At 37.4% G+C, this 288,358-nt stretch overlaps 1 protein-coding gene across 1 annotated transcript; it reads left to right on the top strand.

Moving 5' to 3' along the window:
• The first annotated feature begins 49,723 nt into the window (after nt 1–49,723).
• On the top strand, nt 49,724–278,268 carry TMTC2 (transmembrane O-mannosyltransferase targeting cadherins 2). Its single transcript, XM_056481917.1, has 12 exons — nt 49,724–50,138; nt 148,717–149,287; nt 184,849–185,677; nt 198,979–199,093; nt 207,647–207,732; nt 208,572–208,756; nt 210,353–210,431; nt 222,298–222,419; nt 235,958–236,039; nt 249,782–249,896; nt 256,817–256,880; nt 276,545–278,268. Exons 1-12 carry the CDS (start codon nt 50,056–50,058, stop codon nt 276,722–276,724), a joined length of 2,511 nt encoding a protein of 836 aa, XP_056337892.1. The 5' UTR covers nt 49,724–50,055; the 3' UTR covers nt 276,725–278,268.
• The last annotated feature ends 10,090 nt before the right edge of the window (nt 278,269–288,358 follow it).

Here is a 288,358-nt window from a genome sequence, read left to right as displayed (position 1 = left end):
TTTAATCTCTGCAATTTGTTGCTAAGTTGCCTTAAAAGCAGACAGGTAATAAATTGCTTCCCATACAAAGTTGCTTCAGTAAACCCTATCAGAAGAATAATACAAAGCATTCTCATTTTATCAACTGAATGTCACCTTTCCTTGTAAAAAGAATATTTTTTCATTGAGTGTCTATTTCCTACGTAGAAGAACAGGAAAACATTTCAACAGACTGATTGATTAATTTAATTTTTCACTTGGTTCATGTGAATTCTGATTCTAGGTACAAAATACATTATCTACTTATATTTAATTTAACCCTATCTGAAGAGCTAAAAAGCAGCCTGCAAGATTCCTGCCTGATTCTGACTCATTTTTTGCAGCAATTCCTCCCTGATGTGAATTGTACTAACAGATCCTATTTATCTCTCATACTTGTTGTCTTGAAGAACATTATTTTCCACTTCTTCATTTTCTGAATAGATAATTTTTGCAGTAAAGCAAGATCTGTTTGTGTAGACACTGGTTCATCTGCTTATCCTCACTACTTTAGTCCAGTCTAGGTCATGAGGCACTGCATTGTAGTACAGATAAGTGTGAGATATCTTCCAGGATCATCAGCTAGCAACAATGGCAAATTAAATGTGGATTTAATGATGGTATATGAATTATGAACTGTATTTCCTGCTACTATAAGATCATCTGATCAAAATTAGCAGTTGTAAATACTCACTTAATGAAGAGCATTTACAAAAGTATTTATGGAACATGTACACCAAATAGGCACAAAGCCAAAGAAATACATTTTTAAATGTATTACATTAATAAGTTAAAGAAAGTAAACATTTCTGAAACATATTTACCCCAGACTTTTCTGCAAGATTAATATGGTATGTGCAATATACACATTTAATATTTATGTTTGTATCATGATCAAATTAAGCCTGCTATGAACCAATACCAGAGAATCTAGGAAGGAAATTTAGACAGTTGATGCCAGAAAGAGCACTGCATGATAGGCAGACTGAACATTGAAAAAAAGTGCACAGAAAATAGCCAAATATGTAGCAAATCAGACATACCACAGGATGTTTTGGAAACACAGCAACAGCAACAATGGAAACTTTTTAGACTTTGTTTAGCTAAAACAGAAAACAAAAGCAAGACTGATTGAATTAATTAATGAAAAAAAATATGTTGACCATTTGGAACATAGCAAATGTAAACCAAAATAATTGAACAGAATATAAATTAGAATTGTTTCCAGTTAGTGTGTCTATTTTTGTACATACATGTATGCTCAACAGACACAAAATCTTATAAATAATTATCTCTTATGGGAATACTTAAAACCAACTTGGTGAGCATTAAAGATGTGAGGCTACATGTTTGACTCAAATATGGTTGAATATAACTATTTGACTTTGAAAAATTATCAAGTGTGTACTGTCATGGTGTATAAATACACCCCTTGCAGCTCCGTGCTTTGAATGGCACAGAGTGATGAATTTCTGTAATTGATTTTACTGTGTCTAGATCTGTGTTTCACAGTTTTTACAAATATGTCAGGATTTGATGGAAGTTGCAAATTAGACAAAGCCATAACAATGTTTCCATTAAGTTTTATCGCATTTCTCTATTTTGATTTTCAATTTCATTTTTACATTTCTGGACAAGAAAGTCACCTTTCTTTTTGTATTGCTTTAGCAAACATTCTCACTGCTGTCTATTGAATATGAGGTCAGGTAATACTGCCATGAAAGGAACATCTTCCCAATTTCAATCTGTTATGTCAATCATTAATACAAATCTAAACATTACATAGTTACCCCAGGAGCTTTTAAATTCCCATTTCCCATTCCCTTATGCAAGCCTGTTTTGATGCTGTATTTAATGCATTTGTTAATTAATTAATGTGTTTAAGGCAGGGAAGAAGCAGTATTGAGAATTCTTGTTAGCATTTCTTAGAATGTATTTTCTGCCTGCTTTTTTTCCTGATCACTTCTGTGACAAATCCACTGTCTGAGCATGCTTTTTTGTATTTATTTGGCATGAGTGAGTCTTTTTGCATTGTTCTCCTGCACTAACAGTGTGAAATACTTAAGGAGGAGCAGTTTCTGCTCAGATCTTAACAAAGTCTGCTTTATGGTATCCTATCAGGCATTTAGACGCCAGTATTATTAATGCTGAGACCAAGAAGTGTTATTTATTTATTTGTTTACTTTAATGCATTTCCTGCTTTTTAAACTGCATGGTTCACCTCCAACACTGTTTAAGTGGGATAATACTTGTTAAATCGAAGAGATCCTTTGTAGCCACTTGACTCCAAGCATTTCAAGGACAGCTGCCAAATGTGATTTCTTAGGGCTGTATCTTAATGCAAAGAATATTGCCAAGAGGAAGAAAGGGTTGGAGTTCACAAGCAACTTCCATATACCAGGAAAGTCAGCTTTACCTTCTGAAGATTATATATGAACTGTTGCCTGTTAGCAAGTTGTAGGCAAAGATATTTGTGGCAATATTTTATAACTACTTTTACCAAGGATGCATGAAGGAGACAAGATTTGACCAGTTACAAAGATTTCTATTATTTTTGGGGGAAACAGAGATAAGTGGTTAAATTCCTCAGATCATATCCTTCCTCCAGTTATGCAGCTACTGAAAGGAGATTTTTTGAACCTTATGAAAGATACTCATTACATGCAGTTCTTCTAGATTAGTAATAGTTCGGTGCTTGCTCTTCTTCAAGAATTTATTAGTTTTCTTGAAATATTTTTAGATTTTCCTTTATTAGCATGACAGTTAATCACCAGCCAAATAGTAAACATTCCTACCTGTATTCCTACCAGTCCAGGATTTCTTGTGTAGCCTATGAAAAAGGAAAAAGTGAATTGATGGGGACAGTGACCTATATAACCAAAACTTCCTCTACTCTGTGAAAAATACAAGGAATTTTCCTGATCTTTGTTCCATTTTTATGGCCTGTAGCAAGGACTAGTACATTTTCTATTACAAACAAGTATCAACAATTCAGACTAGTTCTCATACATTTTTCTTCCCAGGAAGTTAAATTAAGGGTTTTTTTAAATAAATAAAAATGCTCTTTTTATTGTAGCAATAAGCAAGGGGGGAAAGGAGAAAATCAACCAATTTGCACAATATCTTTTTCGCCATATAAACCAAATTTTGAATGTCAGTATCAAGGCTTCAAGGCATGAACTTTTAAAGTCACTGCCCCACATTAACTAAGGAATGTTATAGTTATCTGAAAAGTAAAATCCTTATATTTGCCAAGAAAATAAGCTTAAATTCGGTCTGTTGGGTTTCCCTTCTTTCAAAATTCACTATTGGGTCTATGTACACATAAATATGTGTCATATGCTTCTGTATTTGTAAAGTCCTACCTGGACTGGACTTTAGAAGTCTGACTGGAAAAGAAAACTGAATTCAAAGTGTTGAACTATAGGTTACTCTTGGTCAACTGGAATTGGTTCATGTATGGTTTCAGATTCCATAAGCCCCTCTGTTAACCTTTGACTTAATCCAGTTCAAGGCATTGTCTAAACTGTAGATTCCTGAAAATGCAAGTGCTTGACAGAGGCTTATTGTACAAACTCAGTATGGATTGTTTTCTCCTCAAGAAAACTTAGGTTGTGTTATACCACAGTAATTGCAGAAGGATGACAGTGTCACCTTTCCAGGTTTCTGGCAACTTTCCAGTCTTCTAAGCTTACAAACCTCAGGAATCCATTTAGCTCCCCAGAGAATATAAATTTTAGTATTTGGGCATGGATTTAACTCACAACTGAATGTTTCCTGTTAAAAATTCTTTTTCCTCTGAAAACAGGCAGAATACCAGTGAAGGTTCGGAGAAAATCTGCAGAGCTCTCTTCTGAGATTAAGGAAGAGAGCTGCTACAGGGCCGTGTAACAAGGGATGGAAAAAAAATTATACTGATGTGTGCTGTAAATCACTGACTGTCACAGATAATCAGTTTTTCTCTGCTACCACCCCAGACCTCTTATGTCTCTATGTATGACTGGCTCCAAAGGCACAGCATTCCACATCTCCCATTCCATCTTTTGTAAGGTTATCTTCCAGCCCTATTCACTGTAACTCACAGCATACAGCCTTTCAATGCTCACAGTGATGAGTGCAAAGCTGGCAGGAAGATGAGCATTAATATGGGATGAATGCTCACTTCAGCCTTTCCAGTTCAGCATTGTGTCTGTATCCTGCTTGCCACTTCACATCCACTCATCTGCATCCTCATCTCTCACTAAGTGCATTGCTTATGCATCCAAGGGCACTGAAGCTTCACTGCATTAGGATGGTTTTATTTAAAAATTATGACACAGAAGATGTTCAGTTGGCACAAAGCCAACTCAGTTCTGGCAAAGCTTTATATCCAATCTAATTCATAGGTGACCACTCACTAGAATCAAAAGGGTTATGTGATCCCTAAAGAGCCCTTCCAGAACCATATCTTTATGTCTTTATCCCAGTGTATCATCTTCCACGTTTTGCTTTCCTTATCAAAGCTAGGAATAGCAATTTACACAATGTCAGGTTTCAAATCTTCCCAGTCCTCTAGTCAACCACTCAAGCCTTTTGTGAATTATGAAATAAGTTTAGTTCTGGCACTTATAGCAACATAAAGATTATGTTCATAGGTGCTTCTTCCTAGCTCTGACTCTAAGAATATTGAAATACATATAAGAATATTGAAATTCCATGCTTATTTTGCAAATGAGAGAACGAAGAGCTATGTAATAAACCGTGTTCTGCAGAAGAGACAATGTGGAAATAGATGCTCTCCTTCTACATGTCAGCTTGCTCACTTTTAGGACAATTACATTCACCTTTTCATGACAGGGCTTCTGAAGTAAAATATTCTTTGGTTAGCCCACAACTTTCTCCCTGTCTCCCTGTCTACTGTAGTGACTTCATAGATTAAAACTACAATGTAAGTTAAAGGCATATCTCACAGGAACTAAAAGGATCAGTAGTAGAGTTTGAAAATCTATCTAAATATATACTGACATTCATCAAATGTATATTTAAATTTTCATTCAGACCCAAAGCTATTGTGATGATGCGATTCTGGATTCTGAAATATGTAGGCAGGGAAAAAATGAACAGACTAATGGCAAGCTTATTAGAAAATGAAAAAAAATTGAAGTTTATATTAAATATCAAGAAGTTCTGTAACATTGTGTATCAAGAAAAATACACTATTACACGTCTTGAGGTTCCTTTGTGTAAGTTGCTAAACTAGCAGGGGCTACAGATTTTGCAAACCCTTCAAAAGCTGCAGGGAATGCATTGTGGTCTGCTGAGGCTCGTTTTCTGCATGTGCTGCCAGCTTACCACTCAGGCACTGAAGTCATGCTCTGACTGCACACTGGAGTCAGGTTTAGAGTCTACAGTGCAAGATCAAAAATCACACAGTGTAAAAGGCAGCATTAGCACCCTTGAGTGCTCTTAGTTTTTCAAAACAGTATTTGTATGACTGCACCTGATCAAGAGCACATTACCAGGGATCTGGAAATGTATCTATCCAGTGTTAATGGCTGGGAGGTTGCAACCTAAAGCAGCATTTGTCAAGCACTTTGATACTTATGCTTCCAAATAGATGCCGGATGCCATAAAGGAAAATTAAAAAAAAAAAAAAAAAAAACCAAAAAAAAAACCAAAAAAAAAACCAAAAAAAACCAAAAAAAAAACCAAAAAAAAACCAAAAAAAAACCCAAAAACCCCAAGACAGAAAAGGCACACTCTGAAACTCACAGAAGTGGATAAATGCTCTGCTTCATGTTACATGAAATGGGAGAGAGGTGTTCTTAATCACAGAATGAAAAGAGAGGATACAAGACCTTCCGACTTACAGAGGGTTGAAACACCTCAAATTTTGGAGGCTAAGTTTTCGTATAGCAAATCACTCTGGAAATCTGAAACAGAAGATACTAATTAATAAGGGATCCAATTTCAAATCTTCAAAAATTTACTTGGATTTTTACTTTGAAGAATTTTGTCCCAGAAGATGCAAAAGAAGATTAACTACTGCAATAAGGAAGAAATAAAGCATGTGGAGATGAAAATCAGCATACATGGAACAGTTCCATGCATTGCAATAAACAACCCAATTCCTGGCCTTCAGAAGAAAATGCATACACTGTAAGTAATTACACCACGTTGTAAGACTTTACTGGTGCCAGGAGAGAATGAAGAAACAGGAATTTTTGGATGTCATTGCATCAGAAGATGAATTAACCATGAGTCCGAAACAAATGAAACATTTATCTGTTTTAAGTTGGACACAGGTGCACAAGCCTGTGTGCAGCCAGAAACCACAATATAATCACTGAAAAAAACCCCCAGAGTTAGTAGAAGGTAACAGATAGAGTCAGGGTTAAACAGGAGTGATCTTTCACCTATTAAGAAAGGAAAAAAGTGCGTGGGTAAAAATTATTTGGAAACTTCACATTTTCTGAACACCCTCCCACCCACCCCCCCAAAAAAATGTCTGTTTTTGTAAATTCTCAAGAAGATTCGTTGTTGAAAGAAACAAAATACTGAGGAAGAGTTTAAGGTTGCTTTCCAGTAGATAACATATTTCCCAAAGGAATACCTGCCAGGTCTGACAGAACTGACAGTTCACACTTCCAGCAAAGTTCTGCTTACTGTTAGGGATCCACACAGGATCTTTTAGCTGGCAGAAACAAGCCTGTGAGCAAGACCAGAAGGTTGTGTTGTGCCAGACATTAGCAAAGATATAGATCTAAAACCTCACAATTTAATTTGAGCATAAGGAACAGAAGCAAGGGAAGAAGATGGTAAAGCACATGGGCAGCCAGCCCCTTGTGAAGGAATGTCAGTCTCCTGTAATTCCCAGAAGCATGTGTAGATGAGTCCATGGGGATCAGAGGTGCCTATGGCCACAGCCACAGCTGGAGGGTGCCCCTTTGCCCCACCAACCAAGAGCCAGAGCTTAAAAATGTGGGGTTTGAGGTGGCTCTGCAAGAGGTGCATCTGAGAAATGAGTTTGAAATACATAAAGAGACAGGCCTAAGGTGTCAGGAGCCTGAGGGCAAAACCTTTTGAGTTGCCCATAGATACTGAAGAGATGATTCATATGTATGAGAGCAGAAACTTGAACAGCTGTTGTCATGGGACATTTCCAAGATATCTGTTTATTGGCCATTCTAGTGAAAAGGGAGAGCTCAGCCTGCGGAGAGGAAGGTCTGCAGAGCTTGTAGCCATATGTCTGCTTACTTCTTGTCGCAGTGGGCAGCGATGGTCAGAGCGCCACGACCTCCCAGAGAAGTGTCCTGAAAAGGATGTCCTGGTGCCCAGGCACGGCTGTCGCTGCTGAGCGATTTCAGCTCAGCTGTGAGCTGCTGCTGCAGGCAGCACTGAAGAAAGGGGCAGGAGCCTTCCTGTAGGGCTCGTATACGGAGATCTTTATTCTTCTTCCACAAAGGGCTCCAGGGATGAAAACTGACCGAAAAGATGCAGGGTAGAGCAACAGGACCAATGACCTGAGGGTTTGGGGGCGGAACAAAGTGAGGGGGCTAATGGGATACAAAATATCTACATACAACTGAACAGCATTGGGAGAGTTTATTGCCATAAACTAAAGCTCTGCTCTGCTGGTACCTTTAGATAGATGGGACAATATTTTGACATTGTTTTGCTGCATTAACATGATTTTCAGTTACTGATTTTCAGTTTACTTTCAATTGGATAAAAAGAGTGGTAAGGAATTAAACCAGAATTAAACTTTTATAACCAGAGCCATAATCTGTGGGCATGAGGACTTGGTTCATGGCTTGCTGTTTAGCTCAAAATGGTGCAGGAGTGAAAAGAGCTCTCTGCCAGGCTTTGTTAGGGCAAAACCAGAAAAGGAGTTGCTGAATAAAGTATCTCATTGAGAAACTCAAATGCATTTTAGCTGGTAGTGGCTGGAGTTGAAGTTCCTTTTCCCCAGAGGCAATCCTGTTGGTATCACATCTGAATTTAGGGACTGAAATTTTAGGCATCCAGGAGATCTGGGTAATACTAAGTACTACCTAACATCCCTTAGGGGATGGCAGAATCAAGCATCCGTGTGCATAGTAAACCATCTTCATCTCATCCTGTCTGTGTGAAAAACTCCACAGACAGGATTTACTTTCCTTAGTGTTTAGTATTATTTATTCCTACCCCCTTATTCATTGTAGAATTCCCCCCAAAAGAAAGTCTACAATTTTTTCTTGCAGAAAATTAGCAAGAACTGCTGCTGGCTTTTAAAATATGCATAGCAGGTGTTATAATCACATAATAACTTAGTCTGGAAGGGACCTCTGGGAGTCAGCCCCAAAGCAGGGCTAACTCCAAAGTCAGCCAAAAGCTAAGATGAAGAAAATGTAGCAGTGTCCATTTGTCATGTGAGTGGCCAGAACACAGCAGGTGGTGGGGATACAGTCTAGCCTTCCTCTCGGGCTGCAGAGGTCACGACTGTAGCAGAAAGAGAAAGAAAAGGAGAGACAATTAAACACTTGTTTCTCCTGGCCATATTCTGAAGGGATTGCTTGCTTCACCTGTGTGCTGTGTTGGCTGCAGCCATTTCAGATGTGCTCTGAGAATGTCTCCCAGACCAGTGCAACAGCCTTGGGCAGAGGCTCCCAGTTCCATCCCTCTAGTCCTAAATTAGATGTAGCCCCAGGCGCAGACAGCACGGCTTAGCCCTGCCAACAAGAAATACAAGTGCACATGCCAAGAATAGGAGCTACAGATATCAATGGAAAGTCTGTGATGAAAACAAGAGTGCCTACAGATTTTAAGCAAATCCAAGGTCTGTTAGCAGCTGCGCAGAGATTCACACGATTTTTGTACATTGGCTCTTATGTGTGACCTAAATTTCACCTGAAAGGGTGTTCTTTTCTGGTGTCTGCAGAAAAGATCATATTGTATCTGCCATATTGTTACTGATTGTAAGAGCACACCCCTGTGTTTATGCAGGTTTGTCCCTGAAGGTCCTTAGCAACACTTGATCACTGTGCTTTCCCTTCCAAATTCTATTTTCAAATCATAATTTGCAGAATAACTTTCTGACCTAATAAATGTGGAATCACTTTTGTGAATGATGGCAAAAAAAAAGAGCTTTTTCTTGTAATTGTCAAATTGCTTGGGATTATGTTCTTCATTTCTCTTAATTATTTTATCATTGCAAAAAAAAAAGTCAGTTTTTATTGGAAAACCACTAGTTAAAGTCTTTTAAATTGCTTCTGCAAAGGAATTGTGTACTGCTTTCTATACCTCTAGCACCTGATTTGTGTGCCCAGAACACATGCTTCATTAGCCCCTTTCACAAGCTAAGCCGTCTGCTGCTTCAAATGTAATGCAAATCACTTTTTAATGGTCACATTGACTAGATAGGAAATGCTTTTGTTGGAGCTATGACTTGTAGTTAATTAAGCCAATTAGCATGTGATATAAGCACTTCTCAGAAAACAAAGCCCAAGAATAGCTCTCAAAAAAAGGTAGAAGACTTCCATGCAGATAGAAATGCTACAGAAGAGAAAGGGAATGAAGCAAGAGGAAGTTTAAAAATAAATTCTAAATATATTCACTACTTTTTCAAGTTTACAGCAGTCTCAGCTGATCTTCTATGAGAAACATATTTGTGGGGCTGAGAATCTACTTACTATGTCTGTGTAAGGAGATAAAAACAGACTTTTTACTCGGCAGAGATGATGGGCAATAACATTTCTGCTGAGATCCCGCTTATATAATGAAATTATCTGATTTATAAAATGCACTTTTGACTTCCTTTCAAAAGAAGAGTTTTCTGCTTAACACCAGAAGAGAGTCTCAGAGTCTGGCTGTGAGGGTAAGGACTGTCCTTTCTTCAAAGTAACAACCAAAAAGACTCCTGAGCCTTTAAAATGGAAATGTATCCCATTCCTTCTAGCACTATTTTTCAAAGTAATGGATAACAGTGAGACATTTTATAATTTAACCACCCTAGAAATATGCAGTCTATACATGAAGTCTTAGGAATAAGTTGCATTGGTCTTTCAGAAATTCTGCTGAATTGGGTCCATGTATGATTTGAAACAGGCAATGACCAAGAGGTGTAAGTTATGATACATTCTTTTCAGTGTGCATGATACCTGGGTTTCATTTGCTGGGAATTTTCAGTGCTTTTGGGAAACCTGTTTTTGCTCAATGTAAAACACCAAATCTTTTGCAGTATTTTCTAATACAGTTTGAACCTTGTTATTATTTTGCCAGTTGCTGCTTCTTTTGAATCATGGAATGAAACATGATTCTCAAACAAAGAATACATCAGGTAACGTAGAAATTGATTAGGATGCTAAGCTACTTAATTGCTTTGGGAGTTAATTTTTATGCCCTTCTAATTAAATCGATAAGAGAAAAAGTGTCAAATCAGCTGGCAGGATTTTGAACAAAGGGAATGAGCTTTGATGCCTACATTATACTCTCACACCGCATTGTAAATTTGCTAACTTCTGTTGCAAAACTTCAGACTAGAAAATTGCTGCCCATCTAATGTTTCCTCCCATGTAATTTTGTTGGATCCTTCCTCCTTTTTTTCCGCCTCTTTTTCTTCTTTCTACTCTGAATACACACAATACTGTTAACTTAATTAATCATAAGCTTGCAATTGGCTTGAGACTGGACCTGACTGTCCCTGGCTGATGTAGAATTTCATACAAATACAATGACTAATTGTGTGACAAACATCTTTGCAAGAGGAAAGCTTGGACAATTTTAGTTGTTCAGTCTTCATCTAAAAATTAAATAGACACTGCTCTGGTTCTTTCATATACCTAAAGGTACCTTGCAAAGAGATTTTTTGTCTCACTTATCAACTGTGTTCCATAGTTGCTCCACAGTTTCTTTGTTTTTCTTATGAAGATGTTAGAATGGCCATAATAATTTGATCTGTAATTTTACAGTGCTCAGTAGCAATTGCTAAAAGACTTTCTGTTCCTCACCCTTGATTTGGATTTATAAGTGTGGTGTTTTGATTTCTCTAAAAGTAAATCAAGAGGGTTTTTTTTAGGAACATGTCCTAATCAAAGAGGTTACAGTGAAGATGCTGCAAGTCCTCTTGAAAACTCCTATGAAAACAGTTAATTTTCTTTCCCCATAGAATAATCCTTGAAGTTATCATTCAGTTCTGCAAAGAGAAGAATATTCTTGACTTCTATTGACTTGAATAAAATGGAGAGGACTCACTGCACTACAGAATTGTGACCAGTATTTGGTAAATCACTGTTGGTCTCTCAAACCTTGCCTATACACACAGTTAAATTGTATGTAAATGTAACAGAAGTTAAATTTAGTAGCTGACAAGATTCCATTTGTAACTTATTGATGTTCTAAGGTACTTTCTATTACCAAGCCATCTACTAGATAAAGTCTCTTCATTTTTAGAAAGTTTACAAAATACTAAACTGAATTTCTATTCTTCACTGAAGGATCACACAATGCAAGTTAGTTTGGATATTTTTCTCATGATGCAATGCTGCTTGCAAATCAGGATGCTAAAAAATACTGTACTTGTAGTTCTTATGTTACCTATTGACAATGCTACTGTTTAAGAAAAGATGATTGAGAATTCTAATGCACTACAGGAAATGACATGAGGAAAAATAATTACTTAATTTTAATATTAGTTTCAATTAGAAACAGACGATTAAGGAGAAAGGCAGTCTGGAAGAAAGTATTTCAACCTGCTGAGTGAGAAATTAAAATCAGCACAATGTAAACATCACCAACAAAATATTTAATCATATTCAAAGCTAGTAACTTTTAATAATAACACTCTGGCATATCCACAGTTGAATTTTTTTGCCAGCTATTCCCATAGTGCAGCAGCTGCACATCCAGATGAGACATGCCCTAGGGTTTGTGTTGGGCAGCCGTAGGGATTAGATGTGGGCCATCCTTATAAAGTCACTGCTGCTGGTTTCCTCCCTGCACCTCTCTGACCCTGCACTACTGGGCAGGGCTGAGCAAGAAGGGGCTCATGGGGGTGACAAATGTCATCAGCCAGCCAGAAGGTGTTCAGAGATTATGTGAGTCATTACATGCATTTACACCCAGGAACTGGGTGCTCTGACAGTTCAACACACCCAACACCTGCTGGTTTTGCAAGAAGCTGGATGACTCTTGCACAGCAGACCTTACATAAACAACTGTGTGCTGTTAAATTGTTTGCTTTCCTTCCATATTGACTGGCTTTGGAGACTAAAGGTTGAATTAAACAAATGTTTTATTCCACTCTGGCTTACACCAATATGATATCTTTACTTCCAGATGTCTGTGTTTTCTAAAGCTTCCTATTTGCCATTAATCTTTCTCTTACAGGCTTTCCAGAAGAGAAGGTTTGAGTCAATCTGAAATGTGGATATAATAGGATAACTGAAGCCATTTGACTGATCATACCATGTAGTTTTAGCAAAAAATCTGTATTTTGTATGTAGCAACACTTAAGGACTGGGAAAGGATATAATATTCCACTCAAGCCTACTTATCTTATCTATACAGGGGCTGAGGTGGACTGTTTTCATTCTGATTGAGAAGTCTGAATGTGAGAATTATTCAGATTAAGATTTAGGAATATGACAGAGGAAATTTTTAATGGTATTTTTCAGCACACTGGCAACAACTCTCATCCCAGAAGAGAAATGTTTCAGATGCAATTAAAGATTAGTGCTTAATAAAGAATTCTCTTTCCAAAGGAACTGGATAGACTATTGGATGTGCTGACTGCAGAATCACATAGTGGACCACAATAACACACAGCAGTTTGGTTTAAAAGGATCAAACAAAACAATCACAGGAAGATTGCTTTTCATTTCATGGACATGCATTTGCAGTAAAACTTTTAAATCCCTTATAGAATCCTTTTGGTGTATCACAGACTATATTTCATTTTACACTGACAAGTGATAAAAATGGTTTCACTATTCTGCAATCCTGTGCTTTTCATCAAGAGTATTTTACAACTTTGTTCATTTCAGTTTCCATGAATCCTGAATTTTTGAGTACTCTCTCATTTCTGAGTCAGGAAGGACTACCAGCTGTGACTGACATGCAATTACCAACTCCACGTTAGTGATTGAGCTGCTAAAAGTCAATAGATAAATTAAGACCTACTTTCGAAGTGCATAGTGACCTACATGTAAAGAATTCTACACAGAGTAGAAACCTCAGACTTTGGAAGAAAAAAATTTGGAGGTTGTAAGCTGGAGGAAAATAATGATCAAAATTATTTATGCACTTAAATGCAAAGAGTGCAGAGGAACAAAGAGACCAGAAGGTAAGAAAATGTGTTGAAGACAGCAAGGTGCTGTTCTGCTGTTCAAGAAAGGTTACTTTAGATAATTCACCAGCAGATGGGATGTTCAGATGTATGTATGCATGCACACCCAAGATTGGTAATGATATTATCTAGCTGATAAAACTTTTAAAGAGGTTTAGCTGTGACCAGATGCCCAGAAAGATAGTGTGATCAGGTCACAGATGGTTGTTTTCTTAGTCTTTATTAGTGCTCATCACTGAGCACACCTCACACCAGGAAGTGTGATATCACCCTTCCTAGCTACTGTTAACTAATTGGTTTAGATAAGATTTCTACCTTGAGGAACTTTTCACTTAGGTAAATTCTTAATTTAACTGAAAATACACCTTAAAACCTGTAGGATCAAGCACAAAATGGTAGACATTAATTTAAAATGTAATTTAAGTTCACAATTTTGAGTTAATTTAAAAAGAACAAAAACAAGGTGGGTATCTGAAATAACATTATTCACATGGCTGCAAGTGTTTGTTAAAGAATGGGTGGTTGAGTAAATTAGTGTGACTTTCTCATGTGATAAGCCATGTCTCTTCATCTAGCCTCACCTGGGATAGTAAAGAAGTGTCATGGAGTAGGGGAATTTTATCTCAGAAGATGGGATTTTTATGTACTGACAAACCCAGATGCAGTCTACTTTTGTTTTGGTTATTTTTCCAGAAGATAGGCTGTAAAATGGCTTCACAAATTAAACTTATTTTTTGTTTTCTGGCAAGGTATAAAGGTTTGGCTGCAGACAGAAATTCTCGGCTTCCATTTCTGCTCCTGCAGAGTCATATGACAGACATTACAATATTTTTAAGGCCAAACTTTGGAGTGTGAAATCATCTCTGGAGAAGATCACAAGAGAAACTTTCTCTTTTTGTATAAATGTATATATCCCAAACAAAGGAGTGTAAATGTCTTGCTAGCATTCTACCACTGGTATACAGATGTTACAAATCATGTTTATATTCATGAATATCCATTGCCTAAACAGTAGCAGGCATGAAAAAGTCTGAATGGGAAGCTTAATAGGAACAGTCTTGCTTATTATTCTTTATTATTTATTATTTTTAAAGTGATTTCATTTTAAAAGTGACTTAAAATTCTCTTTTTAAAAAGTCTTTGATAACTATGAACACTTGTATTATGGATTCATGTGGATTAGTTTTGGATATTACCGGAATTTTTCCTGATCTAAGTGCAGACTATCAATCTAAAGTAACTGCAGTGTCTTAGAGCAGTGTTTTTGCACTAACTTCTACAATGTTTCATGGAAATCCCTGAAGGACCTTGACTCATTTTCTGAAAGAAAGAGGCAATAACAATCTGTCTTGGTTTAAGACAATTTACAGAAGTGGACAGTCTAACACGAGTTACCTTCCCTTACTTCCAACCAATCCTCTTCCGCCAATAAGGAACAAATAGCAGTAGATAAAAGTGACAAAAAACACTGAAAAGGTTTACTAACAAGCAAAACTGCAGTAGGCAAAAAAAAAAATGACAGTAAATAATATCTAGATACAAAATTGCTAAATCTCAGGAACTCCCTGAGACCAAAGAGACACACAAATTGTTGGGGTGGGCCTCTGGCCGAGATGGCGGCTCCCGCTGCCGACTGCACGCAATGAGACAAAGAGAAAATGGCGGCTGGCCCTGCCCACAAAATGGCGGCTGGCCCTGCCCACAAAATGGCGGCTGGCCCTGCCCACAAAATGGCGGCCTCAGCTCTCTTCTTCGTGCTGCAACAACACTCCTTTTTCCACTAAAGCTTCCTTACAGGTTATTTAAAGGAAATGTTCCTTACCTCTCTCCTGCTGTGATTGTTTGCTTTTTTAAGAAGACAAAACCAAGCCAAACAAACTCACGGGTCCACAAGGATACTCTGGCTGCAGTACACACTTTGAAAGTTTGTGAGTGTCTCAGTTGTGCCTCAGTGCTTAGCCAGGACTCCTGGGCCAGCGTTTTCAGGGGCCACAGTGCAGCCTGGAATCATCTCGGGGATGCCGTTCTGCCCCAGGTGCCATTTACTGGCTCTTTAGAGCTGTGGCGTGTTTGAAATCTCCTTTGGCATCCTACAATAATCTTCAGGTGCCCTTGTAGTTATCTTTGAGGATTATTTTATACTGGATGAAACAGAGTGGAGTTAATGCACAGGTGAAGGACTAACCTGCAATTAAACTGTGGAATCATTCATGCACCTTAATGTCCTAGGCACGTGAGAGTTTCAGGATTTAGAAACAAACTTGGTTTTTAAATCTTCTTTGCCTGGCTCCCTTGATTTTTGTTTTTATCACTTAAAAAGGGTAGACGAACATGTAGAAGAATAAAGTTGGAAAATGGGAATGTAAAGGCAATGCCAATACTTTAAAATATTTTGTCCTGAACAGAATTTTATTAAATTCCTTTTATTCCTGGGGCTCTACAAACCCCAAATGACTTTGTTCAGGCCTTGCATGACATGAAATGTGCCTGCAAGAGATGTGGCATGTCAGATGTTTTTAATCTTGAATCTATTGAAGGGTCCTAGATAAATATCACAGTCCTAGCTTCTGAATCTCACTCAGCAATGGGTGTCATACCTTCTGGGAAAGGATATAAATAACCTTACAAGACAAGAAAAAAGAAAGGTAGCCTGGAAAAGTCTTTTGTTCCAGAGAGTGAAATGGTAGCACTGTTTATATTGACTAATGCATTCCCATCTTCTAAATCATCTGTCATTTCAGATTTTGAAAAGAGTCTGAAAGTTGCAACAGAACATATGTGAGTACAAGTCATGAATCTTGTTCTTGGTGTCATAATTTTGTACTGATACAGTTTTATTTCTGCAATAATATTGGGAGGTGAGAATGAGAGTTGTATGGAGAATCTATTGTATTGGAGGATGCCAATAAGCTGTTAATAGCATTTTGCACAGAGAAAATGCTTTCTAGCATGTTTCTATGCCTTATTGCATGCTGAATCCTGGAATTTATAGTCTAGAAATCAATAATGAAGTTTTTTTCACAAAATGAAATTACAGATAATATATTTTATTCAATATGCACAATTTTCATCTGGGTAAACAACAGATGTGGCCAAACACCTGGAGTTACACTGGACAGCATTTCAGCAGAAATGTTCCAACACGATTATAAATCTGTGAAAGAGGCACACCCTCTTTGATATACACTGTTTTTTTCTAGACTCAAGTGGTTTATTGTGCAGCTGGTTATCTGAAACCTTCCCAAAGTAGTCCAAGCTAACATTTCAGAAAAATTATTCTATGTTTTCTCTATGAAATACTTCCATTTGTTGCAGTGCTGTGCTTTTGTTAAACCTTGTATGACTACAGCAGTGCACAGGAAGCAGAGGTCACGACACATCTAGCTCCACCTGCATCCAGACTTGGGCTGGGGAGTGGGCTGGGCACCAATTCACATAACACTGGCTCGAATTGATCTGAAACTGAAAGAATTCTAGTCAGCAAATGGCCGCATATGGTGGGAGGAACACTGTAAATGCTGCAGCAATAATTGACTTCTGGGAAAAGAATACAAACATTAAAGTGTTTGTAATTAATAACCATTTCAAGATGCTTGCCATGAATTGGAAACCTTTTTGCAAAATGCAAAATGTCTGAACTGTGCCCTTTAAAACACATTAATAATAAAGTGAAATCCAAATGTGTTCATTTTAGCTCTGAAGGAAAGCTCAAGCTCCATGCTGAGCACAATTACAAATAATGTATGAACTATCATGATGCTAACTACAGATGTCCAGCTGGTGAAAAAGAGGGTAAGCTATGTTTGCTAGTACATATGCTTACAAAGTTTAAAACATATGACTTATCTTAATGTATTTTGCCTAACAGTGCATGACTTCTTGCTGATATTACAGTGTGCTCAGCTGCAACTGGGTATTTTCATGGGTAGCCTGTAGAAGGAATGTTCTCAGTCTAAGGACAGCAATATCCATAGGACCTTAATATAGCTATAAAATGTAGGATAAACTGATTTTGTTTAAAAGGGGGAGCTCAATAATTCAAATGCAATAGCCATGAAAATGTTGCTAACACAATGATGTCTAAATGTTAACTTTTCTGAAAATACTGGAGTGAAGCATTTTGTTCGTAGTCTCTTGTAGTTCTTTGCTTGAAAAGGCTTCTCCATTTGTTTTCTAAACTAGCATAAGATGAAACAAGAGTGAGTTTAAACTAAAGTCAAGGTATTGCTTCATCTCAGTGCAAGTGCAGCTGAAATTCTGTCCATAGGTTATGTTGTGTTCTGAGACTGGTGCAGAAGCACAGTGGTCAAGGTGAAGGAGAGACCAAGCATGTGTCAGTGAGGAGCCTTGAGGGAGCAGTTGCAAAGACACAGATTAAATCTGAGATGTGAAGCCACAGCTAATTTACGAAAGATATTTTAAAAATGATTTGTGAATGAAGTGTTTTATCAAAGACAGTGACTGTTTTGTATTTATTTTGTCTCTGAGAACAGAAGAGTGCAAAACCTAATGACTGATAAGAGTTTTGTTCCACTCTATCTGAACTTCTGTTTTCAGTGGCTTTTTTTTGGCCATTTCAGTAATCCCAGGTCCTGTGTGACTGAAACATTCCTTTAAATGAAGGTAAAGCTGGATCAGCACAGTCTGTTAGCCATCAGTTTAGACTTGTAGAAATAGCTGGTGGTATGTCTCCTAAACTAAAAAGGGGGACACATGTGTGTCTGTTTTTCCACTGAAATACCCCAACTGGATACCTACTGTATGCACATGGCATCTCCTCTCAGAGGTTCTTTAAGTGGTAGGCTGTACTACACACTCATTTGCTGACAGGATAGACAGGAGGAGACATAATTCCTAGATGGGGATTAAAGAAAGACTGGACAGGGTAAAGGAGAAGTGAATGGGATGGGGCTTAGGGAAATGGCATACATCCATTCTAGCCACAAGTGCTTTAGGGTTCTGGTATTATTATTATTATTTCTTCTTTGCCTCTTTGGGATTTTATTAGAGTCCAGCAGAGCCAGAGGAAACCCCATACAGAACAGGTACAATACAGCAGCTTTGCCAATAAGCCAGAAATCTTGCCGAGGCCAAAGCAAGCAGGAATAGACATAGTCATCTCCTTAACAACTTGAAAAAATTAATAGCTCAAAAATAGTTCTTTTTTGACTGAAGAAAACTGGGGCTCTCCAGTGGAAGAACCTGCATGTCTCTCCAAATAAGTCCTTAGCAAGTTGTCTTCTTCTAAAACTCTTTTTTGAGAATTGAGCACTGAAGGGGGTGATGTGTTCCAGCTGTTGTAAACAATAATTCAAAAACATAATGATAATGAATCCAATGGGACAAATGCAGTAGAATGCCACAGGAATGAAGTTACTCAATCTGATAAAATTTGTATTGTAAAATATTATAGAACTCATATCTAAAGAAACCTAAAAATCAGTGTAAATAACATAATGGAGAAATATGTCCATTCTGTTAAAGGTTTATGCTAGTTCTACACTGACTGTAGCAAGATTTCTCTGTAAAGAGAGAAAAATATTAATTATTATTTAAAATTATCATTCATCGTTATGACAGTTCTTGTAACTGCTTAAAATTTCCTGTAGTTTCACTATTTCTCCCCAGACTAGACCATTTCAATGTATTTTGCATTCACTTACTATGCATTCTCTCTGGTCTATATATACATTATAACATTTGCAGATAGAACTGATTCTATTTAACTAGTAATCTAAAGTTTCACAGCTCGCCAAGAAAACTAAAGGGGTTTGAGTGGTGGAGATTAAAATGAAGAAGAAATTCCAGCACTCTAAATTGTAAAACTTTACACCTTACAGCTGCCAGCTGTAATCCACAAGGAGACAGTGTTCCTAAGCTCCCAGGAACTTAGACTGGGCCATTTTTTAGGAAATAGTTTTGTTGTTCCTTCAGAAAGGAAAGGAAAGACAGAAGTCCCAAACCCCAGAAGAACCCTTAGATACAGAGTACATAACATTCTTGAGGAGTTATTTTGTCCTTGAGTGTGGAAGGATTGTGGTGATTTGATAAGATCTGTTAAGATTACACTTTCTTTGTTATTACAGTTGAAATATAACAGCTGAAATGTTACATAGGCTAAGTCATACTAAGCCTGAGAGGATTTTCACAATGTAACATTTACATAAGATAAGGACATAGTGTTATTAGTTCTTTTTAACTGAAATACCTTAATTTTTCTATTACCACGTTATTTCTATCTTAAACCAGCTTTTACTGTAAGATTAAATGTATTTGTTTTTAATCCATAACAAGGCTTATTTTATTAACCCCTTTTATTAATAACTTTATTAATTGGCATCAGACAAAATCCACAATGCAGTTAATATTCCTGAAGTTACAGCTAACTTGCAGAAGTAAAGCAATACATTCAGCACTGAGGGGTCCTGAGCAGCACATTGCTCTGCTGAGACTTTCAGAAAGGAAAACCACATCTTCTGAGTAAATGAGAGGCCAAACAGTTGCCTCTTTTTTCCTCTAACAAAAGAAGGAGCAATAGAAAACTATTTTGGGCAGATCCAGGGAAGCCTGAATTTAGCAAGTGTGGGAAGGCAAGGGAAAGAAGGGAAAGACACAGGACAACTCTACATATCTGTTTATCATGTTTTGTCTGCCTGTGTCTTTGTGGTGAGAGAGAGAAAAAGGGAAGAAAGAGGCATGAGAAATACCAAAGAATCAGTCAAAGGTCAAACCTCAAGATGAAATAGCCACAAATGAAGAGCTCAGAGGGAATACTAGAAGATGACAGAGATAAACACCTTCTGAGCAAAACTAAGTGATAGTGTGTTCCGTGCTAGTGGCTATAGCTTATAAAGAAACATCTGGATCCAGAATGAGTTTGTTTTCCTGGTGAAAATATCCCAGAGAAGTCTCTATAAGACCTAGATACCCAAGGCAAGCAAAATAACCTAGTATTGTAACCCACGCAGATCATTAGTTATCAGGAAAAAAAAAAGTAATCTTGACAACACTAAATAAGTGCATTAGACAAGACAGGGTTCTTAGTAATCTATGTGTTCACTAGTTTTAAATAGTGGTTATTTTTTTAAGTACTTCTTGATTGTGCCTTTAAATTGCACCTTTGTTGTGAACTGACCTTGATTTTGTCTGAGGTTTCTTCATGTCCATTTCTATAGAACATACTTTTTGATTGGTGTGCTAGTCAAGTGTGCGAGCAGAATTAGAGATAAAACTTAAACTATTCTTAAAATATTATTGTATCTTCCTCTGTCATTTTCAATGCAGCCACCACTTTATGACTTTTCTTCCAGTTAGAAAAGAGAGGCAAAATTAATATCAAAATCTACTGCTATTCTGTGGTTCTTTTGGTCTGAAGTAAGCCACAGGAAAATGGAAGTAGTAAACACAAGCCTTATGCTTGTGTTAAGCTGCATTTACTTGGTTTGACCCAGGGATAAGCACATGAAATCTAAGATCCAAAGGAAACTTGTCTATATAACTCTGAAATTTTCTTTTTGGTCCTGAAATCCTGTGAATCTAAGTCCCTTGACAGCACTTTGGAGACAGGTCATTAAAAAGAAAAACCCCTTTAAACTGGGTGTGGAAGGAGCCTTTTCCCTCTTAGCAGCCCATATGATGTGGCTTTAAAAATGGTGATTCCACCACCAGGAAGCCTGGCTGTCCAAAGAGCCAGCATTTAGTAAAACACATTTTCCTTGTAGGCAGTGAATGAACCTGCTAGAATTGTTCTAATGCTGGAATACAATCCTTTCCAGAAGTCATATTTTTACACAAATTTCCCATCAGTATCACTCTAAGAGAAGGCACACTGCATGTGTGCCCTAGAAATCATGAACTGAAGCATAATTTGAATTTCTTGTCAAAACCAGCTACTCAGTGAGGAATTATCTCCTGGCAATAGTAAGAGAAATGTAAGAGAGACACAGATTTAAAAACACTTCAGGACAGTTATGCTTTTCACATTTTAATCTTTTCTGACACAACAGAGCTACCTTCCCTGCCATCACTTCTCATCATTGAGTTTCTATGGCAGGAAGACTGCATACAGAAGAGCTCTTATCCTCTATCTGAAATCATAGATAAAGGGGCTTAAGTTGAAATCTCTTAGACCATACAAATTTTTCTGCTTAAATATTGAGAAAAGCTCCAGAGAACGCATTACTTTGAAATAATTTTGATAAGGAACTATAGATGTTTTGTAGAAAGTATTTTTAACAAATATCTGAGGGTTTGGGAAAATACGCTTTTTCTTAAAGTTTGCCAGGCTTACTAGTTCAGCAAGACCTGTTGAAAGTGTTGCTTTAATGAGTGACCACTTCTACTCAGCTCAGTAAAAAGACATTATTTTTCCATTTATCTTTTCTCTGTCAAATGCAAAATCCTATCCAAGTTTAAGATGTTTATTTATTTCTAGTTATTATTAATATTACTCTTGCTTGTTTTGGCTGTTATTGACACTGGCTACATACAGAACTTTTGCACTATTGAGATTTATAGTGTGCAAAACTTATGTCAGTTGAGGTACCTCCAGTACTTTGAGTGATGAAGAGCTGTAGGAGGTGTGGTCAAGGAAAAGAGACTGATATACCCTGCTTTATTCACTTGATACTATTTAAGGGATAATTTTCTCATGTAACAGGTTCTGTATATTTATCAAATACAGCGCCTTATTCAAAATATCTTGCATTTGTCAGTGTCTATGTTTCTGTCTCCTTTGTTTGATCCCCACAAAATGATCACATATAGCCACATTTCAGAAGTGACCCTGTTAATAATTTTTCATCTTTTCATAGAAGAATGTAAAAATTGCTATATATACATTCTGAAGAAGTTCAGAGTGACATGCTGAAAAGACAGGTGACTGGAAAAAATAGCTTCACAGCTGGCCCACTTTTATTAGCTTTTCCAGTATGTGAATATCTCTTATTTTTTTCAAATGAAGCATATTGTCATACTAAATGCTTTTATTTTTCATTGCTAATGTTTAATTTTCACTGCTAATATTTTTTCAGTCGGATTTCCAGGGTTATCCATTTTCTCTTTTCCTACAGCTTGTGTCAGTCACAATGTCCAGGTTGCCACGTGAAAATAGCCTTAGCACATTACTTTTTTTCCAATGCTGCTAACCTGGCATGGGTAGTTTAAAAGAGTCTGTCTGAAGAAAACTTGTTCTCTCTTTGACTTCTTTTCCTTTTCTCAACACCATAGTGATCTGTCAGGTTTATAACCTTATTGCACATGGATGCCTCTCTCTCCTTGGTGTTTCAAAATGTATCATTTCCAAAAGCTCTGGAAGCGCTCAGGAAAGCTGAACAATATCCCTTTTTGAAGACTTATTGTATGCAGGCTCTAAAGCTGCACATATTTTCTATGGATGCTTGAGCACTTTATCATATCTCCCTCTATTTTCCCTCTTTTAGTTCACCTGTGGCCCAAGATACATTATTCAACACATTTTTTGGGGGGCTCATTACACTGACAATTCTATTTTTTTGGAACTTTTCCTTTGATGTTGACTGTGAGATGAGTAGATTTCCTAATGAAATGTACATCAAAGAGTTTGTATGCTCTTTCACGGATGTTCTTTGGAGAAAAATGAGGCAGAGACATCTTGAAAATTAAATTTAAATTACTCCTGAAAATGCGTAATCTGCAAACTGCTCATCTCAGTAAAATCCTAGCCAATGGAAAAGGCCAGCTGGAGGAGAAAGCCAGGTTCAGCCCATGTGAGTGGGAAGATGGAAGGGGTTAGTCAGGCCCTTCCAGAGCCAAGAGCTTTAAGAGATTTTTGCACCCACTGTCATCACTCTTCCCTCTCCCACCCCCTCCTGCTATCCTTGAGCTGTTTTTTTTTCTTGAGCTCTTTTCAACCACTGCCACTATTTTTTTTTTCCTCTGGAGCAACAGAAGGCAGCAAGCCTTACCTGTATTTGCCCCTTCTGGCCATGCTTGCTCTGCCTTGGCCCACCATCACCTGTGTGGAGCACTGACCCCTCCACAGCTCACTGGTGCTTCCAGCTGCTTTTCTTTCACCCAAGAGCTTATTCTCATTGACACAAACTCTTCTTTACGTTTCCCCTGGCAAAATAAAGGATTCACCGAGCGAATAAAAATTATACCTGAATGAATGTTCATGAGAGACAGCGAGAGGATAACAAGCAAAGAACAAGGCCTGATAGAAACAAAGGTACCCACTAAATCCTTTTCTGACTTCACTAAGCTAGTGTGCAAGGGAAAAGGAGACATGGAAATAATTCAGACTGGGAAACAATAGGAGAAGAACCTTAACATGAGAGGAAAAATTCATCATTTCATTGTCACAGACTGGTTTCTAATACTACATGGAGGACTGAATCAGGAATTTATATTGAAGGAACATAAATTTAAAGGAATATTATTAAGGGCCTATGAATATGGGAAAAGGGAACATGATAAGGTCATTATTCACCTGGAAGAATAATGTCTTTAATATTTTGCTATTAGACTCTGACCTAATATGTAGTACATTACAGAAAAAGTTATTAATCTTATAATAATTCTAGATAAAGACATTCAGTAGCATTTTTTGCAGGGATGTAAACATTATAGCTGAAATATAACTTTAAATGGAAAATGGAGAAAGGGGCAGATGATTTAGATCCACTGTTCTTGCTATACAGATAACTGTATTGATTACTCAATTGCAAGTGACATGCCTGATTATTTTGTTATATTAAACTGTAAGTGCTTCATAAATCTAGGGAGTGAATCATGGTAATGACACACTCCCAAAATCATAGACCAGGAGATTTGCTAAATACTTGTAAAAGTTTTTTTGTGTATCTGCATTCACTATTAAAACAGTTCTATCACACCTTGCAGCAAATAACTTCAGTTAGGAGCTAGAAATACCTTTATCATCACACATGGAAATTAAGGCTCTTCCATTTTAAATCTGCTTAAATTAAAGTGGGCAGTTCCACATAACAAATTGGACCGTCTGACTGTGGAGAATGTCTGTAATAGAGACATGCCATGGTGATAATTTTGTTCAGTTTCATTTGCAGAAGTTTGCCCTAGTAGTGATAACTGCTCATCTTAGTTGAGTTATGCAACTGCTCCAGTCTGTATGGCTCTCTTTTGGTTCATATCTGAGTGGAGACACTTAATCAGCTTCCTGACTTCCATGTGGACCTGGAGAGCCATTAGGAGATAGAGCTGCTGCTGAGGAAGGGGACCAACACAGGCTGAGCTGTGGTTTTGAAACAAAGAGGTTTTGGTGCTTAGGGGTACTGACATATGATAAAAGCACTATTCGTAGTGACAGTAGCACAGAACAAAGAAAGAAATAATGTATAATGGAAACCTCAGGTCATATGCTCATCTGTCCTAACATCTGTAAAGGAATAGCCTTCTCTGAAATGCAGGTGGTCCACAAAGAGAGGTATATAAAATGCCTAAATCAAAACACAAGCTTCAGATAATGGCTGAAATAGGTCCCCAGAGGATTTCCCTTCCTCGAACCAACTCAGTACATGGCAGCCTGTAAAAGGGAGGAAAGAAATACAGATAATTTTACAATACTAGTTGTGAGAGCTGAGTGTCACCAGTAGATGAGACTGCTTCAGACCTACTGTTGTTTTAGAAGAATCCAACACTAAAAGATGCTAGCAATGGCACAGAAGAACCTTATAAAACACATTTAACTATTAAAGGTCTTGACAAAAAGGTGAAGTAATTCCAGCTGTCCCTCTGGACCACATAAAAGTGATATATTATGTGTAACTAAGATATTCATACCAGGTGCAAGTGACCAATGCAACCAGTATGATGGCAGATCATGAATTCTTGTAAATCTCATCAGGAGAGGCCATTGATTAAGGGCTTCAGCATCTCCAGCTGTTTCCTCATCAGGAGAACTGACTGAATTTCTCTGTTAATAGACCTTACAAAGTTTCTGTGATTATCCTAGTCTTTATTCTAGATTTTTGTTGTGGATGATGAGCTACTGGAAAGATAGTTGAAAAGTTCCTTGACACACAGACCTTACTTCCACCTCCATTTTGATTTTTATCTGGCTATATTCAGACAGGACTCAGGATATTTCCTGAGGCAAGCCTTTTCCAGCTGAGGAGCAGAACACAGCACAGATATTTTGAACAGCAGGAAAATATATGTGGAACTGCTTTTTATGTCACTTTTCACATGCAATAGTGATCCTGGAGAGCAAGAAGCTGAACTTAAATAAACTTCTGAACATGTGGAGAGTAGATTGAGGCATTAATTCACGTCTTCCCCAGTAAAGTTATAGTACAGCCTATGAAAGCCATGGGCTTCATTAGTTGCCCTGTGTGACTCTGCAGTGACTTTCTCCTAGTCCCTGGAGAATGAGTTCCCTCTGAACTGGGCCTGACCTAGATATCTACTCCAGTGTCATTGCTGACATCTTAACACATTACAAATTAATGATAATCCTAACCAAATTAAGTAAAACAACTGAGCTAGTATAAATTACACAGCTGGGGTGAAAAATTAGTTTCTCAAATGATATTCATGTTATTGTTATAGCCATTATCTGATTATTACAGATGACACTATTTATATATGATGAAACAAATGCACTTTTTCTCAGTGTTCAAGTATGTTCTGTGTGTTCAGTTAAAATCCTTAGTTATGGGAGTAACCACAAAATGAAAAAGGCTGACCTAGGGTCAGCACAGGCTGAGGGATGAGTAGATAGACAACAGCCCTGCCCAGAAGGACTTGGTAGCTGAGAGGCTGGACAGGACCCACCAGTGTGCACTGGCAGCCCAGAAACCAAACATACCCAACAGATCCTGGGCTGCATCCAGAACAGTGTGGGCTGCAGGGGAGGGAGGGGATTCTGCCCCTCTGCTCTGCTCCTGTCAGACCCCACCTGCAGTGCTGCACCAGCTCTGGGGTCCCAGCACAGGAGGACATGGACCTGCTGGAGAGAGCCCAGAGGAGGCCACAAAGGTGGTTAGAGGGGTGGAGAACCTCTCCAACAAGGAAAGGCTGACATAACTGGGATTGTTCAGGCTGGAGAAGAGAAGGCTTTGGGGTGACCTAATTGCAGCCTCCTAGTACCAGGTGGGAGCCTACAGGAGATAAGGAGAGAGAATATTTACATGAGCCTGTAGTGACAGGACAAGGGGAAATGGATTCAAACTGGAAGAGAGTAGGTTTAGATTAGATGTTAAGAAGAAATTCTTGCCTGTGAGGATAGTGAGCCACTGGAAGAGATTGCCCAGAGAAGTTGTGGTTGTCCCATCCCTGGAAGTGTTCAGAGCCATGTGGCATGGAGCCCATGGCAGAAGGATTGGAATGAGATGATCTTTGAGATTGCTTCCAACCCAAGCCATTCTATGATTCTGTGGGTCTGTGATGCTAAGACTCTACTCTGGACAGTGCAGACTGTGGTGTGAGTGGCACAACTCGATACTGCAGTGACTCTGGAATGCCAGTACCAGCCATGGCTGGATTACACCAGCTGCCGACCACAAGGTTTCACAAGGCACAAGCCTGACATGGTAACTTTACAGCACTACAGCAAACAATTTGAAGGGTCCAGTGAAAATGACATAGCAAAGAATCAGAATATGGGGCTTTGGAGGCAGCAAGGATAGACTCATTGGACTCCCCAGAAAATCAGTTCTTTAGCTACACTGAAGTAGCTCCACTGACTGCTGAAAAATAAGGGTTAGAAAACTAAGTTGCATCTCTAAGGAATACAAATTGGTATTCTTATTTATGTGGGTTTTTTGAAGAGGAGTAAAAATGATTTTTTATATACATATTTTTTATATACATAAGGCTGAAACATGCAAAATAATAAAGAAAATCAATTGAGGTGCAAAACTAGTCTATTACCTAATGTTATTCTAACCTCCTCTGAGAGTTGTGGTTCCTGACTAAGGATTTGTTTATAAGCTGGTGATACTTTGCTCTCAATGCTACTTCAGTATTTGAGCTATTTAAATTAAAGTTAGCTTGCCTATCTCAACATTATATTTTAGTCCTATACATGATGCCAGTGTAGATATATATACCTCAGATCTCCAGCATTCAGGTCAGTTATGGTTTGTCAAGAAACTGTTATAAGAAAATTCACAGGGAAAGAACTGTCTTAAAAATTTCTCCTTTCTTTTCTGTTTTTTCTTGCACAAAGGGCAGTCTTGTATTTTCAGTCTGCATACCCTCAGGCAATTCACACAGTAAGAATAATACTATTCTATTGAGAAATGAATTACAGTGAAAGGTATTGGAGAGCTCTGTAAGCTCAGAGAGCATCAGAAAGTCAGCGTTTCACAGAGGTGTTGCAAAACTCTCCTTCAGCCAGGTATTACAAAGTCACAGTAATACCTCTATGGGGAAACCTACCTATTACTTACTGAACACCTACCCAGGTTGTTCAGGAAGGACACAGGCCCAGATTCATATATACAGAAACCTTGAGAATGGAGTATGGGAAGATCCATTACCTGTATGTTTTCTAGCCATATTAGTAGCACTTTTGCACTAGCTGAAAGTCTCTTTGCTCTTTGGGCATTTTGCCCTCCTTAATTTCTTTATTTCTTATAACTAGTCTCTAGGGCACACCATAAATTTGCAGAGAATTATTCTATCTCTTTTTCATTTGTCTTTTCTTCCTTGTCTCTGCTTCCCAAAGCCCTCTGATTAGCATTTTGAATGTATTCCTTTATACACCTTAGTTTGCACATTACTGGCTTTAGCCTGCATTTCTTACTTGCAACCATCTGAAGTCACACCAATGACAACCAATTATATAATGAAATATAATAAATGAACAACATTCTTGTTTAATTGACAATTGGTTTGGTTAGCATCATAGAAAGGCCTAATCTGATGATAAACTACTTCTGATTAATTCATTGTCCCTACCTCTGATCCCCACCATTAATTTTTCAGGGACTTCTACTGTAGAGTCTTCTTTGAGAACTTCTTTGGGTAAGTGTACAAATTGAGATGTCTTGCAGTGATGAGGCCTTATTCTCATTGTTGCTCAGTCACATACTCTCCTCCCCTCTTTCTGTGGGCACCTGAGGTGTATTTATATTCTGAGCAATTATTTTAATGTATTGGATGCAAAATATCTGCCTAGAAATCACTTTTAGATGAACCTGGAAACTGCCTAACCCCTCAGATTATTGTCTATCATCACCTACAGCCATTCTCTTTCAGAACTGCTAGATTCATTCCCTTTCCCAGCTCTCTGAGAATTCCACTGGAAGAACCAGTGACACTCCTCTCTCAGCAGTCAGATCTGTCAGTACAGGAATACTTGGTAAAATTTTTTTGTTTATTATAATTTTTCTTAAAGTTTTAGAACTATCTCTGATTGAATCACCATAGGTCTCCTTGACTTCAAAGCTCAAGACTGTATCTCACTGTCCATGCTAGTGCCAAGTCAGAGTGGCTGCATTGGATGACAGAAGGAATGTGTTGAAGCACCAGCTCACAAGCTTTTTATGGTCCATAATGCAACCCTTAGCAGTCCTGTGCTTTGTCCTCTACTCTAACACTACTTGGGCCTGCAGGTGTCCATCCTGAAGCCCCAGAACAGACACTCATACCTGTCTGCCTGCTTATTGCCTTCACAGACCTATCCTGACACCTTCTGTGTCTCTTAGTGGGAGAATATTCTAGCACCTCCTGTGAGGAGCTTGCAGCCCAGCTGAAGACCAAGTCCTGACAAGGGGCTCTCTAAAACAGACCTGGAGAGCCCTTATTGAATGTACAAATACCCTGAAGTGTCAGTTCACATCATTGCTCCATGCCAAAGACAGAAGGATCCTTTTTCTCCACCCTCTGTTACAGGGCCCAAGAGCCAATACCCTCACTGAACAGACTGTCTCTCACTCTCCAGATGTTCGCCCACTCCTGGGCAGTGACATAGGAAAATGTTTCATGTAGCAGGAAGTTTAGTGGTTCCTGCACATTCCTGAAAGCTTTTAATGAGGCTGAGGCTCATTAAAACACACCCAGCTCTCACACCATGGGAGCTGAAGTAAGGGCATAAAATACCAGATTAGTGTTACTGCAAGTGAGAGGACACACCAAGCCTGGTCTGGAAAAGTGGGAAAATCATTCTGGCACTACAACATTTAAGAAGTCTTCTGAAGCCCTGCTTGGCTGTACAATCTGAAGGGAGAGAAGTGTGATGGAGGCCATAAGTAGGCAGTAATATGTCAATGAGACAGCCTGGCTGTCTGTCTCTTCTTATGAACAAAACCTGATATTTCTTTATTCTCCCTCTTCCATCAAATCACTGCCACCACCTTCAGCAGATGACCACTAAAGTCTGCAAATCATTCACTGTGATCTGAGTCCACGACCCTTCTTATCTGAACTGATTGCTCTCCTTTTGTTGTCTAGTCAACACATGCAAAGAGCAGCATGGAAATCAAAGGGATCTTTCAGATGCTGCTTCCTGGATGAAATGTTCAGAGTAAGGAAATCAGTTCACAGATCTTGTCCAAAGGATGGACTTCAAGGGAAGTGGATAAGCAGACTAAATTCTATATTGACTAGGAGGTTCAGAGAGTCTACAAATGTAGACTTGTGTTATTTGTAATCCGTTCCACATGGGATTCCCTCTTAGGCCTGCCCTGGACCTATCTCCATGACTCAGACAGAGGACCATGAATATAGACAGAAGATACTGGGTTCTGCAATAAGGGAGAAATCTGAGAACTTTCACAGTGGCACATGATCTCTCTTTGTCATGAAAGGGCCAGGTTGATGTACTGTACATTTCACTGGGAATGATCAGGTGTTTCTGGCACAACAGGTAAGTGATCAACTAAAACTGAAAATATTTGTACTTTACAGCCACCTTTTTCAGTCCTTCCTACAGTGCCTGCAACACCTCCATGTGCTGATGGAGTACACCTCGGCTCTCTGCTTGTCTCCCTAGATTCTCACCATCCTGCACCTACAGGAGTAGCCAAACATTGCACATTGCTGCAAGCCTGTCCAAACCAGGGGGGCCACACCACTCTGATGGGGTGTGAAAGCATCCATTGCTTGAAAATCTCAAGCTGAAGCCCTTGATTTTGAAGGTTAAATTTTAGAGGGTGTGCATCCTTCATTCCTAATTCTTTGTTCCTGCCCTGGAGGACACCATGGATGAAAGCTACTTACTAAGTCTTGTTTTCTTCCCAAACAAATCCTGGAGCTTTAAGCACACTTTTTATTTGTCGTATTACTTTAAAGAGTAAGATGAAAGGGGCTGTCTTTATGTTCCCTGTATATCTTACAGCAATTTGCCTACCCCAGGCAGGAATGCTTGTGTTTATATCCTCTATATTTCACATAGTACTCACTCTGTGGCCAGAGGGTCCATGTCTTATTGTTATTTTTGGTTCAGCTTTCAGGGCTTGCATATTGCAAACAGCTTTTTTTCTTTGTAAAAAGGAGACAGTAAAAAACTTTGCATTTGACAATGTCTGTGTCTCTCTACTCAGTGCACTTTTGGAAAGCCATCTCCTCTGGTATTCACACTATATCATCCTCCACCACAAGACAATTTAAAATAAGATATTCCAGTCCTGCCAGCTTTCTCTAAACAAAGCCTGTGAGTCGAGAATGAGCTCAGTATTTGCATGACATGTATTGGCATAGACACACCAATGGGAGGGGAGCAGTTAGGGTAATTTGGGATATCCTAGAAGACTTTGGGGAGAACTGTGGACCTCTCACTGATCTTCCTTCAGGGACCTTCATTTTCATTCACTTCAATAATGTACTTTCACCCTCAGAGCATCAGCCTTAACAGACCTCAAATAAAGCACTGAAACAGAATGCCTGGGCAGCAGGGTTTCCTATTTCTGCAGCTGCCACGAAGAAATGGGATGGGAAGGCAAAAGCAAAGATTTATTCTTCATGAGGTGGCAGTTTGAGATGCATCTGCCTCTGGAACAGCCAATGTATGTCCTCTAGCAAAGGTACTGTAGGGTTTCTGATGAAGGAGAGAGCTGCCTTTGTTTTTATTCACAAAGCTGGCCCTCAACCTGGTAATGAGAAATGTGGAATTTTTGTATCTTTAGCATGGCTAAAATCTCTATTTATTGTTGATATGAGACAGTTAATGTACTAAAATGTACTTAGGAAAAAATTATTAATCAGACACTGTTTTAAAAAGTGCCTAAATGAATAACAGAGTGACATGAAATTCTTATTTGGAAGTGTCCATATAATTAAAATGCCATTTAAATATCACTAATGGTTTGAATCTTGTACAATGTTTCAGAAGCACGTGTCTAATTCCCTTTGACCTCAGAGCCTATAAGGCATACAAATATCTTTGCAATAATTTTCAAAGGTCCCAAATGCATATTGGCACTGAAAACAGAACACACACTTTTATTTACATTTTTATTTATTTACTGCCTGTCTTTACCAAAAGTTTGTCCACTGTTTGCTGGCTTGTTTTTTAATGTTCAAGCACTTTGAGTAGTTTTGGTTTTTTTTGTCCTCAGTGTAACTAATCTCACAGATGGATTATTAGGCTTGCAGAATATGTTTACATTTATAAATATTTTCTCTCGTGGCTGAAACATTTTTGAGAAAGAAGTTTCTGCTGAAACATTCCCTTTCTTCATAGAAAATGTACTTGTGCTTTGTTTGAAGGAGGCCATGTGCCCTGGCTGCCATGAGCTGGTGTATAGCTGCACAGTACACAGTGTACATTTTTTGGTAATTTTCTTCATCTCTCCCAGTCTTACTTTTTTATTCCCATGAACTTTAATAAACTGAAGGAGAAATCCTGTGAAGGCTGGAGCTTTCAAACCAAAAATGCAGCACTTGAAATGAAATAGTATGATCTCATCCATCCCTAATTTTTAGTGCCTTTTCTAAGCCCTGTAGACAGCTTTACTTTTATAAAACTTGAGTCCTTGTCAGCCTTGAAAATACTATTTATTGACTTTGTCATTTGTATTTACTATAAGCTATTGCCTCTTCTATATGGCCATACACAATGAGTTTCCAAACAAAATATTAAGTATTTTTTTATGTTGATCAAGAGATCTAATTCCAAAGTCAAACTATTCTTCAAATGTGCTCAAGTGGAGGAAAAGTTTTTCAATGCACTGTGGTACAGTTTTGTACTCCTATACATCTGACATAAGAATAATGTGCACTGGGCTTGATCCAACAGAGAGTGGCTTTTGTGTCTGTTGATCCTGGACATTTCCAGAGCCCCCCAGGATCTCTAGTCAAAAAGTCTATTTTTGATTCTAATGGGTGAAAAGTGCTTTTCTTCTATAGCTGCAGACTGCCAAATTATGCATCCCATGCTGGCTTTTCCTGACTGGCACTGCAATAATAGTTGCAGTAGAGATTTTAGTCTTTACCTCTAAAGCCAGTTTGGCATGAAAGATTGATAAGCTGATGACTTAAAACCAAATGTAGTATTTCATAGGAGAACATAGGCAGAAAGAGCTGTTGATTGTTTCCCCCTTTTGCACAGTAAATGTAAACTAACTAGGCCAAATCCATTGTTAGGTATCTGTTAAAGGGCTTTTGTTTTCCCATAAATAACCCCTGCAATTTCTGAAAATGAAATCAGCCATCTCAAGCAAGCTTTGAGCATGCAACCAGGGATGAATGCAGTCAGCATGCTCAAGAAATCATTTGTCATGATTCAATCAATGGGCCAGAGCAAAAATCTAAAGAAAGGCTGAAATAGAATAAAACAGCATCAGGTTCCATGCACACAGTCACTTCAGAAAATGTTAATCCAGCAATAATTACATACTTATAATATCCTGCATATTAAAGAAAAAAATACTGAAATGGGAAGAGTACTTTATTTTTCAAAATAAGTTGACAATAATGTCATAGCTGCAGCCAGAGATGTAGGCAGCAGCAGGAAATTGCTGGACTACCTCTGTTGATACCTTCCAGCACTGGATCCAAAGCTGGAATAGATCCCTGGTTCACCAAAGTACTTAAGCATGTGTTTCATACCCAGTGAGTTCAAAGAGACTTAATCTTGTCCTTAAAGTAAGCATCTGCTTAAGTATTTAAACTAAATGAGGACCTATCTTGATCCCATTTTTATTGGAAACATCCACTAACTTCCATAACTGCAGAATTAGACTCCTAAATAGGACTTGCAGAACTGAGAATCTGGGCTTTAGTCATTTGCTTATTTTGCTCTAAGCATGTGTCCTGTATAGAGGTCCATCAGGGGTATGTATTTATCCAGTCTTGGGATAACTAACCGATCTCTTCTCTGCAGTGATTGTTGACAGCCTGGAGTTGTGCTTTAGGATGGATGTTAAAAAAACAGTTCTTCACTTGTTGGGCACTGGAGCAGGCTCTCCAGGGCACTTGTCACAGCACCAAGCCTGATAGAATTCATGAACTGCCTGGACAATATTCTCAGGCACATGGTGTGACTTTTGGGGATGTCCTTTGCAGGGCCAGGAGTTGGACTCAATGACCCTTGTGGGTGCCTTCCAGCTCAGCTTATTTTGTGAGTATCCTTACTAGAAATCTCAGCCAATTAGGATGGTAGAGCTGATTCAGCAAAATAGTTGAGCATGACTGCACAAGCTGGATAATAAGATGAAGTTGGTTGATGTTGGTCTAGGAATGCTCTGAATAAATACCACCATTCCCACTTAATCCCAGTCCATTTTCGCAGAGGCCAGATACAGCTGTGAGGACACAGCTGTGTGGAACAAGGTCACAAGGCTCATGGGGTTGCAGGGCAAAAGGGGCTCTGGTGTTGTGCAAGGATTCAGAGCAGAGGCCCTGCTGCAGGGGTGGGCAAGGTGGAAGCAGTGGTGAAAGTGTCATGCTCTGCACACGAGGCTTGATGGGTCTTTATGCAGCCCCATTAAAGTCGATGAGAACGAAACACACACTTTGCTCTGCAGAGATGGGATTACTCATGCACCTAAAATTAAACATGTGGTTAAGTGCTCTGCTGAATCAGGGCCAGAGAGATGGAAAATGAGCACTGCCAGTACTGACTCTCCCCCATCGTCTTTTCCACACAGCTGCCTCCTGACGCCTGCTGACTCTTTCGTAAATATGGACTGCAGCTAGAGTACTGTATTAATTACTGAGAGAAACTGGGCCATGTCCAAAGCCCTGGCCTCACTGAGGTCTTAGAAAACACTTCCACTAACACCAAGGTAAGATCATAAAAATGAGATTCTCTAGCATAAGAATGGAGTTGTTCTTAACACAATGGATGGAGATGAGCTTTCCTATGACAGAACTAAATTACTGGGAAAGCACAACTACCAGGTAAATCTAGAGGAAAAGTAAATTTTCTATTGGAAATGTACATTAGAAAGCTTCTTCTGCACTTTTCTTTTGTGTGCACTTAGTTAACTTGTCAAATCTTTTAGCATAAATAACTCTTACAGTACCAGAGAAAATTACATATGTTTGTGTACAGATTTATTATTAACACATTTGCTTATTTAACAGGTGTATTAATAATCATTAATTTGATCCAACATATAAAAGAATTGTGGTTGCAGCAACTTGTTTTTTTCGTTTTAAAACAAAAAATGCAAGCTAGAATGGAATCTCTGTTTGAATCAGGAAAAATGTCATCTGACTGTGTTTGACAGAAATGATTATTCATATGACAAGCATCTGGAATTTATGTTACATATATTTGGTAAGTCACCATATTCTTACATTTCCCCACCACTTTCTGAATGACATTCCAGGAGTAACACTCCACCTTCTTTTAGAATAGGCTGTACTTCCTCTATCCATGTATGCATCCCATGAGGAAACAACTGAGGTAAAGCATATCATACAAGAATATAAGTGATACTACAGATAATATAGCTTAGTAAATGATGTGGTTTATTTTTGTATAAATTATAAAGCTATGAGTTTTCTGATAAACATTGATGATAAGGCTTTGATGTGCATTTTATTATCCTTGGAAATGCGGGCATTTCTAATTGAAATAAACACTGAAAAGTAGAGAGGATGCAGAATTTTAGAAAATGTTGTCTTCCCCTCTCACAGTGCAACAAACTTTAAAAGATTTTAAAACTGCCTGCCATGTGGTTTGTTCTGTTAAATTAAATCAATATCAGAGTAAAGACCCAGGAATTCCAAGAATTTTTGCACAGGTCATTTAATTCATCTGTTTCTCCACTTGTTACTGTGTTATCAGTGTGTTACTGATAACTGTCTTTGAACCAACAAAATAAAATAGAATTTGAATTGTAAAATGCTTGATGATATTACATAAAAACTGGTAAGCAAAAACAAATTTTTATGTCAAATATGTACTAAATATAATATGTAGTAGACACTACATAGGAATTAATAATAACCAATAATAATAATGCAAGGCACAACAATCCTTTAAAGACTCAGTGTCTTTCATTATTGACAGTAGATCCGGGTGTACAAGAGAAGATACTCCAGCTACTTGCTTTTTAATGGAAAAAGGGTGTTGCCAGGCTGGACACTTATCAGTGAGGCTGTGTTAGATACAGACTAACCTGAAGAAATGCAGAACTGGGCACATACTTCTGCCATGCTCCAGAAGACCATAAAGCCTCTACAACTATGCTTCAATATTTAGCACCTTCTTTCTTGCTTCTTGCCTTGATAATTGTCATGGAAAACACAACCCAAGACAGTTGGTCTCCCAAGTTGTCAATCCTCACATATTAAATGCATAGCTGTTAGGTCTGTTGTGTTTTAGGTGTAAGAGAGCAAACACAAATGTCATATAAATCAAAAAATAATTAATGTCCCTTCCCAAAATGAAAAGAACTCAGCCTTCACAATGTCCATATCTTGCAAGAGCCACTTTTTTTTAGTCATTTTTCCATACTTACACTTATCCAGTTGAAATCTGAAGATGGAGAGAAGCAGATCCATGTTAAACTTCTTGCCTGCAACATACAGCTGAAGAACACAGTGGTTAAAACTCAAAAAGGCTGCTGTCTGTCAGACTTCCCTCTTGAACAGTAGACCTGGGAGCTTGCGTTTGCTTTTTTTGGCTGTAAAAAAATCACCTTAAGCTGAGCTCAAGTAAAATGCATTTTAAAAAATACACTTTTTTTTCTCCCCAGCATTACTGTTTATAAGGAAATGAAGACTGTTTAGGTTAGGGAATGCAATCCAGGAGAGATGGCAGAGGCTTTTTTGTGGCTGTGACTAGATTAATATTAGGGTGGCTATAACACTTACATGACCAGCTTCCTTTAAGAGATAGTGATATTTGGATGAATAAGCTAAAAGGCCTGGAAGGAGATAAAAATGAACAATGCTGCACTGTGGTGAGCAGCAACAGATGCCCAGGCATATCCTGGGGGACATACTGACCTGTGACAGTTTACTCCTGGCTTTTTCACTGGGGTATATAATTTTTCTCTGCCTTCATCACAATTATCTTCTTCCCCACTTCCCCTAACCATTTTACCGTGCATATTTTTGTTATTTTTTTCATATATTTTTAATACATGTATTTTTGGTGACACTCTGAGTGGCACAGAAAAATCTACTGCACAGGACCCAGGACTACAAAGCCTGCATGTTTGCCCATCCCACAAGTAATGACTCGAAGCTGGAATACCTCTGTCTATCAGTTTTTAGAGTGGTTTCAAGAAGATAAAGACCCTCTCTATAAAGTAGCTGAAGAAGCCATTTAGCCTGCAAGGCAGACAGGACATATCAATTAAGAATGACCTAGTTTCACTGAACTGGTGGAGATTATGGGTATTCTCTGAACTATGCTGGAAAGCAACCACGAATCATACTGCTCTGCTTGGGAAAATTACCCAAGAGAAGTGGGATTCATTTTGCCCTGAAAAATGAAGTTTTGTCAGTTTGGGCAACTATCTGACAGAGACAGTCTGGTCTGTGCCTGTGGTACCCTCAGTTTACCAAGCAGCAGGTGCTGAGCTGAGGGTCACAAAGCTAGATGCAAGTAACAGAAATAAAGAGTGGCTGGTCATTTTAGCTTCCTGATAGAGGGAGAGCAATACAAGAGCAGGAAGTATGAGGTAAGAACCACAAACAAAGCCTGGAGGGATGATTTGTTATGGTTTAGGATCATATGAGAAGTCTTGAAAGAGCGTCAACAAAATCTGGGTGTGGTAAAAGTGAGTCCTAGCAGAAGGTCTTAAAGCAGGCAACAAAACAATAGCAGGAGTTCATGTGGTCTAGACCAATGGCCAAATACAGGAAACCACAAAGTGTGCTTGCTGGCAGAGAGGAAAAAGTGCCTGAGAGCGGAAAATTGCTGTGACGGCCAAGCAATATCCAGGAGGGACCCAGACACTTCCTCACAGAGCACCAGGAACTATGTGGGCGACCCTGGCTCCATGTTCTCAAGGATGGAGCAGGACAAATGCCAGCAGTGAAAGCAGCATCCCTGGGCAGTGTATGCAAGGGGGGAAAAGCAGAGCAGCAGGAGGGAAGGTTGAAGCTAGGCAGAAATACCCACTCCAGAATTACCCATCACACAACGTGGTCTGTAAGATCAATTCGGGTCTGAAAGCAGTTTGTCCTGCAAATGACCTTATGAAGGAGAACAGCTGGCTAAGGGCTCTCTGTCAGTTAAGGAAAACAGAAGTCTTTGGGATTATGTCAGAAAGTGATTGGTGTCTGTTCATGCTCACCCCTGGATCACCATCACCCAATGATGAAGAAGAAAATCTAAGGGTCACACTGGCTGTGAGCCACAGTGGTCCAGCTGCACAAGACTGCAGGTGAGCCTGACAGCCCAGCATCTGGGGAAAGAGTAACACTTACTGAGGTGTCAACGGGACTGAACAGAAAGAATCACTAGGTGGACTAGCACAAGATAAACTTGCAGCATATGTGAGCTTTTTTGATAAAAACTAACATACTGCAAAATAGAGTAAAACACGAAATATATAATCTTGAATTACAAGATAGGTAATCCTGCTGTTCTCAGTGCATGCAGTTAACCTAAAGGTATAACTTCTAGTTGACTTCTCTGGTGGGGCTGAATGGCAAGAAAGCTATAGCATGGGATCTGCCAGAACAGCCCCACAGAAAAGCATTGCTGTTTTTGATTGCTGCTAGCAGCTCAGTGCTGTCTGAAGCCATGCACAGCAGAAGCATTTGGAATTTTGCCAAAGCAAAATGGAACGGGTGTTTTACCTAAACTGCTTGGAAGGATTCAGCTCTCTTTGTGTTTCATGCATACCTCTACAGTGTACCCAGCGCACCATGGAGGCAAAACAAAATCTGTATGTGAGTCAGAGAGGCGACTGACACCGAAAAATGATGGATTTGCCTGAAAAAACAGGGTGGAAGCAGGGACTAGTATCCAGTCCTTTGCATTCCAGCAGTGATAAGGAAAGAGTGGCCACCAAGGGGCAGCATTTTCTTAATTGTTTTGTCATGTTGTTTTTAAAGATCTTCTGCCCGACTATCCCTATGACACCATCCAGGTATCTGAAATAAATAAATAAACTAGTGGTTGTGAAAATGGCCTTGAGGTTCTGTAAATGACAGTCAACAGGAGAGTGCCCAAATATGGCCTCTTTTTGGAGGTACGGAGCAGAGAGGTCACAGAATCTGGAGAAGATTTGTAAAATGCCCTGACTTATGTGGAAGGTACCACTGATCGATATTGTACACTTTAATGTCACACAGGGCAAAAGTGTGATTAATGGAACAATTAAATTCCCTTGCTTCCAGCAGAGACCTGAACCTTTATTTTGGTGAGGTTTTTTTCAGTACCATAATGTTTAGCTGGTTTGAAGGTGTTCTTTAATTTCATTTTGAGCTCATATTCAAATTTTACAGAGATATAGTGAAAAACTGTGTCACATTGTCAGCAAAAACAATTAGATTATGATCCTTTAATCACTCATATTGAGCATGAAGTCCCTGATTCAGCAATGCATTTAAGTGTGCTTTGAATTTTAATTATGTGTGACAATCATTGTTATTCAGAAAGGTGTTTAGGCGTATGCTTATGTGTTTTGCTGAACTGAAGCTTGAGAGCAGTAAGAAGGCATCTGGCACTTACCTAAGAGCAATAGAGAGTGAGTCATAGTAGTGAAACTGAAGCTGTGGCCACAGAGTTACTGCATAGAGCAGTCTCCTAACCCTGTACTGTAATAACCAAGAAAGAAAAAGATCTGCTTATCTCAGTCTTCAGATTCTTTAAGTGTTTTTTTTTTTTTCTGGCTGAAACTGCAATATTTTACCAGCGTCCTTTCATTTCTTGTCAATGAAGGGTGATTAATATGTGGATGTTTGTTTTTTTCATCACACTTTCCACTGGACAAATAATTCCCAGCACGCAGGGGTGGCTGTTGAACAAACTCCTGCTGTAAAACCAGTTGGAAGGCACCCATTGATTCTGAGGAAAGCAGCTTCAGGCCCTGGGTGAGTCACTGCATGGGCAGCCCTGGTCTCAGCACTTCTTGTGTTGTCTCTGTAATAGGGCAGCAGATCAAGGCCTCCCAGCCAGTCACTACCAAATTCTTAGATTGGAGAATCACTTCCCAATCCTAAAACGTTCTGACAGCAGGCTGCTGCCTCTTTCTAGCTGTTTCTTTCTTTCTAGATGTCTCAGTCATCAGTGTGAGCTACCCTAGGATGGCAGACTGTCTCTAACAGCACCTGGCAGGGCTCTGGCAAGCACTGTACTTGGATGCAAGGCATTACTGCTCCACTTGACTCATCATGATACTAAGGGAAGAATTTAGCCCCTGTCAACTCAGAGTAATAAATTAAAGAACTCCCCAGCTGATTATTAGCTCTTTTACCTGCAATGTCCAGGACCATTTAATTCTTACTATGACTGATTAAAAAACATAATGGAAAATTGATTATTTTCTGTGTTATAGGGGGAAAATCAATGCAGATTAAGAACAAGAGAAACAGCGAAAGGGAAGAAATAAAACTGCAAATTCCACTGGACTCAAACCCAAAACCAGGAGTATATATTCTAAAATGCAGGAATACACGCTTTCTAAAGCCTCCTAAGTCTCTGAACTGGTAAAATAATCTCAAACAAACTTGAAAGCAGATTGAAAATAGATGGGGTGTCTGTAAGTGAAAACAGACAGTTATCCTCTGCACCTGCTAACAAACACAGTTCCTCTTTTTGTTATGAAATGTCTCTAACTTAAAATACTGGCTGAAAGTAAACTCCTTCATCAATTCATGATGATTTCTTCAAAGGCACTTTGAAAGACACTCTAAACCACTGGCTTTATTGTAGCTTTATTTAGGATTTGAGGAGAGAGAATACTGCAATCAGAAAGGAAGAAAGACAGACAGAGGAAATTATTACCTTTCAACCCCTGTGATTTAGAAAGAATAACATGCTTCTTTCTTGATCTGTTATATTATATACTTACAGAGTAAAATTTGACAATATAACATTGAACTGTAACTGTCTGCTGAAGTGATATCATCCTCTACTGTATACCAGGAGCTTCTAGACCTGGGAATTCTGTGCCTTTTCTAGAATGTATCCTCCCACTGCTTTTGGATTAATCACTGTATGCTCCCCTCTAGACTTTCCAGGAGAAGTGACTAATGGAAAGGGTGGGCAGCCATGCCCTTACTGCCGTGTAATCACTTCTCTTCATTTAGAATAAAGGTCAAATCTGACAGCAATACCATTTTTTTAATTACCATTTTTTAAGTTCCTCAAACTCTTTTGACAAACCTCAAAGTTTTCCTCCTTTCTGAAGTTGTGCAGCCACACATATTTATTCCTCTTGTAAAGGAGAAAAAAGTTGTTGCTGCAGGGGTCTGGGCTGCTAAAAGAACAGCACCAAGTAGGTACTTCTTCTGGAGGTGATGAGTGCACATCTGTCTGAGGATGTAGAGCTGAGCTTGCTGTTCAGTTTTGGAGGCCTTCCCAAACACTTCACCATTTCACCTGATAAGGAAAGTAGGCTGGGAAAAATGCTGGACATTAATTGTGGCAAAGATTTTCCTGTCTCCATTTTGACAACGGGATTAAGAAAACATGATTTCTAATGGCTACATTGAGAATTAGGGATGTTTGACATCTGTTTCTGTAATTCTGCACTCCCTAAATGCTCTAAAAGGCATCCAAAGGCATCAGATTCTGTGATAGGAAGAACACAAGAAATACCTTGAGGAATATAACTGGGAAACTGGGTACTGCATATAATGGGTACTGGCCTCCAGAACTGCCTGCAGCAGGACCCTGAGCTCAGCACTGCTAGCCTGTTCTCCCTTTTTTTCCATCACATCCTCTGCTATGTGAGTGGTTTTGTCTATCCACTGCCAAACTTTAAACATCAGAAAACTTATAGACTCAAATGAAACAGTTTGGCTTAAAAAGCTGCAATAAAAGTGAACATTGGAGAATATGAATCAGATAAATGTGTCCCTGTGACAAGAGTTTGTTTTCTCTACTGAAAAATAATTTGTTATTCCATATGTTTTGCCACTGCAGGTTTGCTATTAGAAAGCACATTATAGAGACTATCAGAAATCTTCTCTGAAGCTGAGTTCAAATATGTGCAAAAATTAGACATTTCTTTTTCTTGGTGTGTATATAAATAACATTATAGCACTCTCCCCCTAGAATGTATGGCAAAGATGGAGATACATTTAGAGATAACTTAAGCAAGCCACACCAGTGGCCACACCAATGATGATATGTTAGCTAAAGATTTGCTTCCTCATTCACAAAACCGGCTCTTGGCTCAGCTCCTTTTTGCTGGTAAAGCTCTTGGGTGACCAACAGCACTTTTGGAGTCTTGTTTGGTGGTCCTTTTGCCTGGCTGGTGCTGCTTGGTAGCCCTGGGGCAATGCTTATCTGGCAGTATTCATGACTAGCTTTTGTCAGAACCCTTCCAAAGTTCAATTCTTATTCAACTTTGGAGGGTTGGAATTGCAAAGAAAGAACCTTTTTTCTTATCTGATTTCAGCCATGGCCAGGGGAAAAAAGTACTTTGTGGGTTGTTTGTGAGTTATTTGTACACACAGAGGATTGTGTGGCAGGAACCTTCCAGCCAACTACCATCTGCTGTTGCTAATGGAAACTGTCTAAACTGGCCCAAATTAGGCAGGTCTCTGAGATCAAACCATATGAAGAACGAAGAATTTGCAGTCAGTTAAATTTTCAAAATAACATTATAAAATGTGTGGGTTTCTTCCAAGTCCCTTGCTAAAATATGCTGCTGCAATGCACAACAGTGCAGTGCTGAGGGTGAGTCCAGGGAAAGAGGGGGTAACTCTGAGGTAATGGAAAAGACAGTTTCTTTGAAACAGCTGGAATATGCCTGGTGATCTGGATGAGTCTATATATTGTGGGTGCTGGGCAAAGGCTGCAAAGCTAGGAATCACTCTAAAATGTATTTCAGCGATGCACTTTAATAACACAAGACAACGGAGCGACCTTGCATGTTCATGTGATTAATAGCTGTGGTGAAGGGTTAGTGAATACCAGCCTGATGCCAAATGGATATCAATGGGATCAAACCATGCATTTGGCAGGTATAGGAAGGAGCATTCATTGTTGTACACAGAATAAAGCAGTGAGGCAGCAACTCCCTGAACCCCCCGGTAGAGCTCTGGCATGTGAACAAGAATCTGGCTGTAACCCTGCACAATGAGGACCACGCATGTACACATGTGCACACAATTACATGGCATGAATGTAACAAGAGAAAATTGAATATAAAATATTACAGAAAGCCAATAATTCTGGTTTATATCTTTCTTTCTCCTTGATGCATAAGAGAACCTGGCTATTTTAAAATCTGGGTTCGATTTACATAGCCAAATTTAATGCTCTTTCTTGTGCAAAATATGGTAGGAAGGAATTTAGAATGTTAACATTCTCTAGACCTGTTTATTTCTTTTCATGTCTCCCTCTGTATTAAGGAATAGACACTAGGTGATTGAAACTGTGACAGTTCTGCTGAAGATATGACAAGTTATACCTGCTGCAAACATGATCCAAAATCTCTGACAATGTACCTGCCCTACAAAATAAGGATTTAATCACATGGTACCCAGCATATGGGAAAATCCTTTTGTTGATCCTGGAGGTTGCATATTTTACTCATTAGCAGATTGAGGAAACTAAATTAAGGCCTTAACACAGGAAGTTATATTTTCCGTGAGACGTATTCAGTAGGACGTTGTTGTTTTCCAAAAATTCCTAATGGTAATAGAAAGGAACAACATTCTTTTTTACCGACTTTATCTAAAAATTATAACAAAAACAACCTCATGATGATAAATTTTCCTCAAGGTCACTAGAGATTGATCAAAATCCAAGTTTGCTATTACCAGTGTGGAAACACCTTGGTATAAACGGGCCAGTTTGGTGATAGTAAAATTCATGGAAGCTAGAGCTAGGTATATTTTCCAAGGTATACTTTCCCAAGCAAACAAAGTAAACAAACATTACTAGAATAAAAAATAAGAAGAGATTAAATCAATTAGAAAGCTGCTACTTTGCAAAACACACTGAATCCTTTCCTCTCTGCCGATGTGCATGAGAGGGAAAAGTACTGTAACAGAGTCTCCAAAGAATTCTACTTTTTGTGTTCACTCTGGAGATTATAACTTTCATTTCATTGCATCCTATGGCAAACATCAATATAACTGGAATCCAGCATGTATATGCAATAGCCAGTAGCCAAGCAATCAACTCATTGTTCACAGAGAGTGTACAATTCTGTATCATCTATTCATGTGACACAGCAGGGGAGAAATCTGGGTCACCTGCATTTCCTGAGTCACTGCAGTCACTTAAAAGCTGCAAATGCTCTACTGAACTGATTAAACTTCTGCTAAAAATCTTGTGTATAAAAAACCTTCACATGTTTCATATTTTGCATTTTACCATATTTAAAAAAAAAGAAGGAATTGCCTTACCTCTAAATCAACGTAGAAATGTCCTTAAGCCACTAAAAATGCAGTAATGTGTTTATTTCATTAAAATTTTAATTTAATGTGACTTTATTGATAGCATGTGCTAATTATATTTTGAAGTATGGAGACAGAGGCCATCCGAGATTTTAATTCAGGATTTCATGTATGTAGAGGTGTTTCTTCAAACTGAGCAAGCAGATGAGAAGAAACATTAATTCCCGATAATTTAGTTGCTGTTTCTGCTGTATTGTTAATTACGAATCTAGAACTTGAATTATCCTCTCTGGGCTTGTTTATATTGCAGTAAAAGATGCCATTTAGTTCCAATATTATTATGAAGCTGACTCTGTTTAGAGGGGTTCAAAGGTTTACTCTTTATAATAATTTTCCCTTGTTTATTTAACTCTTGAGAACTGTGCTTGTGCTGGTGTTAGATATGTTTTGGTAATGTTGACATATTCTCTCTGAAATAAGAGCAATCATGGTTTTCCTGGCTTTACTTCATGCTTATACAGCAGGAAGCCAGGATTGTACTGAAGTAAAGAAGTAAATTAGGTTATTCCATAGAAAATCTGCAGGGATTGAGGTGGAAATTACACTTGCGTCTTTGGCTGCTTTTGCTCTGCTGTGGGATGAAGATCTCATCTTGCTGCCATAGAGATTTATCATTTTTTGTCCAATTTTCACAGCCAATATCCAAGGTTGTACATTTGAAGGACAAATAAGTCAAGGTAGACAGATCTAGAGTAAAAACTGTCTTTCAACATCTGCATCACAGGGGAAGTGTCAATAGCCTGAAAAGGAGAGGACTTACAGACAGCACAATGATTCGCTTCTTTCTATGGGAAGGAAGATGACAAGGAACAGATTTTCAGCTGCTGATGAAACTTTTCCATCTACTGGGCAATACAGCTGCCAAGAAATGATGAGAGGCAGGATATGATACACAACTCATACTCCCTATCCTCCACCTGCACAGAATCCAGGCTGTGCACCACAGACCTCCTGGTTATGTTGCAGGCATCCATCTGTCAAGTAGGACTTTTCTCAGAACTAGTTTCCTAGGCCAAATTAATCCCTGAGATAATTCCATTGTGTTTTGTCTAAGGAAATATCAATTACTGTGAATGGAAGGATGATCTCATGATGAAAGCAAATGAATGACTCGTAGTCATGGCTGGAACCTTGGATAGATTCCTCTTCTGCTGTAGGGTTCTCATTTGATTTGGATAAACTGACACAAATGCCAGTTGCCTTGATTTCTACTTATATAAAATGGAGTTAATTCTAATTTACTTCCAGAGCCATCTTTTAAGAATCTGTGTTTCTTTGATCTGTTTTGATAAAAAGAACTATTAAAAAGTCCAACCAAACCAAACCAAACCAAACCAAACCAAACCAAACCAAACCAAACCAAAAAAACTCCAAAACCCAAAAGTAGCATATTGTTATTTTTATAAAGCATGAGAAAACCAGTAAGAGGATCATGTTCTGGGAGATGACAAATAGACACATCTGCATTTAGTAAATTTATACTGTCAACTTACTCTGAACAAGAAGGATTAAAAACTCTTTTTGATCTCTCTTTGAGCTATCTCAAAGGACATGGGAGATAAATATGCAAAGCAGATTAGGATTACTCTGGAATGGAGTAATATTAAGAAAATAATCCTTGAAAATTCAGAAAAGACTAAAAATTACCTTTTTCTCTGCCACTGAGATATGCTCACCTATGAGTCACACAAATGCTCCTGAATGTGTTGTGCATACAAGAAACTTCCCTTGAACTATCTTTTTTTCTCTGTAGAGAGAGTCTGCATAATTAGATTAGGTGAAATTAAAAATGCATTGGTTTTCTCTCTCCCTCTCTCTTCCTCTCCCCCTCTCTCTCTCCAGCTCTGCATCAATACTCTAGCTCCACTGACTGATCTAAAGTAGGAACTGGTGCCTCCCAGAAATGTACATCCTTAGGAAATGTGTTCAGTTAAAATCTCTTCTGAGTACTGATGAAAGTCCTGTGTGTTCTTGTTTTTCCTGCACCTGTTTAGTTTTTATTGTCATGTTTCATACAGATTTCCATTATATTTTACAAATTTGGACTTGCAACTTAGTTTTACTTTGGCTGTCACTGCTGATATTATTATTATCATTATACTAGCAAAAAAAAAAAAAAAAAAAAAAAAAAAAAAAAAAAAAAAAAAAAAGCAATTTCTTAGAGAATGCAGAAATACTGGTGTCCTTGAAGATTAACATGATCTTGTTAGCATGAAAGGAAAACAACAGCTTGGATCCTAGTCCACAGCATCCAACAACTTTATCTCTATGGATCAGTGAGTAATTGTGAAAGCAGCACTTGGCTAAAGCATTCCCCTCTACTCCCCGTTCTCCACTTTCAAGCAAGTAAAATCACTTTTTCCTTCCTTAGATAACACCAGTTTATTCTTGACTGCATTGATGTTTTGAAATGCACCAAAGTTTACATTGCTGAGGTTCATTAAACTACATCTTTGGTTGTCATTTGGGTTGTTCAAAACTAGGCACAGTATGTTATGACATTTCTTTGATGGTATCCTAGTATAAGAACTGGTAAAAAAATCTAAAATCCCACTTAATTATTCCTATAGTAACATTTAATATCCAGTTACCTCATTCTTATCAAAACCTCAGCAGTTTTTAAGGGGTTAGCCTTCCTCTTCTCAGATGCTTTAAGGAAGTTGGCACAAATAATTCTTACAAGCTATAGCAAATGAACCTAGTGTATAGAAATTGAAGTGTCTAATCTAATCTGCTGAGGGATCTGTACCAAATGCATTACCCTGACATTTAAGGTCTCACAGTCAGTGACCGGTTAACCAAATCTGTCACTGTGACAGACATGTATTTCTACATGCTGTGCCACAACTTAATCTTTCAGGCACAGTTTAGGTGAAATATCCTGTAGCACAGTGACTCAGAGTCCATAATGTATTTAATGAAGAAATTTCCCAACTGTTATTAAAACAGATCATTCTGATTGTTGTATTTGCAATAAAGCAAAACAAAGTGAATTTGTCTACTAAGCTCTCTACACAGTAGATCACCTGTTAGACTGTGTAACTCCAGTTATCTTTACAATTACTGTTATTATGTGTTATTACAGCCTTATACCTCTTCCCTCTTCCCTGGCACCACAGCCTGTGACTTTCTGGAGGTGAAGACTGTTTTTGAAATATCTGCTTAGTGACAGATCTGAAATTCTAAATTAGCTCTTCTGACACCTTGTGGTTCCTGTACATCACATTGTAAATCTGCTACAAATCATAATGTTGTCTGATATCTCTCAATGATACAGTAAAATATAATGTCCTTCATAACTACATGCATTTAATACTTTTAACTAACTCTAAGAAGAGAAGGAATTCTTTTATCATGATTTGATTTCTACCCTCTTGTTTTCTTTGTGGTGTTGTTTAACAGGGTAAATAATTTTTATGCTCAATTTGTCTCCACTGGCTCTTTCTGGCGGCTGCCCCTGGTGTGGCCTGGTTTATGGAGTCCCAGAGCTGACAGGTGGGGCAGTGAAGGCACATGTTGCCATCTGTATCTTTCTACAAAGCAAGTTGTCTCCACTGGAGACAGCTCTTGCTATTGGGAGGAAACTTGTCCTTTGTTTATGTAGAGCAATGTCTCCGCAAGATACAGACTTTGTGGATTGTTGTAGTGCAGCTAAATCTACTTGGACAGGCTGGTTTTAGTCACCCTGGAGCACTTGGGATGTCCTGGGGAACAGGCACTCCCTACACATTTCATCCCACCCTTTCTTGACATTTGCTTTTATTAGTGCCTGGCTTTGCTAACCTTTTTTTCCTGGAGGATCTATTTTGTTTTTAAAGCTTTTCTGCCAGACCTCATCTACCCCAGTCCTATGTCTTTGAAGAAAAAATACGTATGCTTTTGATAGAAAACAAGAGGCTTCTGCCACTATGACTCAGCAGCAATTATACTGCTTTTTATGCAGAGTTTATTACGAGGTTCCAAAGAAGGAGCTGTACAAACCTAGTGCATGAATTCAGCAGTTCCACTGCAGCAGGAAGGACTAAGTTGTGATGACTGGGATCTTGCCAGTAGGTCCAGAAGCATCCTGAGAAGTGGTGTTAGAAAGCAAGGACCACAGGTCTTCTGACAGAGTACCAACTCTTTAAAATCTAAGTTACTGTGTTCAGTGCTTCAGGCTGAAAACTGTAATGCCAGATCAATGTGATCTGCTAATGGGTTCAATAAGGCCCCTCAAAGCTTTAATATTCTGAAAAAAATGCACCCTCCCCCCATGTCTGCAATTACTGCCACTGATGGTGATAACACACTCCCTGAATCTAAGTAGAAGCAGCTGAGATGTTTGTGACACTTGGGGCAGACTTCCCAGGAGCACTTTAAGCATTGCTTGAAAAGAGGTCATAATGCACTTCGTATATTTTGAAGTTGCAAAGAAAACAGCATTAAATAATCACATAGGGGAGAAAGAAAACTTGTTAAAAGCTCCCCAATTTATTAGACACAGCTTGATGAACAGATTCCCATCCTTCTGGGACAGCATGGTGTGCCACTTGATGGAAATCGTGAGGAAACAGTTACATAAAAGGGCTGGCTAGCAGCGAAAGGAGGCAACGTTTTAAAAACTCTCTATAAAAAAGAAATAATCAGCTTGATGGACCCAAATCCTTTCCATAACTTCATGCCTCTATATCCCGTGAATTCTGGAAGATGGTTTCAGTGCATTATTTTCCACAGCTGGCTTCCCTTTCCAGTCTATCTGTTCTGCTGCAAGTGCGCACCTCTGGCTGCACCCATCCTCTCCTGGGGGCAGCAGCTGCGGGCTGTCCTGAGGGAGCACCAGCTGCAGCACTCCGTGCCTTGGGGTGTGTTTGCCACCCCCTCTGCCAAGTTCCTGTGATTTTGTTTAACTGTGAGCGGAGCTAAGAGCTCCCCATGGATGTTCACACTGATAGAGAGGGAAACAGCAGCCTGTGGGCAAGTGTGGAGCTCCCCACTCCGGCATCCCATCCCCAATACAGGTATAGCCCTTCTCCTTCCTACTAATCTGACCTCTTCAGCAGGGCTGAGTAAAGAGAAAAAAGGGGGTGAAAGGGAAACAGGAAAACAAAGAAAATAAAGACGGGAAAAGGAAGAAGAGAAAGGGGGACGGAGAAAAAGAGGAAAGAAAGGAAAAAAAGAAGTCAAAGAGAAAACAGAATGGAAAAGGAAAATGGGAAAAGGAGAAAAAGGGGAAGGAAGATAATCTCTGATTGCGCGCGGCTGGCAGCGGTACGCGACCCATCCCATCCCGGGCCCATCCCGGCCCGTTCCGCGCCGCCGCTGCCCGAGCGGGCCGGGGCCGCCTCAGCCGCCGGCGCGCGGGGCGGGGCGGGGCGGGCGCGGAGGGCGGCGCGGGGCGGGCCCGCACGCAGGCGCGCTGGGAGCCCGGGGCGCCCCACGCGGGCGCTCCCAGAGCCTCGGCGGCGGCGCCCGGCTCGGCAGCGAGGGGGGCGCGGGCCGGGAGCGGAGCTGCGACAGCGCCGGGGCGCCGCGGGAGGAAGGCGGGAGCCGGAGCCGCGCCCCGCTCCGCTCGGCCCCGCTCCGATCAGCAGCCGCGCTCTCGCCGCCGATCGCCCCGCTGCCATGGGGTAGGGGCGGCGGAGCGGGGGGACGCCGTCAGGCTGCGGCCGCCGGCGGAGCGCGGAGCGGCGCCCCGCGGTGCCGGGGGGCGCGAGGGGCAGGCGCGGCGGGGCGGGCGCGGGAGGCCGGGCAGGGCAGGGGGCTGTCCCGGTGCGAGAGCGGCCGCGGCAGGCGGAGAGATGATCGCGGAGTTGTTGAGCAGCGCCCTGGGGCTCGCCCTGTACCTCAACACCCTGAGCGCCGACTTCTGCTACGATGACAGGTAAGGTGGGGAGCGGGGGCCGCTCACCTGTCGGGAGCGGGGCTTCGGCCGTCCCGCTGCTGGAGGGTCCCGGTGGTTCCGGAGCTCCGGTGGCCGCGGAGGCACCCTCCGCTCCCGGGGCTTTGACAGCTCGGACTCGGTCCTCTGCAGCCCCCCGCAGCGGGAGGGGACCCGCCGGTCCAAGTTGGCGTGTCCTGGGCTGATCCCTCGTGCGCGGAGCCAGCGGGATGCCCGTCCCGTCCCGTCCCGTCCCCAGCTCCGCAGGGACCGAGCGCCCGCGGGAAGTTGCCGTCCGCTGCCCGGTGCGCTGGGCTGGCTCGGGCTGCCCACCTGCTCCTCTCCTGGCCGTACCTGCCCGCCGGAGCTGCGGAAAGGCGCTGTTCTTAGTCTGGGGAAATTCCGATTTGTGCCTTTTCCGGTGACTTAATCTGATCGCATTTAAAACAGATGCATAATTATAATGTATTATTAGGGAGAACAGCACGCCTGGCTAAACTTATTAACAGTCCTGGAGTGATTCATGCTCCATTGGAATTAAACCATCCAAAAAGTGAGGCGGGATTGACTTTGACAGCGTTTCATCAGCCTGTCTCCTCTGCGGCCAGAGACCGTGTGCCGCGGGGGTGGGTGGATGGGGGCTGTCCCGTCCCGGCAGCGCGGCCGGAGTCCCGCGGGGGCCGGCGGCTGGCCACGCGTGCGGGGCTGAGTGCGCGGAGGGAGCGAGCAGTGCCCCGGGGTGGGTGTGTGAGCGGAGGGTCTGACAGCGCTCGGGTTCACCGTGCTAGCCAACTCCCTGAGCAGCCGTCAGGCAGGGTTGGTGCCTTGGAGCCTTTGGTGTGAGAGGAGCAAACGCGAGGAAGCACGACAGAGGGATGTCCCTGATGAGGAAGATGTTTGCCGGATGAGTTGAGCTTCCCGGCGCGCAGATGGGATGCGAAAGGGTCAGATGTGCCTTTGATTAGGCATTTGCCTTGGAAAATAACCTGCCTGTCCTGCAGTAATTAGTTACTAAACTTGGAAGTTTCCTCCCTTAAGCGGTATTACAGTGCACCTGCCGTGTTTAAGATCTGTCACCGCTTCCAGAATACTCCCCCCTGTTTTCAAGGCTTGCTACTATTAAACCTATTATACTGGAAGCAAATGCCAAGTGTTAGTCCTGGTATAGGTCTCTGGCTGGGAACAGAGTTGGCTGCAGAGTATGGCAATTCAGGCTTCAGCCCTCCAGGTCATTTGCATGTACTTGAAGCCTTGCGAGCAATTAAATGGTTTTAGGTTTCTGTGAGTCTTCCAGTTTTCTACAGTGATTTTTCTTAAATCCATTTTGAAGTTCTGAAGCTTCTTTCATAAGCAATAAAAAAGTCTGCTGTTGCCCTGAAATGTGAGGTCTGAGTTGGATCAATAGGAAGTAGTGAATATTTTGATACAGTGACACTATTTTAAACCCTCTTATTATAGTTAAGAACTGCAGGAGTTGTGGAATATTTACATAACCCTACATAGCATATATTGCAATGTTTGGGCAAAACTGGGTCGTTTAAGCACAAGCTGTCCTGCAAGCCAGTTCAAATGGACTAGGCATGGAAAGCAGTATGAAGTACTTTCTGGTGCTGTTGATAGGGAGGTCAAGGTTACTCTTGATCTTGCCTGAGTGTGCTTTAATGCAGTTAGAAAAAAAGTGGTATTTGAGTGTCATTTTTGAAAGTGTGGAAAAGATAATCACACACTGATTTTGCTAGTACTATTCCCCCACTGTTTAAAAGGTGTTCTAGGAGACTGCTTTGTTCATGTGTTTACCTCCTAACTAAATAAAGTACTTCTCATCATTGCAGCTAATATTTAGGCATTGACTAGAGTGCTCTGAAAGGCAGTTAATGGCATATCTGTATGTGGGGGTCATCTAATTAGGATGTTTTTCAATTGCAGCACTGGAAGGGACAAGGCAGAAAGGGCTGTTTCATGCTAGTAATTGTTGAACTAGAAAGGGTTATCTATTCAAAGAGGCAGGCTCTCAGACCCAAAGTATTCTTTTAACTGTAATCACAGAATCTTGCTGCCCTGCAGGAGCCAGCTTGAAATGTAACAGTAGAAAAGAAGGTCGATGCTGGAGCTGCAGGACACAGCACTCCATGTGGGAGATGGATCATGCTACTAACTTGAACTGAACCAAGATTGTGCATTTAAGCTGGGAACCAGCAATGTCTTGTTTCAGAGGGCAGCATATTGCCAAGGTTTTTTTTTCCACTTCCTTTGCTATTATATTGAAATTACATCACACTGTTCTCTTTTTAATATAGTGATCAAACTTACTGCATAAAGGGTGTCTGTAATTGCTTTCTGTATTTTTTATGTAGGTTGGGCAAGATTAAGTGGCATCATAAAACTTCTTATAGCAAAATCAATTTTCCAATGGTAAGATGTAATATTTTAGCAGCAGCACGGCACCAAACTAAAGACTGTGTGGGCAGTCATATAACAGACTTGCTTGTAGTCTGGGCTTTGACTATGTATCAAAGGGTTCAGTATTTGTTTCCCACCCTTTACCCACTTAAACTGAAATAGCATGAATTTTAAGCCTGAGTAAGTTGAGTGAGCAAATGTATGTGTTCTTATTTTTTGTCATTAGTCTGCTTAACTTGTTTCTTTCAGGTTAAGCAGATATATTGTATATAATCAGTGCAATGCCAATATTTTTGAGCAATTGACCTACTGACTACTTTGAATGAAAGTGCCGCTTGTCAGTTTCTAGTCAGTTTCTAAACACAAGAGTCAGTGTTTTTTTGGTTTTTTTTTTCTTTTGTTCTGTAGATGTAGACCTAGAAAACACAAGCTTTTGCCACCCTTGTCTCTGCCACTGTAATTCTTACAGACAGCTGTGATATTTCCTATTTTCATGTGTAGATTATTACTGGTGGTTTCACCTCCAGCTCAAAACCTCCTTGTTCAGCTAGGAGCAAATAGATGTATTTCCCCCCTCTTTTTACTTATGTATTTGGAACTGAATGTGGCATGTAGTAACCCAAAACAAGAGATGAATGAAGAAAGAGGGGGAAATATTTAATACCACAGTAGCTCACATTGCTTGTTAATAAAGGTTTATTTATTGTTAAGCAAAATCATCTTGAAACTGGTAACAGGGTAGAGAGACATGCAATTTCCATTGAACCATGATTTTAAAGAGTTAAGATTTTTGCTAAGGGTAGAAGCAATTTCCATGACCAAGATGTAAGTTAGGTAGGCAAATGGTAGGTTAATGATTACTAGATGCTTAAGCTAGAGCTGATTGCTATATTGTCTGCTATTGTGAACTTGCATATAGAGGAACATCGAGTAAGTGAACCGTTATAAGAGCAGACTGAAACCAGTAAGAACAATGGCCAGCAGCTGGACTGCATCACGAAGCACAGGGCTTAGATCGTGCCAGAGGGAGAGACCTGAGACCTGATGAAGACTCTCCTGACTTCATCCTTTGAGACCACTGACCCATTTCGAGACCACTGACCCACTTCAAGAGAAGAATTGTGCACACAGTGAAGGACTAATAACCTCATTTTAATATGGAATGGGGATGGGAGGTGCTGGGGTTATGCATATGTATTGTGTGTAAGATCTTGGGAAATAAATAGATTGTTCGGGGCGGTCACGCTTATTGGAGGTGACACCCGTGCCACCTGCCAGGTGAATAAACATACCACTTTCTAACTGTAGTTAGAAATGTCAGTTTTTAATGATTCACCATTACTGCAGATGTGTTGAAGATCTTGCCTGTTGCACCATGTTAAATCCAGCTTCTTGCCACATTGAGGGGGAGCTAATCTCTGCACACAGTTTGTGTTTCATGCAAGTATCTGCCAGCATTGCAGGAGGGAGACCCATTGCTGCAATTAGGCTTGCACATAGGCATGACTATTTTTGCCTGCTGTTTAAGCCCCACCAGCCCACCTGGCAATTTGACCTGCAGGTGCCTTACACTGAAGCTATCATCCTTCATGTGGCCTGTGCTGACTAAGGCAGGTCACTGTCAGTTTATAGCTGGGGTGGGGGAGATTCAGTGCTTTGTGTATCTGAGGTCATTCATTTTTACAGTGAACATGGCAAAAGCAGATCATCTATTGAGGTGGTCCTTTCTTCTAGATCTCAAAAGAAAGGCATACTTTAGGGAGACTATGGTAGGAAGCTTTAACCTTGAGTGATGTGTTGTCTCAGTGACACATTGTCAAAATTGGTGTTCTGGAAAAGGCGTACAGATTTGTCTGTGTCTGTGTAGGGCTCTTCCATGAGATTTGGTAGCACAGCCCAAATTTCTCTAGCTTACACTGCGTTTTATTTAGCAGGCCTGAATGGGGCAGCCTTGCTGATGGTAGAAAATATCCAACAGCCCTGTTTCAAAGTTGCTGGGCAATAATCCAGGCTGTGTTGAAAAAATCCTGTTAAATGTTTTCACCCTGTAGTGTCAGACTTGCATCATTTTAAAACAGGCCGAGCCCATACACGTTTGATAGTACCTCTGTTGGGTCTGCCACATGAGATTTAATCTAGCAAGTGACCCAAATACATGCACTAGAAGAACAAGTGTAAGTGCACTGGGGAAAATTACTTGCCATCTGTCTCCTTGTTATGTGGGTATATTTGATAATTAATTTACATTTGTGATTTTTATGGCCCCTTTTTGTTGTCTTCTCAAATGTTCAGCTCCGAGTGCACCTCTCCAGTAGCTTTTAGTAGCTCCAGTTTACAGGTAGCTGCAATCTTCTGAATTCCAGGAGTGAGGTTGGTGATGGGGAAACAGGCACTTGTGTGTTTTCTCTGTAGTGTTTTCTCTTTGCCCCCTCTGTTCCATGTTCTGCATGCTAACTTCAAACCACCATAAAGATAATTTTTGATGAAACAGGAGCTTTAACATATTCATAAAGGAGTAAAGGTAACTCAGAGAAGATGCTTGAGTAACTTAGGCTGTGTTTTGATTTGTAGTTAAGTTTGTGTTGTAGCTGACTATTAACCAAAACATCCGATTGTCTAACGGGAGAACCTGGCTCAATAATATTATATTAATACTAGTTCTTTTAAAATGCTGAACATAACGTAAATATGTATGTAGTTTTGATTTAAAAATGTTTCTGCATAAAAAAATATGATGAATGAAGCACTTTGATTCAAATGTGAAATCTTAGCTTCATCAAAATATTGGTGGGTGGTTTGTTTTGTTTTTTTGGGGTTTTTTTCCCATTTGAGATCTTGTAGTATAGAGATTTTAGAAAGCAAAAAAAAATTATATCGCCACTGGCTTTATTTTAAGATTCTTGTTGCATATGTAACACTAACATAAAACATGTCACTTCTGGTAGCTGGTTCAGAGAATAAATTCATGCCTGTTAGCAGACAGAGAGTCTCCCTGAGTCACTGATGGGATGCGCCTCATCTGCAGGAAGTTCTTCCAGCACACAATGGAGTTACAAATTCAAATGATCAACTTTCTCCAACATCTCCCATATGTATTCCAGCTGCACTTCTGAATCCTTTAAGTTTGCCAGAGAAAGTCGCTGAAAGGCTCAGAAGTATCTCATCTCAATTTGTTAACCATCTGATAGCTGCAAGAGTGATGAATTAGTGCTCCTTTGCTTCCCTCATCTGGAAATTTGCCCTTCCCTTGTTGTTTGCTGCTAGGTTTGTTGTTGTTTTTTTTTTTTATTCATTTTTTCTGTGAAGTTAACTGAATCAGACTTTGCTGTTTGTTTATGGAGTTTCTTTCTTTAGCTGAAATACTTGATGCCTAAACTGATGCAAGACTGCTGGCAACCTGTGGTGAGAGTTGCTCCAAAAACTAAGCTGGAGAAACAGACTAAATCTGAAGGAAAAGATGCTTTGTCTTATTGTTACTTATGTAAAGGTGAATCTGTTCTTTGGGCCAGTCTATTAAGTTAGATTTTAAAAATTTTTTATTTCTAAATATTTTATGAAGATTTTGGGATAACTGCCTTTTTTTTTTTTTTTTTTTTTTTTTTTAAATAAACATTTTTAAAATGCCCATTTCCTTCTCTGTATTTTTAACCTTAATTTTTTTTTCTGAAATGTTTTTTTGAAAGGTGGAAGCATTTTATCTGGAGACCTGAATCTTATGCTGAAAGTTTTAAAATGAATTTTGGAATTTCTCTTGATTGTGGAAACCTATAGTTTGCCTTAGGGCTTGGCAACCTTTGACTCCTTTTACTTTCCCACTTGGGGCAACTGATCATAAAAACTCTCCTTATGGTCCTTTAGAATGGGAGCTTGTTCTGTGGACAGGTTGTTTAAGTTAGGATGCAATGGGATTTAATTTCATGTCTGCTAGATCAGGCTCTTATCCTTTCTGAGGATGGTCATCCAGACTTAAGATGTGCTATTTTTTGTGCAGGCAGTCCCTTCCGAGTAAGAGGGTGTAAATTTTGCAATTTCTTTCCCAGTTTCACTCTCTGCAGAGCTCCATACTAAGCCATTTTTCCCCAAAGGCTATAGCCTGTTGGTGAATGAAACTCGAAGAGTCACAGGAAAGTGTTTCTTTGGAACAGCATCCTAAATATTACTTAACTTGTCAACGCTACTGCTCAGTTTGTTACTTCAGGACAGTTGAAATATTTTGTGGACCTGTGAATAGCTTATGACAGACATCTCCAAAGGCAGTGACATGCACTTGGCTCTGTCTTCAGAGGATGCTTCAGGCTAGCACAGGCTTGCTGCTGTTTGTGTATGACACCTGATTGTGAAACAAAGGAACAAGCTGGATCACTGGGGCAGCAGCCAAGGATCAAGTAATCTATCAATCCCTTTTACTTCAAGGAAAAAGAAAATTGGTAAATCAAACTGTTTGAAGCTGATAAAATTTTGTGGCCCAGCCTCAGTAACTGGGGAAGGTTCATTGATGATGCTTCACTGACCATTCCAGGCCTCGTTAAGCCTCGAGAGGGAGAAAAAGTAAAAGTGGCTTCCGTGAATACTAATCCTTGTGTTCCCTAGGACACTGTGAATTACTCTGTTAGCCTTCATTGTCCCAGTGGCTTCATGAGGAAATTTTTCAAGAATAGTGGCAGGTTTCAGTTGGAGGTAAATAGTACTTGTTTGCTGTCTTCATGTTCCTTATTTACTTTATCTCCTCATCTTTTAAATTGCTTTTTGTTTCATTGGAAATGTTGTGCTTTCAGCGTAAGATTTTTTGTCCTTTGTATCGTAATTATTTTGATTTTTTGTCCAGTAGTTTATTCAAGTGGCCCATATTAGTGCTTCAAAAACTGCTAGGAATCAGTGGAATCTGTAAAAACAGTGTGGGTGTATATACTATCATTATGTTAAATAACAGAATTGTGTTGTATGCTAAAATTTGAGACCCTGCATTTTATGGCATCTTTCTTCCAACAGAGAGCTGGACAGGTTTGCCATTAGTCTGCCACAAAGGCTCCTTAATATATTCACGGGGGTCACTGTTGACTGCCTCAGATCATTTCCTTCTCTCCAGGATTTAAGCACATTGGCCTCAGCAGCATTTCCAGTCCCAGCTGGCCTGGGAAGCCAGAGACTGACAGATAATTGAATGCGGATTTTCTATTTGACGGTGCAAACCATTGTTTCTAGATGACTGCACTGATCTGTGGAATCCCCTATTATTCACCAACTTGTCAGTAGACCCCAAGAGCCCTGCCCTGACCTCTGACCTGGGTTTCAAGGGAGGACAGGTTTTTCTGAATTTAGCATCCTGTGTCCAGGATGGGTGTTTCTGAAATCAGTTCTACTCCAGGCTATTTTGCTAATGAGAGGATTGTATGATTTTTAGCTCCTACACGTTTTAGTCAGCTAGTCCAATTTGTGTTCAGGGGAACAACGCAGTAATTGGTAGCAGAACTATTGCTGTGAAGTCCCTGCCAGTGCCTGGATGCTATTTTCATGCAGCTTGGCAATTTGCGTACTTAAATCCTAAAAAAGGACTTGAACTCTTGAAACAGGGTCACTATTCAGTGACCAAAATTGTCATGGAAACAAACCCACTCAACAGCAGCCAATGCCCTTCCTAGATCTGTCCAGTCTTCTCACCTCTGTGGCTTTTTACATATAGCAGTTAATAATTGGAGGCTGGGCTCAGGAGCCAGACTCCAGTGTGCCACTCCCACATCATTGCTGTGATGCACCCAGTCAGTGGTTAGGTGGGAAACCAGTCTCTGAACACTCTCAAATACTTAACTGAAAGATATACCACCAGTGTTTATCTGCAGCCCCAACTTAGAGATAGCATTTCATTTCTGTACGTGGTGTTTCCAATTGCTTGGCTGCCTGTTCTAAGTGTAACTTGAGTTAACTGCTGATTTTTCTCTCCCTCTGATACAAGGGAATGTAGCTCAAAGTTGTATGGCTCTCTGTGAATCAGGTACTTTTATTTAGGAGGTGGTGCCTGGCTAAGTGTGTGGGCATCCACTGTCATGATGCATCAGCAGTGCCTTTGCCACGTCCAGCCTCCAATTTCTATGCAGGAATATTTCTAGTTGATGCTTTATAAAATAGCTTTTATGTTTTCTCAGCAACTGTTGAAGCTGGTAATGGTTATTTACTTTGATACTAAAAAAGCCAGCATGGAGTTCCAGTGTATGAATAAAGCACTAAGAAATAGTCTTCCACTGAAAATAGTTTTCTAAAATTGATGTTTGAAGCAGTTTTAAGGTGACATAATTACTTAGTGGGTGGAGGAGGAAAAACCCCTGAGTCACTGGATGTTATTCATTATAAAATCTTTAAGAATTAAGGAAAATAAAAACCTATCTGTAGATAGGGATCAGCCAAGCCCTTTATTGTGGAATATAATGGTTAAAACCAAGTTCTGAAATCCAGCCAACCAGCACAAAACTGTTCGCTCTTATCAAAGAGCCCCTTGATATGTCTCCATCCAGATTCCAATAGGAGATGAAAAAAGACTTCAGGAGGAACCCAGCTTGTGTGTAGAAAAGATGGTGCTGAAGTTGCCTGTAGAAGGTAGGCAGAGGAGATCTGTCCTATTGTTATTTAAATTGTAGATATTCAGTGTATGGCTGGTTTTGGAACCATGTATGTTGTGGTAATTCCTGTGCCTGCATTTTACCCCTGGCTGTTTACTGGAGGTGCTTTGTAGCATGCTTAGGGCTCAACCTGCTGTATTTTACTATATTAATGCCTATATACTTGACAGGCTTTTAGTAGACATTTTGCATTGAAACATGCAATCATTGGATTATAAATAATAACATCTTGGAGGCAAACTGGGGACAGCTGGAATTCTTAATCCAGGATAATTTTTTTTTTTTTTTTTGGTAAATTATTGATTTGTTTCAGGTCTCTCACATGAAATCTTGAAGTGGGAATTAGTTTAAAAAATCTGCCACTTCTGTGACTTTAATTTTGGTTTCTCCAAGTCCTTTGTGTGTGTGTTTAGTTTGATATTGTTTTCAGAGTGTGTTTTCAGTGGTGGACCTTTGAAAAGACATGGGAGGCTCTTGCTGCCCAATGTGCAAAGCATCACATTAAATAATACACTCGAAAATCTTCCTTTTGAAACACACAATGTCAGTGCCTTTATAGGCTGTTCAGTAGTTTCTCCTCCACAGACTGATCCAGTTGGTATTTTTAGTCTTTGTGATATTGTAGCACTTTGGAAACACTGGAATATTCTTGGTTGCATTTCACAGCCTCTCAGTTTTCCTGGGTCAGACTCAGTTATGTTTGGCCGGCTCCTTTGTTTGAGGGGACTTGTACTGGGCTGCTTTGAGAAGAGGGTTAGGTCCAGTTGGAAATTCAGATGAGATTCCTGCAGTCACTTCTAGCCAGTGGAGTACCTTTCCTAAGTTTCCTCTTTCCCAATAACACTGTGGATTTCCCTTACTGAAGTAGAAGGAGCACATACTGTGTCGAGTGTGACTCTGTGGGTGGAACTTGCAGCTGTTGTTCTGTAGGTTACGAACCTTCTACTCTACACTCTTTTTTTCATGTTTCATATGCTTTTTAAAAATAGTTTTTTGTCTTTAAAAAATTGAAGGAACACTGTGCCTTGTTTTATCCTCTAATTTCCAACAGTTATGTGACAGTGAAGATGCTGTCATGCCTGCTCTTGTATTTGATACTGTATTTAATTGATGTTACTACTTAATGTGGCAACAGTGTTGTTTTAATATTTTAATAAGAAGATGAAGAAATTGGACTCAAATTTGAGGCAGGATCGTAACAAGCCTTATTTTGTGTGTTTACATCAGCACTCTAGATACCACTGAAATGATAAGAATATTTATATCCTGGATTAAGCTGCTCTGTATTGGTCCATCTGACCTTTTTGGTGCTAGTATTTAGTTGGTGAATCATCATGGGTAACTGAAATAATTTCTGGTTTGGAAGTTTGGTTTGTGAGTCTCTAGCACAAGGATAGTCTCCTATCCTTTCTTTGGCTTTCCAGGCCTCCTTCCAGCTCCCATGCCAAAAAGAAACACTGTACAGTTCCTGGGAAGACAATACTTCTAGGTATTGTATGCTTCTGTCTATTTTCTTACTGCAAAATCTTGAATTATAATACGAGTTTTCTTGTAATAAATTCCATGAATTTTCAGTGTATGTGTTTCATTTTCTTCAAACAGTTTCAGTTGTACTTGAGGAAACTTTTAAAGGTCACTTTGTCTGTGGGGGTTGTTTTGTTTTGTTTTTTTTTAAGAAAGAAGAGAGGGTTGCTCTGGCAAAATTAACATTAGTTGCAGAATAAAGGTTTCCTTTTTTTAACCACTTATTTGTAATTAAACTTCTGATGTCTTATATTTTTATAATTAAAGAAGAAGAAAACTTAGGCTTTTTAAATCACTTTGATCTGAATTAAGGTTCCAGTGCCAAAAAAATAATTTAAATGCTGCATGGCTGTATAAATAAAACCTGCTGAAAGAAAAAGTACTAAGAGCATAATGAAAAAATTTAATCAAATGGTGTTTTTGTGTCTAGCAGCTCTTATTTTGTTGCACAGTTCTTTATAGCTTCTTTGTAACGCCAGTGTACTTGAATAAATTTTCTATTTTTGTGAAAAGATGTAGTTACATGTTCTATTCCATTTCACAGTACATTACTCATCTCTTGCATGTAAATCACTTGGCTTGTTAAAAATGTTAGTATTTCTCTTCAATAAACATCACGCTTCTGGAGGGTTCTCAAAAGTTACTTTCGTCCGGAAGATGAAAGACTGAAGGATGGGGAAAGGCCACAGAGAAGATGGATCCTCACGTTGTTGCACTCATGGTAAAACAGCCAAGCCCAAGCTGCATCACCTGGATCACCCTTGTGTCTGTGCTGCTGTTTGCTGCCAGGCACATGGCTGCTCTGCTGGCTGTTGGAAGCAGCTCCCGCTATGGAGATGGTTGTGGTGATGTGGCTTATGGAGTATGGCTGGCAGGTGAAGCCTCAGATGGGTGCCTGCTCCACCTGGATGAGCCTGGGGCTGTGTCAGGATGGGCTCTGATGATGCTGCAAATCACTACATCTCTTATGGCTTTGCTGCTTTCCTCCCTGTTCTGCTTGTTATGATGGCAGACTTGTGGCAGCTGAAGCCACATCTTTGACAATCCGTTGTGCTGGGTGGTTCCATGGGCTCAAGCCTTCCTAAGGGTATCTGTTATTTTGAAATGACAGCTTGGGCTTAAAGAAAGGAACTTGTTTTTTATACTTTCCCCAAGAACTGTGAGGTGTCTAGATGCTGCTTAGCCAGAGCAGTTTTGCTTTCTCTGGAGTGTGTTTTGCTGTAGCACTCTACTTGCTTTAATTAAAGACAGGAGGAGTTGTGGAGAGTCTCCTTCCCTGAAGATCATTTAAAACCACCTGGACACAATCCTGTGCAACCTGCTCCAGATGAATGTACTTTATTTGGATGGAGTGGAATGGTCTTGGACTAGATGACCTCCAGAGGTTCCTCCCAAAAGTTGCAATTCTGTGAAAGCCTCACTGATTTAGTTTTGTTTAATGTTGAATGAGTGGGTTTGTATCAGAACCTGAGATTACCCTGATGGAGCTCAGTAACTGGAGTTTCATGCTTGACTGATATTAAAAGCAAAAGGAAGGATTGGATGTCCAATGAACAAGGAAGCTTGTAGATCTTGTTGAATTTAGAGCCTTCGTGACAAACACATGACAAAAGGTAGTAGGATATTAATGAAAAAGGTGGTTTATATGTTAACATCAGTAAACCTGTAAGAATTTTCAGGAAACTACAATAAACCTGTGAGAATTTTCAGGAATTCTGTCTTCCTCTAGGGGAGAGTCAGCTATTTCTTCCATTTTTTTCCTAAATGTTCCATTTTTGATCAATATGAACAATGCTATCTGAGAACAATTGAGGGCTACCTCATTTAGGGCTGGGCAAATGTGATGAGGTGAGAAAAGAATCCCACAAAGAAGAAAGGCCTTAAGGGATATTGACTTTCACCTATTTATGTGCCATGTACCTAGTCTGCTAGCTTGCCATACTACTAATGATTAATATTTGGTATTTTACTCTTGAAAAATGATGAAAATACTGTATAGGAGTACCTGGAGCATTTTGTCCACATATTACTAAGATAAGTAATCCTATTGTAATTCTGAGCTTTTGGCTTGATGTGTGCAGAAATAAACTACTTCCTGTGTTGCAGGAAAAAAGGTTTGCTGCTCTTTGCAGCTCTAGATCTAGCTGCTTGATGATAGTGTTGGAGAAAAAGGCTTCTTGGAGCAGGAAATTTGCATAGTAGAGATCTGCAGGTACCATGGTGATGAGTACCATACGTGTCTTGAAAGGCTCTCATGCAGTAGCTTGGAGAGAGATACCACCCTGTTAGGCAGTTTCCAGAAACACATGCTGTGTGTGATATTTCCATCTACCAATTTGTCTCTGTGCTTGGCTTGTTCTGAACATCTTGCAGACTGAAACTCATAGATTTTGTTGAGGTTCTCTGTGTTGTAGCTTACTATAGGCAGGGGGTTTCAGTTTGTGTTCACACTCTACTCACTAATTGTTAATGCTGTGAAAAAGCACAGGAGTTTATTTTACAGCAAAAAGGTTTAAACCTCAGTTTCTTACTACTGAATCCTAATGTTAGGGTACTGTTTTCTGAATAAGTAAAGTGCCTCTAAAGCATAAAAATAAAGAACTAAGACACAGGTAAATGTAAGTATGGGAAGGATTCCAGGATAAAAAGTTATTTTATTAATGCCTGTGCCTCAGGCTTTCTGTAAATATTTAAGGAAAAATCTAAGTGATTTGAGAATTTTTAGTGAGTGTGATTGAAATAGTTTATCAATTTTTTCCTGATTGTCTAGTGTAACTGAAACAATTCTGCCTCAAAATACAAATTGCACTGGATCTTAAGTGGTCAAGGATCTAAGGACATCTGTTCTTTGTGTGGCATAGTGAGTGGGAATGATGGCTGAAGGTTTTTGCTTGAACTAGGCACTGAGAGCACTTTATTTTGCATACTTCTTTCAAGATAAGAAATTGTGGGGAAACATCTGTGTGTAAAGTATGGAAATGTACAATGTTATACTTCATATGCTGCTGGATACTATATTAGTGGAGAGTATTTGTTTTCCATTCTCATTTTTCTTGGACTGAAATCCTATATAAAATGTGTGAAGTAGCAGAGAATGGTCCTGTTAAGGAAAAGGAGATAATGTGATAATTTCAGAATGAATCTGAAATTGTCCCAGTTAGTCCTTTGCCAACTGTAAGTGAGCACACTCAAGAAGGACTTCTTGTTATGGTCTATTTTGTGTTGTAAAATACAAAAGAATCCTTTTCATAACAGGATGGTTGCATTTAATATACATACTTAATTGCACATCTAACTATATATATGTATGCACATACATGCACACAATAAAAGACAATTTTTCATCCCATCTGGACTTGCATGCTATCTTATGTCTGCACCAGCAGCACAGGTCATGGTTAAAGTAAAAGGATGGGCCCTGCAATCAGTGACTTTTCCAACAGAATGATTAAATTATTATCCAGTTATGCCCTTGGGAGTTTCTGGGCTTATAAATATAGTAAGCAGTATGGTAATCAGAAAAAGCAAGTTGCTTGTTTTGTGTTTAGAGAGTCCTTATTTCTTTAGTTATTGTTCTGAATTGCATCAGGATATGCTAAATTTTTACTTTCTGCAGAAGTATCTCTTCTGACTTTGCAATATTTGGGTTTCCTTCTTTTTTTCTGCTGAAGGTTTGAAGTTAGGTCCTTGGGTCAGCTTATACTATCTATGTTTTAAAATAAAACCAAATGAGGAAGCAAGTGCAGAGATTATATTTCAGGTGTTGCTTCAGAAACTGACTGAACTTTGATGTAATTGAATTCAGTTTAGATTGGTTGAATATTACTGCTGTTTTAATTAAAGAAAGAAGACTACACCTCACTAATCTGTTATTCTTGTGGCTGCCTAAAATTTATTCTTTTTTGAAGTACAAATGAACAGGTGAACTCTTCTGCTAAGCAAAGTCAGTGTTTGTGCTTAGACAATTATGCATTAACTATTTCCTGCAGACTGGAGAGGATGACCTGCTTAGTAATATTAAAAAAGAAGGATAAATATAACTTAATAATCTGCTTTAGTGATGATCTGTTTATTTTGTTTTAACTTAGTTAAAATCAAAAGGAAAGCAAATAATTTTGTAGGTCTGACATGCTAGTAAGAGATAAAATGGCAGAGTATGCCTTGGCTTTGCTGTTGGGAATTCAGTTTTACAAACACTTGGACATGTGTTCAGCTTTTCAGATGTAAATAGTCCCATTAGATGAAATCTGGGTCTAAATGGAATCAATGGTAAAACCTGTGGCAATTTAAATAAGGCTAGAATTTCATGAATGAGTTCAGTGAGACTACTTGTATACATAAACACATGGCTGAGTGTTTGCAGGATAGAGGGCCTTCGAGGACAGGAGAATAAGACTCTTGCAACACACTTTGAAGTCTGACCTGTCTTGCTACTGATTGATGAAGAGCAACAGTGAGGAAGTAGCGGGACCGTTTTGTGCATAAACAAATGCAGTATATAAAACATCATAAATAACTACAATTCATAAAATGCTTGGTTGGTCCTAAATAATGAAGCAGTGAAAATGTTTGTAGGATGTACTTATAATATGATTTTATTTTTTTGGCACAAATCATTATTATGTTTCATTATTCAGAAAAGCTTAGTAGCAGGAGACTTTCTTTTGGAAGAGGGAAGGTAGACAAGAAATTACAGGGCAGCCCCCCCTCCCACCTTGTTCTTTCAGTCGTAGGAGTCATGCAACATTTGATAATTGTGTCAACTGTTTTAATCATCATGTATATTAACTACTTAATTTTACACCACACTTGGTATAGAAACACTGTGGGTATTACCATAATTGTGATGGTTCTCACCATCTGAGGCTCTCCCCTCCAGATGTTTCACCAGTTTGCAAATTTGATTTGGAGCTGCATGTGCAGCAAAGCAACTGTTATAAACTAACAGCTCTGTCTCTCTTTGTGCAGAACATCTTTGCAGAGCCTAGTTTCACATTTCTTGGTGAGAAATATTATTGAATGACTGCCCTCTTATAATCCTGTGAGATTTAGAAAAGTGCAATTTTCCAGGTTTTTGAGGGAGTCCTAATTTACATTTCATAGCACACACAGCAATTAGCATGAAGTCTTACGGCAGCTTGACAGTCCTTTGTGCCTATGGAAACAGTTACACCATAGTGTATGAGCAGATAATGTTATCAGGTGCCCTTTATGTGTGCTCACTTGTTTTACCTGGGGCATACTAAAAAGCTGCAGCCTAATTCTCATTTAAACTCAACCTGCTCTGTTGTACACTGAGCTTGCATAAAGAGAGAAATGTTGAGGTCTTAACAAAATAGTAGTCACTGTTCATTGTTCTGAGTGACCTCATTTTGGCGTGCTCACACTGTTTTTCTCTGTGTGCATGGCTTTCAATGCCAGTGATGGGAGGAACATGACCCCCTAGGTGAGGTCAGATTCAGGCTGCAAAGTTTCTTTCTGTCTGCTCCCTCTCTTCTCACAGGCAGGTGTAGAACCTTGTCTCTTCCCCAGGTTGGTGACTAATAGTGCCTATGTGTTTGGAGAATGGAGAAGAACATCCCAGCTGCATTTTCCTGCTGCTTGTGCAATCCAGCTGTTGTTGGGGAATAGAGAGAGGAGACTTGGTGTACTGGGCAGGAAGGCAAAGAAGTAAAGCAGCAAGGAGGTAGAAGGTTTGGCACTGGTACCAAGCTCTTTGGCTGTTGTGTGCACAGATGACTGGGGCAAATACTTCCGTACTTCTTACTCCTTGTTGGTATTTTATTTTTTTTTTAAGGTTTAAAGCATTTTTGTTTCAGTCTGATAAGATATTGATGCAATTTCATTCACTTCAGTTATTTATCCGACTGTATAGGGAGTAGGGAGCAATACCTTAGGGTGCTTTCAGGAGCTCTTGAGATGAGATTTTCTGCCCCAAGGAGTTTTGGATTGAAAGGGAAAAGAGGAGCAATGTATGGAAAAGAGGCAGTAGAGATAGAATAGTGTTTGCAGGTACAAGAGCCATCTAAACATTATGGTGTCAAATAGGGGAGGTCTGGTGAAAGGGAAAGACAAGGCAGAAGATATAACAGGAGACCTTGTTGGCTCTTAGGGATGTGAGATGCAAAAGATCCAAGGCTATACACAGGCTGTGGGAAGAATTGCTCTCAGAGTATGAATGCTGCTGCCTTTGCTGAGAGACATTATCCCTAGGCTTTGGCAATCTTAGCTGTTCCTCTTGTAGGAAGCCAGGCTGGGTCAAACTGCTTAAGCCTGTTTGCTTGATGGGAACAAACCTAAGATCGATCACACCATTAGCATGGTCAGCAGGTCTGAAGGGATGGCTGTTCATAGGGTAAGTGAGGGTAAGCAATCAGTGCAGATAATCTGGTCAGAGGGTACCAGGGAAGCCTGTCCAGAGAGGCCTCTGGGGATTTCACTCCTGCCTTTCATGGGTTTTCATCTTACTCCTCTAACCTGTTCTCTCTGTCTCCCTGGGTGGTTTTTTCCTCTCATTTCCTACAATAGAAAGCTATGAAGACATATACCAAAAACAGATGCTGGAACCAAAGGAGGAGAAATGAGCAATGACTTACTTAATGGATTTAGGCCCATTGAAGAACAAAGACACAATATGGGCTAAAAAAGAGAAATTGTTTGGGAAGGGAAAATGGATTAAACAATGTGGCTGAAGACAGAGACTTAGCTGATGCTGTGCAAAAGCTAGATTTCTACAGAAGCTACAGTTCTGTGACTGCCTTGTTTGGCTATTCCTCATGCTAATTCCCAGTTTGAGACAGATGGTGATGATGCAGAGCACTGCTGCTTTGAGTTGGCCCTTGCCAAAGCTGCTGTGTGGCTAATGAAGCATGAGGTTTTAACCTCATCTTGGCAATAGTGGTTTGGATGGAGTCTAAGCTGAACTACCACCAGAGACAAGGTTATTTTTAGGGCTGTGTATATGAAGAAATAGTCGATATAAAGCTAAGGAAAACTCTGGAAAAGTGGCCCTGTGCCTTGTGCCTTGAATACTTTATACTGAAGAAGTTTTCAAATCCCTCTCAACATGAGAACTGACTGTGAGTGTCAAATGTGGCACTCATTTATTATCCCATTGTAAGATTAAATGTTGTGCATTAAACAAGTGTTATTTTCCCTGTTTGCTTAGGTTATTGTTTTAGTATATATGTATCTTTAATTCCAGATAGATAAGCTTTTCTCTCTCTTTTTGGACTTACTTTTCTTTCTTACCATGTCTTAGCTTCAAGGACAAAGGAAAACTTTATTTTTACATTAAAGAAGAAATTATTTGTAAAGACACATTATACTCCCAGGCTTCCAAGACTTGTGGTCTGAAACTGGAAATGTAGCCACAACTAATGTATTTAGAGACTAGATCTGTGTGGAGTTTTACTGAAATGTTTGTTGAATACTCTCAAGAGCAATAAGTGAAGCTTTTTAAGTTTTTTGCAGCTCCCTGTGTACTTCCTGATGTTTAATACTGGCATGATCTTGCTAGAAATGTATTGTATAATTAGACCTATCAATTTACCATGAAAAATAGAATAGCGATAGTATTCCCCATTCCCATTAGCTCCCTCTCTCATCCTAAACCAGGAAGAAAATACTGAGATCTTTATTTCATTGCCTTTTTGATATGCCATTTTCTTTGGTAAGAGGAATGCTTTAGAAGTGCTAATGGCTATGACCTGTGTTCACTTTTAGCTGATACAGCATTTCGTATAGTGCGTCTGTGTTCTGTGTGTGGTGAGATTGGTTTTGTGCTTAGTGGCAGAATTGTTCTGCCTGTGGTGTGGGAGCAGCATGCTTGCACAGGTAAGCCAGTAGCATCAGCAGAGAAGGTGTAAGTGCTGCTCCCACCAAAGCTGTAGGTCAAGGTAATGCTATGAAAACAATTCAAGTGGTAAGCAGATAATGGCAAAATTCAGAAGGCAGTAACAAGACCTATTACATGTAAAAGTGAAAAAAAAAAAAAAAAAAAAATGTAGTGAGCACTCAGGAAAGCTAGTACTTTTTGTAATGATTTTATCTTGTTTTGGTTAACTGTGTAAAGTGCATGTGGCAATAGTATTCTATTTTCGAGGTGATTAAGTTGGAGTTTTGGAGACTCTATAAATATGAGAAACAACTGCAATCTCTGTCTGACCTAAAAAATGACTAAAATCAGGAAATCATCCTGGGTGACAAATGGGCAGTGCATACTTTTGAGTTCCTCCAAGATCTAAATATACTCAGAGTCTGAGCTGAAACAGCATTGTTTGTCTGCTTCAATGTTAATCTGAGTTATATTTCTGGCATATGCTAGAGTTGTAGTTTTATCTTCAGGGCAGATGTAGCCAAAAAACTGAGACAGAGACCAGGACCAGACTTAGTCAGTAAATGGCTTATTTGCAATATGAGTGGTTCAAAAGTATAAACTATATAATTTCTAATTCATTATCATAACATGATTTCTGAAGCAATCTGATCCTTCCAGAGTTGTGTCCTTGCTGTTTGAGAGACTATAGAAATAAAAGCTGTCCCAGCCTGAAAACCTTATTGCTCAGGCCCCTATTCTGGAACAAAAGCCCCCACCCAAAACCAACATACTTCATATCTACCCCTGTGCATTGTTTGTTTTACTTTGTTTTACAAAGATTGCTTGTATGAACCTAAACATTGGTATGCCTGTCTTATTTTTTCAAGATCATAAAAATCTCAGAGATTTTGCTCATATTTTATTTCTGATTACTTCATGCTGTGGGTATCAATGAGATAATGAAAAACTGTATCTGGAGCATTGTTATGAGGAAAGCAAATTGTATGCAATGTTTCCCATCAACCATAATCAAAGGATTGACTATTACAATTAAAATTAATTGCATTTAATAAATAATTGCACTTTTTTTGATAATGTATTTAAATTATGTGCTCATAACTTTCCCTTCATGTTTCAGAAAGCTTTTGGAAAATTCTGTTTTTCTCTTTCAGTGTAACTATATCTAGGAGAAAAGGGATTTGGTATTTCCTGGAGGTAGTTATATTTCTTAAATCATAGAATGAAAATGGTTAATGTTAATAATGTTAATAAATATTTACTTTGATTTTAAGCTTGGAATAATCAGCAGTGCCACCATCTAATCTGTGAATTTGCCTGAGGTGGTGATGTGAGCCTTCAGAGTGTTATATTTGAAGTTGCACTCATTCATTGATTAACTGAATAAAATTTGAATCTTTGACAAAGACCAACCTATAGCTTTCTTTAGGTAAATAGTTCGATGCATATTTTTCAGGAGTATTTTACAAATTTTTTCCCTTTTAGTTGTTTTAACATTGCTTTCTTCTGTGTGTTGGGGTTTTTTTGTTCTTGTTTTTCTTCTCTTTTTTTTTTAAATCTTTACGGAAAGCTTGTTTTCAATATCAAATGAAACTCAAACCCTATCAGAAAAAAAATGTTGGGAATAAAAGCAATTTCATATCATCGTAGACCATGAACTGTGAAAGTGATAAAAACTCAGCTAATCTTCTCACAAGTCAGTATTAAATTTTTTCTGTCTCCTAGTTTTTGTGATGGTGAGTTTAATTTTTTTTTTAATATATATTTTTTTATTGTCATTTGCTTTGTCTGTGTTCACTTAGTCTTTCCTCCCTCACTGTTACATCATATCTTCTGTGGGCCAAGAACAAACCTGCTTGGAGCTTGTACTTGTCTTGCAGGAAAGCATTTTCAGTAATGGTTTGGATTCTTTAAACTTCATTACTCTCTTATCAAAACCTGATATTTTTATTGATTCTTATAATTCATGTGACCTGCTGCCTCTCACTTTCATAAGTATTTGGTCAGAAGGAGTGCCAGGGTTGATGTTGGTGAATACTGGTAATGTCTCTGCTGTATTGCATGAAGTTCTTTAACTCTATGAGATCATAAAACAGAAAAATAATAGGAAACCATTGTGTTTCTCTAAAATGTGTTCTGTTTATCAGTTTTGCTCATGAGCTGCAGTACACTCTCTAGGACAGCAGGGCAGATGTGTGAGAAACTTCCTCTTGTTGGGGTGAGGACCCTCTTTAGATCTTGAGCATTTGCAGTCCTGAGGATGTACTGGTTTCCCAGAGTGTTTGCTGCAGAGCTGGTGTGTCAGCCTCACTGAAAGCCTTTGGCTTGTCCTCCCCTCCTGCTTTGCGTGGATAATCCTGCAGCAGCTGTCGGGAGTTTCCCTTTGATTCCTCTGGCTTCAGCAAAGCTGCAAGGGCACAAGAAACCTGGCCCTGACCCCTGCTGAGCTGATGGAGATAAGAGCAACATCATCCTCATTGAACCTGTGTACCATTGCCCTATTTCAGCTAATGGTCAAAATCAAATCCCTGATTTGATTTCCCAGGATGAGTGGCAGGAAGTCCTCCCCCATCACCGGTCCCTCAGTGATGCCAGCTGCATCTGCCCTGTCCCCAGTGCCCCTGTGCATGGAGCGTGGAATAGTGATGTGGTGTCAGCAGTTGCCTGTGATAGCATCCCTACTTGTGACAGCTAGAGGGAAAAGGTGGGGATTTGTAGATGAGATTATACTCAAGTTTGATTGAGACCTGCTGTCCTTTGTTGTGATCCAGTGCAGAAAGTGTTGTCAGTGGTTATCTGGTTAGGAACTGGGTACTAGGCAGCAAGAGATCAAAAATACAGAGCTGCTGAGTTGGTCCTGTTGTATTTGGTATTGTTTGTGGGGCTCAGTGGAACACACATCCCTTAGTTTAGATGATGTCTTGCTGTCCCTGAAAACACGTCTCTTAAACGTTTTGCTCTTGCTATTTTTTACCTTCAGCATGGATTTGTGAACTAACTGCACTCAGGAAGGGTGCTCTGCCATAGATTCAGTTCTTGTCCTACAAAGTATCCCCACTGAATTGGTTTGGAAATGGCTTAATGTATAATCTGCAGTGTGAGGAGGCTGGCAGTGAGAAGGGTAGTTGATTAAATCATTCTGTAAATACTGATAGACAGTTTGAACATATACTGCTCTGATAAACTGCCTCCACTTTATGTATATAATGTTCTGTTAAAATAATTTGTTTTCCTACAGGTAAAAAGTTAATCTTCTAATTTTAAATTAATCTGGGTTTAACTTCTATTAGCACAATCTACTTTCTCTTTTCATTTTGACATAATTTTCCACTCTGCTAGGCAAATTCGATAGTTTTAGCATTGGAATCTGGTACACGAGACCTTTTCAAGTGTGTAGGTATTGCAGATTGTCTTTTCTACAGCTTCCACATCACTTTGTTTAATATAACTTTTTCAATGTCTAGAAATGTACAGGGGTGATACAAAGGTTATGCCTTATTTCAATCTACAAACACTTGTCTTTGAGGAACTGGACATTGCAATTTTTTTACCCTCAGCCCCTCTGTGCAGTATTAATCCCAGTGAAACTGCTGAACATGGTACATGTACAAGATGGAAATGTATTTTTGCCCAGTCTTGCAGTGTCATGATATTAAATATGCATCTTCATCCTTGGTTTTTGTTGTTATCAAAATATCGAGGTTGTGGCTTTGATATTAGGTGGTCGGTGTGAGCTTGGCTTTGACCCTTCTGTGAGGTGTCAGAAACTCCTGTCTGAAGATGTTGTCAGCTCTAAAGTTAGCTAGTCCTGAAGCACTTCTCTTTGTCCTGCTGCTGGCAGTACTGATCTGACAAGCTGTGGGTGAAAGCAGCAGCCTGAGGTCCCCACTCAGTTTGTCTGGGGACCTCAGGGGCCACTCTTGCTTCTGGCTGCTGAAAACCAGAGCCAAAACCCAGGCATGAGTGTGGGAACCTGCCTAAGGGTGCCTGCATCCTGGAAGAATTAGTACCTAAGTGATTTTTGCATGAAGTGCTGTGAATACCATCCTATCACCGTTTAAAAACCCGGAGTGAAACAGAGCCCTTTGTGATTGTTTGTTCCTTTGTGTGCTTCATGGCTTTCTAATTTAAAAAAACCAAACAAACACCTATTATATTTGTTCTATTCTTTCTTTCAAAGCAAGAAATATGCATTTATGTATTGAAAAGGGGAGTCTGTATTTTATCCATTTACTTTTTCATCTGAAAATAGTGGTAGGAAAGAGAGAGATACAAGTGTGGTATTTGAATTAATTTTCCCCTGATTTTGAAGAGAGCTTTTCTCGTGTATTGACTGTAGTTTGTGCTTTGAAAAATGTTGTGTGTGTAACTCCTAGTGTGCTCTGTGAATGGTGGGTGGGGATTTCAGTAAAATCCTTCTTTAGTCATACTTTACAGAGCCTGGTCAAGGTTTACTTTGCTGTTCGTAGATACCTCCAGGTCTTACAGATTTAGTCTGTTATCAAGGGCAATTTTCAGGAATTCCAGTTCGTGGCATTCTTGCTACCAGAAGAATTGCCCAAATATTGAAACTTCTAAATTCACTCATGTTCCTCCTGTAATGTACAATGGGGAAGAGTATTTTTAGTCTCTGTAAAATGCAGTTTCTCAACAGCTTTACTTTTGGATTCCAGTCTGGTATTTCCTAGATTTTGAGGTTTGTTTGTTTGTTTTTTTTTTTGTTTTTTTTTTTTTTTTTTTTTTTTGTTTGGTTTGGTTTTTGTTTTGTTGGTTTTGTTTTTTTTTTGGTTTTTTTTTTTTGTTTTTTTTTTTGTTTTTTTTTTATTTTTTTTTTTTTTTTGTTTTGTTTTTTTTTTTTGTTCTGATGTGGGTATTAAGTTTGTATAGGTTTATTCGCTGGTTTTTTTATGACAGTTTTGAAAATGATCCTGGAACAAATGACACAAAAGTGCTTTTGGTGAGGCAGCTTTACCTGAGTCTTTGTATTGATGTACCTGGGCACTGCTGGCTGTAATGCAGGCAGACCTATTGGCAGGTGCTTTAAGGCAAATATATATTTTTTTCTTTCTCTTTTCCAGGTATTTTCTTGTTATGGTATTTACTCAGTTTTTCTTTGTAGTGGTTTTAATTTTGGGTTGCTGAGCAATATTATTGAGAGTGCAAAGCCTGAAGAGATCTGCTTAGTTATTGCAGAACTTCTCTTAATAGTTGACAATATATTTGCAAGAGCAGCTTTCTGCAGAACGCTTCTGCTTATTCATTTATTTGTTTTCAAGACAACAAGGCTAAGCACACAGTTAGCTTTAAACCACCATCAGTCCAGTGCACAGATGGAGAGCACCTATTTTGTGCCTATTTTCCAGGTGGGATTTTCCCAGCACAGATGTGTGTAAGCAGAAGTCATAGATACATTTGCTTAGTTTGTGCTTTTCATCAAAATTTGCTTCTGTTTAAGGACTTTCTCTCAACCTTTTTGGAGTTTCTTTCCTGAACATGTATGAAGAAGAACCAGGAGGTCAACTCCTGTTTTCAGAGTAATGTACTTTTAATCGAGTGGGGTTGTAAGCTCTTAAATTGTGTATGACCTGTTTGGCCCTACAAATCTCTTCTAGAAGAGATAGTCAGCAAATGTATTGTAACTAGAGTCTATTGGAAAAGGTCGCAGTCTGGAGAGGAGTGTGCAAGCTGTACTTTAAATTTCTTTCCATTAGAAGTTTCCTTTGTTGCCAAGGAAGTAAAGCAATGATTATGTTATGGGGCTGACAGTTTTGCTCATGTTTCATAGTTTCAGAACAAGACTGTTCAATTGTTGAGGATGATGTAAAATTCAAGGACTCTTACTAATCTTTTTGATGGGACTGAAATATATTTTTGTACCTCCTCCTTCCCTAAAAAAACCCTCCAAACCTCTTTTCTCAAGGTGACAGAGGAATGGACTCCCTATTTCATAGATTTTTCATGGAATTACAGCAAGTTATTAGGTACTCTCTGCTCCTCTGGTGGTGTAAAAAGCTCCACAGACTCTCTAAGCTGGGCTCTCTTTACTGAGGATTAAGTGTGTTGGAGTTCTCCCTGCTGTGTTTCCTGCTGCTGCTTTTTACAGCTGGTGTTGTAAGTCGTCGCTGGGAGGAGGAGCTGTTACCCGTGTCCCATTCATAACTGCCTTGTTCCTACTTTATCTCTTCACAGTGAGAAGTGTTACTTTCATCCCTTTCTTTTTTCCTTTGGTCCGTGCACTTAGGAAATAAGATACAGAGACTGTGGTTGCTTTCTCTGTTGCAGTTACCTTTGTGTGTTTAAGGGCATTTGACTTAGAGTTTTATTACATGCACTGGATATCTGTGCTCATGTGCTAATGACTTTTCCTTCCTCTTCGAATTCAGGATGTCAGTGAAATGACTCAGGAGTGACCAATCTGCAGTTGAGACCATGATGCTGAATCCTCATCCTCTTCCCTTAGAGAAAGAGACAGGAACTGATACTCTTCCCTACTTTTCATGTTGGCAAACATGGTGATGCCTTTTTTATTGAATCAAGAGGAAACATAACTGGAGGCAGTTTGCATTCTACTTTTTCTGCTATGCATGTTCTTGTGTGTGTGTGTGAGTAGGTGGTCCACAGTGGTGTCTCATACTGATAGGATAGCTCTTGCTGTGTAACCCATTTTTGATTTAAAAACTTGAGCCTGATGTCATACTAACAGTATGAGCAAGATTTATTTTGCTTAACTTAATCTTCTTAAAATATTTAGGTCTAGTTGAAAATTGTTATGGGGGTAAGAATATTGCTCAGAGGGAACAAAGATGTTCAGCATGTGCAGGCTCAATGAATTCTCCCCTTCTGTGTCTCCATTTATAATGGTTTAGTATTTCAAGTCAAATGTTTTAAAACATTTACTTCTCCTACATGCATGAGAGGATTCTCTCTTTTATATTGAATGTGATTGTTTATTAATAACCTTTAGAAATAGTAATTTTGGTTGATAAGGAGTGGATACTGGTTTCTTGCTTTAGAGGACAAAGATATTGAAGATGACCAAGTAGTGTTGCTAAAATATGCAGAATCTATCATGTTAACCTTTGTTTTAAAAATCTTTATTCGCCTGTAATACTACGTGAGAAAACTGTCACATAAAGAGATGATAAGGTAGAGAGAGACTGGCATGGTTGTCGGTCTACTGTGCACATCAGTTTTTTTTAAAGCAGGATTACTAGAAAAATATCATCACAAAATCAGTGGCATCATCTTTTATCATCCTTCCTTTCTTTTGTTCTTTATGCTTAAAAGAAATTAAAAAATCCAATAAAATACCATGCTATTATATCTGAACTAAAGTTTTAGCTGCTGTAAGTTAATACATAGCTAGTAAACAGAATTAAATTGACTCGCAACAACAACAAGAAAGTTCCTTATTCCGCTTTCAGCAGGAAGAAGGTGGACTGATTTTTAAAAACAGCTACAATTATGACAAAGAAATCAAAATATTTTGTAGAAACAAGGAGAGTTTGTGGAGTTGTCTTTTCCTAGGCATGCAGGAAGACTGAGACATGATGCAAGTGAAGTAGTTAAATTAGGTCGTGGCATGAGCTTTAGTAGGGACTGCTAGGAAGTAATTTGCAGAGTGGAGGAGAGCTTCCTTCCTTAATTGTTTCCACCTGGTAGCAGGCTATTGTCAGACCAGGGACCTCTCTGCCCCTTGGAGCAGCACTCTGAATGAGAAATACACTGAGCTCTGCGAGTAAGTAGTGTTTGGATAATAGCTATTTCTGCCTGGCTTCATTTTACAAAGCTGTTTGGAAATGTGATAGAACAGCATTCTCCTTTAGGAATACATACTTTCCCACTGTGGTCTCTCTTGGGAGACTGTTTTTCTGTGTTTTTGTTTTTATGTTGCTGCTTCTGCTGCTGCAAGCACCATGGTATGTTTTCAAAGTTCTATATAAAAATGTGAAGTGTTATATTACCTGTTAAAGCACTGTGACTTCTTTGTTCTGAAAAAATGCACCTAGAATTTGTTTAGGGATGCAGTGCCTTGGTAGAAGACAAATGAAATAGACAGTCCTTTATTATGCTCTAGATTTAGCTACTAGGAAGAGAAAAAGACTTACCTAACACACAAAAAAAAAAAAAAAAAAACAAACCCAAAAAAAAAAATAAAGTGGAAGGAGCAGGCATACATGTGAAGTGATACCACCACCTGATCTTGAAAAAAATCATAATGACTTCCAATGCAAGCCCTCACTCTGTGGAAATCAACTTATCACATCTAATGCAGCTAAAAATTTCAGTCCATTTTTAGTAGCTGAAGGCTAGAATGTGAAAGTCTCTCCTTCTGTAATCTATGCCTCTTTAAAAGTGTCCTTGATTTTTGCTTTCAAAGTCAGGAGGACATAGATGTGAAATGGGATAAGGTTTGCTCAGAAATCAACTGAAATGTGGATTTACAAGGTAAGCATATAGGATTACTTCAGGCTGCCTGTGTATACCTGTTGTAGTTTTAGTCTCATTTAATTTCTATCAAATGATGGTACTCTATCCTAATTAATAGTTTGCTATGTTTGTTGATGGACTTGGGAATCAAAAATTCAAAATGAAATTGCAGCGATTAAAAATGTCTCAGCAATGAGACTCAGGACTCTCTGGATACATTAGTAAGTGCAATCCCACTGGTTGCTGACAGCTCACTGCTGGTGTTGCACAGGTGGCTTTGTCACGATGGAACACACACATTCCTCACATGCCTGGCATCCCTGACATGGAGCAGGAGGCAGACAAATGCCTACCGACTGCTGGGGATGCTGCATCTGCCAGAGCTACCCTGGATTCCAGGAGCTGCTTGGTACTAGCTGTGGAATATTAAGCAGGGCTGAATCTGCCTCAGTATGTTGGAATGAGATTGCATATTTCATTAAATCCTAATTTGTTTTTCATGGGGAAATACCAGAGGCTTCGGTAATTATCATACTTCTAAGATTGGGAGAAAGATGCTTGGATGAAATTTAGCAAACAAGGCTGTCAGTGCTCATTTAGTAACTCCTTTGTGAATCATTTTGAACCTAATTTGCATGATTTTAGCAGACCCACAGAAACTTTTGCTGCATTTATTCAGTGATACCACTATATAATCAGCTGGAGGTAGTGGATATGCTTCTTACAAAGCTTTTTTTCACCATTTCTGGCCTTTATAGTCCCTTTCTCAGCCTCCCTGGGGGCATTCTGAGACAGCCTGGCACTCATCCAGAGAAGACAGATACATGAAGGATAGTGAGTTGGATGGAAGAGGGAAGCTGGCCTTTTGATGGAGGGATAAGATTCAGGTTTTTCAAATTTGAACCTGCATTTCTTGAAATCTGCAAGGTTTAGGGACAAAAACAGCTTGTGAGTTGCTCACATCCCTCATACTGGAGCCTGGATTGAAAGTGCTTTGTACATCTAGGGTTAACAATCTAATCTAGAAATCGAATTGAGTCTGTGTAACTTGCATGGTAAATTTTGAAATGCTTGCCAGATGAGGAAATAAAAGGGGGGTAGGGAAATTAGAGAGTAAGTAGTGCCAAATATTTATTTCAAGTAGTAGAGTAGGAAGCTGAGTCTTGAGTTATATAAGAAAAAGGAGTTTGTACCTCACAGTATCATTGTGAAAGTTTTGTAAATGACAGAGTTCAAGACTGACAGGAAAGGAATACGTTAAATTTGAAACAGCAGCACAGATATTTTTGATGGTGATGGTGGAAAGTGGAAGGTGCTTGTGGAGCTCTGTGGGACAATATAATTTTTGTTCCCAGAATATGGAAGTGGTTAGCAGCTGCTTATTGCCTGTAACAGTTTGTTCTTAATTGACAAGGTTCCCATCTTGAGAGTTTTCGGTTGTATGCTTCTATCTCCTCTGTCTTAGAGTTCTCTAAACAGTTTAAGAAGCCTGACATATCTCTTCCACCATGGCAGCAGAAATCAAATTGCATCAGAACAATCAGACATTGTGAAGTGAGTTGTTAGGAAGTCTCTTTGCCTGAGATACAGCTGTTTCTTGAGCATATGTTATCACAACAGCTATGAGTCTCAGTAATGCTGCATGGAAAAGAAAGAATTGTCACTGAATTACTGTTCAAAAGAGAAATAAAATCCAAGAGAAGGACCGTCTTCAGAGGAGCTGAAATACAGCATGGCTTGCACTTACTGCCTTTTGGGTGTGCTTGGTTTTTATTTATTCTGCTGCATAGATGGATGGCCTGAGGGGACAAAAAACCAAAAATGCACAAACCATTTTCAAAGATGGTGTTACTGAACTGGCTGGTCTGTTCTGTGCAGATGCAGTTCCAGTGTGCTGTTGCACATGTGTTGGTGCATATAGAAAACTGACTTTGGAATTTTAATGCTGTTCTTAGTCCACTGTTGCTTTTGTAATCACTTGGTGTGATACTTGGTATCAATGCTGGGAGTAGCTTTGTCAGTGTGTTTGTAATGTTAATTAACACAGTTGTAGTGGGATTTTTTTTACAATTCAGAGGTCATAATATTTTAAAAGATGTGTTGGCTAAGCTAAAAGAAGAAAGGAAACATAAATGCTTTGAATACATAGATCTGAACACTGTTTCATTTTAAACAGTCATAACGCTTTACCTGCAGTTTATTGGTTTCCTGAATTTCAGTAGCCTTTGGTCTGATTCATGAACAACTGAATCCTGCTGGCAGCGCAGGGATCTTCTCTAGTGTTGCCATGCCATGTGCATACATTTCTGCATTGTGATACTGTTGCCTCCAGTAATGTTTTTGAAACCATGCCTCCATGTCTAATATTCTTGGTTAGTAATTTAACCAATCTCCTCTATAAATGTGATCTTTTTGTTTCCACTTCATTGCTGCGCAATTGCATGGCTTACTTAATTTTATGGTTAATGGACAATCTCTCTTCAAAGGATATGGAAATCCTTCTACCAGTTAGATAGCATCTATTTTGCCATTGTGCTTATATAATGGTGTATGATAATGTAAGGCTGAGGCTCCTAAAGCAATTTGATTATTGATTCAGATAAGAAGTCTTACCATAAGTCATTGTTGACAGTGGAATGGAAATGGGATGGTTTTAGTGGCTCAGGTGAATGTACAATTGCTCCATCATTCTCTGTGTATGCTATGAAATGGTTCCCTATAAGGGAATTCTTACAGTGTACCCTTTGGCCATATGTTCTCTGTTCTTTTTTATGGAAACAGTTTCTTGTAAAGACTGTGGCCTTGTATCTCTTACTAGGCAAAAGCATTCTCTCCTGCAGAGCAAAGATATAATTAGGGAATGGGTTTTGTGGTGGGGCCTCTGCTTTTTCTCTGTGGAAAGACAGGGTGAGGATATGCAGTGCAGAAGAAATGGAGATGGGAAAAGCCATTTAAGTGCTTGTGTTCTGTAGTGAAGGAAGCATGTAGCATGAAGAGTGCACTTGAACTTAATGGTGCTCATGTTCTTGCAGAATAAGAAATAAAAATGACCTTTTCAATGTAAGCGTCTTTCTCTTGAACCTTTAAATTTCACAGCTGGTGGGAAGTGAAGGAAGCTGCATGTGGCTGCTTCATTAAGTAGCAGAGAATGTAATTATGACTTATATTCTTGATTTATTGTTGAGCACTGATAGTGAGTGACAGCATTAAGAATGCTCTTAGAAATAGAGTCTGTCTCAAAGTTCACGGCTGGACTTCAGCTTGTCTTTAGTATTTGTGTTATATGTGTTGGGTGGATGCCCGGGTTGTCAGAAATGTTGGTGACTCTGTTCTCTGCATCTTCATCAGAGCATCAGGAATTTGGGAAAGTCAGGCCAACCTGACTTTCTGGCTTCTCCTTCTGCCTTGCCTTTTAGTTTTGTTTGTTTTTTTCCTGACTGAAGGCATCCTTAATTACAGGTGCACTCTTCATTCAGGAGTGTGCTTGGCTAGCAGGGAAGATATCAGCCCAGTTCTGACTTGTTGCCTTCTGGAGGTGAGGTAGAACAGTAGAAAATCAATTAAGAGATGAAAAAGCACATTTTAAAATAAACTGAGTACATGAAACTCCCAAAAGGATGGAACTATTTGCAGGACATGATGAAGGTTTTGACATTTGCATAATTACATTAACATTTGTAAATCAAATGTGTTTCTTGCGTCACAGTGAGAGAGTCTGGTCTTAAATATTCTATGAAATTTTGTTTAATATTTGATAGTGAAAGAATTTTTTTTAGAGCGTGTAATTGAGTTGGATTTGTGGATAAACAAGTTAAAAGTGATTTTCATCTGTATTTCTTGTTCCACATAAATCCCCAATTTTCTATGCTCTCTTGAGTACTCTTAGCATTTTAGCAGTAAAACCTTTATTTTACCTGACATTAGAACCAATTTCTCAGTGAAAGCAGTTTCTACTATTAAAGCATCATTCCTTTGTCAGTAAGAGTATTGCTTAATTGAATATCCTGTCTGTAAATCCTAATTTGTGCTTCTGGGTGACCTCCAGGTGTGCTTCTAATCTTGTCAGTATAGAAGAGTGCTTAAAGACCAAAGACAGAGGGAACATTTTTGTTGGAGGGGCTGTGTTCCCAGCTTAGTTACCTGTAGAAAATTTCTTCTGTATCGCTTAGGACGTGGTGTCCGTGATACATGATAGTAGCATTTTTCTTCCAATTTTGTTTTGTAAGGTTGTTAAATTATGTATTTGTGATTTGTGAAATGTAAGGCATATATCTGTTGCATATTATGTTTTTATAGAGTTCTCTTATTTTGACAGTATTGTCACCACCAGTACTGTAAGATTGATTTGAAATTGAATCTCTGCTATGCCAGTGAGTAATGCATCCAATTTGCACATGAACTAATCCATTTGTTCTGAAGTGAGGGAAAATAGAACCTTTTCCAAAAGAAGCCTTGATATCCTGGAATGTTAATGACCTTAAAGGTATCTTACAGACCTGTGTGAACACCACGTAATAATTATGAGTTTTATTTAGAAACAACTGTGTTAACCTCCTTGATACAGGAAGCCTTGTATAGATCTTGAGCACAGATTTATATAACACTCTTCATCAAGCTAGGCTTCCGTGGATTGTTCTGAGCTGCAAGCACAGGAATCTGCTTTGTAAATGGACAGTTTCACATTTGCTTCAAAGGTAGCTTGTAAATGAAATGGAAAGTTTTAGTTAAGGAAGGTACATCGAAGATTTATGTGCTTAAGTTTGAAATTACTGAACTCTGATGTTTAAGTCCTTGCAGCATTTTGCTTTGACAGCCAAACCAAATCCTTGCCAGTGTATCACGTTGCCAGTGTTCAGTGTGGAAGAATTGGAAAGTGCCTAACTAGGAATTTTTTGGTACAGTGTAGTGTCTCAGTCTGCTGCTGGAAATTATGCTTACTAAGTACAGTAATGTTCTTGGTGAGGAGAAATAACAGGCTATCAGGAAATAACTAAAGAAAACTGTATAGCATACCATATACTAATTGTAGGGGGAGGCAAATTCTTGGCAAGAAATTTAGGAATGTTTCCATTTAAGACTGTAAAGGTCCAAATATTTATTTTTCTTTTCTTCCAAGAAGAAAAAGAAACATTGGCTTTCAGAAATGGTTAAATATGTTGTCCCATTTTGTAAAGAAATAGTGTTGCTGTTGACTCTCAACTGGTGAATGTAAGCTCTCACCTCTCTTGGATATGATATTTAAGATACTGTGTACTCTACATGTTAGTCATAGCTAGAAGTTCCTATCAAGGAAGCCAGCAAATGAGGAGATAAGGCTGTACTTAAAATGTACAAAAACGATTGTAGACTCATTTATCTGACTGCTCTGGTAAGCACTGCATTAAAGTACATAATGAATAACTACATCATGGTTCATGTAGGGTTTAACATTCTTAGGTTAGGCTTTTATCAAAGGCATTAAAAGAATGAATAGCTATCGTATGTATAAATCATATGGATAAGCAGAAGTGAAGTATGCTGCACTCCTTGGTGGCTAATCTGCAAAGGAGAACAGCATATGTTCTCTGTATGGTTACATAGCTACCCCTTCAGTTTGCATAGGTCCCATCCCGAATCTTCAAGCTTCAAATCATATTTATTTATAACATTTTATTTTTTTTATTTATAACATTTTTATTTTTCCAAATTTGAAGTTATAATAAGAGAATAATGTAGAGTTTTCTTTGTTAATGATGAGTGCATACAAGTAGTTAGGAAGAATGTAGTAGTGTATTGTGTCTTTTGTTTTCTTCACTGCTCTCCCCCCTGCCTTTTTAAATTATTTTTTTTTTTTGCCTTCTGATTTTGTACTGGGTAAGAAAGGATCTTACCTATTTGTTTGGTGTATGCTTGGAGCACAGGACACTTCTCTGGTAGAGTTTGGGAATAAAAGAAAGCACATTATCAGTATTGATGGATGGTTAACTGGTTTCCCACGACACAATGAGAACAGTGAAGTAGCTATGTTTAGTAGTGTGTTTTCATCTCCTTTGCTTCATGCTAGGGAGATATCTTTATATCTTTATTCTTTAGTTTTGGCTGGTAAACCTTTCACCTGTGCATAAAATTTTGGTCATCAAGTTTAATCCAGATTTAGATCTTGGTCTTGATTTCTGTGTTACTGCACTACTGTTCTTAACCACTCCTTAAATCTAAGGAAAGAATGAAGTTACTGGAAGAAGAAAGTGTGCTATCTCTTCATGATATTCTTCACCATTGCTAGGTGACCCCTATTCCTGTGTATGAGTGCAAAAATGTAGCTTGTATTTGTAGCTTGTATTCTTCAAGAGAATCTGCAAACAGGCTCTCAGAAGCAGGTGTCTTCTGCTGCCTGTTACATTGAAGGTGTCTTCAGGAGAGGCACCAAAAACCCAGGCTGCTTGGAAGGGGACTAGGCTGTTTGATTCTGAGGTTTTCTTCACGTTGGAATTTACTTAGTTTCTTTTTCCCTCTGACTGGTGTGAAAAATTCCAGACTGGGATTAGCTCTGAAGCAGGCCGCGAAGTCATTCTGTTTTCCCAGAATTTAGGAAGAGAAGGTTATGTTGACTTTACTGTCCTTAAACTCTGTTCTCATCCATAGTCAGTGTATTCTTTGGGTTTCTGGCAAGGAGCACACCTTATGGAAGAGAATTTATTTAGCTGATAACCTTTTACAGGAAACCCTGGAAAAGAGAGCTTTTGGCTATGTATATATCTCTGTACATTATGCCACCTGGGGCAATGTCTGAAGATTTTTCTACTCACTGAATCTGGTTTTGAAGAGAATAGAAAGATAATTACATTGAAGCAAAAAGAATGTAGACCTTTAAACCTTCAGTTGGTATTAAAAATTAATCAGGAGTGGTATTCTTCCTGTGCTCTCCTTCTGCCTCAGATTTTAAGATCTAAGCATTAGAGGCTGTGGGTTGTATAAAGACACAACTGTTGGCTTTTGTACCTTCATTTTATTCTGTTTCAGTTAAACAAACAAAATGAGAACTGATCAAGTCTAATACTCCCTTTGAATTAGTGCACTTAGAGACATCTCTGCACTGATATTTTGATAATATGGAGGTGCTTACAATCTGATTAACACATGCAGCATTTTTCTTCTCTCCTGCTGGGAATAAAAGTCTCAGGCTAATATTTCTTTCCTGATAAACATGAGTGCTGATATTTGCTGATTTTTTTGAGAGGTAAACAGTAAAACTTGTGAGAAAATATGCATAGTAAATTTTACTCATCTCTTTTTTTTCCCCATGAGAATGTCTTACTCCATGAAGGAGTAAGTTTAAAAAAGTAGGTATGTATGTAGCTACCAAGTAACTAATAAAATAAAATGTTTACTTTGGTTTAAAGAGCTTTCTGTTCAGAATTTATACTTAAAACATTGAAGTAAAAATAGGGTAATTGTTGTTGATTCTACTTTGCATCTTCCAAATGCAGTAAATAAAAAAAACAAAGGAAGTAGAACATACCTGACTTTAAAAGTATGCTAAAAATGTATCTAAAAAATTTATGAAGACTTTATCTTTTCCACCTTTTATGATTTCCCAAATACTTTTTAATTCAGTGGTGCTTAATTTTTTTTTTGGGGCTGAGTTAAAGTGACTTCCTTTGGAGCTTTCAATGGCACATAATAAGGGTCTGCCTACAACTGTGGTTGAATTAAGAAGTGTTGAGAGTCAGGAGACTAGAGGGGAGAAAGGCCCAGCTGAAAGCATTTGAATTAGTAGATTTTTAGCTTTACATAACAATCAAACAAAAAAAAAAGTTGTTACATGTTCTTCCCTCCTGGTTATGTAGCTCGGATTCTGTAACAATAATGGTTAAACTAGGTTAAACTAGTGTAGCCAAGTTCTGCTCCTAAAGCAGTGGGTTTCTCAGCTTCATTTGGGGATTGATGTATATGCAGATGCAACTCAAAGTATGAAGATGTTTACCAGTCACTGTTATCCCTCTCCTCACTGGTATCTGCCTCTTTGAAGTGCTGGTTCCAGATTTTGTCAGGAGTCCCGTTTGAGTTCCATTCAAATCTGATCAAATAAAGATGAGAGAGAAATTTACATCTTTGCTATACCAGACATTCTCTTATGGGTATTTGTTTTTGATGGCTGGCACACCGTATTTGTCAGGAAATTGTCTTTGAAATGCTCTTTGCACTTAGCACTTGACATCTTTAGTATAGTATAACCTGAGACTTCTCTAGCAGCCCTCAAACTTCATCAGGGAAGGTGAGAGCATCTTCCATGTCTTGAGAAACAGGAGGCCCTTCCCAGCTCTGAAGAAGGGATTAGTGTTGTAGTCAGTATTTAAAACCAACACAGTTAATAGCTGGCACAGTTTTATGACAGTCTTGGGAGAGAGAGGTTGGTGATCACTGAAAGATGACTCTGGTTTTGTTCTGATGGCAGCTTGTGGCCACCTCTGTGATGTTGTTGTGGGTTAAGGAAGGCAGGATGAGAAGAGCAGCTCTGGAAGAGGAGCCCTTTGTTCCCAGAGTCTTCTGGCATTTGAGGTTGTGGAGAGCACATCTACACCGGAGATGATAGCTGAGCAGGAACTGTGACGTTTTTGTTGCTATATTGTTTTTATAGTTGGAGGAGGAAGAGAGGAGGGATGCTTGTAAAAGGTGCTTTCCTCCTAGGGAGGATGTTTTTCCTGTTTGATCCTGTGACTACAGCAGGAAGGAAATAGAAGCCATAGAACTTTCAGGAGACACATTTCTCCAGCAGAAAGTTGCTAATGTGCAACTGTCAGCTGGGCAGCCTCCTAAAATGCTGTAATTCCACCCTGATTGCTCCTTGTTCCCAGTCATCAGCGGTTGGGCTGTCAGCTTCTCTTTAGAAGTCATTGTAACTAGTTGGTTCCTCCTTCTGGGGTCAGTGCAAGATGCAGACATGGCCTCAGCAGTGTCCTGTGGTATTCATTTGAACAGTTGGGTTTTTGACAAGGGAAGGCAACATTTATTGAGAAGTTCAGAGGGATTATGCAAAATGTCATCCGCAGCCTGTGCCTGGAAGGTGGAGGGAGGGATTATAGGATTTACTGTGGGTGATGTGAACCTGCACATCTGCCTGGTTTTGCTATGGTGAAGATCAAAGGCTATTTCTGGATACATTTTGGGGGCTTTGAAGTGGTGGCCCTGCTTGTGTTTGTATGCATTGCCCATGTAAAGGTTATGAAGGTCAATCATGTGACCCAAGACTGCATTAATGAAATATACATTTCTTTATATAATCACATTGTGCCTGATCCACTGGTGTTCTACTCATCTAGAAGCCTTTGGTGATGGCCTGGCAGCCTGTTCAGATAAGAAGAACAAACCTTTCTTTGCTTTTTCATGATCTCACACAGTTCACCATTTTCAGCTTGATATTACCATAACAAAAAAAAAAAAAAAAAAGGTTAATTCATGTAGTTAATAATGCATCTTTGAAAACAAATTTCTAAGCATTGTTCAGTCATCATTTATGGCTCTGAACTTCTAATGTGGTATTTATTAGAAAATATTTTAGTAGTGTTCCAGTTGTTCAATGCAGATGTGTTTGGTTTTCCTTTTTGAAGGCAGCTTTTAGTAGATCAGTGGTTTTTGAAAATCATCCCCCTATTTTGTGACTGAAATTACTTCATTTCCACCTTTCTGTTGTGTGTGAAATCAGTGGCGTTGGAATGGTAGCCACTCTGTGTAAATGTACTATTTCTTGTAAAATCCTCTGAAGTGATAAAGTGATCTAAAGCATTTTGCTGGGAAGATGATTGTTTTCCTCATAAATACAGGAAGTAGAAGCAGCATTCTTTCTTTCCAGTATTCTCAGAACAGTATCAAAGAATGTGCTGTGTGCTTAAAAAGCAAACATGTAGAAGAACAAAAACTATAAAACAAGGCTTTGATTTTTTTTTTCCTCTGGATTCTAGTACTAACAGGCAGAAATAGGGCTCTGAGCCTTATCTTGTAGGACTTTACACCTGATAGGAAACCAGAGTATGCTTTGAAGGACAGAATTACTTTGTTGTCTTTGGAATGGTTACTAAGCCGAGTAACAGCATGACTGTTTACAGGGAATAATGCCTCCAGGCTTTAGGCAAAGGAGTGTGAAGGATGTGAGAATAACTGGCCCTGGGAGACACCAGAGAAAGCCAGAGCCTGTCGGATAGGCTTCAGCATCCCCAGGCATCTGATCCACTGTGAAATTGAGCAAAAATAATGGCACTTTGTAACTCAGGTAGCAAGAATTTAGGATCCAGTGTTGCTGCTTATTACTTTCCTGAAGTGGTCTGTTGACATTTATGTTGTTTCTTTTGTGTGCAGATGTGACTCTCTAGGTCTGTGGGGAAGGCTGGTAGTATGCTTGCTGTTTTTTGTGTCTTTGGCTCTGACACCTGTTACATGTTGCTTATTTAACCCTTCAAACTTTTTAAATGGAAATTTTTACTGTGAATAATTTTCAGAAATGGAGCTATGTGATTGCATTAGCCTGATTAGTGTTTGTGCCGTTGTAATGTGCCGTGATTTTAGTAATGGGATTTGCAGCTCTGGGCTGAAGATTTTAGTCTTGCAGTACTACTTGGAAATAAAAGTGCCTAAAATGGTTAGAAAAATTATTTATATGCTCAGTAGGCATATAGTAGGCATATAGGCTGGAGTCAAGATTACTATTCTGTAAGTGAGCATCCTACTTCTCCCAGTGTGCCCTTCTAGCTCTCTTTCACCTTTATCTCTACTCTGATTGCATGTTTAGTGTGTTTTGACAGTTGTTCCAAAAGGAAAGAGTCTCCCCTGCTGACCCATGGAAAGCCTTCAAAGCTGGAAGTTACAGCATTTTGCTAAGAGATCATATTTCGAAATAAAAAAAAAAAAAAAAGGTAGGAGGCTGGGTTTGGGTCCAAGTGTGACTGGGATCTGGGAAGGGAGTGCTCGTAGCTGTGCAGTGCAGTGTCCTTCCTCATGTTTCTCAGCCTCCTTATGCTAGGCAGCCACTGGAAGGATGCTGGCTCTCTGAAAGGAGTGAGAAACATTATTTTATTTAGCCTCCAATTTACATATGTTAAAAGTGTGAAGGAGGAATAGTTCATACTGACCTAGAGGAAATAATCTGTTCATCATTTTCAATATGGCTCTGCTGTTGAAGTTGATGTAGGGCCTCTGTCCTATCCCCATAGCAGACTTGGGCTCTTTTGAAGTCCCTTGCACAGAATGAAAACATGGAAGAGCTCAGATAAATATTTTGTAATAAAATTAGTAACAAAGACCTCTTACTGAGAAAGTGTTGTTCTGTGTCTATAGGTGTGCATGAGGTGATTCTACTACCACCCTTTATTTCATATAGTCTTGTGTGTTTGTATGTGTGGGCTCTCCTGTTTCTCCTGTGTCACTCAATAAGTGACATCTCACTGATTTATGTGTGCAGGGAATCCTGCTCAGTAGTTCCAGTAGGCATGACACTTAAAATACATTCTTACAGGCAAGTGGCACTTATATGAGAATAATATTAATAATTAAAGTCTTTCTTGAAAGACAAATTTGAAATTGGTTTGAACCCACACTCAGTTAAGACAACTATTCTGAGAAACTGTTTGTTTACGTGGCTTTGAACTAGCAGCTATACACACACTCTACAAAAATACCTATGCTATTATTTCCTTAAAAGTAAACCTAAAATCTCCTCCTAACCTACATAGAGAGTAAGAGGCAGATGCTTCTGTAGCAGTGTAAGTCAAATAAAGGAGAGTATAAGGCTGTTATGCTTTCACCATGTTGTCAGTTTAGAGCCACATGAAAATGGGACTGTTTGGGAATAGCCACAAGTTTATATTTTTGAGATGGAAAAGGTCATCTTTCTGCATTTGAGTGTATAGGGATGTTGAGTACATTTAAACAATGGGTTGCTAATTAGTTGGTGATAGAGAGTCTGATTGTGACCTTGAGCTCTACTGCTGTGAATTAAGTTTGTTTTGAGGTGTGGCAGGCTTGAATTAGCAGTTGTGTTAGTGAGGGAAGTTTCTGGCTCAGCATTTGCTTTTTAATGCCAAAATCTAGCCCACAGCGGGAAAAACTTCTGTTCTCTAAATCCCCAGATGCTGTTTTCTGGAGGCAGGTAATATACAGATGCAAGACAGTTCTTGGAGTGTCTGCTGCAAAAGGTTGTGTGTCAAAAAATGTTATGGATACCTAGAGGAGACAAGTATGCTTTTGCCTGTGTGCTCTGCTAGAAAATATGAAACTGAAGCACTGTCAAAGCCCAAAAGGACTTTGACAAAAAAAATGTATTTTCACATAAATTCACAATGTAAGGCATACAGGGAATGTTATGATATCCTGTGATCTGAATTATACTAGATGCTTCTTTCACTCATTCATCCCTTTTGTAAAAGTGTTAAATTGCTGAACAAAAATATAGTCTAGAGTTATACAACACTTCTGATTAAGTACTTTGCTATTTTTTCAGTTTTTGTTTTTAATCAAGACCTGCAGTCTGTGCATCTGTGGCTCCTAGAAAGCTAAAGATAGATATGTTTGCTTCCATGCCTAATGCATAATTTCTGCAGTTGTGATCATTCCCATTCACTTGACTTTTAATCTTTCTTTGTATAGTGTGTAAAAGAGGTGAGTTGGTTTTTTGAACATTTACCTGTTAAAATCTATAATCTCTGTGTTTTGGATGAGTTCTGCATCCCCAGTAAAGGACATTGGTGTTTGGGAGACATGTCTTAAAAGAGCTTGAAGTAAGTGTAAGAGGTGGGTTGTGCTTATAAGGGCTCTTCCTGCCATTCTGTCATCCAGAGGAAGGTCAAATTTTGGTCTAGAGAAAAAGACCACCTGTGCCATTGGAAAAGTTGAAAAGCCAAATTGTCTTTCCTCCACTTCTCTTGAAGTGTTCACTTCATCAGCTTCCTCAGGGGAGAGGGAGCAGGGGAGTCAGATTGCCTTATAAGTACAGCAAGTTTCTATTTAGTTGACATTTGAGTTGCATTATCTGCAGCACAAGTAAATAAATAACAATAATAATTGAAGCCAAACAATGCAATTAGAGGGCAAGATTTTACAATCTGACTCTACAGGAGAATTAGTACATCAGATAGCAAACCAATTACACACAGCATCAGGTTATTAAAAAGCCTGATGATATTTGCAGTTTGTTTATGGCCGAAACATAAATCCATAAAATCTGGTTTCCATAGAAAAGTGTCAGGCTATAAAAGCAACACTTCTATGTAATGTGTGTGGTGTTGTTGCTTCTACATTTTTGATTTTTAAAATTTCAAAATGCTTTCTACATTTCTGTGATGATGCACAATGCAATAATCCTATTGAATCCTGAGAAGGAAAAATGTAGTATTTTATTGGCTTTTTACTTTTTTTTTCTTTTGTTAATGTGCAGCCTTAGAGTGGGAAGCTTAGTGGCTAATATCAGTGCTGCTTCCAGGGGCTCCAGAGAGTCACACAGATGATTGTCCTGCCTGGGCCCCAGTCAGCTTTTGCTGCTGGAGGCAGAGCAGTGACTGTGTGCTGGGGGCATCCTCTCCTGACCTGGGCACTCTGGGAAGCTTCAGGATGTGCCCTGGCTGGGGCAGGGCATGTGGGTGAGGCTGGTCAGGAGACCTCTGGTCAGTATCCTCACTTGGGTGGTTCTTGGGAATAAGAGGAGACTTTGAAGATCTGAGAAAGTAGATGTGTGTTGAGCTACACCAACTGTTGAAGCAAATCAAAGCCTGGTGTTATCAGTTGAACTGTTTGCTATCTTATTTTCATGTTTTCCCCCCTGTTTTTTAAGATCAATATTCCTTTCTTTAAAAAAATAGAGAATCTCTTAGTGATGAGATTTCAGCATTGCTGCATAAGTGGGCATTGCAGCACCCTCACTGCACTGAGGGGTATTTTGCTTGTTTTTTAGAGTAAAATACATTTCTCTGGTTGCTGACGAGCCTTCACTTTTAATCGTACGTGAATAAGGGCACATCATAAACTGGAAAAACGAAAAAAAAATCTAGGAAGGGGAAAACTAAAGAACTACTGTTGAAGATATGATATGTATGAAGCAGTGAGCCTCCTATTATGTTTTACAGTACAATAAAATATGTCAAGGATTTTTTACAATATATAGTTTTGGTTCTTTACAACACAGATTGTCAAAGACGCTCACCTGATATTGCCTTTCATCTCTCTAGTCTGAAACAAGTCTGTTAAAATCACTTACAATATTAGGTGAGAATCAGAATATCTATTTTAGCAGGGATTTCAGCCAGCAGCAGCCTCAGAGCAGAATCAGTGCTTGATACTTCAAGAATACAGATCTTTGAAAATGTGGAAATAGCATTTATGACTGTCATGTAGTCCAACGTCTTATCCTCCCAAATGTCCAAAATCATTTACATCTAAGAGATATAAATGTTATATTTTTGTACAGTGAGCAGAACCAAAAAATGGCTAGAAACATTTGTTGTCAGAAAGATATGGTAAATCCTTTTTGTCTGATTTACTGAATAAATTTTGCTGCAGCACAGCACTTCAATATTGCAAAGCTAATATTCTAAGCATTATGAGCAAAATCTAACTTCTAGAATGAATAACCGTGTTTGTTGTGATGTGCTGAAATTCCAGGAAATCATTGATGCATCACACTGTCTCTGTCAAATCCCAGGTTAGTCCACTGGTACATACTCATATGATTTCCAGATAAGTAAACCGACTGCTTTATTATCGTGCCAGATTCTCATTTTCTGTAAAGCTGGCAGAACTGCCATGTGACACTTGCTAAAAAGGATTTTTAAAGGATTTTTCTGTTCTCCTTTTTACCTTATTTTTTCTCCTGGGCCAGTACTCTAAATGATGATTTTAGAGCCTCACTCGTGATAAATTCATAATTTTCATACTGAATCCCATCATCCTGTGCTCAGCTGTTTGCAAAACACTGCTCTACAACACCTAAGAGCTATTCTTGTGATCTTATGCAATGCTATCCTGTTTCATTTAATTTCATCAGGATTGATTTTTTAGTAAGCAGATGGCTTAGTCTTCTGTAAGAGTCTATAAGGAAATGCCTTACCAGAAAAACTTTGTGTTTCACGATATTTAAGTTTGCTGTGATTTAACGGTTTATAAGAGAGCGTATTCAGCTTTTTTTGTGCAGTTCATCATCAGGGTTTCATTGCTGATCCTCAGACTCATAAATGGAGACCACAATTCTATTGCTGGATGCCTTTCAGAGCAAAGCCTGTTTGGCTGACAGGGCACTGGTTCCATGCGTGCCGTTGCTTAGGCTGCTCAGGCAGTCTCTACAAAAGCTTAATCCTCTCTCTCTTTGGAGGATCTAAATGTATCTAGTGCAGCTAATATGAACCGAAGAAAAATAGCACAAAAAAGACAATATTTTCTCTTGTTTTTCTTGCACAATGGATAAATTCAAATAGGATGATTCTAAAATGCTATTTTAATTGCCCAAATACTTATTTTTAAAAAATCAGGAAATATCAAGTTTAAAGAATATTTAATTCTTTTTTACCTCCATCATGGCATATTGGATAGTGATTAGGTATATAATTATCTAGTATGAAAATTAACTTATTACTTTTTTTTTCTTTTCCTAATGTATATTTTCAGAGTTAATTTTTCTTTCATTATAAAACAGTGAATGACACTTTGAATTGCATTTTTTTCCTAGTTTTCTAGAAAAAGACTACTTTCAGTTACATATTGTTGCAGTATCTTGGATATTACTGTATTGTGTTCTTGAGATAGTTAAGGCCAACCAGGTAGTTTGATATGAGGAAAAGTGCTGCCAGAAGGTAAAGGTCAGCATTGCTCCCCTTGGCCAGTGCCTGGGAGCTTGCATCAGGGGAATTGCATCCAGTGTGGGGCTTCCCAGTGCAAGAGAAAAGTTTATGAAGAAGAGCGAGTCCAGCAGAGGAATGGTGAGGTGGTTTGGGGGTAAAGGTGTAAGTGCAGGGGGAGGCTGAGGAAATTGCATTGGCTCAAGTTGAAAATGAGAGGACTAAGGGGGGATCTGACTGCTGACTTCAGCTCTCTGAAGGAGGGCATTTAGAGGAGATAGATCTTGGACACATGTAGTGGAAATGGCAGTCAACAGTCACATGTTTGTTGAAGGAAAGTTCTGGTTAGGTAAAAGGCAGTTAAGTATCCACAGTGTAGGTAGCTAAGCACTGAAAGAGGTTTCTCAGGTTTCTTTGCTCTTGGAGCCCTTAAGCAGCCTAGACTGATAAAGGTAGTGAAGCAAACTGATCATTCTTCCAAATTAGCCCTGTCTGGTGCAAGGGCTTGGACGAGATGGCCTCCAAAGGTCTCTCCCAGCCTAGAGTATATGCTGATTCAGTGGATAGTCCTATGAATGATGGATTTTCTTTTTTTTTTTTTTTTTTTTTTTTAAAGATCTTGTTGCCTTATATGCACTGAATGACTAGGAGAAATTATAACAGCATTCCCTCTAATGTCTATTTACCAAGGGAGGTATTTGTAGTTAAGGGACTAGACCTAATTAATTTTGCTTACCATTGCCCCTCCAGATTTGTTTGTGGAACTAAGAGAGATCACACTTTTGTTTTACTGATGGACTGGAAAGTAAGCTCTCCTGTGTTTGCAACTCCCTGGAGGTTCATCAGTTTTGAATAAATTGGTAACTGAATGGAGCTATTTGCATGAGCAAAGATGAAAAAGAAAAAAATATAGAGCCTTGCTGTATTCATAAAACATGCTATAGCTGTCAAAGCTGTTTTCTCTCTTTAAGGAACTACATCTACTTAGACAAATGTATTATATGGAGTTTCTTAAATAAAAGCTCACCAAAAAGTTTTCACTCTTGTATTGTCATGCAGTAAGAATTGTTCTTGAGAGCGTTAGTACATTTTTGCATGCATAAAAATTCATCTGTCTTGGTCATCTCGCTTTGCCAGGCAGATCAGGTGCATTATGTATGTGGAATAGAAGTGTAAGGAAATGTATATGGAAAGGACCTTTAAGAGGAAAAGGAGCTTAAAAAGATAGGAATTATATTTTGAAAATTTCTAGCATCTAGCGTAGTGTTGCCTTTAAACTTGGGCTGTTTGACTGGATTTTATTATTACATATTCCCTGCGTGCAGCTTGTTGCTTTTGAATTGAATATTTGCTGAGATGGAGGGAAAGTTTTAAATTGGTGCTTTGAGCAAACTTGCCTGAGCAAAGTTGTGCCTCAGCACCGCAGTAATTTTTTTTCAGTTGCCTGTGAACTAAATGTAGGGGAAGAAACTGGGAAACATCATTGGACAGCTGTCAGTGTAGGGCTAGGAGCAGCAAAAGAATATAGCAACACAGACTTCCTCAGAAGGCAGAAGAAGCAGCACTTTATTGCAGAAGCAATCACACTTTTATAGACTGGATCGCAGAACCAAGGATAGAATTAGAGCTCATTGGTCCAAGGAAGGCAACACCTCTTGTAAACATGCTTTTACCAAAACAACCTCTCTCTCACACACTCTCCTGTTCACAACAGCAGGTACTAGCCTTGTTATCAATTCTCTTTTCTGTTTTCCTTTGAGTAGATTGGGAAAATTCACACTGCTTCTTTTCCCTGACTCAGGTTAGCATCCACAGACAACACTGTTCATCAGTACATTCCCTTCAAAAAACTGATAGGGCTGATCATCAGCTCAAATTAACTGTCTGTGATTGGGATTGTTTTCACATGTTGCAGATCTTGATTCTTCAAAGCAACTCCCTGGCAGAACTGTAGAATGTTAAGTACTTTTTTGAGTGTACGTGGAGTGGAACAAGGGATAGGATTGGGGAAAAAAAATGCTTATGAATTATTTCAGTATCTCTTCCATTCCCCATTTTTTTTCTATTTTGTGTCTTAGCTGGCAATCCTATTGGTCTGACTGACCTAAACCAGGGGGTTATGTTCTTTCATTTCCATCTTCCAAGTTCTTCCTACTTCTCCTGGGCCTGAATCACTGCCATTGTGTGACTATATGTGTAACTCAAACTATACACTATTGCTCAAATATCCTTTCCCCATCACATGCAGTTTCTCTGGGTGGTGAAATTAAGAAGCATGTGTGCTGGGGAAGTAGTTCCATAGAAATGAATATTTATTGGTTTCTGTTTCTCCCTTAGTTGGTTTGCACCATATGTGTTTCAGGGATAGTCTGGGGTGTGGAGGTACTGGTGAAAACAGCACTGCTCATGGATGGGCACATATGAGATGTCTTTAAAAGCACTGGTTTTTACCTAGAAATGTAATAATGATAGAATCCTGCTTTCTATCTAAACATGGGTTGAGATCCCTCAGAAATATCATAAAACCTCATCTCATTTTTCTTAGTCAGGCTATTGCTATATATGCACTCTTCAGCTACCCTGCTTGATTCAGAGGGAAAAAAACCCAAACAAAAACCCCAGCAAAACAAAACCTCAAGCAAACAAAGAAAGCAACCCCACCAAGCCCTCTAGAAACTGCAGACAGAAAGCCTGACACCAAACTTCTGCGTAGTGAAACCGTGAGTGTCCTGGGAGCTCAGTCTGGTGAGAAGAGTGTATAGCAAAAAGGGTTTGGCCACATCTTGATGTGTGTTCCCGTGCCTGCCAGCCATGCCTGTCTGTTGGGCACTGTTTCTGAGCTGCATTTTGCCTTCTGGTCATGATCAATGATTCGTTCAATGCTCTTGGTTGTAGATGCTCTTTGCTATTAAAAGGTAAAGCTTAACTGGATGAAACATGTTAAGAAGAAAACAGACCAATGTCCTACCCAGCTTGCTTTAGCAAAATGGTTCACAGTGTACTTTTGTCTCAGACAAACTGTCCTTTCTATATCCTCTTAATATAATTAGGAATGGAGTTCTGTTTTGTTTTATCTGCTTTTGAAATATATTCATATATTTTTTTCTTCTGCAGAAAAATAAATTGCATTTCCAAGGACAGACCAGACCACAAACTTAGAAACAGTGCAATTAGGTTATAAAGCATATAAATGATGTAATGCATTAGTAGTAGTATTGTTCTATTAGATAGCTTCACAGCAAAATGGTAATCATCACAACCACAATTACACATTTCAGATGCTGCAATTTATGCCTCTTACAAGTGAAATCAAGCAGATGCTATCCTGTAGCAAGAAAAAGCATTAGACTAAAAGAAGATGTGTATTATTGGTGCAGGTGTCTCTAGGTTATGAATAATGTTAGATTCATTGGTCTTCCTCCTGGATTTAGGGCTCAGCAGTGGTGGCAGGCACAGCTTTGATGCTGTGAGATTTGTCTCTAGCTCTGTTGTAAACTCTTCCTGCAGTGGTGAGGGGGGCTGGGGATGATATTGTAACTGAGGATGAAGGTCAACTAAGAAAGATGCAATCTGCTGGAAATATTAGCTTATTTGAAAAGTATTTTTATCCCATAATGACTAAAATGATGGCACCAGATGCAGAGTAGTGGTTTTGAGAAGATTTGTATTGATCATCTTTGCTGGTGTCCTATTTTACTACCTAATAAGTACTGCTGAGCTCTTTTGTCCTGAGCTGATAATAAGGTACAAGGATTGTCCATACCTTTCATTATCATTATTTTGAATTTGCATATTAACACACACATCATAATTACCCGGTTTTTAATGGCTATTTGTACAAGGCAAGAGGAAATAAAAAAAAAAAAAGCCTGTATTTTTCATTTTGGTATTTAAGTCTGGACAATAGGATGGATGCAGTAGCATATAATCATTAGGAAGGGCTGTAGATAGAAGTCTCAGAAACTTAACATTTTTTTCCATTGTTTTAACATGTGACCTTTTCATCTCTTTGATCCTTTAAGCTGTGTACTGCATAACCTTGGATTAGTAGAAACAAGAAATGCTGTGCATCATCTAATGACATATTTCTTCTGGCTACATCAAAAAAAGGTTAGATAAGATCTGTTTTAGAAAATCTGCGTAGTCTGCAGAGTGACAGTTTGTAGCCAAGGATACTGTGACTTCCTTTTGCATAGAAGGATAAAACTGAAACAGTCTGCCATGCTGGTTTGTCTTAAAATGCTTAGGGAAGGTTTGAACATACTTGAAATAATGTTAATTGTGTAAGAGCAGAGCTCATGTGTTCTCCTTTCTGACACTGGGAATACTAGTGAGAAGTTACTGAGGGTTGATACGACTTGTACCCCATTCTCGATTATTGAGAAGCTGGTTTTATTTAACTTGGTTTTGATAGTGTTCAAATTTCTTCTTAGGTGAAGGTGGTGAGCAGTATTTTTTTTTTCTTCCATCTGAAACTGAAATAGTGGTAATATTACTTTTCAATGTGTGTTGCCCTTGTCTAGCCCTGAAGGTAAATAGGTTTAACTGTATCTTGGCATATCTGGCTTAGTTCTAGCACTATCTGTAAAATGGGAGTAACATTTTTATGGTTTGGAGATGGTGCAAAACTGGCAAAATAAGTTCAAAGATGAACATCAGTTTTTAACCATACATAATGCTTCTCTCCTCCTCTTCAATAAAGTTGATATTTCCTATATAAAATACCTAGTGTGAGAAGGAATCTTTAGATAAAATTACTCCTCTTTTGAAAGGTTAAAGACAATGCTGTAGTCTTGCAGAACAGAAATTTGCAGGCACTGTGCAGAAGCCATCATTTGGGATGCAATGAATTATTTAAAATACTATGTACAGGGGGAGACAAACTAGTCTCATTTTATGTAGAAATTCCAAGGTGCTTCAAGTGGAGTTGGTTGGAGTTACTGTGTGTGGATACAGTAAAGGTAGAGGCTGGCTTTGATGCCAGGCTGCATCTTCTGTCCTCTGTTTGCAGCTCTTTCCTCCTACTCCTGACCCCGGGAGAAGTGACAACTGCATTGAGTGATAGCCCAAGAATTGGTGCAGTGTGCTGAAGTGCCCTGCAGTGAAATGCTTCCCCTCTGACAGTTTCCATCCATCACACATTGGCCAATATTATTGAGTGCAACAGATCTATGGTGATCTTCACATTTAATTGATGGCTTTTAAGAAATCTGTGCAAGAGCACGTATTTCAACTATACCATGTTGTGAGTGATATTCACAGAGGTGCTCAGTTGCCTCATTCACAGGGTGAGCTTGATGAAGTACAGAGGAGATACCAATGTAATAAAGTACTTATTATCAACAAATAGAATTAAGGATTTGTGAGTATTTCCCATTATTATAACTGAAAGTAACAGATACATTCTTTCTCACAAAAGAGAATGTATAGTGATTATAGTGAGTAACAATGATATGATGTTACAAGTCTTAAACTTCTGTGCATAAAGATATTTGACAGCTGATCTGGCTTGAGTCAGCATTTTCCTTTAATCTCAGTATACCAAAGGGATTCTGCTCCCCTCTACCTACTTACCATTACTAAATGTCTTATCAGAGATCAATCTTTGCATCTATTAGGATGAAAAATTGTTTGTGTGAGAAGGAAGTTTCCTATATCTGGACCCTTAGACTAGGAAGAGACCAGAATAGCTTTTATATGACACAAGTATCCTTCAGGCGATAGAGGAGGGAAAAATTGGCACAGGAAAGGTCAGTTAATTCAACTTAGAATTCTTGTAACTAATGTTTTAGAAGGTAGACAGGATAACAGTTCAGGAATCCAGTTTGAAAGTGTTTTTGCAAAGCTTCTCGTGGGAGAAGTGAGAACGGACTGCTATTTTTGCTCTGGCATTTTAGCAAGTACAGATCTTTAGCTTTGGCATTTCTTACCTTGAAAATCTATTCTTAGTTTAAACCTAAATAGCAAAACTCACGTACGTGCACTGAAGTATTGGCTATATCTGACATTGAATAAAAGTGCCTACAAGTAACAATGGATTTTAAATAAATAAAATATTTAGGTTTTTTTTTTTTTTCTTGATATCTGAGCTCCAGTTACCTCACAGCAATACCTTTTCATCACTATTCATTGTGGGTGAAAATGCTTCTGATTCATTGCTGAAGTGGAAGCTCTGAGTAACCAAACTGCAATCCGGATATCTGGGGGGTGAGATCAGAATTTTTAATGAAGTTTTTTATTTACTTCAGGGAATTAAATTGTAAAGATGTGATAATTGTTTAAAATTTGGCCTTTCGTGGAACTAATGTCAACCCATGTAACGGCGTTCATTTAGAGTCCAATGTACAGGTTGAAGTAGAAGCTAATCACATTGATTGTAAATATAAATGGTGTTCTTGATCTCCAAGCTGGATCACTGGGAAGAAGACATGAAAATACAGTTAAGACTGTCTACATTTAAAGCATATTTCCACTGGTACTAGTTGAAATGGTGCAAATGACTGAAGTGGTTGCAAGTCATTGCTAGTCGTTTAGAGCCAGTTCTTCGTCTCTTTTTGCTTGGTTAAGGAGCCTAAAGCTGCTCCATGTGTCTAAGTTCAATATTTGAATTTAGTACAGAATGGAATAAAAAATATTTCATTAAAATGCATATAGCAAGAAAGGAATTCAAGACAGCTAATAGTAATTGATCTCTAAAAAAATTTCTGTAAACAGAAAAGAAACAGCACAGACTTAAAAATTAGTTTCTTGGGTATTTGTGTGATCATTTGGACAAGTATTGTCATGAAAATGTCATGAAAAATGCATTTGTGCCTCCTAGTTCATCAGGTTTGTACCTTGGCAACATTTCACAGTATACAAACGAACAAAACTTTTGGTATGTAGTCATTTTACAGAAAAAAAATTAGAGTGAATAAGCTTTTTAACTTACTCCCTTTTTTCAGCTCATTTTTTAGCACTGAAAGCCTTTCCTCTTTCAGATGAGTGTGGAATCACATTTTGATCATATCCTTTCCAAGATTCTACTGTTTAAACAGATGGGGGAAAAAAGAAACAGCAAATACAGCAGCAGATGACTCCAGCCGGTGTGTTTAGAGGAAGTTAGGCTGCTGGAGAGCTTTTCTGTTCCTTGGTGATTCATTGTAGAGAAGCCCTGCCTGAAGCACTCGTGGTGCTTGCTGCCTTCCTTCCTGGGACTTGCTGGTTTCAAGTTTCTTGTCTGTGTACCTTGTAACCCTGACATGGATTCTGTGACTGCAGGGACCATAAAAGATCAGTATTGTGCTGCTGATCAGGAGAGTATGGAGATGTTTGATATGGATGAGACTGAATCAATCAAGCAGTTTTAGAGAGTGGTCAGGGTATTTCAGATTGCAAATGTCTGCTTTCATAAAACTGAAGAAGTGGGATGTGGGCTGTAGATACTTGTAGTATTCTGAGATTATATTTAGGTATGTGGTCACTTCAAGGCTTAGCAGAAATTCTTGGTTACTTTCTTGTGTGATGGTTTATCTTACTGGAGCTGGCCCTTCACTGATCTTCAGCTGGTGTGGTTGATGTTTGTCATTGTGGAGAATGCCTGCTCAGAGCTAGTTTAGGACCTTTGCTCTAAAGTGTATAGTAGACATTTTTGCCTTTGGAACTGTAGCTCTTAAAGGATGACAGTATAAGCCTGGGGGTCATGATACATTGCTTCTAAACATGATAACGTTATCGGGGTACAGAACTGTTTTTTAATGACTGATATGAAAACAAGCATAGGAAGCAATTCATTCTCCTAACATATTGCATCTTAGTAAAACTCTGAATTCTCTGTAATTTACTTCATTTGGGAGATGTGCAAAGTGATACAAATAGAATCAAAAGGCTGTTCTAAGTCACAGTGATGGAATAGGTTAACTTTTGCTGTGCATTTTGTTGACAGCTGGGTAGGATACCATTCAAATGTTAAGCACAATTTTCAATATCAGCAGTATTAGTGAAGGCTTTTTGAGCATTTTGCTGTTCTAAACAGTCTAGCACATAATTTATTTCTCAGTCTTTGGACACCAGGAACACTGGAAGACTATAATGAAAATAGTGTGAGGTTTCTGAGTAGCACTCTAAAAAATGAAATTCTAAAATAACTTCTAGTTTAAAATTCTTAATTAAGAAAATGTACTCAAATTCATCCTGTGATTTAGTTCCCCCCTCCCCCCTTCCTGACAATAAGTAAATAGCTGCTGTCAGATTTTCTTTTTGCTGTCTAACTTGGTTAGGTGGATCCATATATGTCTTCTGGCTACAGCAACTTTCGTGCTTAAGTTATGGATTTTACTTTTTTTGACAGTGACTTTTGACCCATAACTGGTTTATGCCGTGAAGCTCTAATGTGGCATGAATCTGATTCAATACAAACTGGACAATGAGTTCTCCAAAAGATGAAAAAGCAGAGCTGAGTAAAGCCTGCTGAGTCTTAAAAGCTGAGCTGTTCACTTAGCAGTTGAACTGAAATGACCTCCACAATTTGTGGCTGGGTTTTTTTGTTGGAAAAATTTGGCTAGAATCATGTCTACTATGAGAGCGTGTGGTACATGGCTGGTCTAGAGGGATTCATCTGCTTCGTATGCCAGTATGTAACCACAAACCATATGTTCTTAGCTATTGAGTACATCTCTTATGGGTTTCAGGAGTTGGGAAGGAGCCATTAGCCTCAAAAAATGAGTCTGAGGTGGGGGAAATATCTCTGCAATAGTCTGTTTCATCAGGGGCTTTTGCTTAGTAAGCATATATACCATGTTAAATAAGGATGTGGAGAAATATGTACCCATAAATCTCAGTGGCACTCTGCCAGTCTGACTTGGGGATGAGTTTTGTCATGACTTTTCAGGGCTGTGGAGATTTGATAAGATATTAAGTGCTTGAGCAGAGAGCATCAGTTTAATGTAAGTAGAGATGTTAAAGCATCCTCTTTATAGTTGTGATAGATTGCTCATGCTTTGGAAGAAGGTGAAATCTCCCCCCTCCTCATTAGTCTAAATTAATTTATCTTCCTGGCTTTTTAATAAGAGGTATAGTGAAACATTGGATGCTGTCACCTTCATTAAATGTCCTGAGTCAAAATTCTGATTTGCCCCTCATATTGCAGCTCATGCCTGGAAATCCTCCTCTGTTTCCAGTACTAAACTCACTAATAAGTTCAGGACAGATAAGCTGAACTTTTTTTTTCCTGTACGACTTAGAAGAGGAATAAAGAGCTCTCTATAGAAGAGATACCTTTTAGAGGAAATGCTCTGAATTTCTCCTACTGTGTTCCATAGTCTTTGTGGTGATCAGTGGAGTAGCTTAGCCTACATGGAAGAAGTAAAAATAAATGCGACTTTACCCATTTAAATATTTTCGAATGTGATATTTAGCTCATAGGTGCAGTAAGGCTTTGATATACAATATAGCTTTGTTCTTAAATGGGTACCAATTTCTTTATTATGGTAATTTACTTCTGTACATGGTACATGCTGCATTGTGCCCAAGAATCTGCAAAAAGTGACAGAATATCTACGTATTTTGAGATTTAAGAAAAAAATGATTTTGCAGACAGAATTGTGCCTCAAGGTCAGGTGTCAGACAAAGCAAATGGTGAAATTGAATCATTGACAGGTGACAAGAGAAGTGAAAAGTTTGTCTTCATAGCCATAGTCTGCCTTATAGTTGATGAATTCCTGAATTATACGAATGTTGCACCTTACTATTCCTGGCCCAGACTTTTCCTGGCATATTAAAATTTTGTAGATCTCAGCGTGGTGGAAGGAAGAGTGATTAGAGGCCTTTTTTGGTTTTGTTTTTTAACATTAGAATGGGGAGGCTTATTGGCATCTTTAATTTGATAAAATGAAATGGGCAAACCCATTTGGAATAGTTAGAATTCTTGTAGACCATCAGATTTTTCCTATTACTATATAAACCCAGAATATTTACCTTAGTTATTTTTTTTTTCTTCTTTATTTAATACTGTTAGTTATCTGCATCCAAGATGGAATAATCTTTGTGCTTGAGTGGGAATACCTATTCTTGTTTTCTGATTTCCAACTTCTGTGTAAAATGTAATGCCATTGTGATTATCAGGCTGTGTCAGTATGGTCAAGGTCTTGTTACATCAAGATTTGTAAATGACTGAGTGGAATGGCTGCAGAAGGCAAATACTGGAGGTATTTAATGCTACCATCCAATATTTGAAGCAAGCTAATGCTACTCGTTCATGGTGTTCTGTAGATGAGCAGTAAAATAAGCATTTGACCAAAAGCTGACCGTGGAAATCAACAGCCGATGGGAATTGTAGTCAGTACTACTCCAGAGGTTTTAAAAGCAAACTAATGTGTGAAATTAATTCTTCGAAAGAAAAGGAAAGGTTGAGAGAGTAACTTAAAAGTTCATTAAAACAGTAAAATACTTGGACTCCTCAAATTTAATTTAATGGATGCTAAAATAATGGCTTAATTTTAACATCTCAAGAACTGTAGGCACACATGAGAGTATTGTAGCTAGTATGTGTAACCAGCTGCCCATAGCTGTTGTCTCACAAGAACTAAATTTGTAGCTCTTCTGAAAGCAGTCACAGTTTTTTAATTTGATTTCTAGAATTTGGGAATGAATGAATGCAGTTTTACCAATCAGCTGCATTTGTTGGTAAAATATCATTTGCTGTTTAGTTAGGTAAGTGGTGTATTTTATTTAGACACTTTTTAGTTAAAACCTCTTGTAGTTTATAAGAGGATAAGTACACAAGATATTAGTCTGTCAAAGCAGCAAGGCTGTCATTGCTACCCTGACAATCTGTTCCTGTTTTATGGATGCTGCCTCCTATTTGGCTAGTATAGGCTTTGTTTTCTGAAATTTGGGAATATAGCTTTTTTATTTATCTCAGAATACTAAAGAATATTGTTGTATGTCCCCTCTGGGGACATACAGTATTTAAAAGAATTGCCATTCTCATTCACATAAAATGTCAGTTTTATTTTCAACAAGATGCTGGTGATTTGGTTACATATTGAGGTAATTTAGTACCTGAATAACTAACTTATTTAGTAAAAACTGCACAAGAATTGCTTCCTAGTTCAGTTCAGCTTATCATTTTTATATACTCAAGCAGATTAACAGCTAATCTCAAAGTTTAAAAAATGAAATGCTTGATCTCTCATTTATAGAGGTTACGGAATTTGTTTAATCATCTTCTAAAATGTAGGTAAACATGGTGTGCCTCCTGATGGACTGAAGGCTGCTTTTCTTCCAGATGAAGCTGGTAGGCTTTGCTGTGACTTTTTAAAACAAGTTCCTCCTGTGATATAGGTGCACTAGTTTTGTTTTTTTTAATGCAAAAATAGAAGCCAATAATTTATTATTACAGTATTTAACCTTTTTAAAAGTTTCTGATTTGGTATCATGCAATATATTCTAATGCTTACAAGTAAGTGGAGGTCTAAGCTTGATACAGTTCCTTTCCATTTTGCATGATTTGCACAATCATCTTTACAATCAAGTAATTACTTGAAAAATTTCTGTATAATAATTCTTCCTGAAAATATTGGATGAAATATTGGATTGTTTCACTTTGACACAGGAGCTATTATATGAATTATATGTGTTGAGCTTTTTTGAGTATAAGCAAGTTTTCTTTGACTACAACATCTTGCTAACAGTTTGTATGATTTGATGGAGCTTTTGGAGACTGCAAGAGCATTTGCCTGTGGGGTTTCAAATGAAATGAGCTTTCTACAGCTGTTGGCTTCCTCATGCCAAGAGTCCACAAATTAAACTGTTCCTTGTTGTTTTAAAGAAAGATCTTCAAGCTTGCTTGTAACCCCTACAAAACCCCTCTCCCTTGATATTAGCCATATCTGAGAATGCAAGCAAGATATGTCAAATGAAAATTAAGAAAATATGATCTTCTGTATATATTTCAATATATATTTAAACTTGAAAGTTGATGTACAAGTCTTGTTCCCATCAGCTGTCTACATTAAATCATGTAGCAGCTTTAGCTTTATATTTAGGATGTGGAAAAAATAGTTCTGTCAAAACAATGTGAACATTTATTATGCAAATATCCAAGAAGCATATTCTGAACTTTTGAGCCTTAAACTTGTAAGCTTCTGGAGTGCATTGTGTAAACAGGCTCTCCAATGGGATGTTAGGATCCTGGAGTAAGAGGCTAGGAAACAATTCATTCTTTCTGCAGACTCCACTGGAGCAGGCATTCTCAGAGTTCTTACACATATGGTTCAAGTACAGTCTTTCCAAACCTTAAAAGCCTTCATGCTCTTTTTTTTCCCTTCCAAACTGTGTGTGCAAATTAAGACAGAATCATTAAAATGCATGTGCACATGCCTGATACATTCACTGTTCCCATACAGGTTTTTGTGAAATACTATTGTCAATTAAATCCGATGTTGTACTTGGACCAATTTTAATTTTATTGCTATGTGCAGATATACATACCTGCCTTACCTCTTCACTTATTAATGCTAAATGTATCTATTCAAAAGGAGATTTAAGCTGTCTCATTTCCAATTCCTTCTTATTTTTCACTCTGTGGATTATTTCAATGCTCTTCATTTAGCAAATGAGGAAAGCAGCATTCTTTAATACAAGTCACCCACATTAATGAAGTTGGAAAATAAAGAATTTACATGTTATAATGACGTGCTTGTGTACAGCAGGTTTTAAAAGAATATATAATGAATTGTAATGGAAAAAAAAAGGTGTGATGAGAACAGATAATATATGTAGTGGGTGTGCAGTCTGTTAAGACTGCAGAAGGTTTTCCCTCTGAGAATGATAGTTTCTTCAAGTATTTTAACGTTTCTGTTTTGTAATCTCACAGAAGAAAGTTCTCATTTCTTTGTTTTTGTTTTTCAGAAATACTAATCAATATTGTTTTATACTTTATTACAACAGAAAGTCTCGTGTAAGTCCAAGACACAGGCTAAATGCCTGTTCACTTAATGAGTAAGATTAAATATTAATGAGTAAGATTAAATGAGTGAAGCAGAGAGGAAGGGGTTTCAGTGTCTTGTCAGTATTTAGAGACTGAGGAGTATCCTTTTTTCTTTTTTTTTTTTTTTTTTTGGTTAAAAATGGAAAACAAAAAGATGCCATTGGAAATTGTGACCTGGATATATTCACCAGGTTACTTCACTGATCCATAAATTCCTCAGACCAACCTTATTAGAGATCATAAGGTTAAAAGAAATGCCAGAACTTGAAAAGGAGATAAGGGTGAGAGTTATGACAATGATTTTGATAGTAGAGGAAATTAAAATTTTTAAGCCTTATGTTGATGATGTAGAATTCCCTACAAGTTGTCACAGCTTCTCTCATTTAGAGAAATAAATCCAATTTATGCTGATATTTAAATTTCAAAGGGTATTGCATGTTACAGTGATGTCTTTTGATCTAAATGCAGTCTATCTTGAACTTTGAATGCAAGTGACACTCTTTGCTGTTACTAAATTAATAAGGAGAAATCAACATGAAAGTAATTAGCATCTTCATGTCCTCGGTCTAAATTCAGAGGAATTGGCTTGCAGAAACAATAAGAATCAAAACTTCTTCCTGTATGCTGAAGAGCTGCAAATGAAAAGATATAATGCTGAACATACTGTTATAGACAGTTCTTTTCTTCTTTGAGGATCATCTAATGAAATATAAACAGCTGCAAATACATTAATGTTGTTAGTAAAATAGAATAAAATTTTTACTTGCCTACTTGCAAAGAAGTGAACACAATCCTTACCCTCCTCTTCCCCTGCAAAAAGAACCCCTCCAAACAGACCTAAACCTCATTATACCTTACCTTACCTTACCTTACCTTCATGCAATCTGTTTTTCATGATATCTTGGGATCTGTAATCCAGCCATGCAAACATTTCTAATCTTACAGCTTTATTACAGACTTAGTTTACTTGCATGCATAACAAACTTGCCAATTAATTTTTCTTCTTAGGGTTGCAGCCTTCTTTCAGACTTCCTTGTGATCACATTCACCTAGTCTGAATTCAGTTTAGGACAAAAAATTTGAACTATTTACTTCCTCCCTAGAGACCTCTTGTACAGTGAGGTTGATTCTGCTTTGAATTTAAGGAAGTGCTATAATTTCATAACTGGATTCTGTGTTGTCCTGAAGAAAAATAGGAATGAACTGGACTCTGTTCAGTCTGTCTCTGGGCCATAATATGCAAAGTACAAGTTCAGGGAAAGTGAGACAGGGTGTCAGCAATCCCAAGGTCAACTTTGTTAAATAAATGAATTAAATTCTATTTATGGATGTTCTTTTGTAAACCATTTTAAGAAAGGAATGTGTTGAGAAAGCTGTACCAGCCACAGATGAAATCACTTGTCATTTAAAGAAGCTGAAGGGAGGATTTGCTTGCAGGTAAGGTGGAGGTAGAGCAGAGTCCTGTTGTGTCTGAGGAAAATCTCTCACCATTCAATGAGTTGTCCATCACAACTCTTAGTCCTAGAACTCTGGAAAAACGGATTGTGTATCTTCTTCTCTTAAGTAGCTGAGTGGAACTAAGATAGTAATTGCACTGTGGAAAGAAAAGACCTTACTGAACCTCTGGGAATACCTCCTGCAATATGATGATCTGTGATCTCAGGTAGTAGACTTGTCAGACTGGTGTGAATGTATGTGTACCTTCATGCCTCATGAAGGGCAGTTGCTTTCTGTAGCTATCAGTATATAAATTATTTTGTTAATATATGCAAAATACTTCAAACATAGAAAGGAACTTTACAATGTCATTTTAGTTGATCAGTTAATAAAATTCCCCACTAAAAGAGGAGCTGTAGATTAACTTGAGTTCCAGGAAGCAGTGAAATGCTTAAACTTCTCAAACCATGTAAAAGTGTATTTCTGATAAAATATGCAAAAATCCCTTTTTTAATTTAAATGAGTTTGCTGGTTTTTTTCCTCGTGTACGTGTATATTTATGTGTATATTTATGTGTATATTTATGGCATGGACATCTATAGGAACAAATAGTAAATTCAGGAATACCTTGTTCCTTTTAGCTGTAGATGAACTGTGTAATATTTAGGAAATTATTGGAGGGGCTTCAGTGTGTTGCAAGATGTGTTTACAATGTGTTGTGCTGTGAAGTCTTGCATGTGAGGTTTGTGTGCATGTGCCAGCAGCAGAGCTGTCTGATTTACTAGGGGTATTTGAAGAGTAAGCATAATTCATAATACAAAGCAGAAAATATCCAAGGTAATGTTATGAACATCCATGTTCTGCATTTCTTGCATTATTGATACATGTTTTCTGTACCTTCTCTCCAAAATAGCAGATGACCTTGATGTCCAACAGAGTGCCAGTGGCTTAATGTTTGTTGTCCATGTGATTTGTACTGGTGGTTCTGTTAGGCTGCTGGCTTTTGCAGAAATGTTTGATGGTTCTGTGGTATGAAACATGTTGTTTTATGGTCTTAGCAGTGGCCAACAGATTGACTTCAACTTTAACCAGAGCCTTATTCCAACCAGTTATCCCAGAGAATGAATCCTGGCACCTTATGCCAGTGCTGTTACTGTTACAGACATCAAGCACAGATCCAGGCAGCCCTGCAGCTTCAAAGTTAATGCTGTGCTCTCGTGTTCAGCACTGCTGTTGCTGTAGACACATTCTTGTTCCTTGTGCTCGCTGAGCAACAGAAAGGTGAAAACTAACTACTTAGTTAAAATTAGAGGAAGCATTTTCAAGAAAAGCACTCAAAATGTGATTCACCTCCAGCTTGTTTGCCTCTCATATGTTTGAGTGCTCTTCATTGACTGAATGTTGTGTGCTATTTTTCCTGTGTAGACCTCTAGGGAAAAATTTAAGTTAGATAAGAGAAGCATGCTAATACAAATTAAATACTGCTTTTTCTTTCCTTGGTTGATATTCCATCTTGCTATCTGTCAATTGCACAGGGGTATTGAGTGTTTCCAAAGTCTAATTGTTATTTTCTTTAGCATAGGAGTGTTTTTCAAGCTGTTCTCAAGAGCTGAGCCCCTGTGTTCTCTCCAGAGTAGCTCATACAGTGATGACTTTAACTTTTAATCAACTGATACTTGTTCTTGCTTTTTCTTCCAGCTCTGGCACTTCAGCTCTTGCAATTCTGACAGTGTTTTGGCTGAACTTAGCTTGCACATTAGTTCTTTGTGGTCAATAGTCTCTTAGCTGTTTTAAGTTCCCTATAATATTGTCAGCTTTCACAGTATCACTGGACATATTCCTTACTGTCTTTTGCCTGCTTGCTTACTTCCCCTAGCTCAGGTAATAAACAATGTAATAATTTTTCTTGGAAAATCTGATCCGAACTCCTAAGTTTATCAAGAAATCTATATTCCAGGAATAAAGCAACCTTATTATGTGTCTGCCCTGTGATGTACCCCTGAAGACATTTATCGTCCTGTTTTGATAGTTACTATGTCATAGCTGCTTGGTGATGTCATGAGCAACCAATGTTCTAGTCTTTTTTCTATCAGAGAAAACATTTTCTGGAATGTGAGCTAAGTATAATTGATACTAGCATGCTAGAAAACCGTGTAGGGATTATTTTAATGTTGGAATGCTTCCTGCTTTTTCTACTTCATTGGAGCCATAGAAATGCTGTTTTTAAGCATACAAAGCAGCATGTAGCTACATATTGCACTGCCATTGGTATTGTGTGCCACTTGCTTGTGAGAACAAAGAGAATAATGTTTGTTCATGTTTACTGAAGCTATGCCTTCATGTGGAGAAGGAAAAGTTGGAAATGACCAGTTTTGTCTCTGCACTAAGATAGACTTTGAGTAAAATAGGAGTGTGTTCCTCCTGGAACTACCCATGTAAGTGAATTTCAGGTAATGGTTGTGCATGTGAGCCTAATAAGAGAGGCTGGGAAAGAAAGATCTGGTTAGGGGTAGGAGAAGAGTCTATTGGAATAACCCTGCAGTTTTTAGTATTTCAGCTCTGGATGTCTATTTCCAGTTTTGAGGCATGGATCTCCATGAAAGCTAAAAAACTCTTCTCTTTGTAATACACTCACTAAAATGTCCACTGGTAGTGTCAACATTTCCCACTGATCTGCCATAGCCATAGCCAGCAGCAATCCTGTTCTTGTTTGAGGAAACGCTGGAGTTTGAGCATGGATGAGTGCTATTCACATTGTCTTTAACTTTTGGAAGCTGTTGTTACCAGGGCACATGGCATTAGCATAACAACCTTGAAGATTCGTGGTGGTGAGGAAGGACATCATCATTTCTGTTTTTGTTAAACTGAGAGTCCAAATGGACATCTCTGGGGAGACACAAGAAGTAGAGCAGGAAGGAAGGGAAATACTTTATCTGGTCATGAGGATAATGAGCAACAGTCTCCCTGGTATCCCATGGCATCTGAGATCTATAGTAAAATTCTTGTACTTTTGATGATTCCTCTTCAAAATGAAACAAAATTTCTTGTTCTCTACAGTCTCAACAAGAGTTTTACCTTATGTATTTATTTTCTCTTTAAACCCAGCTGATGTTGTTGAGCAACTGAAGTGCTTTAAGACAGTGCTTATGTTGGAGCTGCTCAGTAGCTTAAAGTAGAAAACCTTGTGGGATTAGGAATGAAAAGGGAGGGAGTAATGTATATCTCCCCCAGCTTTCAGTGAAAATGGTGAGATGCAGAATATTCTGTCAAACACAAATCTCTTATTAGGGGAATAATACTGACATGTGATGGAGTGCCTGCTTGTTCCCCTAATGATACTCTGAGAAACAATTTTTTTATATCCATAATAATATACGTCTCTGAGCCTGGACTCTAATCTTGTCTCTGAAGTACATGGGTTTTATTATTATTGTTTTATAATAATAGCTTGTCTTCCCTTTGAAATGTAGATTTTATTATTTTTTACTTTGGTTATGTGTGGTTTAGGTTCTTGTAGGTTTGCCATATAGAGCTGTTTGTGTAGTTTAAAAAGTGTGAGAAAAGGGAAGTCCTTTCTACTGTCTCCAGCTGGACTTCTCTCTGGTTCCTGGAGTGGTGAAGAGAAAGGAAAGAACAATTCTTATTATAGTCTTTAACATTGAACAGCTGCTTTTAAAATTATTATTATTTATTTATTCTTACATGTACATTCTGGCATGACTCACAGGTGAGATAGAGTATATGGGATTCATCCTCTTTGCTCTGGGGACATTTGTCTGTGTCAGAGAAGTATCACACATTGTGACAGCATTGGCAACCTGTCTTCTGCAGAGACTGAGCGCTGGAACCGATGGTGATGGTAGATGGGGAGTGAGCCCTACTGGCAAAGCTTTCTCATGCTTGCACTGCCCCTGCCTTTACTGTATCTTGATCTCTCCCAGGCCCTTAGTTGCAACAGCAGTGTAGGAACCAAACTAACACTCTGCTTCACATGAGGGAGGAAAGAATTGAGCCATTCTTGCAGGGTGCTCCACTAGTGGCTCCCAGAGTTAAATCCATAAGCAGCCAATGTGCAATTTGAGTGCCTTAATGAAGGCACTGTAAGGAGACCTTAAAAAACACAGTCCAACCAATATTATTACTAGGTTTCTGAATGGCATCCATTTTGCCCTTACCTTAATAAGTGAACATATTAATAAAATGGTTTTGTAGAGGAGAGTATAGATTATTACAGTATGTGATGGCTTCTCTGAAAGACAGAATATCCTTGTGGTCATTTGAATTGTATTTTGCAAGCAGAGCTAGGTTTCAGAAGAAATTACACTGACAGCAAACTGGCAGGTGAGGAGTGAAGAAGTGCTATAATTAGTATTCTGGTATTCACCTTGCTTGTGCAAAGCAGGCTTCTACCCAGATTCATGACGACTTTTGGATGAAAAGTCTCAAACTTGTAGAGGGTTTTTTATGTCATTGCAAAATATTAAGCCTGTTTTTCCTTTTTAGAGAATCTTGCTAAAGGCTGTCTTCACTCTGGTTTGCAGCTTCATTCAATCCCATTCTGTTTTTGCTCTTTTAAAGGTTTGGTTTCACTGCAGGATAACATTCAGCATCTGTAAGGACTCTCTATGGATTGGTGAACAATAGGGGCGGGGGAGTGAAACTTTTGCCAGCTCCATACCAACTGAAGCCTATACTTGAAAATGTTCTGGGCTTCAACACATCCATCTAATGTCAAGGTCCTGATTGATTGGTGCTGGGAATAGCATCAAATTCCAGCTGGTTGTGATGTGCCAGGTAATGAATAAACTGTCTCATTTGGAAAGGGGGAAGGAAAAGGAGATGAATAAACACATATTCTGCAATTCCTTAAGTCAGGATTCCTGTAGCTCTACAGGTGTGAATAATTTTGGCCACTTATTCTATAGTACCTCAGAGCTTTTCTATACTGAATTCAGTGAGGAATGGCCTTATGGAATGAAGCTGTTGTTAGAGAAGTTGGAGTATGTTGCTACCTGTGATTTTTCTGTATGAAACCCAAAGTATTCAAGTCTGACTTGACAAAATTCTGAGCTCTTGTCCAAGTTGTGCTTTTGCCAGCTGTGGAATAATATTGCAAATAAGTTTGTGTATGTAACTTAAAAAGCAGAAAGATTACATTTTGTTTTTGAGATTAGAAGAGGTATCCTTTAGTTAAAGGCCTGTACTACATGTTGTCTCAAAAGATTTTCTTCAATAAGTGCTTTTTAAGAAAAATAATACTGAATTTTGGGGTTATTAGATATGTTAAATGCAGGTCCTGTGTAGTAAAACTTCAGCTCAGCATAAAATAATGCATTTGCTTAAATTCTTCCAAAAGCATGAAAGTACTAAGTATGGAGCTGCAGATCAGCATGTGAATGTAGAGTGATATTTTTTTGTGGAGGTGTGAGTGAATTCACCAACAAAATCAGAGCAAGTTTGTAGGTTTCCAATTTACACTTAGCTAAAAACATGGCCACTTCTTTTGTCAAGTAGTAGAAAATGGGAAAAGCAATTATAAAGAAAATGAAGAGAATTTGTTTTCGTTTTTATTGATAGGCTTGTTTCACAGAATCACAGAATAGTCAGGGTTGGAAGGGATCTTTGGAGATCATCTAGTCTAACCCCTCTGCCAAGGCAGGCACACCTAGTTCAGGTTAAACTGAAACTCATCCAGGTGGGTTGATTTGCAGAGGGAGACTCCAAAACCTCCCTGGGCTCAGTGTAAAGAAGGTCTTCCTCAGGTTGAGATGGGACTTCTGTTTTAATTAATGGGCATTGCTCCTCCTACTGTTGCTGCAGACCACTGAAAAGAGTCCATCACCACCCTCTTGGCAGCAGCCTTTGAAATATTTAAATACACTGATGAGATCCTGTCTCAGTCTTCTCCAGACTAAACACGCCCAGCTCCTTCAATCTCTCCTGGCAGGAGAGATGCTCCAGACTCCTCATCATCTTTGTGCCCTCTTCTGGACTCTTTCTAGCAGCTCCTTGAACTATGGAGACCAGAATTATTGATCACAATCATTAAAGTACAATTTCTGAAGTTAATTTTAAAGTCTGTGGTCTTCCTTTTCAGTCATAACCCAAAACGTTTGGAAAGGTGCTGATGAATTGCTTAAACCAGAGTGGGTATTCTGCTATAACAACATTTATTCTTTAATTTCTTTGATTGAGATATTTAATACAACTTGCTGCTTGCTTATCTTAGATAATGCTATGGTTAATTGCCACTTCCATTCTCTTTTTTCCCACCTCAACTTTGCTTAACACATTGGTTTAGGGATTAATGAAAATAAGTCTCTTGAAGCTTCAAAATAATTAGTCTCTTCACTTTAATGATAGACCCTGAAAAGGGAAGTTAGATGGGCTTTCCCTGAGGTTTAAGTTCTCCTCCATTCTTTAAGCAGCATAGTGGCAGTGCTGCTCATAAGCAAGGAGAAAAAAAAATTTTTTTTGCCCTATTATATTCAAAACTGCTCCTTAAGGAAAAGCTATTAAAAACAAATTGCATTAAAAAAACCCTTTGTTTTTCAAGGCAAAAATGTACTCCAAAATCTGAACTGTTAGTGACTTTTTAAAAATTCCTATCTATGACTGAAATGAGAACTGAATGCATGTTTTACACATTGTAGATATGGCATGTATTAGACATATATATTACTACAAGCATAAGTTGAGTTTTTTTCTCTGTTTTGGAAGAAAATTTCCTGAAAGTCAGGCACTATGTTAGTTATCACTCCTAAGACATATCATGAAGTGTTTCTTAAATGATCAGCTTGAACCAATAGGAATATAGATCTGCATTTACGTGTCAACATCTCTAAAATATTCCCTGTAGTTAAAATACATAATATAGAAAATTTGCCAGTTAGTAAACAGTTAATATACAGGTGTTATTTCTAGAAGTGGCCCCATTGCATTGTTCTGTTTAGGAAGGTTATTCCCTTTCCAATTCATCTATCTGTAAACAGCACTCAAAATATGAAAGCAGTGATTTATTTAAAAGTGCTGAACTGCTGTTCCTGACCTATATTATTCTGGAACATCTGTTGCCCTAAATTTTTAGGTTTTGAAGTAGTCTGAAGCCTACAATATTTAGTCAGGTCATGTATTGACTTTCTCTGAATTTCCTCTTCGATGTTAATTTTATTTGAACAATGACTTCAGATTAGACTCTTAAGAACAAGCCTTTCTTTCATCTTCCCAAGGCTTCATTTCCAACCTCCCTCTGTGAATTTAGAGTTTTAGAATTATCTTAGTGTTTTGGTCAGTTCCTCTTGGTCATTGAGCTGTGGCTCCATTCCTGTCTGTCCTTCTACTGTCTTTGGAACAGTGACCACCTGTTTACTCTTACTCTCATTATATTTTTGGCGGTCTCTTCATTTAGTCATTTAATTATTTTGGAAAACATACTGAATGATAATTCCTGAAGCATCTCAAAATGTGGAAGTATTTTTAAAAACACATTCTTTTATTTCCTTTTAACCTAAAATAACATTTTCCTATTTGTACATGGTGTAGAGGATTAGCAATGCAGTGTGTACCTCCTTAAATAAAATAATTCCATGATGTCTTGCTATTTATTCTTTACCTTTTGGCAGGGTTTTTAGGAGAAGACTGGAGTCCTTGGTGGAAGTGCTTTGTTGGTTTGTTTGGGTTTTTTTTTGTTTTCTTTTTTTTTTGTTAGATTTTTTTTGTTTTGTTTTGTTTTGGGTTTTTTAATCCCCTCCAGTTAACAATGAATGATAATTTTTATTCTACATTTTTAATAATCAAAACACCAAATACAACTGGACTCATAATATCTTTGGTATGTCATTTCATTTCCCATTCAGGGTTTTTTTGATGCCCTGCATTCCTGTGTCTTTCACTGGTCTGGCTCTTCCCTTGCTCTCCTACTGCCTTAGCTCTCTTTTCCTCCCCTGTGTGTGTGACCCTGGTTTTTGCCCTCCACATCTCCTCAGCATATGTTCATTTCCCATTGCCATTTCCTGCCTTTGCTGTGCATTATATTGAGGTTTGGACCTTTGGGCTTAGAGAAGTTTGACTTGATGCCAGGGAAGCAATGAGAAGTGATGGTCCTGCTGCCTGATGACAGCTTGTTCCTGAGCAAAGCAGCTGCAGGTAAATTTAGTTCTCTGATGAGAGCAACTCTTTTTTCTCCCCTTTTAAATTTTTTTTTTCCACAGGGAAATTTTGAAAAAGGACAAGCATTTCATCAAAGTTTAAGGAAGTTGTGAAGTTTATGAAATATCCTAATTGTAACAGTTTAGCAAAACCAGACAATTGTGTGTTTACCTTAATTTTACATGAAATTTGAAAAGGAAAATAGTCCACCAGCAACAGAGCTTCAATGTATCTGTTATCATCTAAGCTAGGATTCTGGACTCTGTTCAAAACCAGTGGAAAAAATAGGCAATCTGGGCATGACTGGTTTAAAGCTGGATGAGTGCTAATTTCTTAAAGGTAGACATTTAAAGTTTGTACTATGTTATCTCACTGGAGAATCTCCTCAGGGATGAGGAGCATTTACTTAGGAGCAATCAGTAGTAATTTTGGTTTTGAGAAACAACCTTCTGAACTTAATATACTACCTTTAAAAAATTCATTAAAGTATCAGTCCTTGTAATTGAATAAATCAGCGTCATTGAATAGGTATGATTGATTCCTTACATAAATGTTTCTGTGTATTTTCTATCCTCTATATAATGAAGAAGTATGAAATTTTTAGGGAATATTTGTACTTTCTTAATGCTCAGCTAATTGGGCACTTAAATATAAATAACAAACATTTTTGGCTGGAAGTGATGTGGACTTGGCCTCTATTTGTGCTTTTTTTTTTTTTTTTTTTTTAGAAAATTGTAAGTGGAAATTAGTGATCATGTTGCTGTAACAACAGAGCCATTTAATTTTGGTTACCCCTTTAGGAAAGGGTAAAGCAGTAAGGGGAAGAGGAGAGTTTAGAGATTTCAGCATAGCTTATTGTCTACACAGATGAGGAGCTTTGCTGCCCTGTAGCTTCTGTATTGTCCCATAGAGTTTTGGTGGCTTGACCTGCTCTTCTGTCTGTTTGACCCTTGTCTTTCTATTCAAGCTTGTGCCTGTCTGATGCTAATTAGAGAGCTGTTTTCAGCCATGTTCTCCTGAAAGCAGCATGTTGTCTAAAGACCACATTGGTGGTCCCAAACAGAGTGATGCAGCACATTTTCCCAGTTGCCCTCACTGCCTGCACTGTGAGCATAGGAGATGCATTATGTAGTTATTAAGCAATGAGGTTAAGGTATCAAGTGCTCAAACACTGTAGCACTGGCTTGCTCTCTGACTAGCTAGGCAATGCATTCAGCAAGGAGTATGCTGATGTCCTGCCTATGATAACATTTTGTTTTAATTTTTTTAAATGTAAAAGACTGTGATGTTGAAGTAGTGCAAGACTTTTTGTGTGCTGGACTGATTTGCATTATTTGTAAAAGTAGCACAGAAGAACTAGTAGACGTTTGGTGTCAGGGCTTCAGAAAATAACTTGAATATTTTGAAGGAGCTGCCTGAATAGAACCAAAACCAATGTATAAATTAAACCTCACATGTATAAATCAACCTCAAACCTGTTTCTATTATTTCTTTATTGTGCAGGACTTTGTTAAAACTCTGAATCTTGCCTATAGATTTTTTTAAAAAAAAATAATTACTATAATGTTGTTATAGTGCACCAATCAACTAGAATATCCTGTAAATATATCATAAAATACTTTGATGGAAAACAGAGTTGCCTAAGTCCGTCTCAGTAATGTTAGTATCGACTTCACAGGTATGTCCTTGGATGGCTAAGATGGCTTGGAAAACATATGAACTAAAAGTCCTCTTTAAAATTCTTTTTCTTTGCATCAAGATTTCACATTTTAAGAAAGGCTGATGATGGTGGAATTCAAGGCCTGCTGACGCTTTTGATTTTTTCCTCTTTCGTTTTGAGTAGTGTTATGAATGATGTGATTAATAAGTTTGCTTATGAGTCCATTATAAATTGAGAACCATTTTTTAAATTCAAGCTATTTTGAGTTAACAAAGGCACAAAAATTAATATGTTAGATTGCTTTAAGCGTTTATCAATGAATAATTGCAGAATATCCATACTCAAAACCAGCTGAAACAGTTTTATATGCATATTTTCAGGTGCATAGAGCTTGCTTAGTCATGGAAATAATCTGCAAAAACATGAGAAATGTGACAAGTTTTCATTTCAGAAATTGTCTTAGTGAGACCTAAGTGCTTTCTTGAGTTAAGTTTGTGAGCAAAAAAGACTGTACACAGTTCCTTTTTAATTAGGAGCTGTGGGCCTTATTATTTGGAAGTGATTAGACAATGCTAGAAGACTCAGTCAGCTAAGATGGAAAACTTACTTTCCTCCTGACTATTTTTAAAAATTGCAAATATGAACATAGAGTGCAGTATGCTAAGGGTGATTATTATTAATAGAGTTGTAGAATATCCAGAGTTGAGAGGACCCACAAGGATCATGAAGTCAAACTTCTGGCCCTACAGGAGAATCTCAAGAACAGGACTGTGTGCCCAACAGCATTGTCTGAATGCTTGAAATCTGTCAGGCTTGGTTCTGTGACCACTTCCCTGGGCAGCCTGTTCCAGTGCATGACCACGTTCTGGGTGTGGAGAGCCTTTTCCTAATATCCAACCTTTTTTGTCCTTCTGACAAAACTTCAGGCCATTCCCTTGAGTCCTGTCACTGGTCACCACTGAGAAGAGATCAGTGTCTGCCCCTCTGCTTCCCCTTGTGAGGAATCTATAGACCAAGATGAGCTCTCCCCTCAGTTTCCTCTTCTTCAGGCTGAACAGACCAAGTGATCTCAGCTGCTCTTCATAAGGCTTCAGACCCATCCCCATCTTGATAGCCCTTTTCTGGATGATTTCTAATAGATTTATAGTCTTTTTTTTTTTGTTGGGGCACCCAAAAGTGCACAGAGCACTCAAGGTGAGGCTGCCCCAGCTCAGAGCAGAGGGGACAATCCCCTCCCTTGCCTGGCTGTGCTGCTGTGCCTGATGCTTCCTGGGCAGGGTTGGCCCTCCTGGGTGCCAGGGCACTGCCAGCTTGTGTTCAGCTTGCCACTGACCATAACCCCCAACAGCTTTTCCCAATTTAGTGTCCTCTGCAAACCTGGTATCCCTTCCAGTCCTGTGTCCAAGACCTTTAAGAAAATGTTGAAGAGCACAGGACCAAGGATGGAGCTCTGTGGAACCCCACTAGTGACAGGTCACCACTCTGATGTTGCCCCATTCACTGTAATCCTTTGTGCCTTACCCATGAGCCAGTTGCTCACTTATCATATGATGTGTTTATCCAGCTGTGTGCTGGACATTTTGTTTAGAAGGATCCTGTGAGAGAGTATTGAAAGCTTTACTGAAATCCAGAAAGATTACATCAACTTGCTTTCCTCCATCAGCTGGATAGGTCACTTGTTGTACAAGGAAGTAATTTTAACAAGTAGGACTTTGCCTTCATGAAGCTGTGACAGATGACTGTTGTCCTTCGGGTGTTTTTTCAATACCTTCCAGGATAATCTTCTCCCTAATTTTACCTGAACTGTTACTCTGTTTTGTATGTGAACACAGTTATCTTAAATGCTTGTTGGTGTGCTTGAATATTTAGAGAAGTTCTATAATAAGTGGATTGCCGTGAGTCATCTTGGTTGTTCATCAGACTGAAAAATTACTCCATAGAAGAAAAATTGCAGGAGTAAAACCTTCTTAGTGCAGGTATCTGTGGTTTGTAATGTAGGAATGTGGATTTCATGTCTGTGTGTTTTATATCCGGGATCTTTGCTGTGAGTGATTACTGCTGAGCTTTCAGTGATTCTATCACAGCCCCAAATTGCTCTTAAACAGGAAACCTTGTCCAGTCATTTTTAAAAAAGAGTGCTTTGGCTGATGTATTTGGCATGCACCTTGTCTATGACTATAGTTACAAGATACCTTATTATTAAGTGAACAAGAGGAAGAACTGTAATAAAGAAAAATGTCATGACACGTAAGATCTCCTCAGGTGTTTTTAATCACAGTGCTGCTTTTCTCTTTCTAAAGCAGCATCAAGATTTTCACCTCTTCATCACTCTCAGGTTTACACATACCTTCCTGAATGTTACTTTGCTTCCAAACAGCATCATTTTTACCTTATTAAAGAAAAAACCAGTTAGAGTCTTCTTGGCTTAGAGTCTGTGGCTCTGAACTCTTATTTGAACATTTTGATAAAAGATAAAATGCTTCTTAATGTTGATTTCAAAACTGGTGTGCTGATACCATTTGATGTAAGGGCTACTTTAAAGCTTTGTGATCCACATATGTGGGGAAATGTCCTGGAATATTTTTCCTCTCAAGGTGAGTAAAGTTATGTAAAGATTAGTGTGAAAAATCTCTGATTTTGTAGCTAAATCTAGGCTGCCTAGAGGTTGTTTAAAAAATCCTGGCACTTGAGTATTGATACCCTTTGTAGTTCTGTTTTATATTGCTACAGTTATGGATGTTGTTCTCATCACTGCGGCTACTCTTACCAAACTGTTGGAGTCAATATCTTCCAAGAGTTAATTCCACCTGCTTCACTTTCTTGCTTCTACAGTGAAATCTGTTCTTTTTAATTTTCTTCTAAATCAGAGAGCTCTCTTTCCCTACTAGTTTTGTGTAAGAGCATTGTTTCATTATTCCTGTTGCATCCTGAATGCTTTATTTATTTATGTGTTTCTCCAGTGGAGTGGGGTTAGAAAAGGTCAGTAAATAATTGGGCATTTTCTCTTCCCTTTTTCTTGCAGTAAATCAGGTCTTAATGCTCAATTACTCTGCAGCTATTCAGACTATTGCAGAGTAGGTATAAGTCACCATGCTCTAATTTGGCAGCGTTTTAGACTTTCTCTGTTGCCTCTTCTACCAACACTTCTGCTCGTGGTAAAAATGACTGTATGATGCAAGGCAAAGAAGAGTCAAATTTGAGGTGTAGCAGAACCTTTTCTTTAATACCAAATTTCTAAATCTGACTCTTTTGCTGTGGTACTGGTTCCTTCAAGTTGACACATGCAATGCCTTTTTGTATGACTGTGTTTAAGATTATTAGTAAACCTTTTAAGTTTAGTAAGTTCTGTGATGCTAATTATCAGCAGCATTTGACTTTTATATTACAGCACTTAAAACCCAGAAAGGCTATTGTATGAGGCAGGTTATTGTTTTTTAATGTCATCTCATACAAATTTTAACCTCCAAGTTGTCATTTCTTTAATGATTGTAAGCTTTTTAGTCCCTGATAAGAATATATGAGTGGTCATACTAGATCAAATTGCTTATCCATCTTATTATGCTCACAGGAGTGAACAGCAGGTGAGGAAAGATGTGAATGAGAGCAGAGGAAAACAGAATATCACCTTAATACCAAGGATCTGCACTGAATACCTATATTATTAGTGAGTGTTAGAAAGAATAAAGCAAAATCCTCATTTTGTAGTTCACTTCCTGCATACCACTAGATTTTTACACATAGCTGTTCCATGGCATTTTTTGTGGTTTTTTTTCCAATCCAGTCTGTTAAGCTGCTCCTTATAAGTCTTTTTGCTATCTGTATGATTTCTTTTTAAGAGAAAAAACAAAGAGAGCATGGGCTCTCTAAATCAATCAATAAATAATTGGGTGCGTGCACAAGTATATAGTGTGAGATTTTTTTTATAAAAATCCTTATATTCTACTTGAAGTTTGTAATAAATCAGCATTAAAACACAAGCTTATGAATATCTAATAACTCCTGAGATTTTTTTTTTTTTTTCTTTTTTATGGGCAGTAGCTAGGCCCAAGTCTATTACTTCCTAGATAGGTATACTCAGGATATGTTCTGCTTGACTAAATGTACACCTACAGAATATGTTAGAATTTACTAATTTAATAATTTTCATGTAATGAATTGCCTGCAAAATATTTTGAGGGCTTTCTGCAGTGCTTCAGAGTTGGCAATAGTCCTTACTATTGGGTTTAAACAGCAAACCTTTTTTTTTTTTTATTTTCACTGTTACTTCTTTTTGCTCCTACACCTGTTTTTCAATAATTAAATAAAATAAGAACAGCAGAAGTGCTTTTTGGATCTTTCTAAAGACATTCCAATGGGTGTTAAGATATTTTGAGCCTGTCATAAGGTTTATGTCTTTTTTCTAGTTGTCTTGTTTTAAAAGTAGCATTTTCCTATAATTGCATCCTTACACGGCAGCATTTTGCTCATGAACTTTTTATCAAAAGTGGTTGTGTGGTTCTGGAAATTCTCTGACTTTTTGGAAGAAATCACCAAAATTGAATTTTTTAGTTTGTATATTAGTATTATAATGCATGCATTTTTCTGTTTTAATCTTTATTCTATTTCATTTAGCTCTGTTTGAAAGTATTATATCTGGTTCTCCTTTTGTTGAAGTTTTGTATCAGAATTTAGATCAGCATAAATGGTTACTATCACTTTATGCCAATTAAAATGACTCACTATCTTACTTGCCATCGTAGTGAACAGATTTTTGAGAGATGAGCTATAAACCTAGAAGTCTGTATGCAGTTTGTCTTTCATGAAGGTACACAGGTTTATTTAAATAAGCAGGAAGATTTACCTCAACTTGGTTTTCTAGGCTTCTTTAGAAGGTTGCACAGTGCTGTTTCATCTTGACTAACCTACATAATTTCCTGCCATCAGCGTTTTTCTGTCTCCTCCGGGTCGTTAATAAGTACATGGAACAGTGTCAGTCTCAGTACAGCTCCCCAGGGCACACCACTGTTAACTTCTTTCTGTGCTGAGACTCTGCCATTTATTAATGCTCCTTTGCTTCCTACCTGTTGGCTGGCTCTCAGGCCATGACAGGACTTTACTGCTCACTCTGTGGTTACCAAGGTTGTGTTTTGTTCTGTTTGTTTTTTAAGCAGCCTCTGATGTAGGACATGTAACCTACATTCGGGGCTGCTTCCTTGCACACTGTTTTCTTAACTCTCCCAAGGAGTTCTAACTGTGGAGGCAGGCCATATTTCATTTGTAAGGGCTGTACTTCTTTTCATCCCTGTAATGCTCATCAAAATGCTTTATCTCTCCATGTAGATTCAACCTCACAGTCCTCAGCATCCAGATATTTTTCACTTTTAAGTATGCTGCAGCTTACCTTTCAATAAAAGAGGGTTTTAGCAGAAAACCCTAAGTCAGGTTGGTGGTGTGTGGTAATGAATGATACAGCTAGATATTTTCCAGTGAAATTGTAGCACTAGTGTCCTTTTATTCTGATGCCTACTAGCAAAGAAAGTGAAATTGTATCTACATAGGTTTAGGGTTTTTTCTCAGTTGCCGTATTTTGTAAGGAATATGCATTTTGTTACTGAAAATTACACCCTCAAAGTAATTTACAGGATTTTATTTAATCTGGCATACTAGAAACTGTAAAATAGTTTCTTTTATTAATTGGGTGTTATTACAGTGTTTCTTTCATGTAGTATTTCTCTTCTGTGGTATCATCCATTTGGCTTTGAATTGATTTCCTCAGTTTTTCACTCCTTTCAGCAGCTAACATAGTTGCTATTTTTTATTTTGGGTTCATTGCTCCATTTCACACTTCCTCCTGATTCTCTCAAATGTGAGAGCTAAGTAAGCTGTTTGCTTGTTTTAGCTGAGTTGCAAATTATGGGAAGAAAAACTTTTCTGTTTAGCAGTAAGTGTAGATGGAATAAGTTTTATAGCTGATGTGTAGAAAAGCAAAGCTGGGTTTATCTTATATTTGTCTAAAACATTTTGGGGCATTGCCTCTGTCAGTTGAAATTCAAAAACATCAAAATTCTGTCTTTAGTCTGTTTTAATGTAATGTAAACTTCCACATTGGTGGATTCATGAGCAAGAGCTTTGCTATCATGGGATTTGTATGCATGTATAGACTAAATGCTGCCATATGTAAACCCCTTACTAGTTTAATATTCAGAAATTTTGATTATTTCGGGGTAGGCAATTGATTTTTTAAACATGATGCATGTATTGCAACTTGAATTTCTCATCTGATGTTACTGAGATTATAAACTTTTTGAATTTAGAAAAAAGATCATGTGGATGAATGGAAGATGGTGTATCCTTGTGTTTCATTATTTAAGTACATGTGGCACTAGTTACATGGGGATATATGGGGATATGAATGTGTGGATCACTTAAGCTTGGGGATTTTTTTTTAGAAAAGTACTTTAAAAGCAGAATAATAATGATTTTATACTAAAAGTTATGATGGATTCCTCCCTGAAGAGTATGGGGAAAATAGTTTTGAGGGGGTGGAGAGGGTTTAGTGCTATTTATAACCTGGTAATAAATTTCAATGTCAGAAGGCTGCTGGGAAGACCTTGTCCTTTGGCTTCATTTGCTTTATTCTTTTTAGAGTCTGTTCCTTTGGGAAATACTTAGGTAATACTATTTATTTAGAGTGTTTGAGGTAACAGAGTAATTCATAGCAGATCACTTTGATTGATAATGAGTGCTGCTGCTTTTCATCTTGATGTGCTTTTTGCAGTGAGATAGTCAGAGATACATAGCTGTTCTTTTACACAGGAATTAGTATCTTAAAGGTCTTAAAGCTCAAAGTTGTTCCTTATCACCCTCCCTTGCCTCCACCCAGCTGAGGTACCACATTCCAGCTGGAAGCACCCAGCCTTCTCAATAACTGTGAGGAAAATGAAGAGGTCTGTTGTCACTTGTGCTTGTACTTGGAGTTGTGAGGGGTTCCAGTTAAAAGCAGACTTTGTTTTGTGGCATCTAATGTGATCACACCCAAGAGAACGACCTTATGCTGAAGAGGTTCATTCAAATAGAGATAATTAGTGCAAACCAAATAGAGATAGATTAGCCCAATCCAAATTGTTTACTTTTTTCTGGAATGTTATGCTGCTCTTCAGCACACAGATGTGACAGACTGCCATCTTCTTCCTGTAAGTGCAGTCAAGGATGGGGCTCACCTCAGGAGTGAGCTGATGCTTGAGGGGTGGCTGTTGAGGTAGGTATGTGTGCATGGAAGATGCAGGTGTTAAGTGTTGATGCTTTCAAGTGCTCCTTCAGAAGACCCAAGAGGTTAAAGCTAGAGAAGGATTGTGTGAGTTGTTTCTTCCCCATTGAGATTGGAGTCCAGCAGCAGGGCTGAGAAACCCTGTGGGTGTGCAGATAGTGAAAATGAGAATGATCAGTCTGGGCTACCAGGTCATTCTGGACAGGCACATCCTCACTGCTTGAGATGTGGAAGTGATTTTAATTCTTCTTTTTTGGTCAGCAGAATTACAAACAAATCAACTTCTCTTACCTTCTTCCTTTATTTAAGACTTGATTCATCATTCCTGTTTTTTTTTTTTATTCCCTCATCTTTAATTGTTTAGTGGTAGCAGGGAAAAGTGGCCATGCAGGTCTTTACGATTGTCTGGACAGTCCTTGAAGGAAGATAATTGGGTATATGTGGCTCCATATATTGAGTTGGGGAGGTGGGTGCTGGGGGTGGCACAGTGCTTCTTTCATTTGTTCAGCTGTTAAAAGCTTCAAGGATGGGCATGCTTTCTGTATAGTGCTTGTCTGCTGTTGTTCACTTGCTGTTGCTATAAAATGTACTTTGTAGTTTTGTTTCTGCTGAAAGTTCTCACTAGTGTATGCTCATTCACACCTAAATCATCCTGTCTTTCTGGCCAAAATGTAATTCTGTATTCTCATGATGGAAAAAAAAAAAAGCATAATAGTCATCTGAGTCATTTGTTAGAAGATGACATCTCAGAGGTCAGGGCAGGCAAAGAGCTGGCTGCTATATTGATTTGGAATGCCACAGAGTATTTCTTGAAGGCTGGAAGTCATTACTTTTACAGACCTGTTATGTCTTATGTGCTCAGCATAAGCTTAGTCTTTTGGCCCTTGCTGCATGCTCTCCTGCTGTGGTCCAAGTGTTTCAGACACTGCCTGCACAGCCTTGCTTCTGCCTCATATCACACACTGCTGATTCACAGATCTGTGACCTTTCACTCATCTACTGGTGTATAGTCCAGATATGTGGGAGGGACAGAGGGGCTCTGTTACTCTTTGGAAAATGTGTTAAAAGAAACAGACTTTCAGTACCAGCTTCATAAAGTAGGCATTCCCTTTCAAAGGGTCTAATTTTGCCTTTGGCAGAACAGCCTCTCAACTCTGCACAGGCTGTGTTGGGATCTCATGCATAAGTGTGTGTTTTTTGTGTGAATAGATGCCTTTTTCCCTGGATGCTGCTTCCATGGAATGATGTGTTAGACTTTTACATGAGACTTCTAAGAACTGTAGACATTTACTTTTGTATAAAATCATCTGGATAAAAATTCTTTTGAACTAATCTGGGGAGGAAATGAACAAAGGTGTCTTTGCTGCTTATTCAGAAATTACTGAGCTACCCCTTCTTCCATAGTGTGACTAGAGAGGTAGGGAATAAACTTCATAGAAAGTTTAAGGAAACAAAGCACTCTGTATTGTTTTCCATACTTTTAGTTTTGTTAGCTGGATAGCCTTTGCTTTCCTCCACCTGCTGCTTTTTCCAGACAGTCTTTGAATGTCATGGGAAATGTATGCATCTTGTTTTCATGTACCATCTCACTTGGGGTGCCATAGAATTGTTACTGGTTTGGTAATTGCAGACTTCAAGTTATTAAACATGAACATTTCACATGGTGGCTGTGGAAAGGACAAACAAGATTTGTTTTTCTAGAAATAAAAGCAATGTTTTGGTATTATAAGTAATGTAAAACCCATTATTTACAAATAAAGTGTGAATATATGAAATACACATGTGAATAAAGAATTCTGTACATACAGGGCAGACTCTGGATATATATGCTCATTAGCAACCACTTCCAAACTTCTATCAAGTGTACCAGATTTTAAAGAAATTCATGGCTTACATGACTGATATTTTGTTATTATATTGGTCATAGTCATAAGCACAGAGCAGCAGCTCTTCCACTGTATGTGATATTTTAAAAGCCTATAAATTACTTTATATTACTAGGAAACCAGAAGTCTTTGAAAGGCATTTTTGGTATGAAATGTGATTGTTTGCAAATCCAACCAATTCATTGCTGAACTTCCTTTTTTCAATTGCTAGGCTATTCAGAAAAATCCAGATCTTTCTGAAACTAATTCCTTGACAAAATCCCACTTTCATCAGTTAAATAAGATCCAGATATGCACTTCCATATATTCTTAACTCTTTTCAATTTTTCTGCCCTGAAATGTTGCTCAATGGAAATATTAGCACTTAATATTTTTCTTCCAGAGCTATTATGTTTGCTTATGTAATAATTTTATTCCTCTCCATCCACAACAGAATAAAGAAAATTCCCAAATGGAATCCTCTGCAGGGATGAGTGCCTTCAGTGCAGAGCTTGAGTGGAAGCCCAAACACTGAGCTGCTATTTTTCTTTTCAACAGAAGAAAAATGTGTAATGTCTTAGCAGTGTTACTTGTAGTCTTCCCGTTACTGATGTAATCCCTCTGCATTCCATCAAACTAATGTCTTCCAACAAAAATGCATGAAGGAAAAAGGAAGGACTATTTGTAATTATTTTCAATTGTCAAGCAAGTTAGTGCTTGTTCTGTCTTCACTTCTGGCATTTGAAACTGAGTTCTCTATCCTGCATCATTACAGCATTTGAGCTCCTCACAGTCTTTGTTGGGAGGTTTCTGTTGGTCTTTGGGACATGGAGACACAATTTCCTCCTCTTCCAGATGGTTCACTGTGACCTGAAGCTGCAGCAATCAGCTGATGTTAAGGGACAACCTTATTACCCATCTCCTTAACAAAAGGTACAGCACATATCATTTAAGCAGTGAACCGGCAACAAATTAAATAGTTTTACTGTTCGTGACAGAACCTTAATTAATAAAATCTGACTCCAAGTTAGCAGTTCTGCCTCTAGGCAGAATTGTAATTAGATGTTTTAAAGAATCATGGGGATCTTTTTTCATATGTTGTTATTGTAATTATTGTATTTTCGGTCTTCGGTTTTCAGTCTTGCATTCAAGAATCCTGAAGATCTGAAAACTTAGAGAAAGGAAGCATTACTATACTGATGTGTGATGAAGTGTTACTTACATTGTTCTTTCTCTTTGTAGATCATAGGGGTTTTATTTATTCCCTCTGGTTACTTGCTGCTTTATTCCATGCCTGTTGATATTTTTAAATGGAAACTGAGAGTGAAGTAAAAATTGTCTGAGGAATAGATAAACTGCTTCAATAAATGGGTCTGAAGATTTTTGACTTGTCTCTTTGGGGCAGGTCTTGCAAAAAGCCTGGGACAAGTGCACATGGCATTGCTGCTTTCCGGATTGTAGCATTACTTAATCAACTTTAATTTGAAAGAAAGTGCATGAAAAGGCAAGGACTCCATAGAGGTTTTAAAATGTGTTTTTTTTTTTTTTTTTTTTTTTTTTTTAAATCAACATTGTAAAGTGAACTTATTTTTAGCTTAATAACAGAAAAACTTTATCACAGAACAACTAGCTTTTGGAGTTCTAATATATTCAGTTTTTCAAGTATTTTATTTTTATATGGAATGACAGTGAAAAGTAGTGTAATGGAGTATTAGTGGGAGTATTCTAGCTATAGTATTCTAGGAGTGGTCTGATTACCATTAGATTATGATAATCACTTTATTTTCCAATTGCTTAGATTAGCAATCTTTTTCTGAAGGGAAATCTTACTCTGAAAATGAAACTGGTTATATTCAGTGCTAATACTTGCCACTGTTTGGCTCTCTGTTTTGGCTGTAGTTAATAGTGTTCTTTCTGACAGGCTATGATTTATACATAAATGTGAGAAGACTCTGGAGACTTGGAGGTGCCAGTAAAATGGGTGGTATCAGATGTGGTGGACAAATTTAGGCTATAGAAGTCAGATGCACAAATAGTACCACTATTGGGAAGGGGTAGCAGTGTGCATGGCTTGGCTGAGTGGTGATGGCAGGACCCAGCATGTGTTGAGGTGTCTTTTCAGGTGTGGGCCCCTAAACAAATGTCTGACTGCTATTGCCTTCTATGAATATAAAGCTCACTGGTGATGAAAGTTGCTACTAAAGTCTTAAGAACAGAAATGATGTTCTGAAATGAAGTCATGACTTTTAGTATTAGTGTTGAAGCCAAGCATCTGGAACTAGAGACCTAAATGGAATGTGAATGCCAGGAACCCATTTCTTGTTCATATTGCATCAAACTTCGACACTGCTGCAGTAGTGCCAGACATGTGAACTCTGAAGTGTATTGACTTCTGCAGAATACAGAAGGCCCTATTTGTGTTATCTGGAAATAGTAGCAAAGAGAATTGAGTTGATTTCCTACTAATTTTGTGAATGCATAGTCAAAGTATGATATTTTTATTTTAGATGTTGATTTGAAAATGTGAACTGTTTAGTGTAGCTTTTGATCAGCTTGTTAAATGAAACTGTATTACACACCTGTGACAAGTTTAAAATTAGGTATGTTTCTGCACATTTACTTACTTAGTGTTTCCAGTACATTTACTGATCTCTCTGCTGGAGGCATGATGGAAAAGATCACGAATACCTCTATATGCCTACATAGAACAGTTGTAATATTTTCAGTCCTTTTTAGTTCCACAAATATTAATAAAAATCTTTCATTTGTTGTCCCAGTTGCAGGTGCAGTTTTGGGCACCACAACATAAGAAGGATATAAAGTTATTAGAGAGCATCCAAAGGCATGTCACAAGAATGGTGAAGGGTCTGGAGGGGAGGTTGTATGAGGAGCAGCTGAGGTCATTTGGTTTATTCAGCCTGGAGAAGAGGAGACGTTGGAGGTGACCTCATTGTGGTCTACAAGATTATTCACAAGGGAAGTGTAGGGGTCAATGCTGGTCTCTTCTCTGTTGTGACCATGACAGGACCTGAGGGAATGACATGAAGCTTTGTCAAGAGAGCTTTAGTTGTGATGTTGGGAAAAGTTTCTTTCCCCAAGGGTTTAGTCAGGCACTGAAAGGAGCTCTCCAGGGAGGTGGTCACAGCAACAAGCCTGACAAGTTCAAGATGATGTTCAAGAAACACTTGGACAATGCTCTCAGGAACATGGTGTAATTTTTGGGGTTGTGTTGTGCAGGGCCAGGAGCTGGACTCGGTGATCCTTGTGAGTCTCTTCCAACAGAATATTCTATGATTTGAAGTAGTTACATTAGTATATCTATCCTTATGTAAGTTTTAATAGCCCATGTATATTTTCATTGAATTTCCAGTTATGGTTAAATCATGACAATGGGAGACTGTTCAATATTGGAATACATTCTCCTGTTACAGGGTTAAATTTTCTTTTGTAAGTAAGGCCTAGTGAAGTGTTTCATCTCCCTGTTGGGAAGCATAGCCAAGTGCAGGATGACCGACAAGATGGGACAGTTTACAAAAACATTGGTCCTTTCTTGCAGGCTCATTTGTTCTGTTGAGAAATTGGCAGTAATGTCCAAAAGTGATGTTTTTCTCCAACTGTACAGTTTACTGCAAGGTTGATATATATTCTTTTTGATTTGATTCCTTGAATAGGTAAAGAAATCTTTTTCTCTCATTGGTAATGGTTATGTAGGCTGTACACAGCAGGTAGATGCCAAAGCATGTGTGTTTATTTCAGATGGCCTTTCACACTTTGAAACCCAAACATTTTTACAGCACAGGTGAAAACAAATCAACATCATACTATTGTCAGAAACTGGTGGTGGGGAGGAAGGAGAAGAAGTCATGGAGCTGTTAAGGCAACTTTTTTTCCTACTGCAATGAGTTTTTCAGGTAATTAAGATACTAGCTTCTTCTTGTGACTCAGCAAATAAATGTTGACCCCTACAGCATAATTCAAAATTCACAGTAGTTGGAGAAGTCTCATTGTCCTCTATGAATTTTTGGTTTACAGCAGCCAAAAAGGCACTCACTCTTTGCCCTTGCATTTGGGAACTATGATTTCGTGGGGGCTTCCTGTTCCTGTGAGGTGACTGCTCTGAGTTGACTTCATTCAGAATTGATTACAGAAACAAGTTGAGGCTGTCTGTGCTGTTAGTGTGCTTGTCAGTGCCTATTAGTGTGTTTGTCAGGCTTTTTATAGACAGTCTGTGAACTCCAAAAATATAAAATGCTTACATTCATTATGATGAATGGGATTTAACTGAACTACTCTTATTAACTGGATGTCTGTAATATTTATGTAGTTTTTTACACTTTTGAAGTGCTATACTAACATTAATTAATTTTCAAAACACCCCTGTACTCCAGGTGGGAAACTTTGTGTCTAAATACCCATCAGCAGTGCTGAGAATGTCCCCACAAGGCTATAAAAAATGACTGAACAGAGATGTTATAAATTAAAAATCTGTTTTCTTTAGTTTAATGTAATTTGCTAACTCTAACTTTTGTTCTTAAAGAACAGTAGATGACTGTGCTTGCTCTTAAGGCTCTTGGCTTTCCTGGGTATAACGGCACAGTAGTATACAAGAAACAATCCCACATTTCTTTGCTTCCTCCCCCCTAAATTATGGTGACTGGTTTCTGCATAAATAAATTTATTGTGTTTGTGGTGCCTAGAGAGGGACGTTGAAAGGTGTGAAGTTTATGTGTACATTAAAAAACCAAAAAACAGCAATGTGCTTGATGACAAATCTGTTGATGTAATCGAGGAAAAAGAGGGGGTGCATATTCACAACAGCCTGCAGTCAGATGTAAGAGTTTTCTGACCTCCTTTTAGAAGCAAGGTTTTGGAACTTGCTGTGAAGGCATTTTTAGCCAGACTATTAAGAAGTGACATAATCCAAAAAGGTAGATTGTTTGAAATTTTGATCACTTGCTTAATAGAATGTTTAAGTTCCTGAGACTGCTGTATTTTAAATTAACACTTGGTCAGAGAGGGAAGAACCTCTAGCACTCAGTCCTGCTATCAACAAAGAAAAAGATATTTCCTGTACATTGATTAATTTCTAGATTATTGTGGCATTTAAAAGGAAGTGATTTAGAAAAAAAAAAATCTGAAACATTTATTAGATGGAGTTTTTGTTTCTGACAAGGACCATCATATACTTGCACAATTTAATGAGTTTGTACTGAAATTTCATTTCTTTAGCATGGAGAAGGAATTGTATTATTTATTGTGTAGAATTTTTTCCCCAGTGTGGTTTAGTATTCCTGCATTCTTAAATAGAACTGGTAGAATATAGAAGGAAAAAAAAAAATATGGAGAAGAGGGAAATACCTTTTAATCTGATGTAGAACTGAAGAAATGTTAAAAGGATTGACCAGAGCAGAATAAGTCTGAAGTCTTATGGCAGAAGAATACTTGAGTCTCAGAAACCATAGTTCTTGAAATTACAGTGTGTAAAGCCAGCTTGCCATTAAATGTTTCTGTGCATGAAAACACACGAGAAGAAAACTTCCTGAAAGTTAGATTCCTGCTGCTGCTATAATTTTCTTCCTTTAGACTATCTTTGTTTAGCTAGATGAGTCTTACAAAAGGAAAATTAGTCAATAATGCATCAGTCATGTAGAAGTAATTCTTTACAGGGATATTTGTCTTGGAATGCCCGAGTTTTTATTTGTATTAACCACTTTACCCCAGGAGCTAAAGAGCTTCCAGATACTTAATTGTTCTTGTCTCCTAAACACTATTTTCTAGTGGCTGTAACTTACTGTACCTTTTCCTAGAAGTCACGGAATTACAGAATCCTTTAGGGTGAAAAAGATCTCTAAGATCATGGAGTCCAAGACCACCACTAAATCATATGCCTAAGTTGCCACATCTACATGGAAAATGAATCTAGGAAATGTGGAACATTTTAGTTGTTTGGATTAAAAAAGAAATAATCCCCAGCAAGTTATATTTCTGTAAAACAAGAGCTGATTTACTCTTAGAAGTTGGCAGCTTAGACAGTGTTAATGGCAAAACAAGGAGATGTAATTTTACATCATAATATCCCTTTGGCAGTGAATTTTGAAGTTCAAAAGGTGGTTTGTGTCATCTGACCATAACCACACTTCCAAAAGGGCCAAATGGCTGCTTAAAAATAAACCACATAGCTTTATTAAGGGCGCTGAAAAGTGGAGTTCTCTGTCTTTATGATTCTACCTATTATGTCAATTTTACTACTACTGGCCCTGCAGAACAGGTTCTGTCATGGGAGGCTGAGCTGGTTCATACATCACCTAGAGAATTGCTAATGAAGTTTCAGCTGCCAAATTCTGCCTGCAAATTAGAAGGATAGAACAGTTTCACCTTGTTTATGTGGCTATTTAATATTCTTCTTTGCCTTTTAATTTCTAATGAATCTGCTTGCTCCTCCAAGGTCTTACTCTTGTTTTTATGTTCAACTCAAACTGATTGTCCTGTACATTAATTTTCAGTGTTACTGTTTTGAGCACAGTAGATGTACTCCTATGCATGTCTTGTTGAGATCTGTGATGTTTAACACTGCATTATATAAATGTCGCTGCAGTTGTAATTAGTCCACCAAACTTTTACTCTTAAATCAAAGGCCATATATGCTTCAAAGGGGAACAGTTTGATTTGCAGAGCCCTGGTTGATTTTGTAGAGCTAACAGCTGAAGATAGGAAACTTCTTTTTGTGAGCACATTGATCTGGATTAGAAGGCTATAAACTTAGAACTAGTCAGTCATTTTTGCAGTTGCTTTTTTTCCTTTCTGGTTAAATGACATAGAATTAAAGAATTGTGACAGATGAGGGAATATGTCTGTGTGCAATTCCTCTGGTTTATGAATGGGAGCTGTGATTGCTATAATTGATCTATGATTAATCAGTGTGGATTAGAACTTCCATTTTGTAGCAGAAAACATGCCATGTCTGAAGACTTGAAAAAGGGCATGAAGGGAGTTGTCATTGCTGAGTAGCTGTAAGTTTGTAGGACATGGATTGCTTGAGGCAGTCATTCGTTTTTTGCCTGATTTCTGTCCCTACTGTTATCCAGCATGGGAAAACCTGAAGAATGGAAAGAACAGAGAAAGGCATGTTAGACTGCTTTTAACACTGGTGTTCTAGGACTGGAATCCAATGACTTCAGGAGAGAAATAGGAGCAGACAGAAACTGGCTTCTCTGAATTCTAGTTCTAGCTGAGAGCTTTGAATTTTCTTCCCATTCTCTCATTCTTCCCATTTTCTTTCTTTCTCTCAAATTAATAATGAGTTTGATGGAGAGAATGGATTAAGTTTGAATGATTGTTTCTGTGGTCAGGGATGCTATTTCACTGCTCAAGAAAGAGGGTGGAATGAAGCAGTGGCAGCATTTTGCCCTACTCCAGCCTGATGGGAACACTCAAGACTCTTTGCATATGTGCTATTCTCTAAATAAGATGCTCCACTGGAAAGACTCTAACAGAAATGTTCTCCCACTTTCCCTCCCTTGCCTTATCTAATAAAATAAGAACAAAGTAGTGCTTGGTAGCTCTCTGTTCAGAACAGCTAAAAGCACCTGGGTTTAGGAAATCAGTTGCAATGCAATAAGGATTTCACTTTTATTTGAGGAGCTTCTTAATTAATAATAATAAACTCTACAATATTACAATATGGGGCTTTGCATCTTCCTCACTGTAAATCTGTACCTGCAAAAAAGGTTCAAATGTTATTACTGACAAGTGTGTTATTCTTTCTGAGTTGTTGCAGCTTCTCTGCTGGAATATTTCTGGCAATATTTGGAGAGAGATCTTTGTGTATTTATAAGGGTTTCAGAAGTGATGGGGAGACATGCAAATATTTGAATACTTCATTTATTTGAATAATTTAATTTGTTTTTCCTATAAAACCACTCTCCTAAACCCAAGGAGTAATTTTTGTATATCAATACCAAAGGGGAATTTGCTTTGCCTTCTTTCCAGTCATAGGTATGTGGGGGTATATATTTAGACCTGATCTGAATGGCCGAGATGAAAAGATGAAACTCTGCACTTACAGGTTCATTTATATAGGAGTTTTTACATCACAACAATGTTTTATTTCCCACAATTGAAGAAACCTCCAGCAATCCATGCTTATAATTTTCTAGTAGTAAAACCCCCAGAAACGTAGAACTCAAAAGCCTAATTATAATTAATTGAAAAGGTTTTCTCTAAAAGCTAGTGGCAGTCATTTGCATAAATTCTTGTTAAGGTGAATAATATATTTTCTTCAAGATCCATTAAACAAGCTTTAATCAGTTGAGCTTGAAAAACATCACCATGAAGCTTCAGTTTAAAAGTAATTACACAGCATCTATTTAAGTTCTGAAAAATTACAAAAACTTACCTAAGAGACATCAATGTCCTTCACAGAGTGAGAAGCCATGCAATAAATACTGAGAGGAAAGGTGGATTGTTGGTCCTGGCTTGAGGTAATTTCCAGGAAGGCAAAACATGCCTGGTGGGAAGGAATGCTGGTGGGTGTCATATCAGAGTGAAATATCTGCAAACTACTTTTTGTGCAATTTTGATCAAGACAACATAATAAACTGCAGGTATACTACAAGAATCAGCACTTACCACCTCTGCCTTATGGGGTGAATACCCTACTGCAGGTTTGGCTTTTTTTTTCTTCCCTTTTGAACAGTTAAGCTGAGTTGGCATTGAAATATTTACTTACACAGTTGTTTAGGTTGCATACATATGTCTCTATTCTGTTTTAGTTTTCAGTCTTAAGTCAGATGCAGTCTTTTGGATCACAGGTACTAACTGGTTAGATGCATTGTCTTTATGCTGTGCTTAATTAACAGCTTTTCTTTCTGAGTTAATCCATTTGGTGTTAAGAGCTGTGTGGAATTCAGTTTGGAGCAACCATTATCTTTTTTTCAGCAGTCTTTGGAAGCCAGGAAAGGTGGAGTTTCAGGAACTCAGAGTCTGTGCTGTTCTTGGCAATACTTTTCTCTTTTTATTTAAGGCCATAAAGAAAAGATCACTTTAAAAAAATTGCTCTAATAATAGTAATAATAATTCAGATTTATTAATTGATATTTATTATTACTGAAAGTTGCACTGAATCCCTTCCTTGGCATTTTGTAAGAAGTCATTCAGAAGTCAAATTGAAACGTGAGATGCAGGCACTGAACTATCTAAAACAGCAGTTCCTCAATTGCAGTGTATGTTACACTTGTTTAATTTATTGCACACTTAGTGATAGTTGACCTGGCTGGAACTGGTACTGCTTTAATTGATAGCTCCCAACTTTTATTATGGTACCTGTTAAAAGAAAAAAATTATCACAATTTTGTCCTATTCTAGTACATTTTTCTTGCTGCTTTCTTTTGTTTGATGACTTGACTTTACAGTCTGAAATACAGACATGGGGCATGTATTTTAGAATGGATAAGGATGACTGCTATTAGGAAGTACTAAAAACTTCATTCTCTTTATTTGGGATAATAAGACACTTGTTGTCTTTGAGAGATACCTTTTATGGTAGATAGCAGTATCATTGCAAGAAAACAGAGAAGTATAGCTTCTGTTATGTGTGACAGCAAGTTTGACACATCTTTCTTCCTGCTCATCACTTGGCATAGCTTTATTTTCCCTTGTGAGTTTCTCTTATTTGAGAGACTTCAGCTGTAAAGGTTGAAATAAGATAGTCTGATGTTTTCTTGTACTATGAAAACTCCCTTAACTAAAAATTACCAAAAACTTTGAAGCTTCTGAATGAAAAATCATTCATGATTACTTTTAGGGCTCTGGAGCCCAGAATGAGAAAATGATTGCATGTTTCTTCAGTTAGCAGGGTGCCCCTAAGACTGCTCTTATTTGTGAATGTTCAAATATTAATTTGTTTTGATTTCCCCACATCATTGTAGTGTTCCTGATAATATGAGTTAGCTGTTGCAGCTTCTTTTTGTGACTCTGGAGAAGAAAGGGAAAAAATAGTTTATTTTATTTATTAAAAAGCCCCAGAACCCAAACAATGAAAAAACAAACCCAAAAGACCCAAAAACCCCCCACTATGGTGGCATGAATTACTTTCTTTGTTTTGTGATCATTATCACCATTATTTCTTGTTTTATTATATTGGATAGTTTGTGTATTTCTTTTGGCTATGTAAGGGCATTTAGGTCCTTTATTCTACTACTGGAATTAAACCATCCCCAAAACATTGCCTGACTCATCTGTAGAGGAATATACACTTTAAAATATCTCCAGATAAACCCTGTTGTGATGTTTTTCCCTGTTGCTTCAATTTTCAATGATTTTACATAATGTTTAAAGAGCTAGTGTCCCAAGGATAACTGGTGTATGCTAAGATTCAGTTGATTCAGCTCCTTTAAATGTTATGGGAGGTCTATAAGTGATGGGTGGCCCAAAACCCAAAGTCACCCTTCTATTCAAATAAACACACAAAGGAAGTATGTGCAAGACCTTTAACTCTTACAGGAGCTTGGCTTTATGCCATGCTTCTGACTTAATGGAATGACTGATTTCAGGGTTGCCTGGGGCCATAACCACAAATAAGCATATGTATCTCTGAGGTCATTGAAACCAATTTTATTATTTTCAGACTTACTAGAAATAAGTCACCTGGCTTGATTTATACATAAAATTGCAGAACAACAGCTTACAGAAGGGCTGTTTAATTAAAAACTTTCACCTGTTTTGTTGCCCTGAAATATTAAATTAACAGTTGCTTGTGTCTCTAGAAATACAATTTTATCTTTCTTAGAAGTTGATGTTAAGCATTCACTGTAAGGCTGAGATTTAAGTTGAATGACTTAATTGAAATAAGGCTCATATTCAGTGCTGCTGCAGTTCCCAGTCACACTGCTGCTGGGGTGGGACTTCCATCTTGCAGTGAGTTTGGAAACATGATGATGAGCTTTTGGGTTTCCTGTGGACTCCCAGTGCCTTTTATGAGCCAGAAGCTATCTCTGTTTCACAACAATTTCCACATGCTTTTGTCCTGAAAGACTAAGATGAAGAAGGAACTATAAGGGGCAATGAAGTTGATTTGAATGAGGTGTTAATGACTGATTACATTCATCATCCAGGTAATTTTTTCTAAAACAGTTGGACAGTAATATCTTACTCTCTCAGTATTTCTTCAGATTTCCTTAAAAGGACAGCCTGCACTGAAATCTTCATCTGCCACTTTGTCTTAGTGGATGGTACAAATGGGTTGTACAGCTGTAATTATTTATTGGCTATGTCATAATTAATTTCTCAGTGTCTTTATGTACCACAGCATGTGAGGAACTTGGGAAATTTATGATGCATACACAGCACTGTGTTATTCCAAGCAACTAATTTCATGTGGTAAGAAATAAATCTCGAATTCCTGATGATTTTGCAGCAAGATCAATGTAGAGCCCCAGAAAGAGAAGCAAGTCTGGTAGAGCAGAAACTGCTTTTCCCTTATGCTATTCTGGGTTGATTTTATTATGCAGAAAGAATACATCCTGGTGTTTTATATGGCCTAGCAGACCATAGTTTCTTCATTAAACTTTCAGTGGCTTACAGTGCCAGGGCAGACAGGTAAATAGGGCTCCTGAACTCTGAAGAGGTAGCCTTCCACTAGCTTTGCAGGCAGTAGGTATTTGCTTAGTTTATGTAAAGATTCAAATGGGCCGTTGCTCTTTGGATTAAAAAGGCATCACCTTGCTCTTTCTTAAATGGTACATAAAACATGCATTTTATATATCATCATATATCATATCATACCATATATCATTTTATATCATATGTCTCATGCCTTAGCAGAAAAGAATCTCAGTTCAAGCTCAGATGTGGATTTGAAGCTACTTCTCTCCAAGGTGAAATTCTGCATTTCTCTTCTCACATATGGATAGAAGATACTTGAAGAGAATATGTTTGCCTTGTCCACAAATGCAACAACAACTGTTTTTATTTCTTTTTGAAGTCTGAAAGTGCCAACTGACCTCTCCAAGGCAGCCTGTTCTCTGATTCCTTTGGGTCAGCTTCATTGCACGAGTTGCATGTTTTTCTCTTAATCTACCTGGGTTTTTTCCCCCATGTTTGAAGTTTCTTCTTACTGTGATCTAAAGCAGTCTTCCTGCTTTGGCAAGAGGAGCAAAATTATTACTGTTCTTTGGCAGTTCTGGAGTTTTGAAAGATAACATACAATTTCTGTTGTGATAAAATGCTACATGTATTGTGCTCTCAAAGGCCATTTTTTTCTTTTATGAAGACTAAGCTTTCCTCTGTTGGTCTCTCCAGGCAGAACTTACAGCTGTTGTTGTCTAAAGGCCAGTGCTATGAAATACCATAATCTTTTGTGGCACTTGGATTTCTCATCTGCCAGGAAAAAATGCAGTCCTCTCTTGTGCTGCTGTCAGGGGTGGTTGTACTTTAATGTTAGAGTGGGCAGTTAAGCCTAGCAGTTAAATGTTGGTTTGATCTTCTAGGAGATCTTCAGACCTTCATTTATAGAAGGATACTACTTTGGAAAGTTAAAGCTGCTTGGGGAAAAAAAAAAGAAACCCAAAAGCACAGAAATCACTAGTAGAGAAGGGTGCAAGTGCTTGTCTAGCATAGAACTGGAAAGACTTGCAAATCTGGCATGGTTCAGTTCAAAGCTCCCTGCTTTTGTAGTTCAGCTTGATTTAGCTTTTATTGTCAAGAAAGGTTCATCAGTTTTGTGATTCAGGTCATGGCTTCAGTTTACCTGAATTGCTCTCTGAGATCCTTCTTGCTAACTGCCTTCCTCCTGATAGCTGTTCTAAAACATAGAAAGGAATGGGGTTTGGTTATTTTGTTTTTATTCTTGGAAGTCTAAAATGTGTTCAGAAAGGCTATAAAAGCTTGTGTCAATTGCAGTTGATTGTAAAACCTACTGCTTTCAGTGACATAAAGTGCAGGTTATTCCAATACTAATGTGAACTAAAGCTAATATAGCAGAAATCAGGATTTGATCCTTTGTGTTCTGATAACATAATTCAACTAATTTGTCATTTCCTGCCTTTTTACCTCAATCTTTGACTACAGCCAGTAAAATCCTTGAGAGTATGCTTGATACAAACTTGCATATAATGGTAACTGTAAAGCACATTTTTATTCCAAAATAACTGTGTTTAGTTGTCTTGATGTCACTCCCAAACTCTTGCCTACTAGCTGGGTGCTCCTAACCAAGCAATGCAGAAAAAATAAAATTTATTTCAAACGCTACTATGGTTTCAATTTCTAGTGTTTCACAATTGCTATGACATGTCACAAAACTTGTTTTACTCTAGTGAACCCCTGCATCTCTATAAACTATTGAGGCACAAAGGTGAAACAAAGCAGTAAAAGTAATTTCTGCCTTTTTCAGTAGGATTCACACTTTCCAAATGAGTGGGTGCCATCTGCTCTGTTAAAGTACATTTTTGAAGGGCATCCCACAGTGCCCTCTGTAAAGATGTTGAAGAGTTGAAAAAGCGTAGTTCATTCATAGAATCATTAAGGCTTAAAAACATCTCCAAGATCATCAAGTCCCACCTTTGATGAAATACCACCATGCTCACTAAACCTTACCACAGAGTGCCATGTCTGCTTATTTATTTAATACTTCCAAGGATGGTGACTTCACCACTTTCCTGGGGAGCCTGTTTCGGGACCCTGCTAAACAGTCTCTCTATTCACTAGAAGTTGTTACACATCTTCCCATGAACAAATGTTGTTTTTAATTATCTGGGTTGTTTTACTTTTTTTTGGTGAGTATTTAGTTTTCATAAAAATTGGTTTTGACATAAGTTTGCACCAAGTTCCATTTTTTCCCTGCTAAAAATATAGAATTATAAAAATGCTTACAGGAATTGGTCTGACGTGTCTGTGGCAAAGACTGAAGTCTAACTCCACAAATGCTTTCTAGCCAGATTTTAGGCCCTCTATATATTATGTAGGAATTTTGATTAATATGCATCTGAGAAGGAAAAATGCTACATTTATTTTAAAAATTTGGAATCCTTTGAGAAGGTACTTAAAATATTTTGGTTGATTTGCTAGTGAGTAAACTATCATCACAGTGAAATGTAAGCTTCTATAAATGTAACTTTATGTTAACATTTCTTGCTGCTTTTTCCATCAAGTTAAGCTTGCTTTGCTTTTTGTGTTTCCTCAAGACTATTTCATTGAAATGGCAGTACTTGGTTCATGATAGTGTAGCTGGACTTTGTAGCTGGCACAGAATAAATTTTAGTAATCCTCAAGGAGGGTTCCCTTGCCCTCATTATTATTCAATATCTGCCTTTGAATGACTATGACTACAAGCATCATTGACTGCTTATCAGGCAAGTTTATAAACTAGACTAGGAAGACAGTAGTGACTTGAAAGACAACTGGGATCTGTTTGGTTTCTTACATCAGACTGGTTTCAGGAAAAAAAATTAAGTGGAAGTTGCTGTCTAAAAATGGTACCTTTTGTAGTGTTCTAATATATTTGTGAGCAATCTTTTATGTACATAATTGGGCAGCTTGTGAGGGCAGTTGTACTAAAAATGGACAATTCTGCAAGAAAAAATATTCAGGACTTATAGTTTCTTGCCATACAAGATAGTATTTTTAAGCCTCAGCATCAATATTTGTAAGATACAAAAACAGGCTTAAAATAAATGGAAAATGCTTATTCTGTACATTATTATTTAAAAAAATCCCCAAACCCAAAGAACCCACCCTGTAAATCTGCTAACATGATACCCTTTGGGTAGGAAAAGTGATACAGGGTGTACCATTGATGTGTGTCAGAACATTAGTTTTATGCATTTATGTATCTTATAGTGGGGCTGGAGAGAGGGAAGAGGAGACTTCTTGGAGACATGAGAATTATGGGTGAGCATGTCTGATAGTTTGTAGTATGGCACAGTCTGTACTTGCAGTTCTGTGGATAGTTGAAGCCAAGATGGATGTGACTGTTCTCTGAATTACTTGAGTCTTACAGTGAATAATATGAACATGACAAGGGATACAGCTATCCCTTGGTTTTTTTGTGATTGGGTTTCTTCCCCTCTCCATCAATAAGGATATTTCTTCAATATGGGTTCTGAAGACAGGATGAAGGTTAAATTGACCTCTGTGGATATGCATGCACCAATTTTTTTTTTTACAGATTAGATTTCAAATAGTACTTTTTAGTTAAACCAGTAAAACTAAGTTTACATCAGCCCTTGTTAATGAAGGGTTGTTTTACTGCTAAAATGAGATACTTGAAGAAGGAAACTTATGCACTAAAACTCTGTTGCATTTCTTTATCCTTCATCCCCTTCAAAAAATAAGAAAAGGAAAGTGTCTGTTATGTTGTGGTTCAGTGGTTTTTCCTCAACTCTTTATTTCTATATTTGTATGGGTACGTGTTCTTGGTTATTCTCTTCAGTACTTTCCTAAAAATAAAAATCAGAATCAGAACCTAAAAATTCATTTAGGCTTTAAATTTAGAGTGCACAAGAGTCATGGGCTTAGGCATAATTCTGTACAATCTTCTCAAAGTTTCTGAAAACGCTCTATCAAAAAATAGATTAAATGTGGAAAAAAAACCAGTTCTTCCAGAATTAAATTGCTGAACTGAATTTTCTCCACATTCTGCCATATACTGAAAAAAAAATTAAATAGAGAAGTGAATAGTCATGGGACTGATGTATGGCTGATAAACCCTTTTTTGTAATTCTACAGTATGTGTGCCTCTATTTTCAGATAATGGCTTAAAATGTGTGTGTCTTGGAAAGGCTTTATGTATATTCAGAAGGTGACCTGTTAAAAAAAGTAATATCCATACTATTAATTTGGGTAAGATAATCATAATTTTTACTCTAATTGCTGTATTATCAAGCCTTTAAATATCTATCCTTGTACTCGTATGAGTCAAAAAAATTATTTATATTTAATTTTTTCAGCAGGAAGTGAGGAAGTGAAATAACCTGGTGCCATATTGTACTGCACAACAGTAAATCTAATAAGGCCTGCTGGGCCCCCTTTCATAATCTAAAATAGATTTGAAAAGGGCAGCAGAGGTTCCATCTATGAATTCTAACCATGCTTCAGAAGCTGGTACTACATACATATAGAAAATAAACAAATTGTGAGTAATTGAGAGGCAGTCATTTGGCACAGAAGAACGTTTTAAAAAACAACTTCAGATATATTTTTGAAAGAATATATATCAGGTGAAAGCAGAGTATCTTGAAGTTTCAAAAGAACAGAATCAGCAATTTTGTGTTGCAGAGTGGAGTTGAGAGTCAAACTAGTTTATGAAATAGCTGTGAGAAGAGCAGAAAGCTTTTCTGATTTAAGAATGAAAGTATCTTTTCACATACCTATGGTATATGCTGTGGTGAGCAAAGTCGGGGAGCAGAGACAAAGACAGGAGCTGTTCTTCTCCTTATGTTTTTATCAGCTTCCTCTTAAGAGGACTCTGATGGTGTCCCATTGTTCAGCATATGAAAGTATTAATTACTTCTTTTATTTCCCTCTACTCTGTTTTTTTTTTAAATCTGTGCATGAATGATGATCTAACACTATGCCAGGCAGTTGGAATTAATTAGGGTTTCAAATTTCACATAGTCCATCTTTTAGCATTTGTTATGTCAAGCTAAATCTTAAACTGAGGGGAGTCAGGTACTTTTAGGGTTAATATTAAGGCAATATTCTTTCCCCATAGGAGGACATACGTAGAAATGGAAAAGCTTATGCAATGGAGAAAGAGTTCAAAACCTTTATAGTTAGTTTTTGAAATATTTATACGCTGGGTGGAAAAAAAATTAAGGCCATCTCAACCTTCTTGTAACCCAAATGTTTTGAATGTCTAGTTACATAAAGATTTCAAAGCTCTGTTAGTCAATAAGAAAATCAATAGATGCAGCATGCTTCAGTGTAGTTAAAACAATTCCTAATAGCATTCAGTGTTACATGTAAGCATTGCCACCACTTCCTTCTTTTGAATAACGTCCTGCATCTTTAGTTGCAAAGTTATGAAGTTTAGAAACATGCAGCTGATGGGCTGCCAGTTACTGGAAAACAAAATCAAACCACAGCAGATAAAGTTATTGATGGAAGTAAACAAGGAACAAGTTATTGCTTATTTTAAAATACCCATTTATTTAAAAGACATAATGCAGTATAGAAAAATCTTAGAAAGTTTTTGTGTCTTTGTAGTGTGTTATAAGACAGTAACATTTGCATTTTTACTGTTTTTCTTTGGTTTTTTACTGTTTTGTTTTCTTTAGTATTTTTGTTTCATTGTCTTTGTTTTTGGCAGTGGTTGCAGTCATCTAAGGGTATAGTTACAGTTGTCTCACTCATCCATCTTTCCACTCTGTTTATACCTAATTTAGGAAAGTCTTATCCAATAAAGTTTTACAAATAAAACACTATTTACAGACCTGTTACTTGTAGCTCCTGTTTGTTCCGGTACTAAACTGAAGTTAGCTGTAGAATTACTTTCTTAAAACAAAATACAAAATTAATATTATAATTTCTTGACATATTTTCCAGAGGTCCTGTAGTAACTCTGTACAGAATTAATAGCTTTCACTAGTAATTACATAAGATAGGTAAATAATTTTAAAACTATGTGTTGTCTTCATTGTTCAAACTCCGAGTTCAGCTATTTTTATACAGTCAGAAATTAATTGGCAGAAATTGGCAGAAATTAACTAAATACAAAGTTTTCTAGTAAGAGTAACTTCCCTTTTGTGATGTTATATTTTCCTTAAATTAGTTTAAAAATGAGTTGAACCTAGGTATTTCCATCAAAATCTGTGTGTACAGACCCATTCTCAGAGCCAGCTAGCACCTCAGGATCCTATATGTCACTTAGCTAGTTGTTGCCAAGTATTTATTTTCTGAAAACAGCTGAATTATTAGATTTTCCTTAGAGATTCACCTAAGAACAAATTTTCTTGGCAATCCAAAAACTGCAACTTGAAACTCAGAGGATACACAGATTTTGGTCTCCTGCAGGTGTCCTAGTTGATTAACGCTGTAGAGGTTTGTGGTTTGGGGTTTTATTTTTGGGTGTTGTTTTTTTAGGAGATGGTGTTCTTTCATTGTTGTTTTTGATAAGTCTTTTTTATGAAGTGGCATGTGTAAAACTTTCCTACCTGCTGGATTTGAAGGTAAATTCCACTTTAACATCTGTTGAGAAAGATGAACTTTAATACACAACATGTCAGACATAATTGCCAGAGAATTCTACCAGAATGGCAAGTAGTTCCCTTGAGTCTATAATTAAACATTTAGATGAATGTGTTTTCATGTACTTAAGCTTATTACTTTAAGACATCTCTGCATATGAAGTAGTATTTTCTGACTTCTACTTTATCCTGTCAATACAGACAATGAATGTATATATATATATATATATGTTAGTCTGCAGGCAAGTAAAATAAGTTCTACTTCCCTGCATTCTGACCACCACCTGCCTAAGAACCTTTGAGTAGTTTGGAGGATTTCCTTAGCTGCTGTGTATTTTGGGGATGTGAAGCTGTTTGTACTCAAGCAAATAGACTCTTGGCTATGTTTTCAGTCTTGTTGTCCTATATAAGTAACATATAGTCTTGAAAGCCTCCTAAGGGTGTCTCATTAATATCCACTGTAAAAATGCCCTAGGGTGTTTTCCAATTGCTATTCAAGAAAAAAAGCACTAAATTAATACTGTTTAAAAATGACTGAGGAAAAACAACAATGAACCTCCATGTTCAACCTTGCCAGTCCATCACTGGCTATCTATTTTATGTGAGAGATGTCTGGTCAATGGCTTCCTGCATGCACAGTTGGGAATTCTCCTTTTCCTTTAAAATATGTTGTCTGCTTCAAATGCTGATGGTAATTTTCAGCATATGGGGACCATTAGCAATACTGAAGTTGGATATAAGGCTTAACTTGTTAAATCACTTTAGAATGTCGCATCTGTTTTTTTTACCCTAGTGTTAACACCTGGATCAGTTTAACACCAGCACAGAAGTTTAGGACATACATAGCTGTTAATTTTGAAAACATCTGGAATTTTTTGTGGTGTGTGTATGCATGTATATGTGCACGTGTGAATGGCTGTAGCTCTGGAATTTTTAGGTTTGATGAATAAAAGCTCAGTGAGTCGTGCTCAAGGTGTGTACTGACCTGTGGCAATTAAGTGATTTATGGCAGGGACAGGAGCATTGTTTCAAGTGGATTAGAAATTACGATTCCGTCTTTGCAATTTTTTTGTCTTTCTTCAGCTTTCTGTTTCTGAAGACTGATAACTGAATCTAATTCCTTTCCTTCCCCCTTCCCCCAGCATGTCCATTTGTTATACACTGAATAAGATATCCCATTCTCCTGGGATGTGTGAAATGGGCAGGCATTGCAAATTGAAGAAAGTGAGTTCCCTGTCAGAGTGTGCAATCCTATTCAGAGGCTGCTTGGAAGCAAAATGCCAATTGTGTTGGAATTTTGAGAAACGACTTTCTCAGGTGACCTGCTGCCTTTTAGCAAGGGCAGAGTTTGCAGCTCTGGTGAAGAATGATGAGTTGCTTCTCTTATGCCCATTAGCAAAATTGGACTAATTTGCAGTACATAACCTCAAGGTAAAGTGTGAGTGTAGCAGGAAGCAAGGCTAATTTGGCATTTTGTAATTTCCTTTATCCCAGGATCTTTTCCAGAGCCAGCAATCACTATCATTTTCTATCTGTGGAGAGTGAGGGTGGCTGCTTGCATAGGAGGCTTTACTGGAGACAAGCTTGCACTGCTACCAGGCTTTGAGGAAGTGTTGCTTTCAGAATTTCTGCTGGAACTGGAGACCAAGCAGGGTTAACAGCTTGGTGATTCAGTAACTAGAGAAAAAACAGAGCCTTGCCACAGCCAGGGCAGCTCAAGCCCTGGGGACTGGGCACCTCCTTGGGGAAGGACAGGCTGGGATGCAGGTTCAACACAGCAGGACCCTTGTCAGGGTGGGGCCTGGGCAGCTGAAGACTGGCCCTGCTGAGGTGTCCCTGGGGCTGGGGCTGATGGCCCTGGGAGACTCACATGGGTTCTGGCTCCTCCGAGACCTGACATGAGGTCGTGGGATTGGGGGAAGGGTGTGGGAATCTTGGGAGGGGGGCCAGGCTGTCAAGGCTCATTAGTGCCCTTGGAATCATATGGAAACCATACAGAAAGAAATTTTAACTTTACTTAAAATTCTGATCTGTAGAAAATACAGTATTTGATGTGACTAAATACTGAGTAAGGTGGAACTATCAGCTTCTGTATTCTTCATGCTGATGGCAGGTACTGGAATTCGTTGGGTTTACATGCACAAGAAACTAGGAGTATTATAGAACTACCAGCTGAAATCTAAACCCAAATACAGTTTGATCAATACTGTATCTTCTGGGCTTCCTTTTGATTTTTTGTTGTGTATGGGGCTTTTTTTCTTGTCTGTTCCTTTGTTTTAATTTTTAGTATGGTCAGGTCTAAGCAGAAAAGGATCAAGGATACATGAAATTTGTTGCTAAAGCAGTGAATAAGATGTGACTGAATTAATGCCTTTGGAATGTACACTAGGTTTCTTTATTATACAGTTTAGTTTTGGTGGGGATGAATTCAACATCAGTGTCTGCTGCATGAAAACTGTCAGCTTAGAGAGAAGGCAAAAAAAATACTAAAAGCTACCATTTCCTGGGAACAACCTGGGAACTGTCTGGGCTCTTTGTAGAAGAATGCACTGCCTTGGAGGACAGTGGTTGTGCTGGCAATGTTGTTGCCACTTACTTTCTTATTGTTTCCTCAAGAAAAACACTTTTGCAGTTCAGGGTTTCAACTCTAAATCCTGACATCTGATAGCCATTCTTAGCCTTTGGAAGCTTGTTGTCTAATATATTATATTTTCCTCAGAGAAAGGACTCTTTCTTGCCTGACACCTGCTTTATTTTTGTCGAATTCCTAGGTTTCAGAGAGTGGTTCTGAGCATTATACTACAAACCAAGGAATTAGGTTTCAAGAAAGGACAACACAGAAGGACATGATAAATAATGTGGAAACAATGATCTTGTTTTCCTCCAGTGTTCTTTTGTGACTCGCCTAAAATGAGAAAAATGTGTGTGGGGTTGGGAAAACAAATACAGGCAACCTGATCCAATGCATAAGCAGAAGTCAAAATGAAAATTTTCAAATATTCTAAGAAGCATCATCAGATCTTTAAAGGATTTGAGCTGACCTCTCTATAACCTCTGTGTGCTCAGAGACAAGAGGACATGCTGAGAGGAAGCGTGTCTGAAAGCATTACAGCAGGATGCTCTGGACAATGGAAGTGCTGAGCTGTGTGGTATTTGGAGTATTTGCATGGAGATTCTGTGGTGCAGTATATCAGTTTTGAGCATTTTTCTTCTCAGAACAAGACAACATTCCTGAAATTAATACCACCAAAAAAAAAAAAAAAAAAAAATAGGATTTGCATACAGGGAGTCTTGGAGTATGAATTAGTCATGCATTTTAAATGGCTTGAGTGTCACACCTTGTTTTTTTACTTCCTAATCTGAATTGAAAAAATTATAATTATAGGACAGTATTTATTGTTAAGGTGGATAGAGATTTTTAATAGAGAATGAGATATAAATCATCTCTCTTGTTTAGTATTTTGAATAAAAGAGTCCTGATCTGGCTGGATTCTTAATTACCCTAATAAAATAAATGCTAAATGAGTTAAGCTCAGTAGTAACAACAATGCATCTTGAAATAATTGCTTAAATAAAAGTAACTAATTAAATTCTAGTCATCTCTTTGCACTAAGCAGGTCTCATACCTTCTCGCACTGCATAAATCTAAATGCAAATCTTTGGATTTGTGCAAACACTGTAGGAGACAGATTTTTACAGTAACGAATTAGGCTGCTAATGGCTGGCATGAATTCTTGCCAGGGTGGTTGTAAGCTAAATGCTGAAAGCTCCAGCATATTTTTTTCAAGCTGACAGACTTGAATTCATAAGCTAATGCAATGTAAAAATGGTTTTTTCCCCTCACAAGAAATTGAAAAAGAAAGTGTATTTTAATCTGTAAAATATTCTGTTGTCTGTCTTCAGAAAAGTGTTGCAGAAAATGTTGTCAGTCAAAATATGCACAGGAAAATTATTCAAGGGGAATGCCCTGTCCAGAAGCAGAAAATTGCATACTCCTACCAACTTCTGTATTTGTTGTTTATCCATGTTAGCAAAATCCATTCCAATATCTAGGTTAAAATTTCAGTATAAAAGACAGTTGGGGTTTTAGGTCTGATTTACTGGAGGATCCACTGTTTCAACAATAATGTTTGCAAGATTTTCATATTTCTTTTACATTTTAATTACAACTCATCAAATCTTAACTGATTACTCCTAGGTTAGATTCAGAAGAATGTCACTGAAGGGTATTTTAATTTAATGGAAACATCATAACGTCTATTTCTAATGTTTTAAAAGCCAATTTATATGGAAATTTTGCTCTAGAAGGAAGTCAACAGATACGTAGTTTTTTAACACCTCCTGTTAAAATTCAAAACTTGAATTGAAGCAGTACCAAAGCAATGCCATTATTTTTCTTGTAGCAGTGTGATTGCATTTTCACAGCCTTTTATTTGTAGCCATTTTGTTCTGTTAACATGAAGTTTTTATTTGTCTTTTGTAGTCGAGCTATCAAGACAAACCAGGACCTTTTGCCTGAGACGCCGTGGATCCATATCTTCTACAATGACTTTTGGGGGACGCTGCTTACTCACAGTGGGAGCCACAAGTCCTACAGACCTCTCTGCACGCTTTCCTTCCGCATCAACCATGCTGTTGGGGGAATGGACCCATGGGGCTACCACCTTGTCAATGTCCTCCTACATGCTGCAGTCACTGGCCTTTTCACAAACTTCTCCAGGATTCTCTTTGGCGATGGGTACTGGACCTTGATAGCAGGCCTGCTGTTCGCATCTCATCCCATCCACACGGAAGCCGTAGCAGGGATCGTGGGGAGGGCAGATATTGGAGCCTGCCTCTTCTTTCTGCTTTCCCTCATGTGTTACGTGAAGCACTGCTCTACCAGAGGCTCCTCACCAAGTACCTGGGGCTGGATCTTGGGAGCAGGGCTGTGTGCAGGATGCAGCATGCTGTGGAAGGAGCAAGGAGTGACTGTTCTGGCCATTTCAGCTGTGTACGATATCTTTGTATTTCATCGACTGAAAATGCATCAGATCATTTCTGCTTTATACAAGGTGAGTCTCCTTTGTGTTAACTACTTGTGAGGCACCATTCACTGTTAAACAGGTGTTAAATGAATTTTTGAGTATACACTATAATTCTTAGTAGTTTAGTCAACTCCCAAAAATAAGTTCAGCTGTTTAATGCTGAAAGAACACTTTAAGAGCTTTACTATGGTCTTTTAACATTTTCTTTAAGCAATGTGTTATTTGCCCTTGCTATTAATCAATGCTGGGGATGGGTTTTTTCAATTACTTTCCTTAGTTCCAGCAGCTCCCTCATTCTCTTTACTGTCAAGCAGTGGATATCTGAGTCGAGCACTGGATATCTGACTGCCTTTTGCAAAGAATTCATTCATGCTCTTATCCTCTTGTATCTTGCAAACTCAGCTTAGTCAGGCGTGCAAGTTTGGCAGCTGATATCATCAGCTTTGCTCCCTGAGGCAAAGATAAAACTCTTATTGTTCTAGTTTAACAGAGATGCATAGGACTTGGTGCATGCCTTTGGCACGGATTTTTTTTCTTCCCCTGGTAGGAGCTATGACTTAAATGTATTATTGCCTTAATAAAATAAGTATTTCCTATTTTTAATGGGAATTCTTTCTTCTTCTCCAAGAACAAACAAGTAAAGTGAGCAAACAAACAAGCTCACTAAATCCCCTAGCTTCCCACTCACAGAACTTGTGTATTTTAGTGGTATTCAGAAACCCCAGTTAAAATCAAGAGTCCTTAACAGCAGTTGCTGTACAAATGAGTAAGCTGAGTATATGTAATTTTCTTTTCAGTGAAATGACTGTCTTTCAGAAAGATACTCTCTTGTCAAAAGGACAACAGAGTTTCATATGTGTTGTTACATTTTTCACATTTTTCAGTGAGATGTATATTGCAAAAATGTATTTTGTTTCATTGCTTTTCTTACTTATCTCAAACACCTTGACTTGAAAATTTTGATTTCTCTTCCAAATGGATTGAAAAGAGATTGTAGATTTTGATAAAGCAGTGTGATTTCTGTTTGTACTATATAGCTGTAATATAAAAGGAAAGTAGTAGTGTAAAAAAACAACAAAACACCTAGTCAGCTGTAGTTTCCTCTTAAACTGCTTTAAGGTGTTGACTTCGTTATTATGCTCTATGGAAAAGGAAAGAATAATTTCATATAAATGCATACACATATTTAGGTTTTTTTACTCATGTATAATGACTTATATATGACTTCTGAATGTCAGTAGCCAAATATTGTATGGTACATTGTGCATCTAACACTGAGCAGAAGCAAATAGGAAACTGATTAAGTTGTTGCATTAATTTTTTCCTTAAAGTGCATCTGCAACAGCAGGCTTTGTACTGAAAGGCACAAAGATGAGACTTTTTCAAGTGCTTCAAGGAGTTTAGTTAATAACTCAAATGTTACCCTATCCTATGGAATTAAAAAGACAGAAAATTCTAAACATCTTGAAAGTTTTTATTATTGAACACTCATTGCTCAAACCCAAAGTCTTTGCAGATGTTTTAGATGTTTTAATTGAGAAAAGCTTGTTCTCACCTTTTTCCTCATTTTCAATGCCAGGGCCAGGGTAAAATTGGTCCAGAAGAAATCTGAATGACACAGGTGAAATCCAAGCTTCCACATCCTAACTTTTTGAACACAAGGTCTCTCTTCCTAAGTCTGGAGCTCTAAATTTGAGCACCTGGCTCATGAGGTTTTTTTGCAGAGTTGTCTTGGACAGAAAGTCAGTGTCTTTGAAAATTTATTTTTTCATCTGTAATGCTAGAAATAGTAATTTGTAGTTTACAGGCATTTGTGGAGATTTGATTTTTGCTGGATACAGTTTAATGGGGAGAGACTACATTGAATGAAAATATGAATATTTTGGTTATTGGCTAGAAATGCATTTTTTAATTCACTAAATTATGAAGCTGCATGTTTCTTGCATGTATGTTCAGGCTGAGTTCTGCTCAACCTGAACAAAGTAGAAAGAATCGTGTCTGTATGCCTGTTCTGGAATTTGTTCTTTGTGTTTTCCTAGTGTAATATTGAGAGAGGGCAACTTCAGGAGAAAGGGGAAAAAAAGACATAAAAAACATCAGTTGAGGAAAAAGTTGTAGTCTTTTGTAGTGTGGTGGAAGGCAAATGTGTAGAATGGAGCCAAAGAAGAAAGGAAAATAATTTAAAAGTTGGTGATCTCAAGCCTGTGCTACCTAAGCAAGCAGAACTGAATGCTTTGTAATGGAACAGTAGAAAGGTCCTTTCAGTCTACCTGACCTTTAGCTCAGCCCTGTCCAGCTGAGCTGATACAGCTGTATCCTAGGCTGTGCTGCAAACTGAACTGAGAGGAAGTGCAGGTAAAAAAATAACCTTTAAACACCTTACCCCAAATATCCCAGATACATCTTGAAGGAGTTACTTTAAACCTGAATCAGTTCAGTTGTCTTCAGTCCTTGACATTGTGTTACAAAGAGCTGTAGTGACAGTGAGAGGAAAGATGCAGTGTGAGCACAGAAACAAAGAATGGAGAGAGATGGATTTGGGGGAGTGGCTGGTTAAGTACCTGGGCTGGTATGCTGCTGGACTATAGCTTTCAACTTTGACAACTATGACATTTTTTAGAATATACCATTGGGGAAACTGAGACACAATTATTTATGTTTAAAGAATAGTAAAACTACTGACCATTTTGGTCAGTAAAGTATGAACTGGTACAAGCAACTTGAAAAATGCTGCAGTTGATGGTAAGATATGGTATTGGGTGACAAGGCTGGTTTTCTCCATTGTGTTCTTATCTTTGGGCCAAGTATCCAATGATATAAAATGATTGCTACTACACAAGACCACTTACCATGTGCATCCTTATTTGTCACATTGAGAGCGTGAAAACATCCCAGTGCAATTTGAATAAACTGGCAGGGCTTCTAAACAAGGTAGCTGCAAAGCTGGACCACTAGCTGAGCAGATTAATGCTGCCCCTTATTTAGAAGCTATTCTTGAGGTATCTTAAAAATTTGTATTGTAGCCACTCATTAAACTCTCCAGCTCTTTTCTCTGTCATCTGTGTACTGGTTATTCAGTAGAACTTGGCTGCTGATTTTTTTTCTTTTGCCAAGTTTTGTATTCCTGTCTGTCTGTGATGCTCTCACTCTGGCTGGAAAAGTTGTCAGTCTGGACTCCATTTCATTTGGTTAGCTGTATTTTATTCTGACTGGCTGGCAAGAATGTATGCACTGCCTTTGAGTCAGAAGATTTTAATGGAATTGTATTTATTGTAGTCATAAATGAGTTGTCTGAAATGAGAATAATTGAAAAAGTGATGTTCTACTGGGATGTAAAGCATTCCTTGTTGGAATTAAGTTAGATTTTTTGTTTTATTTTTCATGATTCTAGACCTTGAGTAATTTCCAGCGTATGTTGCATAGCAGGTATGCAGACTGATTGAGTTGTTAGGTGTGACAGGTATTAGAGATTGTACCTGTCAGCACCTGGAGTTGTGCCTGTCAGAGCTGTAGGACTGGGAGGGCGAGCTTGATTGTGGGAGAGAGCTGTGATCAACTTTGTTATTACAGACAATATGCAAATACAGAGGCTTAATTGTTTTGTACTTGCAATATTCAGCTCCAGTGCAGAAGCATTAATCAACAGTCTTCTGTCCAATTAACAGTACAAAGCTAGTACAAACCCTGCTGTGCTGCTCTTTTTTTATCTTGTCGGTTTTTTAAGTTTTCTTTTGTTTGCTGGGTTGTTTTGTTGTTCTTTTTAAACTGTGAGTGGATCTGAATAATATTAGCAGTTAAAAAGGTGGGGCAAATGCCTTTAAAGCTAATTTTTAATATAACGGTAATAATAAAATATTTATTGTTCTGTGACTTATGTATACAAACTGCCATACAGGAATAACTAAACCAGATGTAAGTTCTACTAATGTTGCACTGCTAAACTATAGTAACATTTTACCAGATCAACATATTGTTAGTACAGGGGGTTTGTTATACCAAAATAAGGAAATGTATCTTTTCCCATCGCTTATTTGATTAAAACCTCCCCCCGGGAGGTCTGTCTCACATGTGGAATTAGTTATTGGTGTCTATAGCTTAACATGAACCACAAATTTGATTGCAGGGTGCATTATCTAGCCTCCTGTGCTATTATAGCAGCACTGGTTTTGTAAAAGACAATTTTATTGGAGGCCTATGTTTTATTTAAGGTCATGATGTAAACCTGGGGCCTTCATGGATGACGTGGTCAACCACCAAACCAAGGTTTATAATATACTGTACTTTCTTTTATGGTCTTGGAACAGTCTTAGTTGTGGGTGATATGCTCCTGGGTATTAGATAAAGCTACTGATTTTTGAGAACACTCTAAACTTCACATAGGCTACTTTCTGCTTTCTTCAGTCTTTGAAGTTGCTGCTTTTAGATCTATTGTACTTTGAAAAGCAATGTCAAAATAAAATGCTGCTCTTGATTTAAATTTGCAGTTTTATCCTTCCCTTCTGAGTAGCCCTAAAGCCTTAGTAATGTAGTACTCAGTGTTGCTTATTGTTCATCTCTTCTCCATTTACAAGTTATGCTGTTTTGCAGTATTTCATCATTATTTGCAGTGTTTTATCATTATTTAAAATCTAACTCAATGGTTTATTTTCTACTCATTTCCCCCATTTAAAGAATTATTATGCTGAACTTGCCCAGAGGTCTTGATATTTTGGCACAACTGATTTGAAACCTATTATTTTGTAAGTTATTCCCCTTTTGGGTGGGCATGGTCCAGTCTTGTCTCCATGTCTTTGAAGTATAGTATTTACAGTGTTTAGACTGTTAGGGCAGCAGCTATTCTCTTGTAGGACAGACTTCATCCTTGGAGTCAGATATTTAAATATGCTTTTCATAGAGACGCTTTTATTACAGCTAAAAATAATAAATAACTTACAGCTTCAAAACATGACTTGACCTCTCATGGGTTCATTTTGTCTAACAAGAGCCACATATTCAAGTGCACTGAGCTGTTAAATATTGCATTTATGGGCTGGGTAACCCTTAGCATTTCAAGACCTGGGGAAGAGATTGGGGCTCCATTGCCAGCTGGGGCCTCGTTTATCCCTAGCATCTCCCATTCTGCAGCAGTCAGCTGGGGGTTAATTATCCTGCCAGCTTTAAGGCTGTACAAAATGCTGAATATGGTGAGAGAAGTGTGCCTGCACATACATTGCTCATATTTGTGGATGAGCCAGGCTGATGCTTTTCTCTTCACTCTGCTGGATGGCAACAGCATGAGCCCTGTGTGGTCTTGACCATTGCTCTCCCCACCCCACCAGATATTTCCTTGACAAAAGAAGCTTTTTCCAATTTACCTCTCCCTTGACAATTTCAAGTAGCTAATACTGCTGTTTCCTGTAGTTTCCACAGCTGCTAGTTGCTTTTCTGTTTGATCCTGAAATAAGAAAAGCAAGATTGGCCTCCACTATCTTCTCAGTGATATTGATCTCCTGCAGGTCCCTGTGATGTTGGTGGAGTGGTACTGAATTTGACATCAATATGTATAAATAGCTGTATTTCCTGAAAATATTTTCATGGGGTGATTTAAACCACTGGAGCAGATCATATATGACAGAAATACAGCATCCTAAGGCAAATTTATCAGAGTTGTATCTTGTTAAAAATGAGGAATCATAAGATGTCTTGCTGAAGTCACTGACACTAGTATAATAGAGATTATATTTTAATATTAAATCTGTAGTGTCTTCATTGGAACTGCCACTAAAATCCCCATTACTTTTATCTATCCCCTTTAAGTCTACAGTAATATATAGGATCCTATATTTGAGAATGTCTCTCTAGAAGGATGAAAAAGGCAGTCTTCTTTAATAAATGAATAAATAAATTAAAAAAGAGAGAAGGCTTTTCATATTTATGGGAGCTGTGGAGAATGTTCAATTTACCTTCAAGGGAGTTTGCCAGAGAAAGGTGGTTGCTGTCTTGAGTCCCACATAAGATTTGTACTGCATGGTAGCACACACAGTATGTGTGTTGCTCCATTCTTCCCTGTTGTGGTTTAACCTTAGCCAGAACCTCAGCCCCACATGGCTGCTTGCTCACTCCCTCCCCTTAGGATGGGGAAGGACGAAGCTCAGAGACTGAGATAAAGGTAGTTTGATAGATAAGGCAAAAGCTGTGTGTGCAAACAAAGCAAGGAATTCATTCACCGGTTCCCATGGGCAGGAAGGTGTTCAGCCATGTCCAGGAGAGCAGGGCTCTTCATGCACTGCTGTTACTTGGGAAGACAAACACCACCACTCTGTATCTGCCCCTTCCTGCTTCTTCCCTTAGCTTTGTATGCTGAGCATGATGCTGTGTGTCTGAAACATCCCCAGGACAGCTGTTCTGGCTGTGCCCCCTCCCAGCTCCCTGAGCACCCCAGCCCCCACGGTGGGGTGGTGTGAGGGGCAGAGAAAGCCTTGATGCTGTGTGAGCACTGCTCAGCAACAGCTAAAACATCCCTGGGACATCAACACTGTTTCCAGCACAAATCCAAAACACAGCCCCATTCTAACTACTATGGAAAAAATTAACTCTATCCCAGACAAAATCAACATGTTCTTCCTGGCTTAAATGGGATCTCTTTAAGAGGGACAAGGTAAGAAAGTTTCCACAGGCTTTGCATAGTTTTTGTTAACCCTTATTTTTTGTTCTGAGGTTACATGCCAATTACTGACATCAACAGCATGACTTTTTCGTGGTGGTTTTTCATTACAGGGTATTGGGGGCTCACTACTTTCGACTCTACAAAATCTTGGCAAATAGTATCAATCAGAAAATGTTACTCTCCTAATTTTTAATGTTTTCAAAATATTTTAGGAACCAATTGGAAGCACCAAGCTTATTGTATTGTCTATCAACTGAGTGTCAGAATATTAGGCATTATTACAGATGTAGGTTTTTCTTCATCTTAAACAAACTCTCAAACTTCATAATTAAACAAACTCTGTAAAACAGTTTTCCCAGAAGCTGACAATTTTCCTGTTTAAAATATCAGTATTAAAGAACAGTTAAATTTCATGTTTTTTGGTAGGGTTAGTCAGTGTTTAATACTTAAATGTATTTTATGCTGTGATAGGCGGACTTGAGTTTCTGCAAACTTTGAGGGATAAGAAATATATGTAGCTTTGGCCAATCTTCAGTTTTCCATTTGTTAACTAGCTAGAAAGCTGTGTTCCTTTGCCCTCTGGCTCTGCTTCTCCCATGGGTCAGTTGACCAGGTATTGGCTACAGAATGAGAAAAACACCATTCAGTGCTAAATCTCAGTGGTGTTTTAATGAGTTAAAGATTTCCCGGTGTAATTCCTTCTGTGCAGATTTGCTTTGGGAATTGTGCCTTTCTGCTTAAGCCTGGTTTAGTGCCATGGTTAAAATGCATGCATTCATGGCTGTATCCATCAAGTGTGGACTGTGTTTGTTAAATGCCACACAGAAGGTTTATACCTGTGCCTGTGTGTCAATCATAAGTACATTAGCCTCCTGATGTTGTTTAGACACCTAAATGTCCTGGTTTGATGAAGTGCAGAATGCTTGTAGCTCCTGGTGAGCTTTACCTAATGAACCCATTGCACTTGGTCAATCACAGCTAAATAGCAAGCTAAACCTCTTGCTCCCAGAAGTCAGGGCATACAGTAATAGTGTCAGAAGAGGGGAAACCTGGAAGTATGTCCTCAATCAGAATCAGATAGGGAGCAGGTGTAGCTTCTGGATGCTCTGAGTTCTGATTTCCAGCAGTTTGTTACAGCACCTTTGGGAAAGATAAGGCTCTGAGAGTGTGAAGGTCAAGCTTCTGGTTTTCTTGAGCATCTTAACTGTGGTCATTGAAGTTTCAGCACTGTAGTCCTTTGACAGCATTGCCCAAGTCTATTCTATAGAGCTGCATTCTCAGTTGTGTTCCTGGAGTCCTACCCAAGAGTCCTACCCATGGTGCATGAACGTGAGCTCTGGTTCTGAACCTGAGAGAACTTCCTTTGAAGGAAGAACCATACACAAACCCTGAGCCACAAGGCAGATTTTTTTCTGATGTTAAGTTTAGTTTTGAATTTTGTGGCTTATGCTCAGTTTTATTTAATGATTACATACATGCTTTTTCTAAGTGAGTGATTCTAAACATTAACCTGTGTAGACAGGTACAATATTAAATAGTGGGAAGTGCACATGTATGAGATTTACAGTGGAAACAGCCAGTTGTGACAGAAGACAGCAAACAATTTTTGGCATATTTACTGGAGGAACTGAAAAATATTTTGTACCTATTGCATGTATTTCTTTTCTCCAGCTGCAATATAGATTAGGTATGGGGAGGGAAGGAACCCATGCTTGCAGTTTTGTAGCTGTCTTTACTAGGAGGTGAATTTCCAGCCTCACCAACCTTGAATGCCACTTATAAAAGAGAACAATCTCTTGATATTATGGGTAGTCCTCATTGGGAGAAAGGGAAAACAAAGTACATTTTATTCTTGAGTTTCTAGGAAACTAATCGAAAATGTGCGTGTGGAAATTTTTAAAATTATCCAGAAGTTTTTTCGGGGAAGAGACAGAGAATTTTTGTACTTGGCTTTTAAATGCCAGGTAGAACATATGTACCTTTTTATGATCAGAACTGTAAAACTGAATTTCAAACACATACACAGATTTTTTTTTTTTTTTTTTAAGGCTGTAGATTTGATTAGGTTGTGCAAAAGTCAGAGCTTCTGTGACATTTAATCACCAAAATCTCATTTTTCTCCTTGACAATAAAATATGGAAATAAATTCCCATAGCAACAAAGTCTTTAAAGTGAGTGTAGGGCCATATTGAGTTAATAAAGGCAATGAGGGAGCAAGAGAAAAGAGTGGGTAGAATTGTATTGAGTCTCTGTAAATTCTTCCTCTCCCAGAAAATAGGACTTTAGGGGTTATGGATAAATTTTTTGCATGTTTTAGTCTGCATATTTTAAAAGTATCCTGGGCAGCTTGTGTTGCTGTAGAGTACAATGAAGAGGTGGCATCAATAGCAGTGTTCATTTAGTAGGGATTTTGGGATTATGGTTTATTCTTAAAATATATGTTTATTATAGTTCTGTCTCTATACTTGGAATCTTTTGTCCTTAAAACATTATTAAAAGTAGCAAAACATCATTACAAAATAGCTCTCACAAGTTTTAAAACAAAAGAAATGCCAATTTAAAAAACTTTAATTCTTGCTTCTTGTATACTTGTATACTACTTCATGTATAGAATTTTTGGCTGTTTGTAATTTGAAATCTGTGGAAAGTCAATCTTTTGATTTTTCTTTATTTGTTTCTTTGTTTAAACAATTACATTTTTACCTCTTCTGATCTGATCTGTTAGCCAAGAACTTGGTCATTTGTGGGTAACTCTGAGAATATGGATTGAAAGATACCAGGTTCCATGATTATACAATCCTGTTTAGTTACAAAGAAAGTCCTAAGGATAATTTCTTCCAGAACAAAAACTATGTACCTTTATCCCAGTTCTAAACCCCTTTCAATTAGAAGGTACCTGCATAATATATATTTTTATCTTGCTTTCTTTGCACCTTCTCTGATCTCTTACTAATTCATATACATATAATGCCATCCCTCCCCACACCAGCTAGAAAAGAAAAAATAATCCCCCCAAAACCCTAAATTTAAAAATTTCCTCGAAACAAACACCACCCCCCCTACATCCCCTCCATATATCTTTGTTCTAGTAGTGACATTTTTTGCTTGGAAGAGCACAATTAATTTTTTTCAGTTAACCTGTGTAAAAGCTGTCTAACTTTAGGGACCTTGGTAGAGACTACAAAAATGGAATTGAAGGCAAGGTAAGTGGGTAGGGTCCTTGGCTACCTCATACTATACTGATACTGGTGCACTATTCTTATCTCAAGCCTTTTGAAATAAGAAGGAAGTATTAATAATTTAGAGGTAAACTTTGGACATTTTTAATTTGCTGTTTTGCAAATCTGTAGAGCAAATCTTGTCAGGATTTCATCTCTGATACTGAAGTTTGAAAAAGGGGAAGAAAAATTCCTTACTTGCTCAAAATTGTGCTTCCTACTGGATGTTAGGATAATTTCAGATAGAACTGTGTCCTGGCTGGAGTTGTGGCAGTGGGATCAGCAATCCCACTTTTTACCTGCAGTTACACTTTAGGTACTATATGTAACCTGAATTTTTAGGAAAAAAAACCACCACCACCACCAAAACAAAAAAAAAACAAAAAAAAAAATACAAAAAAAAACAAAACAAAAAAAAAAAAACAAAAAAGAAGAGCAAGCACAATTAATATCTGTTTGTATTTAATTATTGGTCTGATAGCTCTGTGTTGATGTATTTTGAAGATGTGGTTTCTAAATGCAACTTCAATGGATTTTAAAAAAGGTGTTTTTTCTAATTTTCAGACCAGAAAATTGTTTGTACTCCAACATAGACCACCATATATATGTTACTATATTAGCTGTAGTTATTATTAAATAACCATTTCTGTCTTGGCACTGCCTGCTATGGTATGGCACGTTGTCAGCAATCTGTGGTCCCACTGTTGTGAAAAGAATTGATGTGTCCTTGTGCTCTCAGGTTGGTCTCCAAGGCTCTGAAATACCCAGATGGCTCCTCTGTGCTCTGATAATTACCCCTGGAATCATCAGGTGAAATACTGAAGATACAGGTGCCAGTGTAGCTTCTTCACTGTTAATCTATTTGTGACTGGAAATCTATATCCAGTAAGGAGGTGATATGTCTGTGTAATCACTACAAGGCATAGATATCTGCTTCAGTTATAGCCTGATTTTCTACTGGAAATGAATTCAGTCTGAGACTAAAACCTCAGTCTGAAGCAGCAGAGATGTATTAGTAGGTTTATTAATGAAGACAGTGCTCTTTGACTTAGTCCTTATTGCTCAGTGTTTTTAGCTTCAGGTCTATACCAATCCTAATTAAAATGTTTGGTTTTCTCCCTGTGATATTTAGAATGAATGAATTTCAGTGCTTGATTAAGTCCAAGTCTTTGGACTATTTGGTGAAATTGTAAAGGAAAAAAGGGAGAAAGAAAAGGTGGAAAAAAGTGCATTGATTAGAAAGTTGAGTGTATTTGGGAACCTATACAGGTCAAATATTTTCATATTATTCAGAAGAATTGTTCTTACCAGCCAGATGATACATCTTCTTTTCTCTGTCCTTATTGTATGCAGTGTTTGTACTTTTTCTTGTAAATTTTGGCAGAGTAGTGAGAAGTGAATTTTTAGAAAATCTGTTTTGATATCTGACTTTCCATTCCATGGCATTGGTGGTTAGCAACCAACATAGTGCCTCTGTGGGGTAATAAATTCATGTTTTAATACAGTTATTTGTTTTGCTTGTAGTGTAGCAGACAGCTTCAAACCCTCAGGGAGAGCTTTATAAGTCCGTCTGTCAGGTCTCTGCTTTGCCATTTCATCCTCTGGGCATGGTTACAGTACTTTGATTAAATGTTATATTACTGAGATAGACAAATAATTTAAAATGCTAATATTTTTTTCTGAAAAAAGGTATTTAAAAGAACCCCAAACGTACATGTCTGAAAATGAAGGCTTAACCTTTTTATGAGTCCCAAAACCATACTGCTTCATATCAGCAGACTTCTTCCAAGCCTGTCAACATGAAGAGATACAGCAAAATGGCTCCAAAATTTTCTAACTAGAGATAATAGAAGTCTTTTATAAGGAAACTAATTTTTCTGTGCATTAAAGGAATTAATAAGAAGTTTTTCCTCATTTTCCCCCCTGTTGATACTGTCAGTTGCTGTGAAAATTTATGTCTGCAATTTAATCTTTTCTATATGTAGTTTTTTTGGTAAGCTGATGTATTCTGCCAGTAGCTGGCTGCTACAGCCAATTGTTAATTGCAGAAATACAAACTTCTTGTGAAAGCCTACTTAGATGTAAGTGCCCTGGCAGCCAGGAGGGCCAGTCTGGGGTGTCCTGGGGAGTGTTGGGCACAGCATCACAGCCAGGAAAGAGAGGGAATTGTCCCCTCTGCTCTGAGCTGGGGCAGCCTCACCTCCAGTGCTGGGGACAGTTTTGGGTGCCACAGTATAAGAAAGCCTTTAACCTATTAGTGAGCAAAGGGTAAATTAGTGAGAAAAGGGTATGGTTTCTTTTTTTTTTTTTTTTTTGTTTTGACATACTAGATTCAACCCCTGTGCCTCTTTGCACCTTGCCCATCTGCTGCAATTTTTATGATGCCAAATGTTTCTTTAACAGGTGCTCTGTTAAGGTCAAATACACATTTGGAACTAGAAGGGGGACGCAATTTTAATGATGTGCAATTTCAAAGTGGCTTTAAGAAATCAGAGTGATTTGCTTCTGAGGAATTGTAATTTGAAACTAATGATCACAGATGTTCACTCAGGTAAAAGAAATAATTACCATACCTAAAGTCAGGATACAGCTTTACCATTCCTATCTTCCACTTAATTCTTCAAAGAATTGCTAACTTATGCTATTAGCTGTTACTTCAGAAGATGCCCTTGGGGTTGCATTAAAGAGGGTTTTTATAATCCTATTTTTTATGAGGACATATGCAACCATTTAGGAACTACCCTCAAAAATGGATTAGAAATATGGATATGAAAATTTGTTTGAGGAAAGTGCTAGTTAATGCAGGGGATTTGTTTGAAAAAATGACAACTCTGCAAAGAAATTTTGGGTGGTGGTGCTGCAAAATACCAACCAGATGTTAGAAGAGGTATAATTTGAAGATGTCAATTATGGAACTGTTCCCTGCCATATCTTCCTAAAGATGAGGATCAGTGAATTCAACCTGAATATCTGTTTGCTGTGGTAGGAGAGAAACTGTCATTGAAATAGATTCTGTGGGCTGTCTCATTCTGCCATAACTCAAGAATGAAGTTATTTCTTTGTATATACCATTTTAATATTTAAAAGCCAAAACTTTTTTTTTTTTTTTTTTAATTTTCTCCACATGAGATAATGATGGGTAAAAAAGTTAGAAACCAGACAAATCAGCATAAAATTGTGGACTAGACGCCTTTTTTTTAAATAAGGGAAACCAAAAAACAAAATATGCATGTTTAGCATAATGATGACAGTTCACTGTTAATTTATAAATAATTGAATAATAGAAACATAAAGCTTGAAGGGACTTTCACATTCTGTAGCAAGGAATGAACCTCTTATACTGGGTTGTCAGAATATTCCTTCAAATTAAGATGAAAGCCTTTTATATGGTGTGAACAGAGCCAGATGGGAAAGGTTCATTATCAGGAGGAAAAAAAAAGATAAATTGTGGAAGTGCAATGTGTTCCTAATTCATAGTCTGATATCTTAAGATCTTGTCTTTACCTTCATGCTTTGTTAGAGGAAACATGTCCTTTAAAGATGTAAATATTAAGGAAAGAGAGGTGTAAATGCAAGTTAGCTGTAGAAGCTTATTGGCAAGAAATGTTAGTCCAGACTCTGTCATAAACAACAGATCAGGTCAAGATGTGAACAAGATTTTAATTTAACTAGTTTCTGCAAAATAGCCCTTTGCTTTAGAAGAGCAATACAGGCCAAACTTAAACATTTTTAATTTATATGTGCCAAGACTGTTAATTTGCCATAGAGGGCTTTCAGTAAAGACAAAACCCAATTGCTCTCATGTTAGCTCTGTACTGTTCCAATAACCCAACTCTATTATTGTTTAGTGTGGTCAATGATAACCTACAGCCAAAGAGTCTAAAATCTTATCTAAATATGTAATTTTTAAAATTCCAGCAAGGAAATGAAGTAGGAGAAAATTGCTGAACCTGAAAGACCTGCTAATTGTCCATATCTCTCAACCATGTAAAGAGTTACTTTGTCAGTAAGATTGAGCAGTATTGTGTTGCTCTCTAGGTATAGTAGAGGGTCTTCTTAGAAAGAAGGATTTAAAAATGTGTATTTGACCAGTCTTTAAACTGTCAACTGTTATTTGGGGAAATGTTAACAACTGATTAGAATGCCTAGACAACTGAGTGACAGCAGATTCTTTTGAGTTCAGGGAATAAGATGAAGAAATTTCAGCATATTTTAATATTTTGTTATTTATCTCTGGATATTAGCAGCCTCTCGCTGTCATGTCTCTCTCCTGTCAAGTAAATCATCATAAAAACATGTGTGAAGCACTGGGAGGTTCTCACTTTCTCTACCTGTCAATCCTAAAAGTGAAAATATTGTCCTTCAAAATTAGTGAATGCTATGATACACTTTTACAGAAAGCTGAAGTCCCCTGCCTTCTGTTCTGTGATCTGCATTTTGTATGATACCACTTTAAAACCAAACTTGTCAGTCTGAAAGTAACATCATTAATGAAAGTTGATCAGTCACTATATTTATAATGCAGTCTTCAGACCCCAGGGCTCTTCTCAATTAGCAAAGGAGTAAAGCTTGTTATCTGCATCACTGAGATGCTTAAGAAAAACTCAGTGCAGAAAGATAAACTGGCAGTCCTGGCTGTCTAATCTGCAAGTGCACTCATGACTGCTGCTAGCACATTTCAGGCATGAGCCAGGAAAGTACCATCCTGTCAGCCCAGCACTGTAAGGGGTACCAGGATGTCTGTCACAACTGGGGGCTCCAGGAATCAAGGGAATGGACTGGTTCAGCAGCATAATTCCTTGTGTGGAGGGGCCAGGGGATAACAATTTTGGAGCTTTCTTCTAAGAACTAAACAGCTGATGCCAAGTACTGGAATAAATTATTCAAGTACCGGATAAATTCTTATGAATCAGAGAAATAGAAATATATTAAACCCAATGTCTGGCAATTACAGGTGATTAGCATAATTGTTTCCTTCTGAGTTTCCTCCATTTCTAGTTCTTCAAGTTGTTTTGTACTCTAGAAGGAATTTGATTTCAAAACTCTTCCTGATAAAACTTGAAACTGGGAATTTTTAGACATCTCAGTGTTAATTTCTCCCTACCTATTCAACAAAATAACATTTTTAATACTTTTCTCCCAGTAGCCTTCTAAAGTGGCCTTGACAAACAGATGTTAGTTTCAAACTTGCTTCTAGAATTTATAGCCTAGCTATAAATGTTGTTTAGGTCAAATTTTAGCACAGATCATAAAATAACAGAAAATAGATTTGATGTTCCTGAATTACAGATAAAATTTGCTAATTTTCTATCTCACAGAAGATCTTTAGCAAGTTAACAATCTCTGGACAGTGTTGTCTTAGAAACTAGTTTTTGTGTAAGCTTACTTTAGAAGACACAGATTGCATTAATATGTTTGAAAATTCTGTCCTCCTTTCTACTTACTTTAGTGTACATCAGTGAAGAAGGCAATTTGACAGAGGAGCAATGTTCTCAAAGGTGAAGCACTTAAAAGCTTAATTTAAATTGTAATAGGAATAGAGAAGTTTCCCTGAGAGAAAAATAATTCAGGAGTACATTTTTAGATACTGGAAATCCAAGTAGCAGCAACACATTCTGAGTTTTATATCAGGCATGAAGTCTCTTGCCATGGTATGTGCATTCAGGGGAAAGCAGGATTCATTAATGCTAATGTTTGCAAACTAATTGTGTGTAGATGGTTTACCAGTTTTTTTTGCTTGTTTCTTTCTTTCCCACTCCTCCAGAAATACATAAGCTTTATGCTGATACATATTCCTACTCCCCGAGGGCAGAAGTAGGGAGGTATTCTGTTCAAATATCTAAATTGGAAACAAAATTTTCTTTCAGTCCTCACAAACTGATATTCAAAACCTTCTTCATTCAAAATATTCAGAAGCACATAATGGAAATATCTATGCTGTTCAGTGGTAAGTTTCTTCATTCATGCTTTATCTGCTGCACTGGCCACTGTAGCATTATGAAAACTTGTTCTATCTCCATATTTCTGTCAACAGGTCTTGCAGTTACCAACAGTTCACTCTTGTGCTGCTAGTCTGGCACAATGGAGGTTTTCTCTTAAAGCAGTGGTTGTTTCCCACCTGTGCAGGTCTTTGCTGGTCTGCAAATCTGGGGCCTCACTTTTGCCTATTATGCCAGATGTGCAATCCATTAGGAACTTGCACTGCAACATTTCACACATACTTAACAAAAGATTTCTATAAAATAGCATGGCTGTTGGCCACCTGGGACAAGGCAAAAATCTAAGGAGGTGCCCAAAGCAAAAGGTCAGATTCCACAAATTTGCCCAGTGCCTCCCCTGCTGTTTCCCTCCTCCTGCTCTCTGTATGAGTGCTGCACCTGATAAAGCACCACCCAGCATTTCCCAGCAGGGTCATGAATCCTGAAAGCCTATCAGGAAATGATTGACAACTTGATGGAAGTGCCTTCACTCAGCCATGATGGCCAAACCAGGCAGAATTCCCATTAGACATATTTATCTAGGAATTAATACAATTACTTTAATCCACTGGACAAGTTGTCTAATCTCATAGGTCAACAGAGAGAAGAAGGTTGAAATGTCAGTGTTGGCAAGGGAACTAACACATACTCTTGGTTTTCAATCATTGTGGAAAAATTGGTCAGACAATCACTTTCTAAATAATTTCTTAAATTTGTTAATCTTCTTTAGGGTTTCATGCAAGAATGTGTTTATTGTGTACAAAGTGCTTATTATATGATGTAGAAAAAAACATGTCTACCTTTGTTCTAAGTTATTCATGAAAGTATTTCTTTGATAGTAGGGTCTTACACTAAATCTTTGGAGGACAGTAACATTTTGTACAAGTCCTTTCTAGTTGCCCCCTGGCTGTACAAAGCAGGATCCAAGACAGACGTGAGAAGGTAAAAAAAGCTAAGCTAATTCCTAAAAAAAGTTTTGCATTCCCAGATATGTTTAGTACATTTTCCAGGCTCATATTCCTATTTTAACTTTGTTTCCAGGCTAAAGTATGGATTGTCTATCATAGTGTCTATGAACAGTGCTCTGTGGCCAAGTACCACGTGCACAACTCTGTCTAGGTAAAAAGGTGGACTCAGCACTGTCCCAGAAGGCTTGGCTTGTGAGAACAACTGGCTGGTCACGGAGAGATGCTGCTTTGCAAAGTACAACTCTTGTGGACATTCAGTAACTTTCAATGTTTGCATTACCAAGCATAGGCTAACTGTACAAAATTTCTCTTTGTGTTCTTCACCATGTGTTTTATTTTCTAGATGCAGTGGAGGAATGTGGGGTAACTTTGAGATCAATTATATGTTTGGGTGAATGATTGGGTCTGTTCCAATTTTCAGTTGCTCATCTCCTAGTAATATCTTCTTTTTTTATGGGCAGTACTATTGAAAAGGCATGGTTATGGCTGTGAAAACAGCAGTTAGACATATCTAGTAATACCTTTTTTTTTTCAGTCTCTTTACAGTTCAGATGTAGTGACCAATGAAGGCTTAAGGGAAACTTTTGACTTCAGATAACATAAAGATGATTAGCCAACCAAAAATATCTCCAAGTAGCTTCCTTCATTCTTCATTTGTTTATCCACCCCAAAAGCTAAGCCTGGATTTTTCAAAGCTGTTTTAACCCTCTTTAGGCACTGCTGGAAACTTTCAGGCTTATCCCTAAGCAGTTAATGTTAATGAAACAATGTAGGTTGTTAATTCACAAAAGGAGCTCAGTTTGTGTAAGCTGATTGTTTTTGTCAGTTGGTAACTATCATGGTCAGCTAAAGAACAGTTGCTTTATTCAACCAGATAAATTTACAATTGCAGTGGTAAAAAAAAATAAATCAAACCACCAAAACCTCCTAAATCAGTGAAAAAAAAATTGTAGTCTCTTTAGGTGTTGTGGAGATCGTATGCCTAGCAGAATGGGAGAGCTCTTAAGTAGTTATTCTAGTAGCTCATCCAGCCAAATCCCTGCCAATTCACTGTATGTGTGCTCTCTCTGCCTTCAGTGTCTGAAGTTGTTCTTCAGACTAAAACAATATAGTCTAACAAAAATGTCACTCTTCTTTAGTCCATTTACCAGCCCAGTTTTTTTCAGGGAAGAGTTCTTTTTCTGTCACACATATGCCTTGACATGCTTGCTGCCCTGTCCTGCTCTTCCCTTACTCCTTACCAGTCTGCAGACAGAAGAGCTGCCCAGCTGGGTGCTAAAGAGGGAGCTCGAGTTGGGACAGCTGGTGGGAAGGGTGAGGAGAGAAGAGGGGTCTGTATTGTGCTGAGAATCAAGGTGGGCATGGGCAGGAGGGCTGGGACTGACATGGGAGGGTGAGGAGGGAAGGAGGAGTTTGCTGGAGCAAGCTTGTAGATCAGCTGGAGGAAACACAGCAGGTCTCAGCAGCAAGTTCCAGTACTTTGTTTTAATCCCACCTGTGTTTTGTTCAGTGACATTTCTTATTTTTCAGGATATCCTTCCTGAAAAGCTTTGCAATGCCCTTTGAGAAACCTGTTAAACTACTGGTAAAATGTTTTACTGGGTATGTGAAGGGAAATTAATTACATATTATCAAAAAAAAAAACAACAAACACATAGTATTAAAAGAGTTATTTTATTGCAGAATTATCTATACATACATTTAATTCTGGTACAATTAACCCAAACTGTATACTTGGTGCTTTTGCAATTTTGCAGCTTCTTGGTGGGATTTTTGCAGTTTGTTTGTTTTTCACTTCACTAACAGAGTTTTGGAATTGCTGATGGTTTTTTCCCTGAGCATATTCATTTTGCATGCTCTCACAGTCTGCAATCCAAAATGCAGTTACTGTGCAGAGGAAAACTAGCATATTTTGGTTATAGATTTATTGTTTTCTGAGATTTTCAGTGGCATAACTTAGCAGATTTATCCTGGCTACTCTGGCAGTTTGAAAGGTGTTTGAAAGGTACACCTTCAATCCTTCAAAAGGATTTAAAACTGGATCATTATGATTTAATTATGATTTTTAGAGTATATAAAATCACATTGCTGAGTCAAAGGAAACCATTTTTCCTCCCATCTGTTTTGGGATGGAAGGAGAATTGTCAGCCTGTCAAATTGTTTTAATCTGAAGAATTTTGATTAAAATTTGGAAAGAGCTTGCACATTTTTAGTTGGTGTAAACATGTAAGCATGAGATGTTCAGGACTGCAAATGTCTTCTCTTATATGGGAACCTATACTGTGGCAGAGGCAAAATAAAGTTGCAGAGGATTTAAAGCATACTATTCTTCAAAATACATTCTTCACTTGCTTTTACAAATTTCTTTTCTTCAGAAATCAATACTCTGCATTTATTAAAACAAGTTGAAATGGTCTTCCTTTATTTTTCTTTCTTTTTTTTTCTTTGTCTCAACTCGTCCATTAATGTCTGGCACAAAGCAGTTGAACAGAGGGGCTGCATAATGACACCTAATATGTTTATACTTGAAAGAGCAGTATTTAAAGTACTCAGTCATGTGGATCTGTCCAGATCAAGAACTCAGTCACAGCATAAAGGGTTTTAGGGGTTACATTTTTAACATTCCTCACATAAATACATCAAAGCTCAAGTATTTCAAGAACAACCCAAATTCTTTATGCTTCAACACACTGATGCATCTGAAGAAAAACCAATATGTCAGTTCTCCTTTTTTTTTTTTTTTTTTTTTTTCTAATTGAAGAAGGGATATTTGCAGGAAAACAAAGATCCTTGTGCAGTGATGCAGGTTAACTTAAGGCACTGATACATGCTTGTGCTGAGGTGTCAAAGAGTTTTCCAGAGCATAGTCTTTGTTAAATGAATTTTCAGGAATAAAGTGTCTCTTAGCTGCTTATTTTCCTTTTCTAACCATACTTATATATCCACGAGTTTTCACTTGACTGTATTTTTCTTTAAAGCATGGTCTCAATTTCACAAGCCTTTTCCTCTTCACTATGTGTATTGTCACAGAATGACGACATGAGATAAACAGTGCTGAAATTTTTGCTAGCCATATTGAATTTTTTGATTTTTATTTCTTTTCAGAATTTGGAATTCTGTATTTTAAATACAAAGGAAAACATTTTCTTCCTCTCTGGTTTGTAAAATAATCTTTGCCAGGCTACAGCTAAAGGAGGGACAGAATGCTTAGCATTAATAACATTTTAAATTATAAATTCTACATGAATTGCAGTTGTGGGTTGAAAGACAATTTGCCTTCTAAGAAGTTAGCAAATATTCCAGCAATAGTAGCTTCATCACCAGAAAAGGTTAGGTACTACCCTTCTGTGAGTCCACTACTGTCTGGCTTTATAAATCATTGGGAAATATTCCAGGGACAGATTGGCCTAAAATACAGCTTTCAGGTAGCTTCAGGGTAAAAATGAACAAATTAGGGCATTCAAAAAACAAAGCTTAGGCACTTTTTACTCAGCTGTGCTCCTTTCCAGTAAATAACTTTATTCCTGCAAAGCCCTTAGACATTCTACATTATTCTGTACTCATCCACAGTAACTTAAAGAATCTTAATGCACATTCCTGCTGTCTCACCACCTTCCCCCTTCTGAAGCTGCCACTGTTGTCCACTGATGTCCTGAACCACTTGTGAACAAACAGGCATTTGAAGAAATATTTTTCTGGTTACACTTTTTTCAGGTTTGTTTTTTGTTTTTTTTTGGTTGTTGTTGTAAAGCTGGACTCTTAAATAGTCTAAATTGGTTATTAAGTTCCTGTCCTTTAAGGAACTGATTAAAAAGCAATAATTGAATCTGGTGGGGAAGTGGCAGGTCATGAAAAAGTGTGCTCAGCATCTGTACACTGACATTGCAGTCCTGGGCTGGAAACCCTCCCAGGACTTTATCCTAGCTTGGATCCCAGGAAAGGCAGTCCAGCTCTCTGGGCATGCTTTTTAATCTCTGCTCTCTTTGGAGCTGAATTTCCTTCTACGCTGATTTTGCTTGTGACTTCAGAGAAATGGAAGTTTTTGCTGCTAGTTCCAAAATGCTGTATGCTGGTTGATCTTTTCTATTTGAAAAATCAAATCTCTCATAAAGACAAGTAAGCCTTTTATTCAATGAGGTTTCTTTCTGTCAGGGTCAGTGGCATTTTTAGAACAAAGGGAAACCTCCGTGTAGAAAGAATAGTTTATTGACAGTAGTAAAGAAAGCCTTTCTTTGCATCTTGATAAAGAAGGCTCATGATGCAGTTCCAAACTGTGTGTCAGATTTCTTAGCATTTTCTGCTGTAGGTCTTAGTCCATCTCAGAGCTCTGAGAAATGTCTTGTGTGGATATTAAAGAGAATTAAAGAGAATACTATTAAAGAGAATACACCAAGAATCTTTAAAATTATATATATATGTATATATATATATATATATGTGTGTGTGTGTGTGTGTGTGTATATATATATATATATAATATTCTATATATTACTATTAAAATAAAGCAGAAACTCATGAAAGAGACAGCAGATTTGCTGGGTGGTATATATTCAAAAGAATTGTGTTTGAAAGCAGGTTTAATCCTTGTCTACTGTCATCCTTGAAAAGGAAAAATCTCTTATTTTTCCCTTGTTGGATCTTTGTGGTCTCCTGTAGGTCTCTAGAAAAGTCTTCAGTTGTCTCTGAGATGTAGTTCCCTCCTTGTCTGAAGGCTCCTGTTTCCATCCTCGAGGCTTATTGCTTCCCACAGCTTTCCCTGTTGAGCCTTGCACTGCAGCTGCATTTCCCAGTTTGGTGCTCTCTGAGAGCTCCCTCCTCCTTGCCAACATCCAGTTGAACCAGTGCATAATTGCCTGGTAAGACAAGCAGCCAGCCCAGTGCTCTTTTGACAAGCCACAGCCCTTTGACACAACATACACGTACAGTAGACTGTGAGCAGCAAACTGCACACTTGTAACATCTGTCCCAGTGAGAATCTCAGCTTTCACTGGAAAAAACCCCAAACCAAACTCATACATGTAGTCATCGTGGTTTTGGCCAGTGCTTAAGAATGTAAACCTCTTTAATCTGGGATTTCAGAAAGCAAGTAACAAAAATTAAAACAAAGTTGGTTTTCTAGCCTCCCAGTTATTTCTGTGATAAGATTCAAAGGCTGACTGTGGGTTTGACTGAAGTGAGGTCAGCCCCAGCTGTTAGTGCTCTAGTCCAAGGGAGGCCTGTTGTAGTAGGAGGTGTTCTTCATAATTTCACTCTTGGTTTAAACTCCTCTTTGTTTATACTTGTAGTATGTGGATAGTATGCAAACCTTGGCTGAGATGCAAAGGAGAGGGTGGGGACAGAGTTGATTCTACACTATCCCATTACCCAAGTCCAAAAGTTGTGTCTTAAGGTCCTGTTCATCTGTTGCTTGCAGCTGAACTGGATCCTTGCATACCATCCTTGCCTCCTTTTAGGCATACACTAGCTAGTTTTATGAGCAGTATTTGTAAAGCCTCTCCAACCATGCATCTTTCCTTCTTTGTTGCCAGCATGTTTTATTCCTCTTGTGCTACAGCATACCAGGGCTGCTGTACACATGGTGAGCTCTGAGTGATGAGAATATGCTCAGATAGATACTAAATACTTATCCAGTGAGATGGCATATCTCAGGTATCCTCCAAAACAAAGGACTGAAATCATGTGCATTCGTAGCAGTCTTCAGAAGAGAATGTCTGTATAGTCTGGAGTCTATCACAAATAATGCATAGAGGCTGAAATGTGAATGTTGTGGTTTTCTTCTTAAAATGAAGGGCTTTCCATAATTCTGGAAAGTTACTGGGCAAAAGGAAGGAAAATACATAATCTTCTAAAAAAATGTCCAACTGACTAATTCTTCTGTTTATGAAATTAAGACAAATAAGGTTTCTGAGGAACTTGGAGACTAGCCTTGATAAAGTGATGGTTTCTGTGGAGCCTCTGCTTTAAGGCATTTCACTTTCAAATGTTTGAAATGCTGATACTTTTAAGCTGGTAGGTGATTAAAACCAGATTTTCATCATTGTGATATTTTTATAATTTTCATAGTTTTCATCATTATCTTAGTATTGAAACATTAATCTCAGAAATCATTTCAGACAATACTGAGTTGTTCCAAAGAGCTACAGTTTCTACTACAGGGTTATCTTTATGGTTTAGTTTCTGTTTAGATATATGAGTTGTGGAAGATGTAGTTTTTCATAAGTAGAAAAACTTCAAGGTCCCTTCATAAAGACTCTTGAAAAATTTAGCAATTGTCATTTCTATCCCAGAAGGTATTTTGGTTAGTGATTTTTATGTACTTCTGTAGATAAGAAGGAATTTTAATGAAAATTGTAGGTATGTAATTTGAAATGTTAGTCTTTTCAGTCAAATTTTTCATCACTAAAATGAAAATGGCTAGCCAGGTGCATCAATTATGTGTGATTATTCTTAGTCTTTAAAGGTTATTCTCATTTTTTTCCCTAAGCAATGTCAAGAAATGTTTTTTGTTCATTGGTTGGCAAAGTTGGGAAGAACGTGAATGATTAACAATTCCTGAGTTTTTTGCTGCTCCTAGCAGCCTGACCTAGTTGAAGATGACCCTACTCATTACAGGGGTGTTGAATTAGATTGCCTTTAAAGGTTCCTTCCAACCTGAACTACTATGAATCTATGAATATTTACATGGACTTCCTAGGATGCAGTGTTCAGTCTTGTTAGATTTTATAGCACACTGGGTAGGGAATGGTGGGCAGCACAATTTTGAAAAGCACCATTGCATTTCAGGGTAATATTTGGCAAAAGCAAACAGAGAAAGGATCAAGGGGCAAAGAAGGATGAAAATGAAGTCATTGATAGCTGCTACTTAGGCTGGATAAATATGCAATAGAAGTACGTTGGATGGCAATTTCCAGATAACACAGTAGAAGAGTTCACTGCTGTCTGTAGTGTCAATTACTTGTATAATAGGTACTTAAGTAAGGGCAGAACCTTCTTACATTCCATAGAAAGCATAATTACAAATTCCTACTACTGTTAGGAATACAGTATCTGAATTTTGAGGCAGTATGGGAGGATTAGAGCAAAAGGAGGCAGAAGGTGGTTAACAATCTGCTTAGTATCATTCAGCATATCTGTGTCAGAGCTGGTGACAGAAGCATCACCTTGGTATGTTATCAGGTGCATTTTGTCATGGCACTTACAGCAAAACTTTGAGCAATTTTCACTTTTTGAAGTGATTTGAGTGTAACTACCATCTATGAGGTATAGATGAAGAGGGTTTCATAGGAAGACTTAAGGTGCTTTTGACAGGAGAATGATGAGCTGGTGAAGGATCTGTGGGTTGGGCAGATGGTTTGAAGTGCAGACAAACACAGCAGCGAAGATCGTCCTACTATCTGAGGGTTATCATGAACCTGAAGATGTGTGTATTTCCAAGAGGCTAGGAAATATGTCATAGCTTTCTGAAAGATTCAGAAATTTGGCCTTTACTGTCATGGCATCTAAGTAACCTGTGTAGTGACCCTGAAAATGAGCAGCTGGTGTAGAATGAATATTTAAGACTGTCAGGTGGAGGGGAATTTTTGTGGCCATGTAATCCTTCTTTGTGCATGATAGCTCAAGGACTTTTCGTTTCAATGCAGACTGTATGTCTCTGTTCAGTTGGACTTGTTTATTTTTCAGGACATAGAAAAATGAAATGTTACTTCTTGAGGTATAAGAGTTATAACTGTTCTCAGATAAGTGTTTCTATTAAAAGTCTCATTTTGCTAAAGAGGCAGGGATGGCTGTGTGGTTTTTTACCATTGGAAGATTGCAGTTGTCCTAGTGACATTCTTGGAAGTCACATTTTGATAGGTATCTTTGGTAGCAGTCATGGCTTAACAAATTTAACCACTTTCTTCAGCTTCCCACTTTTATACACTGTTCCCTCCACTGGGCTGACACAATGTCATTCTGCACAAGGAACGGATCTCTCTGGAAATAATAGGGGGAAAAAAGTTCCCAAGGCATCATTACTGTTTAAATTCTTCTATTGTTAAGAAGTGTAAAGTGCCACAGTCTAAATTTATTCATTAGAAAAATGCAACCTGAGTCAGTTATGCCTGCATTTTGAGTTCTGGCATACTGTGCCCACCCTCTCACTGGTGTCCTTCTTTAGCAGTCTCAACAATTTAATCTGAAAGCCAAGGTGGATGATTTGTAGCATGCAAAGCCCTTGTCTCTGTCACATGCATAGAGATTACAGCATATAATTTACGGAAAATGTATTTATTTTTAAATCATTACTGGAGGCTGAGAGTGGCTTTGATCTGGAGGTGGATTAAGGGTAGGCTTCAGGTTTGTGTGTAACTGAATTTGAGTCATCAGCACCCTTAGTACTGCCCTGCAGGGCAGAGTGTTGTGCAGAGCAGGGAACTGCAGGGAACTCAGACCTCTCCTGAGCTTGCTGAGGAGGGGTACCTCTCTGCTCTTTCATTGTGTCTTTGCCAAACAATGTCTTGCTTCAAGGCACATTTTTTTCTTGTTTGCTCTATGGAGTGCCTGACCTTAGGGAACCTAGTTTAGTTCATTAAACTTTACTAAATTTTTTTATACTGAATTGTGTCTATCTGCTAATCTCTACAAATCCATGTTTTACATTTGAAAGAACTTACTAAAAAATGAGCCAAAAACTCAAGATATGAACAGCTTTGAGGATTTTTCTTTCAGTGGTTTTACTGTAGCAGCAATGCTCAGTGATGTGGGTGTCTGCATAATGTAACACATCCTATTCCAAATCTTGCCTTTTTTGAATTCTTGAAGAAACCCACACTCATTAAATAGCTTTCTGTTATGATAACTTGCAGAGAGAACTGCTGTACTTTAGCCTTCCTACTGAGTGACTTCTCATTATAAATCATTTCTTTATGGCTCAAAAATACTGCATTTCCAAACTCCACTCATTAGTGAGACTGGAATGAATTTAATAAAAGCTGGCTCTTTGCACCAGAGCTTCGCTAAGGAAAAACTGTTGCATTTATGTCCTTGATGCCCAAAACATGTTTGTAAGGCATTGGACCTGGACAAGCCAGGAATTACCAAGGCTAGCTCTGTGTGTTTGTGTGTGTAAATGTGGATGAGTGCATGCAGGCAATGTGATTTCTGTTTGCACTTCCTTTTCTTCTTCAATTTTGTCTATATAAAAAGGAGAAATTTATTTAAAACAAAGGTTTTGACAATGGTGCTGAATGTATTTAAGAAAAAATAAATTTCTTCCTTTCTTCTAAAAGAGTGTGTAATTTTTCATTTCTTTCAGAGAAGCTGGATTATTTTACAGGTAGATTCATTTGGCCACAGATCATTACTTAATAGGAAATATTAAATATATTTTTTGAAGCTAAACAAGGTAACTGTGCAGGATTTCAAGTGAGTTTAATGTGATCGGTTAAGGAATTTCAGCACACCTCTTACAGTACCAGTAAGTGACCTCTTTTAAGTACTTCACCCCCTAATAGTTGAGAAGTATCTTTGTGTTGGTTCACTGGAGATTGCTACTAACTGCCTCATTTCTTCACATTAGCTTAATGGGGAGTAATGACATTCCATGTCATGAAGTAAGTTTTGTCATCCATATTCTGCTTCACCGTTTTTGATCTCGCTTTTTTTGGATTATTGAAGATTTGGTTTTGTAATACAGAGGTCCGGAATTCTTTGTTTTACTCTGATTCAGACTCTAGTAATGCAGGTTGTGTTTTTAAAAGGCTATGCTTAAACATCCTTTTAAATGCACCTTAAAAGGATCCCTAGAATAAGGGGAGAAAGAAATTAACACCAATATTTTTTATATTGTTTTCTTCATATTTCATGTATAAGGAAACAAAGTAGAGGACATCCTATTCAAGATATTCATACTTTGGAGGAAATGTTCAGTTGAAGTGTTTGCTGTTTTAATTATTGGCTGAATGTTCTTATATTTGAGCATTTTTACTCCGGTGATATCTTTGCAATACTCTTTGCTATCCTTGAGCAGCAATTACTTATGTAGTTAGCCAAGACTGTTTGCTGCAAAAAGTTTTAATTTGTTTTCCCTATTCATTTTCTGGTAGTTTTCATTGCTATTTCTGTTTAGTGTATTCCATAGGGAATGAATACAAAAAGCTTCCCCAGTAATTAACATAGAAAACACCAATCTCTCTCTTCTTTAAATTAGTCTTCGACCATAACCAATTCTATTAAAAAGCTTGCAATCTAATGAAAAAGGGGAACAAATTAAGTTCTTGTTAAAATGGTAGTTTTCCCAATTTTGCTTCTGAAGATTGCAGTACTTACTGATCAGCTCTTACAAAAGTTGTTTGTTTAATTTCTTTTATGAGGTGTTGTTTATTTGCTTGTTTGGTTTTGGGTTTGGTTTTTTTTGTTTGTTTCTTTCTTTTTTGTGTTTTGTTTTGTTTTGTTTTTTTACTCCTGTTGCTCTTCAAATTTTCAAGCACATATATGCAGAATTTAATTGCTAGTGCTTCATAGCTACTTGGTTGACTGCGTAGGAGGCAAGACTAGGTTAGGTGAGAAAGGAGGCATGTAGATGTGCTTCAGACTGCTTGTTGTGACTAGGAGTTTGAGAGAAGTTCTTGTCAGTACACCTGGGAACAAAGCTTTTCATCAGTGGTGGTGACCTACTATTTGTCAGCATTCTTTGTGAGTTATCTCTCAGAGATATCTCACCTTTCATCTGCTGTTGGTGAGACTTTAAATCTTGAAGAAGTGTCATTCTCAGTGTAAGTCACTTTTGTTAAGGCTTTGACTGTTAGGCATTTCTGTGTTGCCTTTAGCTTCTCCAGTTCTTTGTGCTTCCCATTTTTTGAACTGTGATCCTAGTGGAGCATAGAAAAATGGGTAATTAAAAAGAGATTGCATCCAGACTGCAGGAGATGTCCTTCAGGCTGCTATTTATAATATGCACTGCATCTGAAATAAATGCCCAGTAAGTGTCTGATACTGTGCAATTTATTCCTACTCCTAAAGGGTACTGTCTTCAAACATAATACTTATCTACTTGGGAGTGTCTTTTGGCAATCCCATGGTGCCTTCTCCTAAATAACTGTATTTCATGGGTGTAGAAGCAAAGTGAGTTTTTTTAAAATAACTTTTTAGTTACAACGTAGCCTGTATTCAGTTTATCCCACAGATAGGTTCTGAGTCACTTAATCTTTTCCTTATCTTTAAATTGCTAGATCTGAAAATAAAATAACTGCACAAAAATCAGCTTTCTTTTTTTTTTTTTAGGAAATAAGTGTCTATTTGATCTTAAACGTATCTTCCTTGATAGTATGCCTTCTGAGTTGATAAGCAGGTCCTGTGTTTTGCATGGACTTTTGATACTACTTGTGTTCCTCTTTGAAATGTAGGTTTTTAGGCTTTGCTAGAAGAATTATAATTAAATGTTCAAAACTGTAATGTATTTTCTTTGTTATGAGTATAGTTTCAAGGCTACTTTGCTGCTTGTTCTTTTGACATATTTTAAAAGTGCAAGTAAAACAAAACACCTTGAGCTTTTTCAGTAGGCAAAGAGAAAAACAAAAAAACCCACACATAAGATGCTGGTTGTTATCCATGATCCACTCTAGAATCCTGTTACCCCCTGTAGCAACTGACTGCTGTGCTCAATGGGCTTCCAGCTGGTAAGACTTCTGTTACACCTACAGAGGTTGTCCTGTCAGACTTAGAGCCAACTTGATGTTTATTCCATGTGCAGAAATTGGTTAGTGATGATGTTCTTCTGCTGGGTTGGTAAAGTTACTTAGTCATTGCCAGAGGCTTAATCTGGGATTTGATGACATTTTTGCTCATAAAATCCATTGGTCAGTATGTGTCTATTTACATTCTAACAGTGTGTGTTTTTCTCCCACTGCATATTAAACCACCTCATAGGCTTTAGTTTTCCTTTCTTACCCTCTTATTAATGTAGGAAACATGAAATGGGCCATTACAATTTTTTTGTGTTAGGTTTGTAGGATTGCAGTCTATGCTTTTAGTAGCCATTTTATACTTTTTTTCTTAAGCATGGCAGTACATTGTATAGAAGAGGAGAAGAAACTGTTAAGGAAAAAAGAGCTTGAATAAGTTGCAAAGTCAGGTCAGATTTACTTAATGTGATGAAAGAGATGTAAATGATATGGTGAGCCTTAGCTGTTGTTACTCATTTTCCTGTATATTTGTTACTCAAGAGGATGAGCCACTATACAGCATATACAGTCTTTTTGTTCCCAGTGATATTGGGGCAAGGCTTCCTTTCTCCTTGGGGCTCTGCAGGCATCCTGATCCATTTACTCAGGTGTAGTGCTGAACTGTGCCACTCATCTGTGAGACTGACCTGTGGCAGTGGCAGAAGCAAACTGGTTCCATTTTACACAGCTGGAATCTTCCTTTGGTTCCCTTTGAATTGAAACAAATTGCTCTGTTGTGTTTCTCTATCCAGTTCCTTCTTTTATCTCTGAAAGATCTGTGTTGGAATCAGATCCTTTTAGGATTTACTAGTATTGAGAATAGTGGAAGGATTACTTCACATATCTTGGAGGGTGTGCTTTCATTTGTAGCCTCAGTACAGTGTTTGCCTTTCTAGCAGTGGTTTAAAAGAGTTGCTTGTGATCTGTGATGATCCCCTATGCTTCTCTGAAGATGAGCCAATTACTTGCTCCACTTCTCATACTTATGTACCTTTAAGCAAACAGTATTGCCCCTGCCTTTTATACAAGCTTGTTTTTCTGAACATTTCTCTGTTATTTCAAAATCATTTTGAGTTCTAGTTCTGCCTTACAACATACTTGTGTGTTCAGTGAGCTCTCAGTGTTTTGTCTAGCATGGAAAGTGCAGCACTCTTTGCTGCAAAACCTCTGGGTTAGACAATACTTGTTAAAATGAAATACATGTATGATGACCACCTGCCTACCTTTGTGGTAGTAACAGTAGTGCTGGACAGCATGTCTGAGCAGTCTGGCAGTCCAGAAATGTCTTTTGGTCCCAATGGGTTTCTAATCTCCTGTGTAAAGTCCTTGCTGCTGCAACTAGATGGAGTAACTCTGGGTAAATACCCATAGCATCACCATTGTCACACAGCTTTTAGATATGTGAACTTAGAGAAAGCCATTCCTTGCATTTCTGATCATGAAAACAGATTTATTTCGTACTGAAATTGGCCAAATACAAACTTTCTAACAGATTTGAGTATTACAAAGCAGGCATTCTTTATTGCAGTGCTGGGCATTTGAAGGATCCTTCCACTAATCAAGTACCTCAAGTGTTGGGTAAACGGAATTCTTATCATACACACTAATTACATATCATTAGCTATCTCTGCTTACTTGAAATATATGTATTACTTTATTTACATAGTCACAGCCCTTATCAGAAGTCCTTTGATGGTTCTTTAATGGTCTTCAGTGTCTGGTGTCCTTTTCAGGAGGGTGTTCCTCGACCCCCACTTTTGAGTAAGTGTGGTATTATTGCTTTGCTTTGTCAGCCTTGCAGAGCTGAGCTGGCATCCTGCTTGTGTTTGGCATGACTTCTGTTTGCCTAAGTTACATCTTGTATCTACTTCTCCAAGGCTTTGTACCTCTGTTCTCCTGTCCGTATCAAGTCCCTCTGCTCTTGTGCTATCTTCAGTCATTCATGCAGTTTCTGATTTTAGTGCAGTCTATAATTTCTCCTGTAGTCCTTATAACTGTTTTTAGGTGGAGAGGTTAGAGTCTTCGTGGTTTTGGATTTTTTTTTTCCTTTGGTTTTGATAGTTAAAATTCGTATTAAAGAATGAAGGATTTTAGAGTAGATTTTGGCATTTTTAAATGCCTGTATTAATAACTCAAATTAATGTAAGGCAAGTCAGTAGTGATAAGGACTATTTAACTTGTGCAACTAATAACAATAAAAGGCTAATTACAATAAAATTACAATAAAAGTATATACAGATAATCTTTAACTATTTTGTGGATGCACTGGCTTCCTTGTTGAAGAATTGTGTGGGGTCATAACACTAGAAGTAAATGTCATTAAATATGCACAGTTGGTACCAATATTGGACAAGCTGTTGTCAGAGTTCCAGCTCTGAGGAAAAGCACACCTTCAGGTCAGTGGTTGCATCACCAGTGAAAATGAGTAAACCTCATTTAGTGGGCCCTGCAAGCAGGAACAAACTGGGCAGGTGATCAGGCAGCTTTCAAAGCTCCTTCCTTCACAGTACTGTGACCCAGCAGGGGCTGGAGCAAATAGCTTCATTCCTGGTGGGGGTATGTTTTGAATTGTAGTCTGGCTCCAACTTGGCTGGTCTGGTATCCAGGAACCTCTACCTACTGTGGGAAGAGGATGCTATCAGTCTAGTGATCTGGCAGCATTTTATAACTTTTGGAAGTCCCAGTTTTCAGGCCAACATATATTTAAGGAACTCTAATTTAGGAAAGAAATTCCTGTGAGTAATGTCTGATGACACATCTTCTTTCATCTCTGCATTTCCTGAGTTCTAAGAATAACATTTTGTGTGTGATGATTTTGATATCTGGACTGTCTCAACCATGTGCCATATTTAATGCTGCTTGTGAAATGGACAATATGAGGTTAAAAGAACAAGTTAGGTGATGACTGAGTTTTGGCAATGGCTGCCCAATTAAGAAGTCTGCTGCAGTGCCTTATTTAAGGGCAATATAATGAGGTGAGGAATTAGGATTTAATACAAGGGAAATGTGCAATGTGGGTGGGTCATGCAGACGGATTTTGGTAGGGTGATGGAAAAGGTTCCTACAGTCACAAAGTCTAAAATTGCAGTGGTGGTACTTGCCTGTTAGCAGGCAGGAGATATGTTAAATCTGATCTAAATCAGTGCTCATTTTTTTCCTCAGATGAAAATGGCTACTTATGAAAGGTTAGAGGATTTATGGGGGTGTCAAAACGTATGGCAGATGGGCTGGATTAGGATTCATGAGTGTAGTAATCCAAATCCTTTCTGCCAAGCATTACAGAGGATCTCTTCTGCTCCTGGACTGAACTGAATGTCCACAATCAGATCAGAGTAGCACAGGCTGTCAGGAGGCTCAGAAGAGTTACTAGTGAAAGTGCTTGTCTCAGCAGAGTTCATTTTGAAAGTACTTCCTTTGCAGGCAGAAGTCTACTGGGGGACTGGCTATATTATTAAATTTTATTTAATTTTAATAAATTGCTGGGATGATTTTCTTCCAAAGCCTTAAAGGAAGTAAAGCCAAAATATGTGCTAAACCTTTCTCATTATCTGTGACTATATTAGCACTGTAATGTAAAATCTATGCAGAAGTCATGAATGTTGAGAGAGGAAAAGGGGAATGAGTTTCTCTTTCCCTTCTAGGCCAATGCTGTGTCTGTGAGATTTGAAAACTAAAAACAAAAAAAAAAAAAGAGAGAAAGGAAAAAGGCATCCTACTTTAAATTGTTGTGACAGACATTTATGTGTTAGGGACAGATTTTTCTTGCCTCTAGACTGAGTCTCCTCTGAAATCTGAAAATTCACACTGATGTGTCAGTGTTATGCAGGTTGTTGCTAACTATACTTAAGATGTAGTTAATTTTAAAAGGTTGTAAAGCTACTAGCTATTGAAAAGATCCATGTGTGAAATCTTGGGAAGAATGCAAACCATTTGTGTCTGAGACAGCAACAGGAAATTTGCACTTCACTCCTGTGGTCAGTTAACTGCGTTTAAGAATCTGCCAGAGCTCAGTCTCCAGTTAACTAGTGCCATACAGCATGACAAATTGATGTGCTGGAGTGGGAAACCTACTCAGATATCTCTGAGCTCTATGAGTGAATGCTTAGATATTTCACTTGAAAATCATGTAAAATGCTTAAAAAATAGTAAAAAAAAGTTTTGTTACAGCATGACACACAAACCTGTGTATGGATAACCTGTGTTCTTTGTAAAACCTACAAGTGTGTGGATCCAGGTACTACAGACCTTAAGTGTAAAGCTTAATTGAGAGGCTGCAAATAGTTACTCTAGCAGGGAAGATTGATTAGCTTTGAGCTGAAGATTGTTAATATTTTTGGGATAAAGCAAGAGGCAATTGTTAGTATTTGGTTAACATATGAGGAAGATCTGAAAATTTTTGGAAGGTTTTACAATTATCCATGTGGAAAAGCATATCTGCTCTCACATGGTTTTCTCAGAGAACTAGGCATTTAATTGAAAAGTGCAATGATTAGAACTTCAGAAAAGTGAGATTTTCTTCCAATTATTAAGTATTAACAAAATAACAAAGTAGCCTAATCAGTCCATGAAAACTCACCTTTCATCTGTTAATCAAGTTTCACTTCCTTAGTATTTGGGATATCTTAATCTTTGAAGTGGTATATAGCCTTCCAGAAAACACTTATTTCTAACTCAAACTTAAACACCATCTTTCACTTCCCAGCTTCTTTCTGTTTTAGCAGCCTCCTCACAAGAGGTTCATAAGAAGGATGTATGAAAGAAAAAATAGGTCACATTTAATGTTTGAGAGTTGTTTATATATTTGAAGGAAATTAGTTTGAAAATTATTGAGCCAGAAGGGTGGGCATAAAACATTTCATGTAGAAAAATATGATGAGAATGAAAGAAAAAGTTGAACCAGGGACATGAGGTTTTACTGTGAGGATGTACATGCAAATCCACAAAATCTGAATAATCTTTTTATTCCAAATGGAAACTTAGCTGGGAGTTTCAGTGATAACCAGTTTACACAGCTTTATAACATTAAAAGCATTTAAATAGTTTTGGCAGGCATGGATGAAACTGTATGTGAAGTGAGTTGTGAAGTATTATCCAGCTTACAAATAGAAGAAAGTTGTTCTAATAGGCTTTCAAAGGAATGTAGTTATCATGATGTGCAAGATGAAGGTTTTGATTGATATATTACCAAAACATTGTGGATTATCCAGAATGTAAAAAAGCTAGTAAATCAAGATGGTATTAATATGGCAAATTAAATCTGGACCCAGACTTTACTTTTTGTATAAAAAATGCCAGCATTTTTTAGATGTTTGCAATCCAAGTGCATGAATGTTACCATTATAAATTTGTTTGTTCCCTGCTATTGCCTCTATTAAATTCCATAATGTAACATAACAGAATGAATGAATCTAACTGACATTTAATATTTTAAACTTCACAAGGAGGAACTCTGTAGAAATGCAAAAAGGTATAAATTTCTTCCTGATATAGTATAAGATTAAACTATAAATTATCAAATTATCATAGACTGTTTCTCCTTAGTAGAACATCAGTAAACTAGAAAGCTATTAGTAATTGACCTAAAATGGAGCAACACAATTATCTGTAATTCACTATATTAAGGGTTGAACCCACCCACAAAGGAGAAAAAGAGTTGTTTTGTAGAAATAAGTTAAAACATTTTACTATGAGGTTCTGCTTCTGAATAACTAAGTAAACATTGAATAATCATCCCAGGAATGTGTAGTGTGAGATGGAAAAAACAAATCTAATGAAATGAAAAATGATTGACAAATAATTCTTTCTAATAACGGGGAAAAGATTAGCAAAGCATTTCTTCTGTATCTGGAACTATTTGGCAAATAGTTTTTTTTTCTTTCCTTACCAAAGGTGTCTGAGAAATTGAAATATAAAAATACATATACTTTAGCTTCTACATATAGAGAGAGTAATCTAAACCAGCTTTCATTAAGGATGCCCATGTAATTGAGAGCAGAATTTACCCAAGAAGCAGCTCCTGCTAGGAAAATGTTCAGTTATTCCATAAATAAGTGCAGATTCTTCTAGTTGCTAACATGATGATACTGGTACATGGAGTCAGCTGCCTGCTTCCCATAATGTTATTTTAGATGCATATGAAGATGTAAAAGGTTTTGGAGCTCTGATTATGGTGTGCTTGAAGAAAAACCCCCAGTGTATTGTTTGGCTCTGAGATCATAGAATCATTAGGGTTGGAAGGGGCCTCTGGAGACCATCCAGTTCAAATCCCAGTGTCAAGGTAGGGTCACCCTAGAGCAGGCTGTCCAGGAACAAATCCAGGTGGGTTTTGAATGTCTCCAGAGAACGAGAATCCACAACATCCCTGGGCAGCCTGTTCCAGTGCTCTGCCACTCTCAATGTAAAGGAGCCCTTCCTTATACTGAGGTGAAACTTTTTGTGTTTTATGGAAAATGGATTGGGACTTTCAGTAGGAAGTAGGTCTGACAGCTCCAAGTGATCACTGTAGTTAGGAGGTAGGTAGTAGGTAGGAGCTAGGAGACCTAAACATGGGATCTGTGTCTGTTTTCCTCTCCTGCTTTCTTAGAAATTATAATCAGTTCTCTACTGAAATGCCTCGGGAGAGATTTTGATTAAGGAAAATGGAACTGGAACATCCTTTAGACTTCAAATCTAGCTAAGGCAGACTGGTGTTTTGATCACAGCCAGACACGGAGAAGGGATTTGGGAGGTTATGTAGGAACTAATGTAAGATTCCATAAATTCCTCTAAAATAAGGGTTTCCAAAGTATTACACAACTAAATCTTAAGCAAGGACTGACAGCCCTAAAGTGTCTGAAGGCTCAGCTCAGATGCATTCTTGATACAGCTTAAATGAAAGAGCCAGTTCCTTTAGTCAACATTGTGTCCCAACATGGCGTGATCCAAATTTCAGAGACGGAGATCTATTGTGTTTGTTTCCATTTCTAAAAAAAGTTCTGTCAGATATTTTCTTGGTTCTTTTTTGTGTGTAATTTACACAACTAAATATCTAGTGTTGATTTATCCTTTTTTTTTTTTTTTTTTTTTTTATTTTCCAGAGAAAGAATTTGACCCTGTTCTTCAGCATTGCTTTATTGACCTCCTGGGGAACTGCACTGCTGGGTATTCGCTTATACTGGATGGGCAACAAGCCCCCAAGTTTTTCTAATTCTGACAATCCAGCAGCTGACTCAGACAGTTTTCTCACACGTACTTTAACCTTCTTTTACTTGCCAACCAAGAACCTCTGGCTGTTGCTGTGCCCAGATACCCTCAGCTTTGACTGGTCTATGGATGCTGTGCCTCTTCTAAAAGCTGTCAGTGACTGGAGGAATCTACACACTGTGGCCTTCTATGCAGGACTCCTCCTCCTTGCCTACTTTAGCTTGAAGGGCTCCAGCAATGAGAGAGAATGCAATGGGAAAACTGTAATGAATGGCAAGCAAAATGCTAATGGGCATAGCTGCCACCCAGAGATGGAGTACAAGACACTGGAGGCGAAGTCAAGCTTTGCATCAAAAGAAGAGAATGGCCTAAAAAAGCATGAAATTCAGAAACTGCAGCTTCCTTCAACCGAGAACATTGTCATTCTGTCTCTCTCTTTGTTAATAGTGCCCTTCGTTCCTGCCACAAACCTGTTTTTCTATGTTGGCTTTGTAATAGCAGAGCGTGTGCTGTATGTTCCTAGTATGGGCTTCTGCCTGCTGGTTACAGTAGGTGTCAGGGCCCTTTATGTCAAAGCCCAAAAGCGCTTTCTGAAGAACTTGGTTTTTTGTTCCACTGCTGCATTAATTGTTTTCTATGGACTCAAGACTGTTGTCAGGAATGGGGACTGGCAGAATGAGGAGATGCTGTATAGGTCAGGGATAAAAGTAAACCCTGCTAAAGGTAATGTTTTGCACTTTATGGTGAATGCTTTACTTATTCCTGTTTGTCTTTGCTTTTAAATTGTCTGATTTTACTAGCTACATCTAAAGAGGAAACTTTCAGAAATGTCATTTCAAGTTGCAGTGGTACGTGCATTAGTAAAAAATGGGGAAAAGCAAGAATGTGTTTTGATTAGGTGTTACAGGTTTGGCATTAACATGGAGAAAAGGAGACTCTAAGGTAAGGGGTTACTTTCTTTTTCAGTGGTATTAGTTCCGTATTTTGAAATTAAAGATGCATTATTAATATTACAGAGCCCACCCTGGTGTTTTTCCATTTGGAATCTGGTATATAGCAGGCTAGTGAAGATTTTTTGTGAGTTTACAAAATGTTCTGTTTTCTATGATTAGAAAATACAAGAAATAGTAAAAAACAGCGTCAGGGAAGTGCTGTTCCTTTATTTGATCTGATGCTAGTAACGTCAATACTACATAATAAAAATGAGGAAATTAGGTCATATAATTCAGCCTAGGAAATGACTGTAGTTCCCCCTGCCTACGAGTACTGTAAAGAGTTATTGTGGAATACTTATGCCTTCCTGTTCATGTGTAAATATCAGCTATTTGTAACATTGCCCAGCCACGTCTCAAAGGTTATATCTATGCTGTAATGAGATGTGACCACAGCTAGTGTAAACATACCCAAACAGGCAGTAAACCTGCCAATTTAGGTATCAGTAACAATGTTTAGCTGTGGCTCTGTGGTTTCAAGCCTGTATGGCAGATGCAGCTTGGATCCTGAGCTCCATGCTGCCTGGCTGTACTGCTCTTGGCACACATGCAAGTTTATATGAGAATGGTCAAAATATCACCTGTGAGTGCAGTGTAGGCATTGACTAAGCCTTCCTCATTCACAGTTCATCAGAACTGAGAAGGCATCAGTTGATGGCTTTGCCTGTCTGTGAAAGAAAATTTGACAGCACTTAAATACTAGTTTTTTCAGTCCTCTGCTCAGAAACCCATTATATGATGTGAAGTCATCTGCTGATAGAGTTGTGTTTTTTGGTTAGACAGTTATATCATGCCATAGTCTATAAGCTGTGATAATAAGAGGCAAATGCAGGTAGTTACTGTGAGCTGATAGGGGGTGAAAAAGTAGATTTGGCAGATAAAATGCCTAGCAAAGCAGCATTTTAGTAGTTTGTCAGTCTGATTTTGTAACTCTTCTTTATAGACTTTCTCACCCTAGGAAAATTACTAAACTTGTTGCTGCAGTAACATCCCATTTTGTTTATTTTTTTTTTTCAAAACTAGTGCAGGAGAGCAAGAAATGAAGTAACTGAACAGCGAGCCAGCACACCAGAGTGATTATATGAAACTCTGAGACTTAAAAGTTTAGTCACAATATAAAACACTGAAATTCCTTGGAAAGAAAAGTGTATAAGCACTTGGTTAGTTAATACATGTTTCTTTTTTGTCCTTGGTGAAGATCCCCAGACATTAATAGTTGTCTGCTTGTAATGAGCCAGATTTTGTGATCAAAAAAAAACTATGCTAATTTTTGCCCAATAGTAGGATTGGCTGCAGCATTGTCTAGAAATTAGACTACTGGGTATTGTGCTCCCAGGAGACAAGATGAGCTATTTTCATCATACACATCTCAGCATGCACAGACCTGTATGTATATGATCGTCTGGTTTCTTGCCATATAAGCTAACATTAAGTGTCTTGTAAGATGTGCAAAAGCAAAGACAGTATGTCAATGCAATGATATAGACATGATTGAGCTGACTTAAATAAATCTGCTTAAAATATCCTGTTAAAACTTCTGCTGAATATTTACTAGCCCACACACATTGAAACAAGGCTGGTGTAAGAAACCCCTAGCTAATGTGACTTGTCACCCAACTCTATTCATTATTGTGAATATTTCTAAGATTATCCCTGGCTTTGACTGTGCTAATTTTATTTTCTATTTCTTATATAGTCAGGCAAGCCTGACTGGTCTAGTCTGGATGCCAATCCTGCCAAAGCATTAGGAGATAAACTATTCAAACTACTCTTCAGTAATTAAATGAGGTTGACATAGGAAAAACAATTTATTTTTGTTTGCCTCTTTTTTCTAGTTTTATGAATGCTAGTGATAAATAGGCTATTCAAAGAGTGGGACAATGGGCTACTCAGTCAAATGGTAGAGTGGCCAAGTGTTTTCCTTATTTTTAGGCTACTAAGGAGAGGCTGTCACTCCTCATTTCTCTGCCTTCCTCAGCTCATAGCAAGTTTCTCCTCAAGAGTATTTTCTTACTTTGGAAAATTGTGGAGTGGTTGGATTATTTTCCCTGATAGTTCTGCTTTTTCTCTCATCTCCTGCAAAGAGCTGCTTCTGAACAAGAGCTGCTTTTGTTGTAATCTAAAAAGCAACGAGGTATCCTTTGAAAAACTTGAAAACGATAAAGAAATAGAAATCTGTGAAGACCAACTTTACTAAAGCAAAAAGATGAGTGTTTTGTTCAGGATCCATCTGTATTCTGGGTTAGCAGGATGAGTGCCACTGATGGCTGAATGCTGTGCACCACTGAGCTTATGTGCTGTAGGCATCAGGGCATTTTCCAGGCAAGCTTTTAGCATGGGTGCATTTGTGTACTAATGGGGCTGAACTGCTTTGGAAATGGAGTTGTCTCATTTGGTGATGGTTTATTATCAGTTCCTTTGTGTTGTGATATGTGTAAAATGATAATCTCATCTGCTGCTCTGGGACTTTCAGGCAAACATATTCAGCAGCTTCTCCATCTTCAATCCTCAGTGAAGAAATGGGTTATAATCACCTCACTGGTACTTTCTTCTGGTCCCTTCAGGGGTGCCTTGTAGGCAGTGCAGAGTAGTGTTCTGCTGCAGGTGAAAAAAACCTCTGCTCCTGCAGGCAGCCACAGCCTTTCTGCAGTTTACATTTCTCCAGGCTGTTTTTGTCAATCACTGACAAGGTGAAAAAAAATACTCAAAAGCATTCAGTATGGATTATCTCTTAAAAAAACCCTGAAAATGCACTGTGGGAGAGTCAAGTGAGAAGAAAGTGGTGAAGCTGACTCCAAACTAGCCTGTTGTGCCAGCTTTCCTGGCTGCCTCAGTGTGTGGCAGGCAGCTGCCATCCCTTGGCTGAGGGTGATGCCTTAGCTGCATCTTTACTGGTCTAGTTCTGCTGTTTTAGTTATGAATAGTATTTAAAATACCTTTAAAGTGGTCCAAGCAGTACCTTGTTACAGCTTTTCAGCACTTGAGGGAGAAATATGCAAGACTGACTAATTTAGTTTATGCATTCTGAAGTGGGTGTATGCGTGTTTTGACCGTAGGGAGGGAAAGACATAAGTGTTTCTCTGTTCTGCCTTCAACTTAATGAGCAGCCCAGCTGATATAAAACCATTCTCATTATCTGAATGTTCTTTTACAGCAAAGGAAGCCTCCCAAAATGTAAAAATAAACAAAAAGTTAAAAGTGGGTGGTAGCTGTCACGTCTTTTTCAGTTAGACTGAGGGTCATTCTGTGGTGATGATTACCTTGTGTTTAATATAAAATAGTAATGACACACAAAATAATTGTGCTTATTATTCCTCATTAACTCTGGTTTTCCCTGTGGTACCGAAAATAAGCTTCAAAAAGTATAATCTTCCTCTGGGTCATTTTATACCTTGCAGTCCACACCTGAACATCAAAGATCATTATGATATATTTCCCATACCTGGTACATAAATTGATTAAAGAAGTAGAAAATAGAGGGGCTTAAACTGCTAGACTGCCACAGAGGTATTAGTTTCTTGATCATATTTACTGATGAAATTTTAGTCTCCTGGTACCATTGCATTTGTAAGTAGGCTTTGAGGATCCTTCCAGGAAATAGTTGATGTACTGCAAGAAGTGGATTCTTAACTAAAAATTCAGCTAACCGTTCAATGGGGAAAAACTGTTACTATACTTTGTACTAAATTAGGTAGAGAAGCCATATTTACCCCAAACAAAAAAGATGCAATAAAACATTTTTTCTATTATTATTTTTGTATCACTGCTGATGACTGGAAACCAAAGGAGATTAAATATCTTAAGGTACAGAATTCTTCAAATATGCTTATTAGTAAGAGCTGACAAGTAAGTTAGTAAGTTATGCTGACAAGATCTCCTCTAATACCTTTAGAGCTTTGAATAGCTATTGCTCTGACACACAGCTTGTTGTTCACTATACATTTTCTTATACCTCCTAAATAGAGCCATGTGTATCTTAGTAAATATCATATAGGACATTTAAAATTAGTTTGAGCATTTGGGATTGCATTTCAGGGTTTTGGTGTGTATATTCAGGTTTTTTATATGTAGCTTGTCAGTCAAACACCAAAACTCATGTTTGGCCCAACAGTCCAAAATATTACTCTGTACAGTAGTTATTTCTTTTTCCTTTGGCTCATTTAATGTCAATCATAGTAACATTAATGGTGTGATTAATATATCATTGGACGGACTAGAAAATGTAGGTTTGGGGAAAAAGTGGTTTCAGTGCACAGGTTGTCATATAAAGCATCAGGTTTTAAACCTGTAAAACTGCTGATAAATACACTTAAAACTTTTGCATATTATCACTGTTAAGAAATACCAGTGATATGAGCATACCATCTGGAGTTAGGTATTCATGAGTTAGTTTTAATTTTGCTAATGAACTCTTTTTTTAGTCTTTGAGCAAACCACTTTAATACCATTTTTTCTCTCTAGAATGGAACTCATATTACCTATTACCATATTAGAATTTTTTTTTTTGATGATTCATGTTTGTTTTAAAACCTCCTTGTATTTATGGCTGTATAATATCCCTCCTAAGCCACTTGATAAATATATATTGGAATATGTAGTCATTATGGTGATTCTTGTGCTTTTCAGTTAATATTTTTAGAAATTGTCAGAGAAACATAATAACAAGTAATCATCCATTTTCCCAATATCTTTGCCAGAACTTTCTGATACTTAATCTTTTTTGACTAAATGTTGCATGGATATTTTTCTTGACTTCTATAGTAATTTTCAGCTTTAGCTACTTTTTGAAGAAGACATTTCTTTAAGCTATCATCTTTCAATGGTATAAAATGTTTCCAGCCACCAGTAAGAACCTTTATAACAGCTACTGTATGGCAGATGCAAGTATATTTAGGTAACAAAATCATAGATTAGAACTGCACATTAAAAGTACAATTTATAATATATAATGTTATGGCTATATAAGTCTGTTATATATGAATTAGGCAGATATACCATGATAAATTTTGTGTCTCTGTTCATAACAAAAACATCAGAATATGAAGGATAAATGTTCTACAGGATTCTTAAAATAAATTGGAAGTACTTTTTATATCTGCCACTCTTAAAAGCTTGTTGTGGTTTAGGAATACTGCTCCCCACCCAGACTCTCCCAAATGCTCTCTTTCTTCCCTGACAATGGAAACAAGAGAGATCTTGCAAGTTATGGGAAAATAACCTTAGGGTCTGGCCAGGCCTGCCAGGGTAGCTGGGACTACAGGCACCACCCTGCCTGGCTCCTGCAAAAAAATTAACTCTGTCCTGGCCAGAACTAGGACACAGCTTGGAAAGAGTTAGCTCAAATGAACCACAGATAATTATTTGAAAGTCAAATAAAAAGCCTACTCCCTGAAAGCAGTGTGGGGCTCTCTAAATGGATGGTAGTGCTGCTCTGGATGATTAAACAGTGTAGAAGGAATGGCCATTTGTAAGTTGTTTGGGAAGCAGCCATAATTATTTAGGGTATTTGAGCATGCCACAGGCAGCCCACTCTCAGCAAAACAATCTGGTTATGCCAAATATGGTGAAGAGCTGAAGGAAAGTGGTTTACAGTTCCATTCAAACTCTGAATTTATTCTGCAGTAAGAATGTTCTCTCTCCCAGTTCTTTAGAAGTGCTGCAATTTCCTCTGAAACACCAAAGTCTGGGATGTGATTCTTCTTCAGCAGGATATGAGAAAGCCTGATGTTCTTCCTTTATATATGTGTAGAGGGCTGGAAACAAGGATTTCTTTTATTTTTTTCTTTTTGGAATGTAGTACAACAGCATCTCTAATCTGTGAATCTTAAAGTGCAGGGGGATAGGAAAGAAACTATGATTAACTAATAGTTAGCCTTTCTTTAAAGAAATAAACAGGAGACATTGAGACATAGGCCAGTCAGACTGTCACTTCTTCCCCTGTCTTCCCTGAGGTGCTCTGCAAAATCATTCAGCAAGCTCATCTGCACTGAAAACTACAGTGCAGGGAAAAAAAAACCAAACAGGCCCAGTCAAGGAGGAATCAGCTTTGGCAAGATGAATTTTTGTAGCATATCAAGCAAAATGACTTAAGTTATTGTCTTTGCCAGAAAATTATAGATTTTTTTTTTTCCAATTTGATTAAAAGAGAGACTTTTGGTCCATGTTTGTGTGTTCTGAGGTTTTTTTCAGTGTGTGTTACTTTTAATTAGAGGAAAAAGAGATCTTCTGAATTGGTTCTCAAGCCGAGCATGTTTGTTTAAGTGCATTAGCTAATCATCCAATTGTTTTGCCATTTTTCCTTTTTTTCAAAATATGACAACTTGGAAAAATTCCTCTTTACTTAAAATTTTTGCCATGAATTACACATAATCATTTTCCTACCTGTAATGGATTTTGTATCGGTACATATTCAGGTCCACTTACATAAATCTGGTAGAGAAACTAACCTTTAATAAGGATAGTACATATATGCTTTTTTATACCACTTGTGGTAGGATAAAATTCCAAAGTAGATGGATAAATACAAGTGTTTTAAGATTTCAAATACTCCTTCATAACAGGGGGTTTTACTTAAGCCTGAGCTGTCATTGTTGCCAATCTTCATGCATCCAAAAAGTAAATGATGGCTGATGCAATTGCAGTATGCACAAGAGGTTTGTGTATAGTTTTATTATAAATTGCATAAAAAATCACGAAATAGAATGAATTCTTAATGCCATTTCCTTCTCTTGCCTTAGATGCTCTAGCACACTCAACTTTCCTTTGAGGTCTTAAAATACATAAGGCATTTTGAATATGGACCATTAAAGATGCTAGTTAATAGTTAGAGTGTCTTTAATTAGTTTCACTGATAAATGAAGGAGGTAATTTTATGACCTACCTACCTACCTTCCTTCCTCTCACCTGTATTTCCACACTAGTGGAGATATGTTTCAGCTGGCAAAGCTTCACAAGCTCTTATCTTGCCTTTCTAAGTGTTTTAAAGCAAGACAAACCAAACCAGACAACTTGAAGTGTTACGAGAAGCCTGCTACCTGGATATGAACCAATTTGTGTTTTCCAGATCTGGCATTGTCATTTGAGTACATCTGAAGATTCTCTTGGATTGAGAAATGCAAATACTGATTTTCTTCTTGCTGTGGCTCCTCTGGGATGTTTGCAGGATGCTGTTCTCACTGTTCCCCTTTTCTGGAAAGAAGCCAAAAATGATCCATCTGCTCTTAGCCTGGAGGACCAGGGCTGACATTTCAGCACCCTGCCATTGCTGCAAGAGCCTGGCTTGCAGTTTATCACTTGGAACATAAGTGATAATTTTGAATGTATCTTAGATAATTTTTTTCAAAGCCTACTGTTAAGAAGGTTACATAATTGCACAAATTTAGTACATGGTCGCCTCTGCCTGAGTCACTGTGAGGCTTTGAAGAGTTCCTCAGGGTTCATCCTGAGATGACTGGGATGCCCAGACATGTCCTCTTGTTCTACTTGTATTTTTCTGCTCCTTTGTCCTCCTTTCTTTTTTTTCTTTTTTTTTTTTTTTTTTTTTTCTTTGCATAATTTATATCCATTGCTTCTATAAAATACAGTTTCTTATATAATGACAGTTTCAGATTAGCACTGTTCACACCTCTATTCCTGACCATTGTGAAGTTTCATGGAGTGGCAATGATGTCTTAGGGTGTTCACACACTTGCAATGCAAATTTAGCTAACCAAGCTGTGCAAAGTTGTGACTGGGCTCTGCTGTGAACAGAACAGGGAGTAGATTAGATGTCAAAGGTACTGTGGTTGTCCTTTTCTCATTGTTTTCCCTAATTTGGATCAGTTTATTGTCTGATTGATACCGTACTCTTCACAAAAATAATTTTAGTGTGATGGAGGCTGTGGCAGAACTTGATTGGGCTGTAGGCTGGTAGGTAATGGTGAAGCCAAAGCAAACCAGCAGCTGGTCAGTCTCATCTCTCAGGTTCATGGAGCTGCCAGAGTCACTCTGCTGTCCTTTGAGGAGGAAGAGTTAATTTTCTGTAACACAGAGGGGGAAGGGGGTGTATCAGCTGTAGAACAGGTCATGTGTTCACATTCATTTGCATCAGGGTTCCAGAACTGAGAAACAAAACCAAAGCACTGCCTGCCAAATGTGAGTTGGTTAGTACCCCTGCTGACACATTACTGGATACCTTTCAAAGCAGTGCACAGTTTTCAATTCTGTTTTTCTTTCACCTGCTGTCATTACAAAAACCCTGCAATTGATCCACAAATGAACTGTTGAACAAATGATAACAACCTTAATAAATAGAAGAAGAATGTAAAAGTTGAGAGGTGATAGCTTTCTAACACAGTGTCTCAGCATTACCACATATCCACTAATAAAAAAAAAAATCAATGTGCAAAATAGATTAAACACATAAATTGTGGTTATGTGAAAACCATTATTCCTTTAGGAAACAAGAAATTGGGCAATTTTGTACTTGAGTTAGCAAAAGGAGGTAACTTGATCAAAATGTTCTATTAGCAAGTTTTTAGAGGAAAATCACTGAAAATTGTATGCATGAATTTATTGCATATTTTGAAAAAAAATCATTATTCCTTTGAAATAACAGGAAAATATAAATACCTTATACAAGCCATAGTACAGAAATTGTGCAAAACCTGTCCCACTTTGAAAGTAGCAACCTGTAGCATTTAGATGAATTTTTCCATTGTCAAACCACTTAATAAACATGATGTAATTGTTCTTCTGGCTGTCTTTGTGAGTGGTAGTGGCTCTGCATTGCAGAAAAACTGCTTTAGATGTTGAACTATTTTCATTATGTTTTTATGAATGTGCAGTTGAGATTTCAGAGGTTTTTTGGGGAAACTTTCCCCCTTGAAGAAAAAAGTGAAGGCTTTTCTTTCTGGACCAGCATTGCTTCATCCTTAAACACTATTGAAGAAAAAAAAATAGAGATTCTAATTGTCATGCATTCACTTATTTTTCATAGACAAGTCAAAGAAATGTGGAAGGATTTTAAAGAGAGAGAATGGAAACTGGAACTGCTGTTTCTAATTTCACAAGCTAAAGGATAATAAATAATACACAAATATCTGTAAAGCTCCATAGAGGTTTTCTTGGCTTGATGTGCATTTTTCTGTGAACTAAAGTTCTAGTTTAGAACTGCTGACAAGTTGATTACAAATTACTGAGCTGTTCCCTAAATACTTCAGTCTTTGCTCAAGTAGTTTGTTTTACTTAAATAATAATTTAGTTCACGCTCCTTAATGTATTCATCAATTTGTGGATTAACTTGTGTGAGTCTGATAGCATAAGGTGAGAACAGTATTACCAAACTTCAGTGATTTCATGTGAATAGGGAATGTCTTTTTTAAGTCTTGCATTTTCTTTCATTAGTTTTCAAGTATGTTTTCGTAACAATCAAGGAAAGGCAGCATTTTCCTTTTCTTTGCTATGTTATTTTGAAATGCTTACCAGGATGTATTTGAGAGATTTAATAGGCAATTCTAGTTGGATTTTTTTCCTCTTTGTGTTTCAGCAGAAGTGTTTGGACAACAGACATATTAATAGAACGGTAGTTTCCAAATAGATTTCCTTATTTCCTAATTTTTTGTGGATTATATAGGGATGCCAGCTAGGAATCAGAATTTAATACTTTGGCTTATCTTTGTTAATGATTTGCAATATTAATTTTTTTAAAATTTAAAGCAAACCTTTGAATCAAGAAATCAGCATACATGCTTTTAACCCATCTGCCCTTCTATGACACTGTGCTGCTTTATTATCTTCATTTCACTGAATAGCATAGCATGATCTTTGGTTCAGTAGAAAGGAAATGTTTATTTAAATGAAGATGTTTGTAGACATTAATTTCCATTTCTCTCTTGTTTTCATAGTTCAGTTGCAAGCTGAAAGTTTACTAGTTTTCTTTAGAAAATGTGCTTCTTAAATCCAGGCAGATTAGATTAGAGTGTGTTGTTCTACTTTTGCTCTTGTTTGTATTGCACTCTTCCAGAATGAAAGTGCTTAGAGAAGGTTTAAAATACCAGCCTGGTATTTTTCAGTCTAGTTAAATCTAATTAAATTTTTAATTAAAGATTAAAATGTGGCATATATATACTTTAGTATCTTCTGAATGTTAAAGATTCCCTTTTGCAACTTAGCTAATATATATTATATGAAAAATATTTATAAAGAATAATTGGAATAAACATCCATTCTAAATTGCAGAATTACTAACCTAGTTTATTTTTCTTTTAAGATTTTTTTTTTTTTTACTTTGTACAGATGGAAAATAGTTAAATGCCAGTATTTAGTTGGAATCATAGGTTGGACTTTTAACATGGATGTGGGTTCACTAAGTATAACCTTGCTTCTGGTTCTGAATGTGCCCATAGTTGAACTAATCTATTACAGTTTTGAAGAAAAAATGTTGTTTAAGATATGGAAGTTCATAATTTGAAGGGTTTTCTCCCCTAAAGGTTAGTTGCATTACTTAAGACAAAGCAGGAGTGAAGTTCCTTGAGTAGTTCCTGTAGCCTTTTCTCCATGTATGTACACCATCCTCTTTTCCTCATATATCAAAAGCCAAGAGGACATGGTTACTGCAGAAATTAGCTGTTCATAACTTCCAGGATGTATGAGTATCATCTCTACACATGCTCCATGTAGCTTCATCACCAGCCAGAGCTAGATCATTCTTCTAACTAGTTCTGTATTTAAATAGATGTGAATATTCATATCAAATTTATATAATTTGGGTCAGTGAAAAGATCTTGGTATTCATGCTTCCATTAATGTTAAATTGTCAAATTATCATGTTTTATGTTTGCTATTTTCTGCTATTGTCTCTTCTAGGGAATCACATAAGGTTAATAATTCACAGGTTTACAGGTTTAGGCAGTCTAAATGGAATAAATTTAAAATGAAATAAAGTAGATTAATTATTGATATTAAAAGCTTCATGCAGATTATTTTGCAAAATGTAAATTAAATTATTGTCTTAAAAATTATGTTGATTCAGATAACTATTAGAGCCTAAGGCATGGAATGAAGTGTAGAGGAGAAACTATTACACTGAACAGTGTTAACAGTGTCTTTCCAGTCTAACAGATGACATGATGAACTGAATCATCCTCCTATGCATCCTTTTATTTACTGAGCTTCAGAATGGTTGGGAGTAAATAACTGTGGCAGGAAATTGTTATCAGTAGTTCAAATGGTCATTGATGCAATGCTCTGTTATGGGAGATTATAGTGAAAACAAAAGTCCCTATAGTTTATATGGAACATGCAGTTATGGTAAACTGCTTGCTCATTTACTGAAGAAGCAAAATAAGGCTATATTTTCACAAATCATTTTTAAAAATTATATGTAAGTTTGTGTTTTTCTTCCAAGGGTTAATGCCTACAGACTGGCTCGTCAGCTTCATTGGTACTTCCAAAGTGTTTTCTCTGGAAAAAAAAGGAAGAATAAAAAGGAAGAGTAGTAATAATGGGGAAATTTGCATATATGCTAGTCAAGTGTAAAAATTGAGTGAACCTGAGAATAGTTTTGGCAGCTGTATTTGAAAATGATGGAATGTTTTGTGACTTTTGTTGATTTATTGATCAAAAAATATTGATAAATTATTTTTCACTAAATACTAGGATAAAATGAATTGACTCACAGAAGCGATAGTTTCTTTTTTTATGGAAATATTGCATATATTTTCTTTCTTGGATTTACAGAGTATGTTGTGCTCAGTTGAATTACATGGTTTTAATGAATTCTAAATGGATTTATGAATTTTTTTTTTTTCCCAGCAAGGACTAGTTTTATTCTGCTCAGAGGAAATTCTGTGTTTGCTGCTGTTTCCATCCTTGTGGTAGGGTGATTCTGCAACAAACCACAGCAGCTTGAAGGTGATGCAATTTCTGAGGAAAAAAATGCCTATCCTCAATTATCAACCTATATATCAGTATTGGATTAAAACTACATTGACATTTTGCATTAGTCAGAACTGATGCAAACTCTTGGAAAAAACAAAAGGGCTCAAGTGAGGAATCAGAGTTTGTTTCTACTTAAGCTAATGTTTCAGTGCATCTGCAGGGAAGAATATTCTGACATATATTGTGTTTGGTGGAAAGGACACACATCATCTTTTCATTGATTTATTTCATTTAAAAAAATATGAAAGTAGAACTTTTTTTATTAACCAATTTTGTATTTATATGCATAGTGTGTTTTTTTTTTTTTGTTTTCACACGCACTGTAATTGTAATTAGCTTTCTAAATTCTGAGTAACAGAGGTTGTGTTTTTATAAAATGTTAGTTTGAATTGCTTTTTTAAGTAGCTTTTGTGCCACTCAGCAAAACTGTAAAGAGAACACATGTGGAACTTTAAGTACTTTTTTACCTAAAGTCCTTTATAGATGAGCTATAAAAGCACATTTTGTAACATAATAAATTGTATGGAAAGGGACCAGATGTTTTTCTAGTAGAAAAAAAATGCATTTTAGTGATCTGTGTAGTATGTTTATATCCATATGGCATATTTTTAATCCTAGTTAGTTACCTAACTTTTCTTTCAATTCCTGTGTCATATGTCAAATTTTAATACTTTAGTGAGGACTGTGTCTACTCTGGAAAATTTTCTTGCTGTTTAGAATCAATAGGCTTAAAAAAAACCAGCTAGAAAGATGCCTCAGTTCCTCATTTGACTCTGGAGATTTTTATTTATAGGTGCTATGAACTAAAATAGTCCTTTCTCTTTGTTACAGTAATTTCTAGAGACTTTTTATAAAAAACTTCCTTTTCCCACCCGAAAGCTATATGCATGCAGAGTGCATATAAATCACCTCTGTGAAATCTGAGTCTCACAGTAAGATGCAGAGAACCAGAGAGCTGGGGGAAAAAAATAAAAAACCAACCTCCCCTCCTGTTCCATAAAAATAGTTTCTTTGTGGAGTTTGTCTCCCTGAGAAACTTCCTGATACTTGCATACTCTGTCATGTGTAATTGGATTGTAGCTCTTTCTGAATACTGTTTTCTCCTCTTGACAGCATGGGGTAACCTTGGAAATGTTCTCAAGAGCCAGAGCAAGATCTCTGAAGCTGAAAGCGCCTATAGAAATGCCTTGTACTACCGCAGCAACATGGCTGATATGCTTTATAATTTGTAAGTATTTGTGGCTTTCCTGGGGTGAATTGTCTTTGAAACCTGTTGTGAACAGAAATACTGATTTACTTGCTGGAAATGGAGACAATGTTATTTGTTGCTCTGTAGTAGTTATTTCATTAATTGTGCTCTTTAAACTATGGCCAGACAGGATTTTTTTCTTGGTATGCACTTAATGGGTATGGACAAGGTAAACTTACAAATCTGCTTCAAAAGAAGAAAAAAACCCTACACTAAACAAAGTACCAATAGATGAGTTAGTGAGCTGTAGCCCTCCATCTGTTTGAGACTCAATTAAATTGCAAGGTGTTATTTAGACATCTTTTTTAAGTCTTGAGTAACACTTGGTGGGCAGAGTGGTTGTAAGCCCTCCCAAGCATAGACCAATACCCTTCCCTTAGCTCCAGTAGTCTGAAACATTAAAACAGCAAATTACTTTTCTCCTGTGACTGACTTCAGAGCAGCATAGGTTAAATAAAGTTTAATTACTTGAACCCTGTAACATGAGCATCAAAATAATTATTCATCAGGGGAAAAGGTTTCCCATCTCAATAATGTACCGAGTCACGAAGACAGAAGCGAGCATCGTGCCAAGCTTTGTCCTGAGGTGGGATGGTGCTGTGTGTCCCATCAGGGAGGGGCTGGCTGTCCCAGCTGGGTGTCACACCTGTGCCCCTCTCAGCACTGCTTGTCCTGCTGGCCCTTGCCCTTCCTGCCCCTCCTGCTGTTACCCAGGCAGCACAAGCCCTCGGAGCAGCTCTGCTGCCTGACAAGCTGGTCACCTCCACCAGCCCCATGCTCTTGTTTCATGATATGTGTGGGGGACAGAATCCAGGTGACTGCTATTCCATAGGCAGCTGTTTGAAAATAATACCCTGCATGCAGCAGGAAAAGGTGACTGTAAGATAAACAGAATATGCAAAAACTGCATTCAAATAGTAAGCCTCTTCAGTCAATCAGTCAAACAAAAAATAACGTTCCACCTGTAAGTACAGTTTAACATGACTGTTTATAACATGTGAAAGTGAAGTTTACTATAATAGGGTTTTTTACTGATTTTTTCCTTGTTTAAAAAGGAAGTTGACCATTTCATTAATTTGCCTTTCAGTTAAGCAAATGAATTGAATTATTGAACTTTTACTGATTATTTAGTTACACAAATACATGTATGCACATAATTTCCCTCTCTGTTAGGTAGTGAGGAGTATGAAAAACATATTTTTAAGAGGAATCTTCTGCTCACATTTAAAAAATAACTTCTGAACTGAGCAGAAGATTGTAGGAAATGAAGTGACAAGATTAATATATGCATATTTCCTACATGCTATTTGTTTTGAAGGTGAAAATTATAACTATTAAATTTTTTGTATGCCTGTACAGTACTTTTGTCTCTTACAGTGTTGTAGAGAGAAGCTGAAGTTAATGCCAGGGTAAGAAGAGGGAAAGGGGGTTGGACAATAAAGACAGGGACACAAAAGAGATCAGAACTTTCAGTCTTTTGGCTGCTGTCAGAATAAGCTTGCTAGTCTTCCAGTTTTCCATTGATTCACAAAATATATGTCTATAAACCTTCATCTCTGTTGAACAAAAATTTTTTGAAATTCTACTGAATTTTTGTGGAAGGATTTTAACTAAAATTCTGGTTGAAATATATATGGCATAAGAAGTAAAGTTCAATTCTTAGCCTTTCTGCTACTATATCAAATACAATAGAATCCCCTATTTCTTAAACAAGTTTTACAAAACCCCCAGTTATTCAGCAGTAGTTGAAAAACTTGCATCATATTTTCTTTTCGTAGGCTTTATCAGTATCAAAAATAGATGGTAAATGAAGTGTCCTTTGATATTACACAAATGAAACAATTCTTTCAGCACTAACCCTCAAGAGCTTCTTTGCAAGTTAAACCCATCCTTGGCATGTAGTTCTGTGGGAGCCTTTTACAAAAATCTTCTGTATGGAGAATGTGTCTTATACACACTTACAAGAGGCCAGCCAGTTTTGCTGTTTCTGGTTCACTATGTCACTTTGAAACTAAAACAATCACTCCATAGAACTCCTGAAAAAAAGTATCTTTTTAGTTATTTGGAAGCACTATATGCATTTCACGTGTTTGTTATTGTTTCTAAGCACTTATGCCTTAGTATTTGATGCAAATTAATTGGCATGTGCAGCTCAGTGTTCACTCATAGCAATAACAAATCCAAGTGCTCTCTGCTAAAGAACAAACTATTAAGGTTTAACTCACGATTTTAAAGGATAACAAAGAGAGAAACTACATAAGCAGAAGTGCTTGATCTCTTTCCTTCTTCTTCTATGAATTGAAATGTGAGGTTAGCTTAGAAGTTGACTACTAATACATTAGCATCCAAAGAATTTAACAGACTAAATGAATGGCTGAATTCAGTGCTGTATTTTTGGTTTTTGACTTCTGCCTTATGGATCTGAGTTACAGCTGCTTTTGCCATTTAAAAAATGTTAAAATGCTTTAATGCATAATTACATAATCTACATTTGAAGGTTGGCCTGGTTATGAACATGTTATATTTGTGTTCTCAAAGCTATGTAGCTCTGCTGATTTCAATTCGATTTCATAGAGTAGTAAATCAGCATAAAATGACCTATCTTTCTCTGCTTTTTTTTGACTGACAAAACATTTTAATACTGTGAAGTACCAAGGACAGAGCTGTAGAGAAATTACAGTTTATTCTTTCAAACAAGGCCAGACTCAGTAGATTAAAAACAAACTATTTTAGTTTGCTTTGGCTTTTCAGTATTTGTTACCTTATGATTGTTACCTAAAGCTTGTGGGGTTTTTTGTATTGTTTCAAATTGCTTATAGTGTCTAAAGTAAAATTGTTTATCAGTTAAAAGACAGTTTTGCTTATAGTATTTCACTTGTGTTTAGGCCTTTTTGTCATTTGTTTGTCATCCACATAGTAATCTATGTTATCTTGAGTTTCTCATGTGATTATAAGGATGTTCTCAGTCTGACATAGGTATTGAATATTCCTTTAAAATTATACTAATTGTTTGAAATTATGTAATTTTGGAGTATACAGTGCCCTATAAAAGATGAATTTCTAGCAATCAGCCATCCCCTTGCTTCTCTCCTAAAGTATATCTCATTTTCCCTTTACTGATATACCACTGTAAGTACAAGTTCATTATTCAAATAATTTAATTTCTTTGAATAAGGTTGGATTATGAATTTCCATGAAATTTACATTGGAAAACTTAGGGTATTATATCATTAACTGTGGAATTTTTAAAATGTTTCTGTTAGAAATTTCAGCCACTGTTGAAGACTTCCTATCCTAGAAAGTGTAGGATTGCAGTGTTTTAGAAGCAGAGTTTAATTAACTCTGTATCCTTAGGTAAAAGTCATTATAAGCAAAATTCTTCCTTACCTGTTTTATTAGGCTTTATATGTTGGAAAATGTGTTCCCTGCCTTGTAAGGGTGCTGGCATAAGAATCTCCTTATCAGAGAAAAAAAACTCTAAAAGCAGTATGACCTACAAACCTGTGCTGAACTGTGGTTGAACTTTCCCCAGACAGAGTTCCTGCAGCACCCACCTAGTAGGAAACAGATCAAGGTTATGGTTCCTCTTCCTTGATAGCCCAGAAGTTTTTATCATTCAGGATGTTGAGTTAAAAAGCAAAGAGGATGTGTCATCTGATGTCTAAGTACTAAAAACTTTTGTTTTTCTCAGCTGTGAACGCAAACTTGTTGCAAATCTGTTTGGAATTAATCTCTGTTTTGCCACTAGTTCTTCCTCTGTCAAAGACAGCAGCTAAAATTTGTGTGACCAAACATGTCTTGATGAAATCCTCATATGTTTTGAGACTGGCTCTTGGGTAGCACCCAAAGATCTCTTAGGTGACTGGTGGTTTCCTGCAGTGCAAAACTCTTCTCTGGGGCACTTTGTAGATCTTATATGAAGTAGAGATAGTTTTCAAAGTCACATTGAGAGCTGAAAGGCATTCAGTGACCTAGCTATTCAATTACATGTCTTAATATTTGAAATCGTGGGCATTTACAGTCCTTGCATAAACTTCCACCATTTTATAAAATTAGGAGAATAATGGTTTGCATCTGCCATTCAATTTCAAGAAAGACCCCTCTTGTAGGAAGTTCTTTCCAGCTCTTTATCTATATTGACTTCTGGGTCACATGAGAGGGATTAGACATCTGGTTTGAGGACTGCAGACACAGCACAGCACTGCCCATTGTCCAGAGCACTGAGAAAAACAGGAGCAGTGCTGTTCCTCATCCTCATAGCAGCCCTCCCTCTGTCAAGGAAATGGGGTTGTGCAAGTTGATGTGGTTCTGAAAAGGTAGTATTCCCAACCAAACTGTACCAGTAACAGGAAAAAAAAAAAGGAACTGTATTTGCTGACCAATTTGCATGCATTTGAGAAACTCTTCCCCAAATCTGGGAGAACATAACAGCTTTGCTATGCTGTCTGAAAGACTAGAGGATGTTTTGGGTTTGATGGTTTAGTTTTGTTTTTTGTTTTTTTTTAACTTCTGGAGTGATAGATTGCTTAGTGAGCTCTGCAAAGGAAATGGTTATTCTCAGTATTTTTGGATTCTTATTGATAAAATAGTATGTTTTGTGGTAGCATCCTTACTTTTCTACCCACTAGTCTTGCAAATGACAGTGAAAGAGTTGCCTTAGGCAAAGCAGATCCACTCTTGCTGTGTGACTGGAGCCACATCTGCGTTGGGAGTAAAAGAGGATTTTCTTCCATTCCTTTCTTTGTTTGCCAGTGCAGCATTTAAGTAGATACAGTCCTTTGTAGATAATCCCACCTGAAATCAGTGGGATGAATGTGGCTTGAGGCACGGAAGAGCCCCAGTCATGGCAAAGTAATAGCTAACAGACCCTGTATTAGTTGTTATAAACCAGTAAACAGAATTGATTAAACTGTTTCAGTGTTGTACCTGGGTTGAAAATCTTATAAATATTTCACTAACATACGTTTGCTTTGACAGTTGCTGTTCCTGTGTATTGTGCTTGGCCAATTTATGCCAGTTTTAGTCACTGAGGAGTTTGCTTTGTAAGCAGACCAGCTGACTAGAATAGGGCTACTAACAGGAAGAAATTATTATGAAGCTTGAGAAAGACCATAGACGATCTACTGCTTATTTGTATTCTGTGATTGCCTTCTGGTCTCAGAAAGTATTTTTGTGCCATTAGTATTTAGTGACTTTCAGTCAAACCAAAGCAGAGGAGGAAGACAGGAAGATTTTTCATTGTTGGTGAAGCAAGATAGGTAAAAGTTGGCAGCTTAAAGAATTCAGGAAGGTTGCAAACAACTCATTTGAGGGGAGATGTTTTCCTGCATGAACTAAATGAGCAATTCTATCTACAGAAATGATGTACACCATTTCCAGATATTCAGAACTTGCTTTTCTTTTTTTTTTTTCTTTTTATTTTTCTTCCTATTTAAAAAAAAAACAGGATTCTGAGCCACTTCCTAAGTCACTTGGGGAAGTTTGCTTCTCCTGCAAGCAGCCAGCACATATCATCCATTTCTTAAATGATTAACACACCATGTAAAAGTAGATGGAAGTAATGCAGGCAAAAAAAAAACAAAACCCAAAAACCTGTCGTAAGGTTCCAGAATCTTGCTACTTATGATAGTTAGAACTTTTCTCCTAATTAATCCTAAATTAGGGGGGAATTTTGGCAGTTAGTTTTTTATTTAGTTTGTTTGGCATTTTTAGTAACTATAGAAAGTTAAAAGTGCCAGAATGACTTTAAGGTGTTCATCCAAGTTTATCACTTGAACTTATTCTTTTGTATCAAGCATCCTTACTTCAATGATGTTCTTTCCTTTGTTCATCCTTGAGTAAGGAAAAGGAAGGCTTTAATCTTTGTAACCACAGAAGTTAGGTACATACTCAACATGTGTCAGTTGCTCTGCTCCACCTCTGGCTTATGTCCAGTGGTTCTCACTGCATTGATGCCTTTGTGGTCTTTCTGCTCCTTCTCCCCTTGCCAAAAATCTCCAAAAAGCAGTTATGATTTTGCAGTGTAAGCAAAGTGAAAGGCATGTCAAGAACAGATCTGCTTCTGGCTATAGTGGACATTTCCTTATCCAGCCAAGTGCCCTGGCCACTGGAAGGGATGAGGTACTGGAATCTGCAGTGCCTGCAAGGTGTGAACTCCAGCTGAGGGATGTTCTTCCACTGCATCTAGAGAAGTCAGCTTTTTCCTGAATTTTTTCCTTTGTTTAATCTCAGACTAGAACTGGACACTCATAAATCTAGTAATGTTTGTACTGCCAGAAGGTGCAGTGAAAGCTAGTGATCAATCAGGACAATTTTCACAAGCAGAAGAGGCAGTTTCATGCCTTTGTAAGATTATATTCTTCCTCTCTTTCTTCTCTCAAACTCATAAAAAATACAAAACACTAATTACTAGGTAGAATTCAGCAGTCAGTCCTTCATCTGAGCTGCTTGGGTTATATACATGAGAAAGAGAGGAGGAGCAAGACACACACACACATTGACAGACTGACAGTTAATGGAACAGCTTTTAAAAGGAAAATGTCTTTTGGAAGAGAAGTTTAAAAAAAAAAAAACAACACCTCAAGTCTCAAGTAATAAATCAAAAGTGTCAGTATTAGAGCATGTAGTGAATGCAAAAGATTCATTTGTAATAATTGCAAATAAAAGTTCCTTTAATCACAAACCCACAAATGTTGTACATTTACCAAAGTAACTTCTTTTGGTGAAGTTGACCAATTACTGTATTACTTCTCTCAATATGTTACATTATTTATTCCAGAACTAAAATAAGAATGGATATTCTTAGATAATTTTTTTTAAAACTGTGTTTGAGAATGTTTTTGCTTTTTGAAAAATTAAGAAGCACCTTAAATGTCAGACCATGCACCTAATTTTTTTCTGTTAATTCTCTTGCTATCAATAGCAAACAGGATCAAAGTACCATAATTAATCTTTCTTGAAGTAAGGGCAGTGTATAAAAATTTTTAGAGTAAACAAAATTCAGCTTCTAGAACATTTAGAAAATGTTATTTCTGTTCTGATGATCATACCTCTTGCCATTTGCAAGATACTTGACGTAAGTTACAAACCTTGGTGCCATGCCAAAAAGTATCCTGAATGTATTCCCTCATTGCTTACTTTAATGCAAGTACCTACTAAATGTGAGTTCTGTTAATATTCAAAATTATTTACTACATAATCTGAAGTTATTTGGGAAACAGTTTCAAAGTGATGTCATGTGATGCTGATAGTAGAGAAGAAAAAGAGGATATAGTCCTCAGTTGTTTTAAATCCTGACCCACTGACAAGAAGCAAACAACATAGAGGGTGGCTACTTAAGCCAATTGCCCTTCTCTTTTCATCTCTTGAAGTTTACTGGTTTAATTCAGAAAGTCTTCCTGAGATGTTAGAGGGAAGTAAAACCTTTTCTGATTTGAGACTGGAGATAAAAGAATACCAAACTCTTCGCAGTTCAAAAGGCTATCAGCAGATAAAAGCATAAAGGAAGAAAAAAAATTGCTGTAGGTTAGGGAAACTACAAATAAATATGGTTCTGCTTCCATCTTAGAAAAACAACTATATTTTTTCCTGTTTCTTCCTGTTTGTTTCCTAGTGTTTTCCTGGATATTTTGAGTTATATGACGAAGAATGTTTAGCCCTGGATACTGAGGTCTGAGTCTCCACTCCAAAATGACTAATTTTTAAGGATTTTTAAATCATTCTGGTTTTAATGTATTTGTATATGCTCTTTTTCAGTCTTCTGAAACTTTGTAAAACTGTAATGCTTTGGGCCTTCATTTAAGCAAACAGTATACATTTATGTCAATGATGTCCAGACCACTTCTCAGAAATTTGTGGGTAGCTGGTATAAATCATAATTTACAAGGATGTTTGTCTTAAAAGCTAAATTAAAGCCCATCTATTATGATGCTGGAAATATTCAGTATAGTTTTTAATACCTCTTCAGTTAGTAAATTTGTTCAGAGTGTAAAGAATACAGGATAAAACAGAACTGTTGCATTTGCTTGCTTACCTGTACAGTGAATAATCTAGTGAAATTATTCAACAAGGAGGCTCCTTAACATAACAGATGAAGAGCTGGGTGCTTAACTTTATAAGGCATTTGAAAATGCTTATTTCAGGTCAAGAGAAGAAACCAGGCCAATAATGAATGACTTACCAATACCTCCATAATATTCTATCTACTTTAAAAAAGTCTTGCAGGTTAACATTTTCTCAACTCAGTAAATGAATCTCCTGATTTCCAAAAAAGCCCAAACTATCCTGTTTAACATCTGCTTTGTTAAAGCCATATGGATGCACACCTGATGTCTATAAATCCATCTTTATACATGGAATAATTTTCACACTGAACTGTTAGTGAGTGCTTCTATCTCTGAAATACCAGTAAGCATATTTTTCTTTGTTACCCAAGTTTTGTTTTCAGTATTTGTTTTCAAGTTATTCTTTGTAGTAACAGTAGTAACACCTCACACTCTCTTTTATTTTTCTTTTTTTATTTCCCTTATGCAGGGGATTACTACTTCAGGAAAACAGCAGATTTTCAGAGGCATTGCATTACTATAAACTGGCAATTGGTAGCAGACCCACACTAGCTTGTAAGTATTTTAACTATACAAGCTTGTATAATATTGACTATAGTTTTAGTAGAAAATTCTCCTACTGTTTTATAACACTTCTTTTTTTTCAGAAGCTTTTAAGTCAGAAAGCAAAAGGTAAAATTGTATTCTTGAAAGCAAAGGTTTATTAGCAAGCAACTATATTTAATGTGGTACAAGTAAGAAGCAGATAATATATTAAAACTTAGCACCACTACTGGAATTTAAAATGCTTCTAATCTGGGGTGTTGAGCCACAGATACTACTGCCCAAATTTTCAGGCTCCTGTTTTCTGTTTCTTACAGCCAGTCCCTGATATTTGTGTGAGTGAATAATACAAATATTTTTAAAGTCCTTTCATTTTTTCTTTTTTGCCTGGGGAAAATGGAGAATAATCATTCGGGTTTTGGCAGTAATAGATTCCAAAATTTAGTGGTGCTATTTAAGATGGCTGAGACTTTTGTACCTTCGGTATTAATCTTCTCTGTATACATATATGTTTTTATGTGTATGTGTATTTTTTGGAATACTTCAAACAGTGGTGCTATATGCTTTATACAGTCCTAAATAGAGGAACGAAATAGAACACCGTGCCTAACCAGTGATTCCTTCCCTCCTTACTCATTCTTTATAGTTACCTTCTTCTTTTCTTTTCTCTGAACTTCTACCTTTTATATGTTCACATATGTTACATGTTCACTCACACCAATGAGTGATCTATGTTATTCAAAAACCAAATTGGATTATCACGGGATCTCTACCAGGTACTACTTAGAATTGAAGCAGTAGATATAGTATAATAGAACTTCATTAAAAGAACATTTTTTCCCTCTTCACAGCTGCCTATTTAAATACTGGTATCATCCTAATGAACCAAGGGAAGACAGAGGAAGCCAGGAGGACTTTTGTGAAGTGTTCAGAGATCCCTGATGAAAATCTGAAAGATCCTCATGCTCATAAGAGCTCTGTTACCAGCTGTCTTTATAACTTAGGAAAACTTTTTCATGAGCAAGGACACTATGAGGTAAGACTCCAGATTTGTATATAATATATTTATAAAACATTCATATACAAATAATACATGCTGCTTCCACCCAGACTTTCAAAATGCATCACACGCATGAATTGGTTTGATTTCACCAGATCAAGATTAGCATTCTCTACAGAGAATATTTGCTCTCTATAGCCACTGGTGCAATGCTATTAATTAGCAGCAGGATGTTCTCATGTCAGAATCAACATTAGCAGTGGTCACATCTGATATGTGTTAGTTCATTGGTTTTGGCTTTGTACCCATAGCTGCTATGCAAGGATAGAACCTGATTAAAGGCCAGTCAACCTGTAGTGTACAGGCATTATAATTCAAAACACAGTAAGTCCATCTTTAGCTGGAAAAGTGCAATTATGCTTGCATTTAAGTCTCCAAAAATAAGACCCAGTTGAATTAATTTAAAACTTTGGTAATTAAAAACATTCCATTGTGTGTTATTTTCAGATACTTGACATAAGTGGGTTGGGTATTTTTAATGTAACAATAAACTGCACCCAAGCTATCCCATCTCATTTACACATGCAACTGTGACAGTTGTGACTCCTCTCCATTTTCACAGATGAACTTAGCTGAAACTGGACATTCACTTGAGGTTTGACCTTTAGCAGTATTTGAAAGAAATTCATTCTCTCTTTGCATTGTCAGGCATATTTCAGAACAGGAATTGTGAGTGGTTTTGATCCATGTAAGGTGTTCCTTACCATGACAGTTATGTCAGCTGTTTAAGATCAGGCATGCACAAGCGGGACAGACTCCCTGTCTTCTGTCTGCTGCATCCAGCTCTGTCAGATGGAGTTTCTAATTGGTTAAAATACAGACAGCTAATGCACAAATACAGAGAAGAGAACAGCAGCATGTTGTCTGCACAGGAGTTTAGTGCCTACACGAGACAAGAGCTTCTAAGAATATAAAATTTAAGATTTCTTCCTGGTGGCCATTGCAGCCTTCATACAGCTGTGACTGTTTGATGCAGAGCTAACAGACTGACCAGCAAACATCCAAAGTGGTGAATGAATAAATGTGTGCTCAGCTAATTCAAGACACAGCGTATTTGCAAAGGGATTCCAGTTTTGGCTTTCCTGACTTTATAGTGCATCTCATAATTTCTGTGGGGCAGACTTCAGTTGTGAGGATTATGCTTTGTTATTATTTGGCAGTAGACAATGGTTTCTTTATTTTTAGGTCACTTAGTGTAGTTAATAATCAGAATGTCCTTTGTCTGCCATTCAATAATACTCCATATTCTTTGACAGACCATAGAATTTTATATTTATAAACTTATCAGTCATTAAGAGGTATGAAAAACTGTCCTTGTTACTTTTGCCTGGAAAAGAAGTTGCAGTATTTGAACTAACTTGATCTCTTGTCTATAAGCCTCACTGACTTTGGGAAATTCAGGTAAAAGAAAACTTTTTAAAAGGATAAATCTTGTACTTTCTGTGTCATTTTTGATGCTGATATGTTTTCTCTACATCTTTCATTTGGGGAAGGAAGATAGTTTGGTTTCACTTTATTTGTGAAAGGATGCTTTTTAAGTTGGGGTTTTCCCACCTGTGTGTCTCTTTTCAGGAGGCCCTTACGGTTTACAAAGAAGCAATACAGAAAATGCCAAGGCAGTTTGCACCACAGAGCCTATATAACATGATGGGTAAGTGCATTGTTAGTGTTTCAGAATGATATTTGAGGAGTCAGGGTGAAACAAAAGACCTTATCCTGGCAACTGGTGCTCAAATTAATGAGCTAATAAAACCCAAAAATAATTACCTTCAGCACAAGCCAAACTAGGTTCAGAGCTTAAATGCCAACAACTGCAATGCTGGATAAGGTACAATAAATGATGAGACTATTAGACACTGGATGCCTTTAAGAGTGTCAATGCAGGAGTTTTACATTTAGCATGCATGCATTAATGTTTTTCTTTGTCTCTGGAATCTCTCATCCACTACTTTGGAGGCCCCATGTGCCCACATATGTGTGGGTGTTAGATGTTGAAATACCTTGTAAACCAACAAGGCAGACCCACAGAGATAGTTGGACTTTTTTAAGGTTGTGCCAAAAACTTCTTTCCAGCTGATGTACTTTAGATGTCTACAATGAGAGAAATCTTCTTATTTTTCTTCCAGGATCAGCTTCAGTCCTTCAAAATTTTAAGAGTTTTTTGAGTACTGCTAAAAACCATCAGTTTATCTGTGAAGTGTTTTTGTTTAACTTCAGTTCCTCATATTCTTCATCACATTTTTATATGGGATGCATTAAAAAGATAAAATAGAGAAGATAATATTAATTATTGCTTATAGTACTCAGATCTGAAAACAAGAGGGCTTGTTCTTATTGTTCCAGAGATGCTTGTAAGTGGAATTCTCTCTTCAAGCTCATGTGTTTCTGCTAAGGAACCTCAGTTTGGCCCACTACTCTCTTGTTTGGGATAGAAAAGGATGTAAGAGCCTTTGCTTTAAAGTAGTTCAAAGTGGAGCAATTAAAAATAACTGTGGAAACAATTAGGATCATCAGGAAGCATATGGGGTTTTGTGTGGTTCTCCTCTGCCAATGCCACATATGCAAGGGAATGTATTGGTTGATACCAATTGCCTTTACACAATTTTTGACTCCTCATTCAGGAAAGACATCTTTTATTAGTACCTTACAAGTATAAGGGCACAGGAAAAAGTAAAATTGCAGTTGTAATTGATGCTGTATGTTTGAAAAATGTAAATGCTAGATTAAGTAGTTCTCTTGCCACAGTGACAAACTGTCTAATGTCAGTCTAAACACTTTCTTAGCAATTCATACAGTTCAATGGAGAGTTACTTCTCCCTGAACACTAAGCTTTACCAGATTAATGCCAATAGCTAAAATCCATAAATTGCACAAATTGATTATTACATATACTTCTGCTCACTGTCAGTTTTATCTGATAGTTTTATCAGTTTTTATTTATCAGCATTTGCTGATTAATTTGGTGGTCGTATCAACAGTCACCACTGTGTGAATTAAACCTCTGCTTACTATTGGTGTCCTATATTGACTGCTCAAATTCTCTAAGTTTAATTGTCCTCTTTAGTGTAGATAGATTTTTCATAATTCTTATAAAAGTGTTCCTCAGAATACAAAATTGGAAAGCATAAACCAGTGCTGTTTCTAGCACGTAATGCTTGTCCCATTGCAAAGCAGGCTTGGGCTACCCTTTTTCAATGAACACATGCTACCTTTAAAACCACTATAACCTATAATTTTCTTCAGATTTTCCTTTTTTTTTTTTTTTTTTTTTGATTACTTTTTTTAGGTTCAGAAGGCCTTTTTCAATTTCCTTAGTAAGCACAGTCTGTGATGTCCAAGTTCACTCTGTTCCTGGGGTGTGCATTTTTCAACTCACAAAAACACAAAGACTAGCTCAGTCCTTTGCCCAGGCTTGGCTCCTGCTATACTTCCTCCCTTCTCTCCTTAGCCCATACTCTGGTTTCTGCTTCCTTTAAGCTGCTGCCAGCACTTCATGGATGTCCTGGTAGCATAACAAGACATGGTCAACGGAGTGTACCTTAGCTCCTTGTGGAGCTCTGAGAATTTCAATTTGCCATTAACATAGCTTATATTTGTATTTTGGTTGCTGTTATGATGGCAGCTTTTGCAGGGAAGACAGAACTTGCTTCACACTGGTTGCTGGAGTGTTGCTTGTAGGTTATGCTGCAAAGGTAATCCACGAGGCTACATAAAGCTGGGGAGTGACCTGAACAGAATGCAATGCAGCTGTATTACCAGGACTCAGATTGGTTTGTTCAAAGCTGTCCTGGATGTGTCTAGATAAGCCTACATGGCTGCATTTAGTCTCTCCTACCTGAGATGACAAGACAGAGCTAGGTAGCTGTGCTTCTTTATAGTGTGGAAAGAAAACCATACCTCTGGGGAATAATGAAGCCCTTCTGATTTAGACATCTGTGTAAGATTATACACATAATCCCTGCAAGCATACTGCTCCTCTAAAAGGAGCTGGCTAACTTAGACTTAGTAGCTCGAGTTGGGTGAGATAAATCCTAAATACCTTTTCAGTCATCTCTTTGCTTTGTGTGTGACAGGAGAACAAGGCAACTGCATCCATTATCAGGAGTGCATCCGCTTTGCAGCTCATACGGTGTCACTGAGAATCAGAAGGCTGCCTGGAGTGTTTATTTCTGTTTTGATGTTCAAGACAAAATTATAAACATGTTCGCTATAACACTTTCTTTGATAAACAGCACTACATAAACTTGTCTGCCCACTTCTTGCCTTTAAAAGGGAGGCTAGAGGAACTGAAATAGGCCAGTCCTATCTCATGTGCTTGCAGTTGTATATACCTGACTGAGCTGTCCCCACTCCTTGTGTGCTCATTGCTGGGGAGGAAAGGGGAGAAACTGGGGAGTGCCACCTGTCTGCTTGGGAAGTAGCAGAAGGAAGTAGTCTCCCCCATCTCTTTAAATGTGGAAAAAGTCTTCACAGCTTATCATGAAATCCAAGAAAAGTCACAGTTTGAGGATTAACTGCTGTGGTTGTTATTGTGATGACTTTATTCGCAGTCTCTGGCAATCTCTTTGCTTGGTTGAGTGGCTCACATACTGCTACATATCAGCATGTCCTATAAGGAAACAGTGTGTCCTCTGATTTTTAATAACTGCTCATTCATGTACTTGAAGATTTTTTGGAAGGTTTTTTTTCTCCTGTATGATGTACATGACCTACTTGAAAGAGAATAAACAGGAGATGAACTGTTTAAACAGAGTCAGGTTTAAACTCCAGCACTCTCAGTGCAGTAGCATTAACACTCCAGCAGTGCTAAGCCTTTACACCACCTGCTTTCCCTGTTTGTTACACTTCTTTTCCTGTCCTTGCTTCTATTAGCCTTTTGCTCTGACAGCCTCAGTGACTCATTCCTCTGGTGTGTCAGTCTGCCTGACAGATTGTCATCCTTTAAAACACTCTGTAACTTGCCTCTTAATGGGAAAAAGAAGTATTGGGGCTCAAGAAGCAGGCATCCATTTGACTTTGCATTTTTTTTCATGGTACAAAAGACATGGCTGTAATACCAGCATCAGATGTTCTAAGTTTGTGCATATGAGAAAGTTGCAGGGAAGATTTTGGTCTCCTGTTGCTGTGATTTATTTTGCCAGGTGTGCAACAACTCAGCTAAGGAAACCATATGTTTCTCTGGCAAGGTACCAAGAAATAAAACCTTTTCATTTTTTTTTCCTTAGGAGAACCCAAAACAGCTAAACATTAAAACTTTAAAACTAGAATCAAAATAATTATTCAACAAGCTATATAAGGTTGGCTTGGTATTTATTTTCTTTATACCACATTGCTTTGATGTAAATTAAAAAGTACATGCTAAAGTTACACAGATTAATTTGCTTGGCATGGGAGCTTGCACTACAAAGACCAGAGTCCAGCTCAGCTGTATTAAATAGGTAATATATTTTGTTTAAAGTTTCAATTAAAGCCTGAGGTCAAAAGATAAAATGGTCCCTATGGGATCTCGAACACTTTAATGCCAATATTAGGATTGCTTAAGGATCAGCCTCTGCTCTAGATGTCTTTTGCATTCCTTGAAATCTGATATTGTACAGTTGATTGTATTACATTGCTTTTCAAACCACACTAGCCCACCTGCTACAGTAATTCATACTCCTGACAGTTAAGTGGTGTGAAGTGGACCATGGAGGCTTTATTTTAATACCAAACAGTAACAAGAAAGATGGTGGGGTGGCATTGTTCAGGCTTAGATTGGCAAGGTAGTGTCATAAAGACAAATGTCTTGATTGCACTTCATCTGCCCTTGCTAACTAACATCTGAATATCTATTTTCAAATGCACTTCAGGCAAAGTCTTGCAAACAATTTTTATGAGAAATGCAAGTCACAAAAAAGGTAACATTGCAGGAGTGAATACAGTTCACGATGCACAAAGTTTAAATTTCTGCTTGAGAATCTGCTGGACTGCACACGGACAGAAAACAAATCATACACAAGTGTACAGTTCAGAAAAGGGGAGCCAGATTTTACATCTGGTGCAGAGGTTTGTATCATAAGTACAAAGGCTTAGCATGCAGGGAGACTTCTGGTGTTGATGATTATACCATAGCTATCACTTTACCTGATTATGCTTTTGGGTGGATGTGGCTGTTTCTACAAACCTGTTAATATTGTTAAGGTTCCTATCCCATTTACCCCTTGCTCCCATTAGATGTTTTCTTATTGAATTATTTTGAAATACTGTTTAGAACTCCAGGAAACCCTTTGGTATAGTTTTACTGTGCATGCTAAGCAACACTTAATTTATAAGATCCAAAGATGATTAAGTTGTGAAATACATACCCCACATCATAACTTATGCAGAGTATGGTACCTGCACTTATCTAAGCTTTAGTCATCAGTGTGCTTCCTGTGCAGCTCATGAAGTTTTACTGACAATTTCTTGCCAAGTGTACATTACAGTCTTTTTTTTCTTTTAAAGCTAGCTTGGGTAGAAAAAGGGTGGTTTTTTTCCTTCCATATGTGCATTTTATTACATGTTCCATGGAAATAAGAATGGTGTCCTCTCCAGTGGTGATGGGAATAAAATGCTGGGCTTCCTTCTCTCTCCCTTCCCATCCTCATTCTGATCCTTAGCCCTTCCCCCTCTGAGACTTTGCAGACTGTGGTAGTTTATATCTGGTGTCCAAAGCTAAGTAGCTAAGTGCTGCATCCAGCTGGCAGCCAGTCCCTGGTGATGTTCTGCAGGGCTCAGTATTAGGGCCAGTCGTGTTCAATATCTTTACTGATGATCTGGATGAGGAGATTGAGTGCACCCTCAGGAAGTTCACAGATGACACTAAGTTGGATTGGGAGTATTGATCTGCTGAAGAGCAGTAAGGCTCTGCAGAGGCACCTGAACAGGCTGGATTGATGATGGGTCAAGGCCAATTGTATGAGATTCAATAATGTGAATTGCTGGGTCCTGTACTTGGGTCACAACAACCACAGACAGGGGGGAAGAGTGGCTGGAAAGCAGCCCAGAGAAAAAGGACCCGGAGGGTGTTGGTCACCAGCAACTGAACATGAGCCAGTGTGTGCCCAGGCATACTGGTTTGTATCAGAAATTGTGTCCAGACAGACCAGGGAAGTTACTGAGTCTCTGTTCTCTGCACTGGTGAGGCTGCACCTTGAATCCTCTGTCCAGATCTGGGCTCATCACTACAAGGAAGATATTGAAGTGCTGGAGAATGTCCAGAGAAGGGTAATGTAGCTGAGGAAGGGTCTGGAGCCTGAGTCCTACAAGAAACAGCTGAGGGATCTGGGCATATTTAGCCTGGAGAAGAGTAAGGAGAGATCTTATCACTCTCTTCAACTACCTGCAAGTAGCAAGCTGGGGGTTGGTCTCTTTTGCCAAGCAACCAGCAATACAACAAGAGGGAACAAGAACAAACTGTGCCAGGGAGGCTGGACATCAGGAAGAATTTATTTACTTAGAGGTTGTCAAGAACTGGAATGGGCTACCCAGGGGAGTGGTGGAGTCACCCTCCTTGGAAGTGTTCAAGAAGTGACTGGATGTGACACTTGGTGCAGTGATCTAGTTGACATGATGTTCAGTCAAAGGTTGGACTTTGATGATTGATGTATTTTTCAACCTAAATGATTCTATGTTTCTACATACAAATCTTCAATCTGATTGCAGTGTTTCCTGTTTTTTGACTTTGCTTTGAGGGAATCAAGCTGGGTAGGAAGGTTACAGCAGTGGATGGCTGGATATGGTAATTGATTCAATGTTTGAGAGCATGTTTGGGTTTTATTTTCCTAGGTTCCCAGATTTTCTTAGTTTCATCTCTTTGGTCTGTTGATCTATATTTTAATGTGAAATGCTTGAATTTTCTTAGGTAATAGTCTGAAAAAGCTGATTCTAAGGATGAAATGCATTTTTATTTTAAATATGCAGGGTCTTATATGAAAATAAATATAATCATAACAATCACAGACCAAAAATATGGTCCAATACTGAAAATGGACTACAGGGATCCCAGTTAGGCATGATTCCAATGGAAAGTGCTTCTATTAATAGAGTTTTAAAGAAACCTATACTGTCATGAAAATGAAGTTACCTAGCTCAATGCCTCTGTTTTTGTCAGTATGCTTCTTTCATTGGAAGCCTTTGTACAGCAGGAAACAGCTGTGCAATGTCCACCTGTTCCATGCTGCAACTGATTTTGCCCTTCATTTATATCTGTTTTCTACTTTTAAGTATTTCCCTTCAAAAGTAGCTTAGTGATCTAATTAAATCAGATAAGGCTTTGCTTCAGCTAATTGAGGCCTTTAAGAATTTGTTCAGCCAAAGTAAATGTGGATTTACTCCTATCCGTCAAAACCCTGGCAAAATACAATAAATTCCTTGAAATCTTCAAGGAGATTATTCTGTAAAAGGAAAAAAATCGACCCACAATATGCTTGGTCTGTGCAGAACTTGATGCTCACTATGTTCACCTGCTTCAGCTGTTTCAAGGAAGATGTGCATGCACTATATATTTATAACCAAAACTATTAATCTGTTGCAGAATATCTTACACATAAGTATAGTGTAACATTGAATTGTGCTTCCAGATTTATTATGTTATTTTATGCACTGATACCAAAGGGAAAAAAGGAGGAAATGGTATATCTAGAGAGGCGCATTTTTGGTAAGCACATCTGCCATCTTGATTTGGACAAGTCAAATTATCAAGGACACAAACTCCTTGTGGTATTGTAACACATCTCCATCATTTTCTAATTGCTTATACTCCCAATTAAAAGAAATTATGGAGAAATCAAATCCTGATGGAATTATATGTGTTAGAGATTTTTATTTTCAAAGGGCATCTCCATCTTCCTTTGTGTTTTGACATCTGGTGTCTTGTCCATGTTAAATTTTATTTTTTCTGTATTAGAGTTTTACCACCCCGAAATTTGAGGAGCAGATAATTAGCACACATAAAGACGATGCAAGGCAGATTTACCCTACATTGTCTCCTTTTTGGAGATAATTTTTCATTTGTCTCTTCTCTTTTGGGGTCCTAAAAGGAGAGGACCATTGGAGGGACATACCTTCTTAATCTGAAAGTATGGATACTTTACACATGTGGGGTACAGTGTTTTACATCCACAGTATTTCTGATTAAAAAGTCTGGCATGCTCCCTACCAGGATACAGCTTTTGCTTGACCTGAAACAGAAAAAACATGAAATCAAGAGATGAGAGGTTAAGCTAGAACCACGTAACATACATTAATATAAATGCTGCATAATTTTGAATTTTAAGAATATGTGGTATGTATTGGAAAACCTTGTGTCCTTTTTTCAATTTTTTTTTTCTTACAAACACATTCCACTTAATTATCAAGTAAAATATTAGTCTTTAGGGAAAATGGCTGCTAGCAAGCTAATATTTTATTAGTGTCATTATTTAATATAAATATTTAATGTTTGTTATGATTGTTATGGGGTTTTAGTTATTATTAAGTATTTTTTAATTATTGTTAATGCTATGTTAATCAAATATATTTAATTATAATTAATATCCTGGCATGATTTTAGTGGGGAGTTTTTAGCTGATTTATTGTTTTTGTGGGATTTTGTTTAATTTTATTTTTAAGGATTAATTTTAAATTCCAAGGGTTCTGAGGAATTATGGAAAATACTGTTGGTGAACAGTAGTTTTGCAAGTAGTCTATTTTGTGTCAAATAAAATCCACTTGAGTATGAGGATTTTCATTTTGGTGGTGTAAATCTAGCTAAAAGTGATCCCATTTCTGAGTTCTTTGAAAGTATTAATAGAAATGTTAATGAACTCTGTATGCACTTCTTTAAATGGTGTTTCAATAGCATATTAATGTTTTTCTTTCACCACATTAGAAAATGAGAATTACAGTTTAATAATATATGGTCTTTCAAGGAGAATAGGACAAGAAATGGGTTCATAAAACTCAGAAAATACTAACTGAACTAACCCTTGTGAAGCTGGAAACAGTTTTGAAATACTGATTGGTCTCATTTTACTCCATCGTCCCTTGAATTTATTACCCCCATTCATTGTGCAGGCAATGCTGCACATGTCTGTGTTGATACAGATTAGGGACTGGAAATCACCATTTATATCTTAAGGCTTTCACTGCCATGAATTTCTTTCTCTATTGTTATTACCTCTGTTGAACTTTACAGATCTGACAAGTTTTATTAATCAAGTGTCCATGTGTTATCTTTCAGATCTTTAGCATGAGATTTGAAAGATTTTGCAAAAAAAGTAATTGTTAAAGTAAATTTAGAAATCTGCTTATATGTTGATTTGCATATTTTCTGCCAATGGACACTCTTGCTGCCATTCTAATGCCTAAATCATTTGTGTTGCAAGTTTATGAGAATGCATGATTGTAAATGGCAAATATTATATTTCTTTTTTTAATCTCAGACACACAAATGCATCCTGAATTACAGAAATCAATCCATACATAATTTCTCTGACATTTTGTTGGAAAATTATCTCAAGGTGGCATAGCTATTATTAAATTGCATCAGCCTAGTGCATAAATTCACTTGATTGAGTTAATGGTTCAGTTACCTGTTGCTTGATTCTATTCTGGGTTTTGAGTTTGGCAGTGGTGGGAGCTGTTGTCAGTTTTCAACTTTTTCTTTTCTTAGTTTAGAAGATGGAATTAGTAACAGACCCCCTAACAGTGCTTCCTTCTGTAGTAATCTATGTTCTAATTATTTTATAATATAGGAATTCCTGATACATGTTCCTCAGAAAAAGATATTCACCTATAGAGAATTACTTGAAAAGAGTCACAGAATCACACAATCAGCTGAGTTGGAAGACACTCTCAAGCCTTTCATTCCTCGATCTGTCCGTACATCCAGGGTTGCCTCATCCCAGGTGAAGACTCTGGCACTTGCCTTTAGTCAGCTTCATATAGTTGGTGATTTCCCATCTCTCTGGTTTGTTGAGGTCTTTCTGCAGAGCCTCCCTGCTTTCAAGGAATTCAACAGCTACTCCCAGTTTTCATCTGTGCAGTTCAGGGAAATACAGTTTCTTTACAGTTTAATACCTAGATTGGCAGCTTTGTTTCTAGATGCCCCACTCAGAAACATGCTCAAAGTTTTAGGAGTTCCAATTGTGAAGTAGCTGCACTGTTAAAATCTATTAAAAACTGAATTTGCAAGTACTCCAAAGTTTTTAATCTCTTGTATCAGAATCTATAGTGAAAAATAGATGAGAGCCTTGGATCTATTTGATATTTGGCAGTGCGTTCAGCCTTCACTACCCGCAGATAATAGCTCCATCTCTTATGGCTGCTTACATTACTCTTAAAGCATCTTGTTTTAATTGCTTGAAACTCTGCCAAGCTGTAACAGGTTGGGGTGGAATTTTCCACTTGAAGAAAAGAAAAGGACAATATGGATTCCTCATTTCCTGTATGCTGATGAAGCAGGGGCCTGTGGGAAAAAACCAATATGCAATCAAATAATTAAACATTCTGCATTAAAACATGTGGCTAGGGAGAGGAGTTGAGGGGAACATACAGCTTGACTTCTGATTCCTTCCGTGCTTTCAACACTTAATGACTTTGTTTTGTGAAGATAAAGTATAATGTTATGTCACTTAATTGTGAGCACTGACATAGTGAAAAAAATCACATGTGATGTTACAATCACTGTGTTTGATGTTCATATTCTTTTGGGGTTTCTTACCTGTTTGGATTTTTTTATTTATTTTTTCTTTTTTAAATTTACCTGGGCGTTTTTGGAGGCAATTGTTCTGTCTTTTTGGCCCTAAACAGCAACAGAATTACTTGAGTGCTTCTGTGTGTATAATCAGATATCCAGACCAGTGCATGAGTACGAAATTCGATGCAGATCTTTGATTTAGAGCAAGTAGACATTTTTTTTTTCCAAACAGGGATGCAAGCCTCTAAATATAGTGAGCTTGTTAGAAAAAAGTCTATTTGTTCTTAACAATCATGTTGGTTTCCCTTAGCCTTGGCTCAGTCAGCAGGACTTCTATCTCTACATCATGCTCATTTTATCTGTGGTCTGAAGTTCAGTCATTTTGCTTGCACCACACCCTAACTTCTGAAACTCAAAACTTGCCTGGGATCCTTCTCCTCTGATGACAAAGACAGAAAAAAAATCTGACTTGGCCTTGTCCAATTATCTATTATGAAGAAAATCTTCCATAGCCTCTGTAAATATTCAAGATAAAGACATAAAGTAGCTCCCATGCTATGAATTACTTGTTTTTCCTCTTTGAGAATCTTTTTCTCCAAGTTTTGGGGTGATTGTGGTTGGCTTCAATGTAGATTAGTACCTCTTGTCTCCCTGGTACCTTCACAGTTATTAATTTCCATGTAATGCAGAACTGGAGGCTGTGACTCACCTGAAGGGAGCCTTACCCAATCTTTACTTGAATCATCTATAGTCTTTTGATAACCTGTGGCTTCATAATTTGTGGAAGATAGTCATTTATTAGAAATAGATTAGCTGCTGGGATGATGAAATCCTGAATCTTCAGTTGGCATTTTCAGACTGTCATTGACCTAGCAAGGGCATGTTTATATCGAGTCCTTATGAAAGAGCTGTGTAAGTGCAGAGTGTTAATCTGAAAGCTGTTATTCTTCACCATTACATACTTGTTTCATATTGATTGTTTCCAAACTTTGAGAAATTTGTTTGCTTCTTGAAGAAAGAGACTTTCTTGCTGTGTATGCTAAACTCTTTCTCAGAAACTTCATCACTACAATTATCTAACACTAATATATAATACATATAAAAACATATAACAGGCTTTCTGATATTACATTCATATATTGTTCTTCAACCTTGCCTGCCTCAACCACTCATTGTAAAGGATTTCACTTTGAAAAATCCAGTTTCAGTCATTTGGTATGTGACTTCTTAAGATTAGCAATTTTAAAATAATGGGTGCTATGTTTTAATTTAAACAAGTTGTGGCAGATGATCTGATATTACTACATTTAGAGTCTTGCCCCTCCCTTCAATATACTTTCAGGACTGTTTCCTTAAACTTCCCTAGTTTTTGAAAAAAAATTAGGTTCTTGAGTTATTATGACTAAATTATTTTTATGATTAATTTTATGATTATGATTAATTATGACAAACATTTTTCATGTTCTCCTTGCTATTCCATGCTTTGCAATGTAGAGCGATGGAGACGAAGTAGTTTTTCTAAAGTAGATGTGGTAAAATTTCTGTTACTTTGAGACTTATGACTGAAGCTTAGCAGGTGGTGCTCTCTCTGGCATTTCTTTTCCAACAATGGTTTTCATCTCAGCTATGCTATTTCAGCCCTAATGAGGCCTTTAATCTCCTCACTCAAGTGTCTCCAAGGCTTTTTGTGTCTGGGTGTATTTGCAAGTGTTCAAATCACTTCACTTTCTAGATCTCTGCACATTTAAAACATAGAAAATTAGGAGATGAAGTATGGAAGCCTTGTGGCATTCTCAGTAGCATGTGTTTAACCCTGCAGGAGAAGCCTATATGAGGATGAGCCGGCTGCCCGAAGCAGAGCACTGGTATGTGGAGTCACTGCGATCCAAGAGCGACCACATCCCAGCCCATCTCACCTATGGAAAGCTGCTGGCTCTGACGGTGAGTTTATCAGCCCCTCCCGGGAGCTGCTCCCAGCTCCTTTGAGTAGCTTGGGTAAAGGGATGGGAAGGCTGAAAATTGCTTATTGACTTGTTTGTCACACTGTTTCAGTTACTCCTTGTGATTAAGGACTTTAACAGCATTGGGTTTTTTTGTGAGACATTGCATCTATTCTTGAGGTTGCTGGAAAAAAAGTTGTAATGGCACAGGAACTTTGTCATGCACAGTAAGGAGTTCTCTTCTGAAAAACTTTATTGCAAGTTCTTTGGATGACAAGTAATGGAATTTATTCTGTAAGATATTCAGGGCTTGACTCAGAGCTGTTGGAGCAGCGTATGGCTGGGTGTCCCCTATACTTTGTGAATAACATCTCATGCTTTGAATTTACACTTCCTTAGGAAGCATCTCCATGAGCATGTGAAAGGACCTACTCAACTATTAAGAGCTAGTTCTAAAAAATCAGAACTCTTGGACTTCTTTATTTCTGTAAAATTTATTTACCTTTTGACTGCAGGTGTGCTTGTAGCTTGTAACCCCATATGATAGTTACAGCAAAGTGCCAGTTCCTCCTTGATATTCACATAGTTGAAGATGAAAATACATTTCTGTTTTATTAATTCAAATAATTCTGTCTTAAAACTGCCTTCCATTTGTTTTTCATTTCTCATTCCCATTTTTCTTTTGTTCTTATCTATTCTACATTTGCTGTCATTGTTTACCTTAGTGGTTTTTGTATTTGCTGTCTTTGCTCTACTGATACACCTCTGTATGGTTCTTGGGTCCTTGTGCCTCAGTCTGAATATTCCTCAACCTAAAGTTGCTCAACTTTTCACCTGGTGATAAGCTTTTTCTATAGTCTTGGTTGTGCTGTCCAGTCTTCAAGCAAAAAATGTCTTTTATCCAGTAGAAAACAACAGCTCATTATTAATTTCAGGAGATCCATTACTGTTAAAAGTATCTGATTTTGGAAAAGAGGAAGGAATGAAAAGTTTTATGTATGAGTAACAGGTGACAACATAGTTTGAAAGACTTAAAAATTGTTATCATGTAATGATAAATGTGTTATCATGTAATGTTAAATGCAGAGTTTTATTGAAAGCTGCCTGCAAGGGAAGGTTTTAACTTGTAATGAAAGTCAAGGAGGTAGTATTATATCCCCACTGTCTGTCAGCTCCACATCCTGGAAAGGCTTTTTTTTCTTTTCTTTTCTTTTTTTTATAATTTCCAGTTACTGTTAAAATTGCTGGGGTATTGACAAATATATGCACCCACTGTTTGTCTTCTTCTGGAATAGAACTACAAATAGGTTGTACAGGAAAGTTTCCTGATGTACCTTGCTTTTCTAGCAGATATCTCTGTATCTTGCACCTAAGAATAATAGCAGAAAGTCAGATATTTGACAGGAAAGTGCTAATTTATTGGAATTGCTGTGGGGAAGTGTTGTGGTTTAGGAATAGTATTTCCCAATTTAGTTCCCACTGTAACACTCCAAACCACACACTGCTCTGGCACTACCTCTCCCTCCCGCTGCAGCAGGCTGGAGAGGAGAATTGAAGGCACAAAAGGTAAAGACCATGGGCTGAAATAAGAACAATTTACTGCAAACAGTAATAAAATAAGAAAACAAACAGTAAGAGCAGCAGTGTTAATAACAAAGTGTATGAGAGAGGCGAATGATTCAGATGGAAATGCTCAGAACACAGAAACCCTGGACAATATCCAGCCATGCCACCATGCTCCTTGATCCAGAAGTGACCCCTTTACCCCTTTCCTTCATGGGCAGGTGGTGTAGAGCAACCTCTGGCCATGCCCCCTCCTGGCTACTGCAAAAATTAACCCTGTCCTGGCCAGGACAGGAAGTGAAGAGTTTTCTTAATAAAATCCAAATGTTTGTTCGTTGGTTTGTTTGTTTACTACACACACACACACACACCCCTACCCTGCTACTCCTCTAGTTAATTTCTTCAGCTGCTGAGTCTGTGAAATATGAGGTCTGTAAGGGTAAGTATTGCAATGGTTTTGGGAAACAAGGTCTCACAGTTTTCATCAAAATAACAAAATCCCCAAATCCAAGAAGTGTAGACACATTGTGAGCCACTAATTTATTATTTTTTTTTTTAATTCTGTCCTCTCATTATGAAAGTACAGTTATAGGATTAAAATTTAATGTTATTATCTCAACTTTTAGAAGGAAGCAATGAAAAATCTGCTTGAGTTGTAATAGTCGAATTGAGCTGTTTACATTTCTTTGGGGATATAAATAGGAGATATGTGGGGGGGGATTGTGCCTTGAGCATCTGAGCTGTGTTTGTAGAAGAATGTGTCTCAGCAAAGAGGAGAACTGTATACAGCTTTGAACACTGAATAGTGCACTATGATAGGCAATAAAATACCTTTCCTTTCTCAGCACACACTCGCTTTTCTGTACTTGCTCTGTGCCATAATTGTGGTCTATTCTCCTCACATTTGTTTGTTATTATCTCTTGGCACTGTTTTTAATTACTTTTGCTTCTCATATTCATGGCAATAGTACAGAAAGGATTGATATCTGTTCTATTGATAGCAGTATAAGCTGAAAAGATGGTGCTGATGTCCTGTTGACTTTCAGGACTTCATAAACATAGAGCAAGAAACATTATGATGACAAAGTATTTACAGGTTGCACAATATTTTTCTAATGGTTACTTCATTAGTGAAAAATAAATTTCCTTTATCTTAGATCTATTGAAAACTGGCATTAATTCCAGTTTGTTCTTTGAGCTGCAGGTCTGAAAAAATATTCAACACAAAAATGGATGAAGAGATTTGGCAGTAAAAATATATGTATATGTGGGTTTTGTCTCCATTTTGGTCACTTAATCAGTTTTGCAGGTTACTGTCTGCTCAGTGATTCACAAAATGAATTTTGTCTAGTTTCTGGCGTACTGAACTGTCCGAGTATTAGTTCCCATCACAAATATATAATTGCTGTAACTGACGTGCTTCCTGGAAGTCTTCATAAATTTCCTTGGGATTTGGATTAGAGCTGCTCCCCTTGGTATAGTTATTTCAGCCCAATCCCAATTTGTGTTACCACTGTGATTTATTCTTCTGTTACACTTTGCTACTTGGATTGATGATAATTTTCTCACAGCCTGTAAATTTAGGAAAGAGAAAAGCCTACTTCAGTTAGTTTTTGGATGTTAAAGAAGAGATGTGTTAGAGACTTCTTTGCCATCTTCTGTTGGAATCAAACCTTTGAACTTTTTACAAACCTGTTTCTGAATATTGGTACTGAGATAAAACTGTTAATCACACTTCTCTGTGTCTCTTTCTAGGAGAGAAATATGAGAGATGAAATAGGAGACTAATGAAGTGAAGGGTGGATGTAGGTGCTAATATAGATAGAAAATTTTTCCATCAGTGAAATTGGGGGTGTAAGGGAGGAGAGGAGGAAATTCCCAGACAAGTTCCTAAATTCCAGCCAAAGGCAATTCTAATATAAAACCCCCTAGCAGTAAAGTCAGACCTGAAAAGTTTGCAAATTCAGCTCTGTTTTCCTTCAGTACTTTAATTCAAAAGAAATGGCTTAATTTTAACCTCAGCTTTTCTGTCTTCTCAAGTCTGTTGCCAGTATTAATGCTTGCTGAAAGCAGCATCACATAGAATCAGAGATTCATTTAGGTTGGAAAAGAAACAAGTAATGCCCAAATGGACTTGGGCATGCTGCTGTATATGTAGGGAAAACCAGACCAGCTTAAGAGCTCCAGAGGAATAGCTAATGAATTTACAGTCCTGTTACCTAATATTGTAAGTCACAAGAATTTCCTAGTCCCTCTATTAGTTCATGTTATATGTTTGTATCTAAGAATTATAGCTCACTAGGCTACAATTTTCCTGAAAATATGTTAGGACAACATAATTTAGTGATTGAAAGTCATGATTAGTAGCTCAGTTACTAGAATAATTGGAAAATAGCCACTTGTCTGGGGCTTAGGTCTGTCCTTGTTTCATTTTTTTGAAATGACACATAGCTGTTTAGAATTGTAGTGCTTTAGCATTATGTGTTTTTCATACCTTTAAGTTGCTAAGCTGCTTAAATTACTTGAGGAATTTATTTTTCAATGTGACATGTTAGTTGACATAGCCAATCTTCTGGTAGCATCATACCGCAGCATCCAAGTTTCATCCCTCACTTAGGTAATTTATTTCCACATTACAAAGAAAAGCATAGTTTTTTAAAAGGCTTTAAAATTGCAAGACTCCCTGCTTTAGGATAAAAATGAGTCTGTCAAAAATGACAGCGCCAGGTGATGCCTTGAGCATCTACTGTAATTCTTTTTCCATTATATGAGCAGACCTTAAGAAGTGAAGGCGTTGGCTGTCATGCTAAAAAAATCATTTGCAAGTAAGGCTTTTAATTTTTTTTTTCCTCTCACTTTAGTACTCCTAAAGAAAAGACTAAGAAACCTTCCCTCCTAATGTCTGGCCTCTCTGTCATCAGTGGTTGGTTGTTGCACTAGCTGTCTGAGCAGCTTCATTTCAATTAAAAAGAAATTTTTAAAAATTTTATTTTATCTGTTTTGGGGGAAGTTGAGCCCACAAATGACCCTGCATAGTTTGCAGTAGTGGCTCTAATTGTTAAAGTACTTAGGGACAGCCTTATATTGCAATGTATGGTGTGTTGCATCTAGGAGTTACAGGCTTTGCTATATTTCTCTGGAAAAAATTGCTGTGTTTTCTTGCATTTTGCATGGCTCCACACAGTGCTGTTAATCTCCCTTTTTTTACTGGCTTGGAAAATTACCCAAAGTGCTGTAAGAAAAAATTTACTATGCCTTGTAAAATTTTGATGCTGGAGCTCCAACTATTAAATTCAGCAATAATCATCCTAGAAGAGTCCCTATAATATAAAATATTTTATTTTTAAATGTTCTCTTCAAAAGGGGATTGGGAAAAGGCAGTCATAGGTGTGATGGAGGCAGGCAGTATTTTGGATTAATGTAAAAGTAACAGGATTGTGGCATTCAAGTATCAACATTGAAATTTAGTAATTTTCTTAAAGTTTTGAGATAATTGCTCCTCAGTGAGTGACCATATTTTTGCCTGCAATTGATTGTTGCTTGTGCTTCTGACAAACAGCAGGTCATTTAGGTATCCTGCCATTTTTGGTTAGTTCTGATATCACTCAGTGTTGCTATCAAATACCCTACAGTATTCAGTAATTGGTGTAGCACTTGACTGTCATCTCAAAACAAATATAAATAAATGGCAACGTAGAAATAAATGGAGGATATGAAGAACAGAGAAGAGTGGGACAGCAGGGGAAAAGGAGAATGGTGTACAATGAATAGACTAATTCAACATTTACTTTTCCTGTAATTACTTGCTGCTGATGTTTCAGCACAGAAAGGAAATTTGCATTTCTGTTGGAAAAATCTGTCATATTGTCATCTTTAATGTCACTGGCTCATTGCTACTTTTTTTCTGTCTCTCTAGATTTACACAAATGGGAAGAAAGCAGGAATGAGGGAGGAGAGTCATGATGTCAAAAGAATTGTGACTGTCTTTAAGACATAGTAGTTGAAGTGCTCTATGTTAAATCCAGTCATGATCTTCTAGAACATTTTCTTTTAGTAATCAACTCCTTTAAAGCAAACAAAAATATTTTCAGTAATATTTAGGGGACCAGTAAATGCCTACACATAGGGAAATCTTTAATTAGTGAAAAGACATTTTCCAAACAGGTCAATTTAATTAGATCAGCAAAGCTCTTAAGTATTTTGTTTTGGGAAACTATATCCCTTGGCTGTTAGTACTGCTTCTAGAAGGATTTTTTAAAATGAAAATTGGATACCTCAGTTAAAGTCTCATCATGGTAATATAAAAATGGCATTGAATCCTTGAGAATGCTTTGCCTAAGAAATCAAGTTAAGCCAAGCAATAGCCAGTACTGCCTTTTTGTCTTGTATTTAGTTTTTGATGGAGCCTGGCACAGACACTATGAGCTTTCTTGACACTTGAAATCTGTTGAGGGTTGAAATTGATACATGCCCAGTTTGTATTTATTTCTGAGTTTGCAAAACGTGAGTTGTTTTCATTTTTGTTTCCACCTTATATGCAATTCACTTGCAGGGGCTAGAAGGAAGGGGTTTCCCTCTTCAATAGGAAAAATCAGGTTTACTGACTTCAGAAGTGTGAGCCCTTATTTTAAAGGTTTGGTTATCTGGTGTATCTGGAGCTTTAACACCTCCAGTCTGAATGACAGGATTTCCGAACTACAGAAGTTTCAATAGCTGACATCTATTGAGCTTGTATTTCTTCAGAGGCTGGCTGCATGCCAGAGGTATTGCATCCATAGATACACTTTCCAGTCCCCTTAGGACATGTGTTTGGCTGCATGCCAGTTGTAATAGAATTAATTATAAAAAGAATATTTTCATTTAAATATAGCATATCTGTCTAGTTCATAAATTACTCTGGAACAGGTATTTAGGCACATAACCCCTCTCTAACCTCCTTTAGGGATCTCATCTTCGGTATCGTGTTTCTGACTTCCTGTACAGGAAAAGGGGGAGCCCTAAACTTCTCACTTTACTCAACATAAATTTAAAGCTTGTTACAGAGAATATCACTGACACAGGATGAACTGCTTTCATGAAAGAAGCACAGACCACTTTGGGTTTGGAAGCAACCTTAAAGATCATCTAGTTCTAACCCACCAAAAGAGAGATCTTCTTTGTTTTATTACATGGTGGAATAGAGTTACTCTGTGAGTAGCAATTTTGTCAGTAATCATGGAAAAACAGGCCAAATTTAGTTAGAAGAAATTCATAGGACTCAGTGAAAACAGCATGTGAAAATACTGAATTTCTATCCTACTGGCTGACCAGTAAAATATGAACAGATATTAATACACTTCTTTATCAGAAAATATAAAATGTGGTTTAGGACTGAACAGAAAAGAAAGAGACTAAGCTGGAAATTTACTTCATATTTCATTGCATATTTTTCATACAAAATGGTCAAATTAATGACTGAAGTGAACATTTCAATGGGGGTTTAGACAGTAAATAAATCACAAGGTATAGAATGAAACCTGTTCTTTAAAAGTTTACTTAAGACTTTACACAATATTTCTTGGTTCCAACAGTGATGTAATGAGGTAAATTCCTTCTAGACTTCAAGGTACCACAAAAGAAAGACTAAAAATAGATACATCATTAAAAATAAGCACCAAACAAAAAACCCCACCACAACAGAACAACCAAAAAAAAACTTCCAAGGGGAAAAAAATTGTCTACATTTCTTTTCCATATTGTTTTGAATACTTTAATAGAACAAGAATGATTTTGGTGATAGAAGACACATAAACCAAGAAAATGGATGTCAAATAGCTTTAATATATTATTGATTATTGTGATACATAATACTTGAAGAAAATATCACCTTAATAGTCTCTTAATCACGTCCCATGCCAGTAAAGTTTTAAGCTGTGCTTTAAATTTCTAGATCTATGTGTCAGTTCATATCCAGTGATGTCACATTCAAAGAGGCTTGAGCTCCAGTAGATTCCTGCCAAAGTCCAGGGGCACTGTTTCAATCTCAACTCTCTGGTTATCCTGCCTTTAATTATCACTGTAGATGTATACTCAAGAACACAATTTATTTTGCTATAATCTTAGTTAACCTTGGCTCATAGAAGAATCACACTGACCAGCAGTATCTCAGCAAAGCTAGTAGATGGATTTTTACTCAACAAAAATCTGCATATGTTTGAAGGAGGAATAATATATATTAAGATGAAAGTGAACCACTTAAGGTGCAAATAGAGCATTAAGCTAAAATAAGAGGTTGCATTTTATTAATTCTACTAAGGCTTATTTCCAAAAGCAGCTAGGTTATGTACTGTATTGGTCCAGGGAAATGACTGGGAAGGAGAATGTTAGCCGTGACCTCAGTGTTGAAGTTATGTGGCTGTGTCACACTGGGCAATAATGAGAAAGGTGCTTCACATTCATTAAAAAGTTTAATATATAATGAATTACCTTGAATTGGTAGATAAAGATTTATAGTGTAATTTCCTCCAGAGTGATCCAATTCATGCTCCCATACACTGAGATGGCTTTTCTGCCATATTTGGTTGTTATTATTTCATTTTAATAAAGATGAGATGAAAAGGCAGGATTTGTCTCCTTAATGCACAGGAAGTATAGAAACTGAGATAAATTTTAGACCTTTGATGTTAATAATCCAAGTCCTGTATATTTCACTTGGTCCAGCATTTCACATACAAATTGTGGTACAAGATATTTGTGTTGTAATTCAGAGTGAGGAGGGAAGAGTTGTAGAAATAACAGCAAATAATAGAAAAAAGAATCCCTTTAGCTACTAAATACTAGATATTAAAGTTTGTTTTGAACTTCTAATATTTAGAGCCAGGGTGGAGAGCTTGCCTATGTCAATGACATTATTTGTAAGATGCAACTCCGTAGTTCCTGTTTCATTAGCCCTGCTAAGTAAAAACTTTTGAAGAATTTATTACTCATTTACTCAGTATCGCACCATTTAAGTTGTATTTCACCTTGCTTTTGTGAGGCAAAAGGAACTAATTATGAAACAGGATATGCAGGTCTGCAATAACTGAAACATAGAAAGGAAGTCACAGGTTCAGTTCAAACTTTTTTACTATCACTGAATAGTCTGTGACTTTAAAATATTCTAGAGGAAGAAAAACCATGTAACATAATAATTGTTTTTCTCTATTCAGTGTGCACATTTTAATAAAACTTCCATTAATAAATCTTTTCATAATTCAATCTGTTTTATTAAAAAAAGTGAATGCTTGCCACAAAGAAAAAAAAAAAAAAAGAGAGAACAGATGTGGAGAGTGACAGTCAACTGCATTTGTGGCATAAATTAAGTTCTTTATGCAATCACATTATTACCAGTTAAAATCAGTAAAACTGTATTGAAGAATGAAGTCTGTGTCCTACTGGTAAATCCTCATAAGTTTTGAAGAATGATGAATATTTATGTCATATAAAGTTGGTTCAAATTGCAGAGACCACCTAATTTGTTGAACCACCTTACTGGTTGCCCGTGTGTCATCGTAGTTTCCACAGGAGGGTTATTCAGAGCTGCTCAGCTGTATTAGTCTTTCCCAGTTTTACTACCATTGCAGGGTCCCTGGGCCTCCAGCAGCCTGAAGTACAACAGCTGCCTCAACATGAATTTAGCAGGGTTATGAGAAAAGTGAGGAAAAAAGAATTGGGGTAGATATCGAAATGCTAGTTTTGTTCTCAGCTTTTTAATATTTTAAGGATAAATACAGTCTTCTAATGTATGAACTGCCCTTAGCTGGCTCTCTTTCATTTGTTCTGGTGATCATGGCAGTAATTTATATTTCATTTGTATCCCAGATAAGCTGTATGTCTGACCGTATCAGCAAGCACAGATACATTGTTTTGGTCTCTAGAGAAGAAGCAACCAACAAAACCAAAAACCTCTTGCAGTCAACTGCAAAGAACGGTCTTAAAAATCAAGCTACTGAAATCATATTTAAACAATTAACAGTTTGTCTTCCAAAACTGCAAGCACCCAGCCATTCTGATTTAGAGTCTGATTTAGAGTTGTGGAGAGTGAGGTATTTCTGAAAGCCACGACAACTTATGTGTTAGAAGAGCCCTGCATTACTTACCTTCACCTTTTAAACTTTTTTTTTCCTTTTAAATTTGATGGTGTTGCTGGAAGATGGTATTCAGGGACAATTGATCTTTATTTGGGAATGAGACAGGGGAGAGGGGTCTGGTGTTTTCTTTATTAATGGAAAACTCCAGGAAGTTTGTCCTCATTATATGCTTTAGGTCTAGATCCAGTAAGGCAAATATCAGCGAGTCTTCCAAATCAATTATTAAAGTGTCTTCATCATGTTCAAGTCCTTTTCTTCAGCAAGGAGATTGACATTGTTTTATGGTTCTGTCATGTTAGTCCCTGCAACAGAAAAGCCATAAATATGCTAGTGCATCTGTGCAGGGGATCTCCATTAGGGCTTGGACCACCCACTCATTTCTCCTGAGCAGACCAGTAGCTGTCATATAGCACCTTTTCATTAGCTACTGACCTGGACTGAATCTAAACTGGTGACCAAGAGGAGAAGGGGATTTTGTATCCTGTTATTAATCCTCAGGGATCTCAAGTATTTTCATTAAAATTTATGAATAACTTCTTTATCCTTCAAGTAAGTCTACTATCATATGGTTGTAAACTTACAGTTTTTTGCTTTGTAAAATTGCCAGAGCATGTCATTGTGCATGTGTGACTGCAAACCCCGCTGCTAGAAATTGGGAGCTTGCCAGTGGCTCTCAATTCCTGCATTTGTATGGGTCAATACATGTAACAGTGAGTATGCACACAAAATGCCTTCCTGTCCCAAATCAGTATTTTTCAGCTGTTTAAAGAATTATTTGTATTTTCTGTGAAAGTTATAATTTTATTCTCTTATACCATCTGTTTAACACTGAGAACATTCAGAGTAGGAAGGGGACAATATTAGGATTACTGTCAAGTAAACTACACAGTGTCTGCATTCTGTTGAGTAGTTAAGATGTATATCAGATAATTGAAAAAAAGTTGATAAATACTAAGTTTTAGTTGTGAAAAGGCCTGATTCTGTCAAGTGGTTACATTTTGCATATTTTTACACAAAAAGTAATGTGTAATAAATCTATGTTGAGGTATTGACATTTCAGCAGTAAGAGGACATTTTAGCTGGTATCATGCAAGATTTCTCACAATGCCAGTCTGCAAGAAAACACTTTTACTCATTTCTTAAAATATTTTTTTACAAATGTGAGTAAATGAAAGCAATAGCCAATGTGAACGAATGGAGCTTTGCTGGTTGTTTTTAATCAGATAACTTTATGTCTTGGTTGATATAATTAAAGATTTTTTCCCCCCTTTTATCTGTGAAATGACCATTTGAGCCTGTAAATAGCACAGTTCTTTTGATGTTATGTATGCTGGCACCTGTCATCATTGTGTATTGTAGGTCTCCTGACTAGCCTGAACTTGAGTGCAGTATGCCATTTGGAAAGTGCCAAAAAGAGTAGAGCAGTCGTATATTTTTGGTGATTCCAGTAAATAAAGATTAATCATGTTTGACAAATGTTTCTGGCCTTATAGTTCTGTAGGTAGAAACTACAATTTTATGACTGTATTCAATGAACTGTGCTTTGATGTTCTAGAAATAGACACAGAGTGCAACCAGCTAAAACTAATTGTGTTAGTCTGTTAAAAAAGGCAATTATGCAAAATCTGTAGATGTTCATTCTGTCAGTATTAATGATACATATGCTTAGTGCCTCTCATTTTGAAGCCTCAATGCTAGACTTAGATAAACTATTATAACTTTTGCCAGACCACAATTGCCAGCCATAGACTTAAATGTGCAAAATTGATTGTTTGATTATCACCTCAGCTTGCCAATTATTTCAATTGATGATTATTTTATTTTGTTCTTAATTATAGTTACATGCTATTTAAAAAAAAAAATAAATTGTGTTATATATGTGTGTGTGTGTCTTTACTGCACTAGTAAAAGAGGAAAAATCAGGTCTGGGCTATGTGTCACACATGTTTTTGTTTTGGGCTTTTTGTTTGTGGGTTTGTTTTTTTGTTGTTTGGGTTTTTTCTTCTAAAACAGGATGAGCCACTGCAGTATAAGATAGTGTACTCTATCATGTGGTTGCACCATTTGGTTGATGGGAAGCTTGTGCCATGTGGATTTGGCTTTAAGGAATATGGATTTACCAAAGAAAGTTTGCTAAATAATAAGGCTGAATTCCTACCTCCAATGAACATGCATTTTGTGAAACTGGAATCCTGTAAATGTTAAGCCTGCTCATACCTCTGCCAGGATGAGCTCTTGAAATGTGGCCTCTGTGTTGGTTTTGGTGGAACCTGGTCTTCATATAGTTTTTGGTGTGCTGCACAACTTCCTTCACTCTGTTTTATTGTCTCTAAGACCCCAGAGGGAAATACTGGGAATCTAAAGCAGCTGTAATCATGAACAGACCTCATTATTATTCCTATGTTAACTTGTGGGATAGTGCAGGATGTGTGCCATGTCTGTTTCCAAACCACAAAACTTGAGAAAGCCTATATGGCTGTATCTGTGAAATAACACTCAAGGCAACTCAAGAGCTGCAGACCACAATGCCTTTCTTCCACAGGGGTTAAGCTTAACTGTTCTTTATTCTGCAGGCTGCCTATTTTATAGCACAAACCACAGCAGCTAATTTCATGGGGATAGGGATAAACAGGTCACAGGTGTCTTTCTGAATATGTGATAGTGATTTGTGTTTGTGTATCAGACTAGACTAATCCAATATCACTGTTTTTTCAAGAGTAATGACCAGTAATGGATCTGCTCTGGCACTTCTATACCATAATGGACCTATAGTGATTTGGTGATTCCAGTGATAAGGAAATCTCTGTCTCAGAAAATGTCTATTCTTTTTACCATCAGTTCTGCTAGGCTTTGGGTTTTTTGGGTTTTTTTTTTTTTTTTTTTGGTTTTGTGGGTTTTTTTTTTTTTGTTTTTTTTTTTTTTTTTTTTTTTTTTTTTTTGTTTTTGTTTTTGTTTTTTTTGTTTTTTTGGGGTTTTTTTCTGCCTGACCAATTGTCATACCCTTGACCATTGCCTTTAAAAATTACCATTTCTATTACAGTTGTTTTATGGTTGTCAGGACTGATTTCTGGTAAAATCTGACTTTCCACATTAAAATCAGAAATACTTTTTTTTACTTTCCACATTAAACCCTGAAATATTTTCTATTTAGGTACTTTCATTTGTGGTAACTTTACCTTTGGCTGTATCTACAGCGTTAATTAGGGTGCAAGGAAAAGAAATGGAACTGCATCAAGGGACATTCAGAATGGATATTAGGAAAAGGTTTTTCTCTGCAAAGGTGACTGGTCACTGGGCCAGGCTCCACAGGGAAGTGGTTGCAGCACCCAGCCTGTCAGAGCTCAAGAGGCATCTGGAAAACACTTAGTCACATGGTTCTAGGTAGTCCTGTGAGGAGCAGGAAGTGTGAGTGAATGATGTTTATGGGTCCTTTCCTGCATGAGGACTTCTAGGATTCTGTGATTCATGAATTTTTTTTTTTAAGAGATGACTAAAGCTCTGTCCTAGTTTCCCTTCTGATTTTAGCTTGGGTAAGCATAATGCTCATCCAGAAAAGTAGCATGGAGCTGATGTTCACCCCAAAGCCCTTTACAATACATTTTGCAAGATGTTTCTACCACTTCCTTACTTCTTGGACATTGATGATCTTGGATACATTTCTTCCTCAGTCTGGAGATCTGCACCATAAAGTATCTGACCACAAAACTTACCGTAGCACTTAAACATTCGTATTTATTTAGGTTAAAGTCTAGTGATAATAGTTGTTTTTCTGCAGTGCCTGGAATTCGGAAATTTTAACTGTACATGATTGCTTCAGGGTGACACACTGTTAAAATAATTTCACTCACTTTTTTTTTTCTTTTTTTAGGGACGCAAGAGTGAGGCAGAGAAGTACTTCATGAAGGCTATTCAGCTGGATCCTACCAAAGGAAACTGCTACATGCATTATGGTATGTTTCAGATAGATAGGATTTCAACACATATTCAGGCTTGCTGTTAATCTCTCAAAGTGATTAAAGATTTGGAAAGTTCTACTGGCAAAATATCTTCTCTAAAAGGAAAGAAACTAATCTACCATATATTACTTCATTACAATTTTTCAATCATTGTAGAAGGAGAGGTGAAGATTTTCATGTTTTGCATAGCTTTCCTCCTATGAGAGGAATTTCAATATTGCTGCCTCTCTGGGAAAGAACTAAGGTGACTTTGCCATATGTCAAAGTTTCATGGCCTGGAATATTATTGTTAACAATTTTGGCCTGACTTCGCTGATTGTTGGTGGGTGGGCAACCAGAAGTTTTACTTTAGTGTGCATGAGTTCCATATAGTGAAGTGTCTTACAGACCTTACATTTACCTCCTTCCCAGCACCTTCTTGGCTTGAAATGGCAAAGTATTACAAAAAGCTTTGACAAGTTGGCTGTATCTTTCCTTTTAAGCCATGCGTGTTGCATAAAGCACACAATTAATTTGAAGGTATTTTTGTAACTTTGGATTGTTTTTGCTAGATGTGCAAAAAACATTTCCAGATGTGTTTAGTCTCAGAGAACCAAAATTATTTATCTTTATGGACTCATTCTTACTGTATTTTAAAGCTGATAATGGACAAATCTTAAAATGCAGGCTATGTTGAGCCAATTGGAATGTAGAAAGTAATGTTTCATTTTGGTTTAGGAAGATGGTAGGGAACCACAAAGCAGTCACTATCTATATCTTTTTATATTATTTGAATTCCCTATTCTGATTCTACATGGTAAAATTAATTAAAAATGAATGGGTAAGAAGTAAAATCAATCTCACATAATAACCATGTTTTTACTCTGTGATATCTTTGTCTGAATTGCTCACATGTTGTATTTGCTTGGTCCTATGCAGTATGAAATTCTGTGTGTTAGATTCCCAAAATTAACCTTTGGACTTAGAATATGTATTTAAATTAGTGCAGCCCAGTGTTGCATTATTCTGTATTATGAAACATTGCAGTTCATATCCTTGTCTTCTATTTATGCCTGTTCAAGTAAAGATAACAAGGATATTTGTGCATATAAACCCCATTATTTCAACTGTATGTGAGGATTGTGTATGTCTCAAGACAATGAGGAAACATTACAGCTGGTTGTTTCTTGAAATCCTACTCAAGATCCTTCCGGCCTTTATTATTAAGAAATTTATCCTTAGTTATTAGGAAATCTTTGCATAGAAATTCAATGGTTGGTCTCAACAGTCCATTTCAGCAAAAGATGTAAGGATTTAGTGTATTTTATTACAGGTCTAGAATTTTTTTCTTTTTTGCCCATTACTCCTTAACTTACTTGTCCTTTTTTGCAATATTCCCTCTGTCTCATTTTCAAGTACCCTTTAAACTCAAAGCACAGTTATCCAAATCATCATTCATGTCTGATATATTGACTTCTTCATTACCAGATTACAATATGGTGTATTACAATGTGGTGTATTATTTCCTAATTAAGATTATTCCCTAAAAATATTGGAAAACTTTTCCTTTATTGTGCCCCAGGTTCAGAAAGTGGGTTCTGTCAGAGGTGATAATTGCAACATAAGTGAGGTTAGGAGTGAAGGGCGAGATTTTGTCAATGTTTGGAATAACAGCATAGTAAAATGGGATGCTGAAGGGCAGTAGACACAAGGAGGTTCTCTCTAGCAGTCACTAGGTCTGGGAGCATTATACCCAGAGAGCTCTTCTGAATGTGTGTGAAATCTTTTCATAATGTAATTTCTCATCACCTCACTGATGCAGTGATGTTATTCTACATTTATAGCAGGGTAGCTATGAGAAAGATATGGTCTACTTCTGCTTGGCTGTCGTGTCTGTGTAGTACAGGTGATCTCAAATCCTTGTCAGTTTGGGCACAGGACTTTGTAAAATTTGAAATAAATTATCCCCTTCCTTCCTTCCGTCCTTCCTGGAATCCTTCCTTCCTTCCTGGAGTCCTTTCTTCCCTCCCTCCCTCCCTCCCTTTTTTTTTCCTTTTCTTCCTAGCTTTATTTCTCTTCCCTTTTCCACTTATTTCTTGAATTAATGAGGGCTGTGTGCTGTGTTACCAGGGGCATTCCAAATTATAATCTCTAGTGAACACTTCAAACTTTACCTCTCTGTCTCATTAATTTGTTCCAGCACCTTGTCACAGGTACTTTCTACATCCTATATGCCAAGAGTTTAATTTAGGGGAAAAACATCCATATTTTGCATCTTAGAGAAAATCGTAGAAAATCTTAGAAAAAAAAATCATTTTTTTTTTCTCAGCATGAAGATATTGGAAGAGAGAATAAAGTTGTTGGCATCAGTCCTAAAAAAACACGTACCTCACAAAGCAGCCAAATGAAAAGAGTGGTCAGCTGGGACATGACAGGGTGTTGATGGAATAGCAGGAATAAATGGACTGAAGATTTTCTTCCAAGTGCACATGGATTGCATACACTTATAATTTGTGCTTCCAGGTTGTGCAGATGTTCTTTTTGACTTCTAACCTTCTGGACTTTTCTTGGAGCTATGAGAAAAACTTTCAATATGCTGTATCTTTTAAGAGGCTTACCTTTGTATTATTATTTTCTTTAATTCAAGCTGTAAGCCAAAGCTATTTTTAGGAATGACTTGGTGCAGGAGGCAGCTTATTTAATCACAAGAAAATTTGGAGGGAGTGGAACAGTTTCATGGTTGCTCCTTGAGAGATACCACCACAGCATGTTTCTCTGCTCAAGCTGGCATTATAATTAGTTTTCTATAGGTACTAGGCTGACTTTGGGTTTAAGGGGATTTAAGTTTCAAGCAGTATTTCCCAGACTCATTATGCTTGAAGATGTCTGAAGGGAGAAATAGTGGAAAAGATGAAGACATAAATCCCTGTAGACTGCTGACATGGTGCCACTTCATTGGACATAAGGGGAGGTGGCTTTTACTCTAGTGACCAGAGAGGGGATGGCAGTCCCCTCTCAGATGGAAATGCAGGCTGCTGCTCACCTGACCACCTTTCTTTTGCCCTTCTTTCCTTTCTGCCTCTCTTATGCCAGTTATCTGAGCATCTGAACTTTGTGCAAAACCACTGTCTTACAAATACATGACTATTGATGAGTGATCTGGTACAAGCTGCTCTGGTACACATGATGCTGCCAGAAACACCTCACAGATGGAAGAGAAAAAATTCTCATGAATCAGGAAGAAGAAAAAGTTAGAGAGGAAAGAGTGAAGAAGCACTAATACTTTTTTTTTTTTGCACTTACATACATGTTTTTGAACTAGAACACTGAAGGAATTTTTTTTAATACTGAGTTTGAATGCTTCTATAAGGTTTGCAGATTTTAACTGGATATTTTTAGTACACATTTTCTAAAGACTGCCTAAAATGAACACTTTTGTCTAAAAGAGGTTGAACATTTATTTATTTTTGAATTTCCATTTTTTTTCCTCTGGGAAAGTTTTCTTCTAACTGTCATACCCACATCTGCTCAGGATATTGGCAGTCTTGTATCCTACTCTAAACATTTAACACAAGCAGGCAGTTTTGAATCCAGCAAGATATCAGTACCATTGATCATCAACAGATGGATGACATAATTGAAGTGGTCTCCATGGACTGTTGATTCTTTCTGAGCTACTTGCCTTGATGAAATGAAAGGGATGAGTCTAAGTGTCAGTCCAAGAAACTGCAAGGAGGTACCTATGAACTAAACAAGTTAATTGGAACTCTAAATATTTTAAGAACATAATGGCATATAGTCAGTACACCAAATTTGTTAACAAATGTGCCCAACATAGGAAGGTTCAGTCAGGTCAGATAAATGCCATTATGGCTCAGAGACCATGTAGGTTTGGATATATGACAAAGGAGGTAAAGGTCTCTATTTCTATCTGCACTGAGCCTATCTCAGGAGAAGTTGAAGAAAGATTATGTATGAAATTTGTCAGTGCAAAGAGATGAGGGGCATTTCAAACATTGACATACTTATATGCTCATGCCAAAAAAACCCCAACAAAATAAATTCTTCAGTAAGTAGGATGCAGTGTAGTTGAGGAGTTTGAAATTGTTGAAAGCCTTCTGTGCTAACTTTCCTTTAAACAGGAAACCCCATAAATCTACAGTGATATTTGTTGTGTAAAGAGTTTATCTCCAGAAGTGTCTTATTTTATTTATAATTTGCTGTTTAAAAACAAAAATAAAATAATAATAATAATCATAATCATAAAAGCCCCACCATGCAAATAACGAAGCAAAACAAACAAAAACCCCATGCACAAAAAAATGAAACGAAACAAAAAAACCTGAAACCAAACAAATCCCCCAAAAAACACTAAAGCAGAGTTCATTTTACTTGTCTGCTAAATATAGGTTTTGCCACTATGTCTCTTAAAGTGCATATAGTGGCCTCTTTCCAAAATGATGCAAATGGAGTGAGGAATAAAAGAGACAAAGAAGGAGTGAGATTCCAAGATGAATGTGTGTAGAGGTCCCTTCTCCCTTACATTTATAATGGCTTAATTGGAATAGAAAAGTCTAGAACCCAACAGGATGTTCAAATTAACTCTGTTTTATTAATAGCTGTTGAGACCTCCTTTTAAAATAGTTTCCTTTGAATAATACATTGTTTCTAATAACCCTAAATTGTTCAAAGATTCCCTTTTTCATTATAAGAATTGATTATTCTCATTATTATAATTATGCATTCACTTAATTTGGCAGTTCACATTGATCACCTGCCTTTTTAAGTGCATTCCTTGTTAGAGACGTAAAACAAAAAGAGACTTTCAGATTATATAAATCTGAGGTGTATTAGCTATATCCTCATTGAACTAAGAACAGATAAACATATTCCCAAATACACTTCTGTTTTTACAGAAGTGATCATTTTGGAGTTATTTGTATAGATTTTCTTACATTATCTGTTCCTTTTGAAGAAATTTTTCTTAACTGCTGTTTTTATTGTTTTTTGATTTCATCCTAATCTTTCTAATCACTGTTACTGCAAAGGGCTCTTAGCACATTTTGATGCCTAAATTTTCACCTCAATTTATGAGCACTTTGTATCTGTCTTACTTCCAAAGATGGTTGCTTTACCACTCCTATGTCACAGCCTGAAAATGGGTTGGAATTGCTATGGTTTAAGGATCAAAGTGTAGCTCATTGAAATATGACAGCAGGGAGTTTTCAAGCACCATTTTTTCAGTCTTTAAATTTTAGACTTACATGTATTAGTGAGTGTAAGAATTTTTATATATTTACAGGTGACTTCATTTTTTTTTTCCTTAAATGTTTCTGCTTTGATTGGGATTCAGTAGGGTAAAGTGCCAAGTCCTGAATTTCAGTCACAACGACTGCATGCAGCACTGCAGGATTGGGGACAGGGTGGCTGGAAAGCTGCACAGGTGAAATGAAAAGTACCTGGGAGTGTTGGTTGTCAGCAGCTGAACATGAGCCAGTGTGTGCCCAGGAGACCAAGAAGGCCAAAGGCATCCTGGCCTGGATCAGCAATAGTGTGGCCAGCAGGACCAGGGCAGGGATTGTCCCCCTGTACTTGGCTGGTGAGGCCACACCTCGAGTGCTGTGTCTGGTTCTGGGCCATGACTGCAAGAAAGACGTTGAGGTGCTGGAGAATGCCCAGAGAAGGGCAACAAGGCTGGAGAAGGTCTGGAGCACAAGTCCTTGTGAGGAGAAATGGCTGAGAAAACTGGGGTTGTTCAGCCTGAAGAAAAGGAGGCTCAGAAGAGACCCTATCATTCTATCCACCTATCTGAAAGGAGGTTTGGTCTCTTCTCCCAGGTGAACAGTCACAGGATTAAAGGAAGTAGCCTCAAGCTGAGCCAGGGGAGGTTCAGGCTGGACATCAGGGAGAATTTCCTGACTGAAAGGGTGGTTAAGCCTTGGAACAGGCTGCCCAGAGAGGTGCTGGAGTCACCATCATTGGAGATGTTCAAGAAAGGACTGGTCATCACACTTAGTACTATGTTTAGTGAGCTTGGTGGTGGACTCGATCATCATTAAGGTCTTTTCAAAACTAAATGATTCTTTGTGCTGCATGTATAATATTTCCATGTAATCACATTGTTCTCAGTGCTAGAGCTTTGTGGTTTTTCTCTTCATTGATTGAAGAGCAGCCTAGGAAAAATTAATATATTTTCCCCCATATTTAAGGAAAAGCTCCTATGAAGAAAGAATGAACTACTGAAAAATAGAGTATCAGTGTTGTATTTATAAGAAAGAGAAACATCAACCATGACCTGCTCACGAAATCTTACTAATTTCTTTAGGGGAGTTTTATGTGAATGGTAGAAATGTCACCCTAGTCCACAGGTAGGTCAGTGTTCACTTTTGTCAATGAAATGAATGAAACTTCACAAGCCATAAATCCAGTGAATCAATTATCCTATTTTCTGACTGACAGGTGAGCTAAATTCAGTGTACCAAATGACAAATAAAAGTATATGGATCTGCTGCATTGGGAACCCCAGATGCTACGTGGTGATTTTGTATTTAGAAATTAAATCCCTTGATCTAATCTAGGGTCAGAATGGACCAGACACAGTATGTCCATCACTAAGTCACTTCTCAATACACACTCACAAACCTTTCTGCCAATCACAGAGGTTTTCCCATTTTAAATCTGGAAATCCTAAAGTTAGCATACAATGATTTTTTAGGGAAACTATAAACAAGTTTATGACACTCAAATACTACATGTTCACAGAATGTATGGGGTCTTTGGAGAAAGGGTTTCTCTGTCCTGAACATACCATGTGCCATGAAATCAGGGTCCTGACTTTGGTCTGTGGCTTATACCTGCCACTGCAATATCAGTGAATGTAATTCCGAGACAGGATTCCTAGGTCTGAAACAGGAAGATGTAACTGTCTTGCAGAAAGACTTTATTAAGCTTCTGACCTTTCTGCTCTCTGAACTCTCTCTGTAAACTTTAAGAAAATCTTCAGCTACTGCTAACCAACATTATTTCTTATTTCCAGACTGAGGACAAAAACTGAGCTGTTCAGAACAATCTAGCAATTTTAAGTCCTTTTTTTCGCTCTCTAGGCTACTGGTATCATACAACATTAAAAGAAGATGATTACAGACCACTATAATAACTACTTTTTCCAAACTCCCTTTAGAACCAGTTGCCAAATGGAATGCAGTGGGGTATTTCCAAACAAGCTGGGTCACTGACCTGAAATGCTGTGGAATTTCCATGCTTCTGGCTCTTCCCTTGGGTTTAGCCTTAAATCTAATCATTCTGGCATCTCTAATACGTGGTTGACTCTGCTTCCTCAGCACAATATACTAGACTTCTTAAGAGATGTGAAATAGATAGTGCAGATCAGAGACAAGGTTAGAAATGTATCTGTATGCTTCTTCCATATTACCAAAATGTAGCATTTCTGTAGGGACTGAAAAATGAACACGAGCAATGCTGGATGCTTTGTGGCATGAACAGTGCTGGGGGCCTCTCTGCTAATGGTCATGGTTTTGACCTATGAGTACTATCTCATGGGGATTTTTGTAAAGATAGCATGAAGCTGCTACAGAAGTGCAGCTGGATAGTTCTTTTTCAGCCAAATTTTACATTTTCAAACCTTATACATCATCAGGTGTCTTGGAAATGATATAGTGTTCAGGATCTTCCTCAGGATTTGTAAATCATGAGATCCTCTGTAGTATATATTTTCATCATTAATCTTTTGGTTTGGTGAGAGCTTCCAGTGATCCAGATGTGGTCACAGGTTTAGTCATCAAGTCCCAAAGGTTTGTTAGTTAATTTTTTCTCTCTTATCTGTGATCGTGCTCTGAATGACATCCAGTGGTAAGTTTTTTAGACAAAGAAAAGGGCTGATAAAAAAAGAGTCTTTTTCAAGCCAGTGCATATAATGACATTGCAGCACTGGCTGGCTTGCTTAGTGTTTCATTATATTTTATTTGCATGGAAGAATTTTCTCTGTGAGAACAAATTAAAGGGAGAAAGTCTCCAGAAGTCCTTCCAGCAAGAAACCAAGAGTACACATTTAGTTTATGATGGAATTGGAGTAGCAAAAACAGAAATGCCGCTGCCATTTAGGTGACTGTGATATAAGTTACCTTTATTTCTCCTATCACATCTTCATGTTCAGCAAGAAATTGTCTGAACAGGCCTGGAAAATTAGGATATTTTATCAAACATTCCCTTGCTCCAGGAACTGCTCCTTCACAGCCAGTGAATCTGTTTTGAAACTCCTAAAGGAATTCTTAGCTTATGTCTGTTGACTTTGCATCTTGAAACATTGATTCATCACCTGAAATAGTTTGGAAGTCAATTTGAGGACCAGGTCTCTCCTTGTTTCTTGCACTGAATGTAATTTAAATTTTCAATTTTGAAATTTCTGGTTGCATCAGCTCTTCGTGCTGTGCATTGCTGCAGCAGAGCTGAAGTTGGTAGTAACTTCAGCGATGTTCTGCTCATGCCACTGAGAATATAATTCTGCTCTCGAGGCATCATCTGCATCAAACAAGATACAATGCTTTGAGTCAACCAGAATCTGCTCCCTTTGCTGATTTCTATTGAACCTTGAAATGCTTTGAAGGCACCAGCAGATATTCAGCTTCAAATTCTCCATGTTGAATGTGCTGAAAGAACATCTAGTGAAGTTTATTATAAATAGATTTTACAGTTGAATCTTGGGAGAGACACTTTCCATGTTGTGGAAGTAAAATCTTTTGAAGAGGAAAAGAAGCAGAAAACTTTGTGAGAAATGTATATTTAAAAAAGCAAATTCCAATTAGGATGGCAGTGGAAGTTTTTTTTTTATTAATTAGAAGATAGTTTACTCAGTTTTGCTTGGATTGCTAAAGATATCACCACACAAGTCTGTCATGGCAACCTAAGTAAATGCAGAACCAGCAGCATTCTGAGAACATTCAAGGTAGTACTTTTCAAAAGCAACACCAGCAAGATGAGCTATTTTAGAAATCTACTCTGATCTGGGATGGAGTACATTTTTATGTTTGCCAGTCAGTAAAAGAGGGAACATTTCAACTAAAAAGCTTGGTGCAAATTGCACTTTTATCTAGTAAAAGAAAGGCTCACAGTGCCTGCAAGGAATAGTTGAGCCCATTGTAGAGAACACACTAATGCCTTTGTGCTGTGAACATAAAAGATTTTTACATGCAGACATACCCCAACCAATTAATACCTTTCTTGTTACAACAAAGCAGTTCAGATGTATGGCTTTTAAACTGGTGATGCATGTCTTAACAAATGATTTACCAATGTTCATGATTGTTTTAGGGAGACAATTATACAGGATAGCGAGCTGTATGCTTTCATTTATGTGGAAAAATACTTTTTAAAAATTGATAAAAGTTGAAAATAAACTGTTCTTTTCAATTTATGGGAACTGGAAATTTTCAGTTCTTGTTTAAATTGCATACATACTTATATATTACTTTCCAGTAGATTGCATATATTGCCCAAAACTTTTTGGTCAAATATAGACTCAAAAGCACTGATAATGGTTTGCAATGAAAAGTAGATTTGAACAAGGCTGCAGATACAGATTTCTGGACCTTTAATGCTATTTCTGATTATAGATAGTTTAGGAAAAAATGACTAAGAGGATTATGAAATACTGAATCAGTTCTCAACTCTTACTCTTTAATGACTGCACATTTACTCTCATCCCTTTGCTGCCTAGCAAGAAAGATGGCATTGTTAAAAAAAAAAAAGCAATATTCCAGGCAAATAACAGTGTTTCTGAAAGTCACATATCTTTTCCTGAGCTATGGACTTTCGTCCAGTTTAGAAGAAGAGTAATGAAAAAATATTCTTTCCTCTAGATAGGAAAATGTGGTATTTGGAGCTGTTTTTTTAAAAGCTGTTGTGATTCCAAAAAACAGTCAGGTTACCATAATTTATGTTGTTGGCAAGAGCTGGAATCGTGACACCTGCAATAAGTAAGCTCTCTATGTGATGTTGGGCAGTGTCTCATAAATCATGAGGTTTGCCAGCTGCTTTTCAGAGGAGAAAATCCTATATATAAATTTAGACCCACACAAGTGGTTCCTGGATGCAGGGGCTTGCAGATCATACCTTCTGATCCACCTTCAACACCTTGCCAATATTACACCCTGTAGTGCTCTTCTCTTGGGAATACCTCTTTATGGCTTTGACAGGAAAGGTTCAGAAGTCTTTTTTTTAATGAAGAAAGTGCAGCAGTAAACTGCCAATCCAGCTCATTCTTGTATGAATTTAGTATATTGAATTAAAAGGAATGGCAGCTAATGTTTTCAAAATGGCATTTTTCTACTTAGGTGCTTTAAATTAAATTGAGATGTGTGAATGAAATCAGTCTGCCTTAGGAGAACTTGGCAAATGAATTTTCAACTGAAAGTTTCCACCTTGTACTGGATCTGGCTGGGATAGTGTTAACTTCATAGCAGCCTGGATGATGCCTTGTTTTGGATTTGTGATTAAATCCAAATTTAATGTGTGGATAACATACACCAATGTTTTGGCTGTTGCTGAATAGTGTTTGAGCAGTGTCAAGGCTTTCTCTTTTTGGGATGAGACAGCCTGGATAGCTGACATGAGCTGGCCAAAGGGATAGATGTAACAGTCCATATAACATCATGTTCAGCAATAAAAACTGGGGAGGAGAAGCAGGAAGGGTTTTGGCTTCTGAGGTGGCTTTGTTTGGAGACTGGCTGAGCATTACTCTACCTGTGAAAAGTAGTGAGAAATTTCTTTCACTTTGCTCTTCGCTGTTTTAGTTTTGGGTTTTTTTTTCTTCCCCATGTTAAACTGTCTTTGTCTTGATGCAGAGGTTTTCTTGATTTTGCTCTTCTATTTTCTCCCCTCACCCTGTGTGAGTTCTTGGATACTGGCAGGGGACAACCCACCATGCATCTGTACACTCAGGCATTGACTTTTTCACTAGACTGAGAAAGTTGCAGCATATTTTATTTGTAGCCCGTGCAATTAAGGCAATCTTTGGTCAGCAACCCTCCTCTGGATGCCCTCTAATAGCTTCATGAACTTCTTATGCTGTGGTGCCCAAAACTGCACAGAATATTCAAGGTGAGATCAAGCCACTGCAGAGTAGAGTGGGAAAATCTCATCCCTCAACTGGCTTGCAGTGCCAGGGTACTGTGACTCATGTTTGACTTGCCATCTACCAGGACCCACAGGTCCCTTGCCATGGTCCTAGCATGAAACCTAGAAACTTTTCCATGGTTTCTAGCATCTCATTCCCCAGTCTGTACATCCAGGGTTGTCCCATCCCAGATGCAGAATCTGGCACTTACCACAAGCAAACTTTCTTAGTATGCCTTTAAGACCTGCATCCAAGTCGTTTATGAAGATAACTGGCCCTAAAATGGAGTTCTGGAAGAGCTTGTGTACAGTAGGTTTCATATATGTATCATCTGCTGCTTACCCACTCAGCATGAGTTATTGCCACCTCCAGCACAGGAGAGAGACTTGTGTATGGTAATGTACAGTCCTAGAATTGTCCTTTTTGGAGAACTGAGAGTTTTACTTGTATTTTCCTTCTTCCCCTGAATGTATTAGTAGCACATCCACTTACCAGTGTTTCACTCTGCTAATCCAGGGCTTTCATTAGCAAAAGTACCTTAATGTTAACATTTTATGGCTGGTATGCTTTAACATGGACTTAAAGATTAGGGATACTGTTTTGCTTCATTCATTCGAAGAGAGCTGGAATATGAGTTGGTCAAGCTTATCTCAAAGATTGTTCTTTGAAGAAAATAGGAATTCAGCCCAAATTGAAATATATGAACTATTTTATTTGGTAGATTTACTTGGAGAATTTTTGGATTCAAATCTGAGTTTGTCCTGCTGCATATAAGGCATACCCTGATGTGGTAACCAAAAGGAAAAAAACAAAAAAAACAAAACAAACAAACAAACAAAAAAAAAACTTCTAGGTTTTGTCAGATTTTTTTTTCCTTCTAGAAGAAACTTCCATTAAGAGACTTCCATTAACAGTTCAACCACTGATTTATAATTCTGAAGAAAATTTAATTTCTTGTAGTCCAAACTGTTCTCAAACTATGTTTTCTATTTATGTTTTTTCCTCTATTTATTTATTAATTCATTTTCCTGTGTGAGAAGGCTTTTTTTGTAAATCATTTGTTTTTGGGCACAATAAGCACAAAGCATTGTACTGCATCAAAGTGTGGTACATATTAGAATGTGGATGTAACAAAAGCAAGCAAACCTTATGCTCTGAATGCAGGAAGGTACCCAATGTTTTTACAAGTTTTGCAGATCTGAATAATTAAGATATAGGAGACTGAGTAAATAATCTGCCAACTCTCCCAAGCTGAAATGTACCCACAGAGAAAACAAAAAGCTAAGAAAGCTTCCTTTCATCACTTTTTGTATTGAAATGATTCCTTCTGCAAAGGTCTTTGTTGTCCCAAAGCATCCCAGGGTTCACGATGCTCATACAGACCTTGCTAGTTCTGGTCACGCACCAAGTATGTGAGCAACAGGGAATGCATGTGGAAATGGGGAAAAAAGGGAGAATCCCTTGCCAAGACAGGATATCATTTGCTCATGGCACATTGTTCCTGATGAGGCTTGTGGTTAGTGGTGGCAAGGCAGAGTTTTGATTGAGAGACCTGACTTGACAAAATAAGACAAAAAGAGAAGGATGGGATTCTGGAATGTATAATCACTAGGCTTTATGATAGCCTTTCCAAACGTACAGTTATGTAGGCACAGAGACTAGATGGTTGCAAAAAATGACACATTTTTCAGATTAGGTGTGAAAAAGCATTAAAAGGAGCAAAAATAAGGTTGAGTACCTTCCAAATTCTTTTTTTCACCTTCTTCAAAAGTAAACTCAATTTTATGGAGTTCTACTGTATGTTTATGTTACATGTTTTGTTTTGAAACTACTGAACTTCAGTTAAAGCTTATTTAATGCTAAATTATTCCATCTTTTCAGTTCATACTTGGTTTAATGATAATGATCATTTCATTTGTAAAAAGTGAGTCACTTGATTTTAGCCATCTTCTATTTTTGTTTAATTTGAGAGGTGAGTATCATTAAGAATCTTGTAAAAAGCTACCTGTTGTGATTCTTTTAATATTAGTGGAATACATAATAAAATACCAGTCCACTAAAGTATACATATATATAAGGATTTTAAAGCAAATACAACTAAAGCTGAAAAAATGTTATCATGCATATACACAAAAATGTATCATTTTATTTGATTTTGGGATATGCTTTTAAAACAAATTTTGGGATATTCTTTGAGAATGTGTTTAATTTGTAGATACTATTTTATTTCAGTTTGTTTTGAGGAAGCAAATACCATGGTAATTGTATAGGCAGAAAGGCTTGTTCTCAAATGGCAGGCTTCTTGGGGTTTGGGACAATTTTCTTGATGTCTTAGTCTATAATTCTCACTTTTCTTAAATACATTCCAAAAATACTGTTGTTACTTGTCATATTTATTGCAATTTTTCTACATGGACTATACTTTAAAGATATTGAAATACAGAGCAGATCAGCAAATAACTAAACATTGAATCTGAGACATTGGTTTCTTGCTTGGTTTATTAGTTTGGGGTTTAGTTGTTGGGTTGGTTTGTGGTTTTTTGTGCTTCCTTTTCCTGCCCATACTGTCTGAAGTGTATTTCATCAGGTATTTTCTATGGGCTCATGTTCATGCACTCCATTGCAGGTCAGTTCCTCCTAGAAGAATCCCGCCTGATAGAAGCAGCTGAAATGGCAAAAAAAGCAGCTGAACTTGATAATACGGAATTTGATGTTGTTTTCAATGCAGCCCATATGCTCAGGTTAGTGTTTGTTTTGTGCATGCTGCCTCACTTGATTTTCCTCTTCTTTTGGAGGAAAAAAGTCTTTATAGCCTTTGCTTATGCAGGATTCTTTTTAAAGCCAAGTAACTCTTTTGAATAATTCAATATTATTGCTAATAAGATACAATGAAATGGAATTAAATTGTTGCAGCATTTAGCACTTTGCATTTCTTAAATTCTGTTTATTCTGTCATAATTTCCTACCTTTGAAACTTCTGTTGCTACAAGCAGATATTGCATTTTGCTTGCAAATGAGAGCAAGTCTTTCTTTTGTGAGGAACCTTCTGTAGCATTTTCTTTCACCTGATTTTTAAAATTTTAGTGTGCATAGCAACTGAAAAGAGAAGACCATATTTTTCATCTGGATGTAAATAGAGAATATTGAAAATTTGTTAATATCAGTAGGGAACATTATGATAATTAGAAATCTAAATATTCCCAGGCTGATAATCACTTTGAGATGCAAAGGAGCACTTAGTGTTATTCTCGGAAATCTGTGATTTAAAATGTAGTCTTGTATTTAATATCATTCTATCTGAATAGATTGAAACTTTGGTCTTCTATTTTAGTTTTTAAAGCTTTCAGACCTGGTTATTCAGTAACATTAAGCTTCTCTCTGTGAGTTTAACATTATCATTAAAGTCACATTACAGAAATAGGTATTCTCCATGCTTATTTCTAGGATAACTATCTAATTATTGTCTATTGTCCACTTAATAGCTATAAGGATACTTGATTTCATTTAGATGTTATCTAAACAGAAAATGCATGAAAAAGGAAATTAAAAAAATATATTTCATTAGCACAAAACAGTTATTGAGATAATTTCTCTGCTGAAGATACCTTACTAGGCCCATTTATATTTTTAGCATTTTTAATAAGAAATGAAAGAAAAATAAAATAGTATAAAAGGAAAGGTAGAATCAGCTTCAGGCTAGTGACCTGTCTTTCAGAATTATGGTTTCTATAAATGATTTTGAAATAAGCCCTGAAAGTTGTTTTTGTTTTTTAAGTAAAGTATTGCTTGTAGATTAGAAAGGAAACCAAGACAAATGGCTCATTGGTAAACAGTAGTTTGACCTGACAGAGCTGTGTGAGCTGTTTTAAGGATAGCTCTTCCCTTCCCCATAGTTATTTTGTGAACTATATCTCTCAAGACAGAGTTCAGTAATTTGAAACATTTAGATTAATATTACAAATTCACAGACAGAAGCATAGCAAGTTAGGCATGGCAGCTGAATTTAGAAAGGTATGGAGAGGTCAGATTCCTGATTTGATTGTGTGTGTAGTAGAAGATTGTTTAGTGGTATGATTGTGTGTGGTATAAAATGTGGTGGTGTATGTAGATCAATGCTATTTTGGAAAGAGGGTTAATAAATCTCCTGCTTTCCCTATGGGCACTGAATGTACCGTTCAAGGTCTTTGAGGCACATATATTTACATTGAATATGAGTATTTTTTCACTTTTAAGGTAACAGTTGTGCTGCTGTGCTATACATCAGCCATGGTTACCCTGCTTGATCCAGTTGGGAGTGTACTGTTGATGGGAGGGCTTGACAAGCAATGAGCTCAGTGATTCTAAGCTGCATTCTCAATTTTTACTGTATGGTGTGAAACCCAAACCTTCAAAAACAAAGAAAATGCACCAAACTGAGGCACTTCAAAAATACTTCAGCTAGAATCCCTTGTGCTCCTTTGGTTTACCCAGTTGATCTAATTTTTCACTTAATACTCAGCTCTCTTTGTGGAATATCATGTCTTCCTAATACTCTCTGAGAGTAAAATGGTCTGTAGGATTTAGCAAGAGTCAGGGTGGCAAAGCTGAGTACAGTGCTGACAAGTATTTGCTTAAAACCCCATGTGTTATCATCTGGCTGATTTTTGCTAAAGGCTATGATTTTGTTGTCTGTTCACTTGCTCACTACTTTAGTTAGCAATTAATTCAAATATATTGCTTCTCTAATACTTGTTGGACAAGGGCAATGCATATTCATTCATTGTAACTGAGCAGCTACAAATCCACCAGGAGTCTGGCTCTTCAGAGGCAGCTGATTTTTAGGATCTTTAGAACAATGGAGAGCTGAGGTGATTCCAGCAGGGAAACAGATACCAAGACACAAAGGAGGATGGAAAGAAGGGAGTACTCCAACTGGCACAGAGTGACACTGCTAGAAGCTGAATGCTAAAGACAGTCATAAATGGAAGGCTGACATAATTTCAAGTAGGTGACCAACTGCTCTTCAGGTACCCTAGAGAGTTATAAAAACTGACTGGTAAGTGAGTAAGAATTTTGAATGAACTGCACAGCTGTGAGATAGAAAATACATTATAGAAGTTCACAGAGCATGAAAATGAAATTACTCTTGTGAGAGACACGGGGTAAATTTTAAAGATGTGTTGTGGAATAAGAGACAGAAATTGATATTAATGTGGATGATGCAAGGTTTCCAAAATGACTGCAAGAAGCTTAGATTTTTGTATAGATTCTGATATTTTTCAGACCAAATATTTTACACAGTGATGTATTTTTGAATTAGGAAGGAATTATCTTTCCCTCCTCTCCTACTACTGTTTCCACCTTTAGCGAAAGGAGTGTCACAAGACTCACAAATGTGAAGATATTTCCTGGTTTACAGCTGTTTTGGATGGAAAATAAATATATCATTCTCTAGCAATGCAATTTATTTTTCTAGTAGAGAGCTGAAATATTTTCCTTTTCTTTAAATCCACCTACTTGCTGAGGAAAAAAAAAATTAAATTAAAATGCAACTTAAATAAAAATTAACAACTTCTGAAGATTTTGAACTGGAGTGCTGCAAGTTAATTTTCTTCTTCTTAATATTGCAACAGAATTGTTAACTGGGTCCAAATGCAGTAGCTGTATTTATAGATGGCCTGTTCTCAGTTTAGCAGTCACAAGAAGTCTGCTCTTCCAATCACATATTCCAACATTGCTGATTTCCTCTCTTTGTGACTGAATCTGAAGTAAAAAAAAAAATAATTATTTAGTTCTGTTTGAGAGACTTCCCCTTTCCTAATTACATTATAGTTGTTAATTTTTTTCCCCAAGTGACTTCTGTAGCAACCCGTTAATGCAAGGCAGGATGATTGAAGTCATCTGTTAGAGGGGTGAGATGTGGGATGAATGCAATTAATTTCTTTGCAACAGTCTGGTAACTTTTAACTTGCATAATACTTGTCTGTAAAATTAATTTTCTCAACAAATTTGTTTTCCAGACAGCTGTCTTCAAGGGTCATGCAGCCATTTGGGTGGCTCTTAAAGCAGTATCTGTTCATGTGTTTTACGTTTGTAGTGTTTGCAGAGCTCTTGCTCAGAGGAGTTTGCAGTCTCTCAGCAGAGCAGTGAAGCGTGTCACCCTGCACGGTGGCTGCAGCTTCAGTGGCTGAGCCATGTGCTAACAAGGGCTGCAGCTCACTTTGCTCTCACAGACCAGGTGAGCTGCCATGGGCTCCTTCCTGCGGGCGAGGGATTGATTATTTCTGGAATGAAGGATGGCAGGGTGGTGGCACCGCCATAAAAATTAGAAACAGGAGAGAATTTCACCTTGCCTCCACATGAAAACAAATTTAGGAAAAAGACCTCTTTGCTTAAAAATACGTTTTGTAGGAATAATTTCATTTTTCTATGCTTTTGTGAGAGGGTTGTTCTGGGAAAATCTCATGTGACATGAAGTTACAGGATGTTTATTAGCTGTTGAAAACAGAAATCTAAATTACAGCAGTATTACATGACATGGTCTTTATTTTTCAGTGATTTTCTGTTGGAGTATTTTGGCTGTCCAGAATACACTGACCAAAGTTGGAGTATAATTGCTGATCCAGTATCATAGGCACAACTTAACCCTATGTCATTTTCTGAGCACATTATATTCATCGTTTATATACTATCTATGTGCTTAAATATATATGTGTGTATGTCAAACCATATTGTCTATATAGATTTTTGAAACAAAAAAACTGGATGAATGGCTCATTGCAACAGAGCAGCTGATTATAATTTTGTTTTTACACAAAAAGGTCCATTAAGAATGCCAAGTATCAGCATTCAGCATTTTTACATAGGAATTGCAGAAGAAAATTTCTTCATAGGCGTGCCAATATCTGTGATTTTACTGTAAAAATCGACAGTCTGAAGACTTGCACCAAGCAGCAGGCAGGTTAAAACTAACCCTTTCCCACCCACATGTATCTAAATCAGCCAGCATGCATGGTGTTTTTCTCTTACAATAGTATGCTTTCCAGTGAACAATGTAAAAATCTAATGAATGTAAACTGATTATAGCTGGGTGTTGGGAGAATCTGAGAGTGGTGTGTTGTCAAGCACATTTATTAGGTGTCACTGTTAGTCAGCTGGAGCTAAATATGGGGAATTGTTTGGTTTGGAAGCTCAGGATGAGAGAATAAAAACTGGAAACTTTTTTTCCCTTAAAATGATACTGGATACTAGTTTTTAGTGGGGAAAATCAAATAACGTTTTTAAGGTCAGTCCTCATGAAAAGATTTAGGATAGAAGTTAAAATATAACTATGAAAAAGACTCTCTTCTGAACCTCTCTCTTTCCTTCCTCTCTGTTTCTTTTATCAACATTTTATTTAGTATTTTACTCTAATGTGAGTTATGTTACTTTTAATAGTGTCCTTCCTTTATTTGACATTGATCCAGAGCTCTTTACTGCTCAGTGGCATAGGATTACTGCAATTTCCTACCTCTGTGCCTTTAATTTTTCTCAAGGGAAAGCTGTTTCAGGGCTTAACATAATTAATTTCTAGCTTAGATTTGCAGTGAAAATGGGAACCAGAATTCTGCAGCATCTTAACTGAAGGAACTGTTGCTGAATGTCCCAAAAATGGAACCAGCATTTTCCTCACCAGGTTACTGTGTTGTGCCTTTATTTCTATAAACTGTTTTTAATGGAGAACTATATATTCAAGCTGATTTCAACTTGGCAATTAATGATCCTTGTTTCAAGATGTACATGTGGCAGGAAAGCAATTCATGTAGTTCCACTGGCCTAAAGGGAGGACAGGATTTTAGTGTGTTCCACACTCACGTGCCAGCAACTCTTTTTGGAGGTGAAGTGTACCATTTGTATTTGCCTCCAGGGAAAGGCACCTTGTTTATTGTGTTACTTCACCACTTTCAGAAGTGATTTGTGTCCTGACAGTTCTGTGCAAACAGAAAAAAAAAAAAAAAAAAAAGAAAAAGCTCTGTAGCATGTTTCATTTTATAGTGCCTTGTTGTAAATCCTGAAATTCCTAAGTATGAGATTATTTTTTTTTTCCAATCGTTTCAAGTGCTACTGATGCCCAGCAGGAGTGATTCAGAAGCAGGTTGAATGAATATTTTTAGACATTCAATCTTTTCTAACCACTGCAACCGCTGAGTCAGTGATACATGTGCAAAGTAATTTAAAACAGTTAACAGGTATAAACCAGGTTCTATTTAGCAAATTGTTAGTCATGATGTGGTTTCAGCTTGCACATGAATTATGTGAGAAACTTCAAAGGGATTATCCTTTCTCCTTTTCTCCTTCCTGTACCAATAGCTGTCAAAATATGTTGTTTGGTATTACATGGCCTATCCATATCTTGTGGCTAATGTTTAAAATCTGGGTGGATAGAAGCAAAATTAAGGTACAATTTAATAGCAAATCACGTAAAGGCTCATGCAATGAACAAGGCAGAATAAGTGCTCAGTTGATTGATACTTTTTGAACTAGTAACTCTTTGCAAAAGCAGGTATAGAAAGAAAAAAGAAATCAAACAGCCAACCCAGTGTATCCTTGTTTTCTAATGTTTCCATTTTGTATCACAGAAATGCATCAGTAATCACATAACAAACACAAATATGCTGAAGATCTCCTGTCCTAACTCTCCTGTGAAAGGACTTAATGCTTCATAGGAAATAGCAAGTGACTTTAGTAGAAGATAAATAGCAGCCTGAAAGTACTGCTTGGTTGTTCTTACTGATTTGCCATCTTTCTCTTGACATATATGTAATCAACTGATATTTATTGGACTAGTGGCCAAAATTAATAGTTAAGGGGAAATTAAGAAGGTGGAGACAAAAGGAGGAGAGAGGAATTTGAGAGAGGTGATAAAAAGGGCCTGTTGAGACAAAAACATGTTTGGATTTCTTTGGCAAAATACTGCATTTTTGTTTGAAGACATTAAGCTAAAAATTCAGGAAAAGAAATAAAAACTATATTATTAGGAGCATGCAGATGCTGGCAGTAGTAAGAAGAAAAATTATTGAGCTAATACTGTGCCAGGTACCCAGAAACTCATCTTCTTCTCTTGGAATATGAGATTTACATTTAAATGCTTGCTCAGAATTATGTGAGTAAATGTTGAAATCAGAACTCTTTTCTGAATTAATTCCCTCAATCATAGAAACCTAGTTTTCAGAAATCTTTATGTTCCCAGACTTTTTTTCCTTTTCTTGTTGGAATTATAGTTTTTGGGAGGGAACAAAGTGAGAAACTACATTATGGTATAATATACAGTTTCAGAATTTAAAGTATGTCTCATAACAAAAAATAAGCCACGTTTTCTTCAGGTGAAGACTGGTATGTCTCTGTTTTGGCCTGAGATGAGTGTTCAGTGTTCTGTATTTCTTCCCATTAGGTACTAACATCACTGCAGAACTAAAAAGAAAATGAAATAAGCTAAGAGGATAAGAGGATTTGTGCTAATGGACATTCTGAACTATAAGAAAACTTCTAGATTTACATATTTTGTGGATTTGTTAGGTTAATATCCTTAAACAGCAGGGAGTAGTTGCAGTGTTTAGTTTTAAGTTATGCTTCTTTAGGTATGGTTTCATTTTAACACGAGAAAAATGAGGTGTAACTATGTTGTTCTTTTCCATCCTGATAGACAAGCCAGTCTTAATGAAGAGGCTGAGAAGTATTATGAAATGGCAGCAGGATTAAGACCTAATGTAAGTACCTTCTTGATGATATCCATTATTTAAGTTGATGAACGTGCTATGGTACTGAACCCTTTGTGTTGAGGAGAACTTGCTGCAGCATTTGATCTCTCAGCCTGTGTTATATATGTTCTTTTAATAGTTAATTATTGGGTAGTCAGATAATGCTGTTCATTTGTCAAACCAGTCACTGCACTTTCAAGTTTTCTCAGTGAAGTGGTCTAGCCATAAGTCTTACTTGGCTAATGTACTTGGAAAACACTCCTAGATTTAGATTTATTTGTCTGTGTTTAAATGTGTTAAGTTTGGAAAACTTTTCCAAATCCATCTCTTCACTAGTAAAAGAGAATGAAAGATTATCCTGTGAGCCACAGTTTAAGGCATTTTTAATAATATATTTATGCATTTAATCTGTCATGAACTTCTGGCAAATGTTCAGCAAACATAAGGATGTTTATCTCTGATGTAGCTGTATATTGGCAAAGAAATATTTATTGTTTGAGCAGATATATGTAGGAGTAAGTGACAGATGCTTTTTAAGAAGGGAAGCTCATTTCCAATTTGCATTGCATCAGGAATTAAAGAAATAACATACTTTTTGCTTACCTTTTCACAGTAAGCAAAAAGTATGTTATTTCTTTTCAATTACCTTCACATTTGAGGAAAAAATAATGGATATAAATGGGACAGAATTTATTTTAGATACATAACACTTTGTCTATGTAACAAATCAAATCTAGAAAAATTTCTAGGAAAATTATAGCGCCAAATTTAAGGATACAAGTCAGGAAATGCAGTAAAACAAAGGAAAAACCCAAGTTTAAAAAAAAAAAAGACATGAAAGAGTTTTCAGAGCTAAGAATGAAAAGCAACAATAGCTAAGACTCAAAACAAGCTAACAAAATATAATAAAAATACCCCATAATGACTTATTCATATGAAATTACAGATCATACTGTCTCTTAAGAAATCTCAAAAACCTACTTATTTCATTACTTCATACTTTGTGAAATAGCAATAAAGACTGTGATTCATAGTGCTTGTGTAATGCAAGACTTCTTTGCCTTTTTTTCTGCAACAATACCTTAATGTTGAAAGCGTTCCCTCCAATATCTGCAAAATGGTACAATTTCTCTTTTCTGTGCTTCACTGTATGCTCAAAAAGCTTCTCAGAAACTAAGAAATAAGTTTTTCATGTATAACCCTATATAAATATGGTTATATGTGTGAGGTTTCTCAGAGAGGTTTGGAGTGACTGACAGCAAGCTCATAGCAATAGTACTTAGACAAGCTTTACATGTTATGACTGGATTATCCTTTTTATAGAATAAGATTATCAAAACAATTTATTGTAGAAACTTTTTTCTAATTTTGATTAGTGTAAGTAAAAATCTAATAGTACTGGTGTTCAGCTTTCTTCAAAAGATAATTATACTTTTATATTCAAGATGATAGTTTAATTTTCTAGCTAATCATATGGTTAATGACTTTTTAAGAGTATTTTATTGGTGCAGAGTGGGAAACTTGTATCCATTTTCACAGCCATTATCAACTGACTTTAAAGGGGTACATCTCAAAAATGTAAACAAAACCAGAATTAGTTATACATATACTAGTTTCAGACTGGGAAGAAAAGCAGCCACTTGAGGGGACTTACTTGGTGGTAAGCAGTTTAATGCATACATGGTAGGACAGAGGTTCCCAATCTTTTCAAAGGACTGTGGAATGAAAAATTATTGAAGAACTGTGTACTTCATGGCTGCATCTGTGCCCATAAATTAAATGTGCCCAGAACTATTCTCTAGTGCTGATTGCACCAGCTGCTTAGAGGGTGTCCAGGTATTGTCCTAGAGACTGCAGTGGCCCAGTGCAGAGCTGTGTAGAAACCATACTCACAACCTGAAAATGCACACAGGTGATTTGGACCTGTGTATCCTCTCACTGTCTTACAAATATGAAGGATCAGCAAAATTATGTGAGTCAAGATGATAAACAAATATCATTAAACAGAATAAGTGCTTGAAGGATCTTCGGTTTTTTTTATCCGTCACTAATGGTCTAGAAACATTTCTTGACAGAAAATTCAGACTACTAGATGTGTTCATGTGATATAATAGACAGATTCCTACCATTCCATGTATGTAAACACATATCTATATGTATATTTATGTGCATCTGTTTAGCTGCTAATAAGTCCGTCCCCAAATAGCCTCTCAGTGAGAATACTGTGGCAGCATTGAAGTCTCATTCTGTGCAGTGGATCAGCCTTGTTGCTAGTGTAATTAAGTGCTCAAAGGGTCTGTTTAACAAGTCTTCCTTCTTCTGGTGCTTTAAACAGTGGTGTTTGATATGAGTGAATTATGGAGCAGAATCCCAAGTAAACTGCCACTCTGCTTTTTCAGTACGACTTTTTTCCTTTGGTTCCCCGGTCACTTGGCAGGATTCCAAGTTGGAGATCCATTTCTTTGTTATCAGCTTCTTTCTTTCACTGTGCCAAGACAATTAAATTATCACTTACTCTTCAGAATAACTTTAGACCAGAGCCTGACTTCTGAGAGATTTCCATCTAGCACAGCCTGAAACAAAACTCAGATTTCCACTCTCTTGTATCTGTTTCTTTACTAATATAACATTTTGTATAGTATCTCTAATATCACTACTATAAGATACAGTCCATAAGAGCAATAAGAGATTTTAGTAAGACTGTAAATGCCATCTTTTACTGATTGTTAGTGAATTTTTTATGCTTGTTTAGCTATTGTGACACAGTTTTGTAGTTTTGTCCTCAGCACTCTATTTTCCTTTTGCATCCCTTTCTTTGGTTTCTCAACCATTCTTGTTGCTTCTGGAATTAAGCAATACTCTATGCACAATTCCTCATCTATTCCCTAATGTATAAGGCCTTTGGATCCAGAAACTGCTCTGCTGAGCTTTTCTACACCCGTGTCCAGTTTAAATGGCCATCTGATTTACTACTTTCAGAGATACTTAATTGGCTATTTTAGTGCTTTTTCCAGACAGCAGTCTCCACTCTTGCATTTGTCTCCTAGACAAGCCTTTTTATTTCAGTGTCTCAGAATGGAAGAACAACAGAGAGCACCAATATGCCTGCATGTCTGAGTCACATTCTCATTCAACTTACCCATTTTTAGAAAAGTTGTGACTAAGACAGCTAAAAACATTGCCAGAAACACAGTATTCAGTTACAGAAAATGTAACTTCTCTGAAACTTGCAGGCTATTGTTTTTAAGAAAGCAAGCATAAAAAGATTTTATTTTTGCAATATTGGGGATGATTCATTCATCACTGAACTAATTCTGAGGTCTGAGAATACAATTTATTTTTTTCATTACAAGCCTTATTACAATGAATGAAAGTATTTTCAAGAAAAATATACTCAGTAAAGGAACGACTGAATACAGCAAAGTTGTGTTAAAATGTATATCCACATCTTGAATGCCATCCTTTCTTTTGGATACACATTCTGTCTGCAGATGGTAAAAGAATTAAAACACTTTGATACAATAGCTGCACCAGCTGAAAAGGAGTTTGGGTGCAAATTCAAAACAAATCTGGCTACATTAGTGTTTGAGATACAGACTTAGCTGTTTCCTTAATAATGTTCACAATTGGCCTTATTTACAGTAGGGTGGGTATTTATACTCCATGAAAGTAATTTCCAGATAAATTTCAGAAGATCAGTATTTTCTATAGAACTCAGTGCTCCTTTGAAGATGGGAACAATTTGTCTTTAACTTTATTGAAGAAGCAAGCATTCTCAAGGTTAAATCTATTTTAGCTTTCAGAGAGTCAACTTCCCCTGGCTGGACAGCCAAGGGACAGAGAGGAATCCAGGAAGCAGTTCAGAAAACAAACCTACTTTTATTTGCAATTAATTATTTCTTACAGAACTCTCTTTTCTTCCTTCAACTCTGTAGGCAACCTACAGAGATTACTCTCCCTGTCCCTTTGATCTTTATGAATGCTTTCCAAAAAATACGGTACTGCATTTTGTGTTGTACCATGCTCAAAACAAAATCATTTTAGAGCCTTCTCAGTGAGAAACACATGTGTTTGTTCTAGCAGTGTTGGCTTGAGTGTGCATTAATCACGTTAGTCTAATTTTAACAAACTCAGTTGCATGAAGAAATGAAACCGTAAGTTTCTTGCACATTTATACAGTAATTATTCTGAGTGTGAGTACTGCTGAAGAAAAGCTGCATCCAGAGATGATTTCTGGGTGCCCCACATATTGTAATCTTCACAAACCAGGAAATTGTTTTAGCAAGTCGTTAGGCACTCTAAAATATGAGCTTTAAGCTTGCTTTGTTGTGGAAAAATCAGTCATCCAGAAACTGCCTGTAAATTGGCATTCTTTACAAGAATGTGAGATACCGACTTAAGCCTTTGTTCAGCTTTTAAGATATCATTTGTGTAATTGAGCTGCATTTCTAATTTTTTAAGCCTGAGCCTGAAGCAGCCAGTCTTTAAAAGCTGCTCTAGAACCCCCACATATGGCCAATGGCTTTTGAGAAGAAAGGGCACTTTGAAGTGTGACCTCAAGAGTATTAAATGAAAGAGAGCTCACCAGAGCCTTAAGACTTTGAGCCACCACCTTGAGCTGATTGGCTTAGGAGCATTCCTCAAGGAGGTGCCATGACCTGTAAGTCACTACCATCCCAACCACATATTAGTGCTGCTTGCAATCTGGAGCTCATGACAGCTTTAAGCCCCATGTCATCAGCACATTGTCAGATACAGCTGTTTCCACTCTACCACTTCAAAAGGGCTTGATTAAATGTCTTACTGTAACAACATACATAAAGACACACACACAGAGTGAGGGGGAAAGGAGAAATGTACCTATAAGCAAAATAAATACAATTTCCACTCGATGGTTTAATCATGATGTGGGGGACTAAACCATTTTTTGACTTGAAGGGCTTATGTAATCAGTTAACACAATATCATATTAAAAAGCAGTTTCTACAAGTGCTTCTTTTATTTTTTTTCCCAATGCTGGAGTACAGATTTCATGCCAAGGGCTCCAGGCTTGCAATAAGCCCTACCTCAAGCTGTCTGACTGGTGAAAGAAGAATGCTAGTGATTTCCACGTAATTGACTGTAATTTCATAGGCACCTTAGAGATAACATGCTTTCACTGCCTTCTTAGAGAAAGTGTTCATAATTCATGGGGTTTATTCATGGCAGGATTTCTAAAAGAAAATACTTCCAATAGTACATACATCTTTAAAAAATAAAGTAAATGTAGCATTTTTGTCTTGAAACATCTGTAATCAAGGTCTGCTTTATTTTTTTTTTTCCTTCAATGTTTCTGTGCCAAATTTTCCTATTTGATTTTCTCATGAATTGCCTCACGTAGCTTTACCAGATTTGGAGCAATTGTGAGGGAAAAAGCTTAACTTAAAAAAATAAAATGCATTTTACCAGGTTTTTTAAGGACATGTCCTGTTATTGCCAGGGAGAATTTTCATAAACCTTTTTAAGAGCTTCTGCTATGTTAAGTCTACTGATGATGGCAGTAATGGATGGGTTAACAGATTCTTGCATTGTCTGCAGCTGATCCTCGGCTGACAGAAAAACTGGCTACACTGGATCAATCCAATGTCATAGCCACACTGCTCCAGGGGCACAGCAGATCCCTCACCAGTAATGGATCTATTGCTCCTGCAGCTCTTTTGAGCAGGTCTGCCTAGTCCTTGTTATTCAGATGCAACTGGAGTGCCTTGCCATCTGTGCTCCTGCTTTCTGGAGCATAGTATGGATAAAGCTGACATAATTCCCTAGAGAAACAGTATATGTATGGTTTTAACACTATGTATTATTGCCAACGAAGCATGCAATTACAGCTGCAAATCCTTTTTTTAAAGTTTTCTGCCTGTTTACTTCTTTATTCAAAATAATTAACACAGGGTAATATTTCGGCTTTATCTACTGGTGCTATGGCATGACCACAGAGCTGTATTTTTAGGTAGTTAGCATCCAGCAGATTCATCTGTTCAGTTGTCTGTCTGTACTGAAAATTGAAAAGTGGGCCCTGTGGAGCAGAAGGAAGTTCTGTTGACTGCCCACATGCTCTCTGAGATGCTCCCAGCTTCTCCCACTCTATGTGAAGGGCTGCACTTCTTCCTACTACCAGCACCAGCTGCTGCTAAGCCTCACATGCTTTAAGGCTTGCTCTCAAGTATGCCAAACTTTCTGCCTCAACAATATGAATGGCTGTAGATTCCTTCCAGCCCAGCAGTGCTCTTGGCCCCCTGAAAATACCTCTTTTCTTTGCTCCTGTTGAAGGTGTGAGGAAAAAAGAAAACTTCCCAGGATCCAGTTCTTCCTGTCTTCCTGCTAAAGGCTGAACCAATTGTTATAGGGCATGCAGGACTTTTAGGCACTCAAGTACTGTGGCTTCCTAATAAGAAGAACAGGCATGCCTGATGAGAACTGTACTTCCAGATGACATGTTTTTAGGAGTTTGAATTCAGACAGATACAGGGCTGGGATGGTTAGGCATGGATCAGCTCCACTGGGAGAAGAGATAGTGGAACACCCTTATTGAACAGAGGACATCACTCTCTGGTCTCAAAAGGTTAAGAGAGCCCTTTCTTGGTTACTGTAAATTGGTTAAACTATCCCTGTTGAAACACCATTAAAAATTATTCTGAGATTTGCTGTCAGAATTGCTGTGACATTTTTCAGTCTGCATAGTGCAAGGGTGACCTAGCCTAAAGGTTGTGCAGAATGAAAAAATTCAAGAAAATTAATATTAACTGAATGTAAGCTTCCCTTTATTTCAGGTAGAAAGACTCTTCAGTGTTTGCACAGAAATGGCAGTACTTCCCCATGTAAAGAGTTTATCCATGAACAAAGTATCTCTGCTCCTCCTGAGCTTTTTGAAATCTTATTAATCCCCAACTCAATTTTCTTTTGTTGTTTTGCTTCACCCCTTTTAGGTCCTTCTTGTCATGGGGCTAATACCAAGGCAGATACATTATTTACATCCAGCTATTTGGGAAAAACAGTGTTTATTCTTTTGAACAAAACTATTTATTTCTGTAGTTCCAATTATATTTGCTCACAGCCCTCCAAAATTTTTTTTATTACACATCTGGAGGGGCTTTGTGCAAAATTGTCAGCATCAAGACAGGCTTTCATACAGGCTGTTGCTCTGAATCTTAATGTATTCCTACTTCAGCAGAGATTAGTGTCTCCCACCTTAAAAAAAGTACAACAGAATAAACAAAAACCCTCATATATCGTTTTCCATCCCTATGATCTCCATCAAGGGACAAAGAAAGAATACAGGCTACTGTAATGGGGATATTTACCTTTACCTGAAGTACAATATCAGAATGAGTTATATAATTTGAAAACTGATTTACTCAGCTGTGGAAAACACTGAATTTCCTTTGGGAAATACATGAGAATATTTATTGCTTTACCCCAGAAAAATAATACATGTGTTTTCTCCTGCATTGTAGCTGCTCTGTAAAAGCAAAAATGGAATGTGCTTTTGGGCAATTATAGAATACTTAAATCTAGTGCTCAGTATTGTGATCCATCTTTGTGTAAGGCACAGAGGAACAATCTGGAAATCCTGTTGTTACAGTTCTCATCTTCCCTTTTGTGAGAGTTAGGTTATGGGGAGTTGATTTGTACTCTTCTGATTATACAAGCAGTTAAATGCACAAATGTCTGAGATCTCTTAGTTTGCTCAGTGTAATTTGTAAGCTTTGAAATTGAGTTAAAATGTGTTTAAGCTGCTTTTTATTTCCCATCTAGAATAATTTCTTGTATATTGATATTATAATCACTACAGAACTATTTTGTCTGTGCAAGTTCTAAATGACTGAAATGAAAATACATTCAAGTTTCTTCTGCTTATACAGGTATTGCATTGCAATACCACCATTGACTTGTTTAGAGTTATTTCTGTTTCTCCTACATGTGTATGTTCTGATTCCACATGAAAACATGCAAGCAGCTATGAGCTGTCCTTAGCTTAAAGTTTTCCAAGCAGTAAGCTGCATACAAGAAACATTTGGCAAAGTAACCCAGGAACTCATTGTCATGGTAATTCAGAGTGTTTTTCATTTCATTTTTAGCTATAAAAATGTTTACAAATTTCCCATAAATACTAGTCCTTCTACAATCTGATCATTGATGTAATGTATTTTCCAAGTCATTCAACTTCATGAACAGTGAAATGTATAGACATGCCTTTACTCAATGGGGGAGCAAATGTTGGAAATAGGCATCTGTAGACTAACTCCCCTTTTCTAATTTATTTAACCTTTAGAACTCCATTAAATAATCAATTACTTTTACCAGGAACTGTTGAAACAGTAATTTTGTGCTAAACATCTAGTTTGGGAGATAAAAACTCTGATAATTCATATGTTATTCACTTAGCACATGGGTCATACCAGGTTTTCAGGATGTCTGATGGCAATCCCTTCTTCTTTGGCTCTTCCAGTACCATTAGGTGATGTAATTCTCCTTGGATAGCTCATAAATTCTCCATAGTGAAGGCACTCTCACACCAAATAATACTTGAGCTGTTTCATAGTCAAGGCTGATTCAGAAATTTTGTAGGACTGCACCTCAGTTAACTTCCATGGAAATCTCGGGGTGTTTTTTTTTCTAATATATATTTTCATTAGGCCAATCTGAAGTCTTTATTTCATGTATATATATGTTCAGTTCACCATCAAAATTGCTTGAAGAAAAAAAAAGATGTGAAGTCAGCTAGACCTGTCCATTGGAGTGCAGATTTGTTTCATCAAGCATTTTAGTATTTTTCATCCACATCTTAGTAGACAGATATTCTTCCTGTGCTTACTCTTCAAGAATGAAAAAAAACTGCACAATGGTTGTATTTGTACTCAACTGTGATGTTCCTTCACTGGAATAATTTGAAAACTAGATTTTTGAAACTAATTAACAGGAAACTAAATAGTCTACATTTATACTACTGAGTTAATAAAACAAATCATTATGCTTTGAGATGATGAGAGGTAGTAGTTTGTAAATACGCAGTCTCTGCTGAAATTGTGGAATTGAAGATGATGTGTCATGGATAGATTTATGCACTTGATTGTGATTTACAGTGTGATTTACAGGGCAGGGGATACCGTGCTGCCTCCATCAGTTCCTGGAGAGAGCAAGATTGCCTTTGCCTGGTAAATTTGCCCTTGGTGTCAATCAGAAATAAAGTGCCATAAAATAGAGAACTCACACCAGTAGATTAGCATTTCAGAAATTAAACCATCTGTTTGAACTCAATTAAAAGAGAATCCAGCAAGGCTTTTCCTATTAGAGTGTTCTAGTGCTTATTCTGGAAACAATGCAATGGATTTATCACACAATTAGAACTCTTAAGAAGGTGGGTTTAATGCCCATTAAATAAATCCAGCAACTGTACATTCTCAATAGGATGTTTTGCAATAAATAACTTACTAATTTTCTTCCTAATCAGTAGTTCTGATGTGTTTCTCAATCTAGGACTGATTTTTAGTTGTGTATTGACATATCCTACTTGATTCTTTTCCCCCACAAGTTCTGGAGAAAGTTTCTTTCTCACAAGGTGATTTTGCTGCAACTGGTCTCCCTCCCACCCCTGTGGGTTGAATGTAATTTTGTGTATAGAGGAGAAATGCCCTGCAGTGAGGCTGGTTTTGGTCTGAGATCTGCCTGAGAAGAACAGAACATTTGCAGACTGCTAGGAAGGGGATGGGTGGCAGTATGAAGTCATTTGCTTTGAATTTGTTTTTCAATATCAGTTTGAACGCATTTTTGCCTCGGAAATAAGTCCAGAGATCAAATGCCTGCAAATGAGGAGATGCAGTGGGGAGAGGATGGAGAGTTGCTTGCTTCCCTTTTTTAGACTGTCTGAACCCGTGTTTGTTGATTAGCTCTTTTTCATTCACATGATTTTGTTTACCACAGCTAGTTTTACTGGAGAGCAAATGTGTATTCCAGTGTACCTGTCCTATTGAAATGTCTCCCATACAATGAACAACTGCTAAGCTGAGGAAGCTTTACTAATTCTTCAGGTGTTCCAGTAAGGATTGTCTTCCTTAACCATAAATAATTTTAATCTGACATTGTGGTTTGTAACAGTGCCAGTTGCCTCAACATCTGGCTGCCTCAAGCTCATTGCAAACAATTTCAGCATGAAAGAAAATATAAACTTCTTCCAATAAAACAGCAACAGTAAATAAAATCCACAATAAAACCCCTAGATTAAATTCCTTAAGAAGATTGGCTGTATGTCTCTTAGATTCTAGGGGGGGGATGATTGATATATTTATGGTGGAGTTACTTGATGGAGTTTTATTGCAACTCAGTAGTTCTACTTCATTTTTTCACATTCTGACTGCATTTAAATACACATGAAATTATAATTATCAGACATTTTCTGTCCTTTTGGAAAGATCCATGATCTTTCATTAATTCTGTTTGGAAAATTCTATTTGGATAACTCCATTGATAGAGTTTTTTTTGCTGATTAGCTCATAAATTGAATGTTTTACCCATAATAGAGGAAGAAAATTCTCTCTGAACAGAGGTTGTGGAAATTGTGCAGGAGACAGACGTTTTGGTTTGGGTGGAAAAATGAGCTTGAACAGAAAGTTCACTGGTAAAATTTTCAAAATTAATTTCTGTGGGATCCTGTGGTGTTCATATAGAATGAGTGATAGGTGTAGTAAAAATTGAAGCAAAATAACCTCAGTCATCAACTAAAAAGTTGTTTAGCAGTTCTGCTGGCTCTGGATTATGCTTTGCTCCAGCCATAGAGGGCTTTTTCTGGTCCAGTTTGGTGCAAGCATCTGGTTTCACTGAATAATTTCTAACACTGAATTTCAGAGGCAGGAATTGGACTTTAATTTCTTGGGGCTAGTCCTGCAAATATTAATTGTCCTCTTGTGCCTTTAAAAGTAATTAATTTAATGCTTGTTAAAAAGGAAAATATTATTCAAATTGTTTCTTCATGTGTCCATTTCTTAAAACGTTAGTCTGACAAATACAGAAATCTTCTGTTTGATAAACAACATTGTCAGCATATGCTGCATCAAGTGCAGTCTTTCAGAGTAGAATGTGTAGATCTACCACTGAACATATCTTGCTATTATTGATATTAATTATTGTAAACACATGTGTCACTATTCAGATGTGGTAAATAAGGCTGCCCTAGCTGCAAGTAATTTTATTTTTTTAGAAGTCCCAACCTTGTAAAAGCCTAGTGGTCTTAATATTAGTGATCAAAAGATCAAATTTTAGAAATTGCAGCCCTGAGATATTTAAGCTGTAAGAATAAAAATTAAATCTGTGCACTTACTGTAGAAGTTAATAATTTTAATATGTACATGCATTTAATTGATAAATAGTGTACAGGGAACACCTGCAAGTTACATGCTGCCAAAAAGTAAGGCATGAATTTTTATGAATTACACAGAACACTGTAATTCAGCATTTTGCAAAGGACCTCTAGTTCGTGCCTCTCTTCTCAGCTGTTCTCATAATTCTGTGCATAAAAATCAAACCCAAGGCAAGTGTGGGCATAACTCTATTGCATTAGGTAAAAAGCATGGGAGTGATAGGAGCCAGATGAAAAAGGACAAAAGGGAAGAAAAAATATGCAGTGCCTCAGAATCCCCTAGTGTCTTCTTTTCTGTAGTGCTCTAAAACCACACTTTGTCTGTGGGCTGTCTTAAAAAAGTGCATGATGGAAGCCTTAAAAAAATTAAAAATATTATTGTTCTTTGTACTCAGAGCAGGTATGTCAAGTTGCATAATAGTTTACACAATGTGCCTGAAAGCAATGCCTTATAACTACAAATACCAAAATAGTTTGGGAAAACATGCAGTCATACCAATATTAATATAATTCTCAAACATTTAATTCAGTTGTCAGCCAAAGGTGCAAAGGCTTGTCAGAAATTTAATGTTCAACTGAACATTTGAGTTGAAATATTGGAAATCTCATTATATTGAGATTCCCCTAACTAGAACTTTAGTTAAATTTTCAAGGCTAGAAATCAACATTACTTCTTTCTGAAACTGCAGTTGTCTATTCTACTCAAAAATAGAAACTCTAATACAGTATGCCAGTTACAAGCATCTTGGAAAAGCTTACAGCCTTCTCTGTGTAACAATGTATTTGATGAGTATCTGGGCAAAAAGAAATGGATAATGCATTCATTCTCAGCAGACATTTTTATTTTCTAATGATATTTTATTTGATTGGAAAAATGAACATGTTTTAATGCTAATAGTGTGAGTATAGTTGTGATTAAAAACTCTGTTGTTCTGTACATTAGAGTTTTCTCTGAAGATCAGCCCATTTTGATTGTGTTAATGTGGACAGCTATTCTAATCAGCCCTGCATATGAGCTGCTGGGGTGAAGTACATTTTTTTTTTTTTTACATTTTGCATATCTTTTTAATTAAAAGTGGGCTTTGTCTTTAGGCAACAGCACAAAGCCCTTTGCTTTTCTGTTTTCCAAGGTTTAGAAAGAAAATGCAGGCAAAAATACATTTACTCACAAAGTGATTTTCATTAATAAACTTACTTTGTCTTAATAGGAAAAAATTCTGCTAGTGAAAGATTTTGAGTAATTTCAGTTTGTCATTATGATAGTACAGATGACATTTGTGTTCAACAAGTTTTACATTTGCTTGAAGGACAGACTTACTACTTAGTATGCAGCATATTTGTGTCAGATAAGGTAAATAAGTTGTTAAGTGTTTTATAACATAATTGTAACTATATATTCAGATAATCAAATTGCGGACCATAGAGCACAGTTGGATTTCTATAAACAAAAATTAAGTAATTTGATTTTTTTTGTTTTAAATGGAATCCTAGAGTGTGGGAAAAACTGGTTAAGATTATTCTGTCCTATACTGATGACAACATTTAAGCTGAAAAGCAAAGAAGTTTAATTAGAAACACTTTGAGGTCTGGAAAACGTTACCTTTTTTTTATTTTTTTTACTTTTTATTTTTATACAACCATAATGTGAAATGCTCATAACGTATGTTCCTCTTTAGCTTTTATGATGGTAATACAAGTGTGTTATCTAAAAATGTCCATCACAGTTTCCATATAAACTGAGGGATTACTAGGAGACTTCTTAAGCATAAACTGAAGCAATTGATGCATGACCATTGGGAAAAATGTCTAGATGCACAGAAATTACAAGTGTAAGTACATTTTTGTGAGATGTTTTCAGCTGTTGCTAGGATCCACAGCCTTTAAGAGTTGTAACACATACTTTTGTTAACTTGCCCATCTGTAAACTGGCCTACCCTGAACTTACATAGAGGCCAATGGTAGATAGTTTTTCAGCATCAAGATGTAACATGTATCCATATATAGTTGTTTGGTTTTGGATAACTCTGTTTATGATACACTGAGCAGTCTTGGAGGGTTGACAGGAGCAAGATGTTGAGGGAAAAAAGTCTCCACTGGCTGGAGAACATTGATAGTAAAATGTCCCCTATTGGTGTAGTAATTTGAGAAAGAAAGTAGATTGCTTGATGCTTCCTTCCTATGCTAAGTCTAGAGCTCTTCCCTGACTCACAGCTGTGGATTTTCTTAATGATGCTGGATATCTCAATTCAGCAGCAAACTGAATAATTTCATGGTGTACTTGTGGATGAAGGCTCCCACATCTGTCATTCATAAAAAGGAAAAGAATAGTGAGAAACCCTTATTTCACTTTTTGATTTCTGGCTTTAAATGTACATGTCATGTAGTTTGCAATTTGAGATAGGAGAGTCTTCAGTGTTTCAAAATACACAAGGTTACATGATACAAACAATTTCCTTTTGCCAGGTGGGTTAAAGTATCATCTGCTTTAGGTGTCCAGATGAGAGTATCCAAGTGTAAAAGAATAAAAAAACTGAAAAAAATATGCATGACCAAATCTTTTTGTAGTGTCATCAGCTATTAAGATGACCAGGTATTGAATCATTCTGGTTTTCTGCCTTATTAGCATAATACCTTATCCTAACCTGAGACTGTATATAAATAGTGTTCAACAGAAACTATTTAATTACTATTTACTTTTAAAAATATTTTATTTATTTATTATTTATTTGGAGGTTTGTTTTTTTTTTTCTGCAGGGTGTTCATCTTTCCTAGAAATCAATAATTTGTTTGTTTGGTGAACAATGAATGAGGTCTCTTTTTGTTGAATTGTATGTTAGTAAATAATGGAAAAGGTTATTCTCTATTTGGTGTTAAGAACATACTACTCTTAAAGATGATGACTAAGTCCAAGGATCCACTCCCCTCCAGAGCCTTGGCTTATTGCTCTTTAGATTTATATAGCTATTTATGTTATTCATTCTTAATGTAATTAAATAGAGACACAGGTTCCCTTTGCAGTAGAGATGTTTAGGTCCATTTCTGACTAATACAGCAGGGGAAACTGTGCTCTGTCTTCAAATCAATACTGGCAGGCTAAATGATTTTCCTCTCCATTTTTTCTCTTAACTGTTTAAGCTGAAAGCTCTTGTTGACACAACAGAATGCTTACTAAAATTATTCATAAGCAGATTTGAAATTTAAGTGACATACTTAACTATTGGAGAGTAAAAGTTGCAGAGCATTTTTCCATTTTAAGAGCTTGCAAAGATGCTGACTTTTTTTGTTTATTTGTTTTCCAGTAGAACTGAATGTTTTGCTGGCTTGTTTGATGACACAGGAAATCCCTTTCAATTTTGAATTTTTGGTCTGTCTGATCCATACTACTTTGCAATACATCCTGTCATGTTGATCCAGAATGTTTTTTGCACCAAATTATCAATACTAGACAATTGATATTTTGTTGTCTTAGCCAGCTTACTGGATATCAATGTCTTAGTTGTTGTTCATGTACTGTTTGGGACAAAATACCAGACACAGCATATGCAAACTGCAGTTCTTTAGAAGCCTTGCAGTGTAAAGAACCAGGGAGAAACATGAGTCTTTCTCCATAAGTGCTGCTTGGTTTATCTGAGAACAGATCACTCAGATGAACAAGTCTGCTTCCATGTGCCACTGATGAATTTAGTGCTGTCAAAGAATTACACTGGAGAGTAAGATCCAGTTGGCAGCAATTGTCTCTCAGCATGTTCCTCTCCTATTTTTCCTTCCACCAGTAATAAAAGTTCAGGAGAAAATTCTTGCTGTCACTGTAAGAGGATAAAAAAGGGCATAACAGCATATTTCTTTGTGGCCACTGATCAGATGCAGCAGTCCACCATGATTTTCTCTCATGCCCAGTGAGCCATTCTGCCACTAATACTCTGCTTTTGACTCAGTAATTGTACCTATGTGTCTTCAATTATCAAAGAGAAATAGCTGAATTCTTCACCCCTTTTGAACTAGAAGTTCTGGCATGAAATATTAATTTCTGATTGATGTTTTGTGTCTTTTTAATTCAAACGAAATCCTTAAATAATGTGTCCTTAACTGCACTTTTTAAAAACAACACACAGGCTTTGTGTTTCTGGTAGGTTGGCCACACTTATTGCAGTATTTATTCAACAGTCTTGGGGATGTTTTGAAACATCTACAGTTTCAGACATAGCAGTAATTCCTTAAGAGCAGGATGGGTTTTGGCAACATCTTTTCAGTGACTTTTTAAAATGGATAATTGAGAATTGTCTTGCACTTGTGATTCTACTGGAGTAAAAATTGCCATAATTTCCTTAGAAGTACCCCAGTATCAACAAAATGCACTTTAATCTCAGAATCTACTGCCCTGATCTCCATGGTGTCATCTGAAAGCAGAGCTTTGAGGAAAACAATTTCAGATTTCCTTACTTGTGTTTGGACTGTTCTTTGTTCATACTTTTCTGCCATCCAGAAAGTATATTTGTGCTAGATTAGGTGTTTGTGTGTTTGTTTCTCTCTCCATAACTTCTTTGACAATGTAGGAGTAAAATTGTCTTTTTGTGTTTGGGACTGTACTTCTGCTATGGCATTTGCTGTATGTAAAGCCAGAGATGACAAACTTGGAGGCAGTTCATCTTCTGTGTCATTAAGATTGATTCTGTTTGTGGGTCCAATACTGTATATGGTTATTACAGTACTGTAATCCTGAACTACTACTCAGAATGATTTTGAATTATTTGAAGATTCTGTAGTTCTCTAATTTTAGAGAGGAATTTTTGATAAGAATTTTGCATGGCTCAGTGCTCTCCTTTTATTTTGGTACTCAAGGGAAAATTTGAAAAAATCATCATCAGTGTAAACCAAAACCACCTTAGGCAACTAAATGCTTGCCTTGTGTTATTTCATTATTTTCATTAACTAATCTGTTATTCCTTTCCCCTCCTCCCCATGATCACCTTCCCCCACTCCCCCCAAAAAACCACTAAGGAAACAAGCACACCACGATAAAATGCTAATAATGGGAATAATTCCAAATAGACCATAAAAGCCAGCATTTATAACCTCAATAGAAATGCCAGTCAGCTATTTCTGATGTAAAGCATCTGTCTCCAGAAGGAAATGAAGGCAGGCCTGTTTCTCCTTTCAAGTCTCTGAAGTAGTAGGTGGTGTCATTTGTTATACAGTGCTACAAGTCCCATGTTATTGCAGTGGTAGCTGCTGTCTGCCTTTGTTAACGTACTGAAAAGTTTTATCAGCTGTCTTTAATAAAAGAGAATCTATTTGAAGAAAAACTACAGCAAATGTCTCCTAGTCTCTTATCTTCTGACCATCCTTAGAGATGCAAGAGAGCAATGGCACTAATGTAGAATCTTGCAGACGTGCTAACTTTTTATGGCTGTTACAATAAACCATAGATAGTGGGGTGACTGATACCCTAGAAAGTTAGGGAGCAGTCTTTTCAAAATCCTGTGTACTTCATAATTTGAAATGTAAAGTTGTTGGAATGAACTTTCAGTACTCCCTGAAGTGATTTATCAGTTCACATTTTCCTTGGATACCTTTGTGTAGAACATTAATGGCCTAGAATATGTTAGGCCTCCAGGAAATCAGAAATTATGTATAGAAGTTGGAAAATTTCAGTTAAAAGGCCTGCAGTTTGTTCATTTTATTTGTTTTTGTTGCTTGCTTTTGTGAAATGATATATCAAAGACATGATGTAGAAGAGTTTCTTAGCTAGGCATATAGTCTTACATATATGATGTTCTTGATTAGTCCCATACACACACCATATTTTCAGGAGGGTATGGCGGAAATGGAAAGGAATTCTGGAAGCCATATGAGACAACTGAGTTATTTCCTGCACAGTAAGTTTTGTGAATGCTGTAGAATTAGCCCTGAGCACATTTCAACACGTGTGTTATTTATATGAGTGTTTCTAGGTTTAAGATTTTTTTAGTCCTCCTCCATTGTAAGCTTTGTCTCGATGTAAACACACACTTAGTTATAATTCAAGTGAGAGGACAGCTCTTTGTCAGTAACTTTAAGAAAGCTCTTTCATTCATGAACTCACATTAAACAAAGAGATAGCATGACTAGAGGGAATGGACATTCCTACTCACAATTCGAGAAAATTCTCTCAATCAATCTATAGTCTAAAAATATGATATTGATATGGGGGTATTTATTCATCACTGTACATGGGAGCTGATTTCCAAGTGTTCTTCACTTTAATAACATCAGTTAGCACCCAAAACATCTGTAATTAGGGAGTATATTATTTCATTGCAAAACAGTATGCAAGACTGGCACTTCAAAGGTGGAGCTGTGAAAATATGGCTGCCAGCATGAGTTACTTGTAATATAGATTGCATTTCAGGGGCTTACTTTCCCTTATTTTGAAGAGTATTTAACTGATAAAAGTACATAAAACCCAGCTGGTTTTGTTTGTTTCGTTCGCAGTAGAATGAAGTAACTGACTTACGGAAAAGAAATCTGTCAGGGTAAGGCAAGAAAAAGTAAATCTAAAAATTACATTTTCAGATTCCTTTTCATTAGCATTGTGATGTTTTCAATAAGGGGAGCTGAACTAATTTTGTTTTGCTTAATTTTGAAACTCTGTAAGCCATTTGTTCTGAAAATTTGATGCATCACATTTATGAGTTTTTGTGATGCATATATTAATAGGTTAAAAGAAGCAAGAAGAAAGCTGAAAAAGTATGAATATATAGTATGAGGATATAAAACATTGGAATTATCTCAATTTCCACCATAAAGTTTAGGTTTTGAACATAAGAATTATAGGGATTTTGTTGAAGCTTGGTTAAAAAGGGTATGAGTAATGAGTTTAAACTTTGCAGTGGAGAGGTTTGGAACAAAGGTAAGTCTTCCTCATCATAATGATTTCCTATTGTCACATCAGTCTGGGAGACCAAGTGCAATACACATTTTATTGGCCTTCTATCTAACATATTTTCATACAATCATCAACTGGTTTGGGTTGGAAGGCTCCTTGAAGATCATAAATTCCAACCTTCCAGCCATGATTTCCAAGACCAGGCTGCTCAGAACCCCATCAAACCTGGCTTTGAACACTTCCACAGCTTCTCTGGGCAACCTCTTGCAGTGTCTAGCCATTTTCTTGATGTTGTCACTGGAGAGCTCCTAAAGCATACCAACAACCCTCACAGTAGTCTGAACATGGTATGCCATGTGGCTTCACATTTTGAATATTATTTTCAGCAGAACACTGATGAGTGGTGACTTGAAACACTTATCCTCTGAGGCAAAACTATGTGACTTCAAAAGTGAGTTTTCCTAAAGCTCATTGAAACTTAGACTGACCTGAGGGTGAAAACCATAGTGAACTTTGTGTGGTATTTTTTTCCCATTTTTCTTTAAAATGCATGGTACTGGTTTGACAAATGCCTTTACTGTGCTCTCATTAGGATGTAAATACCTTTTGTGCTTGCCAAAATGTAGGTGAGACTCTTAAGTCTCATAAGTTTCATAAATGTGCTTTTCTGCCCTTGTAATGTTTGTTAACTCCAATGATCAGGTGTGTTTCAAACTGAATAGCTTAGTGATGAAAAAAGTAAAAACAAGCCAAACATTTTGTCTTAGCTAAATATGAAAAAAAATTAGTAAAATAAGCTTTTAAAATTATTTGTTACAAAATTTTAATGTTTTTGTTATTAAAATAGCATTTTTCCACCATTGTTAATGTTACTCAGTCATGCATTAAAAAATAATTGCCACAGCCTGAATCTAAGTGGATATCCTAGAACCCCTGAATATCCTTAGAATCTGAGAGCAGGCTGTATTTTCTACCAGTTAAATTAAGACAAAGAGGACAAATGGGTAAATTCCAATGTGTTAACTATTCCAAATTTATTATAAACTCTTTATTGGCAATAGATTTGATTAAAATTCTTTTTGCTAATTCACTCTTGGGTTACTTTAATTTTCTCTTGAAACCTGTGTTATGCCAACATTATCACATTTAAACCTTTTGAAGTTCTGTTATTTTCTCATTAAAGAGAGAAATCATATGTCTGTAGGCACCAGAGCTTGACCTGTTTAAAGCATAAGTTGCACAGCAGCTGTTCAGAAACTTTTTCTTGTTATTTGTATTTGCTTAATTTACTAAATTGCTTCCATGAAAAATCAGCAAACATAAGGGAGTAATTTAAGTGGAAGAAGATTGTCTAAAAAGAAAAATTGAAAATATTTCTAATATTCTTCCTTCCTTTTTTTTTTTTATTGGTACCAGTATCCAGCTGCCCTAATGAATCTTGGAGCTATTCTCCATCTGAATGGCAAGCTGAAAGAGGCTGAAGAAAACTACCTCCTTGCTCTTCAACTTAAACCTGATGATGTCATCACCCAGTCCAATCTTCGCAAATTGTGGAATATCATGGAGAAACAAGGTTTGAAAACATCCAAGACATGATGATGAAAATTCTGAACTTCTTTTCCTTAAAGTGATTAAACCCAGGAACTAGAACTTCCACACAGTTGTCAGGTCAGAGAACTTGCTGGACTTGACTGCAAGGATCAGAGGTCCTAATTGCTGCTAGGAGAAGCTATTCTGCTAGAGAAATAGAAAAAGGGAGACTTTGAGGGATTCATGAAGAACTTGTTACACAACAAAAATACTTGGAACAATGGCACATGAGAGAAGTTATTTCGGTATATTTGCTAAACAGTTGCAAATCCCATATTGCTCACTTTTGGGTGGGTACTTGAAATGTATACTGTCATAGAAATATGAAGGAAAAATCACACAGTATACACTAAGCCATATGGGAGTCAGAGTGGTAATAGTAGGTTAAAGTATTTTGCTGATACTGTAACTCATTAAAATGTGTACTAAATCCAGTGTGTTTGCAGTTTGTCTTAATGCTGCTGTATCTCACTTTTGAACTACTTGCTAGCCAATTTCACAGCTTATATGGCCCATTTTTCCAAACCTGTCACATGGTTAGATGACAGCATTGCAAGTTGTTTACTGAGAATATGCCTGTTACTTCAGCTTGTTAACTTACAGTGCAGTTTTCTTGAGATACATAGTCAAATTTCTGTGAGGTAGACAGAATGACCAAGGAGCTGTCTGTAGTCTACATTAGATGTAGTATGTAGGCTGGTAAAAAAAGGACCAGAAGTGTGATTTAGTAATACAAGCAAGAGGGGTGTTTGCCCTCATACCAAAACAGTGTGGTCAGACTGTTATCTTAGAAAAAAATAATTGATATTATAGAATAATGTATTTGATTCTCTTTACTTTGCTGTCAGATAAGTCCAACTTTAAATTGGACTCTGCATATGATATTTTTGCAATTAGTAATTGAAATGAGATTTGAAAACATTAGTGCTTGGGTAGGCTAAAATGAGACTTCATGAGCAACTCAGAGAAAAGGGAATGTTATGCATTGATGGGGCTAGCAAATAACTGAAGGGACTCAATTTGATCATGCTTAAAATATTGTAGATTAAGAGGAATCAGTAATGGTGGTTGCCAGTTTCTTTTCATATTGTTGGTGTTTTAAACAAACCTATTCAGATTCTAACCAAATATTAGCATTCTGTTTGTATTCTGACACATGCTAGCAGCAGAGCTGTCAAATATCTAGATATGCTTTTGATGAGGTTCAATTTATTTCTGTTTCAGAATGATTTAGCCTCATTACTGTTTTAGTCTTCAGATTTCAAGTGTAAAAATAATTTATTTTAAATCAAAGTATATGAAGCTTTAGCAATTTTTTTCCCCAGGCCATTTGTTAACTGCTTTCTTTCTTTGGAATAAGTATTATTGCTTGTAAGAAAATGTACTATTTCATTTAATGGCCCTTTGGTATCTGCTTCAGTATTCCTTTCATAATGATAGATAAAGTGGTAGAGCACCTTGAACTGAAGCTTCTTCAGGATCTTCTGTTAAAAACTCTTTATTACTGAGAAGGGGTTTGGGGTTTTTAGTTTATGTATTCCTTTTTAACTGTTGAGCACCATTCCAAGAAAAACGTAGAGAACACTTTGCTGTATTTATTTATTTATTACTTGACTGCAGCAATGTTACCTGCCATTAACACAACAGTCTCTAAGTGTTGCTATTTCTTTTATTTGGTTTTACTTGCATTTGTTGTGTGGTTAGTGTACGTACCAAATGGGAAAGGGAACACTTGAGTTGTACTCTACCTTCTTGGTCATTCTGCCCTTACACTTGGATTTTAAATCTGTATTGAAATAGATTGGTGAATCACTGTTTCAAAGTCAGTATAGCAGAAAAACTGTAGTTATGTGTGTTTCTTTTTCTTCCCTCTTGCTCACTAAAATACTGTAAGTTGCTAAATTTACAACTGGCCCATCAGAAGGGCCAGAGGGGCAAGATTGTTTGGTTTTGTGGAGCAGTCAAGTTTTTCTCAAATGATGTTCTTGCTGGAAAAGCAAAATTGAAGGATCAAAAGTTGAACTTCTGCTTGATCGTTGAAACCAGTGTTAGAATTCAATGCTAGCTTGAACTATTCTCCTGCTTTACTGACTTTCTGGGAAAAGATATAGAAATAGGTAGTAACTGTAACTAAGCTTGGTATAGAACTGTGGTATCCTGCAGCTTTATTTGCTCAACAGCCATCAAACTTGGATGGCTTTTTGGTCTTAACCATTCACCAGGTTATTTGTCTCCTTCAACTTGTACTTATTCTTGTTTGGTAATTTTTATTCATTGCACAAAAGGGGGAAGAGGGGAGCACTCCTGTGATACAGTGTCATGCTTGCATTGATAACTGATTTTGTTTGTTTCTTTAAAAAAAAAACAACAAAAGAAAAAGAAAAAAGGACTACCATAAATTTACCAAGAATGTCCCTGAATACATTTTTTAATATAGGTCTGGGCTTGATAACTTTCTTCTTTTGGGATAAATTTAAAACATGTTTAAAATATGTCTCTCTGCTCAGGGATTTGTGGTGGATTATTGCAGACAGTGCTAAAAAAAAAAAAAAAAAAGAGCACAAGACAAGTTTACTAAATTAAAATTTTATTTTTTGAAAAACTGTTATTTGTATAAATTATCAGATTTGTAGGCTTTCCTTTTTGTAGAAATAATTGTTTATGTGCCAGATAAAAGAATTTCAATTTTGTTTTCAATAATAAAGCATTGATAACTAATACCCTGTGTATTCCTTTGTGTTACTGTAACATCACTTTGGGTTTTTTAATTGTTCTAATTTAATGAGCATCTTCATTATTTTATGTATGTGGGAGAACTGTATAGCATAAGTAAAATACAACCTGTCACATTTGGCTTTCTTCTATACTCCACTGCAGTTAGACTTCAGTGTTTTCAAAAAGGTTCACTGAAAGCACTTTTTAATACTTATACTCACTAAATCTAGCCAAAGGGATGTGTTAACTATTTGATTATTGTATCTAACCTCTATAGGAAAAAAAGCTGATTAATATATTTACAAAATATTTTTTATATTACCATACAAACATGATGTCAGTAAAAACATTGCTAAAATGCAATTGGCGACAAAGGCTGGAGAGAAGATTCCACTTGTGTACAAGTTATTTTATGAGGTCACCTTTTCCTCCCTTCCTGTGCAGAGATGTTATGGAACAACATGCTTCTTTCACCTTTTGGCTTTCTCTTAATCTTCTATGGACAGAGCCTTCTTAGCTCAGGGCTTCATTAATATTCTTATATGTTCCTGGTTCTGTTGCATTCAGGTCCTGAGCATTGATAGGTTTGCTCTGCAATTAAAAAACATGCATGGGCGTGAGCAGAGCATTCTTTCAGTCACTGACTTGCAAATTCCCCTGTCATGCCTTATTTTTACTGAAGGTCACACCTCACCTTCAGCCATTCCTTGCCTGAGCAGCTGTTGATAAATGGCAGATGATGAATGCAGAGTATGCAAAGAGTCATCTGAACTGTGTCACTTGTTCTTTCTCATGGAAATAGAGTTTAAGCATGGGCTTGAGCTCCTGCTCTGGCACCTTAGCCCTGAACCCTTCTGGTGTGAAATCCTGTTTTGTCTGCCTTGTGCTGTGCTTCCAGTGTTTCTGCTCTCCAAGAATCATACTTTCAGGCAGCAGATACTTGCTACATCTCCATTTCTGATGAAGGCACATGAGGGCTCTCTGGTGATATTTTTAGTCCTTCTTTCACAGATCCGTCTGAACTTGTTCTTGGGAGCTGGTATCGATGCCTGTATCACTTCTGGGATTTCAACTAGGAAAAAGGTAAGGCACTAAATGATTCTGTGTAAGTATTCCAGCTCCTTTGGATCTGGCTTGGCACTGTGTTGGAGGCATTCCCATAGCAGTTCTGCCTGACAGAGGTGAATGCAGCTAGCATGGGAGAGACACAGCTTCCAGTTCTCATCTGATAACAGGCACCTGCAGCTGAATTACAATCAGATAGACTGATCCTGCAATTTGAAAAGTCCCTGCCTTGTTTCACACAGACACTGCACTTTTAATCTCCCTGAGATTCAGTAGTGTGACATTGAAAGAATGTGGTTAGAGGAGTAGAATACATCTGAAGTTATGAGGGGATGTTATGAGGGAGGCTGGGAGCAGAGGCAGACATTTTGAAGGGAATTAGTAAACCTTTAGAGGGACAGACTTTATTCCAAGAGCAAAGAAGGAACCCAGAGATCAAGTTATTCCAGGAAAAGCTATGGGAAAGCATGTGCATCAGTAATTTTTTTAAAAATGCCACAAAACAAAATCCCAAAGCTATACAGACTTGTAAAAAGATGTAAGTTCTTCTGTTATAATAATAAATTGAAACCAAACATTGCCAACAGGAAGAGCTGGCCTTGGAACATAGTATTATGAAGTTCAGGACATAAAAATATATTCCCCGTTGTGCTGGTTCTGTCTGGGATAGAGTTAATTTTCTTCACAGTAGCTAGAATGGTGCTGTGTTTCAGATTTGAGCTGGAAACAGTGTTGATATCCCAGGGATGTTTTAGCTGTTGCTGAGCAGTGCTCACACAGCATCAAGGCTTTTTCTACCTCTCACACCAACCCACCAGCAAAGGGGCTGCTCAGGGAGCTGGGAGGGGACCCAGCCAGGACAGCTGACCTGGGGATATCCAGACCATTTGGTTTCATGCCCAGCAATAAAATGGGGTGGGGTTTGGCAATGGGCAGCTTTTGTTTGGAACCATCTGCATATCGGTTGTTTGGTGGTGAGCAATTGTTTTTCACTTGTGTTTCTTGGGCTTTATATTTCTTATGTTTTTGTAATATTCCATTTTTATTATTACTGTTAATTTTCTTTAATGTATTAAATTTATTTAAATTTTAATTAGTAATTTTTTCCTAGATCAGCCTATGGTCTTTCTTTCTTCTGCCTTTCCAGTTCTCTCCTCCATCTCACCAGGAAAGAGTGAGTGAGTGGCTCTGAGGTGCTTAGTTGCCAGCAGGGCTTAAACTATGAAAGACTGAATGTGTGACCTAAGTTATGCCACTTGCTTAGAAAACCTTTAAAGTTGTATTTATATTCACATTTCAAGTCAATGTTTCTCCCTTCCCTTCAAGATAAATTCTTACCTTATTTCCCCTGTTGTTGTGCACTGTCTCTTTAGTGGTACCACAGTTTTAGAGCTGGACAGTTTTAAAGGTTATATATGAGGAAGCATTTCAGAAGGGCAGAAACACCACAGTGCACCTTCTGGAAAGGTTTAAGATGAATAGATTAATCATTCACTCTTGCTGTACATTCAAATTATTTTGAATCTAGTTTCAGTAACAAAGCCTAGTCTTGCTTGTTGGAGTTATTCAGCTTACAGATATTTATGTGTAAGGCTGGAGATTGATTTGTTTATACATATAAATTTCTATCAGTTTGTGTGCATTTAGCCACAGATCTATGTTTTTAAAAAAGCCATGGAAGCCATGTTTTTAGATGTGGTGTTTTCTGCTTTTGATAGAACTGTGTGAGCCTGTCTTTCCTTGCATCACTGGTCCTTTAGCTGATGACATATTTCTACATGGATATTTTTGGGTTTTCTCTCTTGCAGAATTTCAATAGTTTAAGTTACAGGTTCTGTTTAGAGCTAGGTAGAAGTGGAGCTTTGATGGCTAAACTTGAGCTCAGCTTTGATTTCAGTGATTATTTAGCCCAGATAGAACAGAGTTTTCAACCCAATAATACAGTGGTTTGCTGCCACAGGTAGTCCTGGAAAGCAGAGATTGTTTGAGAGTCTTTGTTCTTCAGTTTTCTCTTGTCAGCAAAGCATTTTTCATCCTCTTTTGGAGAAATATTTTATTTCGTCTCTAACTTTCTTGAAAACAGATGTTCCTCCATGCCCAGTATTTTTCTTTTTTACAATGAGAAATTAGCTTTTCATAGAATTGCTTTCTCTCTTATTTGGTCATTATTGTTGCAACCACAGCCCTAAGTTTCTCTACAGTACATGAGTGTATAATTCAGTGTATTGTTCCTTATATTAAATCAATTCCCTCTTCTGGTTTATACTGATATGCAAAGCAAATCATTGCCAAAGTGACTCATTCCTGCACACCCACAGTTTCTGGAATCAGCATTGCTTTTCCTCTCATGATAGAGAATGTTTTGATATGACAACATGAAGATGTAAGATGGTAGAATAGGGCTTTTTAATTTTTTTCAACTGCCATCATTTCATAGCCTTTTTTGTCCTTTTCCTTGATGAAAGACTTTAACAATGATTTAAAACAAACAAACAAACACAGTATTAATAGCAGTAGAGCTCAGTGAATGGCACTTATGCCTTAAAATTCACAGATAGAGCATAGTGGCTTTGTCATTAAAATCTATTATTTTAATTACTATTCCTCCCTCCAAAATGCCATTTCCCTGTGAGTTTTAGTGGCAATTAATTTTTTAGCTATATAACTGTAAATTTGTGTTTCTTTTTTTTTTTTTTTAAATGGAATATGTCTCCTGATAATTCTCGTTAATTGAAAGATGCTTAGATATTCTTGCATAGAAAATTGTTTCCTCCATCTCCTCTGTTAGCTTCATGAATTATTTAGAGACCAGAAGAGAAACAAGTTCAACTGAAGTGAAAGGCAGAGAAGACCCTTGGTTGAGCTTCTATATCAGTTTTATGCTTTTTAGCCAAAGCCAAAAAACAAAAAAAAAAAAAAAAAAAAAAAAAAAAAAAAAAAAAAAAAAAGAATGGTTTGTTTCAGTTTGGTTTGGTTACTTAAAATTGGCTTCAGCATTTTAAGAATAAATGGATATCATATCCTGGTGATGGGTTTTGTACTTCATTGTGCTAAAGACACACTTTGCTTACATGTGAACACGTGTGTCCCACTGGCACCATCACAGTCTGATAATCTTCCTGTCAGTTCTGCAGATATCTACCAATTTATTCTGAATCAGTTATTTACTGTAATGCTTATTCTGATTGATATGGAAACTTCCTCTCTGACATAGGAAGAATGAAAAAAGTCATGTGATATGAGATGGGTACTGTTCAGGATTTTTCTGGACTCCAGTGATAGAATGTCGACTAGAGGCAAACATATAAAAGTAGATTTTTGTTTAACTCAGTGAAGATCATAGTTTTGAAAAGATAAGGAATCCTCTGCAAACAGGATTATTAATACTTAGATTTAGTTCCTCAAATACTTTTTATACTGATCAGTGTAATAATATTTGCTGGAGTTCTGTTGTCCTTTGCTCTTTGCTTAACTTGTTTTTTTGCATCGTCATTTAAGTTATGGTGTACTTTTTAATCTCCAATTTATAAATTAAAGTATAAGATTTTCAAATTTATTAAGAAATTGCTAATTAAAGATGTCATAAAAGAGATCATCTTTTCAATATTTCTCTTCTGAGTGAAGCTTAGGAATAAATATTTAGTTACTTTTTTACTTTTGTTCCCGTGTAAATAAATAACTAGCTATACAAAACCCTCAGAGTTCCACAGAAAACTGACACATGCACCTGGGCCCAGGTAACTCCAAATGAAGATAAGGAAACATCTTGTCTCTCCCTAGAGAAGGCACAAAATTATGGAGCAGGATCTTCACTCTACAATCATGCCAGCTACAGCTTGTTAGGACATTTACCACAATTTTGCTGATTTTGAAATCAGGTGAGCCCATCTTAGTCTCAAGATCAAGTTTGTTTCTGAAAGAAATGCATAAACTAAATTATGGCCCTCCCAGGAACACCTGGAATATAATACACTGATATTAAAAATGGCTACTGGCAAGAATTACATCAGAAAATTTTCTTTTTCCTGCACCTTTGGGACAGTTACAGCTGTGCAGTAGCTCAGACATCTCACTGAACCTACTGTCCTCATTTGCTAGAGGGTTCAAAAACATGTTTTCTGTGGTTTGGGTTTTTTCCTACCTTCAAAATTATAAAGTAGCCATAACTCACTAATATCTAAAGAATAAGCAGGGAGGAAATCCCCATTTTAGTCCTTATTGTAGAAATGCCAACTGATATTTGGGCTCCTAGAAATTTGGGTTGAGTGGGACTACACGACTACATTTTTTTAACAGATCCCAGACTGACATACTCATCTTGACTGTTCCCTGCTTAGAATCTCAGGAAGTAACACGATGAAGAGATATCTCTAAAACTTCCCTTACCTCAATCTTCCCATAACCCACTTACACCATTGGCTCTTGTCCCTACCTGCCCTGCTATGTTCATTGCTGACAGTACATTGTACATTGTCTTGAGAGCAATGATTTGTTCCTTCCAGCTGGCTGTAAAGTGCTCTAATGGGGCTGTATAAATATAAGTAATTAGTCTTTCTGCTTCATTCAAGGGACTATAAGTAAGAATAACAGGGTACACAAATCTAACTTTTATATAAATTACTTCATTGCAGGGTTAATAGTTTTTTAATATGCACCTCTGGTTTTACCTCTTAAATGACAAGAAAAGACAGTAAAACCTAAAACATTAAATTACCTCAAAGATTTCAGATCAGAGAGACAGAAAGCTGTAGAAATGATAGATTAACTTATTCTGAATAAGCAGCATCACTTGGTGTTGGATTTCTACTTTTAATTCAACATTGGAAATGGTATAACCATACTCTGTACCTCGTAAGAAGAATTGAACAGGTTCCAGCCATCTGTTAAATTAAACATTGATGATTACTGTGAACATGTGGAGCAGACCTGGTACAAGTGGGATGATAACTGTGCATATACCTAAACCCTTGAAGCCTACTTGATTCACAAGGTTGGATACCCAATTAGAAGAACTGAAGGGTGGTTTTTTTAAGTGAAGTGTCACTCACTGCAAAGTTCAATGGCAAAGGTTTACTCCAATCCTTTTATATTAGATACAGTATATCCTGTGTCTGGAATACTGAAATGCTGGAAAAAGTCTGGGTAGTTATGTCTTTTAAATAAATGCTTTAATATGTTGGCACTTTTCTGGAAGTAATTTCCCCTGCCAGACATTTCTGTCTTGGTGGTATTTTGAAAACTCAGAGAGGCAATAAATCTCTTGAAGAGAGAAGTTTTGATTACTAACAAAATCCTAAGAGAAAAAGAAATAGTATATGTGACAAACCTGGAAAAAAATAAATAAACATACTATTTCAAACAGGAAACTTCTCAAGGGTCCTTCTGCTTGAGGGCCTGCTCCCAAAGAACAGAAATTGTTCCTGTACAATTTCTGCTGCTGCTTTTCAGGCAATGTGTTTTTCACTTACTTGGCTTGTAAGGAAGAAATTCTCTCCCAGCTGAAAATTATAATGGATTTGTCACTGACTTAAGTGACTTAAGTCAGTGACAAAAATTTCACAGAAAACTGTTTGTGATAAGGATTTACTGACATTTTTGTGCTGGTTCTACTGATTATTTTTCTGATTTCCTACCATGGTAAAAATTACTCTTACACATACTGTGTTCAGGAACAGAGACAAGAAGTGGTCTTTACACAAGAAACCACTGAGGTACACTGTGTTTTTGTGCTGGAGCTTACTGCCTTGCTCAGGCAATATGAAGCTGTGCTATTTCAGAGCATCAAGACAGAAGCTGCTTTAAAGCATCAGTGCTGGAGCAAAGAAAGGCTGGACCTTGCACTGAGTGCAAGGTTAAATTATGAAATTAGAACAAGGATGCTTTGCAGAAGTAATTTTTTTCTTATATGTTTGGGAAAATAAAATTTATTGAAAGATGTATTCCTTCCAAATGCCAGGAGAGTTTCTGTTGTTAAGGCAACTGGAGCAATCACCTAAGAACTAATTTATGTTTCAGTTTGTCAAGTGCACATTTGTAATTATTTCAGTGCTGTACTGAATTAATGGTAAAGCCTGATAAGAAGATGATCTGTCATTCCAGTGTATAACCCTTTCTCTCCCTTCTGCAAAAACCATTAGTTTTTAGTTGCTTTCAGTATAACTTCCCTTATGATGGGCTTCAAATGCACTTCACAGTCCACTGAGCAATGTTTGGAAATTGATTTAAAACTGTAATTATTGTACCAGGAACATAATCATGATTGATAGGGTGAAGCCAAGGAATCAATGGGAAGAGGAGGATTCTCAGAGTGAAACTTACTTCTGCTCTAGCAAAATGTAATTGAAACAAAATCCTGTATTTTCTGAAAGTTAGATGAGTTCTTTTACTGGTGTTTTTAACACACAAAAAGAGAGAAATCCCAAATACAGCCATCACACCTAGTAAATACCAAACGTCTTGAAATTATGTGGATTTCTGCAATTTCAAGTTAATATAAAAAAGAGCAGGTTCTAGTTGCTCTAAACCAAATAATATAGTTTTAAATGTGCTATTGCATGAGGATCAGGGTAAAATGTATCCTTAATCCCTGTTAAACATTTATTTTGTAAAGTCCAGTTGTAATAACTCCTGTATGTTAATAATTTGTTTTCTTTTATCACGGAAGTCAAGAACAACCTTTTCCCCTGAAATGCTTTTGTGTTGTTAACTTTTAGTGAAAAAAATATATTCCACACTTTATTTACTAAAAAATATCCAAAAATAACTTGGCTAATGATGTTTTTTTCTGTCCTAATTTCATTTTTTTTCAGTAATTGGATTCTTATGTTTAGTTCTTTTCTACCTTCATTGCCACAGCTGTGATTTATTGCACAATCACTTGATTTTTCTAGAAGCATCATTCCCTCCCGATTTTTCTAACAGCCTCACCTCCCACCTCTTGAATAAGTTCAGATTTTTTCCTTTTCTGCCTCAGTGCTGGCCATTCAGCTGGCAGATTCCAGTTTTACAGAGTAAGGCAAAGCAAATAATTTTTCAGCACAATTGAAAGATTCAGCTGAACAAGTAAAATTGTTTTTAAAAATTAATGAATCATGTGGCTTATTGGGGGGAGGGGTTGTCTTTTGCATCTAAAATGCAGAACATTAATCTTCAGTTTTAATATTGATTATGAATTGATGAACTTTTCAAAGAACTGTTGGAAGGGTTAATTGTTGTGCATGTAGATTTCCTCTCAGCTTCACAGGGGCTTGCTCAGCTTCACCCTGACTCTGACTGTGCTGTTGCTTTTCCTCCCTTCTGTGCAATGGCAGGAGTGAGCTTAAAGCATCAGGGCTTAACATTCCTGTGGAGGTATAGATTCAACATATCTATCTGAAATGTGAAAGCTCCCCACTCGGAATCTGAAACCCAGTAGTGATGACAGCACTTCTCATTACAAACTTGCTTGCTAGATTTGCAAAAGTTGTTCTGGTGCATGACATTCACAGATCTTATAATTCAGAACCAATTTACTGAGAAATCAATTACTGTATTTATTGTTTTTACCTTTTCCTTTAAAGAAATACCAAATTTACACTTGATTGCAGGGTCCAAATTTGCCTTTAAACTGTTGTGGCCAGTACAGGATGTTTTCCAGCTGGGGATTAGTCACTGTCAGCAGTCACTGCAAGCATGGGCTAATTTAATTTCATTAAGGAACAATGCAAGAAGCTGAATTTAAGGCTAGTCATCTTACATTGATGTGTCTAAACATTTTTTTTTCAGGGATGTTTACTGTATGTCAGCTGATCTACAGTAACTTGTGTAATATTTTCCATGCTGAGAGCAAAAATCTACTTTTTGGTGAAGTACGAGTTAACG

The sequence above is a fragment of the Oenanthe melanoleuca genome, chromosome 1A, assembly GCF_029582105.1.
Source record: "Oenanthe melanoleuca isolate GR-GAL-2019-014 chromosome 1A, OMel1.0, whole genome shotgun sequence".
Taxonomy (NCBI): domain Eukaryota; kingdom Metazoa; phylum Chordata; class Aves; order Passeriformes; family Muscicapidae; genus Oenanthe; species Oenanthe melanoleuca.
This window is presented reverse-complemented; position numbering and strand designations above follow the sequence as displayed.

Bases quoted from the DNA above. Each gene is read 5' to 3' on its own strand.
- TMTC2 (XM_056481917.1), top strand. From the start codon at position 50,056: ATGATCGCGGAGTTGTTGAGCAGCGCCCTGGGGCTCGCCCTGTACCTC. The intron at 50,139-148,716 runs GTAAGGTGGGGA...TGTCTTTTGTAG, and splicing joins GACTTCTGCTACGATGACAG to TCGAGCTATCAAGACAAACC. The intron at 249,897-256,816 runs GTTAGTGTTTGT...CCATCCTGATAG, and splicing joins AATGCAGCCCATATGCTCAG to ACAAGCCAGTCTTAATGAAG.